The following is a 281,523-nucleotide window of genomic DNA, read 5'->3' as shown; positions in this document are numbered from 1 at the left end:
GAGTGCAGTATAAGAACTTCTATACACTAGACTAAAAGTGGCTCTTAGAAACCGTTCAGTAATGTTGGATGCAGGGAAAAGGATTAGTGGCAGAGTGCCAGTCCAATACAACGTTTGTGGCTCTGCAACTCAACATGGAGATCACAGTTGCTCACCTACTGGGGAGATCACAGCTATGTACAAGGTATTCACCAGCCTGACTGGATCTTTCCTCTGTAAAGCATTTTGAGCAGTATCTAATCACCCTAGCCCCAGACAGAACAGGAAGAAGTGATTAGACAGACAGACACACAGACTAGTGTTCTACAGTTGAGCAGGTGAACATAGTTTGTTACCAAATTGTTTACTTAGTTCAGGGGCGGCTCTAGCTTTTTTGCCACCCCAAGCATGGCAGGCAGGCTGCCTTCGGCAACTTGCCTGCGGGAGGTCTGCTGGTAATGCGGATTTGGCGTCCCCACCATCGAATTGCTGCCGAATCCGTGGGACCAGCAGACCTCCCGCAGGCAAGCCGCCGCAGGCAAGCCGCCGAAGGCTGCCTGACTGCCGCCCTCTCAGGGACCAGCAGAGTGCCTCCCGTGGCTTGCCACCCCAGGCATGTGCTTGGAGCGCTGTGGTGCCTGGAGCCATTGCTGACTTAGGGTATGTCTACACTACGGGATTATTCTGATTTTACATAAACCGGTTTTGTAAAACAGATTGTATGAAGTCAAGTGCATGCGGCCACACTAAGCACATTAATTCGGCGGTGTGCGTCCACCTACCGAGGCTAGCGTCGATTTCCAGAGCGTTGCACTGTGGGTAGCTATCCCGTAGCTATCCCATAGTTCCCGCAGTCTCCCCCACCCATTGGAATGCTGGGTTGAGATCCCAATGCAAAAACAGTATTGCGGGTGATTCTGGGTAAATGTTGTCACTCAATCCTTCCTCCGTGAAAGGAACGGCAGACAATCATTTTGCGCCCTTTTTCCCTGGATTGGGAGCTCAGCCAAGAATGCAAATGCTTTTTGGAGACTGCGGGGACTGTGGGATAGCTGGAGTCCTCAGTCCCCCCTCCCTCCATGAGCGTCCATTTGATTCTTTGGCTTTCCGTTACGCAGCACTGTGCTGTGGCCTCTGTCTATCATAGCCTGGAGATTTTTTCAAATGCTTTGTTATTTCGTCTTCTGTAACGGAGCTCTGATAGAACAGCTTTGTCTCCCCATACAGCGATCAGATCCAGTATCTCCCGTACGGTCCATGCTGGAGCTCTTTTTGGATTTGGGACTGCATCGCCACCCGTGCTGATCAGAGCTCCACGCTGGGCAAACAGGAAATGAAATTCAAAGGTTCGCAGGGCTTTTCCTGTCTACCTGGCCAGTGCATCAGAGTTCAGATTGCTTTCCAGAGCGGTCACAATGGTGCACTGTGGGATACCACCCGGAGGTCAATACTGTTGATTTGCGGCTACACTAACCCTAATCCAACATGGCAATACCGATTTCAGCGCTACTCCTCTCATCAGGGAGGAGTACAGAAACCGGTTTAAAGAGCCCTTTATATCGATATAAAGGGCCTCGTTGTGTGGACGGGTGCAGGGTTAAATCGGTTTAACGCTGCTAAATTTGGTTTAAACGTGTAGTGTAGACCAGGCCTTAGTTCCACTGACGACAACAGGAATAATCACACAAGTAAGGTCTGCAGACTCCGGCACTATGTGCCTCTGGTTAATAGAACTGGCTTGATAGCTGCCATCCTGCCTTTTCTGGCAGCTCCCTGAGCCTGCTGGAAATGTTCCCGGTGCCTGAGTGCCCCCGTGCGCCTGTGGGGAGAACTTGGAGGCCGCTGAAATTGGCCTGCTTGTATGCAGTGCAAGAGGGCTCTGTTTGCTCTGCAGACGCGTGGCCCAGGGCTCTGTGTTTGCTCAGGTTTTCAGTAACCCTTTAAAGACGCAAGGTGTAAAAACCTGCCTGTAGCACAAACCAGATACCAGTGTTATGGCAGTTTATGATTGCTTCTCCGTGACAATAGCTGCCTCAAAGATCAGACAGGGCGCTGGGCCAGGGTCACTGCTCCAGGAATTAAGAGGCATTGGGGGAAACCCACGGGGAAGTTGACCACTGTAGCAACCAGTAAGAGTGGCCTCTTGCTTCGAGGACTCCCTGTCTGATAGGCTGATCCCCAAGTGATAGCGGCTCCTTAGAAATGTCCCAAGCTGGGTGTTCTTATCCTTCTCCTGTAGCAGGGCTGCCGGGGGGGGGGGGGGGGGAAGTGGGGCAATGTGCCCCAGGCCCCGCAGGGGCCCCCACGAGAGAGTTTTTCAGGGCCCCTGGAGCAGGGTCCTTCACTCGCTCCAGGAGCCCCAAAAAACTCTTGCGGGGCCCCCAGAGCTTCTTCCGCTCCAGGTCTTCAGCAGCGAGGGGTCCTTCCACCCCGAATTACCGCCAAAGACCTGGCACGGGTTTTCAGGGCACTTCGGCGGCGGGTCCTGGAGTGGAAGGACCCCCCGCCGCCGAATTACTGCCAAAGCAGGGGCCCCCCTGCCGCTGAAGACCCCAGGCCCCCTGAATCCTCTGGGCGGCCCTGTCCTGTAGAAGTGGAAATGGAGACCCAGAGCAGTGAACTGATGTGCCCAAGTTCACAGTGAGTAGCAGCAGTGTTGGCAAAAGAACCCTGGTCGCCTGGCACTTAGTTCCCTGCTTCTAGCCCTTGCATATGGTCCCTCCTGGTTCAACGTTAAAGATTTCAGGGCTTGAAAACCCCGCTTGCCCAGGGTGTGCAGGGCTCTGTCCTGGATGCATGCCATCCACCGCTGCAGAATCGCCATCTTAATTTCAAAAGAGCACATGGCGGAGGAGGAAAAGGGTTCCTAGCTCTTACGGTTGCAAAGGATCCTTTCCCAGTGATGTCTGCACAAGCCTGCAGAGATGACTCCAGCACCCCCATCACTCGTAGGGGAGAGGCTGCTGCTGCTGTCACTGACTGAAGTAGGGTGTCCTGGGGGGACTAGCCACCCCACCTCAGGGATAGACTCTCTAGGATAGTAATTCCATGCTCTAATAAGAAGAGTGTAGCAGTAGGGATATATTACCGACCACCTGACCAGGATGGGGATAGTGACTGTGAAATGCTCAGGGAGATTAGAGAGGCTATTAAAAAAACCTCAGTAATAATGGGGGATTTCAACTATCCCCAGATTGACTGGGTACATGTCACCTCAAGGTGGGGTGCAGAGATAAAGTTTCTTGACACTTTAAATGGCTGCTTCTTGGAGCAACTGGTCTTAGAACCCACAAGAGGAGGGGCAATTCTTGATTTAGTCCTAAGTAGAGCACAGGATCTGGTCCAAGAGGTGAATATAGCTGGACTGCTTGGTAATAGTGACCGTAATATAATTACATTTAACATCCCTGTAGCGGGGAAACCACCACAGCAACCCAACACGGTAACATTTAATTTCAGAAAGGGGAACTACACAAAAATGAGGTAGTTAAACAGAAATTAAAAGGTTCAACACCAAAAATGAAACCCCTGCAGGCTGCATGGAAACTTTTTAAAGACACCATAATAGAGGCTCAACTTAACTGTATACCCCAAATTTAAAAACGTAGTAAGAGAACCAAAAAATGCCACCATGGCTAAAGAACAAAGTAAAAGAATCAGTGAGAGGCAAAAAGGCATCCTTTAAAAAGTGGAAGTTAAATCCTATTGAGGAAAATAGAAAGGACCAGAACCCTGGCAAATGAGGTGTAGAAATATAATTAGGAAGGCCAAAATAGAATCTGAAGAACAGCTAGCCAAAGACTCAAAAAGTAACAGCAATTAAAAAAAAAAAAAAACATCAGAAGCAGGAAGCCTGCTAAACAACCAGTGGGGCCACTGGACAATCGAAATGCTAAAGGAGCACTCAAGGATGATAAGGCCATTGTGGAGAAACTAAATGAATTCTTTGCATCGGTCTTCACAGCTAAGAATGTGAAGGAGATTCCCAACCTGAGCCATTCTTTTAAGGTGACAAATCTGAGGAAGCAGCAGTCCTGTGGCACCTTATAGACTAACAGAAGTTTTGGAGCATGAGCTTTCATGGGTGAATACCCACTTCGTCGGATGCATGTGACGAGGAACTGTCCCAGATTGAGGTGTCAGTAGAGGTGGTTTTGGAACAAATTGATAAATTAAGCAGTAGTAAGTCACCAGGACTAGATGGTATCACCCAAGAGTTCTGAAGGAACTCAAATGTGAAATTGGAGAACTACTAACTGTTGTCTGTAACCTATCATTTAAATCAGCTTCTGTACCAAATGACTGGAGGACAGCTAATGTGATGCCATTTTTTAAAAAGGGATCCAGAGGTGATCCCAGCAATTACAGGTGGGTAAGCCTGACTTCTGTACCAGTCAAACTGGTTGAAACTATAGTAAAGAACAAAACTGTCAAACACATAGATGAACATAATTTGCTTGACTTTAGCAAAGCTTTTGATACAGTCTCCCACAGTATTCTTGCCAGCAAGTTAAAGTAGTATGGGCTGGATGAATGGACGGTAAGGTGGATAGAAAACTGGCTAGATGGTCGGGCTCAACGGGTAGTGATCAATGGTTCCATGTCTAGTTGGCAGCCGGTATCAAGTGGAGTGCCCCAAGGGTTGGTGCTGGGGCCAGTTTTGTTCAATATCTTCATTAACGATCTGGAGGATGGTATGGACTGCACCCTTAGCAAGTTTGCAGATGACACTAAACTGGGAGGAGTGGTTGATACGCTGGAGGGTAGGGATAGGATACAGAGGGACCTAGACAAATTAGAGGATTGGGCCAAAAGAAATATGAGGAGGTTCAACAAGGACAAGTGCAGAGTCCTGCACTTAGGACGGAAGAATCCCATGCACTGCTACAGACTAGGGACCAAATGGCTGGGCAGCAGTTCCGCAGAAAAGGACCTAGGGGTTACGGTGGATGAAAAGCTGAATATGAGTCAACAGTGTGCCCTTGTTGCCAAGAAGGCTAATGGCATTTTGGGTTGTATAAGTAGGGGCATTTCCAGCTGATCGAAGGACGTGATCATTCCCCTCTATTCAGCACTGGTGAGGCCTCATTTGGAGTACTGTGTCCAGTTTTGGGCCCCACGCTACAAGAAGGATGTGGATAAATTGGAGAGAGTCCAGCGGAGGACAACAAAAATGATTAGGGAGCTGGAGCACATGACTTATGAGGAGAGGCTGAGGGAACTGGGATTGTTTAGCCTGCGGAAGAGAAGAATGAGGGGGGATTTGATAGTTGCTTTCAACTACCTGAAGGGGGGGTTCCAAAGAGGATGGATCTAGGCTGTTCTCAGTGGTAGAAGATGACAGAACAAGGAGTAATGGTCTCAAGTTGCAGAGGGGGAAGTTTAGGTTGGATATTAGGAAAAACTTTTTCACTAGTAGGGTGGTGAAGCACTGGAATGGGTTCCCTAGGGAGGTGGTGGAATCTCCTTCCTTAGAGGTTTTTAAGGTCAGGCTTGACAAAGCCCTGCCTGGGATGATTTAGTTGGGTTTGGTCCTGCTTTGAGCAGGGGGTTGGACTAGATGACCTCCTAAGGTCCCTTCCAACCCTGAGATTCTATGATTCTATGCTTTTGTAAAGGGAAATCGTGCCTCAGTCTACTAGAATTCTTTGAAGGGGTCAACAATCACATAGACAAGGGGGATCCAGTGGATATAGTGTACTTAGATTTTCAGAAAGCCTTTGACAAGGTGACTCACCAAAGGCTCTTAAGCAAAGTAAGCTGTCATGGGATAAGAGGGAAGGTCTTCTCATGGATCAGTAACTGGTTAAAAAATAGGAAACAAAGGGTAGGAATAAATAGTTTTCAGAATGGAGAGAGTTAAATAGCAGTGTTTCCCAGGGGTCTGTATTGAGCCCTGTCCTATTCAACATATTCATAAATGATCTGGAAAAAGGGGTAAAGAGTGTGGTGGCAAAATTTGCAGATCATACAAAACTACTCAAGATAGTTAAGTTCCAGGCAGACTGCAAAGAGCTACAAAAGGATCTCACAAAACTGAGTGACTGGGCAACAAAATGGCAGATGAATTTCAATGTTGGTAAATGCAAAGTAATGCACATTGGAAAACATAATCTGAACTATACATAGAAAATGATAGGGTCTAAATTAGCTGTTACTACTCAAGAAAAAGATCTTGCTTAGGGGGGGAGGGATAGCTCAGTGGTTTGAGCATTGGCCTGCTAAACCCAGGGTTGTGAGTTCAATTCTTGAGGAGGCCACTTTGGAGATCTGGGGCAAAAATTGGTCCTGCTAGTGAAGGCAGGGGGCTGGACTCAATGACCTCTTGAGGTCCCTTCCAGTTCAAGGAGATTGGTATATCTCCAATTAAAAGAAAAATCTTGGAGTCATTGTGGATAGTTCTCTGACAACATCCACTCAATTGGCAGCAGTAGTCAAATAAGCAACCAGAATGTTGGGAATCATTAAGAAAGGGATAGCTAAGACTGAAAATATCATATTGTTGCTTTATAAATCCATGGTACACCCACATCTTGAATACTACATGCAGATGTAATTGCCCCATATCAAAAAAAGATATATTGGAATTGGAAAAGGTTCAGAAAAGGTCAACAAAAATGATTAGAGATATGGAATGGCTGCCATATGAGGAGAGATTAATAAGACTGGGACTTTTCAGCTTGGAAAAGAGATGACTAAGGGGGGATATGACAGAGGTCTATAAAATCATGACCTGGGGGGCACCAAATGAAATTAGTAGGCAGCAAATTTAAAAAAAACAAAAGGAAGTATTTTTGTCACACAACACACAGTCAACCTGTGGAACTCCTTGCCAGAGGATGTTGTGAATGTCAAGACTATAACATGGTTCAAAAAAGAACTAGATAAATTAATGGAGGATAGGTCCCTCAATGGCTATTAGCCAGGATGGGGAGGGATGGTGTCCTTGCCTCTGTTTGCCAGAAGCTGGGAATGGGCAACAGGGGATAGATCACTCAATTCCCTGTTCTGTTCATTCCCTCTGGGGAACCTGGCATTGGCCACTGTCGGTAGACAGGATACTGGGCTAGATGGACCTTTGGTCTGACCCAGTATGGCTGTTCTTATGACTATTAAAACTCTGATGTTAAACGTTAGAAGATAAGCCCAAAGGGGTCAATTAAGAATATGCCAGCACATAAGTGTATAAAACCAGAATGTATTTTGAGTATTTTAAAATGTACACAAGGCAAACTATGCAGGAAGAGATCAATAGTTTCAGTAGAAGTGTTGCCAGTTTGGTAACGCAGCCTCTGCTTTCAGAGTAGTTTGTAAAAGGTCATTTTCTGGTGTCTCTCAAACTGCAGTGAGTTTGTTGTCAGATGATGTTGACAGACACAGGACCTTGGAAGAAAGAGGAAACGACCATCAAACTTCGGACAAAGACAGGCAAAGTTCCTTTTAGCTGCTATGCTATTTATCTGACTGAAGACTGAAAAACCAGCACCATCCCTAAGGATATGCAGAGCTGGACTGGCTTGACTTCAGCGCATTATCTGAGGGGAAAAAAGGGGTGTGGTTTGAGCAGAGACTAAGGCCTGGTCTACCCTGGGGGGTGGGTGGCCATCGATCTAAGGTACGCAACTTAGATCAACTCACCGCGATGTCTTCACCACGGTGAGTCGACTGCTGCCACTCCCCTGTCGACTCCACCTGCACCTCTCACTCTGGTGGAGAACAGGAGTTGACAGGAGAGCGCTCAGGGGTCGATTTATCGGGTCTATAAATCGACCCCTGCTGGATCGATCGCTGCCTGCCATCCGGCCGGTAGCACAGACATACCCGTAGCTAAAACAGCTTTAGTTCCAGCATGAGCTCTGACACCGATTCCCACCCAGGGGACTAGGCACGCCCTAACTCCTTCACCTCTGTGAAAATGAGCGTAAGATTTGCCTGTCTCCCAGCAGCATTGTATGGGGTCAGTGTTTGTAAAATGTTAGGGAGATGAGTAGCAGTAAATGTCACTGAAAGTCCTATAGGAGATTGCAGGGCAACAGTTGCTATTATGTTTCTAATGCTCCCGTCACTGGCACAATTTTGATATGCAGGGAAAGTCATAAGGCTCTAAACACTGGATTTGTACACTGCATATTTATATTTGACATTAGTGAGGCCTCATCTGGAGTACTGGGTTCCCTAGGGAGGTGGTGGAATCCCCTTCCTTAGAGGTTTTTAACGTCAGGCTTGACAAAGCCCTGGCTGGGATGATTTAGTTGGGGGTTGGTCCTGCTTTGAGCCTGAGATTGGACTAGATACCTCCTGAGGTCCCTTCCAACCCTGAGATTCTATGATTCTAAGGTGCCCAAACACCTTGACTGGTGGGCACCTAGTTCATACAGTGACACAAACATTCCCCCTCTTACTGTACTTTGAGTACAAATTGAATTCTCTACAAATTGACACATCAGCCCATTCATTTGAGTTACAATTAATTAAAAGTGTGTCCTTTAAGAAACATAGCACTCTGTTTCAGGCCTTTTTTGTTCCAAATGATGTTAATAATGGCAAAACAGACTTCAGATTCCCGCACAAATTCCATGCGAGAACAAAAACCTTTCCCTTGTATTTTAATTAGTGTCAGAGGCAGATGGCATTCTGTACGTTTGCTCTCCGGGATGTGACCCCTTTCAAATATCATGCATGCATCACATTCCATTCCCCAAAGCCAGATTAAGATAGCAAATGTGAGGCCTACAGAGTGGGGTCAGGGAAGGCGGGATGAAGGGGGGAAGCCCCTTCTGACTGGCTGTCTGTCTGTCTCACCTCCTCCAGGGGCAGGGCAACCAATCAGAACTCAATCTCCCTCTCCTCCCCTCTGCCCTCCTGTGAGCAGTGGGTTGGCTTCTCTGCCACCCCTAGCTCCTGCAGCTGCTGGCACACCCCTGGAGGGGAGCAGGGACCCTGCTACAGCCCCCCAGGGTTGGGACGGAGACTGAGTGTGAGGTGGAGGAGCTGGGGGGGGACAGAACGGGTGGGAGCTGGGGGTTGGTGGGGCTGGACTGGTGCAGGGTAAGGATAGAACTGATGGGGGCTGGGGGGAGAACTGATTTGGAGGTTGGGGGGCAGAATTCATTGCTGGGCAGGGGATGGGCAGATGTGGGGGTGAGAACTCCTGCAGCAGGGGCCAAACCCTCCTAGCCAATACATTTGGGAGCCTGGGCAGCACTAACACACTCTCTCTCTGGGGATGTCGCAGACAGACTGAAAAACAAGAGAATCTCTTTGTGAATAACCACAGGTTTGGGGGACAATCTCCTGATGCGTTGGGGTCTGACTCATTTAGTTTTGGTCTCTTGAGGTCGGCGATACTCTGAGTGGGGAGACTATTTTGGGAATGAGAAGAAATGATTAATTATTAATTGCTTATCATCCCAAACTATTATCCTCAAGTGCGTCACTTTCTCCACTGAGTATGCTTTTGTCCGGAGTTCTTATATTTAGCGTTGTTAGTTTCCACTAATGTTAATTCTGCCACAAAAGACAGATCACGATCTAACATTAGCCACTGTGGTTGATTTAAGGGTATGGGTAGCAGGGGCGGCTCTAGCGATTTCGCCACCCCAAGCATGATGGCACGCCGCAGGGGGTGCTCTGCCGGTCGCCGGTCCCGCGGCTCCAGTGGACCTCCCGCAGACGTGCATGCGGATGCTCCACCGAAGCCGCGGGACCAGCGGACCGTCCGCAGGCACGTCTGCGGGAGGTCCACCGGAGCCGCCTGCTGCCCTCCCGGGGACCGACAGAGTGCCCCCCGCGGCATGCCGCCCCAAGCACGCACTTGGTGTGCTGGGGTCTGGAGCCACCCCTGGTGGGTAGCCTCTTAAGATATATAAGAGAAGAGAAGGAACCAAATGGCACAGCTAAGCTTTTTTCCATCTCACACTAGGCCAGAATGTATACAGAACTACTGGGTGTGAATCACCTTGTAGTAGGGTACATTTGGAATGCTAAGTAACAGATACAAATCTGACACCCCCATGCCTCCAGTTACCCAGGATTTTTAAGGGTCTTGTATGACAAGTGAAGCTGTTTTTATCCTATATAAATTGCATAATAAGTCTATTGATTTCAGCAAAGAGCAGGGGAGAGGCCTTGAAAGGCAATAGACAAATGATATGAGTAATTTTGGGGCAGATATTCATGTTGGCTATTTCTATTCTCCCCAGTAAATAGAAGGAGGAGATGCCACCTCTCCACATCCTTGAAAATTTCTTTTTATAGATAGTCCATATTTATAGAAACAATTTTGGGAAGATTAGGACAAATGTTAACACCTACATAAGTTATTTCTTTGCATATTTGAAATGGAAAAATGCTGAAACTTAGAAGGCTCTGGTCCTTTGGATATATCCATTGCTTGTGATTTGTTCCGGTTACTGCGAAAACCAGAGACCTTTCCAAAAATACCAGTTACATTCAATAATGGTGGGAGTGATGAGGACAGAGTCTTCCACAGGCCCCGCTCCCCCCAAGTTTTTCCAAATAGAACTACAGTGTTTTACACCAGAAAGTATCAGAGGGGTAGCCGTGTTAGTCTGGATCTGTAAAAGCAGCAAAGAATCCTGTGGCACCTTATAGACTAACAGACGTTTTGCAGCATGAGCTTTCGTGGGTGAATACCCACTTCTTCACTTGCATCTGAAGAAGTGGGTATTCACCCACGAAAGCTCATGCTGCAAAACGTCTGTTAGTCTATAAGGTGCCACAGGATTCTTTGCTGCTTTTACACCAGAAAGTGGCCTTCAATCTACTTCAATCTTCAATCAACTGCTGGCACCAAGAGATAACTGGCTCTGGCTAATTGTTCAGTGACTTCTCTACCTTACTGGGTAACAGGGTCTCTTTGAGCTGGATGGACCCCACCCTAGAAGCACAGGCACCCCAGGCACAGGAGATTGCAGTCTTTGAACAGCAGGGTTTGTTGGGCTGTGCCTGCATTGGGCATGTTCTTGTGCCCCCCGCCCCCCCAGGAACAAAATGATCCCTCAGTTCCCTCATTCATTCAGAAGCCTAGATAAAGGGGACTCCACAAAGGCAGGGCTATAGGGTGGGTTGTGGGATCCACTCTGAGAACCAGTTACTCTAAGGTAAGTAACATTTCTTCAAGTCCAGCGGTGCCCACAGCTGTACGCATGCGATTGGCAGGGGCAGAGCTGTGCCCATGGCAGCTACCAGGAGGAGCAGCACTGGATGTCCACTACCCACTCAGGTCTGGCCCCATCGCCCCTCCCCCATTCTGACAGCGGGGTCATGGGCCCAAACCTGAGCAGCACTGCGACCCCTGCTCACTCAGTCCTGGCCCTGCTGCCCCCACATCATGTCGGAAGGACCCGGGGCCAAACCTGAGCGGGCAGTGAGGTAGCCAGGGCTGCTTCTCCTTGCCCCTGCCATGGGGCTGTATCACGCACCAGGGCTCACCTAGGGGCCTGGATGGCCTTGCCCCACTTCCAGGAGCCTGTGTCCCCTCCTCTCTGCCAAAAGGATTTGCTAAGTGTCAGCCCCAAGACCTGCTGCAAGGACGAGGAGCTGCAGTGAGGGCCTGCGTGAGGGACCTGGCTAGGAGAGGGGCAGTGGGGAGCCCTGGGGGGCGAGCAGAGGCAGACATGATGGGCTCTGCCTAGGCCCCAGTGATGGGTCTCGGTGGGTGATGCTGTTTTGTTTCCTTGCTCTGAGTAGGATTTTGTTGGAGAAGAAACTTTGGGCTGGAACCCGGAGGCGCCATGCGTTGTGCATACCAGGTGAAAAATGTCTGGGGGTGCCCCTGTTCAATTCTGCAGCGGTGTGGTTCCAGCTCTAGGAGACTGACAAGCAGAGCCCCGTCTGGAACGTGGGATTGAGAGTCCTGACTGTCACTAACTAAATGATTGTAATGCTGACCTGCCAAGTTTGGCATCCGCTCATGTGGCCAGATCAAGGGCACATTGCTTAGAGGAAATAAGGGAATTACTTCACATAGCTGCCTTGCAAATTCCAAATATTGGGATGCTGCTTCAGCTTTAGTATGTGGAGGGAGAGGTATAGCCACTATTTGATAGCAGACTGTATACCCTGCATAGCCCTTTTTGATATTCTCTGGGAAGAGATGGCTTGACCCTTAGAAGCACCCGAGATGGCAATAAAAGACAGGACAAAACTGTTCCAAATCTCTCTTTCAGTAATATAACAAGGCCTTTGAAATGGGTGAGGTGTGGATTATATCGGCAGGAAAGGAATGGGGTTGGGAAAGGAAAAAGGTCATTTAAGAGGTTGGCTGAAGGAAAGGCTGGTTTGGATAGGGCTAAGCAGGCCATTGCCATGCTGGAGATGAATGCAATGGAGCTCTAAAATGAAAGCTCTGGTCTGCAGCGCACGAGAGAGGCATTCGCCTGACCTGTACGAGCTGCGAGAGAAAGGGTCCATGCTGGATGGAGGAGAAAAGGTGTGTCCTGGTGATGGAGATGAGGAGTAGACACAGAGAGGGGCTGCCGACTTTTGAAGCTACCTTAGTACTGAAAATGCGAGAACACACACCAGTGCCAAACATAGAGACATCAGTGCCTATGGCAGTGCTGCAGGTGCGGTTACGGAACCAGCAGGTACCAGGATGGGTTGATGCTGATGCCAGTACTGATGTTGGCATCTGCCATTTGTGAGCATTTAGGCACCTCTGGCTTGCGCTTGTTCAGGGCCAAGTCAGAGGCTGAGCCAGCCTCACTTGCCCATTAGGTGAGCAGGCTTAGTGATTTGTTTCCCGGATGGTGAAAGTTTGGGCCTCTCCTTATGGAAAAAGGAGGACCTGTACCCATAATCATGCCTGTCCCAGGTCTGGGATGTCCATTGATTCAGGGAGGAGGTGGCACTGGTCTTTGGTGCTGCAGTAGTAGTCAGTACTGAGGCAGTCTTCTGTGCCAGATCTTTGCCTGACACTACCAAGGATTTTTTTGGTGATACTGACCCTGGGAACTGGCTGGCAGAGACGTAGCAGGGGGAAGATAACACAGAGGCGCATTGGTGCTAGCTAGCAAAGGGTTCACTATTCTGTTAGCAACACGTATCAGGCCTGACAAACTCACTCACCCAATACATTGCTTTCATAGTGCTTATCCACAAAGTGTCTTGTAAGGTATCAAATGAAAGCCAATGACACAGCGCTCATTAATATCATTGTACAATGCATGTATGACACTATATAAGAAATTGTGCAAAACAATTGCAACATGTATCAAGTCTGTAACAAGGCAGCCTGGACAAGCTACGTTTTCTGCCATACAAAGCATATGTATGCCTCTCTTGCTGTCTCTGACGTAAATTAATCATTGTAAAGCCAACACAAGGGACACTCTATTTACATGTGAAGTCAACAGGAAAACAGGTTGACAGAGGATGTGAATACACTGGAGAACCAGTACCAGGGGAGAAAAGTCTTAGGTTGGGGGTTCATTTCAAAAGTTTACTGGACTGCAATAGGAAGGCAAATGGACTCCCCTTTATCCATCACTGGGGGGAACAAAAAGGACAGCAGTTTTTGTATCCATGAGCAGTGGATCCCAGCCAGGGGTGTTCGTGACAGTGTGAGGAAGTGTCAGAAAGATGAAAAGGTGGATGGACCTTTGGTGTGACCCAGTATGGCCGTTCTTATGTTCTTAAGCTGCTTTAGACAAGATTTAGACATGCAGACTCACCCCTGCTGCGCCTCCTGCTGGTCATCCTCAGGAATTAGCTCACTTCCAGCCAGGAGCATCCTCTGCAGGCTGGTGATCTGCCTGGCCTCTGGCCCCTCTGTCCCTCCCTGGACCCCCATGCCCTTTTAACTGGGGTGCTGCCCCCTGGCAGTCCCCCACCAATCTGGGTCTCCCCCCCAGGAACCCCCAACATGCTATCCCCACTTTGCCTCAGTTTTGGCTACTACCCAGTCTCCATCTAGCCCCTGTTCAATGGGGCAGACTGCAGTATCAGCCACTCATCATCAGCAAAAGGGTTTGGACCTGCTGCCTCTGCCTACCCATGGGCTGCCCCTTTGAAACCCCAGTACCCTAGGCCTGCAGCCTGGGGGGGATTCCAGGCCAGAGCTCCCCAGCTCCTCTGGCCATCCTCCAGCCCTGCTCCACCTTGGGCATCCAGGTACACTCCCCAGCAACCAGGCCCTTCTCCCTCTAAAAGCAGAGAGAAACTGTTTGCTCCTGGCTTCCCTGGCCTTTTATAGGGGCCAGCTGTGGCCTGAGTAGGGTGTGGCCCAGCTGTGGCCGCTTCCCCAATCAGCCCAGCTTTTAGAGCTGCAGCTTGTAAGCCCTTCTGGCCCCAGCCACAGCCCTCTCCTGGGCTGTTTTAAGCCTCAAAGGGCAGGTGCTGGTAACTGCCCCACTACATGAGGATTTTAGCCTATTAGGTTTTGACTCTCAGAAGTGTGCTATACCCTTTGTTTTAAACATAGCCAGGTCTGTTTCCACGTCTCGTCCTTATTTACCAGGTCTTAAAGTGTCTCCTTAGATAGTAAACTTATGACGGTTTCACTCTTAATGTATTCCAGAGCTAGATTGTTACAAAGGACCCAATGCTGAGATGTGCCAGCCAAGCTGTGTACACTGCTCTCTTTGGAGACAGCTTAGCTGGTTATTTCCATGAGTGTCCAGCAACAAGGGCTGGATGCTACAGAGGGGACACTGGCAGAGGGACTTGGCAGTTGTTGTGTCTGTTTAGGAGGGACAGAGGGCAAGGTATGTAGAGAGCCAAAAGTCAGGGCTTGTCTGTGGCCAAAGGCTTTGGGTTTTAGGGAGCTGAGCTAAAGCAGACCATGCAATACTGCTTCATATGAAGGGCAGGTGGTGGACAGGTGTTTCAACTCAGAGGAGCAGCAGAGGGTAGATCTGTCTTGGAAGCTGATGCTTGCTCTTGGGGGCTGAAGTTCACCTCACACTATTTGAGGTGATATAGCTTCAAATCAGTGTCCCTGGAGTTGTTCTTATTCAGAAGCACCAACACATGGCTCTTACCAAGACAATGCAGACAGCAGCTGTGGCAATGAGGGAGTGGAATTAAACTGGCACAGGACAGAGTTTTAAGCCAGAGGGCTTCAACTCTGTCATTTTGCCATGGGTTTGAAGAGTAGACTCACTGTTGGCACCCCACCCCCATGGCTGGCATAGCCACTCTTTCCTTAGTAGCACCTCTGCTGCTGGTCACTCTCATCCTGTGATGATCCACCTTGGCTCAGAACTTGGCCCTCTGGCCAGGTCACATTTTAGTCCCAGCCCATCCATGGTAATAAATGTACAAAAGAGTTTCCCCAGACCTGAAGAGCTCTGTGTAAGCTCAAAAGCTTGCCTCTCCCGCCAACTGCAGCTGGCCCAATAAGAGATATTACGTCCCCTGTGGTCTCTCCAAAAGTACAAGAGTCAAAAAAATGCCCTGATGTAAAAGATTCTCTGACCCCTCTTAGACTATTCCTTAGCCTCCCCATTAGACTTAGTCATCTGCCCCACCCTGGGCTCCATAATTCTCACACGGGGCTTCTATACTCCTTTCTCAGTGCTGGAAGGAGAATCCAGACCTACCTCTGCTCTGGGTTCTGGCCCAGGGACCCTGTATCAAATAGCTACATCTGCTCCTTCATACGCATTACCTCCAAGCCCCTTGTGCTGCTTCCCTACAGCCTGAGCATAACACAGCCTCTGCTCTGGGTCCCAAGCCTTGGGCTTCTCCCTAGGTCCTCCCAGCTCCATCATTCTCTGCTGGAATGCTGGCCTTTCACAATGGCTTCTTCCCAGGGCCCATCACAGAGATTGATTCTGTCCATGGCCTCCTTCTGTCTGCCTTCCCCAGGCCCTTCCCAGAGAGAGGGAACTCCTTACCTCCTCTCGCCTCGGTGCCTCTCCTGCATCTTCACTATAGCTTCCACATCCTTATTTTATGAAAGTGACCCAGCTCCTCTCCAGATGAGTCTAATAAATCAAGCCTGACGCACTAGGTGCAGTAAGTTGAGCTAACTCAGCTCTCAGACACTTGTTAACTCTTATTCACCTATATGGAGCAGAGACTCCAGCACAGAAAGATAGAGGTGCCCAGGGACAAATTTAGTTTAATGTGTTTGGTTTTCTTGGTATTACTAGAACAACATAATAAAAGAGGTTAATATTTTGAGGGGAATCACCCCTAACTAAAATACATTTAATCCTTCTCAGGGAACATTCTGAAACAGCTAATTTACTAGTTTATGCCTAGATTCTGCACTGGGATTGGCTAGCCCAGGAAGACTCATTAAAGTGAATGGACTCCGCAATGATGCAGTGATCTATGCATCAGGGCTTAGACTGTAATATGATCTCCTCTGGGGCTAAGGTACATAAAAATATTTGAATATATATATATATATATATATATATATAAAAATTAGTATCATGTAAGACATCAGCGTAATGCATTTCCACCTTAGTGAAGTTCTGATTTGATAATAGTGAGAACTGAATGTGGGGATGTTAAGTTGGCACTTTGCTTTTGCTACTGACTAATGCAGCAACCACAAGAAATTTTATTCAAAGTAAAATGGATTCATACATCAAAGTGAAAAGTGTACATAAGTAGGTTGCAGTGTGTAGACTGATAAAAGCTAAAATAGTTGTAGCATAAAACTTACTGTACTGACAATTAAAACAATTAAAGGCACAGGGCTTTCAACAACAGAATCAAATGGTTACAAAAAAAGTTTAAGCATTGTGGGCAGCAGGTTAGCTGTATTCCCATGAGGGCCCACACACCACCACTAAGAATCTGTATTCCAAATTCAGTGTGGAAAAAGACAGTCCCCTGCCTATAGCATCTCAGGGGAGGTAAAAAAGTTTTTTTTGTAACTAGAACAAGTTATCCTGGCTTTTTAATTAAAAAAATAAAATAAAAAACCTCTGTACCAGGGACATTGCAGTTGTAGGGGATGATGTGGAACATACAGCAAGTTTAGAAATTTGGTTCTCCAAGTAAAAATTATGCCACACCTACGGAGGTTAGACACATGGATGGTGCAGCAATGGTATAGTACAGGGGTTGGCAACCTTTCAGAAGTGGTGTGCCGTCTTCATTTATTCACTCTAATTTAAGGTTTCGCATGCCAGTAATACATTTTCATGTTTTTAGAAGGTCTCTTTCTATAAGTCTATAATATATAACCAAACTATTGTTGTATGTAAATAAAGTTTCTAAAATGTTTAAGAAGCTTCATTTAAAATTAAAATTAAAATGCAGAGCCTCCCCGGACCGGTGGCCAGGACCCGGGCAGTGTGAGTGCCACTGAAAATCAGCCTGCGTGCCACCTTCGGCACACATGCCATAGGTTGCCTACCCCTGGTATAGTATAACCTACCAGATCCCCACATACCAAGCTGCCTCAACCCCTCCATGAAGTAACCATGCCATCTCCCACAAATTCTATATAGATAATAAAATCAAATTAGATTCAGAAATCTTCAAGTGTAGTATATCTTCCAAAGAAAAAAATATAGACTGAGCATATAAATGAATCTTACAGGTACATTCATAAACATGACTACTATTTTAATAAAATAATGGTATTAGGTGTATTCAAAAGTGGTATAAGAGCAAAATAGGCATTTTATTTAATTAGACTAAACTACCTAGAAGGCAAATTTAAGACACTGTTTCCTCTTCAGATTGGCTTTCATCTGTTCCATATTCTTCAAAGAATACTACCACCATATTAGCAGTATCCCTTCCAGCTAATTTTGACATTCCTCCTATTTTCCCTGTAACCAGAACAAAAAAAGAAAAAAACATTAGACGATGGATTTTAATGGAGTGGCAAACAAACAAACAAGAAACACATTTTCCACAGTGGAGTTGTATTCAGCTTCTTTCTATATCTTAGAAGTAGAATCACATTCAGTGATGTTTTCAGCAAATCTTACTGCAAAACTACAATATAAAGTTTTATACATCATGCTTAAGTGACTTACTAGAGAAAGCCTTACTTTTGAATCCATCATCCATGCAAGCCTTGATAACAGTTTATAAACCTGAGGAGTATTAACTTGTGATAGAGAAAGCTTAAAATGAATGCCAAAATGTCAATTATCCAAGAATACTATCTTGTAGGACAGGCTCACAGTCCCCGCAAAAGGAGCCAAATTTAAACCTTGCAAAACTGCCTGGCCTTATCCAGAAAACCACTGGAGAATGGTGGTGGCGGGGGGGGGGGGGGGGGGTAGTACAGCTTCTGAACTGTGCATTCCCATTTTAGTAGGTTCCCCGCACCCTTTTACACTTGTATCCCGCTTCAGGGCTTTTAACAGCGATCTTAACTCTGCATTCCCTGGTTTGCAAAAGAGTTTTGTTTTGGAGTACATTAAATTTGCTTAATTTACAAATCAAGTTTTTCTGACCACACTGAAAATGAGAAGAGTTATGGTCAGTTAAACAGCCTGGGAAATGAAAGAGTCACTACTTTATGTGCAATGTTTGTCATACTTCAGACAAAAAAAAGACAGGATGGTTCAGTTACACAATTACCTGTTTGAACGGCAAAGTTCACACTCATTTGGATACGTGTGCCCATCAGTCCCACAAACCGGCTTTAAGTTCTTTGGACAGCCAGGCAAACCATACAAGTAGCATTTCGGCTAGGGAGGAAACAAATTTATGAAACAGTCTAGGATAAGCAATTCCAAATAGCATTTTGGAAACCTCCCAGATTAAGCAATTTAACAAATCCTGCCATCTTCCAATGGCATGCCAATGTACTTATATACAAAATAATCAACATTTCATAAAAATCTGTGGAGGGGTTGTGAGATCTTGCATCTCTTTCCTAGTTATGTGGAAATTTATCACTTCGGGTTTCACATACTTATTGCTGCCTACCATCACTTAGCTAAATACTTAAATTGCTCAATAGTCAAGGGAGCCTTAGTCATCATTGCTAAAAAAGGAGTTTTTTTTTTTAACCTTAGGATAATGAACATACAGTGGAGACAAGGGGCTTTAGTTTTTGCATGAAATAAACTCAGAGGTCAACCCAAGGTGGGTGTGTAAAGCTGGCCTCCACATATTTACCACTTGGTAAAAGTGAAGTGTCTTGTCTTCACTGTGTTTACCTCAGGATCACTCAGGCACTTTAGTTACCCTGAAATTAAAAAAAAGCCATCACAGCATTTTTAGCAGTGAAGACATGGTCATTCATTAACAAATCAACAGCATACTGTAAGATGGATTCCATTCAAAATCATGTTAGTGTAACATTTTAGGGCCAAAATAGGAGTTTTTATAGTGAGACTATCTGGAGCTAGCTATCTTGCTATAAAATCCTACACTTAAATTGTTGGTCAACACTGCTAGGTTGGTCAGGGATGTGAGAAAGCCACATGCTAAAAATCCTATGCTGAGCTAACCCTGGGCTTGCTTTCATCAACCTAGCTACCATCGCTCAAATAGATGGTGTTCCTACACTGATGGAGAAACCCCTTCTGTAGGTGTAGGCTGTGTCTGCATTTCAGCTTATGCGGGCATAGCTACAATGCAATAAGTAGTGTAGACTATCCCTAGTATGACAGGCATATCCCTAGTTGAGGCATCAACTATCCTGCTGTAAAATCTTTACCTTGATGTAGCTAGTCGAGGTCAAGCTCAGGTGGGAAGAGGCAGGCAGTGGAGCACTGACTACACCAAGGAAAACAGCTACCTGTCTGGTCCCCACTAAAACACAACAGCCAACTGGGCTTTGCTTTCCTAGAGCCAGATAACCATCACCAGCCCAGGCAGCCACAGCAGAGAGCAGCATCTACTGAAATGCCCCATGGCAGACCCTGGAAAGCAACAATAGCCCCAGAAAACGGGGTCACCTTGGTACGTGCACCCCTGTGTGTCGGGCTGCGGTGGGCCGGGGGAAGCCCCCAAGCTCCGGGCAGTCACACCTGGGGCTGGGGCGGGGGGGCTGCTCTCACAGCCCTGCGGGCTCAATGCTGGTTCCCCAGCCCACCCCCCAGGGGCTCCCCGGGACAGGAAAGGCAGCCGGGGGGGGGAGCAGCAGGGGCTCACCCCGTGCTGGGAGACGGGCACGGGCCCCACCGGGGGCAGGCTGGGGGGGGCGCTGGCAGGGGAGTGCCCGGGGCAGGGTGCTGGGGGGCCCGGCGAGGGGGGGCAGCGGGAGGGGGAGGCGCTGGGCGGTGTCGCGGGCTGCCCGCACCCCCGGCCCCACTCACCGAGATGACGGCGGCGGCCCGCGCGGGCGGCGGCAGGAGGATCCCTGAGGGGAGAGAGAGGCACAGCGTTACCATGGCAACACGCCCAGGCCCAGCCCCAGCCCCAGCCCCAGCCCCAGCCCCAGCCCCGTCCCCATCCCCGTCCGCGCCAGGCCGGTACCTGCCAGCGCCCCGCACAGCAGCAGCAGCGCAGTCGCGCGCACGACGCAGCCCAACGCTCCCATCGCGGCACCCAGCAGGCGGCGCCGCGGGCAGCCCGCTTATAGGGCACGTGCCCCCGGCGCGTCACACCCCGCCCCGCCCCCCCTACACCACTGACCCGCCCCCGGAGCCTCCCCACCCCCCGGGGGCGGGGCGTGAGGAGAGAAGATGGGCGAGCGGGGGGGGGCTGGGATACCTGGGGGGCGATGGTACATTGGGAATGGGGGGGGGGGTGATACCAGGCAGCTCCGTGTCCCTGGGGAACCAGGGCGCAGTATCTAGCCTGCCTGACTCAGGAAAGAAACCCCCCCCAGCCTCTGCTTGAACCAAAACCCATCAGAGAACAGACTGGCAGAGAGCAGTGAAGGGCATTAGGAGACACACCTAGACCCCTCCTGACAAGGGTGACAAGATTAAGAAATCTCCCTTAGCCTCAGGGCCGGCTCCAGACCCCAGCGCGCCAAGCAGGCGCGTGGGGCGGCGTTGTCCCGGCAGGGCAGCATTTGGCTCCGGCGGACCTTCCGCAGTCATGCCCTGCGGAGGGTCCCCTCTTCCCGCGGCTCCGCTTGAGCTCCCGCAGGCATGACTGCGGCGGGTGCGCTGGTCCCGCGGCTCGGACGGCGCTCCCGCAGGCATGACTGCGGCGGGTGCGCTGGTCCCGCGGCTCGGACGGCGCTCCCGCAGGCATGACTGCGGCGGGTGCGCTGGTCCCGCGGCTCGGACGGAGCTCCCGCAGGCATGACTGCGGCGGGTGCGCTGGTCCCGCGGCTCGGACGGCGCTCCCGCAGGCATGACTGCGGCGGGTGCGCTGGTCCCGCGGCTCGGACGGAGCTCCCGCAGGCATGACTGCGGATGCTCCACCGGAGCCGGGACCAGCGCACCCGCTGCAGACACTTCTGCCCCGGCCGCGGGACCACTGCGCTGCCCTGCTTGGGGCGGCGTAATTTATAGAGCCGCCCCTGCTTAGCCTACAGAATGGAGAACAGCGACAACTCCCCTAGCCTCGTCTGCATGAGAGCTGCGCCAGGGAGACATCTCCCTTAGCATACAGCGTGGAGAACAGAGAACCACACTGAAAAGCAGGGAAGCACTGCATCATGGGAATCTCTGCTCCAGATGCTAATGAACCTACGCCTGCCCACACCCAGCTCAGCAATGATCAGACCAGTTCTAGTGAGGAATCCTTCTGATTGACATGGGCGGCAAGTTGTATGGGCCCCTGGTGCCTGGGCCCCAGCAATATTCAGGCCCAGGGGGCCCAGCTCTACCAGTGTTTGGGGCCGGGTCTCTCCCCCCGGCCCCGCCTGCTGCCCCCCCCCCCACTCCTCTCCCAAGTGTCCCCCGGCCCTACTTGCTGCCCCCACGCACCTCCCCAGGCCCCGGAGCGTCCCTGCCTCTCCCCTGCAACTCCACACTGACTCCGCTCTGCCGGCTTCCAGCATCAACTGCCGCCACAGGGCCCTAGTTCCCCCACCCACTAGTAGCAGGGCAGGCTACTCTTCTGCCTGGGACCCTTCCCTTTTCCGACGGGACCTATCACCAGCACAGGGCAAGGGGCAGCCCCATCTCCCACCCTCAGTGAGGCTACAGTGAGGGGCAGCAGCAGGGGAGGAGGTGCACCTGTGATGGCAGCCTCCCCCCAGCACCCACCACAGGGGAGGCAAGGGGGCTTCCTGGACCTGAGGGGGGCCCTAGACGCACGTGCAGTGACAGTGGTGCGAGGTGAGTGCGCTGCTGGGGGGGGGGCTCCCCCAGAGCTCACTGCTGCCAGCGGGAAGAGGGCTGGGGGAGTCTTCCTCTCTGGCCCCAGCCCCGGGGCAGCCTTCCTACACCCCAAACACATCCCCAGCCCTGCCCCACCCCAGAGCCCTCACCCCCGCACATCCAAACCCTCTGCCCTAGCCCTGAGCCTCGCCAACAGCCCAAATCCCCAAACTCCCTCCCAGAGCCTGCATCCTGCACCCCTCCTGCACCCTAATCCCCAGCCCAGGGCCTGCACTCCAGACCTCCTCCTGCCACCCAAACTCCCTCCCAGAGCCTGCATCCTGCACCCCTCCTGCACCCTAATCCCCAGCCCAGGGCCTGCACTCCAGACCTCCTCCTGCCACCCAAACTCCCTCCCAGAGCCCAACTTCTCACCCCTTCTGCACCCAAATTCCCTCCCAGAGCCTGCACCCCAATCCCTTGCCCCAGCCTGGGCCTGCACCCCAGACCTCCTCCCACCACCCAAACTTCCTCTCAGATCCTTAGGCAGATGTGCGGGTGGAGTATGGGGGTGGGGCAGGTTCTTGGCACCACCAAAATTTCTACAAACCTGCCACCCTTGATGATTGATATCCAAAATACTGAAGCAGTCTAGTTGCAATGTGAGCTCCCTGGAAGAAAACACCACCCATAGCCAAGAGTGATCAGCTCCTATAGTCTAGCCTAAAGAAAACTTTTGAGCAGTGGCGGATTAACAAATTTGCTGCCCCTAGGCCCACAAAAAATTGCCCCCCTCCCCCCGCGGCAGCTCACCTCCGCTCCCTCGCAGCAAGTCTGGGAGGGATGGGGGAGAAGGGGAGTTGCAGTGCACTCGGGGCATGGCAGCGGTGGAGCAGAGGTGAGCTGGGGTGGGGAGCGGTTCCCGGCCCCCCCGGGATTACTCCCCGCGGGCCCCAGCTCACCTCTGCTCTGCCTCCTCCGATTGTGGCTACTCGCTTCTCCCTCCCTCCCAGCACTTTCGCGCAGCTAGCCTAGGAGGGAGGAGGGAAGCGCGGCGCGCCTGGGGGAAGAGGCGGGCCGGGGACTTGGGGAAGGGGCAGAGTTAGGGGGACGTGAGCAAATTTGCCGCCCTAGGCCTAGGCCTTGTTGGCCTAGGCGATAATACGCCGCTGCCTTTGAGTCATCAGTTTACATATAAACAAATCTAGTGTTCTCCCTTGAACCATTGTATTTTCTCTGCAAAAATCCCTACTCACCCTCCAGTCAGTGTTCTGATGCTTAGATCCAAACTATGTATCAGTTCCACTGGGACTCCATCTTCTCCTGGCTGATCGTGCTGGGGGCTCGGCCTGTCTGTCTCCAGCACTCAGGACCCTGAGGTACCACCATCACCTGGGAACCCCGACCAGTTCAAGCTTCAGGGAGCAGTGAGATCCCCGTCTTTCTCTCTCTCTGTTTTCCTTTCTACCTTAGGTATTAGCCTTTAATAATGTATGTTATGATGGTTTAGCCTCCTTGTGTAGTTATCACTATTATTCAATACATAACTTGTATGGTTAAGCTGGTTGCTTCTCTCTCTCTTGCTGAACTTTACTCTTTTGTGTTTTTAGCTTCACCCATTCACTCTGCAGCAACGTTTCTTTTACCTAAGCTAAAGATCCCTGCAGCACCCAAAATACAGTGGGGTTTGCTCATCAAGTAGGTTCCTGCCAGTACAATTGTGATGTGAGAGTGGGGACAGGGACGTGCTGAATCTGGGACACATAAGGGTAACAGCTTGAAAGTGCTGCTTGACCCAGTCCATGGAGCCCAGGGGCATATAATGGGGGGCAGCTTGAAAGTGGTGCTTCATCCAGCCCAGTGAGTTCAGAGACATATAAGGGGTCAGCTTGACAGCGCTGATTGACCTGGTCCACGCGGGAGGGGTGGGGTGGATGTGCATGTGTGGGTGTGTGTGGGTGTGTGTGCGCGCGCGCAGAAGGGAGAAGTAAAGCTCCATATGAAAACACATGTGACACAAGCAGTACATTGATAGAATTACAGAAACACCTCCGAAGAGTAACCCGAATAAATGAGCATACCCCAAAGTAACGGGTAAATCTGGTAATGGGGGGGTGGGGTGGGTCAGTGGCACCTTTGGGAGCAGTCCACATGGCAAGGAGCCAACAGGGGCCTTGCTGCCGAGCTCAGCTTTCTGGCTGGCTTGGGTAGAGGCATCCTGGTGCCCACCCCACAAAATTCAGTCACTCCCTTGTGAGAGATGCCAGGTGTCCAAGTCCTTATACAGTCCCTAGCACCTCCCAGCCATCAGTGCAGCTGGCTTCATCGCACCCCATGAGGCAAGGAGGCACTGTGCCCATTTTACAGAGGGCAAGCTGAGGCACAGAGTAGATGATGTTACATGTCTAAGCTCACAACAGGGAAACTGTGGGCAAGCCAGGAATTGAACATCCAAGTCCATAGAGCATTGTCTTGCACTGCCTCCCTTCTGGGCAGGAGATGGTGGTGGTTGCTCAATGCTGTGACAAGTGTGACATTTTAGTATAGGCAGGGCTGCTAGCACCACTATTAAGGTTGCTTCCCATTATAAGACCGTGTTTTCAGTTGTATATAACAGTGGCCAAATTTACTGACCCTCTGAGCCGCATATGACAATCTTCAGAAGTTTGAGAGTCAGGGCACATCTGCTGGGGTTTCAGCAGCATGGGAGGCCCCTGCTGGGGCTTAGGGCTTCAGTCCCACTCCTGCTGAAGCCCTGAGCCCTGGCAGGTGTGCCCCGTGGGGCTGAAGCCCTGAGAACCCCTCCCCTGCTGGGCAAAAGCTGCTAGCCCCACCACCCCACCACCGGGCAGAAGCCCCAAGCTCTCCCCTCCCCCCATTCTGGTAGGCAGAGAGTGTGGGGGCGGGTGGGAAGTGGGGAGCTCCATGAGCTGCACTTTAACTGTAAAAGAACCACATGCAGCTACAAGCCGCAGTTTGGCCATCCCTGGTATAAAATTGCCAAACTTTAACTATTTGGACTGAAATTTTCCATGCCTAGTGCCCGCCTCAGGCTGTATTTTTTCTGAAAAATTTCAGCCAAAACAGTTCATCCATATCTGAGAATGAGGCTAAAATTCTTTGAGAAGCTTTAGTATCCTCATGCTTTGGAGCAGAGGCTTGAAATTTGGCAGGGTATGGCCTTTGTGTCAGACATGTGCCTTTTGCCACCCTCAGGACAATCCACCCACATTTGGCCAAGTTATAAACTTCTGAAAAATTTCCATTTGCACATGCTCAGAAGAGACTTCTTAGAGTTTAACAGCGAAATTTCCTGAGGATTCCGTGGGCTGAGCAAGTCTTCTGATGTAATTGCTGCTCTGGGCTGCTGTGGTCCATTTTGTGTCTGGCTGTGGGTGCCTGTACAGAGAGCAGAGAATCTGTCTCTCCTGTGGCCTCAGTGATGCCTCTGCTGGCCCACACAGCATGGAGGAGGAAAATGTCTGATTCAAAGCACAGGACAAGAGCAGACCTGCAGAGGTTTCGGGAGCAGATTGGGATAAGGAGCTTGGGATTCAGATTTAGAGTGGGGTAGCTGGGACTGGCTGGGCAAGGAAATTAGGAGTTGGCATGGGAGACTGGGGCTGGCTGGGATGGTACCTGAATCTGGGAGCCAGAAGAACTACAGAACTGGCTGGGTACAGAGGCTGGGACAGGGAGTAGGGTTGCCAACTTTCTACTTGCACAAAACCAAACACCCTTTTCCCATCCATGCCCCACCCCTTCTCCACCACCGTTCACTCCATTCCCCCTCCCTCTGTCACTCGCTTTCCCCACCCTTGCTCATTACCTCATTGTCACTGGGCGAGCTGGGGTGTGGGAGGGGGCGAGGGCTCTGGCTGGGGGTGCAGGGTGGGGCCAGAAATGAGAAGTTCAGAGAGTAGGAGGGGGATCCAGGCTGGGGCAGGGGGTTGGAGCAAGGGCGGGGGGGAGTGAGGGTTCCAGCTGGGGGTGCAGGCTCTGGGGTGGGGCTGGGATGAGGGGTTTGGGGTGCAGGAGGGTGCTCTGGGCTCTAGGCTGGGATCAAGGGGCTTGGAGGGGGATCAGGGCTGGGGCACGGGGCTCAGGGGTGCAGGTTCCAGGCAGCGCTTACCCTCTCCGGCTCCTATATGGAGGCACAGCCAGGTGGCTCTGCATGCTGCCCCATCTGCAGGCACCATCCCCACAGCTCCCATTGGCCAGGAACTGCAGCCAATGGGAGCTGCGGGGGTGGTGCCTGCAGATGGAGCAGCATGCAGCACCCTCTGGCTGCCCCTACATGTCGGAGCCGAAGGGGGGGGCAGGCTGGCTGCTTCCTGGGAGCCATGCAGCACAGAGGCTAGCAGGGAGCCTACTAGCCCCGCTGTGCGGCGCTGCCAACTGGACAGTCAACGGCCCAGTCAGTGGTGCTAACCAGAGCCGCCAGGATCACTTTTTGACCAGTTGTTCCAGTTGAAAACCGGACACCTGTTCACCCTAACAGGGAGTGAGGAGAGAAGCAGTGGAAGGGGAGAGACTGAGATTGTACTAGGAGCCAGAGGAGAGACTGGGACTAGACAAGGAGCCTGGGACTGAGAACCAATGGAATTGGGGTGAGTGGGTGAGAGGGAAGGGGAAACAGATCCGACAGAGAACCGGAATGCAGGAGGAGAACTGGGACTGGCTATGCAAAGAAACTGGGAGTGGGGGCACTGAGGTTGAATGAGGAGCCTGGGGAGGGAGATCGAGGCTGAAGATGTGGAATCTGTATGTGGGTTACTGGAAGCAGGAGTGGAAGAGAGACAGATCAGCTGAGACGCCAGAAGGCAAGGGTAAGGAGACTGGCAGCGAGGAGCTTGGCAGTTGTGGGGGGAACTGTGAAGGGCTGGGCAGGAAGATTGGAAGCGGAGGAAGATTGGGACGGGGAGTTCAGAGAGCAGAGACTGGAACTTGCTGGGCAAGGACACAGTGACTGGATGAGAAGCCTGAGGCCTGGAGGCTGGGACAAGGAACCAGAGATGGGGAAGAGACAGGACTGGTACAAGAACAAGTTGGAGGAGATGGAGCAGAAGGAATCACAGTAGGTGGTAATAAACAGAGGAGTCTGTGCCCACTAGAGCACACCCCACTCCAGAGGGGACGGAACCAAAATTCCTGAGCCTCACCCTTCCTCTGCTGTCAGCCCATGGGGTCTGAGGTGCAGAAGTGCACTCACAGCTGCAACCAAAGTCAATGGGATGATACGTATCTAAGAGGAATGCTGTTTAAAGAGCAGCGTTGAGAGTTGTACATTTTGCTGTTTGGGTTTTGCACAATAGTTAAGCATTTAACATTTCCCTCATACTTTGCGATATTGTCTAAATTGTGTTAATATAGTTAATTTCATTCTGAAGTAGTGTCACCCCCATGTCTCAGAATTGCCTATATGTATCTAGCCTTTGGGCAAAGTCATTGCTCAGGTCTTGGTAGGTATTTCTTACCAAGGTGGCTGAAGGAGGAAGCTCTGGTATCAGAGAGACAAGGTAGGGGAGGTAACATCTTTTATTGGACCAACTTCTGTTCCTGAGAGAGAGAAGCTTTCAAGCCACACAGAAGTTGGACCAATAAAAGATATTACCTCACCCACCTTGTCTTTCCAATATTCTGCTTGGCTACAACTACACTGCTCTGGTATGTCATTCACTTGTGATCAGCATGCAGTGTGGTGGCTTGCAGAGCATGTGAGTTGAGGGGGACGACAGTCACACATGCATCAGTTCTACCCAGAACATTAGCTAATGACCTATTTTTACAAAAGGTGTCACTGAATCTTTAATAACCCCACAAGTAACTGGGAATTCAGTTCCAACCAGGTGTCCTAATGTTTTAGTTTTAAAACAGGAGAAGGTGGAGAAATGGGAGACGGTGGAATTTGGAACAAGGTCTGCATTGTATCCTGATTTGGATTCAGGGAACTAAGCGTTAACCCTTTAATGAAGCTCAGATGCTAGGATTGCTGGAAATGCATTTATATCTGCACAGGGCTTGGTGTTTTCCAAGATAAAATAAAGTTCAAGTCTCAGCAGCAGCATTTCTTATGGACATGTGCATTAATACTGACATGCTACTAGAATCCTAGAGCTATCCACTATATCCAGTCTTTCTAGGTTTAATACCATGCCCATCACTGTGGACCTAATCTAGGAGAAAAAGGTTTCATACTAATTGTGATAAACTCAGGAAAGACAGCTGCAAGGGGGGGGGGGAGGGTAGGAGTCAGTCCCAGAGGGTTAAAAGGCCCCTCCCCCTTATCAACCTGGAGGCAACTACAGGTCAATCAGGTTCAGCTGAGAAAGGGTTACCAAGGTAGCAAATTAGAATCAGCTGAGGGGAGCTACCTGAGGGTAATTAGGATCAGCTGATTCCAACTTGGAGCTGCCTGAGACCTTTTTTAAACTCCTTCCTGGGAGGAAGGGGAGGGAGAGCAGAGAGAGAGAAGGAGCCCTGCTGCCAGGAGTGCTGGAGCAGCAAGACAGCGAGCCTCACCAGGAGGAGAGGCAGTACTCTCTCCCACAAGGGAGTAAAAATACTTTAAAAAGGACTGGTGGAGAGATGGGGAGCAGACTTCCCCTGTGTCCAAAGGGGGACTGCGTTACCCAAGCCTGTCTCACCAGGGCTAAAAGCAGCAGAGGCTGGGGAGACTGAGAAGGTGCCTTGCCACATAATGATCTGGAAAGGTCCCTTTGATCAGTTGATCCATTATCACAAAATCCAGAGTTAAGGACAAACTTGCAAGAAACAGAAATATATGCAAGTTTAGAAATTCATAGGCACCTGACAATAGGAGCCACAAAAGCCAGCATGCTGAGTGGGGAGCCACCTATGCTAAGCAATAAGAAATGCTGAGGAGATGGATATGGCCTAAGCCTCACCCCTCAAAGGGATTTAGGTACTTACATCTGGATTGGAGGGAGATGCCCATCTCCACATCCCAGACAAGGTCACATGGTAGTAGGGTGACCAGACAGCAAGTGTGAAAAATCAGGACAGGGGGTGGGGGATAATAGGAGCCTATATAAGAAAAAGACCCAAAAATCAGGACTGTCCCTATAAAATCGGGACAGCTGGTCACCCTACATGGTAGTTTTCCCCTTACACACTTTAGCCCAGTGGTTAGGAAGACCCAGGTTCAGTTCCCTCGTTTGCCTGATTTAGAGCAAGGATTTGAACCCGTGCCCTGGGATAGTCTGGGAAGCAGCATGCCCCAACTCTCTTGTTGAGGACATTCCAGTTTGTCCAATTAAATTGTCATTGGCCAGAGTTCAAGGTCCTGTTCCAATTACTGTTTTATTATGTGTGCAAAGTGGAATGGCTTCAACAGAGCAGACTGAAAATCCACCCACCCCAGAATACCCTGTAGCCCAGTGGTTAGAGTCTAGGGTGACCAGATGTCTTGATTTCATAGGGACAGTCCCAACATTTGAGGCTTTGTCTTCTGTGGGTGCCTATTACCCTCCCTCCTTGTTCCGATTTTTCACACTTGCTCCCTGGTCACCCTGTTAGAGTCCTACCTGGGAGACCTGTGCTCTGATCCTTGCTCTGAAGCAGGCAGAGTGGGGGAAATAAAACCTGGGTCTCTCACATCCTGGGTGGTGAGTGCTTTAGCAACTTGCTGTAAAGGAGCTAGCACCCCCTCTGTCTATCTTTTATGCAGGGCCTGATTCAGCAGATATGCTTTAAGACAGACTCTGAGAACATCTGCTAGATCAGGCCTAGCCCGTGGAGACAGGCAAAGGAATGTTTAAGCTGAGGATCCTGCTGGGGCTTAGGTGTGAGTTAGGCAACTCTATCCATGCCCACTGGCAGACTTTTAGGCACCTGGGGACAGGAGACTTGTTGGCAGAAATGTAGGTGTAACACCAACAAACCCTGGTCGGTGGCAGGCGGGATTGAACCTGGGGCCTCTGGAGCTCAGTGCATGAGCCTCTACCGCATGGGCAAAAAGCCACCTGCCTGTTAGCTAAAGCTGTAGAGAAAGATAAAATGATCTGCTCTAAGTGGTCTCAGTGTCACTAGATGGGACACAACACCATACCCAGAAGGTGTGTGGTTTATATAGGCACCTAGGGACTACAGGGTTAGGCAGCAGCTGAATGGGGTTGTGAGGCTCTATATTTTGAATTTAGCTGCCTAAAGTGGAAGTTAGACACTTAAATCCTTTAGTGGATCTAGCCCAAAGTGTTTGTGAAGTGCTTTGGGCGTGATGAAAGGTGCTATAGAAGCACACATTTTTACTATAAACACACAAGAATTGGGTGGTTTTTGCCATGCCATGTCATACCCTGTTGTGGCACAGACACAGACATTTACACTGTTATTTTTCATTTAGAATGAAACCATTCCAAGTTTCAAGGGAGCTAAAAAGCCTCATTGACAAGTCAAAGTCCTTGTGAGCAGCATTTCTTCTTTAAACAAATCCTCTGTGCAGAAAAGGTTGCGAAACCTTTCGGGGTAGCCTGATACATGGTTGTTTTCCAAATACTGGCTTGAAGAGCAGTCAGTATTGAGTTCCTCCACTTATCTATGTACTAAAACAGTCAAGGATGTTAATTGGCTGTGTCCCAGTAAACCATTTATTCCAGCATTCAACAGAGACTCTTTGTAGACAAACCATCAGTGACTGTCTCTCACAGTTTCAGCAGACCTTTCCCTATGCAGGTATTAATACTTTCATCCCAGGAGTCAGAATTTCCAGTGCCACATATTGACAGTCTTATTTATGGTTAAATATAAGGTCATTAAACAATTTAAAGCAAAAGCCAAGTTGTCTATTAACTACTTTTCAGTCCATTTTCAGGCACATTTCTGAGTGGCTTTGTTCACATATTTATTAACGATTTGCATGGTGTGTGGGTTGGAGGAGTTGAGAAATATCTATCTGCTGGTTGCCCACGTAAAGTTAGATTGGCTTAATTCAAAGTACTGAAATATAAGCCTATATTTCTCTGGAGACCAAAGCTTTGATGTCTTCGGCTTTTACGGGTAACATAAAACAGCTTCCACTCTATTGTAAAATAAGATTAGAGTTGTGTCAGTTCTTTGGTTCCAGGATCAGGTCATAAATGACACATCCATTTCTTTCAGGTTCTTTAAAGTTTAAAACAAAACATTTTTCTTATGAACACAAAGACTTACAAGTTTGTTAAAAGGCATCATGACAACAGCCATAACGCTGTCCCATGCATTTTTAAAAAAAAACTGTATTTTTGTTATTCTGATTTTCAGAATTTAATTAATTAAATATTTTCCTTTAAGATATACTGCTAATTGGGAAACGTTATCAGTTAATAATATAATAAATAATATTTAATGTTGATAGCAAAGTATTTACATTTATAAAGTACTTGTAATTGCTTAAGAACGTGTTATATGTAATTTAATCAGGAAGGTGGGTGGTACTCCTGTTCATTGCATTGTTTATGAAGGAACTGTAAATGCTGTATTCAGATCAGCAGATAGTTACATGTGTGCACTTAGCAGAAAATATCGGAATTAGGAAGGATATTTAAGACCATATGCTACTTAAAACCCTATTAAGATGTACCTTTCACGCACCTACACAGGTGCTTAACTTTATTGACTTCAATGGCACTACGTGGCCACGTAAACTCATATGTCACTGTTCACAGGATTGGGATGTAAGAATGGTTCATAAACTGGAAACAAATCATTTTAGGCTTCTGCCTTTTTTCCGCCCAAGTAACATACATAAGAAAACAGTACAAAATACACTATATTAGCAACACATTTGAATTAAGACAAACATACATCTATTGCTTTCAATGACTGAGTAACAGATCAGATTTTTCACTAAGCAAAATATCCCACTCCCAGCAAAATAAGCAAATAATGGCACACTCATTAAATCTGAATGTCAAAATTGCTTGAAAGACCATCCATACGATCAATTTTTCATTGGCATTTTTTTTACCACTAGGTGTCTCCTTAGACAGCATAATGGGTGTGTGCAGGTATGCTCCCACAAAGACCTTTCAGGGAAATACAACTAAACTGGTTTTAATCAGGGATTTCCCTACACCTTCCCACCCCCCAGCGGTCACCCAGTTACGTGCATGCAGTGTTGCCAATTTAGTCATTGGTTGGAAATTTGATTTGAAATTGAAACATTAATACACACTTTAAAACATATACAGTGTACGATAAAATACTTGTACCTGAAAAAGTATACTACACAAACCTAGTGAGGCCTTACTGGAATTTCTGGGAGGTGGGTGGACATAAGCCCTCCTGCTTCCAAAGGCTCTTCCTCCAGCCACGAGGGAGGAGCCACTGGATCTGGGAACCAACTGAATTCGGGGGACAACTAATGATTAACAGGAACAGAAGTGTGGGTTATAGGTTCAGAACTAGGACACCCAGCAGAGAACCCCGGACAGCACCCACTGCTCCTCAAATCTGTCTAGGGAGCCAGTGGATGCCGCCCAGAGGAACTTATCGTGGCTCCTGCTTCTTCTGTGCCCTGGAGAAAAAGAGGGGAGCTATGAAGCACGTCACCTGTCTTTGGGCAGAGGACAGCACCCCCCTCAAGGATCCGAAGGAGATGCACAGAAGGGCCAGGGCCTTCTACGCCAGCCTCTTCTCCCTTGATCCAACCAGATCCTTGAGGGAGGGGTTCCATCCTCTGCTCAAAGGCAGGTGATGTGCTTTGTAACCCCCCTCTTTTTCCTCTAGGGCATAGAAGAAGAGGGAGCCACAAGGAGACGGATGCGGGATCAAATGAATGCGCCATGGACCCGATGGTCTTCCAGGGCCCGGAGCTCCTCCCGCTTCTCCCGGCATGCTCTGTGGAGAGATGGATGCCCAGGGCTGGCGGCCAGATGCCTCTCCAACTCCGAGACTGCTCTATTGCCATATCCCTCCTCCAGCTGGGGACCCAGGTGTAATTTCAGCACAAGAGCCAGGTGCACACTTTCTCCATATCCCACCACCACCATGCTGAGGGAAAGGTGCACCTCTGCCCTTGCCACGCCAGCCAGAACTTCCAGAAGGACACCACGAAGTCTCCAGCAAGCTATCATTAAAGTGCCAATAGCCCATCCCCAGCCTCTCCAAGGTGAGAGAGGCCATCATAGTCACCAAGTGGTGATCTGAGAATGGGGCTGGTTGAATGCTGGAGGAGTGGGCCTGTGCCAGATGGAAACGTGACAGATAAATGTGGTCCAAACGGGAGTGGTGTGACCTATTGACCTCCACCCAGACATAGCTAAAGGTGGTATTCTCATGTGGGTGGTAGTCACAACAGATGTCCACCAGGGACTGATGGGCGATGATCTCCCTACGGACGCCTGCGGTGGCCTGGCTGCTGTTGAGCCCTGAGCGATCCCAGTCCTCAAGAGTGGTATTAAAATCCCTGACCAGGACCAGGCACTCACGAGGATCCAAGGTGCTGAGGAAGGCAGATGTCTGCTGATAGGAATGCACCTGCTCTGGGCCTGCGTTTGGGCTAGATTCAATGTCAGCCCCTCCATACAAGCCTGGACGTGCAGCAGGCGACCTGGCACGACCTTGGCGACCCCCAGCACCTTGGACTGTAGGGGGAACAGGGTGGTCACCTCAGCCGAATGAATGCAAACGGGGCGGCACTAGGTATTTTGCCGCCCCAAGCACGGCAGGCAGGCTGCCGGGAGGTCCCCGGTCCCGCTGATTCAGTGGCATGCTTGCGGGAGGCAGCGACCGGCAGACCGGTGACTGGCAGACCGCCTCCCGTGGCTTGCCGCCCCAGGCACGCGTTTGGTGTGCTGGTGCCTGGAGCCACCCCTGAGTGCAAAGGTGGCTAAAGTACACCCCATTCCCCCCTCCAGCAGCCAGCTAGCCTTGACGGCTGGAGCCATGTGGGTCTCCTGCAGGAAAAGCACAGTATATTCCCCCCTGCCAGAGGAAGGAGAGTATCTGGCTCCTGCAGACACCCACCCTACAGCGCCTAGTGTTCAAGGTGGCAAAGATGGTCTGTCTCATAGTGAGGGTTAGGAAGGATCCTTGCGGGCAGGGGTGTTGGTGGCCCCCAGAAGGCCTCACAACAATCCGTGGTGGACCCCAAAAGCCAGCAGGGAGTCACGGAAGTTGTGGGTCCGCTGGGAGGCCATAGTGTCCTGCCTCTCGGTTCCCCTTCCCCCCTTCGAAATGGCCCTCATGGCCTGGAGGATGAGATGGAAGTCCCCCCAGCGCTGGAGCAGGAGCTGCACCTTGAAGCCACGAGTTTCCAACAGGAAACAACTCATCCTGCAGCGCAGCGGGGGAATGGGGTCATGGACCCGCTGGCATCCTCCAGCTGGGCCCATGACAGTCCCACACAGTGATTTCCCTACACCCCCCTCCTTGAATTTCCCCAACACCACCACCCCCAGTTTTGTGAACTAGTTACATGCCAAACCTAGTGGCTGAACTTTGCGACTTTGTCCTCACCACAACTATTCCACATTTGGGGACAATATATACCTTCAAGTCAGCATCACGGCTATGGGTACCCACATGGCCCCACAGTATCCCAGCATTTTTATGGCTGACTTAGACCAACGCTTCCTTAGCTCTCATCTCCTAACGCCCCTACTCTACTTGCGCTACATTGATGACATCTTCATCATCTGGATCCATGGAAAAGAAGCCCTTGAGGAATTCCACCATGATTTCGACAATTTCCATCCCACCATCAACCTCAGCCTGGACCAGTCCACACAAGCGGTCCATTTCCTTGACACTACTGTGCTAATAAGCGATGGTCACATAAACACCACCCTATACCGGAAACCTACTGACCGCTATACTTACCTACATGCCTCCAGCTTCCATCCAGGACACACCACACGATCCACTGTCTTCAGCCAAGCTCTAAGATACAACCAAATTTGCTCCAATCCCTCAGACAGCGACAAACACCTACAAGATCTCTATCAAGCATTCTTACAACTACAATACCCACCTGCTGAAGTGAAAAAAACAGATTGACAGAGCCAGAAGAGTACCCAGAAGTCACCTACTACAAGACAGGCCCAACATAGAAAATAACAGAACGCCACTAGCCGTTACCTTCAGCCCCCAGCTAAAACCTCTCCAGCACATCATCAAAGATCTACAACCTATCCTGAAAGATGATCCCTCACTCTCACAGATCTTGGGAGACAGCCCTGTCCTCGCTTACAGACAGCCCCCAACCTGAAGCAAATACTCACCAGCAACCACACACCACAGAACAAAAACACTAATCCAGGAACCTATCCTTGCAACAAAAGCCTGATGCCAACTCTGTCCACATAGCTATTCAAGTGACAACATCTTAGGACCTAATCACATCAGCCACACCATCAGGGGCTCATTCACCTGCACATCTACCAATGTGATCTATGCCATCATGTGCCAGCAATGCCCCTCTGCCGTGTACATTGGCCAAACCAAACAGTCTCTACGCAAAAGAATAAATGGACACAAATCTGAAATCAGGAATGATAACATTCAAACACCAGTAGGAGACCACTTCAATCTCTCTGGCCATTCAGTAACAGATTTAAAGGTGGCAATTTTGCAACAGAAAAGCTTCAAAAACAGACTCCAACGAGAAATGGCTGAACTTGAATTAATATACAAACTAGATATAATCAACTTAGGCTTAAATAGCAACTGGGAATGGCTAAGCCATTACACACATTGAATCTATTTCCCGATGTGAAGTATCCTCACACCGACTTGTCAAACTGTCTTAAATGGGCTATCTTGATTATCTCTACAAAAGTTTTTTTCTCCTGCTGACAACAGTTCATCTTAATTAATTAGCTTCTTAGAGTTGGTTGGGCAACTCCCACCTTTTCATGTTCTCTGTATGTATATATATCTCCTCACTATAAGTTCCATTCTGTGCAGCCAATGAAGTGAGCCCATGAAAGTTTATGCTCAAATACATTTATTGCTCTCTACAGTGCCACAAGTACTCCTGTTCTTTTTGCAGATATAGACTAACACTACTGCTACTCTGAAACATGCCAATTTAGTGACTGTTTGGAAATTTGAATTTAAATTGAAACATTAATACACACTTTAAAAACATATATAGTGTATAATAAAATACGTGTATCTGAAAGTATAATAGATTTGAAAAGTATGAACATAGACTAGCTTCCTTATACAGCCGTTGTTTTTTAATGACAATGTCAGTGCATTCATTTCGGTGATGTTGGCCAACCTAATAATTTCAAATGATGAGTTGTAAGCAAAGTCTAAATGAGCTCTCCCTGGCAGCTAGTGATGAGCTGGGGGCCGGGGGGAAAGGCTTCTGGACCAGAGTGTATTTACATTCACACCTAATCTACCTAGGTATCCAGCAAACAGAGCTGTGTTGCCCAAGTGATAGATTTTGGCTGGGGTTGGATTACAAGTCACTTGAATGCAGGGGGTGGGGTGAGGTGGGGTGGGGGAATGAAATGTTCTTATTCCTTCTTATCCCATGTTGGTTTACTTTTCAAAAGTCAATTTAAATTAAATATTTTTTGTAATTTATAATTTTTTAGAAATCTAGACCTGTTATGTGTTTTGGTGTATCTTGCATTATTCTTATGTTAAATTTGCATCATCCTAACAAAACATTTACTTTATTCATATCTCTTTTCTATATCTCATTGATCTTGACACACACACCCCGTAAATTTGAACACGTACCCAATTTCAAGTCTTGTGGAAACCTCTGGTTCAACAGCCCACCGAGACAGGCAAACGGGGTGGACCCTCTGTGCGATGCCTGCAGCAGTGGCACCACATAACCCGTCTCTGGCAGGGGAGAGGGTAGTGGAGGGAAGAGAGCAGCCCCTAAATGGGCAGGGATGGGAGACCCAAAAACTGCCCCCCTGAGGGTTGTCCGAGGACAGCGGAAACTAAACAACCCCAGGGGCAGCAGCAATATGGGGGGAGGCAAAGGAGGCGGGCGATGCATCGCTGGGGACAGGGCTGGGGGCAGGGCCAGGAACAGAAGCTGGAGCTGGGGAAGGGGCAAAGGTGGGAGCAGGATCCCTGGCAGTTATGTTACCGGGGTGCGGCATCTCTCGATCGGATTCAGGGGCCGAGGGGGTGGGGACAGGAAGGGGGCCCTCACTGCCACCAGGCCTGGGCACTTCAGCAAGCTCAGTGCCCTCAACAATGGCACTGGGCATGGTGGCATCAGCAGCAGGGCCCCCAACCAGGAGGGGATGCGGCCGCCCCACCTCAGAAAGGGGCACACCCAAGGGCTTGGGGCCCAGCCGCTCAGCACCGGCCGTTGCCACCCGGGGCTCAGCGGCCATGGGCAGGCTGCCATCTGCGGCCAGGCAGATGGATGAACCCAGGGTTCGAGAGTGGGAACAGCAACCTGGGGCAAGGGGGAAAGATGAGGGGAGGGGCAGCATGAGCAAGCTGCCGCCCAGATCAACGACCACTGGCAAAGAGTCGTCGTTCTCCTGGGTGATCGGGGTCAGACCCAGGGCCTTGATCTCCTCAAAGGTGGAGGTGAAGTCACCTCCCACCGCTCCAGAGTCCTCCCCGCCAGCAACTGAGGCAGCAATTGCCCAGGCGCCAACGGGGAACACAGGTGACAAAGGGGCCGGAGGGGCTCCATCCGAGGCCTCCCCTGGGAAAGACTCCGAAGGGAGGAGGTTTCACTCCCCTCTGCTGCAAAGGCATTCCTGGCCAGCTCCACCTCTTGTCCTCTATCCTGGGGCGCAGCAAAAGGCTGGGCAGCAGCGGCCCCCTTCCTTGTCTTGTGGGGGACCTCCCCCCGCCACACCTAGGGGGACGTTCTGAGCCCGAGCCTTCCTTTGCTGCACGTCCCCTGCACCAATACCCAGCCCTCCGAAGTGGCAGTAAAGGGCCGGCCAGCAGGGGCGGGGCCAGGGCCTCGGTTCCGGGGCAGCAAGCGGGGGACAGCGGGGGAAAGGAAACCTCCCCCTGGGGTGGGCCCGCTCCCTTGCCCGGCAATGTCCCTGCTGCCCTCTCCCTCGTGGGCCTTGCCAGACTACACGTGATGGCGATCGGGTGCACCCGGTCATCTGGGCACTACGGGGGGCTGCCCCCAGGGCCCAAGTGGGATCAATGGCAGAAGAAGGAGGGGCAGCTACAGAAGCTGGGCCACCAGGGTTGCCAACAATAGCAGGGCCGGTGACCTACTGGATCTCGAGGGCTCCAGGCACCTCTCTGTGCCAGGCCAGGGGACAGTACCTCCAGACGTGCCCCATGGCCTGGCAGAGGTAACACCGGGCCTCCCCTGAGGAGTAGTGCACCCATGGTAGTGGGCCCCATGGTAGGGCACTAAGAAGACTGCCCGAGCGCCACCCTGCCAGCGGAAGGACAGGACATGCTGGAGGGCCAGTTGGAGAGGGCTGATAATGGAAATTGGCTTCCCTAGGATGGAGAGGAAGGGTAAAAGGTCAGTGTTAGGCAGGAAGGGCAGGACGGAGGTAAAAAACACACATATGCCCAGGTCCTCAAGGAACTCAATGGGTACATATATATGCCCCACTGCCAGGCCCTTCTCCACCACCTCCTGGGCAGCGGCCTCCAATCCAGGAAGACGACGATCCTCCCATACATTGGGAGGCTGCCACCATGGCCGTGGGCTCCACCACCCGCACCAGCGCCTGCATGTAGGTCTCCACTTGGGGTGAGGCCGGCACCAGGAGGCAATGGATGACATGGTGGCATGTAGAGGGGCTGCAGCCACCTGGGCATATGCTCTGGGGGGACACAGGCGGAACACCCCCAGAGTTGGTGGAGGGAACAGCAGGCGGATGATGGGACCATGGCAGTGTGGCCAGACCCAACCATGGGGTGCGAGGGCTGTGCGTTCTGGGCAGGGCCCTGCGACATTATGTATCTTGGGGGAGCATATTATAATCCCCATATTCCTCATTTTCATATAACTGTGATCTTGCATATAAAGCATGCCTTGTAAAATATCAGGGGAAAGGGTATGATCTGCTAAAAGTCATTTCTCTGGCTGTATATGTATATCATTAATGCATATAAAGTTAGGAGAACTGTGTATTGTGGTGGTCACTAAACATGCTGTAAGTTGGGGGAAATCAGCCAGATATTAGCTCCCCAGGGGCAAAAAGCAAGGAAAGTAACCCACACCCGGGCGGAATGTCAATCAACCCATCAACAACCCTTGTCCAGCAAGGGAGTTACAATGCGATGACTCATCTGCATGAGGCCACAGCAGGGGAATTGCTCAACCTTGCTTGGAGAGACTCAGTAAAGCTCACCTGACTGGAAGGTGGGGAGGCAAAGCCAAGAGGGGAAAAAGGACATGCTAAAAGGGAGAGAAATTTGCCTGCTGGCTCTTTCGTTTCCACCTACATCTACAGACCCCACCACCAAGCGACTGAAGCGCAGAGCAAAGGTGAGCGCCTGGCTGAAGAGCAACCAGCCAGCCTGTGGTGAGAAGCAACTCAGTTTGTAAGGGCACTGAATGATGAGTTTAGAATGCTTTTTTCTTTTATTTAATTTGACCCAATCTGACTTGTTATGCTTTGATATAAAAATACTTAAAATCGATCTTTGTAGTTAATAAAGCTGTTTATTCTACCTGAAGCACTGCGTTTGGTTTGAAGCGTGTCAGAGACTGCTCTTGGGATAACAAGCCTGGTACATATCAATTTCTTTTTTAAACTGACAAACATATAAACTTGCAGCATCCAGCAGGCATAACTGGACATAAAAGACAGACGTTCCTAGGGTTTTGTCTGTGACCAGACATATTGGATAGTGTCATTCAGTTGCATGTAACTGGGAGCAGCTTCCATGCCAGAGACTGTAAGTGAACAGCCCAGGAGTGGCTGTAATCACAATTATTTCAAGATTTTTCTGTCAGGCTCTTAATCATGGATCACTCACTAGAACTAATTTTTAACCCGTCAGCTCTGCAATATCAAAAATAACTTTGAGAAGCGTGTGGGTTTCATCGAAAAACGCAATTAACTTCTGGTAATGTGTAGCAAGCACGACTATGCCACTGACACCGGGGTCACAGTGGGGGCCAGCTATGGTCACTCAATTAGGGTGAACTGTAACGAATAGGCCAAACAATTCCCAAAAAGGTGGTGGAAAATCCCCTCGTCGGAGGTGGCGTAAAGAAATTGATTTCAAGAGCACTTTAAGTGGACGGCCCCAGGCTTAAATCGAGGTAACGCTGCTAAATTCGAGCTAAAATCTAGTGTAGACCAGTCCTTAGCTTTACCAAGCGAGCATAAAAAAGTTTCTTCGTTACATTACTGAGCACTCAGAAGTCCAAATACTATTTCCCTTAAAGTGATACAGCCTCAGCCATCCCTCCAGGTACCCATGTCAAATATGATGAAAATTTCTGTAAATCTAAGTAGAGTCAGGAAAACCATATACCTTCTCAATTGTTGTGGTGAGACAGAAGATTGGGGCTGTCAGAATGTGTGTAGACTATTTCACTCTAAAGAACCTCACCGTAGCAGACTAATATACAATGTCGGGGTTTGAGGCTGTCCTTAACTGCTGCCATAGAAACAAGTGGTTTAGTTTATTAGCTCTTCGCAATGGCTATTATCAAAGTGCTATTAGTCTACCCCATTAGGCTTTGAGCTTCACGCCGCACAACGGAATGGTGCCTGTGTTGGAGAGGTTTGGCTGGCACTTGATCAAGGCACTCCTGATGCCGTGGATAAGCGCAGGCACACTGAGAGTCCTCTCCTAATGAAAGAATGAGATCGACTTTCCCTGGAGAATAGACTTTCTAAGTGAATCACCAGCCATCTTGGGCAATCCATAAAAAAAAACCCTCATTATTACTTCAACAGTTTAACACTGCTATAGAAGAATCTTTACATGCTGACAACGTGGAACTTGGGTTTGGTGAGAACTATGGGCTTGTTCAAGACCAATTCTACTGGCCACGAATGAAGACACATCTTTAGCAATAGTCTAGTTCGGGAGCCTGGTGTATTCCACGGAATTCCCAGGAACTCTTTAACATGAATATCATCAGGCGCATAGGTGAGTGTTTCTTCCTCTCGAGTAACACATTGAAGAAACTGTGTGTTTGTGTGTGTGTGAGTTTTGGTGGAACCACTCGGATATGTGAACAACAGTAAATTCTGCTACAACAGACCATTTAATCTCATCTTTAAGGTTATTGCAGTTCTCACTATTATACTGGGCCCTACTGGAATTTAAAGAACGCTGTTGGTTTTAGTAAGCATGTTATCTCCTGGATCATGGAGCCCCATAAGTTAATGTCCTGATGTAAAAGCTAGGCGTGCCACCCATCTGAGCACTTCAACCCTGTACAGTGCCTATAGACACTGCGGCTGGTCCGATCTCTCGGGCTCTGGGAACTGTAACAATGTTTGGGAAGACCATAATTTATGATGGCCGTGGGGACTCTAGAACTCAGACTTTGTCTCTATTGGTGAGAGTGGCTGCTGAGTTGACCGCACTGTGTGTACCCCAGCAAATCGATATTGAGCGTGCAATTGGCCCCCAGCCCATGTTTCTGCCTGGGAGTGCCCCAAAGGAGAAGCTTAAACAAGCTGGGACCCCTGATTTTTGTAGCTAAATTGAATGCTTTGCTGCATCAAGAGGGAAAGACAAGAGGACAGCTGTTACCCCAAAATCTACTCCCTGAGCTGCTACAAAGGAAAGGAGGCGCTGATAACTGCACAAGGACAATCCGTGGAAGAATCTAGTCCTCCACCCAATGAAGGAATTGGGGACGGTAAGCTAAGATAATTCTTTGGGCTAAAGCCTACTCCGTTGTAGAGGCTGACTTGTACACTTGGCTGGATGAAGCAACCCAGATAATGGCAATGTCCGGATACTAACAAAAGGCAACGCCTAGCTGAAAGTTGGAGGGCAGCAGCCTCTCATTGTATTACTGACAAGCAATCCCTCTGCTGGTGCTTTGGAGAATCTCCATGCTTTGGACGATCTAGCTGGGACTACTGAGAGTGGAGCCGAGATGTACCTTCGCTTCCTGTCACATATCGAGAAAAAGGTGACAAACTTTGACAGTACCTATGCCGTCTAGATAAGCTACTACATAAGGTAATGGCAAAGATGGGACTACTTGCTACCCGCTTAGATCAGGTGAGGATGGAGCAGGAACTGACAGTCGAATTCCCCCTCCCCAAGCTGCACTTTTCTGATTCACCTCCGAATCCCCACTCTGGCATGGGACAGTGATTGGCCAGTTGTTCCCAGTTGACGTAGTGCCTCAGATGCATGCTACAGCGTCAAGAGCAACCCTAACGACTTGACATACAATTGTTTTGATTTTGGAGTGTCCGCTATCCCTGAGGAATGGAAACCGTGCTTCTGTAGAAAAATGTTGAACGTGCTGATGATGATGTCTCCCAACATGAGTGGGCTGTGGGCTGTGTGTCTAGTACTCGGCAGGAGCTCAATCCAACTGACTCTCAAGCTTGTTGCAAATGAACCCGTCTCTTGGCTCCAGCTGAGGTGGCAGCTGTTCGAAGACACTTACATAACATAATGCCCGCTTGACTAAGTAGAGTCAGGAAGCTCATATGCCTTCCCAATTGTTGTAGTGAGACAGAAGATTGGGGCTGTCAGACTGTGTGTATACTATTGAACTCTAACCTCACCATAGCAGACTAATATACAATGTCAGGGTTTGAGGCTGTAAGTGATTTAGTTTATTAGCTCTTCGCAATGGCTATTATCAAAGTGCTATTAGTCTACCTCTTTGGGCTTCGAGCTTCAAGCCGTAGAACGGAATGGTGCCTGTGATGGAGAGGTTTGGCTGGCACTTGATCAAGGCACTCCTGATGCCGTGGATAAGCGCAGGCACACTGAGAGTCCTCTCCTAATGAAAGAATGTGATCGACTTTCCCTGGAGAATAGACTTTCTAAGTGACTCACCAGCCATCCCAGGCAACCCATTAAAAAAATTTCCAACTCATTATTCTCTCAACAGTTTAACACTGCTATAGAAGAATCTTTACATGCTGACAACGTGGAGCTTGGGTTTCATGAGAACTATGGGCTTGTACAAGACCAATTCTACTGGCCACGGATGAAGACTTATCTTTAGCAATAGTCTAGTTCGGGAGCCTGGTGTATTCCACGGAATTCCCAGGAACTCTTCAACATGAATATCATCAGGCGCATAGGTGGGTGTTACTTCCTCTCGAGTAACACATGGAAGAAACTCTGTGTCTTTGTGTGAGACGTTTTGGTGGAACTGCTGAGATCTGTTAACGACAGTAAAGTCTGCTACAACAGACCATTTCATCTCGTCTTTAAAGGTTATTGCATTCTCACTATTATATTGCGCCCTATTGGACTTTAAAGAACGCTCTTGGTTTTAGTAAACTCGTTATCTGCTCTGCATCATGGAGCCCCGTAAGTTAATGTCCTGGTGTAAAGAGCTAGGTGTGACACCAATGCGAGCACTTCTACATGGTAAAGTGCCCATAGACACTGTGGATGGTCCTATCTCTCGGGCACTGGGAACTGTAACAATCTTTGGGAAGACCACAATTTATGATGGCCGTGGGGACCCTAACACTCAGATGTTGACTCTATTGAGGAGAGTGGCTGCTGAGTTGGCTGCACCATGTGTACCCCAGCAAATCGATATTGAGCGTGCAATTGGCCCCCGGCCTGTGTTTCTACCTGGGAGTGCCCCAAAGGAGAAGCTTAAACAAGCTGGGACCCCTGATTTTTGTAGCTAAATTGAATGCTTTGCTGCATCAAGAGGGAAAGACAAGAGGACAGCTGTTACCCCAAAATCTACTCCCTGAGCTGCTACAAAGGAAAGGAGGCGCTGATAACTGCACAAGGACAATCGGTTGAAGAGTCTAGTCCTCCATCCATTGAAGGAATTCGAGTCGGTAAACTAAGATTATTCTCGGAGCTAAAGCCTACCCCGTTCGAGAGGCTGACTTGGACACTTGGCTGGACCAAGCTACCCAGATAATGGCAATGTCCGGATACTAACAAAAGGCAACGCCTAGCTGAAAGTCGGAGGGGCGCAGCCTCTTATGGTATTACTGACAAGCAATCCTTCTGCTGGTGCTTTGGAGATTCTCCATGCTTTGGGCGATCTAGCTGGGACTACCGAGAGTGGGGCTGAGATGTACCTTCGCTTCCTATCACATATCGAGAAGAAGATGACAAACTTTGACAGTACCTATGCCGTTGGGCTTTGAGCTTCACGCCGCACAACGGAATGGTGCCTGTGTTGGAGAGGAGGTAGACTAATAGCACTTTGATAATAGCCACTGCGAAGAGCTAATAAACTAAACCAATTGTTTCAATGGCAGCAGTTAAGGACAGACTCAAACCCTGACATTGTATATTAGTCTGCTACGGTGAGGTTCTTTAGAGTTCAATAGTATACACACAGTCTGACAGCCCCAATCTTCTGTCTCACTACAACAATTGGGAAGGCATATGAGCTTCCTGACTCTACTTAGTCAAGCGGGCATCATGTCATGTAAGTATCTTCAAACAGCTGCCACCTCAGCTGGAGCCAAGAGAAGGAGAATTTAAGCTCCCTGGGTCATCTTTTGAAAGTGTTGTGCAGGTTTCCTTTGAGGATGAGGACTGAGAGGTCAGATATAGAGTGATCGCTCTGTGAAAAGTGTTCACGCACAGGTGATAGGGTGTTTATCATTTTGAGTTCATTCAAGAGCCTAGTGTCTGGTTTCACCCACATAGTTGTTACTGTGGCATTTAGTGCACTGGTTGAGGTACACCACATGTTGTGACTGGCATGTTTGATTCATGGATCTTGAAAGGTTTGTGTCACGGGATCCTCGGGGTGCAGCCTGAGACTGTGGGACCACTGTACCCCCTGAACTCTCTCCAGCCTGAGCTGTCTCTCACAATGCCTTGCTAATGACCAGCAGCAAACCCTCCAGGTGCTGTTATCACTCAGCACTACAGCACATGGAGCCCCACCCCAGCTGGATCGCAGGAATGCTCCCAGAGCCACTCATGAATCACACAGGGAAAGGCACCAGCCAGATCCCCCCAGCTCCCAGCACTGTACCCCAGGAATGTACCATCTTGCACTGCTCAAGACGAGCAAGGCAAATTTACTAATTGGCTGACCATTTCATCAGTGGAAAGTGGATATACGCCAGCCTTTGCAAACCTGAGCAGATTACCAAACACTTCAGGCAAACTCACTGGTAAAGATAAACGGTAAAACAAATTTATGGACTATAAAAGAAAGATTTAAAATTATGTGGTAGGAAAAAAGTCAGTGTTAGTTACCAAAATAAAATAAGATAAAATAAAATATAAGCATGCAGTCTAAACTCTCAATCCTATTAGACTGGGCAACATCTAGATTAACCGGTTTTTCTCACCCCACTGGATATTGCAGTTCATAGAACACAGATTTCACCCTTGAAATCTGGGCCAGTCCCCTCAGTTGGAGTCTTCAGAGTGTCCTTGATGCTTGCAGCATAGGTGGGTGAAGGAGAAAGGAGAATCATGGGCCTGCTCTGTTCTGTTTTATACCCTCAATCTCACGTGCTTTGGGAACACACAAGTCCAGACATGTCTGGTGGGCATTGCTGAGTCTCCAGGCAAGGTTGAGCAATTCCCCCGGTGTGGCCTCATGCAGGTGAGTCACTGCATTGTAGCTCCCGTGCTGAACAATGGCTGTTGATGGGTTGTTTGACACCCGCCCGGGCATTGGTTATTTTCCATGCTGTTGCCTCTGGGGACCTAATATCTGGCTGATTCCTCAATTTACAGCATGTTTAGTGACCACCATACAACACAATTCTCATAACTTCATATGCATTAATGATATACATATATGGACAGAGAAATGACTTTCAGCAGATCATAACCGTTCCCCTGATGGCATGTTTTAAATGCAATATCACCATTATATACAGATGAGGAATATGGGGGTTACAGGATGCTCCCCCAAGGTATAGTATGTCACAGTGTGTTGTCGGGGGTGTTGATTATTGTAGCAGTGGAGATGTGTCTGCAGGTTTTGCATCTGTTGTTGTGACAGGGTCTGGTGCCACTTTGAGTTGGTGTGTCCTGGTCTGTTGGGAGCTTGCTCTGATGATGAGCTTGGAGAAGTTGAGGGGTTGCTTGAAGGCCGGAAGAGGGGTTTCAGGAAAGATTTCTGGTCTCCATTGTATGAGTTATAGTTTGATGGTATGCCATATGGGTTCCAGTATGGGGTGGCAAGTGACAACTAGGTGTGTTCAATCAGAGCTTTCACTCACAGGACACTTGATGAGGAACCCATCCAGAAAGAAATCTTTCCTGAACTCCCACCTTTTATTTAGCTGTCACGCTGGGAATACCTTTCCCAGACCTGAAGCAGAGCTCTGTGTGGCTTGTCTCTCTGGGCAGGTCTACACTACGGGGGAAAATTGATATAAGATACGCAACTTCAGCTATGTGAATAACGTAGCTGAAGTCGAAGTATCTTATATCGAATTACCTACCATCCTCACGGCGCGGGATCGATGTCCGCGGCTCCCCATGTCGACTCCGCTACCGCCGTTCGGGTTGGTGGAGTTACGGAGTCGACAGGAGTGCGTTCGGGGATCGATATATCGCGTCTAGATGAGACGCGATATATCGATCCCCGAGAAATCGATTGCTACCCGCCGATACGGCGGGTAGTGAAGACGTACCCTCTCATCAACAGAAGTTGGTCCAATAAAAGATCACTCACCTTCTCGCTCTAATATCCTGGGACCGACATGATTCCAACTACACTGCATACATGCAGCAGTAAGTCATATGCCTTACAGAAGTGTACTTATATTCTGTCAACACAGTTATCATTAGCATTATTTGTGATCTCATCAATACCCTTTGTGTACTGCTGTATTGCCACACAGCTTTTCATCATTATTTTTCAAGGTCCACATTTCTCCACCCTCAAAGCCCCTTGTCTTATTTGGCTCCTGGCATTGTCAGTTTCTCTACTCCTTCCTGCATCTTTATAGCACCCTTCCTTTAGCCTACTGGTGTTTCTCTCTGCCAATCTACTGCTCTGCTTTCCCCTTCATTTCCATCTATCTTAGGTATTGCGGTAGCCCCCTTTATGGTAGTGTTTGACAACCTGACAATCTTTAATATATTTACCCTCCTACATCCCTGTGAGCCAGAGTAGTGCTATTATCCCCATGAGGCAGCTAGGGGAACTGAGGCACAGACTTGTGCAAGGCCATGCAGGGATCTATGGGAGAGCAGAGAAACAAACGCAGGTCTCCAGAGTCATTGGCTAGCACCACAACCACTGGACCATCCTTCTGCTCTGAAAGTATTCCCCCACTTGTCCTCCCATTTCTAGTAACAGCCCCAATACTCCCTTCCTTCTCCACTAGTTTTGTCTTCTGCCTAATATTGCCTCCCAGTGTGCCCCTTCCTGTCTCTGTCTGCACCTCCCTCCCCTATTACTCCTTCTGCAGCATCTGTCACGTCACTCCTTCCTGGGCCTGATCGACAGTAGCAAACTAGAATCAGGTTCAGTCCTTCAGAAAGACACAGTGATGGAAGCTGTAGTGTAGAGAAGTCTTTAGATGATCTGATGGAAAAAATGTGTGAGTTCTGTCTACAGTGCGGTATGCAATAGTGGATCCCTTGGTGTGGTGGGGTGTGGACAAGGGGCTTAGCACTCCCTTGCCCAGGCCTAAGGGCAGAAGTGTGGGAGGAGGGATCTCTCTGGACCCAATCTGATGGAGGAAAGGGAACTGTGTACTACGCCCATGTTTGATCTTTTCCCACCTGTGGTGGGATTCCTGTCAGAAGAGGAAACAGGGTTTCTCCAGGGCACTACCTTTGAAAAGCAGGCCATGGGCTCAGCCAGCTTCATTTGGGAGCTGGCCTGGCTGGCTCAGCAGTGGGGAAAGGGCAGGAGATTTCCCCCAGAATATTTGGTTCTCAATGTGGCTCCTTGGCACACCTTGCAAGACAAAAGATGGAGTGCTAAAGTGGTTACCCAGGCCAGCTGTCACTGTGAGAAGACTATAGGGAGAGTCCATCTTCCTGCCCTGAAAGACCTACAAGATAAATCTTGGAGTGACCCCGCGACAGAGATGGGAGTAGTTTGGGGCAACACAAATGGGGCAGACAGGAAGCTGAGATGGTAAGTGCAGCAGCAGTTCGGTGGGTAGTTAGGAAAGCAGAGGTGGGCACTAGGAGAGAGTTGCCACCTGTCCTGATTTTTTTACACAATAGTCCCTGTATTTAAGATAGTGTCCCACTACCAAGGAGAGCTCAGCTCTAGAAAAAGAGAGACCCTCTGTTGACTGGATTGTATACCTTGGCTGGGGGAAGCAGTCTGAGGTTCGTCTCCCCACCCCATGTCTATCAATGGGTTTGTTCTCCCCAAAGAAAACTGACAAAGGATAAAGTACAAAACAGGGAACAGATTTATTAACAGGTCAACAGTTAAGCAAGTAGGTAAAACACAGATAAGGGAACACATGTAAGCATATCAAATAAATACTAAAGGACTCCCAAATGTAACAGGAAAGGGGCTAAACACAAGCCTAGGAAGGCTATAACAGAATAGAGGGCTTAAAGCCCTGACCCAAGATCGATCCCCAGATTAGGCTAGCATACGGACATATGTTGCTCCTTTACCATACTCTTGCAGCTTGATGGGTAGCTCACACCGACACAACTGGCTGGACTCCCGATCCAGGTGAGACTGGCAGGTATTAGAAACAGGACCTCAGGACAGTGAAATGACCTTCTTCTCGTAGATCTTCTTTTCGTGTGTCATCGAGGGTGGATGTCAGTTGAACAATTAGAACAGCAGATGACGGGCCATCCTATGCGTGCAAGGTAAGAAACCCTCCTGACAACCCTGATGTGGTACTAGGCCTACCTATCAAGTAGACAGCAGCACTAGCTATTTCTTAGAACAGCAGCACACTCTGCCCCCAGGATGGGCAGCCCCACCTGACTGGTGAACGGGCTTTATATACTGTCCCAGTTGCGGGGCGGACTCTCAGTCAGGTGACCTGCCAGTTTCCCGCCTTTGGGCGGAAAAAAGCATCAAAACCAAAAGGGGTGGGGAAGAAGGGTACCCAACATGGATTCCAGGTTGTTGCTGGAAATCCAAGGTGGCATGTGGGACAAATGTGAAAAATCCCCTTGCCCAAAGTGCCCTGGGAAAGATGGGCAGAGTGAGAAGCCAGGAGCTCTTGAGTTCTAGTGCTAGCTCATTCACCAGCAGCTATTATTTCAGTCTGTTGCACAACTCTTCTTTTTGAGGTCTTGTTCATAGTCATCTGTAGAAGGCCAGCAAGCGTCATTCCCTTCCTTCACAAACATTGCTTCTGGCAGAGCTAGAACACAGATCTCTGAAAGGGTGGATCAACTCTCAGCCATGCTGCCTTTCAGAAAGGCTGGTCTGCAACCACTAGACCAAATTCCCTTCGCAGGACCAGGCACAGAACCCAGAAATCCCAATACCCAGGGCCGTCCTTAGGCATACGCAGCACACGCAGCTGCCTAGGGCACCATGACATTTGGAGCACCAAATTGCCCCAAATTTCATGGTGCCCTAGGCAGCTGCATGCTGCATACGTGGCAGCACCAGCCCTGGCGACCAGCCCTATCCCTTGGCTGGCCCCCCTGCAAGGAGCAGGGCCGTCCTTAGGGGAGTGTCGGGCCCCGGACAACTCCCTCTTACCCTTCCCCCCTGCTCCACCCCCAGCAACCCCGCACTCACTGGCAGCAGTGGGAAGCGGAGTAACTCACACTCACCAGCAGCGGGAAGCAGAGAGACGCGGTCCCAGCCCGCTCCACTTCCCTTGCCCTGGCTCCAGCCATGTCCCTCGGGTTGGGGAAAGGATGCCCCCAGCTCTCACTGGCGAGGGGAAGCGGAGCGCTGCAGCTGGGAGCTGGTGGAGTAGAGTGGGCTAGGGCCGGGCTGCTCCACTTCCCGCTGCTGACGGTGGGGGGGGGGGATCCCTTCCCCCAAGCACCCTCTCCCAAGCGACACGGCTGGGGCCAGGGTGAGGGAAGCGGAGCAGACTGCTCCTGGACCCCCCGCTAATCCCCTGGGCCACTCTGGGCCTGTGAGGCCCCCATAAGTGGCCCCCCACAGCTCCTGCCTCCCAGACCTTGGGGGGGAGGCCTGGGGCCCCACAAAGCCCCCCACAAATGGCTAGGGATAGCCCTACATTGGCAAAATTCTACTGTTCTCCCCAATATTCTACTGTTGTCTAGCAAATGTGTGTCACTATTGGCAAAAGACACTCCCCCACCCCCAGCAGTTGGGGTGCAGAGAAAGTGACCGTCTGATTTCACAACCCCCATGTGGCAAAGTGGGGTTTTCCCCCTTGTTATGTTGTATGTGAGTCTTACTGTCCTGTACGGACACTGTACCTCGGTTTCCCTGTGTGTTGCACCAATGCCTAGGTGGTGGGAATTGGGGGTGTGACTATTGCTGAGGCCCCTGGGGCAGGTGAGACTGCCCCAGCTGCCTGCATGTAAGCGATGGCCGGTGGCCTTCATAACCTGAGAACCAGGAGCGGGATGCGACCAGGTGACACTGTGCCTGGGAAGGAGGACAAAGACCAGAGGAGGAGCAACAGGCGTGTCAGAGGCCAGGCAGCAGAGTTCAGGGCAGTCTGCTATGGGGGGCTCAAGGAGGGAGGAGTCCAGGGCATCTGGGGTTCTCCTAATATGGACTTGGCTGAAAAATCACTGATTTCTGTGCTAATGAGTTTTGCGCGATGTTGTGTTCCTGTGGACGAATAAACCTTCTATTTGACTCACTGGCTGAGAGTCATGGCTGACTGTGGAGTCGGGGTGCAGGGTCCTTTGGCTTCCTCAGAAGCCCTGCCCAGCCCAGCCCAGGCGGACTCGCTGCGGGAAGCGCACGGTGAAACAGGGATGCTGAAGGCTCTGAGGTCAGACCCAGGAAGGCTCCTGCCCCGACGACACTGTGCTCAGAGCCGTGCTGAACCGGAGTCCTGACTGGCTTCCTTGGGAGCAGTTCCGGAGCAGCGCCCCCCCTGACACCCTGTAACTCAAGGGGACCCTGCTGCGCTGCGAACCGAACCCCTGTAACTCAAGGGGACCCTGCTGCGCTGTGAACCGAACCCCTGTAACTCAAGGGGACCCTGCTGCGCTGTGAACCGAACCCCTGTAACTCAAGGGGACCCTGCTGCGCTGTGAACCGAACCCCTGTAACTCAAGGGGACCCTGCTGCGCTGTGAACCGAACCCCTGTAACTCAAGGGGCCCGCTTGGCTCTAGGTGGGGACACAGCAGTGGGTGGCGCTGTTTTACAGGCCGGCTCGTCACGCCGGGCGGGGGCGGGGGGTGCCAGATGTGGCGCCGCGGGGCTGTCGGGGGCGAAGGGCTGGTGGGGGCGCGGGGCGCGGAGCCCAGGCCGGGGTGAGGGAGGCGGGAAGGGCGCTGGGGGCGGAGATCGGGGCGGGGCCGGGTCCCACCCCTGGCGCTGGGGGCGGGGTGGCCGGCTACGCACGGGGGCGGGGCGGGCTGGGCCCTCCCCCGGCGGCGCTCCGCTCCTCGCTCCCGGAGCCGGCCCGGCGCGGAGCATGGGGCTGGCGGCTGCCGGGGCGCCGGCGGGCTGGGGCGGTCCCGGCGCCGAGCGCTCCGCGGCCCGGCCCGGCCGGTAGGGCAGCCCCGCTCCCGCCCCGCTCCCCGCGGGCTATGGCCGAGCCCGAGCCCCCCGCGGCGGCGGCCCGGCGCTGGCGAGACGCCGCCCTGCGCGCCCGCAAGCTGCGGAGCAACCTGCGGCAGCTGAGCCTGGGCCCCCGCGAGGAGCCGGAGCCGGAGCCCGCCGGGCCGCCCGCGCTTGGCCGCCCGCCGCTGCCCGCCGGGCCGGGCGAGCCGGCGGCGCTGAGCCTGAGCGGGCGCGGCCTGGAGGAGCTGCCCGAGGGGCTGGGCGCGGCGCTGGGCGGCCTGCGCGTCCTCAGCCTGCGCAGGAACCGCCTCTCCCGGCTGCCCGCCGCGCTGCGCCACCTGGGCCGCCTGGCCGAGCTCGACCTCAGCCACAACCGGCTGGGCGGCCTGGGCGACGGCGAGGCGCTGGCGCCGCTGCGGGAGCTGCGCAAGCTGAGCCTGAGCCACAACCGGCTGGGCGCGGAGGGCGCGGCGCTGCCCGGGCGGCTGGGCGCGCTGCGGCAGCTGGAGGAGCTGGACCTGAGCTTCAACCGCCTGCGCCGCCTGCCCGAGGCGCTGGGCCGCCTGCAGCGCCTGCGCTCGCTGGACGTGGACCACAACGAGCTGCCCGCCTTCCCGGCGCCGCTGCTGGAGCTGGGCGCGCTGGAGGAGCTGGACTGCTCCGGCAACCGGCAGCTGCGCGCCCTGCCCGAGGGCATCGCCGCCCTGCGCTGCCTGAAGATCCTCTGGCTGAGCGGCACGGGGCTGGGCAGCCTGCCCGAGGGGCTGTGCCAGCTGGGCGCCCTGGAAAGCCTCATGCTGGACGGCAACCAGCTGCGGGCCCTGCCCCCCGGCTTCGGCCGCCTCCAGCGCCTCAAGATGCTGAACCTCTCCTCCAACTTGCTGGGCGAGTTCCCCGAGGCCGTGCTTGCCCTGCCCAGCCTGGAGGAGCTCTACCTGAGCCGCAACCAGCTCACCCTGCTGCCCGCCCGCCTCTGCCAGCTGCACCAGCTCCGCACCCTCTGGCTGGACAACAACCGCATCCGCTACCTGCCCGACTCTGTTGTTCAGCTCCACAGCCTGGAGGAACTCGTGCTGCAGGGCAACCAGATCGCCATCCTGCCCGAGGGCTTTGGGCAGCTCTCCCGGGTCACCCTCTGGAAGATCAAGGACAACCCGCTCATCCAGCCCCCTTACGAGGTTTGCATGAAGGGCATCCCCTACATTGCCGCTTACCAGCAGGAGTTGGCGCACTCCCAGCCTGCTCTCAAGCCCCGGCTCAAGCTGGTCCTCATGGGCCTGAAGGATGCTGGCAAGACCCTGCTGAGAAGGTGCCTGATGGAGGAGGAGAGGCAGAGAGACTCCCCCCTGGCTGCAGCTGGCAAAGATGCTGGGAGAACCCAGCAGCAACAAGACAGCACCCTGGGCCCGACTCCCGTAGGTGTTGGGAAAATACAGCTAGGACATAGCCCCATTACTGAGCCCCGAGATGCTTTGTCTTCTAAAGGCTCCTCTCTAGGATATGCCTCCATTGAGCAGCAGGACCCGCTGCTGTCTCCGTCCCTTAAAGTTGCTGGAAAAATCAAGTTAGAATGCCAGGATGTCTGCCTGTTTCCGTCCCCAAAAGTTAATGGGGAAGCCCAGATAGGACACTTCCCCATGCTGCTGGAGCGAAATGCCCCCCTGACACCATTGGTAGCAGGACTTCCAGGCACCAGCCAGGGCATCGAGGTGACAGACTGGACGGCAGATGTAGAGAGGGGTCTGACCTTCATTGTGTATGAGCTGGCGGGTGACCCTAGCTATGATGTGATCCAATCCTTCTTCCTTTCGCCGGGAGCCCTGTATGTGCTGGTGGTGAACCTGAGTGCCTACACCCCACATTGCTTCTACTCCGCAGTGGGCTACTTCCTGCACTGGCTAGGTGCCAAAGTGCCCCATGCTGTAGTGTGCATGGTGGGCACCCATGCTGACCTGTGTGCTGAGCGGGAATTGGAGGAAAAGTGCCTGGACATCCACCACCAAATTGCCCTGCAGGAGAAGCGGGATGCCGAGGGACTCCAGAGTTTGGCCCAGCAGGTGGACGATGCCCTGGGACAGGACTTTGACCTGCGTTGCTCCAGCCCCCACACTGCCTTCTATGGGGTTTCAGATAAGAACCTGCGGCGCAAGAAGGCCCAGTTCCAGTATCTGCTCAACCACCGGCCGCAGATCCTCTCGCCGGTGCTCGCCATCAGCTGCCAGGACCCCTGCCAGGTGCGCCGCCTGCGGGACAAGCTTCTGTCAGTAGCTGAGCACCGGGACATCTTCCCAAACCTGCATCGGGTGCTACCCAAGTCCTGGCAGGTGCTGGAAGAGCTGCACTTCCAGCCGCAGGCTCAGCAACTGTGGCTCAGCTGGTGGGATTCGGCACGGCTGGGCTTGCAGGCGGGCCTGACCGAGGACCGACTCCAGAGCGCCCTGTCCTATCTGCATGAAAGTGGCAAGCTGCTGTACTTCGAGGAGCATTTGACTCTGCGGGAGTATGTATTCCACAATCTGCCCAGGCTCATTGACATCCTCAATGTCTTCTGCCAGCAGGACACCACGGTGCTGCTCCAGAAATTGCTCAGTGACACCCATGTAGATGAACTGAGAACCACCCAGCTCCACCACTACGTGGAAGGATTCCTGCTGCATGGGCTCCTGCCTGCCCACGTTATCCGCCTGCTTCTTAAGCCCCATATTCAGAGCCGGGAGGACCTGCAGCTTATCCTGGAGCTGCTGGAGAAAATGGGGCTCTGCTACTGCATCAATAAGCCCAAATGCAAACCCCTGAATGGGGCTACTGCCTGGTACAAGTTCCCCTGCTATGTGAAGAATGAGGTGCCCCATGCAGAGGCGTGGATTAATGGTACAAACCTGAGTGGACAGTCTCTTGTCATTGAACAGTTGCAGATTGAATACACCTTCCCCTTCATTTTCCCTCCTGGGTTATTTGCACGCTACAGTGTCCAGATTAACAGTCATGTGGTTCAGCGGTCTGATGGCAAATACCAGATTTATGCCTACAGGGGGAAGGTACCTGTGGTGGTGAGTTACAGGCCTGCTAGGAGCACTCTGCAGCCAGATACTCTGTCTATTGCTAGTCACGCATCTCTACCAAATATCTGGACAGCCTGGCAAGCTATTACCCCCTTAGTGGAAGAACTGAATGTACTGCTTCAAGAGTGGCCAGGTCTCTACTACACTGTGCACATCCTCTGTTCCAAGTGCCTTAAAAGAGGATCGCTGAACCCATACGCTTTTCCAGGTAAGGTGTGATTCAGCTTGGCTTTAGTAGCCTTTACATGCTTTAAATATCACTCATTCTTCCAGAGCACTGGTTTCCAAAGCTGTTTTGATTTGTGGGTAACTTTTTTGGGGATAATTCTCTTCCCAGCTTAATTCCATCCCTTCCCTACAACTCCAGTACATAGTTACATGGGAGAACATTAGTATGGCCTGAAGGAGACAGGATCAAAATAAACTTAATCTGCTGCATGGTCATATTTGCCTTTGTCCCCCCTTTTCTAGCTACGTGGTCTATTTTTGTCCCTCAGGGTAGGGTCTTCCCAAGTTGCCTACGCTCTCCACTCTGCGTTTTTCTGTTCACATTGTATTGCTTACTCAAAAACACAAAAAAGGAAGGCTACGAAGCAGCTACTCTGAATGCAAAAAAAGGTTTTTATTTATTTTTTGTTTTAAAAAAGCCTTCAGAAAACCTCAAATTCCTGTCTAGATCTAGGAGGAATAGTCACTTCCTGAATACTGAAGGGTGGTGGTTTGAGCACTGGCCTGCTAAACCCAGGGTTGTGAGTTCAATCCCTGAGGGGGGCACCTAGGGATCTGGGGCAAAATCAGTACTTGGTCCTGCTAGTGAAGGCAGGGGGCTGGTCTCAGTGACCTTTCAGGGTCCGTTCCAGTTCTAGGAGATAGGTATATCTCCATATATTTGTTAAATAGCTCTGCAGACCACCTAGAAGTGGGTCTCAGACCTCAGTTTGAGAGCCATTGTTTGGAGAATAACTCTGAAACATTTTTTAAAACAAATTTTCATAGATGCTTGAAGTATATGTGAAACTTCACTACCACCTCTTTCAAACACCGGTTTTAATCACAATAGTACGTATTTAAGTAATGCAAATTTTCCAGTGGCCTCTGGTTTGGATTCTGTTCCATTTAGTATGTATGCAGATGCTGCTATCTCACTTTGTAAAACTGTTGCCACTTTTGCTGCTACAGCCTCAAAGAGAACTAGAAAAGGATGCGTTAGCAATCGGTGCCTATGTTGGCATAAAATCAAAATAAACTCTTGACCTTAAGCAATGCTCTGAGCTTTCTAGCTCCCCCCCCGCCCCGAAAGTACTTTGAAATATATTTTATTTATTAAGATTTTTAATTGGAAAGGAGGTGGAATAGTACTTAAACTGAGGCTAGTAGGGCTCCTGGTTCAGCTTATGTGGTATAATGTGGATAATTTAAACATTTCTTAAGCTCTTTCAAGCAGAGAGCTGCTAGTTGTGCCCCAGCCTATGTCCTGGCTCAGTCAATTATGTCTCCCCCTCAGTGTATTAAGTTATATAAGTGATTGAAGGGAGAGCATGAGCTTCCATTTCTGAGAGCCATTGGTAGCTATTAAACTATGAGGTGCATATCTGGACTTCTCTTTTGTGGACACACAATACAGTATTCCTTGACTGCTGACCAATCTGGTGTTTACGCTAAATGGAATTAATTTTTTTACTTTTTGCTTTGCTTTTAATTAACTGCAAAGAAAATAAGTAAAATGCACAAATAACAGCAATAAGCACTGCATGTGCCTGCTTCTCTGTCTGGTGGGTGTTTGCTAACCCCTCCCTCCCCCATGATCCATCCTGGTCACTGATTGGGAGGAGGGAGAGCTCAGTAGTTTGAGCATTGGCCTGCTAAACCCAGGGTTGTGAGTTCAATCCTTGAGGGGACCATTTAGGGATTTGGTGCAAAAATCTATCTGGGGATTGGTCCTGCCTTGAGCAGAGGGTTGGACTAGATGACTTTCTGAGGTCTCTTCCAACCCTGATATTCTATGATTCTGTGGGCCAGCAGTGATAATTCCTGGGCTGTAACTGTGTAGTGTTGATAAATGGAGAACAGCACTTATCAGGTGAACTAAATGCATCTAAAAATCAAGTAGAAAGGAAAATCTCTCACTCAGAATTGGCAAAAGCTGTTCTACTAACCTGAGTGAGAGTCATAACAAAACTGCCACTCAGACCTAAAAAATCTCTTTTCCTCTTTGTGTTTAGTCTCCTGAAATTATTGCACTCTGATTTTTCCGGACTTCTTTTTTTTGGTAGCTGTGTGAAGAGTACATGAATTGAAATCTCAGTTGGAATCTGTATGTGTATGCAAGAAATTCCCATCAGTAGTACTGATAAATTGTGTGTGTTACTCTTTTGTGTGAATGCTTTGACTAGTTAAAAGGATGCTTGGAATGGCTCCTATATGTTCATAGAATCTGTTGCAACTCTAAGAAGATTAGACCAGTGCTTCTCAAAGTTGGGCTGCTGCTTGTTCAGGGAAAACCCCTGGCAGCCCAGGCTGGTTTGTTTACCTGCTGCGTCCGCTGGTTCGGCCGATCACAGCTCCCACTGGCCGCGGTTCGCTGCTCCACACCAATGGGGGTGGCGGGAAGTGGCGGCCAGCACATCCCTTGGCCCGCGTTGCTTCCCGCAGCCCCCATTGGCCTGGGACGGCGAACCGCGGACAGTGGGAGCCGCGATCAGCCGAACCTGCAGATGCGGCAGGTAAACAAACCGGCCTGGGCTGCCAGGGGCTTTCCCTGAACAAGTGGTGGACCGGTTTTGAGAAGCACTGGATTAGATATTGTAATTGGAATACTTTCTACTTCTTTGAAAACTTTAACAGAATCGGTCTTCATTTTGAAATAGATTAAAAATATTTGAAATTTGTATCCTATTAACCATACAGACTGTGAGGTATGTCATTTTGTTGTTCAGTTAAGAATTATTACAAGGCAAAAGAGTTTTATACACTCTGTAGGTTAAAGTGTAATTTTGGACACCCAAGAAAACACTATCTCCAGTTTTTCAAAATTGCCCAAAGTCAGTTTCCAGGGTTATCTGATTTTCAAAAAGGCTGTGCACCCAGCAGGTCCTGTTGACTCAAAGCTTCTACTTTTTAAAGTTGGTCTCTGCATTTTACTAAAGAGGTTGAAATGTTCCTCTTTTCTTATGATTGTGCTGTAGACAAAATTCAAGTATTGTTTTAATCAAAGTCAGCTGCATTGCTGTAATGCATCTGGTGAAGACACTGTGCAGTGGGAGAGAGCTCTCTCCTTGGCATAAACTCTGGCTCCATGGGATGCAGTAGCTGTGTTGGTCGGAGAAGCTCTCCTGCTGACACAGCACTTTCCACACCAGTGCTTAGATTGGTATAACTTGCATCTCTCGGGGGTGTGGGTTATACCAAAGTAAGCTGTAGTGGAGACCAAGCCTTAGTTTGTGTCATTTGGGGGGGTTACTTTGTTACCCTTTGTCAGACATCAGAGAATTAAAACAATCTGTTTGCTTTTGGAGAGTACTTGTTCCATTGTTCTCAGACAGTCTCACAAAACCAAATCAGAAATAAGATGTTAAATCGAAGTGGGGAAGTCTGTGCTGGTCTCGGTTGAATCTCAGCCAGCTAGCATTCATCCCAGCTGCAATTTATGTAGGATATGTCTATGTATTTTGGGGCCAGTTTCCAAACCCTTAATGAGGGTTTAAGTGGCTTTGAGAGCCTATAGGGAATCTCTAAGTTTCACTACTGGAAAGCAGTCTGTGTTTGTACATATTGAGCTGATGTTTCAAGTCCGCATTAATATGGCCCAAGACTGTCTCAGATTGGCGGTTATATCAGGTGCAGAGAACTGGTCAAACATGGTTGTGGTGGGACAGAAGTGGCCAAATTTTCATGGAGGGGAAAAAAACCTAGCTAGGATACAGAAAGCAAAGAATAGGATGAAATGGTCAACTTTCATCATGGCCAAAGGTAAGCAGAGGCTTCTTCTGGATACTGTGTGCAGTGTTGGTCACCTAATCTTGAAAAGGCTATTGTAGAACTGGAAGAGCTCAGAAAAGAGGGATGAGAATGAATAAGAAAAACTTTCCTAGGAAGAGAGATTGAAAGACTGGGATTGTTCTTAGAAAGTAAATGAATGAGAAGGGGATAGGATAAATGTACCTACAGTAATGAAGTGCCTTCTAGAAAAGGTAGATCAGGAACTTCTGCTCTTCCTGTCTTCTGTTACAAGGGGACGTGCCATGAGATTAAAAGGTGGGAAATTCATAATTGACAAAAAGGAAATAGTTTTTCATGCAGTCTGTGAGCTCACTGCCACCTGAAGTCATCTGGAATTGCCAGGCTGGATGAGACCCATGTTTTCTAAGGTACTAAGTGGCTAGGACAAGGGTAGGCAACCTATGGCACGTGTGAGCTGATTTTCAGTGGCACTCACACTGCCCGGGTCCTGGCCACCGGTCCAGGGGGGCTCTGCATTTTAATTTAATTTTAAATGAAGCTTCTTAAACAGTTTAAAAACCTTATTTACTTTACATACAACAATAGTTTAGTTGTATATTATAGACTTATCGAAAGAGACCTTCTAAAAATGTTATTACTGGCATGCGAAACCTTAAGTTCGAGTGAATAAATGAAGACTCGGCACGCCACTTCTAAAAGGTTGCCGACCCCTGGGTTAGGAGCTCCTGCTGTTCTTGGGTGAAGGGGAGAACGTTGTTCTCAGTGGGAGCTGCTGGACGCTGAGCTCTTCTGAAGATTTAGCACCAGCTGACTCATATTGAAGTTCACTTTGAAAATTGGAGTTGGTTCTGAATGAAACCACAATATCAGGTGTCAACGTGCTCTCCTTTATTTATAATTAAATTCTAAGCTGCTGTTTTTCATAGGCCCAATTGCTGTGTAGCACCATCTCATGTAATAGAGATTGAGTCTAGCATCTGGCAGCATTTACATAGCCTGCCATGGGAGCTGGGTTTCTTTTTTCTTGCCTTATTTTAACGATAGCTGCTGTAGCTGTTTTGTCCTAGACTTGCATTCTTCTAAAGGATGTTGTTTGTCTTATTGGAGCAAGAGGTCAATCTCATCTAAATCTGTGGGGCAAGGTTTAATTTTTATATAACCACTGGGTGTTTAAAGGTTAGACTGTGGAAAGTCACAGATCAAGCTGAATCAGTTCTGTTGAGTTGGGCTAAGAGGATAGAAGATTAGCTATAAAATGTAAGTAAACTGTAAAACTCTAGCGCTGTTCGTTCCATGTGTCCAGGTTTTCCCTACTATTGAATGTTGGGTTTGGATAATGTAGTTTGCTATAAATAATGGGATACAAACTACTCTGTTTTCCCCAAAGATTTCAATCAGATCTACAGGAAAAAGGCCAAAATGCCAACCTCAAACTGTACATACATACTATGAATTTCATGTTTTGTTGAGGATGCCCAGCACCTGGGATGGCTGATGTATTTTTGTTCTATATTTAATAAATCTAAATGAAATATTACGAGGAGAAAATTGGGCAAGCCCACCTCTCTCTATGGGAGAGATTGTCAGAAACACAGAGATCAGTTAGGTCCCCAGCTTTTTCAGGGTGGATTGATCTAAATCAGCAAGCAGAAAAGCTTGATTTAGATAATTGATTTTAATCATGTTTTGCATTTTGTACATTTTAGTTTTTTTCCCTAAAGAAAGGTTGATTCTCTTTGGTTACCATTAAAACATGTTATTTGCAACTAAATATAATCTGTACACTACATTTGGTGGTTCTTTTTGCTGATCAGGAGGATATGTTATATCTATCCACATTTATTTAAGCAATTAAATAGCTTAACTTACTATGATTCATCTTAATGTTTATATTTTTGTGTTAGAAAATGGTGAACAATGCATTTCTTATTTACTAGATTAATTTTTTTTATTTATAATGTGTCAAGCCCTTTTTGAATGGAAAATAAAATTCAATTAAAAATACACAACTAGCATTTTATTTTTTTGTTAAATAAAACTACTCCAAAGTGCTAGATACATAAGGGAAAAAACTTGATCAAAACATATTTTGCATTTAAAAGTAGCTGATTTATTAAGCAAGGGAAATATCTGTAGCTAATGAATTGAACTATTTTTTTCTGATCCACATGTCCTTCAAGATTTTAGAGCTAGTAGAATTTATCCTCCTATAGTTTTATTCAGATTTTCTGCTTTTTCAATTCCAAGTTGGTTTCTTAACTTTGAATGAGCTAGTAGTCATTGAACTGAACTAGCTGAATAAACTGAAATGAAGCAAATACTCTCTCTGCACCTGCAGAAGAGGCTACTGCGGTCAAAAGCTGGTTTAGCACTTCAGCAAGCTCTGGTTCCAGGTGCTTAGCCAGAGACTTCCACCAGTTCAGTGGTCTGACTTTCTTTAACACTGGACAGCAAATGTTAATATTATTTTTGTATTTAATTTATTTTAAGAGGTTACAATAAATTTAGGCATTAGTATAGATTGTCATAATTTCAAATCTGAAATAAATTTATTAAAAAAAATAAACCTGTTTAAATTAAAAAATTGGATTTTTGATTGAAATCAGATTTTTTTTTTTTTTTTTTTAGTTTTAAAAAAATCAGTATTTGTTCATCCTGACAGCTTGCACTGAAAGTCAGTGGGAAGAAAAACTACCGTTTGCCACCTCTTTTTGGGATTGAGGACCAAATTATCCATGTTAAAGGCGTCTCTGTTAAGCTGCCACCACAGGGAATGGAAAATGCCACAAACTTGCTGCACATGTTGGCAGAAATTTACAAGTTATTTGTAAAAAATACTGATACTTTTTAGAAAGTGACCCCTGGGCTAAAGTTACTGTGCCAAGCACATAATGGATTCCTTGATACAGTGGAACCTCAGAGTTACGAACACTTCGGGAATGGAGGTTGGTTGTAGCTCTGAAATGTTCGTAACTCTGAACAAAACGTTATGGGTGTTTTCAAATGTTTACAACCGATCATTGACTTAATACAGCTTTGGAACGTCCTCATGCAGAAGAAAAATGCTTTTTTTAACCATTGTTATTTAAATTAAATAAGCACAGAAACAGTTTCCATACCTTTTCCTTTTTTATTAAAACTTTCCCTTTATTTTTTTAGTAGTTTATATTTCACACATTACTTTTTTTTAATTTGACTCTGCTGCTGACTGCGTACTACCAGTTCCAAATGAAGTGTGTGGTCGACTTCTCAGTTTGTAGCTCTGGTGTTCGTAACTCTGAGATTCTATTGTTGTAGTGGGCAGCCTGCGGCCCATCAGGGTAATCTGCTGGCAGGCCGCGAGACAGTTTGTTTACATTGACTGTCCGCAGGCATGCCTGCCCGCAGCTCCCACTGTCCGCGGTTCGCAGTTCCTGGCCAATGGGAGCTGCGGGAAGTGGCGTGGGCTGCAGGGACATGCTGGCTGCCGGTTTCTGCAGCTCCCATTGGCAGGGAATGGTGAACCGTGGTACTGGGAGCTGCGGGTGGCCGTGCCTGCGGACGGTCAATGTAAACAAACTGTCTTGCGGCCTGCCAGCGGATTACCCTGACGGGCTGCAGGATGCCCACCATTGTTCTACTGTATTGTTTTTTTCTTCTTTGAGTGCTTGCTCATGTCCATCCCGTGCTAGGTGTGCGAATACTCATGTGTACGGTGGCTGGAGATTTTTCCCTTAGCAGTATCGGTAGGGCTGGCTCTGGCACCCTCTAGAGTCCTGTGCTCATGCGCTGGTATATGGGGTGCTGCCGGCCCCACGCCCTTTCAGTTCCTTCTTACCACCAGTGATGGTGGCTGGAACACTCTTTGCTCTTGCAAGTGCCATTAGCATTTGTTTCTCGACTCTCAGTTGTTTTCTTGTAAGTAGCTGAATAGTTAGTTATCTGTTGTTTGACCTGCCCTCCGTCCCTGCTGTTGGAGCAAGAAGAAACGGAGAGGGTGTGGGGCCAATGGCGACCCATATACTGGCACATGAGTGTGGGACTCCAGAGGGCGCCAGAGCCAGCCCTATGGATATTGCTAAGGGAGAAACCACCTGCTGCTGTGCATGTGGGCGCGCGAACACCTAGCATGGAATGGACATGAGCAACACATCTCGAAGAACAACCGTTACCAAAAGGTAAGTAACCGTCTTTGATAAAATGTTACTAAAGCAGTAGGAAACTTGCCAACATATTAGAAGTTCCCAGTGCAACAATTATTACATATTTAAGCTGTCTGGAGTTTCTGATAAGCTTAATACTATATACTAATGTTGATTATTGATTGGGTAAAAATTCTGTAACAACTGTGTAGAAAAGCAGTAGTTCAATAAAACTCTTCTTTAAAGGAAAGAAGATTGGTAGGCTGGCAATGTGGCCTATCCTTTTTCATGGTGGCGCAGAGTCTGCACCTTTTTAATGCAAATAACACTTGATTTTTTTATTTTTTAAAAATAAATGCTGTAAAATCCTTATTTCCCTCTCCTCCCTCCTGCCCCCTTTCTTAAAATGTTTGGGTCGCCCCAAACTCACAAATAACCCGTCAGTAAGGAGTCAGCATGTCTGCGTGCGGTGAAAGCAAATTGTCAAGGGACTATATTATAAATTACAGTTAGGAAAAACAGTTTTTAAACAATAAGGAAAGATTACAATTATTGTACTTTGTTAAGGCATCCTGGGCAAACAGTATAAAATGGGTTTATTAATTCAGCAAAGTTTCCCTTAATCTTAATCAGCTGGTGTCTTGGTGCCAGCGTGGCAGCACATTGCTTGAAGGCAGTCATCTCTTGCTGTAGGCCCTTATGATGATTCCCCAGCTCAGCGACAATAGTGTAATACTGTGTTCAGTTGAATGGATCTTTCAGTTTGGCTAGTGAAGCAAAACAGAATTCCGTGCCTTTATTGCATTACTTTTTAGACTTGCTGAAATTTGTTTGTGTAGGAAGTGACCTGTAAAAGGGATGCACTGCTTTGAATTGCTCTTTGTTTTGTATTATGTAAATGTTAATTAACAGCCACTTTTCTGAGTTTGTTTATTTTGTTGATGTAAAGCTCATGTAGATTTTTGCTTTATGGATTAGATTGACTGCATTCATATTAAGACTAGTTTCTGCTGTGTTTCATCACCTCTGCTAATGAGTCTTGTGAACTGGCTGGAGACACTGTTCTATAGTGATCTCCTTTATCTCTGACCAGGTGTATCAGAATCTTGTATTGTTTGCTTCGTTTAAAAACTTGATAACTCGTAGTTCTAGTGGCATTAACTTACATTGTTAGGGTACTATTCAGTAGGCTTAGTGTGATTAGAATCTCATGTCTTAAATATGCGTGCCTTTGACAGCAGTATGAGTGGAATTGCATTTAAGACTGGATGTTTTTTCTAAAAGGATCTGCTGTAGGAATTATTTTGTGTTTATACAGGAGGTCACAATGGTCCCTTCTGGCCATGGACTCTGTGAATAATCTGCTCATGTAAAGTAAGCTAGAGAGAAAAGGTTCAAATTTCTTTAAACATCACTGGTTTTGTGAAAAATTCTTTGAAGAGATGTTTGTTTTTAGCATTAAAGATGATAACCCTGTATGTCTCTCTTACAGCGGGAAAATACTGTTAATAGGCAATCCAGTGATCAGAATCATTGCGGAGCGTTACTTTAAATAGTGGGAGCAAAAGGAGAGGGAGAAGTGTGAGGCAGTGTGAGAGGAAAAAGAGGACTAGAGAGAGTGAAGGATGTGGTGAGGTGACCTGAGGAACAGTCAGTTGGTCAAATGACCTTGTATGGCAGTGACTCATTGGTATTGGAAATCCAATTCTCACTGCCTAACCAAGCAAGAGCTGTTTCCACCTAAGCCAAAACACATTGGGAACTGATCTGAGCTGTGGCACTGCAGACACAGCTGTTCTCTTCCACTTTCTGCTGTTTGTCAGATTGAGTTTAGAAAGATGTTGAAATGCCACTTAAGAAGCAGTGTGCCTTTGTGGATTTGAGCACCAGGTTGGGCATTGGATGCTCTCAAGTGCCAATCTGCCAGAGATATGTAGCCTTCATCTGTGTCTGATTCCCCATCTGTAAAGTGGGGATGATCATTCTTACCTACCTCCCTGGAGGATAATCTAATGCATGTTTGTATGGTGCGTTGCAAATGTAAACAGCTGTGCAACAGTATGGACCAGGGGTCTCAAACTCAAATGTCCACGAGGGCCACATGAGGACTAGTGCATTGACCAGAGGGCCGCATCACTGACACCCCCCCCCCTTTCTGCCTCTGGCCCTGCCCCCACTCCACCCCTTCCATTAGGGCCCGCCTCTTCCCACCCCTTCCCTGCCCCATTCCAGCACCTTCCCCAAAGTCCCCACCCCAATGCTGCCCCTGGGGGTGCAGAAAGGGTGCAGGGTGCAGCGGGGGCTCAGGGCAGGGAGTTGGGGTGTGGGGTGCAAGAGGGTGAGGGGTGTGTTACGGGTGCAGCAGGTGGCTCAGGGCAGAGAGTTGGTGTGTGGGGTGCAGTGGGGGTGTGTTACGGGTGCAGGATGCGGCAGGGGGCTCAGGGCAGAGAGTTGGTGTGTGGGGTGCAGTGGGGGTGTGTTACGGGTGCAGGATGCGGCAGGGGGCTCAGGGCAGGGAGTTGGTGTGTGGGGTGCAAGAGGGTGAGGGGTGTGTTACGGGTGCAGGATGAGGCAGGTGGCTCAGGGCAGAGAGTGCAGGAGGGGTGCAGGATGCGGCAGGGGGCTCAGGGCAGGGAGTTGGTGTGTGGGGTGCAAGAGGGTGAGGGGTGTGTTACGGGTGCAGGATGCAGCAGGGGGCTCAGGGCAGGGAGTTGGGGTGCAGGAGGGGTTCAGGGTGCGAGCTCCAGCCCGGTGCCGCCTGCCTGCCTGCCCTGGCCCCCGGCCCCCAGCCCCCAGCCCCGCGCTGCTCTGCTCCGTTCCAGGAAGCAGCTGGAACCATGTCCCTGGGGGAGGGGGAGGGGCTCAGGGTTCCGTGCGTCTGCTGCTCTTGCCGCTCCTCCAGGTACCTCCCACGAAGCTCCCATTGGCCGCAGTTCCTTGTTCCCAGCCAATGGGAGCTGCGGGGGGCGGTGCCTGGAAGGAGGCAATGCAGGAGCCCCCTGCCTCCCCCCCCCCCCCCGGACCGAAGGGGCGCGCTGCCAGCTGCGTCAGAGAGCGGCGCGGGGCTCGCAGCGCCACGGGGGGCAATCCCGCAGAGGGGCCTGCAGGGGTGGGTGGGGGGTGCGGGGAGCTTGGCAGGCCACATGCAAGAGCCCCACGGGCCGCGTGCTTGAGAGCTCTGGTATGGACAATACAGGTCTAACCTTCAGGCAGTGTCGTATGCTCTGCAGTCTCCTTGATGCTGGAGTATTAAGCAGCTATCTGCTTACAGTAGCTTGGCCTGTACTCTAGTAAGGGACTCTGGTTAATGACAGCACAGACTAACTGGCTCTCACTTACTTCCTTCTGGCAGGCTCATTGCTGGGAAAAATTGAGGCCTGGTCTACACTACGCGTTTAAACCGATTTTAGGAGCGTTAAACCGATTTAACGCCGCACCCGTCCACACTAAGAGGCCCTTTATATCGATATAAAGGGCTCTTTAAACCGGTTTCTGTACTCCTCCCCGACGAGAGGAGTAGCGCTAATATCGGTATTACCATATCGGATTAGGGTTAATGTGGCCGCAAATCGACAGTATTGGCCTCCGGGCGGTATCCCACAGTGCACCACTGTGACCGCTCTGGACAGCAGTCTGAACTCGGATGCAGTGGCCAGGTAGACAGGAAAACCCCCGCGAACTTTTGAATATCATTTCCTGTTTGCCCAGCGTGGAGCTCCGATCAGCACGGGTGGCGATACAGTCCCAAATCTAAAAAGAGCTCCAGCATGGACCGTACGGATGTGATCGCTGTATGGGCAGACAAATCTGTTCTATCAGAGCTCTGTTACAGAAGACGAAATTCCAAAGCATTTTTAAAAAATCTCCAGACAGAGGGCACAGCAGGGACTCAGCACACTGCTGCGTGACAAGCGTAACGGAAAGCCAAAGAATCAAATGGACGCTCATGGAGGGAGGGAGGAGGGACTGAGGACTCCAGCTATCCCACAGTTCCTGCAGTCTCTGAAAAGCATTTGCATTCTTGGCTGAGCTCCCAATGCCTGTAGGGTCAAACACATTGTCCGGGGTGGTTCAGGGCATAGCTCATCAATTTACCACCCTCACCCACCCCCAGAAGTAAAAGGGAAAAAAATCATCTCTTGACTTTTTTAAATGTCACCTTATGTCTACTGAATGCTGCTGGTAGACGCGATGCTGCGGCAGTGAACTGCAGCATCCTCTTCCCCCCACCCTGGTGGCAGATGGTACAATATGACTGCTATCCATTGTCATCATCAGCCTGGTGGCAGACGGTATGGTGCAGAAGGACTGGTATCCGTCCTCATCATCAGCCCGTGAGTGCTCCTGGCTGGCCTCAGGTGAGGTCGGCCGGGGGCGCCTGGGTAGATGGTACAGAACAGCTGGTAACCGTCTTCATCATAGCAACTGGGGGCTGAGCTCCATCAGCCCCCACCCTTCATGTGTAAAGAAAAGATTCTGTTCTGCCTGGACTATCATAGCAGCGGGATGCTGGGCTCCTCTCCCCCAAACTGCTTAATGTCCTGTCTGGACTATCATAGCAGCTGGAGGCTGCCTTCCCCTCATTTTATCTCACTAACAAGTCACTGTTTCATATTCCTGCATTCTTTATTACTTCATCACACAAATGGGGGGGACACTGCAATGGTAGCCCAGGAAGGCTGGGGGAGGAGGGAAGCAACAGGTTGGGTTGTTGCAGGGGCACCCCCTGTGAATGGCATGCAGCTCATCATTTCTGCATGATCTGACACGGAGCGGCTGTGCTCTCTGGTTCTCTGATGTACTAGAGAACCAGTGTACTTGCCCCATATTCTAGGCAGGACTGATTCTATTTTTAGATACCATAAAGGAGGGATTGACTCGGGGAGTCATTCCCATTTTTGTCTTTTGCGCCCCCGGCCGACCTCAGCCAGGGGCACCCATGACAGCAGCAGACAGTACAGTACAGAAGGACTGGTAACAGTCATCTCATTGCCAATTTACAATGGCAGCAGACGGTACAGAACGACTGATAACCGTCTCTGCTATCATGCAAAAGCAAATGAATGCTGCTGTGTAGCGCTGCTGTATCGCCTCTGTCAGCGGCATCTAGTACACATACGATGACAGGCTTCATGATTGCCATGCTATGGCGTCTGCCAGGGCAATCCAGGGAAAAAGGGTGCGAAATGATTGTCTGCCGTTGCTTTCCCAGAGGAAGGAATGACTGACGACATTTACCCAGAACCACCCGTGACAATGATTTTTGCCCCATCAGGCACTGGGATCTCAACCCAGAATTCCAAGGGGCGGGGGAGACTGCGGGAACTATGGGATAGCTACGGAATAGCTACCCACAGTGCAACGCTCCAGAAATCGATGCTAGCCTCGGACCGTGGATGCACACCACCGAATTAATGTGCTTAGTGTGGCCGCGTGCACTCAACTTTATACAATCTGTTTTACTAAACCGGTTTATGTAAAATCAGAATAATCCCGTAGTGTAGACGTACCCTGAGAGAGAGTATTCAATGAAACAAGTTCTTGGTCATATTCGAAGGCTAGAAAATCACTAAAGTAGGATTTTTTTATTTGATTTTTCTGTTACGATTTGTCTAATGAAAATAGCTTTTTGGATTAAATATAAGAAAATTACTTATTCCCTCCCCTCCCCCCCGAGAGAATTAAGAGAACTAGCTGAAGTCAAATAGCCATTTGAATGGGGCTGTTGGCCCAGGTGATCTTATAGGACACTGATTAAGGGCTATGCTATTTTCAGTCTGTCTTTGTCATCTGATTACAGAAAGGAGAGAGAAGCCCTACAAAAAGCAGGGTGGATAAAAATCAGTGATTTAAAAAAAAATGGATTTTTTGATATTTTTTTTTCCCTCAAAAACATTTTATCTAAAGATAGTTTTAATTGATACATTATAGCTCAAAATTAACTCATCACGGAATAGAGATTATAAATTCTCATTCTATAGTTTGAGACAATATATTCATGTTTAAGAAAAGTTTTGTAAATGAGTTTCAATAGTTCATGGATTGGGGACCCAATTTTATGGGGTTTCAGGGGCTTCTGTATAGATTATGTAGGTTAATCTTGCTCAGTCTAGAAGGTACCATCAGAGATGCTTAGTTTTGCAGTTCTCAAATTGTGGATTTGTGTCTCCAGAGGTAACATGCTTGTTAACAACAAAAATGTTTTAAAGTAAATAATATATAGAGGTGAGAAATAACAGACCTCAACCCTATTGTCCCTCTGCAAATTTGTGTACACGGAGTCAATCCCTTACCCCTTTCTAAAAGTGAAAAGTTTCAAAAAGTTCAATGAATAGAATATTGTTGGGGGCAGAATAGATCTGGACAAGGAGAAGTCGTCTGGAGATAAATGTAAGAAGGGCGGGACAGGCAGTAGAAACAAAAGTGAAACTGTTTGAGCATCATATTCCAGAAGTCTTGAGGTCTTTCTGAGTGTAGCCTTCATTGATTTGAGATCTACCATACCGTTCTCGCACTAGAAGGGAAAACCTATAATGGCAGCAGGCCATACAAGAGACCCAGTTTGGGAATAAGAACCATTCAAGAAGTATGTTTGATGATGATGTTTTAAAGAAATTCACAGCAGTGAACTGGTGAAAGTCACTTAAGCACTTGGATTCAGGGACTGTTGAAGTGATAATCTCATTTTTAACAGCAGTAGGTTCTTCTGCTGGTGTAGAAAGAATATTTTCTTCCTTTGGACTAATTCATTCCAAATTGAGAAATGGTTTGTGACCTGAAAAAGCAGGAAAGCTTGTTTTTCTTTTCCAGATTATGAACAATTAGGAAAATGAAGGTTAAAGACGACTGAGTTAGCTGCAGAAGCCAGTATTTTAAGTTTCTCATGTTGACCTGGCTGACAGTCGATTTATTTATTTATTTAAATTTCATTTAACTATTAAAAACAATTTTAACAAAAACAAACCTGATTTTAAAAAACTTGAATGTTTAATTAAATTCAAAAATTCATATGCTTGTTTTGTTAAAATATTATGTTTGCCATTGAAGAAAAAAATCCAGAATACATAACATTATTGTTTTAGTTAAGTAAAACAATTTAAATGTCTGTCTAGTGATGTTCTCCTCCTAATACAGCATGGCAAGAAAATCGTCCAATTATTAATGACAGTTCACCTCCCAATGACTTCATAAATATCTGCTTCAGTTACCTTTGGTAAATGAAATAACCAAATACTCATTCATTTTCCGATATAGCTGTAAAACTAATTTGAAAAGTTTTCAAAATAAATCACTTAAAAATGTATGGTGTGTACTTTCTAAAAATGAAACATACATCTATCTCTGAGTTGTAAAGAATATGCATTAAGGTTATAACAACCAACAAGAATGCACTTTTATGTAGAAAACCATGATTAAATTGAGGCTTCCTGATTAGTCATTTAAATCAAATGGATTTAAATCAAATCCACCCTGACAAAAACCTTAGCGGATTCTTAAATATCATGTAAATGTACAAGCAAACTGTGGTACCGTGGGGTTTGCGGGTAGGTATGAATATTTCTCTTTTTAAGAAAATGGTCTAAGTGGTTTGAAGCACTCCAGACCATAGTGCACTTCACTATAAACAAAGGACCTGATTTTAATTTAAGGAGAGAGTCAGTCTTTGAAATTTGATGGGATTGTAATATGGCAGATTAATGTGAATTTGCCAGTGATCCTTCTTTGATTTAGAGGAGAATAAAGAGATTTAAATAAAACAGCTGATTCCTGGTTAATGCCTCCAATAAGAAATTAATGATCCAAAACATAGTCTTTAGCTTTACAGCAAAGAGAATTCTAACAGAATGGGTATTTGGAAATGGAATATGGGAGACAACTCATGTTCTGCCTTCAGAAGGACTCCTGAAGTTGTTAAAGGTAGGGCATGCAAATCGGGGTGCAACCACCATGATGCTTTAGGCTGATCAAGATGAAGGCAAGAACTGTGGGAATACAGGTGGGTCCTTGAGCATACAGTGCTACCACCTGTGTGAATTGGATTTTATTTTCTGTAGCTGAGCAGAAGTCTCTCCAGTGGGGTTATGTCCAATCAGACTCCGAGTGTGGCTGGCTGAGTTTCCAATGCCGACCTCACAGTGTTCATTGTGCCAGGAGTGCAAACCTTTTCTTGTATTTGTCTCTCAGATTCGTGATGAGACTGTAGTGGGGACATGCTCTTGGAATGAAAGGCTTGTTCAGACTTCCACACCTGTTTGTTTACTGCGAATTTCTAAAATGTCTGTCTGTGAACATGAGGAGACTTGGCATCCGTCGAAGGACTACCTTGAAGTGCCACTAAGACCTAGTAGTGGCACATATCTGGTGCTGTTTGCTTTTTGAGGACTGGACTAAAATGTTATGTAGCTTACATTTCAGGGGTGTTGGGTGATGGGGGCACCTCACCTGTGTGTCATATAAAGATATATACCCCAAAACCTTGGACTTCATAATTCCTTGACTCCACAGGCCAACTGTGAAAATGCAGTAAACTTAGGATCACAGCTCTGGAAATGCTACCTAAAGCCCATCAGATACACTGCATGTAAAATGCAGACTACGCAAGGCTGGCCAGAGAGTGGCAGAGCCCCGAGGTTGTTCAGATGGTATTCTGCACATTTCTAGACTTTATAATGCTATTTAGGGTATAAGTGTAACCTTAACTTCAGACAACCATTACAAAGCTGAAAGTCTGTTGAGAGCTCCAGACTTAAGACTTAAGTAAATGGTGATAATTAAGTTGGAGTTCAGGTTGTGAGTTTGGCGAGGTGTTTCTTTTGGTCTGGACGCAGACTTCATACAGTGTATTACTATGTCTGTTTGGAACTTTTTTTTGTTAAGTAAGAGCTCTCACTAAGCACACCAGTGAGCTAATAGTGCAAGTGTGAATATCTCATTGTGAAGTGATGAGGCGTCATAGATTTGATGCTAGGAGGGCATTATGATCATCTGGTCTGACCTTCTGCATAGCACAAGGCATGGAGTTTCACTTGGTGACTTCTGCATCAAGGCTAATAACTCCTGGGTGAGCTACAGAGTTTCTTTCTGAAAAAGCAACCAAACTTGATTTAGAGGTCCTCAGTGACAGAGAATCCGCCACATCTTTGGTAGATTGTTCCAGTGGTTAATTACTCTCACTGTGGAAAACAAACAAGTCAGTTTGAATTTGTCTAGCTTGCAGCCATTTGGATGTAATGCCGGCCTCACAATGTTCATTAATTCAGAAAACTTGGCACTGTTGATTTAGTTTGAAGTAAATTATTCAGTTCAGATGATGCAGTGCTTTGACAAAGCTCTACTTGATGGGATTTCACTATTAACTCACCCTATTATAGTACATCTGTCTAAACTTGCTTTGTAACTACCATCATGTCACTTCTTGGTACCATTCACAAGATGGCACTTTCTGAGTTGCTGCCCGTTATAACTAAATGACAGTGCAACGGATGAGGGACCCAAAGCTATCCTGACTTTTTGCCTTTCTTATTTTATTAAGAGGTTTCAGATTCCCACCAACTAAACTGTGTAATAGGAAGGAAATAATTATCAAGAACCACCATGGTGGAAAGGAGCCAAGGGGAAATTCCAGGAATATAAAAATTGCTTTGATTATAAAATTCATGCCAAATGTAACTAACACAAACTGGACATTGGGGCACCTAACGTGAGCATTAGTCTTATATAATTTCTCTTTAGGACTTTCACCGTGTAACTGGCAAGTGTCTGATTATTAAGGGAAACGTTTTTCCATCAGGTACGCATCCTGTGTCTCAGTGTGCTCTGTGCTGTGGTGACAGATGTCGGTTACTAGTACCACTTAGTGAGCATTAGACTGCAACGTGACACAGATCATGCTGCCATAAAGCTGCTCATGTTAATGTGTTTAATTAAAAATGTACCAGCCATGGTTTTCACAGCAGCATTTATCTTAAGGACTGGCTTGGACCAAAAAGGAGTGTTCTAACTTCCTTGGTTATTTCACTGGTAACTTTCTGTGCAGCGTGAAGATCCCTCATGGAAGCAAAGAATAGCTCTGACTCAGCTTCAGCAGTTTAAAAAATGTCAAAGTTCCCATTTTGGGCAGTTATCTAGTTCAGCGTGTTTCAGAGCAGTGAATAGTCTCTGAAGCTTGAAAGTATGAACGGAGTTAGAGAGACAAGATGGGTGAGGTAGTATCTTTTATTGGACCAACTTCTGTTAGTGAGAGAGACAAGATGGTTCAGTGAAAGCTGTTGCCTCCACCACCTTGTTTCTCTAATATCCTGGGGCGCACATGGCTACAACACCACTGCAAACAAAAGGAGTTAAGCATTGTGATTGGCAGTGTCATAGTGCCTAGAAAATCACTGCAATTCACAAAGGATGAGTTAGGTGCCTAAGCTCTTATACAATGAATGGGGGGAAGAGGTGTCTTAGATTGAGAGTGACAAAAGACAGCAGCTAGGTGGGGAGCTGCTTAAGGTAGCCAGTGAGAGATGGCAACGAGGGTGTGTGCGCTAAGCCCTGCCCCTCTGTTGCTGTTAGGTGCCTTAGGCACATCCCTCTGCTTGGGATTCTCAGCTGCAAACTCTCCCTTGGCGGTAGGCGCCTACCCTGTTGGCAAGAAGCTGAGCGGAGGAAGAGCTCCTGCAGAACTTCTGGGGCACTCAACTAGAATGTGGGAGAGCCCCGTTTCTAGTCCGTCACTGCCAGAACAGGGATCTGCCTCCTCTCAGGAGCGGGCTTGAACCATGGGATAGAGTTGTGGGGCTCCCTTGGTCTCTCCTATTGAAGCTGTTGCACTGTGGATAAATAATCAGAGTGATTGGAGCAGGGGCACTGGATCCTGGGACTCCCACCTGCCAGGTGAGTGCTGCAACCCCTAGGCTGCGGAGTCATTCTCATAGCTGTGTGTTCTGTCTTTTAAAGAGTAATTTGGGCCAGAGAATTTGTGAATTGTTCTGGGGTTTAGGTGGGAAATAGCCACCCAAGCGCCTAGATGGAGGCAGCAGTGTGCATGCCCGGAGGCAGAAACGTGGGTGCTAAGGAGACTGCAGAAACTTTTACTTTTTACTTTACTTTTACTGCAGAAACTTAAGTGCCAAATGAGTTTAAGTGCATACAGGATTCAGCAAGAGTTGTATGCATCACAATGGACCCTAGACTGGGGTTTAGGCACCCACCTCCTTTTGTGCATTGCCACTAGAGATAAGTGTACAGTAGCACAGATGCTGTGTGCTAAATGGGGTTATTACAGTTCAGATCAGAAAATGTTTAGAGCCCTAATGTAATGTATTCTTTGTAAATGAAGGTCTGACTAGCAAGGAAAACAGTACACTTATGAGTGAAGGGGCATTGGGATGGCTGCTGTAGGTCATTTCATGGTTACCTTGTGCTCCCCTGCCTCTTGGCATCCATGTGTTGTGCACCACCTGTTAGAGGACTTTCCTTTCACTCCCTCCCCTGGTTCATGTCACGGAGACAGAAAGCAGAAGACCGGAAGTGTGAAGTGCAATGTTTATTGGGGTTCGTTTCCAGCAAGCATGTGTCCCATAACTCTGATGTTAACATAAAACATAAGAATGGCCAAACTGGGTCAGACCAAAGGTCCATCTAGCCCAGTATCCTGTCTTCCAACAGTGGCCAATGCCAGGTGCCCCAGAGGTGATCCATCCCCTGTTGCCCATTCCCAGCTTCTGGCAAACAGAGGCTGGGGACACCATCCCTTCCCATCCTGGCTAATAGCCATTGATGGACCTATCCTCCATGAATTTATCTAGTTCTTTTTTTAACCCTGTTATGGTCTTGGCCTTCACAACACCCTCTGTCATAGAGTTCAACAGGTTGACTGCACGTTGTGTGAAGAAATACTTCCTTGTGTTTGTTTTAAACCTGCTGCCTATTAATTTCATTTGGTGACCCCTAGTTCTTGTGTTATGAGAAGGAGTAAACAACACTTATTTACTTTCTCCATACCAGTCATGGTTTTATAGACCTCCATCATATTCCCCCTCCCATCCCCTTAGTCTTATTAATCTCCTCATACAGAAGCTGTTTCCGTACCCCTAGTCATTTTTGTTGTTGCCCTTTCCTGAACCTTTTCCAATTCCAATATATATCTCTATATAAATTACTATGATGAGAAGTCTTTCAGTATACTTTTAAAACTGGATTTTTTTTTTTAAGGCACACTTCCACCTCCCATCCTAACTTACATATTTTATCAGTCTACAAACTGATCTAAACCCAAAAGTGGGCTGCAAGCACTACTGTAACATATACCTAGTTTTCAAGTATTATTTACAGAATTATGCAGAAGCCCATTTGGCCTTCCACAATGAGAACTAGAACTGTTTATACTGCATCTCTTCAGAATTAGTGACGAGACACTTTCCATACCCCTGGCCAATGCAAGGTTGTACTTTGCAGTAAGAACTTTTTTCCAGTTTTTTGGACCCCTATCACTTGAATAATCCTTTCCCCTTCCAGACTGGAGAGAGAGAGTGTCATAAATAAACAGATCAGGGTTAAGGTCTCTTTTCCCTGGAAAGGGTTAACATGTAGTACCTGGTGACCACCTGACCAGAGGACCAATCAGAGAAGATTTTTTTTTCAAATCTCTGTGGAGGGAAGCCTTTGTCTGTGTGAGAACTGTTCTTGAATCTAACAGAGGACAGTCATGTCTCCAAGTTCTCCTGGAGTAGTTTCTACTAATTAATAGTGAGTATTAATTAGAAAGGCAAATTAGTCTTATGATTTGATTTCTATATTTGCAATTGTGTGTTTGCTAAAGGAAATGCTTTATTCCTGTTTGCTGATATTGCTTTTACTGAGAAAAGGGGGAGAGGGGATTCTCTCCAGAGATTGATAAGGTTATACCCTATGAGTGTCCAGCTTGGGCTCATAGAGATTCTGTATTTTCTTTTTATTCTTTAATAAATTCTTTTCTTTTCTTTGGACTTGGTTAATTCCTTCCCTTGGGGAAATTCAGGGGAAGGGGAGGGGGAAGTGGGCTGCTTCCCTGTGTGTAGAGATTCAAGGCGTTTGAATCCAGGCATCTCTGTCTTCAGAGCAAGCTGGAGAGAGGGGGGAGGGGGAAGGTTCCTCCTCTGTGAATTGATCTGTGTTCCCAAGGGGGGAAACAGGGGTGTCCCGGCCCACGGAATTGACCGGGTGGTGGCAGCCGAAGGGGAGACCTACCCTAGGATTTTGGGGTGGGGGGAAGACATGCGGGTCCTCACTTTGAAACCGCCCAGTTTCAAGTGAGGGTAGACTCTGACATGGTGGCAGCGGAGTTTCGAACCCATTGTTACAAGCAGTTTTTTTCAGCTGGGCTACGCTGAAGGGAGCTATTCTCTTCTTCTAGAGCAGGAAAGCAACCTGACAGAAGAGGGAGTTTACAGTTTCAGCCAGGTTGGCTGGAGGGAATTAAGTTTCCAACAGGCTTTGTTGGAAGCAGTTTTCTTCTGTTTGCTTGAGGCAGCTTGAGGAAAAGGCAGTTAAAGCAGTTTTCAGGGTTAGGAGGTTTTTTTTCTCTGCTGGCTATGCTGAGGAAAAACTCTTCCCTAGAGGTGTGTCCTTCCTTTGTGATATCAGGTATCACTCAGGATTCCTAAGGTGGGGGGAAGTGCTCGACAAAGTACATTCCCATCCAACAGGGAAAACAGGTTTGGGGGGGGGGAAGACAGAAACCCTCCAGCCACATTTTTTTTCCCTGTGTCTTTTCAAATCCTCTGGAGCCAGGGAATACAAATCTCTGAGAGGATTTACTACACTTTTCTGCAGGTACTAAGTAGCACCAGCCGGTCAGCTGGGCTTATTAGGAAGATTGTTTTTTTGGAAACAGATTTTCAGCTGGGTTTAGCTGAGGCATAAGGTTTCTAACAGGCTGTGTTAGAAAAGGATTTTTTTCCTTCTTCTTTTCTTTTTTCTCCTTTTTTTCTTTCTGTCTGCTTAAAAACAGCTAGGAAAGAGGTGCAAGTTTTTCTAGGAGGCTTGTTAGAAAGGACCCCCACTGTGAGGTACTTAGCAAGTGCTAGAAACAGGACAAACCAGTTTTTTTGGGTCTTCTCAGTATATCAGCAAACAGCAACTACACATTTGCAAATGAAAAGGTTTTGTTTCTTTTCTATTCAGTCTCTCGGGAATAGAGAGGGTTAGGAATTGGGGAAACCAATTCCCTGACTGCAAAGGGGTGTGGCCAGCACCAAAAAGCAACACCAGCAAGCCACACATAAAATTCACTGACTGCAGAGGGGTGTGGCCAGCACCAGAAGGCACTGTTCCCCATCCCAAGAAATTTCCCACCTACATGGCAGGTGAGGACACTAAGGCCTTCTTCAAAAAGGTTAAAAGGACCTGCCATGGGTACAGCATCCCTGAAGACCAGTACAAGGACTGGTCAGGAAAAAGGACTTTTGCTGTCTATTACAATTATTCCATCCCCATGCTACTGGGGGAAGACTTGGCCAACCATGCGCAGCTGGCCAAGAGTGGGGGAGTGGTCACCTGCGGCCAGGCCAAACAAGCAGGCACTCCCATCCCTGTTCCTGAGCCATCCACCAGGACCCTGTCTGTGTTACCAGAGACCCAGACAGAGGTGGTGGAACCGGATCTCATGCCAACAACTACAGCAGCCATAGTACATCCAGTCCCAGGACCGGAACTGGAAAAGCAACCAGCGGCAGAACCAGCGCCAGCACTGACGCCAGCGCTTGCAACTCCACCGCCAGGGGGCGCCAATGGGCCTAAACTGGCAGAAGCAGCAGACAACTCTACCCAAGAGGCTCAGCCAGAGCCTGAAATATCACCTTGTGCACCAGCGGAGAGCGGTCCACAGTCAATGAAAACAACCTCATCACCTACATCGCTCCCAGAGGAACTGGTGTCTCCCGCCTCAAGGGAACAGTTCCAGACTGAGCAGGAAGCCGATGACAGCCTTAAGAAAGCTTGGGCGGCGGCACGAAGCAACCCACCGCCTCTCAGCTCTTCTACCCAATTCCAGTTTGTTGTAAAACAAGGACTTTTATATAAGGACATTCTTTCTGGTGGACACCAGGAAGGCCAGCATCCTCAAAGACAGTTGGTAGTTCCAACTAAGTACTGGGACAAGCTCTTAAGCTTGGGCCCTGACATCCCAGTGGGCATTCTGGGGTCAACAAAGCAAAAACAGGTTAAAAACATTCCTTCCACTGGGAGGGGATGGGCAAGGACAATGCCAAGTATGTCCGCTCAAATGCATACAAAGTGTTCTTCAATGTCAAATATCTTGTTGTTACATACTTAGTAGTATATGTAATAGTGCATGTGTTTTGTTAATCTGTTTATTTTAAAGTTCTAGAAGGAAATCACCGCCAGTGTGGTTCCCCCACTGTCTGCGATTTGGGGGGCGTGTCATAAATAAACAGATCAGGGTTAAGGTCTCTTTTCCCTGGAAAGGGTTAACATGTAGTACCTGGTGACCACCTGACCAGAGGACCAATCAGAGATAAGATTTTTTTTTCAAATCTCTGTGGAGGGAAGCCTTTGTCTGTGTGAGAACTGTTCTTGAATCTAACAGAGGACAGTCATGTCTCCAAGTTCTCCTGGAGTAGTTTCTACTAATTAATAGTGAGTATTAATTAGAAAGGCAAATTAGTCTTATGATTTGATTTCTATATTTGCAATTGTGTGTTTGCTAAAGGAAATGCTTTATTCCTGTTTGCTGATATTGCTTTTACTGAGAAAAGGGGGAGAGGGGATTCTCTCCAGAGATTGATAAGGTTATACCCTATGAGTGTCCAGCTTGGGCTCATAGAGATTCTGTATTTTCTTTTTATTCTTTAATAAATTCTTTTCTTTTCTTTGGACTTGGTTAATTCCTTCCCTTGGGGAAATTCAGGGGAAGGGGAGGGGGAAGTGGGCTGCTTCCCTGTGTGTAGAGATTCAAGGCGTTTGAATCCAGGCATCTCTGTCTTCAGAGCAAGCTGGAGAGAGGGGGGAGGGGGAAGGTTCCTCCTCTGTGAATTGATCTGTGTTCCCAAGGGGGGAAACGGGTGTCCCGGCCCACGGAATTGACCGGGTGGTGGCAGCCGAAGGGGAGACCTACCCTAGGATTTTGGGGTGGGGGGAAGACATGCGGGTCCTCACTTTGAAACCGCCCAGTTTCAAGTGAGGGTAGACTCTGACAGAGAGCTTGGATTACATTCAGCAGAAATGCTCTTTTTCCAAGCTTCATCCCGTTATTTCTTGCAGCACTCTGGGCAGTCTCTCTCACTCCCAGCATTTTCAGATTTCGGTAGGTCAACAGTGGTTCTCCGTGGCTGTGGGAGAAGGGGGAGATTGCCATAAAGTCAGTGTCTTTTAGGACCTGTTGCCAGTTTGTGGTGTGATATTTTTTTTTTCCCCAAGGGAGGTTTCTCCAGGGCAAAACATTGATAACAGCAAGGTGTTCATATCGACCAGGATGGAAGGCTGGTGCCATTTCCCAAATAGAAATTTTAGAATCTCATTTTAGTCTAAGCAAAAATAAAGTACTGGCCAATGGATTCGTTATGCTAGTATCTATAAAGCTTGTATTCACTCCTGTGTTATGAACCTTGTTAGAGCACCTTACAAGTCTGTTCCAGCAATGCCTTGCCCTGTGTCCCCATTCTCCCCTCCCCATTCCCTCCTCCTTAGCAGGCCCAAATATACCTGCAGTTCATGCCCTCAGTCCCACCCCTTACAGCTTATGGTCATGTTCCATTTTGGAGGGTCATGAGCCTAGGGTCTTCGTTCCACCTCTTTTGTATCCTGTGGGAAGGATGAGGAGTGCGGTCGTGTTATGGTCAGGGACAGACATTTCTCTGGCTTTTTAGTGTTTATATTTTCCCCCCCAATCCGCCATTGTCCCTCCCGACTGGTTGCTTGATCTTGCCTCGAGAGAAGAGCCAGGCAGCCTTCCAGTGTGCGCTCAGATATTAAACTCCTACCATACCCTGTAACACTTTAGTTCCATCTCTTATCTCTCTTTCCCCCATTTTCTTGTGGGCAGATGTAACACACAGTGTCTTTGTCTTTTCAGTAGTATAAGAGATGGGTATCAAAAAGTCAAACCCAAAAGTCTATCTCAGGCTGACAAACAAGCCTATATATGAACACTGCCCAGCACGAGGTGGCCCGGAGATACAGATAAGTGGGGAAATCTTCCTGCTGTCCCCTGTCACAGCTGACCTGAGTGAGCACACTAGGAGACTGATTTCAGAGTGGTAGCCATGTTAGTCTGTATCAGTAAAAAGAATGAGGAGTTCTTGTGGCACCTTAGACTAACAAATTTAGGAGAATGTAACTGGGCTTAGGTGAATGGCAATGGGGGAGGCAATTCGCCATGTGAGAACCAACTCTTCTATCCTGGTGTGTCCATGGTGCAGCAGCCTTTTGGAGCTGAGTGTGGCAGATAGATTCTGCACACAGATGCCTACCACCAACCTAGACCCTGAACACTGGTAATTCAGAGTGATTGTCGTACATGTTTACAACCCTGACAGATTGCATGGTGGTTAATTGGTGTCATACTGTGGAGAGCCTTAAGCTGTTAAAATATGAAAGAAGTCTGACAAATATGGCAGCTTCCTTCAGTGTTCTTGAAAGACCCGGTTGTGTTAAGTTTATGTATTATTGTGGCCCTGGATTGTATGTAACTTTTCGAAGGGGGAGATGTGACAAATGACCATATTGAAAATGTGCCAGACGAGTATGGACTTTGGGACAATAAGTGTTAAGAGGATTCTCCATAGGGATTCCCCAGGAAAGTTAATGCAAATTCCCTGGTTATGTAAAAACCAAGCCTTGTGAAGCTCTGCTCTGAGGAGAGAGCCATTTTCTTCTGATCACTTGTTACACAATGCCAAGATCAAATTGCCCAAGGAGCATAAAGAAACGGCTGTTCTGCCCAGCCTCGGTTCTGGTTCGCAGATGGATGTGAACTTTGTAACCACGGGGAAAACCCACTTATGGTTGTGAGAGACTATAACGTAGGGCACTGGTAGGTTTCAGTTTAGTGTGACCTCTGGTAAGCTTTTTAGCATGCATGTAGGTTCTTTTACAATTAAAATGTGTTTTCTATGTAATGTTTTCACCTTAAGAATATGTGTGCTTGCTCAGAAGGAGCTGTGCAGTAACTTTTAACTGCAGGCAATACACTGTTTATGGTCCTCCGAGGGAAACCCAGTTTGTTTAGGCCAGGGGTCTCAAACTCCCGGCCCACGGGCCATCTGCGGCCCGCGAGCCTCCCTAATGTGGCCTGCGGGGCTCCCAGGAGTTTTTTGGGCCGGGTCTCTCCCTTGGCCCCACCTGCTGCCCCCGGGCGCTCCCCCCTCAGGGGCACTGGCGGTGCAGCAGAGCTGAGCAGCGTCTGCCTGCTCGCTCTGGTGGCTGCCGGCCCCTCCCTGCGGCCCAGGGGTGGGGAGGGGCTGTGCCTCTGTGCGCTGCCCCCACCCCGATCGCCCCTGTGGCCAATGGGATGCTGTGGGGGCAGTGCCTGGGGGAAGAAGCACGTGGAGGCCCCCCGGCCCACCCCACCTTGGAGTCCCAGGTAAGTGCCGCACCCCCGACCCCCTCCCAGAACCTGCACCCTCTCCCCCCACACACCCCCAGCCCCAAACTCCATCCCAGAGCCTGCACCCCAGACCCCCTCCCAGAGCCCAACCTCTCACCCCTTCTGCACCCAAACTCCTTCCCAGAGTGTGCACCCCAATCCCCTACCCTAGACCTCCTCCCCCACCCAAACTCCGTCCAAGAGCCTTAGGCAGGTGGGGGGTGGAGTTTTTTTTGGGGGGGCGGGTTCTGGGCAGCATGAGTGACATTGGGCTGCTGGGAGGATTTGAGGACTAGCACTGGATCTAAGGTAAACTGAGTTTGAGACCCCTGGTTTAGGCAATCTGACTAGCTGGGGATATCAGTGTAGATCAGGGCTGTGCAGCCTTAAAACCCCCAGTGGGGAGGGGGAGAGATGTGGGTCTCCGCACAACAGAGGTGATGGCTGGGAACTGGGAGGCTAGAGTGGGTGCCCGTGGTGGACCATGGAGTGGGGATACAGGCGCAGTTGCCCTAACCTGTGACAGTCCTCTCGTTCTCCCTCCTTACTGTGTGCCTGAGGTCTGGTTCCTGTCGCACACAAGGCCTGAGTGGAAAAAGGGCCGATTAACTCTGTGACGGGTTGCCCCGGGAGGGGGAGACCTAGTGGATGATGAAACCCAGCAGGGCAGGGGCAGGCGGAGCACGTATAAAACCCGGAAGTGTAGAGTAAGCTGGGGCTGCAGGGAGGAGATCTGCACTCCTTCCATAGAGAGCAGGGAGTTGCCTAGAGACAAGGAGGTCTGGGGAGAGTAACCCCTGGGATCCTACTTTGTACTATAGACCCTGGCAAGAACCTGAGTGGGGTGAAGTAGCCACCGGGAGCGGAGGAAGCTCCAGTGGTGACCTGTAGGAAGGCCCAGAAGATAGGGAAGAAAGGTAGGAAAGAGTCCAGGGAAACAGCAACAAGGTTAGAGCTTGAGCAGACCGTGGTTTCTGGGTTTAGGGTTCCTGGGCTGGAACCTGGAGAAATGGGGGGGCCTGGGAAAGTGGCACAGTGGGTTGGAAGACTGTCTGAGTCTGCAGATAGTGCTTGGCCGGTGGGCCTTTGTTATCCCGGAACGGGGGGCGGTAGTGACCTGGCTAGAAGGCAGTGTCACAAAGAGAGAGTAACCTGCGTGCGTAGAGAGAGACAGACCACAGGGCAAGCAACCGAAGGAGGGGGGCATAAACCCCATAATCTGGGGAGAGCTAATCCCCAGATGAGTCACATGGAGGTGCCCCAGGGGCAAGTACTAAACCCTATGAGAATGCCATTGTCTCTTGTGAATGCTTCCATGTTGGTGTCTCTCTAGGTTATTCTCTAATGTATTGAGTGATCAGTCAAAGATAGGAGTCAGGTGATCACTACTGCACAAAGAGGTCATGGTCTGGAGAACCCAGATTGTTATAGGAAGTACAGAATGATGTGTGGGAAATTTCAGTGACTTCAGATGAAGTGGGATTGTACTTGCATACTCTGGTGAGCTTTTTTGCCTTTAGATTAAATATACTGCTCCAGGAAAGCTTCTAATTGGGTATGAAAGATAACTGGTTCAACCTGAACTAGCTTGAAGGATGATATAGTTGTCTGGAAAAGTTTGCGTGTTACAGCAGGAAGCAAGAGTGTAATGTTTCATTTGAATTCCCTCTCCAAGCTGCATTGTTGTTTTCTCCATTTTACAGTGATGGATTTTTAGAGCAGAGCAGCAGTCAAAGCTGAAGTACTGAACCATGGCATTTGGTGGCAAATATCCAAAGACAAGAGGCTGCAGAAAGCACCAGGCCTAGTTAAAAAATGTTTTATAAGTGGACAGGTTTTCATGTCTTTTTTTTTTATTGCAAATCTGTTTTCCTTTAGCACAAGCTGAAGTTGTCCAGCTGAGAGAGATTGAGACTCATTTCAAAAGCAGCATACCCCGATATAACACTGTCCTCGGGAGCCAAAAAATCGTACTGCGTTATAGGTGAAACTGCGTTATATCGAACTTGCTTTGATCTGCCGGAGTGCGCAGCCCCACCCCCTGAAAGCGCTGCTTTACCGCGTTATATCCGAATTCATGTTATATCGGGTTGCGTTATATCGGGGTAGAGGTGTATTCTAGCCACAGAAAACACCTAGATAAACCCATCCATTGGGATACAGGTGGCTACAGTAGGAAAATGATGTAAAAACAAAACCACATTGCTGCTTCTGAGATTGTGCATTCTGATGGGTGCAGGATTTTGACACTTGGCAGCTGAATGTGGTTTGGGAAAGCACTAAAAGATAGCAACATCCTCTAGTAGCAAGCAATAACTAATTTCTGTCAGTGTGTATGGGGGTAGGTAGGGGGTACAAGGGCTTCAGCTTATACCAGTGGTACTGAGTTGTGTGGCAGTGCTGCTGTACTTTTAGAATGCTGGCATTCAAAGAATCATTAAACTAGAGTCTACCCTGCCTCCCATCAGGGGAATTTAAGGATCTTTAAAGAGCACTTAAAAAAAATAAATACCCTGGTGCCTTTGCCAACAGTTCATTTTCCAGTACCACAGGTTCTCAGGTCCAAGGTTCTGGGAGCGTTCATACTGAGTGAAGGCAGAATAGCAACTATTTGCCTTCACGTTATCTCTCGCTGCCAGACTCAAACTCCTGGGAAACCTGAGGAGATACACAGGAGTACTAAAATACTGTATAAAATCAAACGGCCTTGTTTTAGTACAATAGGAAAACACTCAAGGACCAGTCCAGGCTCCAATTCAGTTTGTGTCTTTCATCCACTAATTACTTCATTTAATGTATGAACATTATGTGAATTATTCTAATATGCAAGATTGGCTATGAACCATCTGAGAGTTGGGAAAGCACTTGGCCCAGACATAGTGTTCATCTGGGATTGACTTGGATTCTCAGTGTTTTAATGCTTGTGATTAATGGAAGCACTTCTGAATACAAGCTTCTCGAATCTCGTAGCTTAAGAGTTACATTATGGATTCCTTAGTGTTGGTAGTTCTCTGTCTACTCCTGTGCTGGGTCTGTGTCTGAAGAACTTGTTCAGATTGGTGCTTTGGTCATCTGGGTACTGATGAGAATAGAGCAAACCTTTCAGGAGCTGGAGTAGTTTAGCTGTTCTCGCTCACAGCAGCTATTGCTGGAAGGAGTGGGGGGAGAGGTCACTAATGGCTCAGGGTGTGCCTCACTATGTATTTGTGGTTCCTTTGCTGTTGTGGGGAGCAGGCAAAGGGATTGAGAGAGACAGAGCTGAGGGCTTGGCTACACTTGAAAGTTGCAGCGCTGGTGGAGGCTTTCCAGTGCTGCAATTAGTAACCGTCCACACCTGCAAGGCACATCCAGCGCTGCAACTCCCTGACTGCAGCGCTGGCTGTACACCTGGTCTGGTTGGGGTGTAACGATTGCAGCGCTGGTGATCCAGCACTGCTCGTCAAGTGTGGACACACACCAGCGCTGTTATTGGCCTCCAGGGTATTAGCAGATATTCCAGAATGCTTTTAACTAAATTACTCTTTGTTTTGTTATGCTGCCTCTCTTTGTTTTGTTGTGAACTCGGAGCTCCGCGGAGCTCCGTTGCTACGGGAGCTGCTTATCTAAAAAACAAACACAGCTCCTGTTTGCTGTGATCAATCTGTACCTGGCTGTGAACAATCAAATGAGATAATGAGGCAGGCAGGGAAACAGCGGGGAGTCCGTTGGATGCAGGCTGTTTGCAATTAAGAGTTAAGACTAAGGGGTCGGGAACATTTTCTGATTTTTCAAGGCAGGAAGGTAACACACAGTGTTGGCTCCAAAAATCCACTCTCTCTCTTTCGCCCGCTCCCTGTCACACTACACCCCCTCCACCCCCCTCTTTTGAAAAGCACGTTGCTGCCACTTGAACGCTGGGATAGCTGCCCATAATGCATCACTCTCAACAGCGCTGCAAATGCTGTGAGTGTGGCCAGACACCAGCGCTGTCCCTACACAGCTGCACGACCAGCGCTGTAACTCCCAGCGCTGCAACTTTCAAGTGTAGCCAAGCCCTGAGAGAGGGAAGGAAATGGACAAAGTTGCAAAGGGAGAAAGACAGGGAGGTATGAAGGGCAGAAGTATGGACCAGAGTAACCAGGAGTTTCTTCTCCTACCCCTGAACTCCTGGGTGGCTGTTTTGACTTTGTGAGGACACAGTGTGCTGCCAGTCTTTGAGCTGCAGTGGTAGCAGAGTTTAAAGGGAATGATTTGTGGGCTTATTTTCTGGATGGGTGAGGAGGGATTGTTTGAATCTTGTGAATGAGGCAAATACAAACCTCTTTCAGTTCATCAGTTCTGGTCTGTCTCTCCCTATAGCAACCTCACATGTTTCCAAACGCCTCTTCCCTGCCTTGCATGGAAGGTCAGCAGTTGGAGTTCTGATCCAGTATGCCAAGCTGAACCACTTCTAGGCTGACGGATGATCTTACTTTGGTGAAACCTTGGAACACCATGCAGAAATAATCAGTATATGATAAAAATGTAGTTCAGGGGGCCCTTGATTTCCAGTTCTGAAATAGGATTGTGTATTGAGCTCCAAGGAGTTGACTTTTCAACCTTATGATTTAGTTTTTTAGCCTATTTTCTGACTATAGCAGTGCATGAGGAGCACTGCGTTTGTGTTGTAATGGTGGTTCATCGCTACTATATTCTTGCGGATAGGTCATGTGTGTATATTGCAGTGTGTCTGGTGACATGGGTATGTTAGATGCTGCAGATATTCTCACCAGAGAATTTCAGTCAAGTCCTAGATCAAGAATTTGCGAACTTGTTGAATGGTCTCATTGACTTAGCATATTCGGACTATGCTAGAACTTTGTGGCAAGAACTGTGTGTTTCCTAAGTGCTAAGACTGTTTGGAAAATCAGCATAGATGTGACTGGGGGCAGATTCTGAGCCTTAGTGTTCCAGAAAAGGGAGATTCTTGATGAGCATCTTTGCCTGACCTCCTCTTCCCCCCCACACCAAAACCTGGCTTTGTGCATGGCTGAAGTGGAAGAACTTGTAGCTAGAGTGGCTCAGTACTGCAGGCTGTGCCTTTGATACTGCCTTGCAGTGCAAGTTGTAGAGCGGTTGCTAGGGTGCCAAGCAATCTCTGATGAAAAAAGATGAAAGAAAAGGAGAAAACTCAGGAGTGAGGGAACGATTTCTTTAGATCAGTAATTGTTATAGAAAACACAGGTAGATCCAGAAACATAGTCATTTACAATGAAGAACTGTCTCAGCTCTTTCATGCTGCTTCTCTTCTAGCAGTTACTTTCACTTTTTCACAACAACCATATAAAAAGGGAAAATAGTAATGCAAGACGTGGCCATTCTGAAGCCTATTGGGTCAAATTAATTTGTGACTTAAATCTACTGATGGGCTGAAATTGGCTCTCATGTCTTTATAAAAACTGATGTTTTGCAAACATTATCCTTATTTGTACTTGTTCTCTTAACTAACTGCGTCAAGGAAGCTGTGCTTGTACGGGCAAAACATTCATTGCAATTCGTGGTCCATTGCTGCTGGGTATGGACTTCAAAGGGCGCTGTGCCCATACACGCACTGAAGGTTTTGGCTTTGGCCTTGAATTATTTTGTATATTTGATTAACTAAAATGTGGAAGTCTTCCTGTGGGAGAATTAAAAGTACATTTTTTTTTCTTCCAGAAATCTACCTAGAGCCCTTTCTTCTTTTGAAGGTGCCTGTTATTCTTAACTTTTTCCTTGGCCTTTATAAAGTAAACTACTTGTTCCTCCCCCAGCAGAAGGCTGCCTTCTGGAGAGCCTAATGCATTATGTTTAGTTTCTCTGCAGACACTTGGAATATATCTAACATTAAGAACATTTTGCCAAACAAGGCAAGTGTTAGAAATTGAAACACAGCACTGTGATAAAGTTCTTTAGGCTGAAGAAGTAATGTTGAATAAACAGCCTTTGGTCAGAGCAGACATTTGCTGCTTTTGTTGTTCATGTGATCTTTGATTTAGTGTTGTCTATTTGTCCTTTTAATGGAATAAATCAGTGTTGGGACAGAACGTTATCTCTTTGCATAACTCAGGTGTTCGGCATAGCACTGTTGAGGACTGGAGCATTGGCTTCGAAAAGCTTTACTTACTGTGGTAAAGGTGAAGTGGAGTTGTCTATACATTACAATTTCTCTCACTTTTAAAATACCCTCACTCACACCCCTGATGATGGATACCAGGCTGACAACACTGGGAACGTCAGGCCTCTCTCCTCAGCCTACATGCAGCTCTGGCAGCAGCAGTACTGCAAGCGTTCCCTTCCTCCTGCACCAAGGTGCTTACTTGTGATGTGGAAGAACTCTCTCGAGAGCCTGTTATTATGTGCTTTATATTAGTGCCATAGCTTCATAGATGTTCAGGTGAGAAGGGACCATTGTGATCATCATCTAGTCTGCATAGCACAGGCCAGAGAATCCTACCCAGGGATTCCTGCACCCAGCCCAATAGCTTCGTGCTGAACTAGAGTGGTCCCCACCAAGTGTGTGGTCCTCTTGTGCCAGGCCCCCTACACACATGATCCTTTGCCTGAGAGTTTACAGTCTAGAGCAGCGTTGTTCAAACGGCAGGAATGTCAGGCACTGGGTCGTGGCAGCTCTGGTCAGCGCCACTGACCGGGCCATTAAAAGTCCCGTTGGCGGTGCTGCAGAGCTAAGGCAGGTTCGTCCCTACCTGTTCCGAAGCGGCCAGGAGATCCAGCTCCTAGGCCGGGGGGCCACGGGGCTCCACGCGCTGCCCCCACCCTGAGCACCGGTTCCGCACTCCCATTGGCCGGAGCTGAGGGGGGCAGTGCCTGCGGGCGAGAGCCGCGCAGAGCCACTTGCGTGCCATCACCTAGGAGACGGACCGGCTGCTGGCCGCTTCCAGAGTGCGGCGCTGGATGGTGGCCACTACACCACTGGCGTTCCAGTAGTAATCCGTTACCAATGTGCTGGACCACCCACTGCTCCTGTGTGGCTCCTAGCTCACATTCTTCACTTCAGTCTTTAGACTCTTAAAAAAGAGGAGGGCTCTAGAATCTATCTAGGGGTATGGTCACCCAGCAAAAAAACCCCAAACCATCTGCGGCAGTGAGTCTCAGAGCCTGGGCTGACTTGGACTCGCAGATCTCACAGTATAGGGCTAAAAACAGCGGTGTAGAAGTTCTGGCTCGGGCTGAACCCTGGCCTCTGAGACTCTTCCCCTCCTCTGGGTTTCAGAGCCCGGGCTCCAGCCTGAGTGAAAACTTCCACACTGGTAGTTTTAGGCCGGTAGACTCGGTGCAATGGTTTGTTTGTAGTATAGACCTACGCATACGCTGTAACGGGTCTGACTGCACTGTAACAGAGTACTGGGGTGTACGTGGGTCTGCTCTTCGGAACACATCAGCACGCAGAATCCCCCTCTGAGCTTTCATGGAGACACTTGGATTGAGAATTGTCTGAAAAATTGTGGCTATTAGATATCTGAGAAAACATGAACTTGTGGGTTTTTGTTTTGTTTTAGTCTCTGTTCTGCTTTATCCGTAGTTGTGTAATGCCTGAGTCCATTAATCTACTCATCAGTGCCAAAAGCTTTAAAACTCCTGTAATCGGAAATTATTTTTTAAAAATAAAGTGTTGTCTTACTTGGAACACTGCCCTCTCAGTCACGTAGTTAAACAGAGCGTAGGCTGGCAGGCAGAGGCAGATGTGGCAGAGTGAGATCACTGGGGAAAAGGTTACTATGCCTAGTACCTGGGCAAGCAAGTTACAAAATGTGTTGTTAGCAAGGCATTGCCATCCCAGGTCAGATCTGAGGGCCATCTAGTCCTGTATCTAACGGGCCAAACCTGTCAAAGAAGGGTGCAAAGAACCTGTCGATGCATGTGGGAGTTAGGTGTCTTGGCTTTTCAAAATCTTCCCCTTAATAACCTGCCCATAGGAAGGGATGAGTTATTCCTAACCAGTCAGGTCGTGGCTGGCTCATGCTCTGAAGCACAAGGGGTTATATCTCTGTTTATTAAAATCCTGTCTAAGATAACATGGATAGTCTCATGAATTCCTTCCAGTGGGTGTTCCCATGAGTTTGGCAACACTGAATTTCATCTGACGTGCTGGCTGTTCACCTGCTGTGATTAGGTCCCTCTGAAATTCTTTGCAGTCTTACTAACCTAGGTAATTGTCATCTGCAAACTTTGTCGCATCCTTGCTTACACCTCTTTTTAAGCTCATTACTATATTAAATGATTCCAGTTGACCATTTGATCACTTATTCCTACTTCCGATTTTCTCCCTGAGGCTGTTTCTGTTCAGTGACGTTACTTTGCCTCTTAGCCCATGAGTACTTGGTTTCTAGTAGTGGTTCTGCTTTCCTCTGCAGTGGCTGGCTGGCTGGTTAGACCCTATCCTAGCCTGTCCATCAAGCTGTTTTATCATTTGAATTTGATTATTTCCACCGGTTTACTGGATCATGAAGTAAGATTAACTGGCCTATAATTCCTAGGGTCATCCACAGTGTCTCCTACACAGATAGCAAATGTTGTCCCTTCCTGCATCTCTTTGTTGGTAGCTTAGCCCCTTTGTTAAGATTGTTCAGAATTCTTTGAACAGACTCCCCAGGACCGGGTGGCAATTAATCAGCTTGTTCAGTCCCCTCTCTACATGTCAGTCTGGCAGTATTTTATCAATACTGCTTGCCAAGAGTTGGCCCAGGGCCGGTATGTCTGTAACCTTTCCTGTGGTGAAGACAGATTCAGAGATCTCATTCAGCCTCTTTGCAGTGGCCAGACCCCCTCAACTGCTCCTGTCACTCTGCAGTGCTCCAGCAGGCCCACCAGTTCTTTCACAGGCTCCTGCTTCTGATACTCTGATAGCATTGCTTGTTCATTTTTATGCCTTTGGCTCTTGGCTCTTCAAACTCTGAGTCTCCTAATTTCCATCTGACATTTTACCTGCCTTTGCTAAGGCTTTTTTTCCTTGACTTCATTTGGTCTGGATTTCTAGTTTCTGGAGGATTTTTGTTTGTGTCATAATCTTTTGATTCTAACCATTTAATGCTGTTAGAGTTTTTCCCTTGCCTTTCAGTTTCCTCTCTTTGCTTAGAGTGTGCATACCTTCTGGGACTTAATCCCAGCATGCTTAGGGAGCCTCAGTGCTGAATCTAATGTCTGACACTAGGGGTATGTCTACACTTCGGGATTATTCTGGTTTTACAGAAACCGGTTTTTTGAAAGTCGAGTGCACACGGCCACAGTAAGCACATTAATTCGGTGATGTGCGTCCATGTACCGAGGCTAGCGTCGATTTCCGGAGCGTTGCACTGTGGGTAGCTATCCCATAGCTCCCGCAGTCTCTCCTGCCCATTGGAATTCTGGGTTGAGATCCCAGTGCCTGCTGGGGCAAAAAACGTTGTCACTGGTGGTTCTGGGTACAGCCTCACCCCTCCCTCCGTGAAAACAGCGGCAGACAACCGTTTCACACCTTTTTTCCTGGGTGAACTGTGCAGACGCCATACCACGGCAAGCATGGAGCCTGCTCAGCTCAAGACAGCAATCATGGATGTTGTAAACACCTCGCGCATTCTCGTGCAGTCTACGCTGAACCAGGACCTGCAAAACCAGGCGAGGAGGAGGCGGCTACGGCAGAGCGGTGACGAGAGTGATGAGGACATGGACACAGAATTCTCTCAAACCGCGGGCCCCAGCGCGTTGGAGATCATGCTGGTAATGGGGCAGGTTCTAGCCATGGAACGCCGATCTTGGGCCCGGGAAACAAGCACAGACTGGTGGGACCGCATAGTGTTGCAGGTGTGGGATGATTCCCAGTGGCTGAGAAACTTTCGCATGCGTAAGGGCACTTTCATGGAACTTTGTGACTTGCTTTCCCCTGCCCTGAAGCGCCAGAATACCAAGATGAGAGCAGCCCTCACAGTAGAGAAGCAAGTGGCGATAGCCCTGTGGAAGCTTGCAACGCCAGACAGCTACCGGTCAGTCGGGAATCAGTTTGGAGTGGGCAAACCTACTGTGGGGGCTGCTGTGATGCAAGTAGCCAAAGCAATCACTAAGCTGCTGCTACCAAAGGTAGTAACTCTGGGAAATGTGCAGGTCATAGTGGATGGCTTTGCTGCAATGGGATTCCCTAACTGTGGTGGGGCGATAGATGGAACCCATATCCCTATCTTGGCACCGGAGCACCAGGGCACCCAGTACGTAAACCGCAAGGGGTACTTTTCAATGGTGCTGCAAGCACTGGTGGATCACAAGGGACGTTTCACAAACATCCACGTGGGATGGCCAGGGAGGGTTCATGACGCTCGCGTATTCAGAAGCACTACTCTATGTTTAAACGGCTGCAGCAAGGGAATTACTTCCCAGACCAGAAAATAACAGTTGGGGATGTTGAAATGCCTGTCATTATCCTGGGGGACCCAGCCTACCCCTTGATGCCATGGCTCATGAAGCCATACACTGGCAGCCTGGACAGTGGTCAGGATCTGTTCAATTACAGGCTGAGCAAATGCAGAATGGTGGTGGAATGTGCATTTGGCCGTTTAAAGGTGCGCTGGCGCACATTACTGACTCACTCAGACCTCAGCCAAACCAATGTCCCCTATGTTATTGCTGCTTGCTGTATTCTCCACAATCTCTGTGAGAGTAAGGGGGAGACCTTTATGGCAGGGTGGGAGGCTGAGGCAAATCACCTGGCCTCTGATTACGCGCAGCCAGACACCAGGGTGATTAGATGAGCACACCAGGAAGCGGTGCGCATCAGAGAAGCTTTGGAAACCAATTTCATGACTGGCCAGGGTACGGTGTGAAAGTTCTGTTTGTTTCTCCTTGATGAAAACCCGCCCCCTTGATTGACTCATTCCCTGTAAGCAACCCACCCTCCCCTTCAATTACAGCTTGCTTTCTAAGGAAATAAAGTCACTATCGTTTAAAAATCATGCATTCTTTGTTAATTGGTTATAAAAAGAGGGAGAGAACTGAAAGGTAGCCCGGGTGGGGTTTGGGAGGAGGATAGGAGGGAAGGAAGAGGCCACTTCAAAAGTTCAAAATAATGACAGCCTTTTGCTTGGACTGTCCACTGGGGTGGAGTGGGCAGGTGCACGGAGCCTCCCCCCATGCGTTCTTACACGTCTGGGTGAGGAGGCTATGGAACTTGGGGAGGGCAGTTATACAAGGGCTGCAGCGGCACTCTGTGATCCTGCTGCCGTTCCTGAAGCTCCACCAGACGCTGGAGCATGTCAGTTTGATCACGCAGCAGCCCCAGCGTTGCATCCTGCCTCCTCTGATCTTCCTGCCACCACCTCTCATCTCGAGTGTCCCTCCTGTCCTCATGTTCATCCCTCCTATTCTCACGTTCACTCTACTTTGATTCCACGTCCTTCCACTCATTCAGATGAGCTCTTTCATTGCGGGTCACTTCCATGATTTCCGAGAACATTTCGTCTTGCGTCTTTTTTTTTCCACCGCCTTCTCTGAGATAGCCTTTGGGATGGAGGAGGGAGGCTTGAAAAATTTGCAGCTGCAGGAGGGAGGGAAAAAAGGGAGAGAAGTATTTACAAAGATACATTTCTCAGAACAATGCTTATACTCTTTCATGGTGAACAACACTATTCACCTTACATAGCACATGTGATTTCAGTACAAGGTCGCATTTTGCAACTTAATATTGAGTGCCTGCAGCTTTGGTGTTAGAGATCACAGACGCAGGTCCGGGCAACAGAATTCAGCTTGCATGTGGCCATGGTAAGCCATTGTCTTTCGGCTTCTGCAGCCTTCATATATCCAGCGCCCTCCTTTCCCACAGATCAAGCAAAGCCCGTTGAGTGCTGCGGCTTTCCTGTTAACGTGCAGCAGCAGAAACCAAACTAACCCCCCCACCATCCAATTCTCCGGGATGATCACTTTACCCCTCCCCCCACCGCATGGCTGGTATCAGGGAAGATCCCTGCTGGCCAAACGCGAAAAAGCTCAGCGACAATCCCCCTCTCCCCCAGCTTGGCTAACTGCAGGGAAGGATTTCTTTTCAGCCACAGGCAAACAGCCCAATAGGAACGGCCACCTCTGTCCCCTTAAATTAAATTCCCATGTTTCAACCAGGTTACCATGAACGATATCGCTCTCCTGAGGATAACACAGCGAGATAAAGAACGGATGTTGCTTGAATGCCAGCAAACACCGGGACCATACGCTGACAGGCTTTGTCATGCAATGATACCAGATTACTTGCTACTAGCATGGCGTGGTCAAGTGTCCTACCATGGAGGATGGAATAAGGCTGTGCTGCCAAGAAACCTTCTGGAAAGGCTTTTGGAGTACCTCCAGGAGAGCTTCATGGAGATGTCCCTGGAGGATTTCCGCTCCATCCCCAGGCACGTTAACAGACTTTTCCAGTAACTGTACTGGCTGTAAATGCATCCCAAGTCCTCAGGGCAAATTAATCATTAAAAACCGCTTGCTTTTAAACCATGTTTTATATTTACAAAGGTACACTCACCAGAGGTCCCTTCCATGGCTTCATGGTCTGGAATAGTGTCTTGGGAGGGCTGGGAGGGTAATTCCATCAGGCTGAGAAAAAGGTCCTGGCTGTTGGGGAGAACGGAGTGCTGTGTGCTCTCCACAAGCTCGTCCTCCTCCTCCTCCTCCTCATCTTCCCCGTCCGCAGAATCCTCAGGCATGGCTGAGATTACCCCCGCCTCGGAATCCATGGTCGGGGTGGAGTAGTGGTGGCGGCCCCCCCTAGAATTGCATGCAGCTCAGCGTAGAAGCGGCATGTTTGCGGCCCTGCCCCGGACCTTCCGTTTGCTTCTTTGGTTTTCTGGTAGGCTTGTCTGAGCTCCTTAACTTTCACACGGCACTGTACTGAGTCCCTGGTGTGGCCTCTCTCCATCATGGCCTTGGAGATTTTTTCGAATGTTTTTTCATTTCGTCTTTTGGAACGGAGTTCTGCTAGCACGCAATCCTCTCCCCATATAGCGATCAGATCCAGTACCTCCCGTACGGTCCATGCTGGAGCTCTTTTTCGATTCTCAGACTGCATTGTTACCTGTGCTGATGAGCTCTGCATGGTCACCTGTGCTGATCAACTCTCCACACTGGGCAAACAGGAAATGAAATTCAAAAGTTCGCGGGGCTTTTCTTGTCTACCTGGCCAGTGCATCCGAGTTCAGATTGCTGTCCAGAGCGGTCACAATGGTGCACTGTGTGATGGGATAGCACCCAGAGGCCAATACCGTCGAATTGTGGCCACACTAACCCTAATCCGACATGGCAATACCGATTTCAGCGCTGCTCCCCTTGTCGGGGAGGATTACAGATACCGGTATTAAGAGCCCTTTATATCGATATAAAGGGCTTCGTTGTGTGGACGGGTGCAGGGTTAATTCGGTTTAACGCTGCTAAATTCGGTATAAATGTGTAGTGTAGACCAGGCCTAGGTGGTTTGACCTTTTTTCTATTTCTGTATTCACATCCTGCTTTCTAAAGTTTTATGTCTCTAGTTTCATGATTTAGCCCTGTGTGTGGATTTTCATGATGATGTGTGTGTGTGAAAGGAGAAAGGAAGAACCTAACTCTATAATTCTGACTGACTTCCACATGTCTGACTGGGAAGGTATTTCCGCCCTCTCCCCCCCCCCCCCCGGGTCATATTGGCAGTGATGGGAGGGGGGAGTGTTCGCCTTCCTCTGCAGCATGGATTGTCACTTGCCAGGATGATCTGGGTACATCTCATTTAATCTTCTCCCTGCCGTTGTGGGGGCTTCAGGCATTGATGACACCTTGGTCTCTTCTGTTCTCTGCTTGTGGCACAGTTATGGGCTCTAGTCAGGGGCAAAAGTAATTTCAAGGACTTAGCAGTACTCCGGAGTCCTCAGGAGGGGGCGTGGTCTCTACCAGAAGGGGCGTGGTCTCTACCAGAAGGGGCGTGGTCTCTACCAGAAGGGGCGTGGTCTCTACCAGAAGAGGTGGGCCTTTAAATCCCCGGGCATTTTAAATCATCATCGGAGGGGGCCTCCGCCTCTGGCGGAGCTTTAAAGGGCCCGGGGCTCCGCTGCAGTAGCGGCAGCTGGGAGCCCCCGGCCCTTTAAATCACCCCCAGAGCCCTGCCGCCGCCGCTACCCCAGGGCTCCAGCAGCGGGGCTTGGGTGGCAATTTAACGGGCCCCGGAGGATAGCGGCAGTGGGAACCCCGGGCCCTTTAAATTGCCACCTGAGCTGCCGGAGCCCTGGGGTAGCAGCGGCAGCCGGGGGCTCGGGTGGTGATTTAAAGGGCCCAGGCTCTGGCTGCCGCTACCACCCTGGGCCCCTTAAATCATCGCTGGAGCCCCGCCACCGCTACCCCAGGGCTCCGGCAGGCTCCAGGGATGATTTAAAGGGCCCAGGGCGGTAGTGGCAACTGGAGCCCTGGACCCTTTAAATCGTCCCCGGAGCCCTGGGGAGGCAGCGGCGGGGCTCTGGCGCCTGTTTTAAGGGCCGGGGCGGTAGTGGCTGCGGCAGCTATTTAAAGGGTCTGGGGCTGCGGGAGCGCCGCCGCCACTACCCCAGGGCTCCGGGGATGATTTAAAGGGCCTGGGGCGATAGCTGTGGCAGGCGCTCTGGGCCCTTTAAATAGCCTCCAGGGGAAGCCAGTCCAGCCCGGTACGGTGCACTGGCTCTTGCCAGCTAGGCAGCCCATTTTCTCCGGGTAACTTCACGTGAGCATTGGGTTCTCTTCCATTTCCACCTGCTGGCAGGACTGTTGTATTTGCTCTCTGGGCTGCCACAGAGAGACCTAACACAGGGGTTCTCAAACTGGGGGTCGGGACCCCTCAGGGGATTGCGAGCTGTCAGCCTCCACCCCAAACCCCGCTTTGCATCCAGCACACACATAATGGTGTTAAATATATAAAAAAGTGTTTTTAATTTATAAGGGGGGGTCGCACTCAGAGGCTTGCTATGCGGAAAGGGTCACCAGTAGAAAAGTTTGAGAACGACTGATTTACCGGGTAAGGAATTCTGCAGCGTAAGAGGAGAGACGCCTTGATTTAGTTCTGAATAGCCAACAGGAGTGAGTTCTGAAAGTCTATATGATTGATCCACTACACAACACTGTCCCTGAATAATTCAGCGGCTTATCACCTTCCCAGTGTAATAGTCCTCTGCCCTGGCACTTGGACGCTAAACCTCAAAGGAGGGGGAGACTTCTAAAATGAGGAAGATAGAAACAGCTTGAAGGGAAAAGTTGGCGAGCAAAAATCCATACAGTCATCAGGGAGGCGTCTTAAGCGTACTGTGTTGGTGCTCAAGGGGAATGGGTAAAAGAAGCAAATCCAAACATGCCTGAATGAAAGTGCACGACTTTATTTAGCTACAAAAATGTCTCTCTACAAATGGCTCTCCTGTCTAAATGATGCTAATAAAACAGACCGGCAAAATGTAAATAGGGGTTAAGAGACAGTGTGAAGAACAAATCATAGAGCTATAAAGACAAGCTAAGTTTTGAATAAATCCAAGAATCCCACAGAAGAGATAGGGACCCTTAAGCCAGGAGGGCGGAAGGGGCACAATCAGAAGATAAGGAGCTAAATGATTTTTTTGGCATCAGATTTCACCTGCCTTGGAGGCTGATGAATTATTTACTGCTCTCAAGGTTATTCTTCTGGTAATGAGGTAGGAGACAGAGATCTTAGAGCAAAAAAAAAAAAAAAATTGCATTAAGTGACCCAGAACAGATGGCCTTTATCTGAGAATTAATTCTGGAGGAACTAAAGAGCAAAGTAGCTTAGCTACTGTCTAAAATTATATAACTTATTGATTTAAAAACAGCTTCTGTCTCAGAGGACTGAAAAGTGGCCATAACTTTTAGGTTTTGTTTTTTTTTAATCAATCAAAAGTGAGTAAGATGTTACCTTGTAACGTCAAGGTAATAAAGAATAATGCAGGAAATATGAAAACGCCATTCTAAATGACTGCTACATCATTGGCCTGACTACAGAGCTTGGTTTTAGTCACCTCATCTTAAGAGACATCATAAATGGAAATGTCTAGAGAAGGACAATGAATTGATTGGAAACATTGGGGTTTAGGGATTCAGCACAAAAAGGATTTAAAAGATTGGGTCTGTTCCCTTTTAGAAAGGGGACAAATAGGAGGAGATATTTTATAAGCGTTTTTAAATAAATGCTAGTATTAGAGAACTAATGGAATGAAGCGATTTACCCTTTCTTTCAATGCAAGACCAGCGGCTTGTTTATGAAATTAAAAGGCAACAAGTAAAAGAAATAAATGCTTTTAAACAAAAGATATCAGGCCAGATTTTAAAAAGAGCTACTCTGTCTGGGAACTGCCTGGTACTGAGCTCTTGTGGAAATCTGCCATCTTAACCTGTCTGTGTGGGGAGCAGGGCCGCTCACCCCACTGTGTAGGAGTATTAGTGCACGGTTGATAGTGGAATCTCACTGGTGTGAACAGGAGAGTTGCCCCATCTGGACTAAATCCTGTCCTGCATCATGATGTGGTACATCTAGTGTAACCCCATGTATTTCAGTGGTTATACTCTGCATTGACAACCATGTCACTGAGAGGAGAATGTGGGTGGATGTCTCAATTTCACAGTCACAAAGTGGGATGGTGATAGTTGCTTGTTCTTGGGAGTGTTGTACAGTCCAACAGAATACATTCCACAAAGTGCTGTGTGGGTAAAGGGGTACTGCAGATGTGTACGCAGTGCCTAGCTTGTGCCAAGTTGAGAATTGCTAGCATCATGTGTATTTCAGAACCAGCTTCCATCTAGAAAAGAGAAAGTGACATAGGAAGAAAGTGCGGGAGAGACTCTAGGCTTGACATAAGCTTGGTACAGGAGTTCGGAAGGGACACGGGGAGCAAGATTCACCTCTCTGATTCTCTGCTGGCCCATCAGTGTAAGTAAGAGCAGCTTAGGGTATGTCTATACTGCGCACTCTTTTCAGAGGAATGTCGACATGGGCAGCAAGTGGAGCCCCCCTTTGGGGAGGCTAGCCCCCGGCTCCGCCCCTTCCGCCCATGCCCTGAGACCTTTACCCCCCCACCCCCGACTGCAGGAGCCCCAGGCTGGCGAAGCCCCGAGGCTTCCCTTCCCTCCCCCCCCCCGCACCTGCCCGGAAGAGCAACCCCACCTTTGGCTGGAGGAGCCCTGGATCAGACTGAGCCTGCTCCCCCTCCCCTGAGGAGCCCGCTGGCTGAAGCCGTGCTGCGCCTCCCCTCCCCGGACCCAACGCACCCAGGAGAAAAACGTCTGTTAGAAGATGCTTTTGATATGCCCCATGCAGGTTCCAGGGCAGCTGAGGAAACACACAGCGCCTCCTCAGCTGCCCCGGAACCTGCATGGGCTGTAATAAAGCAAAAACTTCACTGCCAAACCTCGCAACTGGGGGTCCAGCGGCTGCGGCAGCACTGGGGGAGGCGGGGCCTATTATACCCACCGCCCATGAATGTATAGTACATACATTACGTCATCCCCCGAGTATACATAGCAGTGTAGACGGTGAGGCACTGCCGAGGCAAGTAAAGACACTCCTGAGCCTGTGGGTATGTACCCAAGTAAGTACCCACAGAACTCTCCACTCGCCCAAGCCTTGCCTCCTCGTCCACACTGGTATTTTTAGCAGTGTAGTGTCCTGCTGCTGGATTCTTTCCTCACTGCAGGGAAAGGCTCCTGCAATGGGGAGCTGCCAGAGACTTTCCTCTTTGCCTCTCTCCTGCCAGAGCCTGTCACTGACATATGTAGCTATGCAACACAGGATGGATGTAGCCTGTTTCTCACTGCGGTGTGTAGCTATGCATACCCTACATGCTGCAGCAAGAGATTTTCAGCATAGATGTAGCCTTAGAGGCTGTGAAGTGGTGTGGTGTAGTGTGGGCATGTCCTACCCAATCCCTGTGCTGGGTTGGGAGAGGGGCAGCTGGCCTAGAAGCCAGCTGTGCCCCTACACTTGGATGAATTCTGTGCATTTTTAATTCAGCTTGTTGGGAACAGTTATATGCAGAGAATGAGGCATCTCTCCATGCTGATTACTGTACAGGAGTGCCTTGACTAGCAGGTTTAAAGAGAAATCTATGACAAGACAAGGGACCCATGCTGCTATGCCCCACCCTCTCCACTTTAGTGAGGGGACTTTAATTCAGTACTTCAGTAATTAAGCTGAGGCAGAACGTGTTCCTTTTGCACTGAAATTTGACGTTTGAGAAGGTTCTGAGCAAGTGAAGAAAGCAAGTTAGAATTCCATTCTGTTTCTGTTGGGGTTGAGGTCCTGATGCAGCATGTTCCTTCTCTCTCTAAGTTGTTGGAGAACCAGACACTTGACTTGTGAACTTTTCAGGATAAGCTCTTGTTGTCTCATGTCTGCCCATGCACAATTCTGCTGCAGCAGAAATAACTATAGAGTGTGCTACTCAGGTGTGGTGTTGCTGAGTAACTAGTTGAAATGTCAGAAGACTTGATAGAAAAACTGAAGGCGTGCATTCAGGCTGAGTCATTCAACAGTAGGTTCTTTTACTACAGGTGCAAATAGGAAACTGACTAGACAAAGTGATGATAAATGCACAAAATAAACTCAATTTTTTTTCTTTACTCTTTCAGTTATATGATCATTTTAGGTGTCACTTCTAAAACTTTAGACAGAAATCTGACTTCTACGTTGATTCTGTTGTGTCTTCTTAAGTTGGGCAAAAAGATCAGCTGATAATGAAAGAATTTTCTTACTGTTATCAAGCAGACTGGCTGCTTATCCTATTGCCTAGAAGGGGGGAGGGATAACTCAGTGGTTTGAGCATTGGCTAGCTAAACCCAGGGTTGTGAGTTCAATCCTTGAGGGGGCTACTTAGGGATCTGGGGCAAAAAATCAGTAGTTGGTCCTGATAGTGAAGGCAGGGGGCTGGACTTGATGACCCTTCAGGGTCCCTTCCGGTTCTATGAGATAGGTATATCTCCATATATTATAGTCTGTACAAATCTTAATATATTTAGTTAAGACTCCAAATATGGCTTTAAGATGGACCAAAATTGTTTTAAAGTGACATACATAACAGAGTTATATAAATTAGAGAAAAGTGAACACAATGCTATTCAGTTAAGCCAGGGCATAACATGAATTTTAGGAAAAACCTAGTCTGATGGATCAATTGCTTACACATTTAAGCTTTGGAATGACCCTGCAGCAAAGGCCATTGCTATAGAGCCAAGTTATCTTAACTCAGGGAGCAGTTTATTTAGTCACAGGAAAAACTGTTCAAGAGTGTGTGCTCACCCACTCTGTCGAAAGCCAGGTAATTAAAAATTAAGGCAACATCACTGGAGAGAGAAAAGATTCTGACAAGCAAATTAATGAGAAACTGTTAGGCTTAAATTTAAATATTCTGGTTTGTGTCATAACCTTAGTGTGCCTTAAATGTGTATAAGTAAAATAAATACATCGCTATCCAACATAGTCTTCTAATGGAGCCTTAGACACTCATAGACCCTTAGACTGGATTGTCTAGCATGCCACCCAGGCAAGCTGGACTATGTGATCAATGGTCACTTACACCAAAAATCACGAATATTCCAGGTTACTCCCAGTTCCAAGAGACCAGTCAGTCCCCAGGTCGGTTTGCATCCTAGATCTCACGCAAAAGCCAGTGCTGGTACTTAGTAAACTAACCAAAGGTTTGTTAGCTAAGAAAAAGGAATGAGAGTTATTGAGAGGTTAAATCAGGTAAAATATATGTACAGGTGAGTCAGTCTGTAATTCCAAATGGTAGCAGAGATACAGTAATCTGCCAGTTTCCCAAAAGTCTCTCAGGGCTACCCAGAATAACTCTGGGGATATCCCCCTCCCCCAGCAAGCAGGAAGCTCCTGGGAGCAGCTCCAAGGCAGAGGGCAGGGCAGGAGCAACATGGCAGTGGGGGGAGGGCCACCTAAACTGCTGCTGGGCAGCTGCCGAGCCACATACCTTACAGGGAATTTAGGAGGGCTGATGGGGGGGCGGGGCTGCTGCCGGCTCCCCCTGATTCTAATCCCCACAAGGAGGGGCTGCTCTTCCAGAGAATCCTGCAAGCAGTGGACAAAGCAGGCAGCTGCCAAACAACGTTATAAGGGAGCATTGTGCAACTTTACAGGAGCTTGTTCCCTAATAGATCAGCAACATGACAACATTAACTGGGACAACATTAAGTGAGGAGTTACTGTAATTGAAAATCAATATATTTGAAAATGTAGACAACATCCAAAAATAATTAAGTAAATGCTATTCTATTATTGTTTAACAGTGCGATTAATCAAGATTAATTTTTTTAATCACATGACAGCCCTAGTCCATACTTACAGCTGCTTGTCACAACCACCAAACTGACAGGGTCACTACCCACCTTGGCTCTTTCTTTGAAGGAGGGAGAGAGGAGCACATTTAGTCTTTGATCTCTGATCATCATGCACAATGACCACGGGCCTTCAAATGTGCCAAAAATAGCACATTCCAATTAAAGTTCATTTGCATTACACAAGGCTTCTTTCTCAGTTGATGGTTTATTTTATTTACAGGGCTATATAAAATGTAAATGTTTGCTATTACTTTATAACAGGGTACAGATAAGTGAAAACAATGCATGCAGAGTCTCATTAGTTTTCATGAAGTTTAAACATCAACTACATTCTTGTACATTTAAGAATCGCTTTGATCTATACTAGTACACAAGGGAATTGGCCTGCCTCCTAGCTGTGCATTTGTAACATTCATTGAGGCCTGAGTTGGCACCTCTTCTGCCAGCATCACAGTCATATCTTGGACATTGTAACTATTTCAGGTTAGACGTGAATGCTTCTTGTTAGTGATTGATCTTGTGTCTAGCATGTAACGCCGTCATTCATTAAAACTTTCTGTGAGTTTCATAGAAGAAATGTCTCAGGAGTTTGCATCACTGTTCTCAGTTTAGAAGAGGTGGGGATACAACCTTGGCTGTGCCCATTTATTGTGTAAGGGGAGAAGTCCGTTGGATTCTTAGTCACTGGGGACTCAAGGGATGCTTTGAAACAGTTTCTTGACCCAGCTCTTGTGGGTTCTCTCTGTGTCAGAATGCTTGGTGCGTTGTTGCCGCCATAGCAGCTTCTATATGGTACAAAATGTTGTGTCCAAACCCAGTTGCCAAGAGTCAAGTTAGATGGCCAGCTGCTGACCCTGACTAACCCTTCTGCCTAGACCATGGCAAATTGTGTTGGTAAATTCAACTCATAATAATACAATAACATTTTGTATCACAGACCATTTTCTACTAGTGGTAACTGTTGCAGCATTCCTACCATCCCAACGAAAGGCTAGGTACATGCTCTAAGACCTGGAGAGGGCATTGTCTGGGGATTATGCATTGTTTGGAAAATCTGGATTCATAGTTTAACGTGAGTTAAGTATTTGGATTGGCTGCATGCAGAATTGTCCAGCATGCAGGTGGAGGGTGTGTGTTTTGTCTTTGGTGGGTGACTAAGTAGCAATGTTGTGTGAGTCTGTCAGCTCATTCTTGTGGGTTGGCCTTGGTTCTGATTCTTTGTCTTGGCAGACTCAGAGCTAATCATGTCTAGGATAGGGAAATAACCAAAATGCAGTTTCTAGGCAAGGTTACTCTGTTATTGCCTGTTTCTATTTGGGGATGGTTGTTTTCACTGAGCCTGTTAGCTTAGACTGTTTCTAATGCCTCTACAGTGCCCATTTAACTTCAGTTAACATGGTTCTAAAATGTTAATGAATTACATTACTGCACAACCAAGTGATGAAAAATGGATTGTAATGCAGCACTCTCCACTATGCTAGCTGCAGGGATCTGTTCACGGCTGGACTGGTTGGTACAGGAAGCCTGCACAACAACATCTGAGCAGCTTGCAAGGTATCCAGTGACTTTGGGGGCGTAACGTAATAAGCCACATCTGGAGGGGTTCTGCTGTTGGGAAAGTTAGAGTATGTAACACACCTGGAGCACTCAAAGGCTTAACTCCCCATCCCCCCCAGAAAAGCACCATCCATTATTATTTGTATTGCTGTAGCACCTAGGAGCCCCAGGCATGGACCAGGATCCCATTGCACTAGGTCAGGGGTCAGCAGCCTTTCAGAAGTGGCGTGCCAAGTCTTCATTTATTCACTCTGATTTAAGGTTTCGCGTGCCAGTCATACATTTAAACGTTTTTAGAAGGTCTGTTTCTATAAGTCTATAATATATAAGTAAACTATTGTTGTATGTAAAGTAAATAAGGTTTTAAAAATGTTTAAGAAGCTTCTTTTAAAATTAAACTAAAATGCAGAGAGCCCCCCCTGACTGGTGGCCAGGATCCGGGCAGTGTGAGTGCCACTGAAAATCAGCTCGCGTGCTGCCTTTGGCACGCGTGCCATAGGTTGCCTACCCCTGCACTAGGTGCTGCACAGATATAATCTCTGCCCTGAAGAGCTTAAAATCTGTCTCTTCCAGTGGTCCCTTAACTGTAGGGGGGTGTGGTGGGTCCCAGGCCAGCCCCCGCAAGGGACAGGGAGGAAGTGCCACCTAGCCCCCCTCCGCCCTCAGATCAGCTCCGCCCCCAGGCCAGCTCTGCCTGTAGCCCCAGCTCCTTCCCCACCCCCAGCTCTGCCTTCAGCCCAAGTGCCTCTGTGCAGTAATGGAGCGGGGGATGGACAGATTCCATTAGTGGTGGTGGTGCGGGGGCTGAAAGGAAAAGTTTGGGCCCTACTGGTGGATTCAGTACAGCCAGGTCTCCCGTTCCCTTCAGTCTTTCACCTTCGAATCTGGTTACCTCAGTTAGGCATTTCCTTGAGCCTGTCGACTTGCTCTTCTTCAGAGTGGGAGGTTCCGCAGGAGCTGCCCCGCTTGGGACGGAGGTGAATCCAAGGGGGAGATAGGCAAAGGTTGAGAAGCCTAAGGACCCACTCTGCTGCGCTAGGAGACCCAAAGAGCCACGGCAGCCTCTGGGTGTGGGCTGCCTCGCTCAGAAGAACAGTTCCTGCAGGTGGCTTGGGGGCACTGTCCTAGCAAGGTAGTGCCCCAGCAGTCTGTGCTTGCCTACAGCGGTGGGAGGGAAGCCCCCAGGGCGCTGTCCCACGGGGTGTTGGGCTGCCTAGCCTGAGCCGGAACTGCATGGTGCTGCTAGCCTGCTAGAGGTATCTTAAAAAGACACAGCTTTAATATTCACCGTCTGTTACAGTTCATGAAACAAGTGGCTCATACAGAGAAGTATCAGGTTTGGCTGGTACTGGTCACGTTATGCACAGGTAACTTAGACCTTCATTACCACCACTGTATCTCTTCCTTCGTTATTATCCTGAGTGAAGTGGTCTGGGGACAGTGCAGAATGGCGAAGACTTGTTTTGCCCAGATTGAGTTGAAAGTCTGAGTGCCATGCGAGGAGGAGAGGCCTCAAGTGCAGAACTGGCAGCTCAGATGACTCATGACTAGGGTGTGGAGAGCACTGCAACCTTTTGGGGTTTCTTTACGCTGACCTAAATTAATAGCTCAATGCATGGCTTGGGAAATATTTTTAAATGTTGTCTTAAAAGTGAAAATTGTCTCTCTGAAAAAGCATTTTTGTCTGCATGGCTCATCGCTCAGAGCTGGGCAGCTAAAGCTATGCCCACACTGCACTGCATAACATGAGCACCCGATACCAGCTCCAGTTAGAGGAAGACTGCTTCTCTTTTCCATCATTTTCTTGTTTTGTTACTGGACGATAGAGAAGAATTTCTCTTTCATCATCCTAACCTCTCCTGAAGGAAGGTAAATTACTGTCCAGATAAAGACGTGGTTTGTTATAACTTAATTAAAATTGGGATTCAAATGAGAACATCTAAGCTAAGTATGCAGAATGCTTTCCCATGTAATAGCAAAGTAATAGCAGGGTTTGCTCCGAGTTCTGGGCGCAATCTGAGGGCTAGTCTACACTGGCAACACTAAAGTGCTGCTGTGGCTCTAAAAAGCCACCTCCACGAGAGAGCGGCTTCCAGCGCTGGGGCACTATTTACACTGGCACTTTACAGTGCAGAAACTTGCTGCGCACAGGGGGGTGTTTTTTCACACTCCTGAGTGAGAAAGTTGCAGTGCTGTAAATTGCCAATGTAGACAAGCCCTGAGAGATTGCTGTTGTGGTTGTTTGGAGGACTTGCCACCGTGCTTTGCAAGTGTGAATAATGGAGAGCTTTCTCTGTAATTAAACAATAAGAGAATACAGTTTATGGAGTGCATTTTAAAAAAATCACATTGAGAGTCAGGACTAATAGCATCTCTATATGCCATAGAAACAGATAAAGAATTAACCACCGCATCTTGCGTGAACATATGGTTCTCCTAGTTACCTTTAAATAGGTGGCTTCTTATCACATAGTTTTCATTGGATGTTTACTCATCAGATTTTGTTCATGAAAATTAGTAGATGAAACCTAAGATCAGAATTAGTATTTTAAACATTTTCTTTAATTCAGCTGATTATTTTGGCACCAGTTTCAGCAGCTGATTCTAACATAGTCATGCACGTTTTTCTGAATTTCCTTAGTGTAAGGAGGGAGCATGGACTGTCCCAAATAATCCAGCTCAGGGATGCCCAGCATTGTGCTTGAGATTTCTCCAGTTTAATGTTTGTGTTCCATTGCTCTTCAGGAGACTGGAAAAAACCTGCATTTACAGCTGTGAGGAATGCATAATCAACCAGAGCATAAGGGATTGCATGCAAACCGCTGGGATCCGGCGATAAGGGGGAGAGAGCGAGATCAGTGATTTCAGGATTGGAGCCATTATCTTTGCAGCCCACTGAAAGTAGGGAAGGCGGGGGATGTTTAATTCCTAGCAAGAATGGAAAGGCCTTTAATTTACTCAGCAGCAACCGGGGCTATGCACTCAGCCCACCCCAAGGAGGTGAGTGGGGGAAGGGTGCATACTTTCTGAATGAAGGACAGGGGGAGGGCTTTGTCAGCGTGGCAGAGAACACAGAGTGCTGAGGTGGAGAGTTAAACTTTGTTCTTGGCATCTAGGGACATGGCTACATTTGCAGATGTAGAGCACCGGGAGTTAAATCGGCCCTCGGAGACCGCAGCAGGGAAAGCGCTGCCGTGTGTTCACACTGTCAGCTGCAAGCGCAGTAGCGTGGTCACGTTTGCGGCACTTGCAGCAACATTGGGAGCGGTGCACTATGGGCAACTATCCCACAGAGCACCTTTTCCCGTTCTGGCGCTTTGGCTTGTGGGAAGGGGGAAGAGGGTGCGGGACATTCTGGGTGCTGTCCCAGTGCCCCGTGATGCGTCACTTCGCATCCCAGCAATCCCTGTGCTTCCATCCACATTTGGCACCATCTTTCAATGTATTTGTACTGCGCGCTCTGTCTTCCCTTTCGGTCTGCGGGAATGGATCCCGAACTGCTGAGGAATATGCTGATGGGTCTCACCAGCACGTCACGAATTGCAGTCGAGTTACTCCTTAAGCTAGAAAGTGACAGTGAGGTGTCCGATGATGATGTTGACTCGCATAACGCATATGACACGAGATTGCTTTTGGCATTGATGGACATGCTCACCACAGTGGTACACTTTGGGCTTCGGAAACAAGCACTGAGTGGTGGATCAAATCGTCATGCAAGTCTGGGATGACGAGCAGTGGCTGCAGAACTTTCGGATGAGGAAAGCCACTTTCATGGCACTGTGTGCTGAGCTCGCCCCTACCCTGCAGTGCAAGGACACGAGATTGAGAGCTGCCCTGCCAGTGGAGAAGTGAGTTGTGTGATAGACCCAGGCCAGTTGGGTATAGCAGAAGGCAGATATACTGGCCACTGGATTAACAGTTTTCTGTTCCCTGACTGACCAGAGCAGGGGCTGCTCCAGGCTAATGAGGTCACCTGACTCCAATTAACCTGCAAAGAGTCAGGTGAGGCCATTCAGTTAATGTGACCACCTGACTCTAATTAAGGCACTGCTGATACTATAAAAAGGGCTCACTCCAGTCAGGCAGGGGAGTCAGGGAGCCAGAGGAGAGGAAGTGCGGCTGAAGGGCTGGTTACTGAAGACACCCTCAAACCATCGTTAAGGGAGCCCTAAGGTAAGGGTGAAGAAGGGAGAAGCAGGAGAGCTGTGGGGAAGTGGCCCAGGGAAATGTAGCAACTCTGGCAGTGAAAGGTTGGCTGCCAACAGCTGCTACCATTAGGGTCCCTGGGCCGGAACCTGGAGTAAAGGGTGGGCCCAGGTTCCCCCCAACCCACCACTACAGGAACAGCTCCTGGAAGGGGAAGTCAGGCCCCTGTCAGGACAGGAGGCTAAACTGTCCTGAAATAAGCCCCTAGTGACAACAGAGACTGTGGGAGTTCTCTCCCCAACCTCCTTGCTGGCCTGTGATGAAAAGGGCTCAGTAGACTGTAACCCTGGCCCTAGAGAGAGAAGGGCTACGTGGAGGGTCACAATGAGCCACTGAGGCTGGCACAAACTGCCTAGAAGCGCAGGACCCACGGGGGCAAGGTCAGAGCTCTGCCACAGTTGCTATTGCAATCTGGAAGCTGGCAACTCCAGACAGCTACTGATAGGTCGCTATCCAGTTTGGAGTGGGAAAGTCGACGGTTGGAATCGTGTTGATGCACGTTTGCAGGGCCATTAATCGCATCCTGCTCAGAAGAATTGAGACTCTGGGCAATGTGCGTGACATTGTGGCGGGCTTTGCACAAATGGGTTTCCCTAAATGTGGAGGGGCAATAGATGGGGCGCATATTCCAATTCTGGCATCAGCCCACCTAGCCTCCCTGTACGTTAATCGGAAGGGGTATTTCTCGATGGTTCTCCAGGTGCTTGTGGATCACTGTGGGCATTTCATGGACATTAATGCAGGCTGGCCCGGAAAGGTGCATGACGCACGCATCTTTCGGAACACCGGCCTGTTCAGGAAGCTGCAAGCCGGGACTTTCTTCCCAGACCAGAAGATCACTGTAGAAGAAGTCGAAATGCCCATTGTGATCCTTGGAGACCCTGCTTACCCTTTAATGCCATGGCTCATGAAACCCTACACAGGGAGCCTTGACAGCAGCAAGGAGCGGTTCGACAACAGGCTGAGTCAATGCAGAGTGACTGCTGAGTGTGCTTTTGGCCGTTTAAAGGGTGCTGTCTGTATGGGAAGCTGGACCTGGCCGATGACAGCATCCCCACGGTTATATCCGCGTGCTGTACCCTCCATAACATTTGTGAAGGGAAGGGGGAAAGCTTCACTCAGGCATGGACCTCGGAGGTTCAACAGCTGGAGGCTGAATTTGCACAGCCAGAGAGCAGGGCTAGTAGAGGGGCCCAGTGTGGGGCTGTAAGGGTTAGGGATGCCTTGAGGGAGCAATTTGATGCTGAAAGCCACCAGTAATGCTTGGTGCCCTGCACAGGAGTGAAGTGCAGTGGTTCCAGTGTGTGTTTGCTACGTATGATGCACTGACTTGCAGTGCCTGTTGCTTTCCTGGGCTATGGTATCTTTTACTCAATGCAAAAATAAAGAATGTTTTCAAAGCCAAAAAATTCATTTATTAAAAAGAAACACAACTGCTGTGTGGGACGAGGGAAGGTGATGGGGTGCAGAACGGGACAATCAGAGATTTGAGTATGTCCTGTTGTTATACTCAGCCTTCCTGTCTGGAGTGCCATGCAATGAGTGCTGGACTTCAGGCTGGCTAAAATGCATGGTGATGGGGGTTGAGTGCAGTGGGTAAGGGTCGTAGTTTGCAGGGCTGAGTGGTGAAGCTACAGGTGTTGGAGGCAGCTGATGCCGATAAGAAACTGGATGTTGGGGGAAGTGTTTTGGGACAAGGGCTGCAGGGGGACAGGTGCAGATCTGCTCCATCTGCAGTGCTATGAGCGCCTGGATCGAGTCCGCTTGGTGCTCCATGATGCTTAGCAGCTGCTCCGTGTGTTGGTGCTGGCAATCCACATTCTACTGGTGGAGCCCCTTTCAGTCTCCCGCCACTCCTGTACTTTTTGATTTTCATTAAGGGACTGCTGCATGACTTCATGCAGCAGGTCCTCTTTGGTTCTTCGCGGACGCTTCCTGATTCTTTGGAGTCTTTCAACCATTGATAGCAAGGACGGCTGGGATCTCAAGATTGCATCTGTAAAGCCAAAATGCAACACTTAACAGAGGCAGACTTGTTCACACTAGTTGGAGCAATGATTTGGCTGTACTTAAAGAGAAGTACAGTGTACGCTATAGCAGAAATTGCCCGTCCCAAAGTGAGCGCACATAACCCACAGGAGTCCCCAAATGGTGAGTAAACACAGGGGCAAGAGGGACTGATTGTTTCAAGGCCGTACTGTCCTCTGGGGTTCTGTGCCTCGGGGAGAGCTGCAGGGGGCCCCATCCTGAACACTGTCTCCACATTTTCCACAGGATGAGTTCGTCCTGGAAGATATCTCGCTGCTGAGGGTGACCTGGGTTAGTTAAACAGAAGTTAAAAGGTACAGTGACTAGAGTGAAATCCCTGCAAACTGCATAGACACTTTTCAAAGTCATCAGAATAGAGGCCCAACTTAAATGTATACCCCAAATTAAAAAAATACAGTAAAAGAACTAAAAAAGAGCCGCTGTGGCTTAACAACCATGTTAAAGAAGCAGTGAGAGATAAAAAGGCATCTGTTAAAAAGTGGAAGTCAAATCCTAGTGAGGTAAATAGAAAGGAGCATAAACACTGACAAATTAAGTGTAAAAATGTAATAAGAAAAGCCAAAAAGGAATTTGAAGAACAGATAGCCAAAAACTCAAAACTACGTTTTTTAAGTACATCAGAAGCAGGAAGCCTGCTAAACAACCAGCGGGGCCCCTAGACGATTGAGATGCAAAAGGAGCACTTAAAGACGATAAAGTCATTGCGGAGAAACTAAATGATTTCTTTGCTTCAGTCTTCACGGCTGAGGATGTTAGGGAGATTCCCTAACATAAGCCGTCTTTTGTAGGTGACACATCTGAGGAATTGTCACAGATTGAAGTGTCACTAAAGGAGGTTTTGGAATTAATTGATAAACTCAACATTAACAAGTCACCGGGACCAGATGGCATTCACCCAAGAATTCTGAAAGAACTCAAATGTGAAGTTGCGGAACTATTAACTAAGGTTTGTAACCTGTCCTTTAAATCGGCTTCGGTACCCAATGACTGGAAGTTAGCTAATGTAATGCCAATATTTAAAAAGGGCTCTAGGGTGATCCCGGCAATTACAGACCAGTAAGTCTAACGTCGGTACCGGGCAAATTAGTTGAAACAATAGTAAAGAATAAAATTGTCAGACACATAGAAAAACATAAACTCTTGAGCAATAGTCAACATGGTTTCTGTAAAGGGAAATCGTGTCTTACTAATCTATTAGAGTTCTTTGAAGGGGTCAACAAACATGTGGACAAGGGGGATCCGGTGGACATAGTGTACTTAGATTTCCAGAAAGCCTTTGACAAGGTCCCTCACCAAAGGCTCTTATGTAAATTAAGTTGTCATGGGATAAGAGGGAAGATCCTTTCATGGATTGAGAACTGATTAAAAGACAGGGAACAAAGGGTAGGAATAAATGATAAATTTTTAGAATGGAGAGGGGTAACTAGTGGTGTTCCCCAGGGGTCAGTCCTAGGACCAATCCTATTCAACTTATTCATAAATGATCTGGAGAAAGGGGTAAAAAGTGAGGTGGCAAAGTTTGCAGATACTAAACTGCTCAAGATAGTTAAGACCAAAGTAGACTGTGAAGAACATCTCACAAAACTAAGCGATTGGGCAACAAAATGGCAAATGAAATATAATGTGGATAAATGTAAAGTAATGCACACTGGAAAAAATAACCCCAACTATACATACAATATGATGGAGGCTAATTTAGCTACAACTAATCAGGAAAGAGATCGGAGAACTATCCACGATGACTCCAAGAAGATGTCCATGCAGTGTGCAGTGGCAGTCAAAAAAAAAAAAAAAAAAGCAAAGAGGATGTTAAGAATCATTAAAAAAGGGGCTAGAGAATAAGACTGAGAGTATCTTATTGCCGTTGTATAAATCTGTGGGAAACCCACATCTTGAATACTGTGTACAGATGTGTTCTCATCTCAAAAAAGATATACTGGCATTAGAAAAGGTTCAGAGAAGGGCAACTAAAATGATTAGGGGTTTGGAGAGGGTCCCATATGAGGAAAGATTAAAGAGGCTAGGACTCTTCAGCTTGGAAAAGAGGAGACTAAGGGGGGGATATGATAGCGGTATATAAAATCATGAGTGGTGTGGAGAAAGTGAATAAGGAAAAATTATTTACTTGTTCCCATAATACAAGAACTAGGGATCACCAAATGAAATTAATAGGCAGCACGTTTAAAACAAATAAAAGGAAGTTCTTCTTCACGCAGCGCACAGTCAACTTGTGGAACTCCTTACCTGAGGAGGTTGTGAAGGCTAGGACTATAACAGCGTTTAAAAGAGAACTAGATACATTCTAATGGACTAGTTAAGTCTATTAATGGCTATTAGCCAGGATGGGTAAGGAATGGTGTCCCTAGCCTCTGTTTGTCAGAGGGTGGAGATGGATGGTGTTGAGTCTGAACTTTTGATGAGCTTAAACTTAATCCAGACTTGATGTCTCTGTCTGAAACTTTTAATCAAAGCTCTGACCTGCGAACTACTCATGACACCCCCCCTCCCCTTAAGTAGCCATCTCCCCTTTTGTCTTTTTAAATCTACATTTTAACCTGTTTTATCCTGTAGAATCTTGATTGATTATGCATGACCATTATGATCTGTTAATCACTTTGTTTACTTCTGTGTATAAATATTGATGCTCACCCCTAATAAACTTGCCACACTTACTCCGAAGGCTTTTAAGCTAAGGATAGTGTGAGCCCGTTGATCAACGAAGTGTTGTCTGATCTCTGACAGATTTGTGAGCCCCATACCAACTCCGCACGAACTCGGGTGCTGGAGAGGTGAGTAAGGACTTGCTTTTTTACCTAACAATGGCAGGAGAGAGATCACTTGACTATTACCTGTTAGGTTCACTCTCTCTGGGGCACCTGGCATTGGCCACTGTCGGTAGACAGGATACTGGGCTGGATGGACCTTTTGGCTATATTGGGTCAGACCATTCTTATGTTCTTATGGAAAGGAAGGAAGGGTCTTCTACTGTAATGTGGGTTCCGCCCTGGCCCTTATGCAGCTTGCCTGTGTGCAGCAGTGGTCCCCCCTGCCCATCATGGCACAGTGGTACGGACATGTTAGCCTTACTGGAACAAAGAGCTCAGTAGCTCTGCCAAGGAACCTGCACAAGTGGATTGTCCAGCTTCTGCCTTTGAAGAGATCACTGAGGATGATTACTGTGATGTGAGAGCACATCAATGCCCTATTCTGCATCTAGGTATGCACGCAGTCCTAACCCTTCTTTCTGCAACCCTCCTTGCCCCAAGAGTCCGCACTGAACAACAACTTTCCCAAAATAAAAGCCGCTTACCGGGCACCTCCTCTGCTGCTTGTTCTTCCCCAAGCACCGTCCACTGTGACTGGCTACCTTCCTCCTGGCTTGAAAACAGCTCCTGGCTGCATGCATCTAGGGATGCCAGGTCATCCTCTGGCTCTGGGCCCCCCTCAGCACCCTCGCTCCTGCTTTCCTCCTCCTGCCTTGTGGAACTCTGTGCCGCTACGGCCTCTGAAGTGTTCATGGTGCTCTTCGGAGTGGAGGTGGGGTCGCTCCCAAGCATCGCGTCCAGCTCTTTGTAGAAACAGCAGGTCGTAGGGGCAGCACCGGAGCGGTGGTTTGCCTCCCGCGCTTTGTGGTAGGCATTCCGCAGCTCCTTCACTTTAACCCTGCACTGCGTCCTGGTCATGGCCCTTTCCATCATGTCCCTTGATATCTGCCCGTAGGTATCGTAATTCCTACGGCTGGAGCGCAGCTGGGACTGGACAGCTTCCTCCCCTCAAACACTGATGAGGTCCAGCACCTCGCCACTGCTCCACGCTGGGAATCACCTGGCGCGTGGAGGCCTGGTCACCTGGAAAGATGCGCTGAGAGCACTCCACGCCTGGCTGAGCAAACGGGAAGGGGAATTTCAAAATTCCCAGAGAATTTAAAGGGTGGGTCTGACAGTTGGTCACCTGAGGGCAGGGCAGTAGAGTTCAAAGTGATGACCAGAGTGGCTAGAATAGGGATTGTGGGACACTTCTGGAGGCCGATCAAAGCACATGAATGGACCAGGGCATCCATACTGGCACCGCAGCACTCCTGCTGGGGCGCAGCAAGCTTTATGCTTCTCGTGGAGATGGATTACCAGGAGGACTCGAGCCACGGTGTCCGGGTGCTCTACGTGCCTTGCAGGTGTGGACACCTCAGGAGTTAGGGCACCTGGGACTGATTTAATACTCTCTAACTTTGCAAGTGTAGCCAAGGCCTAGGTTTCACTCTTAGTCTGGAGGTGGGGACTGACCTTTTGAATGCAGTTTAGATTCTGTTCTACCGCAATGTGGTAATAGCTGAGGGGTGACTCCAGCCCCGTATGAGGGTGGTGTGACTGGGGCTATACTTCTGGAGGTGTCCCAGGGAATGCAGGCCAAGCCAGCCCATGTTCCTCCTGGGACTCTCCGCTCAGGCACTGCCGAGGGAGCCCCACCAGTTTGTGAATGTGCACCCCTCTTGCCCTGCCACGTTCTGCTGCCTTTGCTGTTTGGTAGGGCATGTCCTCTCACTGTGCTCTCCTCCATGGGGCTAAAGCTGTCTTGTGCAGTGTGTGGGATTCCCCGCATGCATTCTGACACGGCCTTGTGCAGGGTGTGTTCTGGAGAAAACTTGGCTGGTGGTGCTGTTCTGTTTAATGCAGTGCAGGCATAGGTGAGAATCTCCCATTCCTGTGTCATTAGAAGATGCCTACGAAAATGTGGTCAGTAGTGCTGGGGCATGATGTTTTTTTTTTAATGAATTTTAGCACTTGACACAGACTCTTCTCTATCTCCCTATCCCAATTCGCAGAAAAATAACTTGCCAGTTGATCATTTAAAGACCTCATGGTTTTCTGTGTAAAAGGAATATGAGTGACTGCATTCTGCCTACCTAAATTACTCATGCAGTTTCAGTAGGACATGTTGTTCTACTCGTCCTGTCCTGGGTGCTCCACGCTGGAGGTGGCTGCATTTCCATGTTATATAGAATCACAGAATCTCAGGGTTGGAAGAGACCTCAGGAGGTATCTAGTCCAACCCCCAGCTCAAACAGGACCAAACCCAACTAAATCATCCCAGCCAGGGCTTTGTCAAGCCTGACCTTAAAAACCTCTAAGGAAGGAGATTCCACTACCTCCCTAGGGAACCCATTCCAGTTCTTCACCACCCTACTAGTGAAAAAGTTTTTCCTAATGTCCAACCTAAACCTCCCCCTCTGCAACTTGAGACCATTACTCCTTGTTCTGTCATCTTCAACCACTGAGAACAGTCTAGATCCATCCTCTTTGGAACCCCCTTTCAGGTAGTTGAAAGCAGCTATCAAATCCCCCCTCATTCTTCTCTTCTGCAGACTACACTATCCCAGTTTCCTCAGCCTCTCCTCGTAAGTCATGTGCTCCAGCCCCCTAATCATTTTTATTGCTCTCCGCTGGACTCTTTCCAATTTTTTCACATCCTTCTTGTAGTGTGGGGCCCAAAACCGGACACAATACTCCAGATGAGGCCTCAGCAATGCTGAATAGAGGGGAATGATCACGTCCCTCGATCTGCTCGCAATGCCCCTACTAATACAGCCCAAAATGCTGTTAGTCTTCTTGGCAACAAGGACACACTGTCGACTCATATCCAGCTTCTCGTCCACTGTAACCCCTAGGTCCTTTTCTGCAGAACTGCTGCTTAGCCATTTGGTCCCTAGTCTGTAACAGTGAATGGGATTCTTCTGTCCTAAGTGCAGGACTCTGCACTTGTCCTTGTTGAACCTCATCAGATTTCTTTTGGCCCAATCTTCTAATTTGTCTAGGTCCCTCTGTATCCTATCCCTACTCTCCAGCGTATCTACCACTCCTCCCATATTAAATGATACTTTTGTGTACTAATGAATCTGCAAGGCAGGGTGGATAAAAATCAATGTTAAAAAATATGATTTAATTTGTTTTTAATTTTTGTTTAAATTATAATATTTTTAAACAATTATTTTTAAAGAAAAAATGATATCTGAATTTAAAACAAAATTAAAGCTGAATTTATTATAATATCTTAAAACATTTAAATAAAAAATAAACTTTGCTGAATCCGTGAGCCTCTGTCAGAAACTTGAGTTAAAAGGCTGCTTTTCTATATAAAGAGAGAATTGGGGGAAAACCTCTAACTTTGGAGGTCAAGCTTTATAAATATGGCACAATAGGTGATGAGCTGTGTGAAGGGCTTGATCCTGTGGCGGGGACCCAGGGCCTGTGCTCTTCACAGCAGGAGACTGGAAAAGTCATTACAGGTATTGGGACCTAGCTTCTGACTCCAGGAAACAGAGTCATATATCTCATCAGAGTCACCTGCTGAGCCCACCTGAGTGGTCTTGTACTCCTGTTTTATAGCTTCTCCCCACCTGAGCTCTGATTTTCTCAGTTCTGAAATTGTGAATTTTTATGACTCCACCCATCATTCACCATTTTCTGACATACTAAAAATGTACAGTTAATAAGAATCTGAAAATGTTAAGGTATATAATTGCTTAAATAAATGTATATAGTTGTACTGGACTCTCCTAGGTAGCAAAAAGATGTGTCAAATCTAGTGTAAAGGCTCTATTTACTTGTAAATCAGCATGTTTTAATGATTAGATCAACTAATGACAATGCACCGTTCTTTAGAAAATAACTGAAATACAAGTGGAGAAGTTGATTTTAAATTGAGGCTTTTCACTTGGTGATTGAAATTAGTCCACCCAAAGTGCTTCGGAATCATTTTGAATGAAGGCACTATATAAAGGATAGACCACTGTACTACCTACAAACTAAAAATATTAGGGAAAATCCAAGAAGTGATTGTCAGTCAGGAATACCTGTAAAATAAATTATACAGCTTGCTAGAAAACGGACCCCAAACTTGTCAGCACTTAATAAATAACATCATCCAGCTCCTTTTAGCTATTATGGGCAGGTCACGTTCTTACATTTTGAGTGGTTTTTTGTTCCAGAGAGTTGGGGGTAGTTTGGCATCATGGGCTGCAGTTAAATCAGTCTGTTGTGTGTTAGGAAAAGTGAGAACCATTTTAGGTCCGAAAAGAATAGTGCTCTTTCAGGCATGTATAGTTTCCGGTCCATGAAAGAAACACACTTTCAGACTTGCATCTTGTGAAGAGGGCATCTATGGTAAGAATGGAAAAATCCTCAGTGTTCTTCTCTTAGCTTCTGGCAGTTCTCCAGACATTCTAGAAAAGTGCTGTTCATGCTGGCATTCCAGCCATGCAGTATTCAAACTGTATCACCTCTTTGCGCAATAATGCAGTGGTCTCATCTCATCCTAGAGCAAGGAGGTAATAGTCCTTCCCCAGGTTGCTAAGAAAAGATCACACTTACCATGTTATAGCAAGAGAGATGTAGGGTAAAATTTTCAAAAATCCCATCTCTGAGACGACTGGAGAGCCGAACTGTCAGTGCCTTTTAATGTGACCTTGGCCCTTAAAACACATGCTTTTGAAAACTTTACCCAGAGACAAATTGGAGGGAATTCTGAGAAGAGCAACAAGAGTAAGTCGGGCTGCAGGGAATGTGTGGTGAGTGAGGGATTGCAAGGACCAAGTATGAAGACACAGGGTGGAAATGTAGGATTACTACTTGTTCTGGCATTACATAGGCAAGTTAATTCTTTCAGGCTGGCATTTGGCATGTCTGCTCTCAACTGGAGAGTGTTCTGTGCCTCGTTTCACAGATCGTCATGTGTCTAGTTTTGAGTTGTTGTGACCCTGGATTAGCATCACCTGATTTAATAGCGGCACATGCGCTGTGGAAACCGCAAAGGGAAATGTAGGATGCACATCTTTCCAGAGTAGGCACCACGATGCTGGCGTTCAGCACTAACATGGTGCTGCGTGTGCTTGCTCTGGAGATGGCAGCTTCGAGCTTAGTGACGAATGCACATGAAGCATCTGTGCTGCTCTTCCTGTTCTTCTGGCACTGGAAAAGCAGGACTAGCCAGAGCTCTGTATTGTTGGCGCCGGGGTAGTGCTGCAGTGCATAGTGGTACGGAGAGTAGTGAGGGGGATAAATGATAAAATAGGGGCTCTTAACAGAGTTGGGAATTTTGTATTGAAAGCTTTTGTTCAAAAAAGGCCTGTGTGTGATAAATTATTGATGTTACTGCAATTTTCCATTTTCATGAAATTTCCCTCCATATTTCATAGAATCATAGAAGATTAGGGTTGGAAGAGAGCTCACAAGGTATCTAGTCCAACCTCCTGCTCAAAGCAGGACCAACACCAACTAAATCCACCCAGCCAGGGTGGTGATGCTGCGAGGGTCCTGGCTTCAGGATTCCGACCTTCCCCACTAGGTCCAGCAGACCATCCAGGTCCTTCCCTTTGAGTAGCCCACGTTATTTTATGAGAAATGGACAAGCGGCTCCATAGCCTAAAGGACTCAAGGGCTACTTTACGCTCGCTCGGCCTGCACACTGCAGCCACTCAGCTCAGACAATTTAGGCCGCAGCCAGCCCCACAGCCGTATCAGCCCCAGAACCTCCCACAGGCCCCATGCAGAAGGAGTAGGAGTGGCAGGGGCAGGCAATATCTGTCTGCTGGACAGTCTTTGGGCCAACCAAGGCCTCCGTCGGGGCCTAGACCCCAAATTTGATGGTGCGGTCGAGGATGACCTACCAGTCAGGACCTTGGATCCTACCAACCTTACCTTCTCGTCCCGTCTATCCCCCTTCTACCATGCTTGGTCCCGAATCACGTTGAACCTTTGGGTGCTCTGCACGGTAGAGAGGGGATATTCTATCCAATTCTCCTCCTTACCGCCCCACCAGCCCCCCCTTCCCATCCCTCTTCAGGGACCCCTCACGAGCAACTTCTATTTCAGGAAGTGCAGTCCCTCCTCGCTGTAGGGGCAGTGGAGGAAGTTTCTCAGGAACTCAGGGGCAGGGAAAGCAGCAGAGTCGGGTTCTACTCACGGAATTTCCTAATACCGAAGGCGAAAGGGGGCCTCAGACCCATTCTGGACTTGCGGCGTCTGAACAAGTTTGTGAAGAAACTCAAGTTCCGTATGGTCTCTCTGTCCTCCATCATTCCCTCAATGGATCAAGGAGACTGGTATGCTGCCCTCGACTTGAAGGATGCGTACTTCCATATTGCGATAATACCTCAACACAGACGTTACCTCAGATTCGTGGTGGGCAACACCCATCTTCAGTTTGCAGTCCTGCTGTTTGGTCTATCAACGGCCCTGAGGGTCTTCACAAAGTGCATGGCAGTTGTGGCAGCCTTCCTGCGCAAGCACCAAATTCAAGTGTTTCCCTACCTTGATGACTGGCTCATCAAGGGCTGCTCCAAGGTACAGGTGGAGGCTCAGGTGGGCTTTATCAGACAGACCTTCCTTGAGCTCGGCCTCCTGCTAAATGAGGCGAAGTCTACCCTGTCCAGCGGATAGAGTTTATAGGGCCAGTCCTGGACTCGACTCAAGCCAGAGCGTACCTCACAGAGTCCAGGTTCTGGTCCATGTGTCTGACATCATTCTCGGTCTCAGGCGTTTTCCAACCACTACAGCAAGGAACTGCCTGAAGTTGCTGGGGCACATGGCTATGAGCACCTGTGTGGTGAGTCACGCCAGGCTCAGACTGCGCCCTCTCCAGTCCTGGTTGGCAACCGTGTACTGACCAACCAGGGATGCTCTGGACTCTCTGGTGACGCTGCCCTGTGCGGTGCTAGACTCCCTCTGGTGGTGGCTCGACCCACGAGAGGTTTGTTTGAGAGTGCCCTTCACCAGCTCTCAGCCCTCCCTATCCTGTAACCGACGTGTCTGACCTGGGGCGGGGTGCACCTGGGGGATCTCAGGACCCAGGGCCTTTGGTCCTCGGAGGACCTCACCTTGCACATCAACGTCAGGGAGCTGCGGGCGGTGCGTCTTGCCTGCCAAACTTTCAAATCCCGCTTGGCAAGCAGATGTGTTGTCTGTGAGAACCGCAATACCTCGTCGATGTTCTATATCAACAAACGGGGGTGCACACTCCTCTCCCCTGTGCCAGAAAGCCCTTGCGCTATGGGACTTTTGCATAGAGCATGCAATTCACCTGTTGGTGTCTTATCTTCCCGGGGTGCAGAACGGCCTAGCGGACACCCTCAGTCGATCGTTTCACAAGTGGGCTCTCCGCTGGGATGTGGTACATTCAATCTTCCGTCTCTGGGGCTCTCCCCAGATAGACCTGTTTGCCACGCGGGACAGCAGGAAGTGTCAATGGGGCGCAGTCTGGGGTCACTCACAGATGCCTTCCTCCTCTCGTGGGAGGGTGGCCTGCTTTATGCTTTCCTACTGATCCCGATGATCCACCGGGTACTCCTCAAGATTCGCAGGGATCGTTAAATAGTGTAACTGTGAGCACGAAGTCACTGCTGTCTGAATCCCCCCCCCCTTTTTAAAAAGGAGCAAGTGTCTAGGTTCCCATTATGGAAAGTTTTTTAAATTGTCTACAATTCTGTAGTCCTGCTCTAAAGTGCAAATAACTGACCTGCTTTTCAGAAGTGCTAAGCATCCAGCAGCGCTCATTGAGGTCAATGGGATTACTCATGTGTCTGCAGGACTGGGGCCTCAGTGAACAAGACTAGCATTAGATAAGAGGAAGGCAGTCTGTATATCCCATTTTGCAAAGGGGATCACTGAGGCACAGACAGACATGGCAAAGTATTTTCTGTGGGGGAAAAGGGGGGAATTCTAGGTAACCTGGAAGGATCTGGAAGAGGTGTGGATGTGGGAAATAGGAAAAGAGAGTGATGGGGGAGGAGGGGGTTTGCATTGATTAGAGACCAGTAGGAAGAAGCAAAGGCAAAGCAATTAACCCCTTCTAAGGATTTCAGTGGTTACAAAAATTGATTTCTACAAATTTATGACCTTTTTGCCATCTTCAGTGTTCTAAATCAAAGAGAGGCAAAATATGCCAAGGATCATTTCTGTTAAATGCTAAATGCAATTGCATTTGAGCTGACAGCTTGTGCTGCACCATGTATGGAATAGTAACAAGAAAAGGTCCAGTTTTAGTAATGGAAATACCGCCAAAAGTAGTCACATTATAAACTGCCATATGTAAATGTAATAGTGTACTGTATCAAAGTGTGGTATTCCATGTATGGAATACTTAACAGCACTTAGGAGAGAGCGTTTGACAGCAGAATATGCTTAAGAAAGAAGTGTGTGAATTAGACTTATTCCTAAGGGAATGAAATGATTGTTTCTCTAAAGATGCTACTAATGCCTGATAAGTTGATGTCTGATTACAGAATCTTTCAACTAATGGCTTGCTAGCCTATTTGTGGATTTTGATTTCAGAACAAGTGGCAGAATTAGCAGTTATAGCCATATAGTTCTACATGCAGTTTCCATGCAGTATACTGTATGCAGGTGCATAACATTGTAGGGGGTGGGCTGAGTGTATGTGATTGATATATATATATATATAAAAATCTATGTGGCTGAAAAATGTGTTTAAAAACAGTCTTACTATAAACTCCTGAGTTGCATTGCTTTCAGATGCCATTTTGTTCTATATGGAAACTAAATGTCTGCAATTTTATTTGACTTCATATTTTTTCTTTCTGCCACAGAAATTCACCTGAAAGTAGAACAGTTGTTTGTGAACTCTCAGTCCATATATTATGCATGATATCACTATGTGGGTTGGAGCTGGAGCAGGCTGGCATGGCTCTGATGTGGAAGGCCTTAATGACTTACTGATTTGTTTTCAGCATGCTGCTCACATCTCTAACTCTGGGACTGGGAACACCCATCATTTCTGTTTAATTTTTAGCAGCCGACTGCCTTTTCCGGTGATAAACTGAAATAATTGGCTAGCGTGAGGTGGATTTTTCTACTAGTGGGAGGTTTGTCTCTGAATAAGACAGTTCTTATTTTATCTTTACCTCCTCCGGTGCTTATGTTTGCATGGTTATAATGCTCTGCAGTGAGGGGATGCTCTGTGTTCGGTGCGCGCTGTAATTTCTGTTAACACGCGGAAGTGGATCTTGCATATTTGGGGGCAGGGCTGTAAAAATCAACTCTTGTAGGCACGCTCCTACAACTGATGATAAGAAAACATAAATTTACATGAAACTACTACTTGTGTAGAATAGCTCTCTTTGACCGATGTGAGCATGTCCCACATCCTCTCCACATACATAGCTATAGAGACTTAAGCCGGGTTAAGTGGAGTTAAAATCCAGGGTATTTGCTGGGAGGAGGAGTTCAGAAGTACTCCTCAAGTTGCCAAGATGAGAAAGGCATTCCACAGATTTCTAGCTTAAAACAACTTTTATGTGCATTCCTACCACGTCCTGCCCCACTCTGTCTCCGGATCCTGCTCTGATTAATATCTTGGGATGCACTGTGCTGTGACGCACATCAGTCACCGAGTTCTGGCAGAGCCTTGGCTGCAGGGAGTAGATGGAGGGCACTATTGTGCAATTCTACAAATATTTTACATCCTATGAAATGATGCCAGCTCTAGAAAACTGTACAGTTTTGCTGGGAAGAGACCTCCGTGTTAGGAGGAGTTCATTGACTGCCTCCATGCATTGCCAGAATTTGGTTGATATGACCTCATCAGAGTTGTCACTCACAGCAGGAACCAGTGGTCTGGCTTTAATGTGCTGAGTGCTTTGCTAACCTGGCTATAAGGTGCCTGAAGTTAGATTGATTATTTATTGATTAATACAACCCCAGTTGCTGGTTGAGTCTAAAGGATTATAAATGGATTATTATTTAGAGAGGGAGGGATAGCTCAGTGGTTTGAGCATTGGCCTGCTAAACCCAGGGTTGTGAGTTCAATCCTTGAGGGGGCCACTTAGGGATCTGGGGCAAAAATTGGTCCTGCTAGTGAAGGCAGGGGGCTGGATTCAATGACCTTTCAAGGTCCCTTCCAGTTCTAGGAGATTGGTATATCTCCAATTATTACCTTTTTTTACCTTTAAGTGATGGCTTATCTCCTTTACTCCTAGAGTGCTGATGCCCTAAAAGCAAGATTCAGATCCATGCCACACAAATGCTTCGGTAACCGATGAAATTTTACAAAAACTGATTTCTACTCATTGAAGAACAAATCCTTCAGTTCAGTATTTTCCATGTTTACTCACAACCAAATATTACATAAATGATCTGGAGAAAGGGGTAAAAAATGAGGTGGCAAAGTTTGCAGATGATACTAAACTGCTCAAGATAGTTAAGACCAAAGCAGACTGTGAAAAACTTCAAAAAGATCTCACAAAACTAAGTGTTTGGGCAACAAAATGGCATCCATTTAATGTGGATAAATGTCAAGTAATGCACACTGGAAAACAATAACCCCAACTGTACATACAATATGATGGGGGCTAATTTAGCTACAGCTGATCAGGAAAAAGATCTTGGAGTCATCATGGATAGTTCTCTGAAGACGTCCACATAGGGTGACCAGACAGCAAGTGTGAAAAATCGGGATGGGGATGGGGGGTAATAGGCGCCTATGGAAGAAAAAGCCCCAAATATCAGGACTGTCCCTATAAAATAGGGACGTCTGGTCACCCTACGTCCAAGCAGTGTGAAGAGCCAGTCAAAAAAGCAAACAGGATGTTTGTTAGGAATCATTAAAAAGGGGCTAGACAATAAGACGGAGAATATCTTACTGCCCTTATATACATCTGTGGTACGCCCACATCTTGAATACTGCGTACAGATGTGGTCTCCTCATCTCAAAAAAGATATACTGGCATTAGAAAAGGTTCAGAGAAGGGCAACTAAAATGATTAGGGGTTTGGAATGGGTCCCATCTGAGGAGAGATTAAAGAGGCTAGGACTTTTCATCTTGGAAAAGAGGAGGCTAAGGGGGGATATGATAGAGGTATATAAAATCATGAGTGGTGTGGAGAAAGTGAATAGGGAAAAGTTATTTACTTGTTCCCATAATATAAGAACTAGGGGCCACCAAATGAAATTAATGGGCAGCAGGTTTAAAACAAATAAAAGGAAGTTCTTATTCACGCAGCACACAGTCAACTTGTGGAACTCCTTGCCTGAGGAGGTTGTGAAGGCTAGGACTAAACAGGGTTTAAAAGAGAACTAGATAAATTCTAATGGACTAGTTAAGTCTATTAATGGCTATTAGCCAGGATGGGTGAGGAGTGGTGTCCCTAGCCTCTGTTTGTCAGAGGGTGGAGATGGATGGCAGGAGAGAGATCACTTGATCATTGCCTGTTAGGTTCACTCCCTCTGGGGCACCTGGCATTGGCCACTGTCAGCAGACAGGATACTGGGCTGGATGGACCTTTGGTCTGACCCAGTACGGCCGTTCTTATGTTCCTTTGTACTCAAGGGAAGAGCAGGAAGCATTGGCTTTCTTGGGTAGAATCTATGTAAGTCTCAGTCTTGTGCACAGCATTGTGAGGAGTGTATTAAAAATGCATAATCATCCGCGCAAAGGGAGTTCTCCCATGGGATGTTTGGAGGAACAAGCTTGCCTGCATAGAGACAGTCATTGAGCGTATGTCTGCACTGCAATAAAAAACCTGAGGCACAGAGTCTCCGAGCTCGAGTCAATTGATTTGGGCTTGTGAGGCTTGGGCTGCGAGGCTAAAATTTGCAGGGTAAACACTGGGGCTGGAGCCCAGGCTCTGAGACCCCTCCCCCTTTGCTGGGTTTCAGAGCCCAGGCTCCAGCATGAGCCTCAATGTCTACACTGCAGTGTTTAGCTCCGCAAGCCCGAACCAGCTGACCCGGGTCAGCCATGGTCTTTTACTGCAGGGTAGACGTACGCTGAGGGCTGATGTCAGTATAATGTACTTTGCTGACGGGTGTGACGTACATTGCACCGACCTACCTGCTGGTGTGGACAGCGCTATGGCAGCGGGAGAGCTCTCCAACTGACCTAGCTGATGCTGCTGGCAGAGGTGGTTTTATTATGACGACGGTGGAGCTGCACTGCTGTAGTGCTTCTAGCATAGACTAGCTCTGAGGTGCAAGTCTTTTATAAGCAGCACCTGTCATGTCAGCCTTCCATGATCTCTGCTGTGATGAAAGCTAAGAGTTAAGTAGTCCAGACAGGAAAGAGTCTTGGGAGCATGAATCACTCGCACCTCCTGAAAAGCCTTTGACCTTTTCCCAGGGAGGTCTCAAAGTACTGAGTAAGCTTTACACAGAAGTCCTTTAATCCTATTGCAGAATGCATTCTGTTTACATCTGGCAGCTGCTTGCATTCATGCTGATGCTTCTTTCAAAGAGCAGCCCCCTTGTACAGTGACAGATCTCTGCAGCACAGAGGTAGGTCCAAAGCCACTGCACGCCGTGCTGTAACATGGGCTTACAGCGAAACAGCTTCTCCCCAACCCTTATTTGCAAGATGCAAAAGCATGGGGGAGGGAGGGAATGCTGGGTGCAGGAACAGTGATCTCAGTGAAGTGGTGTGCATGGTCATGGCTTTGTTTTCAGTCACTTATCGCTCTTTAAGGACTTCTTCAAAGCACTTGGACTCTTGCCCTCATTAGCGACTACACTAAATACACAGTCTAAGCCAGGGGTGGACAGACTATGGCCAAGGGCTGCATCCGGCCCTTCAGACCTTTTAATCTGTTCCTGAAGCTCCCACCGGGGTGCGGGGTTGGGGGCTTGCCCTGCTCCACGTGTGCCATGGCTCCCGGAAGCAGCGGCATGTCCCTCCTCTGGCTCCTATGCGTAGGGGCAGCCAGGGGGCACTGTATGCTGCCTCTGCCCCAAGCACCACCCCCGCAGCTCCCATTGGCCAGGAACCATGACCAATGGGAGCTGCAGGGGCGGTGCCTGCGGACAGGGCAGCATGCAGAGCCGCCTGGCCAGAGCCTGCACCTCTGACTCCCTCCCATTCCCCAACCCCCTGCCCCAGCTGTGATCCCTCGGTCCTGGCCCCCAACCCCTCATTCCCAGCCCCATCCCAGAGCCTGCATCCCCAGCCGGAGCCCTCACCCCTCCCCACACCCCCAACCCCCATTTTTGTGAGCATTCATGGCCCACCATACAATTTCCATACCCAGATGTGGCCCTCGGGCCAAAAAGTTTGCCTAAGCTTTAAAAGTGAACTGGTGTTTGAGTTATCAAGATGCAAATCCACAGACAGACAGACAATCCTTACCCACCCTCTCCTAGCTGTCTCTTTCCATTTGCATAGATTAAAAAAGAAACAAACATGAAATCACCAACTTTATTTTTTTGTGTGGCTTTAATAAGATTTTTTTTTCCTTTACACTGTGCAGTTAATCAGCCTCTTTTCACAGCCATTAACCTGCTCAGAAAAGCATAAAGCACAATATAAGCTGCTAGGGTGTATAAAATTACTCATCCTCGCTCTTTAGGTTATTCTCCAAATATAGGAATATTTCCTTGTTTATTGCTTTACTTGATCTGGTGCAAATCTCACAGGAAGTTTCCGCACGCTGGCATGATATCAGCACTTGTCTGGTCATTGGTGTGGTGACTCCAGTGCTTACCTCCTGTGTCATGTTCATTGTCTTTAGCTAGGAGCAGCCACTCTAAGGATTCTGGGACCTGGCCTCTCCAGTACATCCCATTCTCGGTGGCTGTTCTTGGGGTCCAAGCCTTAATGAGGTATGTAATTTATAAATGGAGAGCTCAGAATGGGAGGAAAAATGCTTCTCTAGTGCCATCTCCTTGCAGGGCTTGAGAGAGAGAGAAAATGAGATGTGATGCCAGAGCTGCAGATCTTGCAGTCCGTGTCAGACACAGGAAATCAAGAACAGGTAATGGTGGGGGAGGGCATGGAGGAAAGGGGGGGAACACAAGAGTTGGAACAAGCAAAGGTAGCTTGGGCTGCATTATACTGTAATTTATATTTGAAGAGCTGCAGTTTAAGGTGGGATGAGGGTGGCATGCTCTAACGAGGCAAGGTGGGAGAGGGGAGAGGAGTGTGGAGCCTAGGAGTAGATGCAAAGGGGAGTTGTTCCAGACCTAGGGATCAGCATGTACAAAGCACAGAGCTGAATGTGGGTGGAGGAGCCGGAGAGCAGTGGGCAGAGGGAGGGATGGGATATAGGCAGGCAGAGCTGTGCAGAACAGTAAGTGGGGATGAGGGGAACTTGATGCCGTTTTGGGGGACCCATTGGTGTGTGCGTGACACTCCTCTAGCTGCAGAACGCTGTATGGAGTGAAGAAAGGAGTCTGAGCTGTCCTGGCAAAAGAACCGGTGTCCCCCCCATAGGCTTAGGCAATGGGTCTCCCTCTGTGCTTTGTGGGCTGCCCTCTCTCCTCATTTTGAAGGCAGAAGAACTGGAGTTCCGAGTGCAGCATGCATTTGCCATGAAATCCTTTTGAAAGCTGTTGATTAGGGTAGTGTTGATGGTGCTGAAGAGTAAAGGCTTTAAAACTACCAACTTCTTTAAGCCATTTAATGGTGGTAGAAGAATATCATGTAAAGGGCAGCATCTTACCTTGGCTTATCTGCTATTGCAAAATTAGAACAGCCTTGTACTATAAGTGTTAGCTGTTGAAATTGTGTAGTGGTGGTTTGATCCTTATGTAGGATGCTGGACATTAGCTGTTTGCAAGCCAGCTGTCGAAGTGTAACCTGAATTCTGACTTCAGAAGAGTCAATATAATAGTTAGAAATAAGTGCTTCTGTTTTCCTGTGTGTTCTAAACAAAGCTACCGCTGCGTAGTACAGGTTTTAAGGCAAGCCATTTTCTGAGGTCAAATTTTTCCACCCTGGGTGCCTAAATGTAGGTTCCTGAATCCATATTTAGGCACCCCAATAGAGACTGCCAAATGGAGGCTTCTGGCTGGCTCACTTGCCAGGATGCAGTAATGTTGTCAATACACAATTTTCATTGTTGCAACATGTTTTCCTCCTAGTCTTGGCCAATCAGAGGTTTATGTGGCATTTTATGGGTATCTTATTTGGCTCTGTGATACGCACACTGCAGAAGGATGGGTTCCAATGGGTTACAGAATCTGTTACAATGGGTCTAACCTTTTTTGTTTTTCATTCTTTCCCTTAAGTTAGAAGATAGCTTTCTTTGAGAGGGTAGCAAGCCTTGTGGAAAGGGGGAAGCAGTAGACGTGGTATATCTTGCCTTTAAGGAGGTGGTGAGCAGCCCTCAGTGGTGAAAGAACAGGTTAAGGACTATTTAGAAAAGCTGGACATGTACAAGTCTGTGGGTCCAGATCTACTGCATCCGAGTGTGCTGAGGGAGTTGGCTGATGTGATTGCAGAGCCATTGGCCATTATCTTTGAAAACTTGTGGCAATCGGGGAAGGTCCCGGACGATTGGAAAAAGGCAAATACAGTGCCCATCTTTAAAAAAGGGAAGAAGGGAATCTGGGGAACTACAGACTGGCCAGCCTCACCTCTGTCCCTGAAAAAATCATGGAGCAGGTCTTCAAGGAATCCATTTTGAAGCACTTGGAGGAGAGGACGGTGATCAGGAACAGTCAGCATGGATTCACCAAGGGCAAGTCATACCTGACAAACCTGATTGCCTTCTATGAGGAGATAACTGGGTCTGTGGATATGGGGAAAGTGGTAGACGTTATATATCTTAACTTTAGCAAAGCTTTTGATACCATCTCCCACGGTATTCCACAGGGATAGCTCAGTGGTTTGAGCATTGGCCTGCTAAACCCAGGGTTGTGAGTTCAATCCTTGAGGGGGCCATTTAGGGAATCTGGGGCAAAAATCTGTCTGGGGATTGGTCCTGCTTTGAGCGGGAGGTTGGACTAGATGACCTCCTGAGGTCCTTTCCAACCCTGATATTCTATAATTCTTGCCAGCAAGTTAAAAAAGTATGGACTGGATCAATGGACTATAAGGTGGATAGAAAACTGGCTAGATTGTCGGGCTCAATGGGTAGTGATCAACAGTTCAATATCTAGTTGGCAGCCAATATCAAACGGAGTGCCCCAGTGGTGAGTCGGTCCTGGGGCTGGTTTTGTTCAACATCTTCATTAATGATCTAGATGATGGGATGGATTGCACCCTCAGCAAGTTCGCAGATGACACTAAGCTGGAATGGGTTACCTAGGGAGGTGATGGAATCTCTGTCCTTAGAGGTTTTTAAGACCCGGCTTGACGAAGCCTTGGCTGGGATGGTTTAGTTGGTGTTGGTCCTGCTTTGAGCAGGGGGTTGGACTAAATGACCTCCTGAGGTCTCTTCCAACCCTAATCTTCTATGATTCTATGATTTTGTAAATCTTTTGATACTGGCTGGCATGACCTTCTCATAAACAAACTAGGGAAATGCAACCTAGATGGAGCTACTATAAGGTGGATGCAAAACTGGTTGGAAAATGGTTCCTAGAGAGTATTTATCAGTAGTTCACAGTCATGCTGGAAGGGCATATCAAGTGGGGTCCCGCAGAGATCAGTTCTGGGTCTGGTTCAGTTCAATATCTTCATCAATGATTTAGATAATGGGATAGAGAGTACACTTATAAAGTTTGTGGACGTTACCAAGCTGGGAGAGGTTGCAAGTGCTTTGGAGGATAGGATTAAAATTCAAAATGATCTGAACAAACTGGAGAAATGGTCTGAAGTAAATAGGATGAAATTCAATAAGGACAAATGCAAAGTGCTCCACTTAGGCAGGAACAGTCAGTTGCACGCATACCAAATGGGAAATGACTGCCTAGGAAGGAGAACTGCGGAAAGGGAGCTGGGGGTCATAGTGGATCACAAGCTAAATATGAGTCAACAGTGTAACACTGTTGCAAAAAAAGCGAACATAATTCTGGGATGTTAGCCGGAGTGTTGTAAACAAGACATGAGAAGTCATTCTTCCGCTCTACTCTGCTCTGAATAGGCCTCAAATGGAGTATTGTGTCCAGAGAAAAGCAACAAAACTAGAAAACATGATCTGTGAGGGAAGATTGAAAAAAATGGGTTTGTTTAGTCTGGAAAAAGGAAGACTGAGAGGGGCTATAACAGTTTTCAAGTATGTAAAAGATTGTTACAAGGAGGAAGGAGAAAAATTGTTTTTCTTAACCTCTGAGGATAGGACAAGAAGCAAATGGTCTTAAATTGCAGCAAGGGAGGTTTAGGCTGGGAATTAGGAAAAACATCCTAACTGTCAGAGCGGTTAAGCACTGGAATGAATTGCCTGGGGAGGTTGTGGAATCTCTGTCATTGGAGATTTTTAAGAGCAGGTTAGACAAACATCTGCCAGGAATAGTCTAGATTGGGGTGGACAAACTTTTTGCCCTGAGGGCCACATCTGGGAATAGAAATTGTATGGCAGGCCATGAATGCTCACAAAATTGGGATTGGGGTGCGGGAGAGGGTGAGGGCTCTGACTGGGGCTGCGGGCTCAGGGGTGGGACCAGAAATGAGGAGTTGAGGGAGTTCTGGGCTGGGCTGGGGAGAGGAGTTTGGGGTGTAGGAGGGTGCTCCGGGCTGCGATCGAGGGGTTTAGAGGGCGGGAGGGGGGATCAGGACTGGGGTTCGGGTGTGGGGGAAGACTCAGGGGTGCAGGTGGCACTTACCTCAAGCGACTCATGGAAGCAGCAGCATGTCCCTTCTCTGACGCCTATGCAGAGGTGTGGCCAGGTGGTTCTGCATGCTGCCCCACATGCTGCCCCATCCGCAGGCACCACCCCTGCAGCTCCCATTGGCTGCAGTTCCCAGCCAATGAGAGCTGCGGGTGCAGTGCTTGGGGCGGGGGCAGCGTGCAGAGTGGAGCCCCCTGGCTGTCCCTATGCGTAGGAGCCGGAGGAGGGCCAGGCTGCTGCTTCCGGGAGCCACATGGAGCAGCCCCTGGCCCTGCTCCCCGGCTGGAGCACCGGAGGGGGGCCATGCCCAGACCCCGGTGCTCCCCAGCGGGAACTCGAGGGCTGGATGTGACCCATAGGCCGTAGTTTGCCCACCCCGATCTAGATAATACTTAGTCCTGCCAGGAGTGTAGGGGACTGGACTAGATGAGCTCTCAAGGTCCCTTCCAGGTCTAAGATTCTATGATTCTAAGTTGCAGGTATACAATCCGGAGTGGTGCTTGCCTGCAAGCTTTTTGTCAGGCCATTCACCAAGACCAAAAATTCTTAGTTCTGTAAGGCAGCACAGAAAACATGTTAAATTTATGACATGCCACTTTATTGCTTGTCAGATTGAATAGCATCAGCTTCAGCAATTTAAATTTTTTAACATCCTACACTGTAGTTCCAGTTCATCAGGTAATGGGCTAAATCTGTAACAAGCAACATCTTTTAACCCATAGAGCGCTTGTATTTTCCAGACTGCCACCTATATGCAGGCCCTAGAACCATTTAGTATATAGGACTGCAGTCTCCCGCCAGCTTTCACATGAACAGAGAAAACAGTTGCAGTGGGAGTTGTATTTCTGGGGCATACACACTCAACAGTAATCGTAGGGATTCAGCTGCATGAGGCATACTGACGACAATGGGAGTAATAGGCCTTATTATGCAGGGTATTAAAACTGTATACCTAAATTTGTAACCATCAGAATTACATCGGCATTTATAGCATTTAAAGTGTCTCCCTTTCTCCTGCTCCTTTGTTGTGTGTATTACTTACTGCGAGAATCTCCTCAGTGTGGTCTGTTCCCAGCAATTGTTTATGCTGTGCACAGGGGGGAAGGAGGTCAGTGCCCTGACCAGAAGGGGTGACAGTCTAAAAGCACAAGCAAAGACAGTACAGGCCATACACAAAGAGGGTGTGGCTGTGTTAGTGTGTGTGCAGGAGTGGTTGGGTTTTTAGAAGTTTCCTGAAAGGTGAGTTGAGGGCTGTTAGTGGCTGTTGTTCCAGAGGCTGTTCCAGGCACAGGGAGATGTAAGGAGAGCATCAGATGGGGGTGGGTCAAGGAGATGACTGGGGTTAGGATGCTAAAGTGCACAAGGTGTGGGTTCTGTCTCCAGGGCTGCCTTAGGATTGCAGTGTGCCTCAGTGTCCCATCTGTGAAATGCAAAACAATAAGAAGGCTCATTTCATTAATGCTGCCAAAACAACAGTACTGGGTGTGAAGCCCTGCACATCGTAGGCATGGCTTTGAAGTGCTACACTCGTTCAGTCACCTAAGTAGCAGTAGTGGAGATTAAAGCACTTCTAGGGCTGCGTTCAGTGCTAGGAATGTGTGACTTTCGACCTTCAGTGTGATGGCTCACTAGCTTTCTCGGTGGTCTCTGGTCCATCTGTGGGTCTTTATTTTAAAGGAGTTGGGACAGAAGATTCTTCTTTGAGATGTTTTGTTTGGATCTTGCTCATGGTGTGCATGCATCTTGTAAGTCCAAGGGACTTGCACACTGGAGGCACACATGCACATTGAGTGGGATCCCCATGGGCAAAACATCTCAAAGAACTACAGTTACTGTAAAGCAAGTAACCATTCTTTGTACCACATCAACTCAGCAGAACCCACTCAAACCTCTCCCAGATAGATATCTGATGCTTCTACAATATGCTGAGGGTGGTAAAGAAATGCCAAGCAGTATACTACTTATTCGGGCTGTCGATTAATAGCAGTTAACTCACGTGATTAACTGAAAAAAATTAATCATGATTAATCACAGTTTTAATTGCACTGTTAAATAGAATACAAATGGAAAAATATTAAATATTTTGGATCTTCCTACATTTTCATAGATATTGTATTCTGTGTTGTAACTGAAATCAAAGTGTGTATTTTTTATTACAAATATTTACACTGTAAAAATGATAAACAAAAGAAATATAAATATCTTGCAATGCCAGCTACAACAGTGCCGTGCAAATGCCTGTTCTCACTTTCAGAAGATCTTGTAAACAAGAAGTGAGCAGCATTATCTTCTGCAAATGTAAACAGACTTGTCTGAGCGATTGGCTGAACAAGAAGTAGGACTGGGTGGACTTGCAGGCTCTATATTTTTACATTGTTTTATTTTTGAATTCAGGGGTTTTTTTGTACATAATTCTACATTTGTAAGTTCAACTTTCATGAAGAGATTGCACTACAGTACTTAAGTGAATTGAAAAATACTATTTCTTTTGTTTTTTTAGTGCAAATACTTGTATTAAAACATAAATATAAAGTGAGCACTGTACACTTTGTATTCTGTGTTGTAATTGAAATAAATATATTTGAAAATAGAAAACATCCAAAAATATTTAAATGGTATTCTATTATTGTTTAACAGTGCAATTGATCGCAATTAATTTTTTTAATCGTTTGACAGCCCTACTAATTATAAATGAAAGAAACTTTTTCTTGAAAATATAAAATTGAAATCTTTTCTATTTGCAGAAATGCATGGGTCTAGTGGAATAGTAAGCTAAAGCAGTGAATGCATGGATTCATATATGTCTTATGTCAAAGCTGAAAACGAGTTCAGTGGTTTCATAGCCAGTTTTCATTTATATCACAGACACTGCTGTGCAATTGTTTGTGATTCACTTTCTGCTTGAGAGGCTTGGGGCCAGGACAGCAGTGATAATGCATGGCAAAGTTCAGGTGTGTTAGCAGAGTTCTATGATGGTAGCCTTGTGTATTATGTGCTTGTGTATTACCCATTTTCTGTTTGCGAAGAGGAACATTTTCAAAAGCACCTAAATTCCATTTGCAAAAGCGATTTTGGCTTTCAGTGAGACTGAAGCTCCTAAATGCCTAAGTTGCATTTTAAAATGGGATGTAAGCTTCTAAGTCACTTGTGTGCTTTTGAAAATGTTACCTAAATCTCCTGTTACTTCTGCTCCTGTTAAAAAATTAAATTAATTCCTAGAAATTGATCATTTTAATTTTGATAAAGAATCTAATTAATCCTCACTGTTAAAGACAGCATTTTACTCAACAATTGTTAGGGTCAAAGCTCTCTCTATATATTGATTTTAAGAGGAAAGCTGTTCTGAGAATAGAAAAATATTTTGGTGAGTGTTTTCTGTATGTGCTGGTTGCAGTATGACTCTTGGAGGGGTAGAAGGGGAAGTTTCCAATAAAAAGAGTGTGTGACATGCTGCTGAAAGAATGCACCATCCAAAAATGCAGAGTGATTGGCTAAACATTTCAGCCAGCAAAAGCCTGGGGGTTTCTTGTTTCTTGTGCTTTGAGAGAGCAGGGGCATGTTCACTCCAAGTGACCCTCTCCTGACTCTGCTGCCTCACAAAGCATGTCTAATCTGTCACCAAGTGACAGGAAATTTATGCCACAGAACAGGAAGATGGAGTATTTTCCTTAAGTGGATTTATATTTCTATAACTCTTGGCACCAAACAACTAGCCAAGTGGCGGACTCGGAACTGGAATGAGAGAGAGGGGGAAAACCCTCATGGAAACAAATGACAACAGAATAATCCCTCCAGGAAGAGGGGGTTGCTCAGACTGTGTAGGATTTTATGATTAAAAACCCCCAAATAAACGTGCATGCCAGTGGTCTGGTTTTACTGAATAGTAGCATGGTAAGTTACTTCATTCCATCCCACCAGTCCTGCTTCCTACAGAAAGATGTCAGTATTTTCTCCAACTTAACACCACAAAGTAACTCTAAACAGAAATGGTAAGGAATTGAAATACTAAAGAGTTACACTTGAGTGGTGCCCTAAAATTATTTTAACATTAAATAGACTTTAAAAGTTCTTTGTCAGGAAAAAAAATTGTGTCAAGCCTCCCATTTTGGTATGACACAAACTTCCATTTTGGTTCAACACAAGCAGTCTTTCTCTCAGCAGAGACGGGCTGTCATCAGAAAGACATAAAAACAAAAGGGAAAGTAGTGCTTTGGTGGAAAAGCAGCAAAGTATGCTGTCGGATTTGAGTGTGTCCAGTCGGTATGGAGGGATATGGGGAAAGAATAAACTACAAGTTAGTTAATAGTATAGGTGTGTGTCTTTAAAAAACGAGTGTGTGCATGTGTGAAGGTAGAATCGCTGCTGATGGGAGCACTGTAAGGGTGATATTTTGCGTACACAATAATGAACATAACTGCTATGCTGCTGCTGATGTTGAAATCACACAATAGCCATTGGTCACAAGTGCTGGAGACGGTAACTACTTCTTTGATTGCTTGCTCATGTCGATTCCATTTTAGGTGAGTGTGCCCACATGCACAGTTGGAGAGTTCTGCCTTAGTGGTATCCGTAGGGCCGGCTGTGGCGCCCTCTGGAGCGATGCACTCATGTGGTGGTATATCAAGCGCCGCCAGCCCTATGCCCTCTCAGTTCCTTTTTATTGCTTGTGACAGTTGGTTGGAGTGCCTGGTCTTGCATTGCAAGAGTATTAGTGGTTCTTCACGGCTCAGATTGTTGTCCTTCGGTATTTAGTCAGCGGTTACTTAGCTGTTAAGTGTTTTAGTAGTAGTTTAGTACTTTGTTCCAGAGCGTTCCCCAGGCTTCATACCATCTTCTGAGTGCAGCTGGCCGGTGCCCATCAGTGACCCTTACGAGGGCTGTTTAAAGTGTCTGGGGGAATCCCATAGAAAAGACAAGTGCCAGATCTGCAAAAACTTTCGTCCCCGGATTCAAAAAGTGCAGGACATTTGATTGAAAGCCCTCCTCATGGAGGCTGCTCTGCGACCGGCAGTGGAGCCCTTGCACTCGGACTCCGCGCCTGGTGCTTCGGCTTTCAGTGGACCACCGGCACTAGAATCTGCCCAGCACCATTTCCCCTCACCGGTACTGAAGAAGCGGTCTAAGTTGACTGGTCTGTAGTACCACACAAGAAGGGAACTTTGGGCAAAGGACCTATGTTAGACCTTGTGTCCGCCACGGAGGCTCTCCGGGGTACTGCCGTGGTCAGACCCCCTAGCCAAGCCAGGGACCCAACTCCAACTCGGGGGGGCGGCAGGGCATCATTCCCCTTCACCGCAGCCCAGGACTCCGGCACCGCAGTCTCGGTCTCCGGTCAGGAGGCCCAGGTCTCTGACTCCACGACCCCCACCGACAAGACATGGGGCTGCAGTCACGACACCAATCCCCATACACATGGTACCGTCAATCCTCCCACCAGAGATCGCCAAGATGCCAATCACCATCACCTCACAAGTCTCCCAGGTGTCGATCCCCTTCACCGCAGCCCAGGACCACTCCTGGTCACGGCACCGGTCACCAGGGCCCTGGTACTGTTGTGCAGGCAGGTGCTGGTCCTCGCCTTCTCTGCACCAGTTGCCGAGGAGGGTCAGTCAACAGACTCAGGTTTCGACCTGCCTTGGTCACCAGAAGGGCAGTGGTCAGGGTCAGAGAGCCAGTTCAGCCCTTCCCCAGTAAAGGGCAAATTGCCTCCCAGCTGGGAACTTGTCAAAGTGCCTGTGGCACCGGCATGGGGTCAAGGGCAATGGCCCACCCAGTGGCAATACTGGAACCTGTGGGACAGGGGTGGGCAAACTTTTTGGCCCAAGAGCCACATCTGGGTGGAGAAATTGTATGCAGGGCCATGAACGTAGGGCTGGGGCAGAGGGTTGGGGTGCGGGAGGGAGTGCAGAGTGTGGGGGGGGTGCGGTGTGCAGGAAGGGGCTCAGGGCAAGGAGTTGGGGCAGAGGAGAGGTGCAAGGTATACGAGGGGGGCTCAGAGAAGGGGGTAGGGGTGCAGAAAGAGTGCAAGGTGTATGAGGGGGCTCAGGGAAGGGGGTCGAGGTGCACAGTGTGGGAGGAGGCTCGGCACTGGTGCAGGGAGGGGTGCGAGGTGCAGCGGGGGCTCGGCAGGGGGTTGGGGTGCAGCAGGGGTGCAGGGTGGAATGCAGGGTGCAGAGGAGGCTCAGGGCGGGGACTTGGGGTGCAGGGAAGGGAGTTGGGGGCGGGGTGTAGGAGGGGTTCAGGCTCCGACCCTGCACCGCTTACCTGGAGCGGCTCCGGGGTGGCAGCGGCATGCACCGGGGCCAGGGCAGGCTCCCAGCCCCGCACCGCTCCAGGAACTGGCTGGCACCATGTCCACGCATCACTTTTAGTTCAGAGACTCAAGCCGAGGCCCATTGATAACACACCAGCGCGTTGGGGGTAGCAGTATTGGAACTGCTCCCCTGATGATAAGCACGCAGCAGCCTTTTAAAGCTTAAAACCACAAACAAATTACACACAGTTAAGTAATAATTGTCCATATTAGGAATTAAGTTATACACACAGAGATGATGATAACCTTATTAGGAATTAGAGAGTTAGGGTCTCTTGGTACTTTCCATCGTTCTTTTGCCACCTCCCCCCAGTATGGGTGCAATTTGAGTTACGGTCCTTTCGGTTTTATGGGGTGCTTATTGCACAATTGCCCTTTTATGGGGTCCAGTTACACAATGGGGTAGTTACAAAATGGGGTAGGGGGTGACCTGGTTACACAAATGGGGTAGGGGGAGGTATGGTCTATGATTGAGTCACACTTATAGGTTACCTTATTGCTTCACACAGGCGGCTGTTATATTTTAACAGTAATAGGCACATACTGTGAATTGGTCCTGTTTTTGGGGCTTTCCATCGCCTGTCCTCTGGCCCCCCCTCCCCACGTCCCAACCCCTGACCACCTTTGTCAGGGAGCACAATACGTAGCTTAGCTCAGGTTTTGGGCCTGTCAGCCGCCGGGCGGGCCCAGGCCAAGCAGAAAAGCCTAGACCCATAATTTTCCCCCACACCTATTCCCAGTTAATGGGAGCTTCAGGGTAGGTACCCACGGGCAAGAGCAGTGCGGAGCCTTCTGTTCCCTCTCCCCCAGGGGCCACAGGGACGTGGTGCTGGCCGCTTCTGGGAGCGGCGCGGGGCCCGCTGCTCCATAGGGATGGCAGTCCCATGGGCCGGATCCTGCCATGGGGTATACCTGTTATGCCGGCATTGTACTCCCACCGCGCCTCCCAGGCTGCATCGGACAACCTACTGCCAGTGCAGCTGGAACTAGAGTCGGAGCCTGGTGCCAAGTCTGATGCGGGAGCTTTGCAGCAGTCTCTGGCGGCCGCAGAGCGGTCTCCAATTGAGCAAGGGGATGCTCCCCACCCCTCCAGTGGTGCAGATATCCTCATCGTCCCTGGATGAGGCGGTGGCAGGGCCCTCACAAACCAATGGCCCCCCGACGACTTCAGTGAACACCAAGCCCTGCTCAAGAGGGTGGCTGCCAACCTGAATTTGGAGGTCGAGGAGCTAGCTGAGGAGTCCGATGACAGCTTCAATGTCATCCCCTCCCCAGCCCAGGTCGCATTGTCCGTCCACCCAGGGGTCCTAAAGATCGCCAAGTCTGTATGTCAGACGCCATCTTCCATTCCGCCCACATCTAAGAAGTTGGAAAAGAAGTACTACATCCCTGCACCTGTACATGCACCCTCCTGAGGGGTCCCTGGTCATGTCCGCCATCAATGAGAGGTACAGGTGAGTGGTAGTCCCAAAAATAAAGACGCCAAGAAGCTGGACTTACGTGGCAGAAAGATATAGTCAACAGCCAGCCTCCAATTTAGAGTCTCTAACCATCAGGCCCTACTTGGCAGATACAATTTAAACCTCTGGGACTCCATCAGCAAGTTCAAGGAGAACATCCCACAGGATCGGGTGCAGGAGGTGGAAGAGGGCAAGGCTGTGGCCAGAGGTGCCCTCCAGATGGCCTGGGATGCAATGGACTCTGCGTCCAGGATGGTCACCTCTGCGATAACCATGAGGTGCAGCTCCTGGTTACAGACCTCTGGGCTGTCCCTGGAGATGCAGTCCACTCTCCAGGACAGGGGCAGGCAAACTTTTTGGCCTGAGGGCCGCATCGGGTTTCGTAAATTGTATGGAGGGCTGGTTAGGGGAAGGGGTTGTGGCCTGCCCCCCTCCATCTGCCCCCCCGGGACTCCTGCCCCATCCACACCCCCGCTCCCTGTTCCCTGACCACCCTTGGACCTCTGCCAGCCCATCCAACCCTCCTCTCTCATTCCTGATGGCCCCCCCGGGACCCCTTCCCCATCAAACCACCCCTTCTCCCTGGCCCCTGACTGCCCCCCCGCTGGCCCATCCAACCCCTCCTCCTTCCTGACTTCCCCCCAGCACCCCTGCCCTCATTCAACCCCCTGAACCCCCCCACCCCTATCCACACCCCCGCCCCCTGACCACCACCCCAAACTCCCCTGCCCTCTGTTCACCCCGCCCCCTTGCCACGCTGCCTGGAGCACCGGTGACTGGCAGCTGGCTGGAGCCGGGCCACGCCGCCGCCACCACGCAACACAGAGAGCAGGTCAGGCCCGGCTCTGCAGCTGCGCTGCCCCAGGAGCTCGCAACCCGGCCACCCAGAGCATTGCGCAGCGGCGGAGCAAGTGAGCTGAGGCTGCAGGGGAGGGGCCGGGGGCGAGCCTCCCAGGCCCGGAGCTCGGGGGCTGGGCAGGACGGTCTCACGGGCCGGATGCGGCCCACAGGCCGTAGTTGCCCACCTCTGCTCCAGGACCTCCCTTTCGTGGGAGCGGGGCTGTTCTCAGAGCTCCCTGATGAAGGCTCCATGGCCTTAAGGAGTCCCAGGCCACCCTCCATACTCAGCAGGCCAGAAAGCCGTTCCGCCCACCGCTCCTCCGTCTTCACTGCCGTGCCCCCGGGTCCGACTCCTACAAAAAGGATAGAGACAAGGATTTTAAGCGGCGCCACCATTCGTCATCTCATCCCCCCAGCCCAGCCTGCTCCTTCCAAGGACCAAGGCCGCTAGAAGCAGGTATTTTGAGGGTGTGCCCGAGGACGACACCCCAGTCAATTCACCAAATCTGCTCCCCGTCTTCCTCAGCCGCCTCCTCCCTTCCTGGTCGGCCTGGTCCCATATCACCTCTGACTGCTGGGTGCTTGACACAGTTTTGGGCTATATCCTGCGATTTATAGCCGACCAGCCCTTCCACCCTCCTTCCCCATTCCTCTTCAGGGACCCTTCTCACGAGCAGCACCTTGTCCAGGAGTTCAAAAACCTCCTGCGGCTGGGGGCAGTGGAAGATGTTCCTCAGAACATGGAAGGAAGAGGATTCTACTCCTGCTACTTCCTAATTCTGAACGCAAAAGGGGCCTCAGACCTATGCTAGACCTGCATCGCCTCAACAAGTCTCTCAAGAGGTTGAATTTTCACATGGCCTCCATCATTCCATCCCTTGATCTGGCAAACTGGTATGCGTCCCTCAATCTAACTGACGTGTATTTCCATATTCCCGGGGCACTGGCGTTGACTCTGTTTTATGTTGGACAAGCACCACTTCCAGTTCATGGCAATGCCCTGCCCTTTGGTCTCTCGTCGGCCCCGAGAGTATTCACAAAGTGTGTAGCGCCAGTGGCCACTTACCTACGACATCAGGGAGTCCAAATCTACCCGTACCTCGACGACTGGTTGATAAGGAACTGATCCCCAGATCAGTTGCAGAGGCATCTTGAACTGGTCTGTTCCACCTTCCGCCACCTGGGGCTTATAATAAACGAGAAAAAGTCAATCCTAACTCCAGTGTAATGCATAGTTTATTGAGGCAGTACTTGACTCCACTCGGGCCAGGGCCTTCCTCCCCAAGACTCCGTTCCAAGCCATGGTGGGCTTCATTTCATGTCTGCGAGCCCACTCACTCACCAGCACCCACATGTGCCCGAGGCTGTTGGGCCACATGGCGGCATGCACTTGCATGGTCCGGCACACATGGCTGGTGTCTGTTTATGTCCCCAACCGGCACAGCATGGCCCAAGTGGTCAGGATTCCAGACAGCGTACTGTCATCTCTCACCTGGGGGCAAGATCCCACCTTGGTGCTGGAGGGAGTCCCATTTGCGGCCCCAGTCTCTTCGGTGACTCTCATCTCTGACGCTTCAGACCTGGGTTAGGGAGCCCACTTAGGCGATCGCAGTACTCACGGTCGTTGATCCTGTCAAGATCGGTCCCTGCACATCAACATCAGGGAGCTGATGGCGGTTTGCCTAGCCTGCCAAGCCTTTCTGCCTCACATACAAGGCATGGTGGTTCAGGTCCTGATGGGCAACACAGCCATAGTCTTCTATATCAACAGGCAGGGCGGAGCCAGGTCGTCTGCCTTCTGCCAGGAAGTCCTCCGGCTCTGGAACTTCCGTCTGCAGCACGACATCCATCTCATGATCGCTCACCCACCAGGGGCCAGGAATGCTTGGGCGGACTGCCTCAGCAGGACATTCTCGTCTCGCCACGAATGGTCCCTTCGCTTGGAGGTGGTCAGTTCCATCTTCCACAAGTGAGGAACTCCCCGGGTCGGCCTATTTGCATCCAGGCAGAACAGGAAATGCCACACTTTCTACTCGATCCGGGGCATGGACAGAGAATCCCTGTTGGATGTCTTCCTACTCCCATGGTTGGGGGCTCTGATGTATGCTTCCCAGGGTCCTCATGAAGATCAAACAGGACAGAGAGAAGGTCATCCTCATAGCGCCGTCTTGGCCACACCAACACTGTTTCAGCACCCTGCTGGGCCTCTTGGTGGCGACCCCATTCCAGCTGTCGCTCAGGGCAGACCTGTTGTCCCAGAACCATGGAAGTCTTCTGCATCTGAACTTGGCAGCACTTCATCTGACGGCTTGGCTGCTGCATGGCTAAACGTGCAGGAGCAGCAGTGCTTGGACGAGGTCCAGCAAGGCCTGTTGGGAAGTAGAAAGCCCTGCACCAGAGCGACCTACCTGGTCAAATGGATGCAGTTCACCTACTGGACCATGGATAAAGGTGTCCATCCCGAGTGAGCTTTGCTGCAGTTCAGTCTAGACTACCTCCTGCATCTCAAGCTCCAGGGCTTGTCCCTCTCATCAGTCAATGTCCATTCAGTGGCCATCTCAGTCTTCCACACGCCGTTCGAGGAAAGGTTGGTTTTCACTCAGGATATCACGGCCAGATTTCTCAAGGGCCTGGAGCACCTCTACCCGCATGTCAAGGATCTGGTTCCTCTGTGGGACTTGAATCTGGTGCTGTCACAACTCATGGGTCCCAACCTTCAAGCCTCTGGCGTCTTGCTCTCTTCTTCTCCTCTCCTGGAAGGTCACATTCCTGGTCACTGTAACATCAGCCCACTGAGTATCTGAGATTCAGGTGCTCACTTCAGAACCGCCTTTCACAGTCTTTTACAAGGACGTGGTCCCGCTCAGACCGCACCCGGCGTTCCTTCCCAAGGTAGTCTCTGTTTCATTCGAGCCAGGACATTTACTTACCAGTCTTCTTTCCAGAGCTGCACAAGTCGGAAGAGGAGCACAGGCTGCATGCCATGGATGTCAGGAGGGGCTCTGGCCTTCTACATCAACAGGACCAAGCCATTCCGCGAGTTGACACAATTGTTTGTCGCTGTGGTCGACAGGATGAAGGGTTGCTCTGTATCTGCTCAAAGGATTTCCTCCTGGATCACTGCCTGCATTCGCTTCTGCTATGATCAAGCGAAGGTGCGATCATCACCGCCCACTTTACAAGGGCGCAAGCCTCTTAGGCAGCCTTTATGGCCCAAGTGCCTATCCAGGACATCTGTAGAGCAGCCACCTGGTTGTCCGTCCATACCTCTACATCCCACTATGCACTTATCCAGCAGGCCGGGGGCGATGTTGACTTCGGTAGGGCAGTACTGCAAGCCACTAAGCTGTGAACTCTGAGCCCAGCTCTGTGGATGCTGCTTGTGAGTCACCTAGAATGGAATCGACATGAGCAAGTACTCGAAGAAGAAGAAATGGTTACCTACCTTTTCGTAACTGTTGTTCTTTGCGATGTGTTGCTCACATCCATTCCATGACCCGCCCTCCTGCCCCTCAGTTGGAGTTGCGGGCAAGAAGGAACTGAGAGGGTGTAGGGCTGGTGGCACCTGATATACCGGTGCATGAGCACGCCACTTCAGAGGGTGCCACAGCCGGCCCTACGTGTACTGCTAAGGCAGAAATCTCTGACTGCACGTGGGCGTGCTCACACCTAAAATAGAATGGACATGAGCAACACATCTCGAAGACCAATGGTTATGAAAAGGTATGTAACCGTTTTTTGTCTGTTTTTCCCTGTGACTGGTAGAGCCCTAGCCTGCTGTATGAGATGTAACTGCGATTCACACTTCAGTCTAAGGTCTGGTCTACACTGCCAAGTTTTTTTTGCCAAAAGGCAGCTTTTGGCGCTGAAACAGCAGAGGTGTACCCATTGCAAAGCCACTTTTTGTGATGAACCCTCTCAATTGCAGCGCTGTAGTAAAACCACCTCGACGATAAGGTCAGGCTTTTTGCGCGAGGCTTTAGTGCTGTAGTGCCAGTGTAAACACCTTGATAGCTTTTATTGCTGCAGTTTGCCTCCGGAGGTGTCCCACAATACCTGCAATGACCACCCTGCTCATTGTTTTGAACTCAGCAGGCATGCGCCCCTCCTCTTTCAAAGCTCTGTTCTGATAGCCAGTGTGCTGTGCTGCTCTGCAAGGGGTAACAAAACATTAACATGGGTGGATGTGTGTGAGAGAGCGAGAGCGCCTCTCTGCTGTGCAGAGCCAGAGAGAGAGGCGGGGTGGTGGTGGTGGTGTCTGATGTCGGGGTTTCCCCTGCCTCAGGACTGGTTGCTTCTGGCAGGGCAGCTGTCTGAACTTACAAGGCAGCACGCTGAAACACTCTACCCACCCGCTCCCCACGCATGCTCCCTGTCTCTCACACTTCAGTTGAAAAGTGGCTGGTAAGCTAGTAGGATGCCCATGGAACAATGGGATTGAGAAACCTGCATCATGTGACGCTGTACCTGCCCCATGAGGCATTGCAAACCCTTCCCAAAGCACCCCAGGGCCAGTTGCACACTGTCGATACAAGAGCTGTTAGTGAGGATGCACTCCAGCAACAGGAGCACAGGGTGGACATGCAACAGAAGGTGAATTAAAGCACTTTCATAAAAGTGGTATAACTTTTGGTGAAAAAATTTGCCAGTGTAGACATAGCCTAAGTATAATCAAAGAGAGGCTTAATGTGTCTTGCTGTTAAATTACAGAGTCCATCTCCCTCTGGGATTGCAGCAGAGGTTTTGTGGGCTCTCTTGTATGGAGCTGGGTGTGGGGCAGGAAGGGGCTGATGATGCAAGGCTTTTATTCTTAAGGACAGACTTCCTCTGGCAAGAATTAAAAAGGCACTTACACCTTTTATCAACACTAAGATTAACTCATTCAGGTCAGTGAGGTTTGTGACTGTGGAGTACAGGCACTTTATTACTTAGAATGGTGTCTTTTTTTTTCTGCTGTAATAGATATTTGTATTTTTAATGCAAATATTCCTGCTTGACACAGTTTTCTAGTGCTCTGGCTGTGAACTCAATCTGTTGCAGTTTGTGCTGGTACAAAACACAGTTTTGGCGTCGTGTATCAGTTCCAATGAGAAAAGACATTGAAGACAATTGTTTAAAGAGAATTATGTTTCCCGGAGGTGCTAAGGGAGTCAATGTAGGTACCAATTTTTTACTTAACAGTGCTCTCCATTCAGAAAGTCCATCCTTAAGGGTTGTTAATATGGGAGAGTTACTTTTCAAACCAACAGGTTGAAAATTGGTCCTGAAGCTCAAGCACAGGGAGCAGTCATTCTGTGCTCAGCTGTGCTTCTTTGTGTGACGGCCCCGATTGTATTCCACAGAAGGTTATGCACATGCGCCCAAAGCCGGAGCTTTTCAAAGTAGAAGTGTCCGTTGGGCCGCTCATGCGCCCTTGTACTGCCTTATAGTTTTGACGGAGGGGACAAAGGGTGGGGTGAATGAACCACGCCATCAGTTCCTTCTCCCTGCCGCATGGACTGAGTCGCAGCTTCTTCTGTTCTCTCGTCCCTTGTGACACACTTCCCAAACTTAGCAAAAAAGGCTGCTTTGTTCCTGGATGTAGTTAGCATTTTATTGGTTTTGTAGTAGTTTTTCATGTTAGTAGTAGTTTTCTTAGGATTTAAAGACTTCTGGATGTCACTTTGGTGGTTTTCCCCCCCAACTGCCCCCCAGTACCCACATCTGGGTACTGGATTATACCGAAGATACTGGGGTTCACGATCTAGGCCTCCTGCCCTCACTTGTTTTTGATCAGCAGTGAGCACCAGCACTGTCTGTACTTCTTGGGGGAAGCCCACATTGTGTCCCAGTGCAGTATCTGCCTCTTGTACCAGGAAGTAGGACTCTCCGCCTTGAGAAGCACCTCATGGATCCTGGCCAGGAACCCCCATGTACATCAGCTTAAGCAATCCGGGAGTGCGCCTCCTATCACGGAGCTCCAGTCCAGTTCTGCTGGTACCAGCACTATGGACCCTGGGCTAGGTCTAGACATGAGGCAAGGAAGCATGTGCATAAGCATGGCAGTAAGTCTTCCTCAAGGCCCAAGAAAGATGACGCATAATCCATGAGGAAGTGGTGCGATCCAAGGCCCACGAACATGACAAAAAGTCGTACCACATACCGGTTCTGCTGGCCCTGGCTCCTGAGCAGCATACCCGTTTTGCACTAGTTCACCCGGAGTCCTGTGAATCGTCAGTTCTGAGGCAGCTTACCATTCTGGTTCCCTCAATGGACTGTGTGCCATTGACATGCATCTGCCCCTGAGCCTCATGAATTGTTTCATGGACTCAAACTGTTTGCCCTGGATGAGGTGAGGTCTCCGTGGGCATCTTTGCTAACGCGGGAATGCTTGTCTGCAGTGTTAGATGTTTTCTCGATTAGCAGGAAGGAATCCATGAGGCAATTCTATCAAGGCAACTGGAAATGTTTCACCTCCTGGGACCAAGCGAAGGGCCTTCCCCATAGGCCATAAGTCCATATTTTCTTGGACTATCTTTTGTCTCTGAAAGAGTTGGGGCTTGCTCTGAACTCAAGGTGCATGTAGTGGCCACGAGCGCTTTCCACTCTCCTTTGGAGGGGCACTCAGTTTTCACTCACCCATTGACTGTTCCATTCTGGAAGGGCCTTATGCGGACATATCCTCCCATTCAACCCCTCGTTCTCACAGCATTAATGAGGTCGCCCTTCAAGCCCCTGGCCTCCTGCTCCCTTTCTCTTCTCTCCATGAAGGTCGCTTTCCCGGGAGCTATTACCTCTGCAAGAAGGGTTGGCAAACTAGGGGCCTTTCACCACGTTCCATAAAGACAAAGTTTCCATGCGTTTACAACCAAGATTTCTGTCAAACATGGTTTCCAACCTTACATTTACTTGCCTTCTTTCCGAAGCCGCACACCTTAGAGGAGGAACGACATCTTCACTCCCTCGATATCCATAGGATATCTTTAACCTGCAGAGGACGAGGCCATTCTGGAAGTCTGAGACTATTTGTTGCCATAGCGGAAAGAATTGAGGACCAGGCCATCGCCTCTCAGTGGATTTCCGAGTGGGTTTGGGGTGCTTATGCTTTACTATCAATTATCAGGGCTGTCTCTGCCCTGTCAGATATGGGCCAACTCCATAAGAGCGCGAGCATCAACTACTGCCTCACTTACTGACATAAGAATGGCCAGACTGGGTCAGAGCAAAGGTCCATCTAGCCCAGTGTCCTGTCTGCCGACAGTGGCCAATGCCAGGTGCCCCAGAGGGAATGAACAGAACAGGGAATGATCAAGTGACCCATTCCCTATTGCTCATTCCCAGCTTCTGGCAAACAGAGGCTAGGGACACCATCCCTGCCCATCCTGGCTAATAGCCTTTGATGAACCTGTCCTCCATGAATTTATCTAGTTCTTTTTTGAATCCTGTTATAGTCTTGGCCTTCACTCTATCCTCTAGCAAAGAGTTCCACGGGATGACTGTGCGTTGTGTGAAGAAATACTTCCTTGTGTTTTAAACCTGCTGCCTATTGGTGACCCCTAGTTCTTGTGTTATTTTTCTCCATACCAGTCATGTTTTTATAGACCTCTATCCTATCCTCCCTTAGTTGGCACTTTTCCAAGCTGAAAAGTCCTAGTCTTATTAATTGTTCCTCATATGGAACACGTTCCATACCCCTAATAATTTGTATTGCCCTTTTCTGAACCTTTTCCAATTCAATATCTTTTTTGAGATGGGGCAGCCACATCTGCACACAGTATTCAAGATGTGGGCGTACCATAGATTTATATAGAGGCAATATATTGTCTGTCTTATTATCTATTCCTTTCTTAATGATTCCCAACATTCTGTTTGCTTTTTTGACTGCCGCTGCACGTTGATTGGATGTTTTCAAAGAGCTATCCACAATGACTCCAAGATCTTTCTTGAATGGTAACAGCTAATTAAGACCCCATCATTTTATATCTATAGTTGGGATTATGTTTTCCAATGTGCATTATTTTGCATTTATCAGCACTGAATTTCATCTACTGTTTTTTTGCCCAGTCACCCAGTTTTGAGAGATCCTTCTGTAGCTCTTCGCAGTTTGCCTGGGACTTAACTTTTGTATAATCTGCAAATTTTGCCACCTCACTGTTTACCGCTTTTTCCAGACCATTTATGAACATGTTGAACAGGACTGAGCCCAGTACAGACCCCTGGGAGACGCACCTATTTACCTCTCTCCATTCTGAAAACAGACCATTTATTCCTACCCTTTGTTTCCTATCTTTAAACCAGTTACCAGTCCAGGAGAGGACCTTCCCCCTTATGCCATGACATCTTACTTTGCTTATGAGCCTTGGTGAGGGACCTTGTCAAAGGCTTTTTGAAAATCTAAGTATACTATATCCACTGGATCCCCCTGAGGGAAGCTCAGTGGTTTGAGCATTGGCCTGTTAAACCCAGGGTCGTGAGTTCAATCCTTGAGGGGGCCGTTTAGGGATCTGGGATAAAAATCTCTGGGGATTGGTCCTGCTTTGAGCAGGGGGTTGGACTAGATGACCTCCTGAGGTCCCTTCCAACCCTGAGATTCTATGAATGTGAGAAATCTTGATGGTGTCGTTTCCCCGCCCCCCAATTCCAGGAAGTTTGAGCAGCCTGCCAATACAGCTTGCTGAGCAGTCATTTTTGGCTATGCATACCCAGCAATATTGAGGAGGTGTCATTTGAAGAACTTCTCTTGCTTGAGCTTTCACTCCTGTTTCAGGAAACGGGCAGAGCTTCCATGAGATGCTGGTGGACATTCCAGCAGCATTTTCTGACCCACCAAAGGCACCTGGCAGAGCAGCAGGAAGAGAACACAGACATGGCAGACTCAAACTGGCTGAAGCTGCTCATAGCACTCAGTACAGCCTCTGAGGCCCCCAAAGTAGGCTGCATCTGCCCTATGGGGCTACACCTAGCTATACAGGTATAGCCTCCATACTATAGACATACCCTTCCTTGCAACTTCACTGCTGGAGAAACACAGGCACAACACACATTCTTAGCAGGCACTTCGAGACCTGACAGACTTGTACCCGCATTGTGTAAGGTACTGCATTTAGCTGCCTCACTTATCATGGGCTCACAGCAGTGTTGCAAAAGATGTTGCATATGAGGGGATGAGAGCAGGAACTCAAATCCCATATTCCAGGTGCAGTTCAGGAGCTACCTGAAGCTGGTGGAGATGTCAATGTCATCAGTTCCCTCTCTCTGGCCCAGGCTGACCTGGACACCTTTCAGGATCAGGATGACACAGGCCTAATGGTGTCATGGTGGCTTGCAGGCTCCCAAGCAATAGTGCAAGTAGGGCAGTACCCTCCAGTACGCAGTACCGACAAGAGATTTTTAGCGGGTACAGGGTACCGGAAAGACTTGGGGCTAGCACCCCTCTCCAGAGGGGAGGGGTGGGGCCGCAGCTAGGGAGGGCATTCATTCTTTATATGGCCTTTGTTTAAGTTTGTTAGCATATGTATTGTGTTGTTAAGTTGGTCAGGAGCCCTCAAGAGGGGAGGGGTGTGGGGGGACAGAAGGTGTTTAAACAGTGTTTTTTATTCTGTTTCTCCCCATGACATTCATACTGCATCACATCAAGTCCAAATCATTAGAGGAATGCCTCTGCTTGCACTGACCAGAGGATATTTGGATTCTGATGTCAGGCCAGTTCTACAGTCTTACAGGAACCAGGTGTTGTCCACAGTGTACACAGAATTCTTCTTTGCAGCCAAACTAGTCTAACAAGCATTTTGTTAACTGGAACTGGAGCAGCAAAACAAAGAAAACAAATGCCTCATTTTCCAGCTTTAATTATGAGAGAACTATAAGTGAAGATTATAATGCCGGACACTGACGGCCTTAAACCAGCTGCCTCAGGAATCTGCCAAGAACTTTGCTGAAAATACGTTCCTCATCTTAGCAACAGAGCTAAGACTTATCACACATCTGCCCGCCTTTATTTGAATGACGTTCCCTCTCATCTGACAGCACAGGCATTGTCAGTTTCATCCAGAACAATTTACAAACTTGGAACCTAATCCTGTAAAACCTTAATCATTTGATCAGTCCCATTGATCACAATGGGACTATTTGCATGACTGTGGACAACTTTTGTGGTAAGAGTTTCAGGAGTCTGTTTTGTTCCTATAAAGGAAGTTGACTCTCCCATTGAAATGGGGGAGGGATAGCTCGGTCGTTTAAGCATTGGCCTGCTTAAACCCAGGGTTGTGACTTCAATCCTTGAGGGTGCTGCTTAGGGATCTGGGGCAAAATCAGTACTTGGTCCTGCTAGTGAAGGCAGGGGGACTCAATGACCTTTCAAGGTCCCTTCCAGCTCTATGAAATAGGTATATCTCCATATATATTAATGTTTGGTTACAATACCATAATGCAGTTTAGGATACAGTTCTACTTAAAATTTGTCTTTTAATAAGTCATACATGTGCTGAATGGCTCCTCACCCAACTCCCATATTCCATATAAACAGACTGAAATACTACATATTTGGGGGGAAACTGAGTAGTTAAGCATGTTGATGTTTGAAGGAAGTTTAACAGCCCCAATTGTTTTCAGTGTTAATCAGTGTGTACTTGAAAAAATTTCATGCCTTCTAAGAGAAAAGAATCAGTTCACACTTACTGAAACAAGCAAAAAAAATCCTTCCAACTGGTGTTCAAAAGAGAGCTACAAGACACATACATACCATGAGCAGAGGGCAGAGAGGAGACCCTCCCACATTATCACCAGCAAAAAATAAATAAATAAATAAATAAAATTGTAACAACAAAACCTCAAAGAGGCTGAGGTTCACAGATTTGCAAACCTAAAAACCTGTGTTATGCTTTAAATCACCTCAGCACATAGCCGGTTTATGAACATTAACAAGTTAACTGCAAAGGAACACTGAAGCCCATTAACCTGAATGTGTGCCAGCCAGGATCCCCTCACTGACTAAAGGTGCAGTCACACCTGAACAGCTAAACATTAACCTGCCCTTTTAGGCTAAACAGAGTCACGTCACTGGCTCCGTCTCTGTTGTTACCTAACAGGTACATGGTCTCAGGTACATGGTGTGATTTTTCATAATCTCTTTTGGGAATAGTCAATGTATGTGAAATAGCTAGTACTTATGATTATGCTATTTCTATGCATGCATATTCATCTTAGTATCTGAAGTTATAAGATTAGCTCTGTTTACTACTTTTGCTTGCTCCTGTGGTAATGCCCACCAGGTATTCAGCCAGCACGTGAAGGGACAAGTCAAGTTGAATGGACCATTAATGAACACTTAGCTCATAATGGACCCTGGAAAATGCCTGTCTACACTTGACTTTTTGTGAACGTTCTAACTCGAATATGGGTGGGGGTGATGGACGTGTAACTTGCCCCTGTGACTCCAAACACCATCTTTCACAGTGAGAACAGATTTCCCTTTACTTGGCACTTTTGGCAGAAGCTAAAAGGCCCTGGCCTCAAAACATCTCCATTTTGCCTCTTTCCTGCTCCAGCCTCTGGACTATGAACATATACTAATGGGAGCGTTCTAACCAAGGGACTGAGGACTGTAAGGTAATCTGGAGCCTTCATATTTCCTTGATCCTTTGCAGATGGATTTATGAGTTGGATATGGTACAGAGACTGTTCTAGCCTCACTGACTGCTGATTTCTCCCTTGCCTTGCAATGGACAAAGATCAGATGTCTGCCGACTTTCTCACATGAGTCAGCAGCCTTTGATACCCTTGCTTGGGTGTTTTTTTCTTTCCTCTCCAAATGTCAAAGCCTGTTCTCATTGAGCTCAATAGCAAAACTCCTTTTGATTTCAATGGAAACAGGACTTGGCCCCAGGAGATCAGAGAATGTGATTTTGATCAATTGCTTATCTGTCCAGAGACAGTTCTCATGCACATTCCGCCAGGCCCTTCCAACCCTGATATTCTATGATTCTATGCTTGTTGACTCCCTCAAAGAACTCTAGTAGATTGGTGAGGCACGATTTCCCTTTACAAAAACTATGTTGACTCTTCCCCAACAAATTATTTTTCATCTCTGTGTCTGATAATTTTGTTCTTTACTATAGCTTCAACAAGTTTGCCTGGTACTGAAGTCAGGCTTGCAATTGCTAGCGTCACCTCTAGAGCCCTTTTTAAAAATTGGCATCACATTAGCTATCCTCCAGTCATTTGGTACAGAAGCTGATTTAAATGATAGGTTACAGACGACAGTTAATAGTCCTGCAATTTCACATTTGAGTTCCTTCAGAACCCTTGGGTGATACGATCTGGTCCTGGTGGCTTATTACTGTTTAGTTTATCAATTTGTTCCAAAACGTCCTCTAATGACACCTCAATCTGGGACAGTTCCTCAGATTTGTCACCTAAAAAGAATGGCTCAGGTTTGGGAATCTCCTTCACATCCTCAACCGTGAAGACCGATGCAAAGAATTCATTTAGTTTCTCCGCAATGGCCTTATCATCCTTGAGTGCTCCTTTAGCATCTCGATTGTCCAGTGGCCCCAATGGTTGTTTAGCCAGCTTCCTGCTTCTGATGTACTTAAAAAAATGTTTGCTATTACTCTTTGAGTCTTTGTCTAGCTGTTCTTCAAATTCTTTTTTTGGCCTTCCTAATTATATTTTTATACTTCATTTGCTAGAGTGTATGCTCCTTTCAGTTTTCCTCAGTAGGATTTAACTTCCACTTTTTAAAGGATGCCTTTTTGCTTCTCACTGCTTCTTACTTTGTTGTTTAGCCACGGTGGCACTTTTTTGGTTCCCTTACTATGTTTTTTAATTTGGGGTATACATTTAAGTTGAGCCTCGATTATGGTGTCTTTAAAAAGTTTCCATGCAGCTTGCAGGGATTTCACTTTTGGTGCTGTACCTTTTAATTTCTATTTAACTAAACTCTTTTTGGTGTAGTTCCCCTTTCTGAAATGAAAGGCTACTGTGTTGGGCTGCTGTGGTGTTTTACCCACCACAGGGATGTTAAATGTAATTATATTACGGTCACTATTACCAAGCGATCCAGCCACATTCACCTCTTGGACCTGATTCTGTGCTCCACTTAGGACTAAACCAAGAATTCCCTCTCCTCTTGTGGATTCCAGGGCTAGCTGATCCAAGAAGCAGCCATTTAAGGCATCAAGAAATGTTATCTCTGCCTGCCATCCTGAGGTGATATGTACCCAGTCAATATGGGGATAGTTGAAATCCCCCATTATTATTGAGTTTTTACCCCCTGCCTGCACACAGCCCCTAGCGACCCCCTCCCTGCACCCTGACCTGCCCCCTGCCTGCACACAGCCCCTAGTTACCCCCCCCTGCACCCTGAGCTACCCCCTGCCTGCACACAGCCCCTAGCTACCCCCTGCCTGCACCCTGACCTGCCCCCTGCCTGCACACAGCCCCTAGTTACCCCCCCCTGCACCCTGAGCTACCCCCTCCGTGCACTCAGCCTCTAGTTACCCCCTCCCTGCACCCTGAGCTACCCCCTGCCTGCACACAGCCCCTATCTACCCCCTCCCTGCACCCTGAGCTACCCCCCTGCCCCCACACAGCCCCTAGTTACCCCCTCCCTGCACCCTGACCTGCCCCCGGCCTGCACACAGCCCCTAGTTACCCCCCCCTGCACCCTGAGCTACCCCCTACGTGCACTCAGCCTCTAGTTACCCCCTGCCTGCACCCTGAGCTACCCCCCTGCCTGCACACAGCCTCTAGTTACCCCCTCCCTGCACCCTGAGCTACCCCCTACGTGCACACAGCCCCTAGCTACCCCCTCCCTGCACCCTGAGCTACCCCCTACGTGCACTCAGCCTCTAGTTACCCCCTGCCTGCACCCTGAGCTACCCCCCTGCCCCCACACAGCCCCTAGTTACCCCCTCCCTGCACCCTGACCTGCCCCCTGCCTGCACACAGCCCCTAGTTCCCCCCCCCTTCACCCTGAGCTACCCCCTACGTGCACTCAGCCTCTAGTTACCCCCTGCCTGCACCCTGAGCTACCCCCCTGCCTGCACACAGCCTCTAGTTACCCCCTCCCTGCACCCTGAGCTACCCCCTACGTGCACACAGCCCCTAGCTACCCCCTCCCTGCACCCTGAGCTACCCCCTACGTGCACTCAGCCTCTAGTTACCCCCTGCCTGCACCCTGAGCTACCCCCCTGCCTGCACACAGCCTCTAGCTACCCCTCTCCCTGCACCCTGAGCTACCCCCTACGTGCACACAGCCCCTAGCTACCCCCTCCCTGCACCCTGAGCTACCCCCTACGTGCACTCAGCCTCTAGTTACCCCCTGCCTGCACCCTGAGCTACCCCCCTGCCTGCACACAGCCTCTAGTTACCCCCTCCCTGCACCCTGAGCTACCCCCTACGTGCACACAGCCCCTAGCTACCCCCTCCCTGCACCCTGAGCTACCCCCTGCCTGCACACAGCCCCTAGTTACCCCCTGCCTGCACCCTGAGCTACCCCCTGCCTGCACACAGCCCCTAGTTACCCCCCCCTGCACCCTGAGCTACCCCCTACGTGCACACAGCCTCTAGTTACCCCCCCTGCACCCTGAGCTACCCCCTACGTGCACTCAGCCTCTAGCTACCCCCTCCCTGCACCCTGAGCTACCCCCTGCCTGCACACAGCCTCTAGTTACCCCCTCCCTGCACCCTGAGCTACCCCCTGCCTGCACACAGCCTCTAGTTACCCCCTCCCTGCACCCTGAGCTACCCCCTGCGTGCACACAGCCCCTAGCTACCCCCTCCCTGCACCCTGAGCTACCCCCTGCCTGCACACAGCCCCTAGTTACCCCCTCCCTGCACCCTGAGCTACCCCCTACGTGCACACAGCCTCCAGTTACCCCCTCCCTGCACCCTGAGCTACCCCCTGCCTGCACACAGCCCCTAGTTACCCCCTCCCTGCACCCTGAGCTACCCCCTACGTGCACACAGCCCCTAGCGACCCCCTCCCTGCACCCTGAGCTACCCCCTACGTGCACACAGCCTCTAGTTACCCCCTCCCTGCACCCTGAGCTACCCCCTATGTGCACACAGCCCCTAGCGACCCCTCTCCCTGCACCCTGAGCTACCCCCTGCCTGCACACAGCCCCTAGCTACCTGGCTGTTATCAAACTTTTTGAGCTAAGCCCCCCTTTTCAGTTATAATTTTTGGTTGCGCCCCCCCCCCCCTCGCCCCCCAACCCACACAGGCTGGGTGGCCTGCTGAGGCAAGTCGGGGGTGGATTTGGTGCTCCCTCCCTGGATGACTCGAGCCCGCTGGCCCATGCCCCTCCCAAATGGAAGTCAAACTATGCTATGCCCACTCCCCCCCCCCTCCCCCACGCTGGGCCCTGGAGTTTTTGTAGCATGTCAAGGGGGTCCGCTGAGAGAAAAAGGTGGAGAACCGCTGCTCTATACCTGACCTGATTTCCTGATGGCTTTGAGAACATCTGCATTCTGTGTTAGAGCTTGTACCACTGCTAACAGCATTGCAGCTGCCCTGGGGCTGGAAAATGGGTCTGGAATTGTGTAGTGTAGATGCCCTTTAGTGTGTTGTTCTAGTTTATATCCTGGTTAACCTGGGACTTTTCATGTAATTGACGGCACATTTTTAGAATTAACTTCTAATTTCAAATACAAATAATATTCTTCTATTCCAGGAAAGTGGGTGGGCCTTAAAAGCAACTAATATTTTTGAAGATAAAATATGGGTGAGAGACTTACGTAAATACTGTATTAACTCGAATTTAACTGGTCACTATACAGACTCTTAGGGAAACATTTGAACTAGCAGCTATTTATTAGGATGATAGAAGAGAAGGGAAGAGTCCCCATAGATCATATCAAACTCAGGGTGCACATGTGCACTTTCTGCTGCACTCTGCTGGCCATGCTGCTTTTTTCAAGCAGTGAACTGAAATTTACAAGAATCCTGCTTTGGTTGTTTTTAAAGACCAAGTATTTTGTACATCTCCTTGCTCACAAAAACGGAGAAGATAACCACAACGGAAAAAAAAATGCGGTATTTGGATACTCCTGAAATTACAGCGCTAAATTTCACAGTGCTTATTGTGGGGTCACTATCAGTGCAGTTGTTCTGTTTGGCTTGGGGGGGGGGGGGGAGTAATCTTTTGTAATAGGATTTTTTTTTAAACTTAACAGCAAGATTTATCAGCAGAATGCTTTGAATAAATTTATTCTTGGGACCAGACAGCTTGGGGTTGGTAATGGGAACATGTCAGCACATGGTTACTGCTTAGCAAATGAGAATAGTTCATAACATCATGTGGACAATGTCAGTGCCACAGTTCAGAGCAACTGCACCTGTATTCCCCCTCTGTGGTCCAACCAGGCACCCACTCTAGGCTCCTGGCTCCTCAACAGGGTGGATAAAAAAATCAATGCTTGTTTTTTTAATTTAAATTATTTGTTTTTAATCTGTTTTGAAATAAAAGCTGAATTTAATACAAAATTTGTTAAGGCCTAAACTACTTATAATCTCTTAAAACATTTAAATAAAAAAATAACTGCTGAATCCATGAGTTTCTATCAAAATCTTTGACTTAAAGGCCACTTGTCTATATAAAGAATCAGAAAAAAATCTGACTTTTGAAGTTAAGCTTTATAAATATGGCACAATAGATCATGTTGTGTGATACTGTGTCAATGGCTTTTTTTAGTAAAAATAAATTTGGTACTCTGTTGTGTGTATAATTAAAATTTCAGTTACCATGCTACTGCAGCTTGACCCAAATCATGAGCAAAAAGTTAATTATCTGGTAAATAAACAATATATAATTCGCTGTTTTCTAACATACTAAAATGTATGATTAGTAAGAATCTGAAAATATGAAGCTATATAATTGTTTAAATAAATGTATATAGTTGTAGTGGACCCTCCTAGGTAGCAAAAAGATGTATCAAATCTAGTGTAAAGGCTTTATTGTAAATCAGCATGTTTTAGTGGCCAGATCAAGTAATGAGAACGCACTGGTTTTTAAGAAACTGAAGTACAAATGGAAAAGCTGATTAACATCAATTATTTAAATTGAGGCTTTCCACTTGGGTACATAAATCACCTTGATTTAAATCAATCCACCCTGCTCTCCTGCTATCACCTCTCTTGCACAGAGACCTGCCTCTTTCTGCCTCTGGACCAGGGTTTTTCCAGGCTCCACTGTGAGTTCTCCAGCAAGTCAGACTACCTAAGCAAGCCTGCTTTGCTTTCTCCTCACAGCTATCAAAGGCGTAATTGCCCACAGTTAAGTTACAACACAGCTCTTTCTAAGGAAGCACATTTATGCTTAAAATGAAAATGGACTTATCCCTGGCATATTAGAAAATACCTGTTTGTGGCTTTGCAGCACAGCCGTTATTTCTGCCTTCTCAGGGTATGGCTACACTTGAGATTTGCAGCGCTGGTGGAGGCTTTCCAGCGCTGCAATTAGTAAGTGTCCACACCTGCAGGGCACATCCAGCGCTGCAACTCCCTGGCTGCAGCGCTGGCCGTGGTCTGCATGGGGAATAAGCATTGCAGCGCTGGTGATCCAGCACTGCTCATCAAGTGTGGACACACACCAGCGCTGTTATTGGCCTCCAGGGTATTAGCAGATATCCCAGAATGCTTTTAACTAAATCACTCTCTTTGTTTTGTTATGCAGCCTCTCTTTGTTTTGTTGTGAACTTGGAGCTCCGGCTGAGCTCCTTATCTAAAAAACCAACACAGCTCCTGTTTGCTGTGATCAATCAAATGAGATAACCCCTGTGAATGAGGCAGGCAGGGAGTGAGTGTTTGCTTGACAGAGAAGATGCAGGCTGTTTGCAATTAAGAGTTAAGACTAAGGGGTCGGAAACATTTTCTGATTTTTTCAAGGCAGGAAGCTAACACACAGTGTTGGCTCCAAAAATCCACTCTCTCTCTCTCTCTCTCCCCACGCTCCCTGTCACACTACACCCCACCCCACCCCCCTCTTTTGAAAAGCACGTTGCTGCCTCTTGAACGCTGGGATAGCTGCCCATAATGCACCACTCCCAACACCGCTGTAAATGCTACAAATGTGGCCACACACCAGCGCTGTTCCTACACAGCTGGATGACCAGCGCTGCAAACTACCAGCGCTGCAACTTGTAAGTGTAGCCATACCCTTAGTCTGTATAGGCTCTTTGCATATCTCAGTGCTTTCAAATGATGAGTCATCCTGCCAACTCCGCCACTGTGAGGTTCTGTCTGGACACAACAGCCTGTCTGCCTTGTCAGTAAACTCCCTGGGACTTTGCCAGTCTACACCTTGTCTTGCAGGTAGCCATCAGCAAATCCCAGTTCTCAAGTCCCTCAGATGTCTCCTTGCAGTGTCCCTTTCACTGGACAGTCACAGGAAACAGAGCACACAGCCTGTTAGGTTAGCTGACGACTCAGGCTTTCATTCAGAATAGCAGTACTGAGATGGTTTGGTAATAAAACAAACAAATTTATTAACAAGGAACAGAGTTTTAAGTGATATTAAGCGAGAGAAAAAGAGACAGGTCTGGTTACAAACACCAAACCAGCTTTCTAGTGACTGAAACTTAATCTTAGCAAGTTACAATCTTTATCTGAGCACTTTTCTTATTTACCTAATGTTACCAGTATCTCCAGCCCTCCAGGTCAGAGGATTCAATGCTCATAGAATCAGAGGGTGCTGTTCCCTTTGTTCCCTAATGAGTAACTTTTTCTCTGCCTCAAGAGCCAGAAACACTCTGACCCTCAGCCTGATAGCGTGTTGGCTTTATTTACCTATATGTAAATATACTTTCATTGTTCTCTGCCAATAACTAAGCCAAGATGGGTGAGGTAATATTATTTTTATTGGACCAGTTTCTGTTGGTGAAAGAAGCAAGCGTTTAAGCTACACAGAGCTCTTCAAGTGATTGCTCATGTGTATTCCACAATAGGTGTGCGTGCTTGCCACATGCACCAGTGCTGGAAGTTTTCCCCCTAGCAGTACCCGTAGGGGAGCGCCCCTAGCAGTACCCCTAGAGTGGCGCCTCCATGGCATGGTATAAGGGGTGCTGCGCGCTCCCCCCACCCTCAGTTCCTGCTTGCTGCCAGTGAAGGTGCTTCGGAACTGCCCTGCTCCAGCTTTGCTGTAGCTCGTCCCCAAAACTGCTTGTTTGTTCTGTGTATGGTACCTGTAGTTAGTTTAGTTTAGTTTAGTTTAGCTAGAGCGCCTGGGCCAGGGCATGCCTCGTGCCCTGGGTTTTAAGTTGTGCGACTCTTGTGAGTGATCCGCATGCGGACTGTTTATGCTGTTTGGGGGAAACCCATCTCAGCGATTGCTGCAAGATTTGCAAGTCATTTAAGCCTCGGACCAAGAGAGAAAGAGACATTAGGCTCCGGGCTATTCTGATGTTGGCGCTGACCCCGGCTCCGGCGCGCCGCTCCAAGTCAGCACCGGGCACCGCGGTGTTGGTGTGCGGCGACCGTTCGGCGCCATTCACTAGTCAGCACCACTCCCCATCCACGGGGCATGCCAAGAATGCTAGGAAGAGGCCTTCTTCGCCACGGCTCCGGAGTAAACCTGGGACAGAGGCTAGACCCATGTTGGGCAGTTCTCAATCCCCACTGGCCTCTAGGCCTCTGACTCAAGTCGAGCGGAGTAGCCCAGCCCATTTGGAGCAGGCCTCCCTGGATGTCAGGATGCCCTCCACACTTCAGGCTGCCTGGGATGTTATGTCCAGGCCGGTACCAGGAGCACCACCGATGTCGGCCCTGTGCTCCAGAAGGAAGCCGCCACGGGGATCTCTGCAGTCACCCCCAGCTCAGTACCGGTCTCGGTTGAGGGAATGTTCCCGACGTCGTTCGCCGCCCAGCGTCTGTTCAGGGCAACGTCCACGTGGATCGCCCTCGACACCTACCAGGCTGGGTTCCATCTGACCGAGACTCTCAGCACCGCTCCGCCTTGAGGAGCGAACACCAACGGGACCAACGCAGATGATGCTAAAGGTCCTTGTCTTGGAGGGGCTATTGCAGCTGGTCACAGCACAAAAGTCAAAGTTCCAGTTTGTCGTCCCACTCCAGGACCCCACCATAGCACCATCTCTGCAGCCCCGAGCTTCGATCACCGGCGTCTCGCCGTCACGGGTCCGTCCGCCCGCCCGCTCCTGGTCAAGGGGTTCAGCGCGTCCTCCTAGAAAGCAGGCAGCCCTCCACGCGCTGAGCCTACTTGGCAAAGTGGTCTTGGTTTTCCAGATGGGCGGACGAGTGGGTCATTTTCCAGATGGGTGGCCACCCCAATCCATCTTATTCTGGACTATCTCCTCCACCTTAGAGTCCAGGGTCTCGCACCCTTGCCAGTCAAGGGGCACGTGGCGGCCATATTGGCCTTCCATCGCTGGTACAGGGCCACACGGTATTCTCCCATGCTATGATTGGCCGATTCCTTAAGGAGTTGGATTGTCTCTTCCTGTATGTTAGGCCCCCAGTCCCACAGTGGGACCTAAACCTGGTGTTGGCCCGTCTCACAGGGTCCCTGTTTGAACCGCTAGCCACGTGCTCCTGGTCACACTTCTCCTGGAAGGTGGCCTTCCTGGTTGCGATCACGTCAGCTAGGCGGGTTTCGGAACTCAGGACCCTGACCTCTGAGCCCCTGTACACAGTGTTTCATAAAGATAAGGTCCAGCTCTGCCCACACCCTTTGTTCCTCCCGAAGGTGGTCTCTGCCTATCAAATGGGTCAAGACATTTTTCTGCCAGTCCTCTGCCCCAAGTATCCAGTGAGGAGCGCCGCCTCCACACGCTGGATGCAAGATGGGCTCTGGCTTTTTACCTGGAGCGACTAGGCCGTTCAGAAAGTCCTCGCAACTGTTCATCACCTTGACCGAGCGCATGAAAGATTGGCCGATCTCCACTCATGGGCTCTCCAACTGGATCACCTTGTGCATCTGTACCTGTTATGACCTAGCGGGAATCCCTCCACCACCAATTGTGAAGGCACATTCGACTAGGGTGCAGGCCTCATCCGTCAGCTGCCTTTTTGGTCCATGTCCCCATTCAGGACATTTGTAAGGCTGCCACATGGTCTTCAGTTCACACGTTCACCTTGCATTATGTGATTATCTTCCAGACCAGGGAGGATGCCGGGGTTGGCAGGGCTGTGCTCCATCCTGAGAGTTTGTGAACTCCTTCCCACCTCCAACAGATCTAGCTTGGAATCCCCTATTGTGGAATGCACATGAGCAATCTTCCGTAGCTGGTGTTTTTCGAGATCTGTTGCTCATGTCTATTTCACATCCCACCCTCCTTCCCCTCTGTCGGAGTTGTCTGGCAAGAAGGAACTGAGGGTTGGGGGGAGCGCGCAGCTCCCCTTATACCATGTCATGGAGGTGCCACTCCAGGGGTGGCTGGGTCGCTCCCCTACGGGTACTGCTCGGCGAAAAACTTCTGGCACCAGTGCAAGTGGTGAGCACACACACCTATTGTGGAATAGACGTGAGCAACGCATCTTGAAGAACACCAGTTACGGAAAAGGTAACGCCAGTCAGAGAGGTGAATCCAGACTCCTTTGTCAGGCTTGGTGTACGCACTGCCTCCCAAACATATTCTAAGGATATATTTCCAGCCCACCCACAAGCTCTTGGATACCACCTGTACATACCTCACACAGTGACTTCTGGGACCAGTGTGTCACCGGTTTACATGGGATACCTGACATGACAACAGATAGTTGGGGATAGTGAGTGCGTCGGGCCTGACATGAGTTACAGTATGGTGGGCCCTCTGCCAGCTGGCACGGAGCGGCTCTGAGGGTCACAAGTGTTGCACACAAAACATACTCAAGCCAAAATATTCAACAAGCTGAGAGAGATCTCCCTGAACTCCAGCCAGGGTTCTGGCTGGGGATTAGTCCCTCAGACCCCACTGTGGTTACAAACACATAACCACTTGGCTCAGAACAAGCACCTCAGGAATCTGAGGGTCACTTCTTTATACCATTTGGACCTTTGATCTTGTCCTCGTGTAACAGCTGATCAGCAGCCAATGGACCCTTCCTAAGAGCGAAGATTCAGAAGGCTGAGTTCTTGCATAGCTGGAAAGGGTCTGTGTGCATACACCTCTCCCTGGAGATTTCACTTCACTTTGAAAGTGCCTTCTAGCTTGGCCTTTTGTTTCAAGTAGCCCTTTGATGCTCTTAATGTTTCCCAGGGTTTATGTCATGTCTCCCTAGAGATGTTATATCCCAGGGTGGCCAGGCTTGTGAGCCGCATCTGGCTCTTTTACAGTTAAAGTGCGGCTCGCCGAGGGCGCTCCCTCCCATTCTCTGCCTACCAGACTGGGAAGGAAGAGCTCACGGCTTCCTCCCTGCAGTGAGGTGGTGGGGCTAGGGATGACTTCTGCCCAGCAGGGAGAGGTGTCTCAGGACTTCAGTCCCAAGACCGTCCTTCCCACAAAGCTAAAGCTGAAGCCCCGAGCCCTAGCAGGGGTGTCCTGGCTCTTGAATTTCTGAAGATTGTCATATGTGGCTCAGAGGGTCAGTAAGTTTGGCCACCCCTGTTATGTACAGACCCATAATAATACATAAAAACACTGATATTTTTAATACAACGAACTCCGAAGATACTTGAACTTAATTCAGTTGGGTTTGTCCAGGATGTGGTAGGAAATTGCCATCTTGGTCCGTCAGTACTTCAGATCTGATCTAGGTCAGTAGTAACTTGCTTGTTACTGTCTGACAGGTTGCCTTGTAAAATGAGCTGGTAATCCCAGTCCTGTTGCTGGTGTACAGTTGTCTGATTTACGCGCGCACACACACATCTCTACCTCTCTCAGCATTGGGACAGTTGGCATCTTTGTTGGCAGTCTAAGCAAACAGGCAAAGTGTTCCTCCACATCACAGTGGAGACATTGTCAAGTGGGATGGGTACTTGCACTGCAGATGTCTGCACGATATCTCTCTAGCGCTCTCAGTCTAACATCTCTCATTACTGTGCAGCTGTTAATGGTGTATTGCATCTGTGGCCTGCAAGGTGTGATAATCATTACTGGGTGAGAGAAACCTGAATTAGTCATGACTATTCTGAAATAGTTTAATGCCAATTTTACCCTGGGCTGTGAATGAGACTTTTGTTGGTCAGGAGCAATGCCCAGGAAGAGAACGCTACAGTAGGATGGCATGATGTGAACTTTTAGACTTGGAATGACTCAGCTATCACTCCTAGTTTAGAGAAGCTAGAGAGATTACAATGAGAGCCGTGCTGTGGGAAGGCTACTTGCACAAGCTAAAGACTAAGGTGAGGCTTAGAAAATAAGTAAGAGTTCTCCCTAATGGAGCTGGGGAAACCTCCAGAGATTTGACTTTTTATTTGATTTCTGATTTAGCCTTCCTGTCTCTCCCCCTCCCCTCCCCCATTTACTTAAGCTTGGAAATACATGTCATCGCGAGTGTGTTTGGGGTTTTTTTGCCTTCTAATGTGCAATAACCTCAGGGACGGAGATGATAGGGGGAGTGTAGAAACGTTCTACGCTGTACGATTCTGGGGGGACGGCATGGTCACCTGTGCTGCTGAGTTTGCCATGCTGACCAGACAGGAAACGAAATTCAGAATTTTTCCTGTGTACCTGGCTAGTGCATCGGAGTTCAAAGTGCTGTCCAGAGCGGTCACAATGGAGCACTCTGGGATAGCTCCTGGAGGCCAATACCGTCGATTTGCATCCGCACTACCCCAAATTCGACCCAGCAAAGTCGATTTTAGCGCTACTCCCCATGCCAGGGAGGAGTACAGAAGTTGATTTTAAGAGCCCTTTAGGTCGATGGAATGGGGTTGGTTGTGTGGACACATTCATTTTTAAATCGACCTAACATGGCTAAATTCGACCTAACCCTGTAGTGTAGACCTGAGGGTAAAGGGATGTTACTACCACAGCTCTTCATTCCAGGATCAAACACTTAGGGCTTGGTCCATTTGTCTCTTCACTTATGTCCTCTTCACATGACTGTAGCTGACGCAGAGCCCTACCTTGCCTCCTCTGTGATGTTGGGTGTCAGTAACTGGCTAACCAGGAGTAGCTTTTTATCAAACAAATGAACTTGCCTGACTCATGGCATAGTTGCTGTAGTGAGCCCTGGCATATGGGTCAGCTGTAGAAATTCACCACCACTGCCACTCAGCAGGCAGCTGCAGAATGCTCTTTTATTTGCTATGCTTAATTCCATAAGGGCCAGTGCAGAAGATGGACATGCTGTGCAAAAGGTCAAAATAAGAGGCCAACATTCTGCCATGGAATGCACCTCTAGCACTCCCATTGACTGCATGGAGGGTTGTGCAGGAGCTTCCGAGAGCAGGATTTGACACACAGCATTTTGCTCTAAATAGGAGCATAGGACACGTACTCCAGCCAGCAAACAAAGAGCCAGCAGCCTGGTGCGGCGTGATCTCTGAGCTAGAGAGCAGCAACCCCTGGGAAAGTTGCATCCCAGAATCTAAATTTTTAATGATAGGTTTCAGAGTAGCAGCCGTGTTAGTCTGTATCCACAAAAAGAACAGGAGTACTTGTGGTACCTTAGAGACTAACACATTTATTTGAGCATAAGCTTTCGTGGGCTACAGCCCACTTCATCGGATGCATGCAGTGGAAAATACAGTAGGAGAGAACATGAAACAGTGGTAACACCAATGGTAACACCCATTGTTTCATGTTCTCTGTGTGTATATCTATCTTCCTACTGTATTTTCCACTGCATGCATCCGATGAAGTGGGCTGTAGCCCACGAAAGCTTATGCTCAAATAAATTTGTTAGTCCCTAAGGTGCCACAAGTACTCCTGTTAAATTTTTAATGATGCTCAAATTTGGCCACTTCTGATTAATGCAAAGGAATAGAGTCTCCACTGGGTAGTCATAGAATCCCTCTAGCTAGATTTGTACTGACTTATTCCATGGTAGGATAATCTCTCCGGGTGGAGGGGGGTGGTAGGGTGCCAATCACTGTACTGCATAGACGCAAATAATAGGGGGATGTCTATAGCTGTCTCCACTGGCCTGCCAGCTGCCTTACTGACACCTATAATTCATATTGTGTATGAAGAGCTTTGTTGGAAGGTGAATTTCAGATCCCATCTGCCCTTGAATCCTAATTAGGAACACCTACTCTGCAGTCCTTGCCTCATTAGCCTCTCGAGACCGACTTCAATTTGCAGTGTCTAGCTAAAGATCTTTTGAGTCAGTCTGTGGTGATGCAGGTTACGGGAGCTGGGAGTAATGGCAGATGTTGCCTTTGTCTGGAGCTACGTTCTTCCAGCTGTAATCACCACCATGGTTATGCAGATGAGAATTCTGTTGGGTTGAAAAATAAAATTCCTTATAGAACATTTTATGACATTGGTCTTAGCTGTCTCCCTTAGGGGTCTTTGTGAAATGAGCTGTGTTGTGAATATGGCTGTGATGCTCAATGTCTGTGTCTCTCTCTCTCTCTCTCTCTCTCTCTCTCAGGAGAATTGCTGAGTCAGCCTAGACCAGAGGGAGTGATGGAAATAATCTGCCCCAGAAATGGCAGCGAGAGAGTCAATGTCGCATTGGTTTATCCCCCAACCCCGACGGTCATCAGCCCTTGTTCCAAGTGAGCTCTGAGAGACGCACGGACCCCCAATTTCAGTACATGCCAAGAACCCTACATAAGACAAGCCCTCGCTAAGCATTTTTGAAAACTAGCCGCCACAGAGCCCAGGGACTGTTCTAATTATTAGTGAGATGTGGACATCCCCTTCTCAGAATAAAGGTACAGTAAAGCAAAATCCTCCTCAGTTTGTTTTGCTGAATGAAGGAAATGTTTGACTAACTGGTGATTCTTCTTTGAGTGCTGGTCCGTGTGCATATTCCATGTGTGGGTACACATGCACAACATGCTCCCGTGCCCAGAGAATTTAACAAGTAGTGTCTGTTGGCGCAGTAGATCTCCTCGTGTTCCCAAGTTGAGGGTATCAGAGGCAGTGTGGGTAGACACCACCTCAGTTCCTTCTAACCACCACATGGCCAGAGTCAGAATCCAGTGTCCTGTCCTTCAGCTTTTCAGAAAACCTGTAAATAAAATGGCTGGTGAATAATTATTCTTTTTAGCTTAGTACAATTATAGTTCTAGTGTAGTTTATTTCCCCAGAACAAGGACTTCTTCCCCATGGTCTGGGATCTATGCCCAGAGTCCCATGTTCAAAAACTGCATCTCCCACCCTAGATCCTTTTCCATCAGTGATGAATAGCAATGCTGCCTCTACTGTTTGGGTGACATGCATATTTTGTGTCTTGTTTCCACTGAGAAATCACAAAGCCCGTCAGCTTTGCCTTAGGAATGCTTGATGAAGAAGGCCATGAGGCCCCTCTCCAATGCAGCCAGGGAGAGACACATGTTCTTCAGCCTCAACAAATGAGCAGCGCCCTTATGAGCACGTACTTAGGAGTGGAGCCCTCCAGGGCTTCCCACGAAAATAAGGGGCACTCATGGGCATGAGGACAGACCCCCATCAGTGACTGTCCATAAGAGATGCACTCCTTCCCCGAGTCCATTGAGGTCAAGCAAACCCTTACATGTCCTAAAGAACCAGTTCTGACAGACCAAAACAAAAACCCACAACAATTTAAAAAACAAACAAACAAAAAAAAACCCCTAAACCACACACAACCCTGGCTTAAGGGTAAAGCACGTAGGAAGAAGAATGCACTGGTGATTCTGGCACTGAAGCATAAAGACAGCCGTGTGCTGGTCCTGTCCACAACGGTCCAGACTCTCTGGTACTGACTTACCTGCCCAAAGAACTCATCACGCCAGGAATGCACCCATACCGTCGGTGCCGACCATGCGAACCTCCCGCGCATTAGGACATATTCAGACCTACAAGGCACCAGAGGATACTTTTCTCCCCGATCCACATTCTCCCCTCTTCTCTGGCCCAGCCCTCCTGAGGGACATTACTACACCAGAAGACGATAGTATGTTGTTGTCCCAGGAACCATCTCACTTACAACCATCAGGCATCATTGACAGCTGCTGCCAGATCCGCCATTCCAACAGGAGTAATTTTCAGATTCAGATGAATCTGATGAGCTGGCTCCTCCTTCATCCCCCCCAGAGAGAGCCAAGCCCAAACAGGCAATCCAGGACTTACAGTTGCTACCTCTATAGACATGACTTTCTTAGGGACTGACGGCTTCCATGCCACGGGGTCCCCCTCAAACAGTTGGCCCCTTTCAGGCCTTATTGGGGATTGTAGGATCCTGATAGCAGATGCCTGGGACTCACCCAGGAGACTTCCAACTCTTCTCCTTCTCACCCACAACCAGATTCATTGATGTATGAGGAGGAGGAGGAGGATGTCAAACCAGAACCACAGGTACAGACAGTCCCGATGGGAATCTCCTCTTCCCCATCCCCACTGGACAATCATCAGCAATACCATGACTTGTGCAAAGAGTGGCTAATTGTCTCTAGATACCTCTGGAGGAAACCCAAGGCCCACACCAACTGGTTGGACATTTTGCAGCCTCAGGGCCCAAGTAAGTTGGTTCTCCCAGTTAATGAGGCCATATTGGAACTAGTAAGATTGGCAACCCCATCATCCTGTACCCCCACACCTCTGAGGGCCAACAGGTGCATTTTGGTCCCACCAAAGGGAGCCAAATTTTTATTCTTCCACCCTGCTCCAGACTCTCTGGTGGTACAGGTTGCTACAGAGAGGACCAGGTCACTATACATAAGGACCATCCTGTCAGACAAAGGCTTCAGGAGACTGGACCTCCTGGGGAGAAAGGTCTTCTTTGTGGGCTTGCAATTCCGCATCACCAAAGTACAACTTCAACAACTATTCTAGGCTGGTGGCCTTTCAGGACAAGCTTTCCCCTGATGACAGAGCCCAATTCCTCTCCTTACTAGAGGAGGGCAAGTTGGTGGCAAAAATGGCTGTTCAAGCTGCAGTTGATGCAGTGGATAGAGCATCAACAAGCTTGGCCACTGGTATTGTTGTGAGGAGGGATTCTTGGTTGCAGTCCTCAGAATTTCCCAGGGAAGTGCAGAATACTATCCAAGATCTTCCCTTTGACAAGTTGAACCTCTTCAGTGAGAAAATTAATGACTCTTTATTTGTTAAAGGACTTGATGTCCGACCTTTGCTCCTTGGGGATCTGCCCACTAGCCCCGAGAAGGAAGCACTAGAGGCAAACCTATAAAACAAGACCACTTCCTCCTCCTTATGCTTTCTACTACCAACATCCTGCTGAGCCTCCATGCAAGCAACAGAAGACTGAGAGGCCCTGCTTTAAGCCCCCTCTACCACCTCAACCACAACCCATTCCCAGCCCGCTGCTAGGAGCCACTTTTGGCATCTTAGTCGAGACCCATGTGCCATTGGGGGAGGGATAGCTCAGTGGTTTGAGCATTGGCCTGCTAAACCCAGGGTTGTGAGCTCAATCCTTGAGGGGGCCATTTAGGGATCTGGGGCAAAAATCTGTCTGGGGATTGGCCCTGCTTTGAGTAGGGGGTTGGACTAGATGACCTCCTGAGATCCCTTCCAACCCTGATATTCTGTGATCTCTGATTCCACCTATCCTTTTTTCCATCACCTTTGGGGGCCATCTTACTCTTTTTGCCTGGAACTGGGAGCTAATCATGACAGTTGGTTGGGTCTTGGAGATTATCCATCAGGGATACTCCATAGTGTTCCTCCCCTTCCCTCTGCACAAGCCCCCTTCCCGGTCCCTCTTTGGGGACCAGTCTCACTAGATGACCCTTCAACGGGAAGTAGAATCCCTATTATACCGATGGGCAATAGAACACGTCCTGCCTCAGTATCAAGGAAGAGGGTTCTAGTGTCCATTTTTCCTAGTCCCCAAAAACACGGAGGATGGAGACCCAGTCTGGATCTTTAGCACCTCAACATCTTCATTTGAAAGTCAAAATTCAGGATGGTTACATTGGCATCAATAGTCTCCTCCTGAAGAGGTAATATGGGTCGCAGCTCTCAACATGGATGCATATTTTCATATAGACATTCACCCTTCCCACAGGGGGCTCATACAGTTCATGGTGGGTCAGGAGCACTTCTAATTCCGAGTCCTCCCTTTTGGACTAGTGGTAGCACCCAAAGCATTTACAAAAGTTTTTTCTGTGGTGGCAGCACTGATGAGATGTCAGGACCATACAGTTTTCTGTATCTGGATGACTAGCTCCTGTTAGGACCCTCTCGATGGGAGATCACATCAGCTATTCAATTCCTCATTCAGCTTCTCACAGCACTGGGGGTTTGCATGAACAGAGAAAAATCCCCTTTATCCCTCATGAAGCTGACAAAATTTATTGGGGCAACAATGGACTCTTTCTGCAAGAGCCTTCCTCCCTGCAGAAAGGTTTCAAATGATGTCCAACCTGATTTATTTGATTTCCCGCAGAACAAAGGCTACAGTGAGAATGTGCATATCACTGCTAGGCCATGTGGCAGCATGTACTAATGTGACAACTTTGCCAGACTTCATCTGTGTTGCCTACAGGCCTGGCTCAGCTCAGTCAACTCACCCAACAAGGACCACATCGACTCCAAGGTTCCCACCAGGATCATGGCCTCCTTTGTTTGATGGTCAAAACCTAAAAAGGACCCTTCTCTACTCCCCTTTTCTACTCCCCTCCCTGTGCCACCCTCCATGAAAGTGGTGTTTTGGCCATCGCTTCAGCCAGGAGGGTCAACAAACTGGGAGCCCTCTTGGCGGATCCTCCCTTTATGGTATTTCAGAAGCACAAGGTATCCCTTTGCTTTCACCCTGAATTTCTTCCCAGGCTAGTCTCTGAATTTTACCTTAACCAGCGTATTCACTTACCTGTCTCTTTTCCCAAACCGCACACTTCTCCCAAAGAGAAGAGACTTCGTTCTCTTGACGTCCAGCATTCGCTGGCTTTTTACCTGCAAAGAACCAAACCCATCAGAAAATCACCAAGACACTCCATCATGATACCTGAGAAATCCCAAGGTCAATCTGTTGTGACGGGATCCCCAGGGTGCAGCCTGGGACTTGTGGGACCACTTTGCCCCCTGAACTCTCTCCAGCCTGAGCTGTCTCTCATAATGCCTTGCTAGTGACCAGCAGCAACCCCTCCAGGAGCTGTTATCACTCAGCACAACGGCATGTGGAGCCCCACACCCAGCTGGACTGTGTGAATGCTCCCAGAGCCACTCCTGAATCAACCAGGGAAAGGCACCAGCCAGATCCCCCCAGCACTGTACCCCAGGAATGTACCGTCTTGCACTGCGCAAGATGAGCAATGCAAATGTATTAATTGGTTCACCACTTCATCAATGGAAAGTGGATGTACCTCTGTCAAACCTGAGCAGATTTGCCACACACTTCATACAACCTCACTGGTAAAGAGAAACACTCAAAACAAATTTATTGACTACAAAAGAGAGATTTTTAAGTGATTATAAGTGATAGGGAAAAAAGTCAGTTAGTTACCAAAAGAAATGTAATATAAGCACGCAATCTAAACTCTCAACTCTATTAGACTGGAAAACATCTAGATTAAGCAGTTTTCTCACCCCGCTGGATATTGCAGTCCTTAATATACAGGTTTGTTCTTTAAACGTGGGCCAATATCCTCTGTTGGAGTCTTGTCTTATCAGTGTCTTAGTTGCTTGCAGCATAGGTGGGGGCAGGAGAAGAGGCCAAACATATGGCCCTTCTGTCTGTTTTATACCCTCAGTCCTTGTGCTTGGAAAACACAAGTCCAGGCATGTCTGGAGGCATTGCTGAGTCTCCAAGCAAGGTTGAGCAATTCCCCTGGTGTGGCCTTATGCAGGTGAGTCATTGAATTGTAGCTCCCTTGCTGGACAATGGCTGTTGATGGTTGTTTGACACCTTCCCAGGCATTGGTTATTTTCCATGCTGTTGTCTCTGGGGAGCTAATATCGGGCTGATTCCCCAACTTACAGCATGTTTTAGTGATCACCATACAACACAATTCTCATAACTTCTCATACAGTGATTATACACATATATGGATAGAGAAATGACTTTCAGCAGATCATAACCTTTCCCCTGATACCTCACATGGCCTGCTTTATATGTAAGATCGCGATCATATAAAAATGAGGAATATGGGGATTAAAGCACACTCCCCCAAGGTGTAGAATGTCACAGCTATGTTGCCTCAAAGGGTTTCTAAGTGGGTTTCTGGCTGCATTATCAAGTGCTACATGCTCGCTCACATTCCGCCTCCCGGAGGCATAATAGCACTCTACCCGAGGGCACAGGCCACCAGGATCGCATCCCTGCAGGAAGTCTCAACGCAGGACATATGCAGAGCAGCGACTTGGAGCTCCAGACACACATTTGCTGTAGATTGCGCCCTAGTCCAGGCCTCTGCTGCAAAGGCAGCAGTGGGATCTGCAGTAGTGCACACATCTTTCTTGCTGGCTTCCTTGCCTCCACCTCCAGTCTGAGCACTTCTTGCCAATCACCCACGCGTGGAACACATGTAGGGACCAGCTCTGGAAGGAGAAATGGAGGTTGCTGACTGTAATGGGAAGTTCTTTGAGATGTATTCCACGACCCGCCCTCCATCCCCTCTGCTTTCACATCTGGTTAAATTCTCAGGAAGAGGAACTGAGGGGGCATCAACCCACACTGCCTCTTGTACCCTTGCTCAGGAGCATAAGGAGATCTACTGTGTGGGGGGGGCCAGCTGACACTACTTGTTAAAATCTGTGGACTTGGGCGCATGGTGCACGTGCCTGTCCATGCGTGGAATACAGATAGGGACCACACATCTCAAAGAACTCCCAGTTACAGGAAGTATCCTTTATTTTTGTTGTTCTGGCTACACATCACTTGATCATAGAATCTCAGGGTTGGACGGGACCTCCGGAGGTATCTAGTCCCGCCCCCTGCTCAGAGCAGATAGAAAGCTCCAGGTTTTAAAATGGTGTCTTCGCTTCTCTGGATGCAAGCGCCCGCTATGGCAGAGGTTCCCAAACCCGTTGCTGAGTCTCTCTTCCTGTCCCATGTGTTCCCCCTTGTGGGGAGGGGTGCACTCTATAATGGTAGCAGACAAAGGTGTGCAAAGCACGTCAGCTGGACAGGTGGCTGGCTGGTCTCCTCTTGGGCACCAGCCTTGGTGTTCTTTCCTGCTTTGAGATCCTCACTGGTCTCGTTCACGATCTGACACTAGTTCTGAGCACAGTTTGCCCTTGTCTCCCTGCAATGGGCCAACTGGGTTTAAATCCGCTTGGGAGAGGGGGGAAGCTGTGTTGAGTTGTGTGTGGATGCAGTTTTCAAACACAGCTCTGTCTGTAGACCTTGCATCTCCTGAAGCCCCTGAACCCCAGCTGCACATCTCGCCTTTTGTTTGTTTGACACTGTGTTAGATCTCAGAAGCAAAGAAATTTCTACCCTCAAACTAAACAGTGTGAGATGGACTGTAAGGCTTGTCCCCCCAATGTTCAGTCTGCCCTAGGTAGCACCTAACACTAGTGCCCCCATCCCGGAGTAGTTGCCAGCAAACCCATGACAAAAGAAACCCTGTCTGTTCTGGAAAAGGGCTATTTTATTTAGACTGAGTACTCCCCTTATTTGGCATCTGGAAGAAAACAGAATGTGTATTAATCTGTTCATCATGAACACTATAAGCCATGTATCAGAGGGGTAGCCGTGTTAGTCTGGATCTGTAAAAGCAGCAAAGAGTCCTGTGGCACTTTATAGACTAACAGATGCATCTGACGAAGTGGGTATTCACCCACGAGAGCTCATGCTCCAATTCATCTGTTAGTCTATAAGGTGCCACAGGACTCTTTGCTGCTACTATAAGCCATGAAAGACTGCTGCTACAAGACGGTTTCTTTGTCCTTCTCTCCTTCAGATGAATGGTAATGCTAGTGCTAAAGGTTTTACATCGGGCAGCGTGTGAAACTGCGGTGTGGCTGAAGGATCTGTAGTGCTACTGTCTCTCTTGGGTTTGGAGTCCTGCCTTTACGACGAGACCAGACTTTGGAACTCTGAACTATTTGAAGTGGGAACACAGCTAAGTGTGTCTCTCCTGAGATACCCTTGAGAACTTAAGTGTACAGTGCAATCTGAAGGTCACTGATGAGCAGATGTGACATGGAACAATAGTCTTGCAGCAATCAGATGGCAGCATTATTGGCTGGAGATGAAACACTGGGATTGAAATTCTATGGACCCTGCTGTGCACCCTTTTGGACCTGTTGATGAATGTAAAAATTTGCTCAGTACTTTTTCATTCAGATGTAACTGAAGAAAAGTCAGTTGAGACTTGCTGTTGTGGAGCTTCCTGGAGTTGGTTCCTTACAGGTGAGTGTTTGGGATTGCATCAGTCATATTTTTTAGTGGGGTTTGACAGCGTGCATGTAGCTATCGTATCTCTTTAAAAGCAGACCGGTAGAGCAGGCCAGTGCGGTCTGGCTCTTCTTCGCCGTAGCAATCTATGGCACAAATGTTCCTCCCATAATTTGGTGGAGGAGTGGACTGGGGCAGCTTGTTAATAGAGAGAGTTTCACATGGTATGAATTCCAGTATCAAAATTACTGTCCCAGACAGTTAACTGCAGATGCATTTTTTAACTATGAGATTGTAAATGTACATGAACCTAATTCGCTCGCTGGTGGGTTTCACATATCGAAGGTTGAGATGGAATAAGAGGACAGTCCAGCTCTGGGCTGGCATGTGCTAGGTTATAGTTGACACATGATGCGTGGTCTGTAGCAGGTTGAGTTTTGGAGCAGCTGAACTGCAGCTAACCAATCAGTTATGTGCTTTAAGTCCCCGATGTGCTGGTGCTGTGTCTCATTTGCACAAACCCACACGCTGCCTGTACGTATCCTGCTTTCTGTGGCGTTTGTAAACCTTCTTTAAATCTCAGCCAGATCGGTTACTTTGAATCCTCTCCTAAATTCACCATGGTGTAGAGCTAGGACATTATCCTAACCCTTCCCATTCGGCTTGCTTCGAAGAAGTGGGTATTCACCCACGAAAGCTCATGCTGCAAAACGTCTGTTAGTCCATAAGGTGCCATAGGACTCTTTGCTGCTTTTACAGATCCAGACTAACACGGCTACCCCTCTGATACTTCCCATTCAAATGACACTCACTGGTGGTACAGGGCTGGAAAGATACCCCTGCCCCTCGCCGTTCCACCCGCTTTCTTGCAAGATGGATCCTCCATTCACTACTGCTCCCCACCAAACACCTAGTGCTGGCTGGACATTCCATCCAAGGATTGGTTTGGTGGGATCGGAATGTGCCGTGTAAACAGGCTGATTCCACCAGCACTTGTGCTGGGAACCAGGCAGGCAAACTGGCCACCAGGGCTCCCTTGTTCTCCGCAGCTCACCTGGTGGGCTTCCCAGACTGTCAGCTCCTTGTGCTACCGCAGAGCAGGTGATTCCAGGGAGCACATTTTGTTTTGGAAACACTGAAGTGGTCCCACTGTGGGAATGTGTCAGTATTTCCAAAGCAAAAAATGTAGGAATTTCATCCCCACAAAAACTTCAAGTTTTGTGGCTTTTTGTCCTGATTCAGGATGATATTTCCCCTCAAACTCAATTTTTTTTTTTGCAGAACAGAAATCCCATCTCCTGGCTGGCATTACAAAACTGCTTTTACGAGCACCAGTGTTCAGTGGCTCTAAGCCCAAGCTCATTACATGACTGGCTGCAGCTGAGTTAATATCTACAGTGTCCTTCTAAGAGACCAGCCCTCCTCCCCATCACCTCGCAGTCATGTCTGTGCCACATGCAGGCTCAGTTAATATTGATGCCACACCCCGTTACAATGAATGCATAGAATCATAGCATCTCAGGGCTGGAAGGGACCTCAGGAGGTATCTAGTCCAACCCCCTGCTCAAAGCAGGACCAAACCCAACTAAATCATCCCAGTGTGTCACTCCCCACCCTGCAGTGAATACTGGCCATCCGATCCTCCACACTGCTAACATTGGCCACCCTCTCCCAGGGATTGCTGACTTCCCCTGTCTTCTCGGTCCCTGCAAGGACTGGAGCTGCCAGGACACTGGCTAGGGGTGGCAGGAGTACGGGCCGCACATTGTTCATGGATGGCAGGGGGCAGTATCTCTCTGAAAAGGGCAAGTCTCTTTCTTCCTTTCCAGTTCTCTCCCTGCTTCTGGGAGGGGAGGGCAGAGCTGAAGCAGGAGCCACCTTGTCCCATCCAGGGGAAGCCAAGTCAGTGAGGATGGGGCACAGCTCCGGGGCAGAAGAAGGCTTTAGTTGGTTAGGTCATTCTCTGTATGTGCTGGACCCTTCCAGACCCTTAAAGGGCCATCCCAGGGGGTGGGGTAGGCTGACCACTAGGTGCTACTACCCCATCACAGAAGGGTACGGGAGCCATCTTACATGGGCTAACACGGAGGAGAACGCCACCACAGGAGGCTTGATATGACTGACTCCTCTCCCTCCAAGGGACCCTGCCAGTCACCTTTTAAGGCAGACAACTCTTGCGCTTCTTACTGCTCCTCTCCTCCTCAGAGTGCAGGTGTGTTGAGAAAAGCAACTGAAAAAGCGCCACGTATTGGTCAGACACATGTCCCCAGGCTTCAGTTGCAAATTAGTGCTTTACCTCTGGGAGAGTGTAGCGGGGTGGAGACTCACCCAGCAGCGCCTCCTGTGGATATATCCGGGAATTAGCTCTTTTTACCAGCTCCAGAGCGTCCTCTGCCAGTGTCTCGCTGTTGCTGGCCCCTGGTGCCCTTTTACCTGGGGTGCTGCCCCTCCAGTCTCCCCCCCCTGGGGATCCCCCACCCTCTATCCCCACCTTGCCTCAGCCTATGGGCCACTGCCAGTCACCATCTCGCCCCCTTTCACTGGGGCCGACTGCAGTCTGTATAAGCCAGTCATCAATGGCAAGGGAAGTTTTGACCTGCTGCCTTTCCCTGCACCCAGTACCTCCAGGGGCTTTGTACAAGGCCCTGCAGCCTGGGGGGTTGCTGGCCCAGAGCTCCCCAGCTCCTCTGGCCTTTCCCCAGCCCGGCTTCACTCCAGTGCCCTTTAGCACTCAGGCAGCCAGGTCCATCTCCCTCCTCAGCTAGAGGGAGCCTGCCTGCTCCTGGCCCACTGCCCTCTTATAAGGGCCAGCGGGGCCCTGATTGGGGCGTGGCCACCGCTGAGGCTGCTAGCCCAATCAGCCCAGCTGATTGCTCACCTGGCCACCGCCCTGTTTACCCGGGAGCGAGGCAGCGGCCCCACTACAGAGAGCGAGCCGGGTTCTCTTCCTGCTTGTGCATCACACCCACTGGTCTAACTCTGCCGATTGCGGGTCTCTGGTGCTGACGATGGCTTACCAGGCAGAGCTTTGCTCTGGCTGTGCTGACAGATATGACGCTTTGCTACCCGGAGCAAAGTGCTGGCTCCTTTCCTGGTGGGCCACGAGGGGGCAGTCTGGCCTGCAGGGGCTGCAACTGCCATCTTACAGCTGAAAAGTCCTGCACTGTGTGTGCTGGGCTCTGGCCATCTATTGCCAATGGCAAGGTGGAAAAAGGAAGTAGCAGTTTCGCACTAGGCTGGGATGCACAGCTCCCCTAGCGTACCGGAGTCCTAGGAGCTATCTTGGGAGGAGAGGGGCTGATTCACCCTGCCCTTACTGCAATGCAGAGGAGGTGTGAAATGCCCCCAGCTTAGGAAAGTGGGGACAATCCGGCCTGCATGCTCCCTTTCTCACTGCTAAGAGAGGGCTGGCTGCTGCGCGAGCCCTTCGGCATTTTAACCCCAAACAAATGCATGGTGTCCTCCTGACGCTTCACTCAGTGAGAGCCTGCTCCTGTAAACAAGGAACCTGACTTGGTCATTGAAATTGTGACAGAATTACTGCCTGTCTGGGAACCAGAGCTCCCTGGGGGTCTGCAGGGAAAGGCTCTGCCAGTCGTGTGTCCCTACTCAGCAAACCGCACAGTGGTCTGAAAGCTGCCAGGCTGGGCTTGTCCTTAGGGAGCTGGGCTGGAAAAGTGCACACTCCCCGTTCTCGGGTACTCTCTTGGTGTGGGCACACGTGGCAGGAGTGTCAGACTGACCAGCTGCTGTGGAGCACTCACGCGTGCGGTGGCTGCTCCTCCACAGAGGGAGCCACGTAGTGCAGTCATGTTGTGTAGCGAGCTGGTAACAGCCTGAAGAAGAGCCTTCTACCCGGAGAGCATTCAGCCACGGACTTGAGCTCAGGGCTTGGAGGAGCCCTTGGCTCCCTTGGCCAAGTGCCTTCAGCTTCTGCAGACTCTCAGGGCCTGCTTCCTACTCGTGAGCGCTGTACCCCTGCAGTTCCTAAGGGAAACTCGCAGCAGTGTCCTGTGTGGGGCAAGGTGCAGAACTGCCTTCCTGAGGCTGCCAGCAGACGGCTCCAGCACTGCTGCTCATGCGTGGCACTGCCTGAAGCTGCGAGCAGCAGTAACATCACTGAGAATAGGGGCAGCCTCACTCTGCTGCTTGGCAAAGCTGTGAGTAGCATCAAAGACCGGCCTGCGAGCTGTGTTGGGGGAGCAGAGTGACAGTGGACTCCTCGCCTGCACTGTGAGCTGCCAGGTCCCTGGGTGGGACAGGAGGCGAGAGAGAGCTCCCTCTCCCTTCCAGCAAGCAGAGGGGTTATCTAGAACCCACCGAAGGCTAACCCCAAAGACCTCTGCACTGCCTCCAGGAACAGGGCCATAGTGGGGTTGAGGGGACCCTTTCCCACAGCTGTGGGGAGGGATTGGCTTCCCACATGAACATTTCCTGTGGCGAAGGATGGGTGGGTAAGAAAAAGGGGTGGGGGAACTTAATAGGAGCTGGGGAATGAGGCCAGGAGCTGGGAATGGACAGGAGCTGGGAATGGGTGATGGGATGGATCACTTGATGATTTCCTGTTCTGTTCATTCCCTCTGGGGCACCTGGCATTGGCTGCTGTTGGAAGACAGGATACTGGGCTAGATGGACCTTTGGTCTGACCCAGTAGGGCCGTTCTTTCGTCAGGACAGGAAACCACTCTGCATAGTGCAGAGTCTGAGGGATTGGGAGCGACGTCCTGAAACAGAGTGCTCTGTCTCCCTCGTGCTAACTGTGGTGCTTTCCAGGGTTTTGTTCTGGAGCATTTTACGTTCATCCTGGCCTATCAAACAGAGATCACTTGGGGTCGGTGACCCCTGAAATAACCGGATACCAGAAAGAGCAGTTCAGCACTATTGAGATGCACACTTGCTGTGAGAGCCGAGAGGGGGTTGTTGCTAGGAAGCTATTTGGAGAAGAAAAATGTAGGCTGACCTCAACTCTTTGTTTCTGATCAAATCGTCAGTGAGCCGATGGGCACTGGAGACCACCTCACTTCTCAGCACTAATGTAAAATGCACGCGTGACCAGGGGAGTGCTGGTCTTCTAGGCAGCTCCAGGCAGCTTGATTGAAGAGGTTTTTTTATAGTAATAATGATTTCTCTGTAGCATCTAATGTACTGATCCAGAAGGTTAAGCTGCTACGCTACACCCCTCAAGCTGCTGTTTAAACACTTCGGTGCTGTGGAAGGTAACCGATATGTTGTGATTTTCCACTGAAGTCAAGAAACCTCAGTTGCAAGGGCTTCCTGAGGTGCTCCCGCAGACATGACAGCCGAATCAGCACGCTATGGAATGCGTGAAGGGCAGGGACCTCGGCACACCACACTGAGTTACTCTTGAATTCTGTGCCCAAAAAATAAAAATTCTGCACACAATATTTTAAAATTCTGCAAAAATCTGAATATTTGTCAAAGTAACACAATATAATCACACTATTTTCAATTCTTTGCTGAAAAGTATTTTGAAATAAATTACCAAAATAATTGAAAATTGTGATTATATTGGCAAATAAAATATGCAACATTTTAAAACTTTTAATTTATTGGTGCAGAATTTTTAAATTTTGATTTAGAATTCCCTCGAGTACCAGATTCTGTGTGGAGCAATCAGGTTGCGGGAAGCCCGGTGTGGGGGAGGAGATCTGGATGCACAGGAGCTCGGTTGGGGGTTCTGGGTGCAGGGGGAATAGGACTCTGCAGGGGAGTCCAGGTGAAGGTAGTTAGGGCTCAGCAGGGGGATCTGGGTGCTGGAGGTGTGGATCTTGGTGGGGTGGGGGTCAGGATGCAGCTGTGCAGCTGGTTGGGACTCAGTGATGTGGGGGTCTGGGTGTGTGGGGCTCCCGACGCATGGGGTGAGTCTCTGTAGGGTGGGGATTTGGATGTGGGGGGCTCAGTGGGGGTGTTCTGGGTGTGGGGAAGTCTAGGTACTGGGGGCTCCTGCTGCAGGGGTGAGGCTCAGCATGGTGGGAATTCTGTGGGAGGTTGCAAGGGGCTCCCAATGCAGGGGGGTCTCAGAGGGTTCTGGGTGCAGGGGGGAGGGATCCAGATGCACGGGGGTTGGGTGGACGGGGGAGCAGCTCCCTGTACAGGGACCCCTCCCCCTGCGGCTGAGCAGCGATAGGGCCAGGAAATGGCAGGAGAATCACTGTATGGGGAGTTGCTCCCCTGTCTGCCCAATGCCCCCCGTGTATCTGGACTCCTCCCCTCCCCCCACCTCCTGCAGTGACTTTCCTCTCCCCTAGCTGCTCCAGGTTCCCAAACAGACGTGCCTGCACTGCCAGGGAGGAGTGAGTGTGTGTCACGGAGTCCCCGGGCGCTGCTCTGGAACTGCTCCGTACGAAGCCAGTCAGGACTCTGGGGGAGCCTCCTCTCTCTGAGCAGACCATCTCCAGGGCAAGAAGCTCCCACCTTCCTGGGTCTGACCTCAGAGCATTCAGCCCTTCCACACCATGCGCTTTCCGCAGCGAGTCCGCCCAGGCGGGGTCCTGGGGCAACCAGGGGGTCCTGCCCCCCAACTCCGCAGTCAGACGTGACTCTCAGCCAGCCGGTAAAACAGGATTAACACAGCGTAGAACAGAACTTGTTAGCAGAGAAATCAGTGACTTTGGGGGAGGGGAGCCCAGAGCCAGGGCTCTGGCCCTCCCCCAAGCTACCCGAGACTGACTCGCTTCCAGCTGCCTGGCCCCTACCCTGCCTGTTGCTCCTCCTCCTCCTCTGGCCTTTGTCTCGTTTCCCTGGTCAAGAGTCATCTGGTCGCATCCCCCTCCTGGGTCTCCATGGCATCCATGCAGGCAGCTGGAGCAGCCCCCGCAAAATTCACACACCCTTATTCCCATCACCTAGACATTGGTGCAATACACAGGGAAACTGAGGCACACACAGCATTCATGCAAAATAGTAAGACTCACATACAACATAACAATTTGTCACAGTGAGCACTGGTAAAGCTTCTCTTTGCTTCCCCACAGAAATCATTTTTCTGCGAGGAAGCAAAGAGAATCAGTGTTTCTGTGCTTGCGCAGTGGCGCAGAATCCCTCCCCAGGAGTACTGAGGGCCCCTGTGGCTGAGAGCTTGAGAAATGCTACAGAACCACAAGGCACACATTAAAATGGGAAGGCTTTGCCTCCTTTTCAGGAATAGTTTGGTGTTTGTTCCCATGAACTGTGCCACAGCTGGTGCTGGTCAGGTTCGGATGAATACTGAATCATCAGCTTCTCTGGAAGTCCCCTAATTAAACCTGAGCTTGAGCGGTGAAGACCTGTACACCCCCAAATCAGGAACTCAGACACTCTCAGATGGAGCTCTGGATTGGACCAATCTCTAGTCATGACCAATTGAAGCCATACAAGCCAGAGTCAGTGAGGAGTGGGTAGCTGGCTTCTTTTCTTTCTTAACTTGTTTACAGTTAAAATAATGTATAGTTAGCTAAAGATGCAGCTCCTCTGTCTTTACAATAGCAAAACTATTTGAGTGATGTGCTATTGTGTATTAGGTGTTGGCAAAACCTTTCCAGCATGAGAGGGTTGGGAATGCTAGTCTGGGCTAAGAACTCCCTAGCTCTGGTTTTGGCGAAAACCTCCAAATCCTCTGGCTCAATAAAAAGGAGGTTCCTCTAGGAGCAGAATGTCTTGGAGACAAGGCTCTGTTGGCACCACATTCATGGTCTACTTAGCACTATCGTAAAACCCACCAGTGAACTAAATTCACCTACAATGTTGGGGGAGTGGGAGGACACAGATGTTCAAAGGGGCATAGATACAAGGTCAGCCTTACAGGCAGGGGCAGCTCTAGGAATTGTGCCGCCCCAAGCAGGGCAGCACGCCGCAGCGGGCACTCTGGCGGTCGCCGGTCCCGCGGCTCCGCTGGACTTCCTGCAGACGTGCCTGCGGAGGGTCCGCTGGTCCCGCGGCTCTGGTGGACCTCCCGCAGGCACGTCTGCGGATGCACCACCGAAGCCGCGGGACCAGCGGCCCCTCCGCAGGCATGCCTGTGGAGGTCCACCGGAGCCGCCTGCCGCCCTCCCGCGGCACGCTGCCCCAAGCACGCGCTTGGCGCGCTGGGGTCTGGAGCCGGCCCTGCTTACAGGTTGCATGTTCTCCAGCTGTTGGAGCTCAGTGTCACTGCTTGGAGGGAGCAGGAGAAGCACAGAATTCCCACATGGATACAGGCTTTGTGCCCAGAGCTGGGGCTGGGATCTCCCATCATTTCCCACATTTGGAAACATTCTCCTGTTCTCTTCATTGCCACTGATGTGTCTCTGTCTTTATTTTCCCCAGAGGAAGAAACTAGTGATTTGTTGCTGTGATGTTAAGTGAGGAAAAGAAAAGTCCAGACTGGAATCTCTTTCCCAGATGGAGGACCGTTTCCTGATAACTCAGCGTGATCTATGGACACACTTAACAAGAAGAGTTCAGCGTTTTCAAGGAATAAATGCTGTGGCTTGGTAAAGCACAACTGAGTAAACGTTTTACACCTGAACCTCAGAATCATGATCATCCTCCAAGGAAGAGCTGCTTGACAAACGAACAGTGTGAACAGCTTCTCAGGGATTCTGTTTGCTGTACACAAATAGCCATAATGTCAGGATTGATGGCAATATTTAGAGCACTCCAGTTTGGTTCTATTTCATGTGGACGTGGGATCACTCATCTGAAGTTCACTGCTGTTCAGTAACTAGTGTAGAACAATGTGGTTTATCTTTATTTTTGTAATGTGCAAAACCATTTAATTTTCTACAGTTTAAAGCTTCTAGCATTAGTGACCACTGAGTGCAATATTCTGCTTGGGAGCCCTGCCAAATAACCCTTGGGTTCTTGGTTTGTTGTCGATATGTTCAAGTATCTATCACTGTTCTTTTGTCCTTCACACCACAGTGTTAGCTCACCAAGTACGCTCCAGGCTATCACTGTTGAGCAGCTCACAGGAGTGGCTGCTTCTGGGGATGTTCTCCCCTCTCCACAGTAAGGATATGCTGCCTGATGTTCATTGTCCCTGTCTCTCTCCGCTTCCACGAAACCCAAAAGAACCCCCCAGCCTGAGGCAGAACAAGGTGGTGGCAGCCAGAAGATGCTAGTTTGGGAATACCCTCACTTCCAAGTGCCATGCTTCAGCACAGCACAATGGCAAGGAGCAGGGGGACTAGGCATTCAATGAAAATAATCTGTGGTTAATCACAGGCCAAGCACCAGTGAGATTGGTGTCGCTGAGCTCGTAGTGGAGGAGACCAGGGAAAGGTGGGCAGGGAAACATTTTCAGCCTGCATGCCCACCCCTCACTGTCATACTGTGCTTGGGAGTTAATGAACTGTCGCAGTCAAGCAGGGTTTTTAAACCACTTGGGTGTCATGTACCATGGGCCCTTGGCAGGAGGGCAGGGCACTCTGCTATTTGAGAATATGTTATGAGAGTGTAGAGCGCACTGACTGTATCGGAGAAGAATTTATTTCAATTAGTGGGGAATTCAACCCCTTTTAAGTAGGAGGATAAATTCCCAGCAGCCAACATTCTCAACCAGAGAGCACAATTTTGTGCTCACTAACCTGTTTCCAGTCTCCAGGTTGCTGGCTGATTTGTGTTCTGCAGAAATAGCACAGTTCAGAAGGGCAAACCAATAAATCATTTACCCTTGGAGCAACAATGGGAGGCAGACAGCACCATTATTCCTTGGGGTGTGACCAGTAGCATCTTATATTGCATTTAAAAGCAGAATCCCAGCCCTAAAGAGGTGGTTCCAGTTAAATGAAGCTAGCAGTCACTCTGCTTGCTTCCTTTGTGTGTTGACAGAAAATGTGCATAACTATATGTACGTAATCAGTGAGAGCATGGAAAGGTGGGAACTCTGTCAGTGGATATTACTTTATATGTCTTGTGTAGTGAGAAATCTGGAGTATTCTTGCAGAACTGGATTGTTGTTGAACCACGTACATACCTGTTGTAACTGCATTGACATCTTTGGAGTTCTTACCGGAGAGGAGTTTGGCTCTGTAGCTCCAGTTTCTGCTGACTGCTTAGCCTAAGGCCAGAGTTGGGCTGCCTAGTCCCTTTTCAATGTGCATTGTTCTCTCCAGGTTCGGCCTTTGCTAAACGCTTTAGAACTCAGTTTTAAATCTGAATACAGCTGAAGTCTTAAGAATTAATTGGAGTTAACCAGGCGTGTCTGTACTGCAGTCTCTGAAGGCAGCTCGGGGTTTGTGCAACAGGAGTCAGAACTGAAGGAGATGGTTTCCCTTGGGCAGTCTCCCGGTAAGGTTTTTTGGTAACTGTAAACCTTGGAAGTAAAGGCAGGTGTGTGTGTTCAGCTTCTCTGGGGACAGTGAGCATGCTTGGTCCCTGCTATAGTGCTTCTGGTCAATGGGGGTCATACCAGGGTGAATTATGTTTTTTTGCTGTTACCTAAAGCTGCCAAAGTGGCAAAGCCTGTGCCCAGGTGTGACAGGCGCTGTGCTGGCAGGGTGCAGGAAATGTGTGAGAATGGCTGAAGAAACAAACAGTTGGAAATGCTCCTTCGCTGGGCAGGAACATTAACCATCTGTGCAGGAAGCTCCTTTCTGTCTCATCACCTGGGAGTTTTGCAGCCAGACTCCCAGGGAGCTCAGCTATTGAGACCCCCGGCTGGATCCTGTTGGGACAGCAGCATTGGAAGAACTGTGTCAGGCTCTTCAGGAAAAGGCCAAAGTTCTACTCCAGTAAGCACAAGAGCAACTATTCTGCCCAGGCAAACCCCCCTCCCCCCCCCCAACCAGAAACTGCCCCTTGAGGCTGTTCTGACTTCTACTTATGCCTCTTGTGGTAGAAAAGCCAGTTCCCAGGTTTGTGTCAAGGCACAGCCCAAGTGTTTTTCCTTCCTAAAAGGTTCACTTGCTTATGTTAGACCTGTCCTTGTGAGTTGCACTCTTGCAAGAACAGCAAGTGGTGTTGGTGTAAAGCTGATGGTGCAGCTACAGTTATCCATTAATTTCCATAACTGGGTAGAAATTTACAAATTATTCTTGCCAAAAAGATTGAAAATAAATCTGATATTAACTTGAAACAAGGCATCTCTTCCCATTCATTTAACGCAGCTCAAAATGTCCACCCCTTTTTTCCCCCAAAATTGATTTCTGGCTTTGAAGACCCAGGGCCTAGTTATATTTTTGAACTGTGAACATAGAAGACTGATGCCCACCCTGCAGAATTGGGATTTGGTGGTGGAGCTGAGTACTGAGTACTAATTACTGTGGTAAAATACAAATTCAGACAGCTCATATAACTGTAAACACTTGTTCTGTAACACCACGTGTGCCCCTCTAGAGCTCCCATAGTCCCTGTTCCCATATCTAAATACTAGAGAACATAAACTCCACCTCTTTTTGTTGCTGTTTCTCCAAATGGCACTCACTCACTCACAGTAAGTGTAGAGAGAGTGACTACACGTACAGTGTCTAAAACTTGAGCTCTACTGAAGTAGACATCAGAGCCACAAAAGATGGGAGGGATAGATTAATCAGCGATGAGGTGCTCAGGCAGAGGCGACTGGTAACTGCTGATAGTGGGAGGGCACAATTTAAAGGTTCTGGTGTCATGCAGCGGAGCTCAGGGCAGGTACTCGAGATAAAGGAGTTTCGATTTCTAGAGTTACTTTTGGTGTCATGATTTGCAATACTACGTAAGAGCAGATGGAGACATTTCTAAAAGAGAGCTACACATGAAGCAGTTCTGGATTATACTGGCATATTATCAGTTTGAAGCAGTTCTCAACCCAGGGGTGCATGTACCCTTGGGGGTATGCAGATGTCTTCCAGGGGGTACATCAGCTCATCTAGATATTACTGTCAGAACAAGGAGCAATGGTCTCAAGTTGCAGTGGGGGAGGTCTCGGTTGGATATTAGGAAAATCTTTTTCACTAGGAGGGTGGTGAAGCACTGGAATGGGTTCCCTAGGGCGGTGGTGGAATCTCCTTCCTTAGGCTGTGGCTACACTTAGCACTTCAAAGCGCTGCCACGGTAGCGCTTTGAAGCGCTAAGTGTAGTCAAAGCGCCAGCGCTGGGAGAGAGCTCTCCGAGCGCTGTCCGTACTCCACCTCCCTGTGGGGAATAACGGACAGCGCTGGGAGCGCGGCTCCCAGCGCTGGGGCTTTGACTACACTGGCGCTTTGCAGCGCTGCAATTTGCAGCGCTGGAGAGGGTGTGTTTTCACACCCTGCTGCAGCGCTGCAAATTTGTAAGTGTAGCCAAGCCCTTAGAGGTTTTTAAGGTCAGGTTTGACAAAGCCCTGGCTGGGATGATTTAATTGGGGATTGGTCCTCCTTTGAGCAGGGGGTTGGACTAGATGACCTCCTGAGGTCCCTTCCAATCCTGATATTCTATGGTTCCATTTATTTGCCTAGTTTTACGGCAGGCTATGTAAAAATCACTAGCAAAGTAATAGATTCATAGATTCTAGGACTGGAAGGGACCTCGAGAGGTCATCGAGTCCAGTCCCTTGCCCTCATGGCAGGACCAAATACTGTCTAGAGTAGACCATCTCTGATAGACAACTGAAATTTCATACAGGCAATTACTTGTTTATATAATGCTCTATGTACTATATTGGTGTTTGTCAACCCAGGGGTGGTGGGCTGGGTTTGGGGGGTTGCAAGTGCCGGGCTGGCATTAGGGGGTGGCAAGCAGGAGCCCTGTGAAGCTGAGAGACATGCTGAAGCCTGAGTCCTGCTGCCCTTGGCTGAAAGGGGTTCAGTAGTCTAGAAGGATTGAGAGCCACTGATTCAAAGAACAGAGATATTTGCAGACAATCCTTTGATATGATCTTTTAGAGCTCTTGTAATAATATCAGCCCCCAATAATTATCTCAGGAATCTGTTCTAATTTAACCGTATCAAATTATTTTCCCTCTCCATTTGAATCCATTCTCTCTTGTGGGTTTACAAGGAGACCTTAGCTCTCTTGGGCATCACAAGTACCAGAAATCTCTTGCTAACCCTCCCGGTGGCTGTGATGTCTCCTCTGGCAGCTGACTCTTCAGGTACCTGTAGTATCACAGAATGCTGTATATAGGGCATCATTAGCAAACCTGGATTTCATGGCAGGAGAATAGTGGTTTGAAAGAATTTTTGAAAAGTAAAGGGAGCACAGAAATCTGTTTTAATCTCCTTTGCCTAGGCCAATTAGCAGTGATGTTCAAGTCACATTTCTGAGCTTCCCTACCATTCAATTTTCTCTCTACAGTTAATTTCTAACTAGAGATGGACCTAAAAGTCAGACACAGAATCTAAACCACTCAGAACCATGAGGCAGTTCAGCTCTAGGTCCAGATTTCAACTTCACAGCTCAGGTTTTATTTTTATGATGGACCAATTCAGAACCCCAAATCCCAACCATTTTGTGAGGTGGGTTGGGTTTGGATCTGAAGTTGAAGAACCGGAAATTGGATTGAAGCTTCATAACTGACCCACTTTTCCTATTAACATTACAAAGTTTAAGAGTGTGACTTTCCAGTTCTTACTATTTAATATATTCCACCATGAAGGCCCCAATCCAGCAAATTTGAAAGCATATGTTCAATTATGTTCAGCGTGGTCCATTAAAATCAATGGAACTGCTCAAATGCTTGGACTTCACATGTAAGTACTCTGCTGGGTTACTGCCCTTAGAAAAAATGAAATAAAACATCAGTCATAGTTTCAGGGGAACTGCACTTGTATTCCCCTGCCTTCCGATCACTCCTGGAACCTGCTGCCACCCCTGCTGCCTCTGCACCTGCCTCCCCATTGCCCGTGGGCCTGCTGCTTCTCCCACCCCACACCCCACTCATCTCTCCTCTGGTCCCCTGCTGCCTTCCCCCACATTGCCCTAACCTCCTTTCTGCAGCACACATGCACACCATGCAGGCTCCGCTGCTGAGCTGTTGTATCTGCAGCTGCTACTAGCCCGGTCTTGCTTCCCTGCTCCCAGCACCGCTTAGCCTGGCTCAAGTGCCGGTGCCTTTCCCAGGCACATCCCACCCTGGCAGAAATTAGGGGTGGGGGCAGGTGACCCCACACATGGCCTCTGTGGTAGGACAGCAATGGCTACAGAATGAAGGCCCTGGGATACGCTCAATGAGGAAGCTTGGCCTTTCCTTGCTGCCCTGGCTAGTTAATGCAGGGATGCCTGTGTTCCCAGCCTGGGCAGCTGTTGCTGTCTGAGACACTAGCCGGCCTTCTAAATCAGCCTCTGAAGCAGTGCTAACTCCACATGGCAGGAAGTTGCCAGAGAAGCCCTGGAAAATCGCTAGATGTCGCTAGTTAAGCATTCAAAAGATGTCAAAAATGTCATTAAAATGTCCACAGAATTCAGTGGAGCGTTCTAGCTCTATGTCTACCTGTGACTGGGTGAGAGGACATTCCCAGCTGCTGAGCAGAAAGCAGCAGCAATGCTGGGTGCTCCCTCCGCAGCTGGATCGTCCAGGAAGCTGAGTTTATTTTATCATCGCTGACTGGCTCTGTTGGTGTCCCTCGGCTGGTAGGGGGCTGGCAAGGGGTTTCTGGCTGTCCTGGTTACATGGGGCAGGGCTGGAGTCCCTGCCTAGTCCTCCCTTTGGAGTTCTGCTCCCTGGGGGCACAGCTCACATTCTCTTAGACTCCTTTAGATTCCCTCTTGGGCAGCGTGGAATGAATTCCACAGGCGCCTTTTCTCAAGGCAATGGCTGCTCTAGGGGAGGCAGGTTTGCTCTGCCCGGGACAGCTCATCCCCGCAGGGGCTAAGAGAATCTTGGCCATGCCCCCAGGGAGCAGAGCCCCAAAGGATGGGCTGGAGAGGCAGCCAAATGCCAGGATAAGAAGGAGGGGGGATCCCAGCCTGGCAGGGGGGATCGGAGGGGCACCCAATGCAGGGACGGAGACAAGGCTCTGGCACCCACAGCACCTGCTGTCTGCAGGGGGATCGGAAGGGGACCCAGTGCAGGGATGGGAATGGGGCACTGGCACCCGCTGTCTGCAGGGGGAATTGGAGGGGCACCTGGTGCAGGGATGGGGATGGGGCGCTGGCACCCGCTGTCTGCAGGGCGGATTGGAGGGGCACCCAGTGCGGGGATGGGAATGGGGATCTGGCACCCACATCACCCGCTGTCTGCAGGGGGGATCAGAGGGGCACCTGGTGCAGGGATGGGGATGGGGCGCTGGCACCCGCTGTCTGCAGGGCGGATTGGAGGGGCACCCAGTGCGGGGATGGGAATGGGGATCTGGCACCCACATCACCCGCTGTCTGCAGGGGGGATCAGAGGGGCACCTGGTGCAGGGATGGGGATGGGGCGCTGGCACCCGCTGTCTGCAGGGCGGATTGGAGGGGCACCCAGTGCGGGGATGGGAATGGGGATCTGGCACCCACATCACCCGCTGTCTGCAGGGCGGATTGGAGGGGCACCTGGTGCAGGGATGGGGATGGGGTGCTGGCACCCGCTGTCTGCAGGGCGGATTGGAGGGGCACCCAGTGCGGGGATGGGAATGGGGATCTGGCACCCACATCACCCGCTGTCTGCAAGGCGGATTGGAGGGGCACCCAGTGCGGGGATGGGGATGGGGCTCTGCCACCCCCAGCACCCGCTGTCTGCAGGGAGCAGGAAGCTAAAGGGGGGCACAAGCATGGCTAGGAGACATGTTTTCAGAGGCATTTACCAGACTGGGTCAGCCTCCCTCTGCAGTTTGTCCTAGGCATCGAGCCGGGGTAGAGACTCCAAACTCTGTGTCTCATGATGGGTGGTGGGAGCCAGGCTGGGTAAACTGCACCCATGTGGGCTGTCATCTAAATTCAAGCTGGCTGTGGCCTGCCGCCTCATGGCCTGGGCATGTCCCTTCCCATTTGGGGCTGCAGTGACTTCCTGCCCTCCTCCTGGGGGAGAAATGACATCCCATGGGGATGGTGGGGCAGCAGAAGCAGACAGACAGAGGCATACCGTGTGACCAGCCAGCTCGCCATTGACAACCTGCAAGTGCCCCTTTTCTCCCCCCAGCAGGAGATCAGGTGGGCTGTCAAATACAGGCCAGTTGCTCCTAGTTCGCTATCAGACTTTTCAAAGGATTAACGTATAAACAGCAAGATTATGTAGGAGAAATGGTTAGCTAAATGATACTGACCAGCCTAGGGAGACATTTGTGCTGAGATCACAGGCTTGGAAAGCAATGCTCAGGCAAGAATACAGAGGTGTTTCTGGTTCTAGAAACCTGTTCTTGCCACCTGTGGGCCCCTTGGGATAGCCCCGTGTGCCTCTGATTCCCCAAACCGGCCCTGGGGTGATGACCTCTCTGGTAGGCTTTTAACCGTTGTTTCCCTCTTTGGAACGGAAGGAACAGTAGCATTATTTCCTCTTCCTGCTTCTCACTCCCAAGCACTAAATGGCTAGAAGAGCAATGGCATCAGCTATAAAAATCTGGGCAGGAAAAAGGTAACGTTTTGACAAACCACGAGCTCCAGGCCCCTAGAAAGGTACCTCCACTCTCCACTGGGCTTAGGGCATTTGATAACCAGTCCGGGTCCAGCTACCAGGCTTGAAATTAGCCAACTAGATTAGATTAGTGAATTCTGTCCTGGTGCAGCTGGCGCTGAGGCAGAGCTGTGGTTAAAGCAGGAACACACCCCTATGGAATAACATGCTGCATGTTATGGACTCCTGGATAATATCGAAAAACTCCCTATCACACAGACCAGAATCCTCACATTTTGTGGGGCCCTGCCCAATGGCAGCAAAGAGGGAGGTTCAGGTATCTGGCTGAATTTGTAATGGAAATAGATTAATCCATTAAGATCATTCACATCAATTGATAATGCCCTGCCATGGCTTTTTGGAACTGCCACTTTCAAGCCCTCGGGTTCCAGGCCTAAAGATGTTTCGCTCATGGTGGGAGAGATCTGGTTAAGGCACAGCAAGGGGTACACACGTGATGCCAGTTCCTATGCAGCTGTTCTCTGTAAGTGAGAAGCAGAATGTAGATGGAGAACAGTGCACATCTCTTCTTGCTGTTAGTAATGATCTGGGGCTGTTAGCAGGTCAGAGTGGGATTCCTTAGAGACCCTACCCCTATGGGCCCCTCCCTGTCTGAACTTGCATTTAGAGAGAGGTTTCTGTCTTGGCAAGGTTGGGTCCTTGCTTTGCATAGTAGGAATTCCCCTCTCTAGGGATTTGATTTAGGAGCAGTGCTAAGGAATGACGAGTGACATATAATGGGGGCGGACACCTGGCTAACAGGATGGAGGAAGACCAGCCCCAAAGAGGAAAAGGATGGACAGATGAATGTTCTTGCAGCCCAGAATCAGTGGTTGGTTTTGCCCCCTTTGCTCTCCACACGTTTGGAGTAAGAGGCTAAGTGTTCGTCTGGGGCACAGCAAAGGATGTGGGCAGGCATCCCACACTGTCCTGCTGTGAGGGACCTGCAGCCAGAGGGTGCTTCCCTCACCCTGCCCCTAGACTCCTGGTAAACATGATTCCCAGACCAAGCTTTCTGCTGCCTCCACTTGGATTTATGAATAAAACATTTCCATGGTAACCGTGACACATGGTGCAGTAATTTTCAACATCTCTGCAAAAATATTATCTTCCAGCTCTTCCAAGCAGCTGTTTGAGTCACCTGGGACATTTCATGTGTGTTTGTGTGTTTTGCTTCCAGGTGCTGGATTGAGAGCCTATCCATTCACTGAACAAGCACAGTCCAGGCAGTGGGCATTTGCCAGTCAACGTATATGCTGATTTGCTTCAACCTACTGTGGAGCTACCTGCCAAGGGCAGGTCAGTGCTCAGTCTAACTGGCTACCTCACCTCTGTGGAAGCCCATCCAGCAGGAACTGGATGGAGACACCAACTCATTTCATAGGCCAGAAAGCAGATGTCAAATGTAAGAATGTCTGGTCACTACCAATCTATGTTGAAAGGCTTCAGCTAACATTGCAAGACTGCAGCTTGGCTTTCAGTGACACCGGGATGCGATGTTGCTGTGAAGACGTCTATCACTCCCTTGAAAGTTCATGGCAGCTCCAAAGATGTGGTGCATCAAAAGAAGAACCTTTCTGCTGCGATTATACCAGACTTCAGCTAAGTAGTCTGCTGGCCCCAGCCAGGTGTCATGCACTGATATGGCTTCAGAAGCTAGCTCAGGACTCTGGGACCCACACATGGTCCTGCCTTTTTTGCAAGGACAAATTGAAAATGTATGGGGCAACTCTTGCAGCAATGGTTCCTACTAGGATTATCTTACCCTTCACCACCCTCCATTGAGCACTGTTGTGAATGGACGCTGTGGCCCACAGAGCTTTGTGGCTTAGCCTTGAATTCAGTTTTTCCAACTAAACTCTCTTACTCCAGTAAAAAAAAAAAAAAAAAAAGTCTGCTCCTGCTAGCTGCATATGGAGCCATCTTTTCACTCTGTGAGTTATGCACTTAGCTGAACAGTGCACTACTCCACCCTGAGTAAGGTGACAAAACTGAGGGGACTAACGTTGCTTAGCTAAAGCCCCCAAAGCCCAGAAATGGTGGTGGAGAGAAGGCTGCTCACCGTAAAGGCCCTTATCTGATCACATCTTACTGTCCGCTCACATTTCCTATGTTGGAAGGTCTTTGTCTGGTATCTCCTCCCTCTCGTGGCCTCATGTTCATCTCTCATGTCCTTTCCTTTCTATGCCACAATCTCTACCTCATTTTTTGCAAAGACACTGCTGAAGGAAAGCTATTTCCCTGCCAGATTTCAATTCCCTGATCTCAGCCATTGGAGTGCTAGAGCTGTTCAAAGAGAGGTTGGAGAACTGTTTTATTGTTAGCGTTAATCTCACACCCCCAGATGGACAATCCAGTTTTCTCAAACTTGCGGGGAAGCTAATAGTTTTGGAAAATTATGAGTAGCTGAAAGCGATGGGTTGGGATCGACATGGGGACATTACCGGTTCTGTAGTTGTCATTGCTGCTGCTTCTGCTAGAACAGACACACTGTCACGTCTCCATTTATACTGGAGGCTTTCCCTACCACTCCACCACAGTGATCATTACTGCTAATAACCTGGCCTTTACATAGTGTCACACATCTGGACATTTCACCAGGCCAGTCTCCTTGAGTCTGTCACTACTCGTACACATGCCTCCCAGCCACCGCGTCCATGTCTATTGCGCCTCATTGTCTCCACACACTTCTGGGCTAGCCAGGCCGGTAGCTGTGCTGCTGGTTCCTCCCACTGCCCATGGGCTAGGAAGCTTGGCAGAGTGGAACCTCACACCAGTGCCTGGCTGTTGTCTTGAAGGATTAATTGACCAGCCTCCCAGAGCTCCCATTCACTCTGAAATGTGATGTGCTCCCCAGAGACACCATGTGTTCCCCAGAACAGTAAGTGAACTGGCTGGCCGAGCTATGCAAACACCTGTCCATCTCCTGTGCTGCCAGCCAGTGTCACTCGCTGAAATGTTCCACAGCACTTGGAGCTGGAGGCGGCTTGGTGGCTTCCTCTGCTAGCAGCAGTTCCAGAGAATGGAGCTGTGGTGAGACCAGACCCTGGAATGGACAATTCCCAAGCTCACCGGGTGTCATGAGCTTGGTCTGCCAGTTTACGTGCCAGCTCCCCACAGTGCAGTAAAGGACCTGCAGCGTGTTCTTATTTACCTGATTTCCACACCCTTTCGCCTGCAGGCCGTTTGTTCCATGTGTCGCCAGTGACACCTACTGAGTTAACAGGCACTAACAAACATTGGGTTTTACTCACTAGCAGATCTGCTTTTAATTGTCTTTTGTGCTCCGAATCCTCCCCAAGAGCCAGGCAGTTCCTTTCCAAATCTGTGTCAGCTTGATAACAAATATGCAGGCCCTGCTGTAGTGGGTCACTGTTATCCTCTGGCGGCTCTATGTATATAACTTTGGTTATGTTTGCAAAGGTTTGGGGGGGCGGATCCCGGCTGACTTCCGACTCCAGCCCATTTACTCCTGAGGGCATTCTGTACCAAAAAAATTAAAATTCTGTGCACATTTTAAAATTCTGCAAATTGTATTTGTCAAATAAATGTGGTGGCTCCAGCATGGCATTGGGGGGTACAGGCCACTGGCTGCACATAGGTGGGAGATCATTGTACAGCTCTTCCTCCGGGGACCCAGACTCGCACAGCACAAGGACTGGGCCTGCCCTAGAAATACCCCAGGGCCCTGCCTCTCCGTGCCAGGTGCACCAGGTGTGGGCAGGCAGGCTCAGCAAGGCAGGATCCAAGTGTGGAGGGGCTTAGTGTGAGGGGATCCATGTGTGGGCTGAGAGTGTTCGGTGTGAGGCAATCTGCTAGGAGTCCTGGTCCAGCTCCCTGCCCCACCCAGGGAAGGCACATGCCTCACCCCATGCTTTGGAGGGGTTTCACTCTGCTGGCATCACTCCTTCCGGTGCTGCCATAAACTTCCCCGGCCTGGCAGGACGCGGCAGAGCACAGACACTGCTGCGTCTGATGCAGACCCGAGTGCTACCCACACATTGGTGACAGTGCAGCCCCACAGTGAAGAGGGAGGGTGACAGGCATGGGGAAGACAAGCCCACCTCCTCACCCCTTGCTCTGGGATAGTCTGGAAAAGAAGCAGTGAACCCACCTCTGCTGGCCAGCCAGTCCCAGGAGCGGCGCTTGCAGGTCGGTGTGCACGCCCACCTTGTGCCCAGAACCCAGCCAGAGCCGCCAGTGGTTCCCCCACACTCTGCCTGTGGCTGGCACTGGCATGCGCCTGATGGGGGTTCTCAGCCCATTCCCTAGCACTAGTGTGGGAAGGAGCATTAAGTAGCAGCTGCGAGTGACTTCCTGAGAAGTGTCTCTGTTTGCTGCAGGGCACTTCCCACACTCACCCCACAATGCCTGCCAACAGCCCAGCTAGCCTGGGTCTCAGCAGTGTGACAGAAGCAGTCACACCCTTCCCCCAGTGACAGCCCATCGGCACACGCTGGCTTAGGCTGTAGTGATGCCATCTGCTGACACTGTACTAGACTCCCATGCCCCTTAGTGTTCCCCGCTCATCTCTGCTAAGGGTCTGGCTACACTTGCAGCCGTACAGCGCTGCTGCGGGAGCGCTTTGAAGTGCGAGTGTGGTCGCGGCGCCAGCTCTGGGAGAGCTCTCCCAGCGCTGCAGGTCCTCCACCTCCCCGTGGGGATTAGCTGTGTACACTGGCGCTTTGCAGCGCTGTAAAGCACCAGTGTGCCAAGGCCTCAGGTTCCCAAATCTCAGCCAGTTCATCTGCCCATGGACAGCCGTCACTCTTCCCTCAGAACCAGCATGCGGCCCAGCCACACAGGGAAACACCGCGACCCGAGAAAAGGGACAGTAAAACTGTCCCTAGAGAAACTGGGGGGGTTTCTCTCCCCCTCCAGCCAGCCAGGATGTTCCCCCTTTCATCCCTCCCCACTTCGCAAAGGGCAGCCCCTCCACTCCCCAGGATTCGCTCCACCAACCTGCCCCCAAAGAGTGGGGGAGGATTTTGTCTCAGGCTGTTGCCAGCTGCTCGGGGGCGGCTCCCTGGACCTGTCTGCCCCATGGGGCTGCTGCTCTTGCTGGCCTATGGGTGGAGGAGCTTCCCTTGGCAGAGCCGTTCTCACAGCTGCAGTGCTGAGGCTCACCCTGACAGAGGGGCTGGGCACCCACATGAAGTGAGCCCGGCTCGTCGTTACCATGGAGACCCGTGAGATCATAAGCTATTGCATTGTTCCCAGCAGGCTTCAGGGGCCTGTCCCTACTGCACCCCTCAGCCCCTGGCAGTGACGCAGGAGAGATGGGACGCTAGAGGAGAAGAGAGGAATGCCCCAGTTGCTGTTCCCTGTGGAGGGAGTCCCTCGGGAGAGGGCAGCAGGAAGGGGGCAAAACTCCCATCTCCCCCCTACCAATCCCAGGAGTAACAGGACAAGGGGCTTTGTCAGTCCAGGTGTGCTGAGGTGAGAGCTGAGCCCAGCCTGGGAGCGAGGAATGCCTGTGTTCTCCTGCTCCGGCTCTAGGCAAGCGCCGCCAGCCGGCTCGCCACCCCCTTGGGCTCCCTTTGTGTGTGTGCGTGGAACGCTGGGACGTGCTGCGAATGGCTCGGTGCCCGGCCAACGCCATCCTGTGCCACCCTCACATTCTTTGCCTTTGTTGCTGCACAGCTGGGCTGAGGAGCCTCAGGCAGCACCAGGGGAGCAGCTGCCTCTCCCTGCTCTTCACAGAACTCTTTGGAGTTGGTGGCTGGCCTTGGAGATTTCCAAGACTCCTGACCAGGTCAGCTGCTGCCTCCCAGAGCAGTGGGATGTGCTTGCTCACATGACAACATGCCCCAGTTTGTTGTGGGCCATTACACAAGGGAGATCTGGTAACATTTATTCTAGTCACAATGTTCTCCTTGTATGTTATAGGGTCCCTATGTAGTGCAGTGCAGAGGGACAGGATACAGCACTTCCAGGATCTCTGACAAACATGATTTCTAAGTGCAGGCTTGCCAACTTGTGAAACTACATCTACTCCATGTCTCCTTGGGATATTGGAAGAAAATGGGAATGAAGCCATCAGCCCTTCGGACACTCCAACTAGTAAAGGAGACTGCAGCACATCTCCTTTTCAGCACAGATTTCAGCAATCATCTGACCTATCCTGTGCTTCTACACTGGTTCCCCAAAGAATAGTGAGGCAAATTGAAGATCTCGGTCACTGTCTTCAAGCTGTTCCATGGCGTATCTAAAAGAGTCTAAAGGTGCGGGATGCAGGCTGCAGTTGACAGCTCTGCTCCTCAGGCACCAGGCTACTCTTCAGTAGGATAAAACTGTGCAAGAGACAGCGCTTTCTCAGGTGCCAGTCTGAGATGGTGGAATGAACTCCTCCAGGTGATAAGAACCATCACAAACCTCCTCACTTTCTGCTCTGAGTACCGGGTGCACTGTGCCTCCCTGCCTTCTCTAATGCAAACACAGAGCAGTGTGGACTGGTAAACAAAACAAAACTTTCCAAAATCATGCCCTACATTGTACACACAATTCTATCCCTGGGAAGGTGATGAGAGAAAACCCCACACAGTAGAGATGTTAATCATTGGCATAATGCACAACTGGAAGTCATTCAGATATTACAGTGATGAGAGCAGGATAAGAACCAATATGGGATAGAATAGAACTGCAGACAAACTGTCCTGAATGTGACCCTGTTTGCAGGCACTGTCTGCTAGTACTGCCTGGGATATGACTTCCTTTTCAAATATCACTTTGCTTTGAAGCTTGAAAGAGCGGTACAGTATCATGAATGGTCCCTCCTGGGCAGAGCGTGCCAACCTTCCTCAAGCAGTCCTACTGATTTCAGTGAAAATACTCATGAGTAGGATATAACTCAATGGGTGATGTCCTGGCTTCATTGAAGTCAACGGCAATACTCCCCCCAAAAATAAAGGTGTTAGATCCTTTGACCATGTCTAGCACCTTAAGCTGGTTGTGCCAGTCTTGTTCCGAATCTCACTTTTGGAGTGAGGGAATACTCAGCGTGAGCAGCGTGGCAGTCAGGTTAGATATCTGTATGTAAACAGAGCACTGTTAAAAAACAGTCTGTAAAACCATGCTAAGCGGTGCCCAGGGAAGTGCACATGCCATGTCTAGCTTGCCAATATTCTAAACCCGTGCTGGGAATGGGGCACTGAACAGCACTCCATATGGGGAAGGCTGGTGCTTTCAAACAAAGGTAGGCAACTAAATCCATATGTAGCCACCTAACTAGTAGGGGTCTAATTGGGTGGTGAGTACATGTGACTTGCATTGAAGGCCAGAGGAGTGGGCTATTCTCAGCAACTCTCATCACTTTGGTTTAGGTACCTAACTTAAACATTCAGTTTTGAGGGTGTCAGCCTTAAAGATGAGCCCTGTGTTAACTCAGGAACATAAGAGCGGCCACACTGGGTCAGACCAATGGTTCATCTAGCCCAGTGTCCTGTCTTCCAACAGTGGCCAGTGCCAGACACTTTAAAGGGAATGAACAGAGCAGGGCAATTTATTGAGTGATCCATCCCGTCGTCCAGTCCCAGCTTCTAGCAGCCAGAAGCTTAGGGACACCCAGAGCATGGGGGTCGCATCCCTGACCATCTTCTCTAATAGCCATGGACCTACCCTCCACGAGCGTATCTAATTCTTTTTTGAACTCATGTATAGTTTTGGCTGTCACAACTTAACTGTGCGTTGTGTGAAGAAATACTTCCTTGTGTTTGTTTTAAACCTACGGCCTATTAATTTCATTGGGTGACCCCTGGTTCTTGTGTTATGTGAAAAGAGGTAAATGACACTTCCTTATTCACTTTCTCCACACCAGTCAAAATTTTATAGACCTTTATCCCCCTTTAGTCATCTCTTGTCTGAGCTGAACAGTCACAGTCTTCTTAATCTCTCTTCATACAGAAGCTGTTCCATAGCTCTCATCCAATTCTAATATGTCTTATTTGAGATGAGGTGACCAGAACTGCACACTGTATTCAAGATATGGGGGTACCATGGATTTATACAGAGGCTTTATGATATTTTCTGTCTCATTATCTATCCCTTTCCTAATGGCTGCTAACATTTTGTTAGCTTTTTTGACTGCCACTGCACATTAAGCAGATGTTTTCAGAGAACTATCCACAGTGACACAAAGATCTCTTTCTTGAGTGGTAACAGCTAATTTAGATCCCATCATTTTATACGTATAATTGGAATTGTATTTTCCAATGTGCACTACTTTGCATTTCTCAACAATGAATTTCATCTGCCATTTGCTTGCCTGTCACCCAGTTTTGTGAGATCCCTTTGTAACTCTTTGCAGTCTGCTTTGGACTTAACTGTCTTGGGTAATTTTGTATTATCTGCAAACTTTTGCACCTCACAGTTCCCCCCTTTTCCCAGATCTTTTATGTATCTCTTGAACAGCACTGGCCCCAGTACAGCCCCTGGTGTTCTGGGGGACACCACTATTTACCTGTCTCCATTGTGAAAACTGGCCATCTGTTCCTACACTTTGTTTCCTATCTTTTAATCATGGGAAGACCTTCCCTCTTATCCTACAACTGCTTACTTTGCTTAAGGGCCTTTGGTGTAGGACCTTGTCAAAGGCTTTCTGAAAGTCCAAGTACACCATATCCACTAGATCACCCTTCTCCACATGTTCTTTTGGCCCCCTCAAAAAATTCTAACAGATTGGTGAGGCATGATTTCCCTTTACAAAAGCCACGTTGACTCTTCTCCAATGTAACGTGTTCATCTGTGTGTCTGATAATTCTGTTCTTTTACTATAGTTTCAACCAATTTGCTAGGTACTGAAGTTAAGTTTCCCAGCCTGTAACTGCCAGCATCACCTTTAAAGACTTTTTTTAAAAGTCAGCATGACATTAACTATCTGCCAGTCATTTGGTACAGCTATAGATTTAACCAATAGGTTACAAGAGTCCTGCACTTAGGACGGAAGAATCCCATTCACTGCTACAGACTAGGGACCGAATGGCTGGGCAACAGTTCTGCAGAAAAGGACCTAGGGGTTACGGTGGACGAAAAGCTGAATATGAGTCAACAGTGTGCCCTTGTTGCCAAGAAGGCTAATGGCATTTTGGGTTGTATAAGTAGGGGCATTTCCAGCAGATCGAGGGATGTGATCATTCCCCTCTATTCAGCACTGGTGAGGCCTCATTTGGAGTACTGTGTCCAGTTTTGGGCCCCACACTACAAGAAGGATGTGGATAAATTGGAGAGAGTCCAGCGGAGGGCAACAAAAATGATTAGGGGGCTGGAGCACATGACTTATGAGGAGAGGCTGAGGGAACTGAGATTGTTTAGTCTGCAGAAGAGAAGAATGAGGGGGGATTTGATAGCTGCTTTCAACTACCTGAAAGGGGGTTCCAAAGAGGATGGATCTAGACTGTTCTCAGTGGTGGCAGATGACAGAACAAGGAGTAATGGTCTCAAGTTGCAGAGGGGGAGGTTTAGGTTGGACATTAGGAAAAACTTTTTCACTAGGAGGGTGGTGAAGCACTGGAATGGGTTACCTAGGGAGGTGGGGGAATCTCCTTCCTTAGAGGTTTTTAAGGTCAGGCTTGACAAAGCCCTGGCTGGGATGATTTAGTTGGGTTTGGTCCTGCTTTGAGCAGGGGGTCCCTGAGGTCCCTTCCAACCCTGAGATTCTATGATTCTAAGCCACAGTTAGTAGTTCTGCAATTTCACATTTGAGTTCCGTCAGAACTCATGGGTGATACCATCTGGTCCTGGTGATTTATTACTGTTGAATTTATCATTTTGTTCCAAAACCTCCTCTATCGACACCTTAATCTGGGACAGCTCCTCAGATTTGTCACCTAAAAATAATGGCTCACATGTGGGAATCTCCCTCACATCCTCTGCAGTGAAAACTGATGCAAAAAATTAATTTAGCTTCTCCACCACGGCTTTGTCTTCCTCGAGTGCTCCTTGAGTGTGCCTCCCACAACCCCGCCACTGATTATTTGGCAGGCTTCCTGCTGCTAATGCACTTTAAAAAATGTTGCCGTTAGCTGTTGTCTTTTGCTAGTTGCTTGCCAAATTCTTTTTTGGCCTGCCTAATTATGCTTTTAGATGTCACTTGCCAGAGTTTGTCCTTTTCTATTTCCCTCAGTAGGATTTGACTTTCATTTTCAAAGGATGCCTTTTTGTCTCTAATGGTATCTTTTACTCTCTTGTTTAGCCATGGTGGCCTTCTTATTTTATTTTTTTTGTCCACTTACTTTTTTTTATTTGAGATATACATACAATTTGAGCCTCTATTATGATGTTTTTAAAAAGTTTCCAGGCAGCTTGCAGGCATTTCACTTTTGTGACTGTTCTTTTAAATTTCCACTTAACAAACCACCTCATTTTTTGTGTAATTCCCCCTTCAGAAGGTAAATGCTATTGTGGTGGGTTTCTTTTGTATTTCCCCCCCTTATAGGATATTAAATTGAATTACATTATGGTCGCTATTAGCAAGCAGTTCAACTATATTTACCGATTGGACCAAATCCTGTGCATCTTTTAGGACTAAATCAAGAATTGCCTCTCGCCTCGTGGGTTCCAGGACTGGCTGCTCCAAGAAGCAGTCACTAATGGTGTCTAGAAATGTTATCTTTGCATCCCATCCTGGGGTGTCATTCCAGGCAATATGGAGATAGTTGAAATCCCCCATTATTATTGCGTTTTCTGTTTTTGTAGCTTTTCTTTTCTCCCTGAGCATTTCACAATCACCATCACCCTCCTGGGAGGTGGTCAATAGTATATTCCGACTGCTGTACTCTTATTGCTCAAGCATAAGCCATAGAGATTCTATGGCGCTGTTTGAGTCATTTAAGATTTTTACTGGATTTTACACAGTTCTGTCTTTCAGATATAGTGCTACTCCCCTACCAGCGTGACCTACTTTGTAATTTCTGTGTATTTTGTAACCTGGTATTACTGTGTCCCATTGATTAGCATCATCCCACCAAGTTTCTGTGCTGCATATTGTCAAGCTGTCTAGAGTGACTAGACATGAGTACCAACCTCAGGACAGACTGCTACAAACCAGGGCACAACCCCCAAACTGTGTGTTCTCTACTTAGATTGCACCAACCAAGTATTTACCTGTCTCCATTGTGAAAACTGGCCATCTGTTCCTACACTTTGTTTCCTATCTTTTAATCATGGGAAGACCTTCCCTCTTATCCTACAACTGCTTACTTTGCTTAAGGGCCTTTGGTGTAGGACCCTCAAGCACTGTAACAGGCTTAACATGGAGTCACAGACAGTCCTTTTTTGATAATTAATGCTTCTTTCCTGTTTGGGGAGTTACATACTTAGAGAGGTTTTCAATGCAAATACTCAATATAACTTTATACCATGGGCTACAGACGTCCTACAAGCATTTCATCAAGTCTAAACACTAAACACATTCTTACAAACTCAAAATCTGTTTTGACAATGCTAACACACAGGTGGGCCAGACTGATTTCCAGTCCTGCATTGTCAGTGTTCAGTGAGGTCTAGCAGTCTTGGCATGAGCTGGCACCTGGTGTGCCAGCGTCACACCTATTATATCAGTATCCTCATTTAATACCAGGCATGCAAATTCACCCATCTTGGGCTTTAGACTTGTTGCATTTGTATACAATCACTTATAAAATTTGTGAGTATTTAGTTGTCTTCCGTCATGTGATGTAATTGAATGGGACTCTTCTGTTTCACTGTTTCTCTTCAGTTCCTACCTGTGCTTTATCAAGTTCTAGTCTCTCCTCTTTACTAGGATATAGAGTATCCCCTTTAATAAATCTTCCCCTAAGGCATGTGTCTGTCCAAACCATGTGGTCCTCTGCATGTGTTGGCTTTTAGTTTAAAAAATCCTCTACAACCTTTGTAATTGTACATGCCAGCGATAGAATTCTGTTTTGGTAGAGCCGATTCTTTCTGTATAGGCTCCTCCTGTCCCAAAAGGTCCTCCAGTTCCTAATCAACCTAAACCCCTCCTCCCTCCAACATTATTTCATCCACGCAGTGAGACCCTGCAGTTCTGCCTGTCTAACTCTGTGCGTGAAGGCTGCTCTCTCCAGATGCCAAAATTACACACTTATGAAAATAGGCATTTAAAAAGTAGTGTATTTATATAGCACTAACCTGGTGACAGAGATGAGCAATAATCACTCAGATTAACAATCCCCTAATGGAACCTGAACGGGACACTATAAAAACAATCTGGAGTGAGCCAGGAAATCTCAGCAAATGCCTCAGATTGGCTGTGCTAAAATAACTGCAGCTTTCGCACAAAGTCCCTCACAACCATCCACAGACTTATCACAGAATCATAGAATCATAGCAACCATCCACAGACTTCTTGCTGCCAGAGCCATGGCGGTGACACCAAGTGCTGGCTGTGACACTTCAGAAATACAGAAGGCTAAAAATCAATAATAACTATGAAACAGGGTGAAGCTTTTATAAAATGCTCCACTTAGCAACTGACCCCAGACAGCTGCCATTTTGGTTTCTGGGAAGCATAAAAGGGAGTTACTGTGGCAACTGGACTTCAGTTTGTTTGTTGTCCAGCTTTGTTGTCCAGCTGCATGGTTTCAAGGCCAAGGGACAGCTCTTCCTTCTTGTCATGGCATTGAAGTTTGTCTCTCTCCTGGTGGGCTAGTGCGAAAGGCCCCTGTGGCTGGATTAGGATGTTGGGCGAGGGGCTGTCAGAGTATTATAGTCCACATCTGGCTGGTGCCTCTCCTGTCAGAAACTCTTCTCATGCTGCAACATACCTCACTATGGAATCAACAAAGTCATGATGTGCACCAGTGCAGCATGTCTCCCCTACAGGTACCATTGGTATAGCTAGGCCTTGTGATGTCATAACTGCTCTGGTTCTCCAGTCCTCCAAGTTAATCCTCCAAGAGAAAACAGGAGAAGAGAAACCTGACTGTTATAAAGATACTTTTTTTTTTTTTTTTTTAAAGATCTGCTCTAGTTCAAAAGGAATTATTTGCAGGCAGGTCTCTGGCCTGTGCTACGTGAGGGTCAGAGTAGATGATCACAGTGGTCCCTTCTCGCCTTGGAATCTGTACATCAGAAGGAAGTGTGTGGTGTGTGATTGAGAGAGAGAGAACAAATGGTTCTCTCTGTGTTCAGTTCTTAGCAGGGCTGTGTGACCCTGACGGGAATTCCATTTCATAAACTATCTGTACGTTGAGTCACATGGGCTGGCGTTTGCTTCAGCAGTCAGACTTCAGAAAGGCCTCTCCAAATGACCCTGTCCTCCAACAAACGCTGGGGTCCTCGCTCACATTCCTGCGATGAATATCCTCAGGAGCCACAGGGCAGCTGTCGGAAAGAGGTTTGTCGGCTCCCCAGCTCTGTGAATGACCTGATTTCATAGTCACCAGCTGGCCCAAGTGTTGGCTGAGCTCACCAACGTTCTGGTCCTCATTGGTGTGTCGGACACACATTTGGCCCAGCTTTAGTTTGGGAATCCTCAAACCATTGCTCTGGCTTGTAGCTTCCCCACCGCGTTTCACAGGCTGTTCTAAATTATGCAGCGAGGGGAGTGGGGAAGCCTAGTGTGTCCAGAGAAGTTGTTGTCTTGGATAATGGGAGGCAATATGGAAGCCAAATTGAATACTCTTCCAAAAAGGCAGGGTACTTTATACCCAGCAATTGCTGTTTGTTTGAGTCTATACATGGGAGTGAGCCCTCCGTTCTCACGGGCTGTAACCCAGAGAGTATCTGCATGGGGCTATTTGATACTTCTCTTATCTGACAGGCTCAGATTTACTCTTTACCCCTTTCCAGAGACACCTTGAAAAGTACATGACATCTTCAGTAAAGGAGGCCCCTAGAATCTAAACTGCAAGGCAGTAGCCCAGAAATGCAAATCTGGGGCGACTGGGCATGGGGCCTCACCCAGGTTGAGATCCAAGGACTTTTTAATGGGTGCAGTCATTTCATAACATTTGGTCAGGGCTGGGTTTCATAGGAATCTCCAGTAGCTGAAAGTTAGCTCAGTCCATTGGGACAAGTAGTCGGTTCCCGAAAGTTAAGAAAAATGCATATCATTAATTTTGCCAGCTGCCCGTGGACAGTGGGATCTGAGCACATAACAGGAGCCAGCACCATAAATGCCTTGCCAGAGGCATAAAATACGATAATTTCATTGGCCATGTTCTTATCTTTATATAAGACATTCTTATTTGGGTGCACCACCTCCATGGCCCTGCTCCTAGAGCTGCCGATGGGCCTATGGCAAATCCTGGGGCAGAGGCAGGTGTTCACTTTCCAGCTGATACAATTAGTTGTAATGGGTAGGATGGGCAACGGGCGTGTTTACCCGCAATCGAGACTGCGAGCTCGGCTTGGCCCCATTACGTAATAAAGCATGTGAATGGGTTCAAAGAGGTGAACCAAGGGAGGTCACCAATTGTGGAGGGTGCATGGCATCCCAGGCGAAGGTGATGTCATGTAGTGACATTGCATCGTGGTGCGTGATGGGACAGCTCAGCACAGGGAGCCGGGGCCAGGGAATAAATGTGTCCCCCAGCAGCCCTGCATGTGCGTTTGCCGTGTGGAGCTGTGTGGGGGCTCGGCCCTCCTGCTCCCACCCGCCCTCTCTATGGACAGCAGGGGACGGTGCTGCTCGACTGCCCCGGATCCTGCAGGGGGCAGGAGGGTCATGGGTCCCTTTTCCCCTGGAGGGAGGGAGGGCTGGAAGCAGCAGGCTCCCCCCTTCCCTGCTCTGTCCCCAGTTCTCCCTGCAGGAAGGAGGAGGCTGTTATGTCCTAGGGGCAGCCGGTGTAGGAAGCAATCACTTGAGGCCAGAGAGCAGACAGCTAACCAAAACCTCCATTTTATTTACAGACACAGAGAGCTCACTCAGCCGGTTGAAACCGGCTGAGCTATCCCTTAATAGTCTAACTCAGTTGCCATAGTAACAAAACCCATGACAACCAAATACACAACAGAGGCTGGTAGGAGACTGCCCATGGGACAATTCCTCTCTGCCATCTGGTGCTTCCCCATTCTGGTGGGACAGGCCTGGAGCCCCACAGACTCCCAGCCTGTCACCAGCCCCCCCGGTGGCCCCACTGAGTGCTCGTTAGAGCAGCCCGTGAGGAGGCAGGAAGGGCCAAGCTCCCCCAAACCCAGGGGAGTTAGTGGAGTGGAGGGAGCCCTTGGGGAACTGCACTCCCCAGTTATGAAATTACAGGGGGATGAGTGCTCTGAGCATGGAGGCCTGTTTCGCTCCGTGAGAGCCCTTTTGTCACCACACAATGGATGAGCTGGGCTTTGCTGTGGAGCGTCTGCTTCATGCTGTATCTCAGCCAGCCCTTCCCCATCACCGGCACTGTCTGAGCTGTGGCTGGCCCTGCCACTCCTCGCCGGTGCCAGTCCTGAGCCGTCCCAATCACAAGTCAGGCCCACAAATCCCAGGGGTTTTAGCAATACCAACTGTGGGCTGTGTCTCCTGGCTGCCTGGTGCTGCAGCCCGCAGGAGTCTTGGTGTCAAGCTTTTCTTCACAATCACAGGGGCTAGAACCTTTTTTTGGAAGCTGAAATCTGGAATTCTTGTGTGTAATCCCATGGCTCCAGTAGCTGGGCCTTTAAGAAAAACACCAACTATTGCAAGACTTACAATAAGATCAGGAGAGTTGGCAACAGTGGAGTGCATAGTTTACAGTCTGCCTCTTACAGCTAGGGGTCTGTCTTAGTGGCAGTGGGAGCATGATTACCATTTTCGGGTAGTGGCTGCCCGTAAGACCAGCTGTCTGTTCATCCAGCCTAGGGGAGTCAATATATCTGTGTCAAGTATCAGAGGGGTAGCCGTGTTAGTCTGGATCTGTAAAAGCAGCAAAGAATCCTGTGGCACCTTATAGACTTACAGACGTTTTGCAGCATGAGCTTTCGTGGGTGAATACCCACTTCTTCGGATGCAAGTGGTGGAAATTTCCAGGGGCAGGTATATATATATGCAAGCAAGAAGCAAGCTAGAGATAATGAGGTTAGTTCAATCAGGGAGGATGAGGCCCTGTTCTAGCAGTTGAGTGAAAACCAAGAGAGGAGAAACTGGTTCTGTAATTGGCAAGCCATTCACAGTCTTTGTTTAATCCTGAGCTGATGGTGTCAAATTTGCAGATGAACTGGAGCTCAGCAGTTTCTCTTTGAAGTCTGGTCCTGAAGTTTTTTTGCTGCAGGATGGCCACCTTAAGGTCTGCTATTGTGTGGCCAGGGAGGTTGAAGTGTTCTCCTACAGGTTTTTGTATATTGCCATTCCTTATATCTGATTTGTGTCCATTTATCCTTTTCCTTAGAGACTGTCCAGTTTGGCCGATGTACATAGCAGAGGGGCATTGCTGGCATATGATGGCATATATTACATTGGTGGACGTGCAGGTGAATGAACCGGTGATGGTGTGGCTGATCTGGTTAGGTCCTGTGATGGTGTCGCTGGTGTAGATATGTGGGCAGAGTTGGCATCGAGGTTTGTTGCATGGATTGGTTCCTGAGCTAGAGTTACTATGGTGCGGTGTGCAGTTACTGGTGAGAATATGCTTCAGGTTGGCAGGTTGTCTGTGGGCGAGGACTGGCCTGCCACCCAAGGCCTGTGAAAGTGTGGGATCATTGTCCAGGATGGGTTGTAGATCCCTGATGATGCGCTGGAGGGGTTTTAGCTGGGGACTGTATGTGATGGCCAGTGGAGTCCTGTTGGTTTCTTTCTTGGGTTTGTCTTGCAGTAGGAGGCTTCTGGGTACATGTCTGGCTCTGTTGATCTGTCTCCTTATTTCCTCGTGCGGGTACTGTAGTTTTGAGAATGCTTGGTGGAGATTTTGTAGGTGTTGGTCTCTGTCTGCGGGGTTAGAGCAGATGCGGTTGTACCTCAGTGCTTGGCTGTAGACAATGGATCTTGTGGTGTGCCCGGGATGGAAGCTGGAGGCATGAAGGTAGGCATAGCGGTCGGTAGGTTTTCGGTATAGGGTGGTGTTAATGTGACCATCAATTATTTGCACCGTAGTGTCTAGGAATATATCTGTGAATTCTTTTTTTCTCCTGAAGCAGTTCCAGGTAGGGTGTATTGCAGTTGTCCCACATTGAAGCTATCTCAGTTATTCTTGTGCTGCTAATACAACAGTATTTGCTCTTGTTCCTGCAGTGAAGGCATATTATCATGGGTACCTGATCCCTTTGTCAGTAGCTTGGCTTTGCTATCAGTGTTCTACTTTGGCTAGGCCGGTGCAGTAACAAAATGAATCCCTCATTTGCCAGTTTTGACACTACCTTAATGATCGTGTAGGCTGAAAATGCCCTAGAGTGGATTAAACATAGGGCAGGCTGAGTACAGTTATTTCTGGGATATACCCTCTTCAGTCTGGTCCTCACATGCGGGCAGCGCAGAGCCCTTTGATTGCCCGCCGCGGCTGGGATTTAAAGGGCTCTGGGCTGCCCGCAGAGCGCTGTGTGTGGGGGATTCAGAATCCCTCCGCGGGCCGTATGTTGTGCAGGCCTGGATTAAACATAGGGCAGGCTGAGTAGAGTTATTTCTGGGATATACCCTCTTCAGTCTGGTCCTCACATGCGGGCAGCGCAGAGCCCTTTGATTGCCCGCCGCGGCTGGGATTTAAAGGGCTCTGGGCTGCCCGCAGAGCGCTGTGTGGGGGGGATTCAGAATCCCTCCGCGGGCCGTATGTTGTGCAGGCCTGGATTAAACATAGGGCAGGCTGAGTAGAGTTATTTCTGGGATATGCCCTCTTCAGTCTGGTCCTCACATGCAGGCAGACACCAAACTCAGCGTTGCTAGAAGTCTTCTTGTGTATAGTGAAGCAGCGTGGCCTCCCTGCAGCACAGAGGGGTTCCGCTCACCCTACTCCCTTGCAGGAAGTGCAGTGCAGGGAAGGCAGCAAACCTCCATTCCAGGAAGCGTTGCCCTCAGCTGAGCCTGCAAGCAGCAGCAGGGAGGAAAGGTGACCTGCTGCCCCAGGAGCCGGACAACCCCAGAGAGAAGCAAGCGGAAGGGTGCCTGACTGTGAGGCTGAGAGCCAGGTCCCAGCGGGGATGAAGCAGCACCTGCCAGAGCTGGCAGGAAGTAGCCCAGGAAAACAAGACTTGGGTGCGGTGGTGCTGCCAGGATGCAAGGCAGCAATCACATTAGGGTGAACACCCGTCCCTAATTAGGCAGCTCCGTCCCAGAATGTACATTTCAAGTCCCAGTCCCAGGCTGAATCACTCTGGGACACAATTTGTCCCGGATTCCCTGTGGCACTGACCCATGCCTGCCTGAGGCTCAAGGGCAGCACCAGCCTCTTCCGGGGGGCGGGAGGGGGGGCGGCAGGCTGAGGTGGCCTTAGCCCCCCCCCTTGCCACAAGGCCCTGCCCAGGGCAGATGGAGGGTCCAGGGCTTCCCACAATGTTCCGGCTCCCTGGGCAGCTCTTACCACTGCCCAGCTCCGGCTTCTGGTCTGGCCCGGGGGCAGGGCCTGATGGGGAGAGGAGGAGCAAGAATGGGGCCAAGAGGGGGTGGGGGTCTTGCATGTGTCTTATTTTTGCATTTTGAAAAGATGGTTCTCCTAGACTGCATGTTTTACCCTTCACCCTGTGGCAGGCCCACACCAGTTCTAGGGCCCCGGGGTGGGACCTGGTGGAGCAGGGTGGATCCGGGTCCACCTACCCCCAGGCCCATACGCAGATCTGGGTGTGCTCTAACCTTCAGGCCAGTGGCTGGAAATGCTACCTGTTTGATTGTCCAGCTCTCATCTTAGGAAACCTGAGCCATCAACTCTTATTGGCTGCTCCAGTTAGGAGGCCGGAGCCCATGAAGGTTTAAGTTCTCAGCCCTCACCCTAGGAGGCCAACAATATAGACTGCCCGTTAACATGCTGAACCTGCACGCGGTAGCTTGAACTATCGTTTGTGGGCTGCCAACCCCTTCATCTGGCGGGTGTCCTGAACCGCCATGCCGCCACAGGGTACGCCCTGGCCTGGAGACACAGCAAGCTTACATTGTATTAGTCTTCTCTCTTGTTAGACTGAGCATCTTCCACATGGATTCTAGGCAGCTTTAATGCCTGCTGGGGGTTTGCTCACCCTAAGCCATGGTCACTCTTTTTCCACCCCCAGGAGGTGCCGTCACTGATTTCTATCCCAGGTGTCACCAGTTTCCAAGAGGTTTGCTATGAGGCATTGTTTTGGTCCAGAAAAGGTAAGGTGGTTTGCTATTGATGTCAGTGGGAAGAGGGGCTGGCGTCAGGCATTTATCTGTAGCATTAGCACCCAATACTGCAAAGTATGGCTGTGACATGGTCACTGGAGGGGCCACACTGAGAATGCTCAATCAGGGCAAACTGAAAAGAACAGGGTAGACGCTTTCCAAAACTGGTGGTTTAGTCCAATAATTAGAGCCACCAAGTCAGTAAGAAAACAGCTTCTGCAATACCTTACTGGTTACCATGAAGCTAAAATACAGTTCCCTTTAAGCAATGCATCCTTTGGCTCCCAACCAGACATCCAAGTCTAATATGGTGAGGATTACATAAAATCTTATTCACTAATATAAAGTTCTACCAATCCCAAGAGACTGGGTGCATTACCCACCACCAGGTCAATGTATATTTCAGATCTTACCCAAATACACACTTAAGGCCAAGTCTTATGAACTAAACTAAGATTTATTAAAAAAGAAAAGAGTTACTATGGTTAAAATATCATTATACATACAGATATGAATAAAATTCTTAAGTCAGTTTCATAGCAGAAATGGTGAGCTGCTGATTTGCAAAAGCAGCAAAGAGTCCTGTAAAACTTGTGCAAGTTTCTTCATGAGGTTAATGGATTTCCACTCCATACGGCTAAATGCTGCTTTTACAGATCCAGACTAACACAGCTACTCTGATACTTGATTTGCGGAAGTCCTTCCAGAATCAATTCATTCAGTTATAGTTCAATAGGCCAGTGGTTGTCAACCTTTCCAGACTACTGTACCCGTTTCAGAAATCTGATTTCTCTTGCGTACCCCAAGGTTCACCTCACTTAAATACTACTTGCCTACAAAATCAGACATAAAAGTACAAAAGTGTCACAGCACACTGTGACTGAAAAATTGCTTACTTTTACCATATAATTATAAAATAAGTCAATTGGAATATACTGTACTTACATTTCAGTGTATGGTATATAGAGCAGTATAAATAACTCATTATCTGTATGAAATCTTAATTTGTTCTGACTTCACTATTGCTTTTTAATGTAGCCTGTTGTAAAACTAGGCAAATATCTAGATGAATTGATGTACTCCCTGGAAGACCTGTATATGCCCAGGGTACATGTAACCCTGGTTGAGAATCACTGCACGTGCTCAAACTCTTCCATGAGAATTAGCGGGATAATCCACGTGGACCTGGAGATCTCAGTCTTGCGACTTAAACTGCCACAACAAAGTTCAAGCAGATCTGAGATGGTAAGGACCAAGCTCTAGAGTTTGTTTAGAGTTCTCTAGCAGGCTATGATAGCCTCTTGGCAGCAGACAGCACAGCAGGCATCTCTTGGATGAAGAATAAGTAATACACATTGTTGCTTTGAAGTAAATCTCTGTTTCCTAGGCACACATTGGTAACTAGCTGCATTCATTAGCATAAGGTAATTAACCATTCAAGCAGTTCATAAACAGTTTACCACAAACTTCAAAGAGATATATAGACAATGATATTATTACACCCAAGTTTCATCTAAAGTTAACATTCCTTTTGGATCTCTGAATCAATAGAATATAGTAACAGACATTACAGATAGGAACTGAAGTTTAGCATCTACAAGCTAATTGGATCACATTGTTAATCTTCTAACAAGATATAGGTAAACACAGACAAATACATTTGGTACCTATTCTTAATGCTCTAACAATACAGGTTTATTTAACATGGCTTTGATAACTATCCACAAGGAATGGCCCTAATTACTATTTCAATAGTTTTCCATGTTCTTAAAGGTTGATTTTTGGGTCATTTAGCCTGCTGGTTGCTTAACTGTTGCTGGTTCAGTGTCACAGTGGCTCACCTGCCATGAATGTGCCTTAGCCATGAGAATGATTCCTGGCTCAGTAGGAGCTGCTGGACATCAATTCACTCTTACTTAGGAGTCTAAGGCCATGTCTACGTGTACAACGTTGCAGTGGCACAGCTGTACCGATGCAGCTGCACTGCCCCAGCGCGTCTGGTGAAGATGGTCTATGCTGACAGGATAAAGGAACACCTCCATGAGCAGTTGACGCTGTGTCAGCGGGAGAAGATCTCCTGCCGACATAGTGCTGTGCACACCAGCACTTATGTCGGTTTAACTTTTGTTGCTCGGGGGGTGGAATATTCACACCCGTGAGTGATATAAGTTTTGCTGACATAGGCTGTAGCATAGACGTAGACAAATCCAGATTTAGGCTAACTTTAGACACCCAAGTGTGGAAGTGGCAATGGGAAGCGTTTGTAGGTATGTGTGGCTGGTGAGAGGTTCATGGGTGGAGATGGAGCAATGCTTCTTGCATTCTCTGGCTTTCTGGGCAGGGCTAGCAGACTCTTACTAAAGCACATCCATGTTTTTCTAAGAAAAGGGATTAGAATAGTCACACTTCCTTCTGTCCAGCCCTTTCTCCCTGCCCTTTCTCCCTCCCTGTCTTCATACTCCTCAGCCAAATTGCTTTGATTTTCTCTGAGCACCTTGCATCAGAAAGGAATGATAAATGTGTTGATTGGAGAAAACTCACTTGCCATTATGGACCTGATCCAAAGCCCATGGAAACGAATGAAAAGTCTCCTTTAGACTTCCATAGGCTTGGATCAGGCCCTACAAGAGGGAATATATGGGACAAACTGATAGCAGTTGTCTCTGGGGTGGGATAACGCCAATGGAAACCTGCCATTTTACTTACTCATTACATTAAATCAAAGCAGTAGAAATAGGCATGTGTCCTTAGCATTGACCATTAATACAGGGAAATCCAATGGCCTGTGTTATGCAGGAGGTCAGACCAGATGATCATAGTGGTCTCTTCTGGCCTTAAAAATCTTGGCCATTACAAGCTCTCTGCTCCTCATGGAAGGTCAGAAGGGACTGCAATAAGCAACCTAGCTCTGGACCCGGTGGGTACCCTACTAGGAGCAGACCTCGGCCCAGGGATGCCCACCAGCCCTCACATAGCTCCATCAGCTGCTGTGTGACCTGCCTGATGGCACTGGGGGAATATCTGGTACCCCATCCCCCTAGCTCTGCTCCCATTTCCAGGACACTGAAGAGAGTCACTGACTCCCACAGCTACTGCTTGCAAGCCCTGCAGTGCAGACAGGCAGCAGCCATTGTCCCTTTGTAGAAAAGGGTGTTAATTTACACTTTTCTTCCTTCTGGGATGAGGTGTGGACACCCCCCTCCCGTCAAAACTGGTTTGGTTGGAGCTTTGGGTGGCTGCTTATTTTATCTTAACCAGTTTGCCCCCCACTGTTTCTTATTCCTCTAGGTGAATAGTTGGCCTGATTCTGCTCTCCCATGCACTGTGAGACCAATAGACTTGTGTAACGCTGACAGACCCCAGTCGTCATCAGGCAGGATCAAACCGGGGACCCTCTGGAGCTTAGTGCATGAGTGTCTACAGCATGAGCTAAAATCCAACTGGCTGGTAGCTAAGGCTGTAGAGCAGATTCATTTTCTCTCCCTCTCTAAGTGGTCTCGGTGCCACTAGATGGGACAGAGCACCACACCCAGAAGGTGTGTGGGTTACACTTGCACCCAGAGGGTTGGGCCCAGAACCCTTCATTCCAAACCGCTCACTGGGACCAAATCCAGCCTGTGGGGGAGTCACTGCAAATCCAGTGTCCTCAGGCAGAGCTGCACCCACTTACATCAGGGCTCACTTTGGCCAGCATCCATTGCTAGGGGAAGGTTCCTCCTTCTAGTACCAGAGGCTGCTGTTTGTTTTACAGATGATGAGCAATTGGTTCACCTCCTGGTTCTGAGCTCCAGCTATTGTTTCCCTTGTTGCACAATAGTGTCTAGTATGATTTCCTGTTCACCTTCCACGAGCCACTGCAGATACTTTTGGCAGGACAGTTGTTTGAGAAAGTTATAGATGGAAACAGCCCCCCACATCCTACACACCACCAGCTGTTTGGCCTGAGCCTTGTAGTCTAAAAATAACCCCTGACTCTCGGGGAGCTAGAGCGTAATTAAGAGCTGGAGTCTGTGGCGATTGTTTCCATTCCCAAAGCTTTTCTGGCTGAAATGTGCTTGGCAGGGTTTTCATGTATTTGTTTTGCAAAGGAGTAGGGCAGCCACTACTTCCATGACAACCACAGCAACCAAGGCTGGGCTGCAGCCATTCAAGGCTGCAGTGGTGAGTGCCAGGGGAGCAGGTGGCTGGGCTCCTTGGCACTCTCCTGGGCTGTCTCATCTGAACAGGGGATGCCAATATCTTCAGGAGCTGAAGGACATGTTGGGTTTGGGGTTGACACATCCATCAAGTGGCTACCAGAAGGAGGACAGGGCACACACTCGCCGCTACCTTGCAAGGTCAGTTCCTACCTGCAGAGGTGAGGCAGCTAGGGCTTGTTTCAGCTGGTCTGAGTTGACACTAGAATGGTAAATTTCTGGGGAAGCGTCCTGCAGTGAGAGTTGGGGCTGCGGAATAGTCTCCCAAAGGCAGGAAGGGAAGCCCCATTGGTTGGGACATTTTGAAATGAGACTGAAGAAAGCCAGGGAAAATGCATTGTGGGTGCTGATCCTATTGGCCTTTGGAGGATATGAGGTCTCTTCAGCTGTGCTTTCTGCTTCAGGCTGAGGGTAAAATGTGCAGGAATTTTACATTTTAAGGCTCATAGTGCTTACCTGAGCTTAGAGACCTCAGTGCATCGGATATACGTGGAAACAACTGGCTAGCGCAAAAGTAAGGCAGAGACATTCAGCCACGTCCAGCCCAAGAGCAATCAGGCTGTGTCATGGCACCTCTGTAAAATCCAAACTTGGCTGGGGATCATATGAAATGGGGAGAAATAAAAACTCCTATCTTCCCCATGAACGCAGTGAGGCCTTCACAGTCCCCATGCAGCACTGGACTTTCATGTGCTTCTTTGCAATACGTTTCCAGCCTACCAAAATATTGAGTTGCGAAATCATGAGAAATGAATGAGTGCAAAAAGGCAGCACAGTGTTTAGTGAAAGTTTTTTCACTCCTCTCCAGGTAGTCTGTATCATAATAAGGAACATGCATGCCTATCGTATATTCAGATACTTAGCCTGCAAACACTTACAAAGACAATGGGATTGTTCATGGGTTTATTTGTCTGCAGGATCAGGGCTTTCAGGAAATAAATAAGTACATGTCCAAATACGTTGAGGGCAAAAGTTAAGCAAGATTTAAAGAGTGATTGGACACTTATCTGGCTGACAAGAATACACAGCATCCTAATAGTAAAAACAGTCTTAGCCAATCTCTAGCTACTAGAGCCCTTGATGAGACCCTAACGGAAGTTCTTGCATCTTCCTCTGAACCGTCTGGTCAGAGACAGGACACTGAGCTGGATGTACCTTGGGTCTGATCCAGTATGGCAGTTCCTATGTCCAAAGTGTGACAGTAGAACCTCAGAGTTATGAACACCAGAGTTACAAACTGACCAGTCAGCCGCACACCTCATTTGGAACTGGAAGTACGCAATCAGGCAGCAGCAGAAACAAAAAAAGCAAATAGAATAAAGTACTGCGGTCAACATAAACTACTAAAAAAAGGGAAGGCAGCATTTTTCTTCTGCATAGTAAAATTTGTAAAACAGAGCTGTGTTAAGTCAATGTTCTGTTGTAAACTTTTGAAAGAACAACCATAATGTTTTGTTCAGAGTTACAAACATTTCAGAGTTATGAACAACCTGCAGTCCCGAGGTGTTCACAACTCTGAGATTCTGCTGTAGTATGCTTTTATTGGTCCTCTGCTTAGAGAAATCCTAACTGACACTTGATACATTCAAACATTACCAGACATTTGCTGCACAGAATGTAAATCCAGGTTACGTCTCTCCCTTTTACAGATATTTGTATTGGCACCCTGAGGCCACACAGAGGACAGCTGGTGGGTGATCACAAGTAAGTGGAACTCCTACCAGAAGCAGAAGACAGATTCTTGCTGTAAACCCAAGTCTTTGAATCATCCCCAGCCCTCAGTCAATTCCTATTAGTATTATTCCTTTTTCTTAACGTTTGTGACACAACAGTATTGCCACAAAATGAAGCTGAATCTATGAAGAGCTGCAACTTCAGCGCAGTTACCAGATCTGATACCTGCCATTCCTCCTGCTGTAACCCCCTGGCTCTGTGTGGATGGGGCTGAGACAGGACAACTAGTCCATGTAGACCAGTGGTTTTCAAACTTTTTTTCTGGCAACCCAGTTGAAGAAAATTGTTGATGCCTGTGACCCAGCAGAGCTGGGGGATGAGGGGTTTGGGGTGTGGGAGAGGGCTCTGGGTTGGTGGGGGCTCAGGGCTGGGGCAGGGGGTTGGGGTGTTGGTGGAGGATCAGGGTTCTGGGCTGGCTCTGGTGCAGGCTCTGGGGTGGGGCTGGGGATGCGGGGTTTGGGGTGCAGGAGGGGGCTCCAGGTTTGCGGGGGCTCAGGGCTGGGGCAGGGGATTGGGGCACAGGGTTGGGGCACAGGCTTACCTTGGGTGGCTCCCGGTCAGCGGTGCAGCGGGGGTGCTAAGGCAGCTTTCCTGCCTGTCCTGACACCGTGGACCATGCTGCACCCCGGAAGCAGCCAGCAGCAGGTCCGGCTCCTAGGTGGAAGTGTGCAAGAGGCCCCGTGCGGCTCTCACCCACAGGCACCCTCCCCGCAGCTCCCATTGGGCAGGAACCCGGGGACCTGCAGTTTGAAAATCACTGACACAGAGGATACCAGCATGTTTTCTCCCAAGCCATCACTCCTATAGTGTAAGAGGTCTGTGCTATGGATCTAATGGCTGGGGTTTGAACCCTGCTAATGAGCCGTGTGGGGGTGAATATGTACATATATACACATATGCAGTTAGTTAGGGGTAGGACCCTGCAGGCATTTTGGAATGGTTTTATAGTCCAAACCATTGTCTTTAGAAGATCCTTTGGCACTTATGCTAATATTTGCGTTTGGCATTTTGAATGTTTTTATGGTTAATGGGATCTGTCCCTGAAAAACAGGTTTGGCCGGCAGAGCGTGCCTGAGCCTTAGTGCAGTGTCTGGGAGATTTTGTCTGTGAGACGGGAGACAGTGTCTGAGCTCTGGACCTTCCCCCAGAGAGCAGCCTCATTCTCCAAGGTGGGGCTGGCTCTGGGCCTTGCTAATAATGAGCTACAGAAACGTCGGGCTGTGAGTCAGCATTTTGAGCCCTGCCCCGCACAAGGGTTAAATGTTGGATGGCTGGTGACCCCCACATGAGATGACTTTGGTGGGTCTCAGTTCCAGCTCCCACATCCCAACTCACCACCATGCTCTGCACTGGACGGCCAGCTCTTTATTGTAATAATCCTGTGGGCAGCCCCTCTCTCCCTGGGGGTTTGTACAAGTGCCAAGAGCAACGGGGCCCCAGACTCAGTTAGGGCATCTAGCAAGAGCTCCTGCCGCCTGGTCCAACCCTGCCTCGCTCGCTGTACGTTTGTGAGTGTGGGCCAGGGTTGTCACTGTCACACTCCCACATACAGTGCGGCCTGGGAGCTTCACCTAACACAGGGACGGCCAAAACCAGGGGCTAAGCTTCTTTTCATTTCCTGGGTTTTTACAGAGGAGTCTGCCCCGTGCATGTGGAGCAACTGGGGCTGGTGATGCTGCAGAGACAAACGGTTGCCAGTTCTCCTGAGTTTTGCACCGTGACAGGATTTGGGCAGGGTCTGGAGCTGGAGCCAATCTGGGGATGACGTGAGAAATGCCAGCCGGTTTGAGCCCTCTGATTGGTTATTCTGTCCCAGGAGGTGGGCAGCCAATCAGAGCAGCCTGACAGTATTCTCACAAGGGGGAGGGAGAGCCCAGCGGGTGGCTCAAGGCCCCCACCCCTCTCCTCCTGTGAGCCACAGGGACAGGGTGGTGGTTCTGCTCCTCCCACGTCCCCTTTGCAGCACTCACCTGCACAGGGACACGAGGGGAATGAAGACCCCCTAGAGCAGCCCCCACCCCAGCCTGGAAGGGGGAGAGGGGACCCCACTGTAATCCCCCAGGCCTAGGAGAGAGGAGGTGAAGAACCCCAGAAGGAGGCAAGGTGAGGCTGGCTGGGGACAAGCGGATGTGGGGTGAGAACCCCTGCAGCACAGCCAGAAACCCCTCGGCCAGCTAACTGGGAGAGTGGGTAACAGTCCCCATGCGCTGAGGAGGGGTAGGGAGAGTGCAGCAAATCAAAGGACAGCCCGAAAAACCACAAGAGATGGTGTTTTAAAAGTAACTTTAGGGGCAGTCTCGTGATTTCTTCAGGTTGGCAGTTCTGCTGGAGGACACTGTGAACAGCAGGAATCATAGAATCATAGACTATCAGGGTTGGAAGGGACCTCAGGAGGTATCTAGTCCCACCCCCTGCTCAAAGCAGGACCAAACCCAACTAAATCATCCCAGCCAGGGCTTTGTCAAGCCTGACCTTAAAAACCTCTAAGGAAGGAGATTCCACCACCTCCCTAGGGAACACATTCCAGTGCTTCACCACCCTACTAGTGAAAAAGTTTTTCCTAATATCCAACCTAACCCTCCCCCACTGCTGGAGTACTGGACCAGCAGTATTTTCCCTCTAACTAAAACTGAAGCAGGCTGTTTAGAGCAGTGTTCCCCAAGCAGTGGGTCTTGACCTACCAGTGGGTTGCAAGAAGGGACCAGGTGGGCTGTGCACGCCCAGAGGCAATTCCCCGCTCCTCTCTTCCCCAGAGAGTGATGTGGGGAGTGGAATTTGGGCAGCAACAGCATGGAGGAAGCGGTCAGAGCCAGGCAATAGAGTCAGTAGGTACAGCCTGGTAGGGATCGTGGCCCGACCATGGCGTGAGTGGGGTTGGCTGGGGCTACAGAAAGGGCAGGGCTTCCCAAGTGAGACCAAGGGAGTTTTGGGGAGCTGAGCAGAGGGGTTGTGGGCCAGGCTGCGGAGGGGATTTTGTATTTTCCTTTTTTTCTTTTGTGTTTGAATGAAACTTTAAAAAATAGTAAACAGCAGCTATACCTACATACAGGTGGGTCCCCAAAAAGACCAAATGCAGCTGGTGGGTCACCTAAGTACCAGGTTCAGGAAGCACTGGCGTAGAGGAATCTGTGAACAGTGAGCAGGTACTGTGATTCTGTCAGTCTCTGCGTCTCTCCAGCTGCATGAGCCGCTCCAGGCTGCGGATCCAGAATTCAACAGCCCTTCAGTCCTTGCCCCTAGTGGCGTTGTTACCCGAGGTTCCCCTCGAACCCAAAGCTCTGGTAACCCTTGTTACCTGGAATTCCACTGACACCAAAGCATGTGGTAACTTTACTCTTTGTGAGTCGGTATCAGGACAGACCAGGGAGATGCAGGACCTCTGTCTGCTATATAGCTGGCACAAACAAATCAAAACCTAATGCTTTTACTTAAAGCCAGTATTTTATTAATCTCCAGTATTCCCATTAGAACACCTTTACTCAAAGTCACTGCTTTGTTTAGTCTCAAGCACACACAAACACAACAGGTTATAGAGCACCCCATGGATCATTACCCCTCAGGAATTTGGAGCAGTCTTTGGGCGATTCAACAACAGATTTCCAGTGGCCAACTTTCCGTCTGTGGCTGGAGATCTTCTCAATGTGTCCACAAAGCGATCCGCCTGACCCAGACTCCCAATTCCTCTTTTATACCCCCAAAATTACAAAAACATGCCAATGAAAAGTATTACATAGATGATCAAATGGAGCAAAAGCAAAGGTTACAAGGTATGCCAAAACAGGATTCAAAGTTTTGTGATTTCAGGTCGTTTGTCTGGCAGGTGTACATATTTCCAGACTGCCTGTTTTTCACAGACTTTCACCCCCACACTCCAAAAAAAAGGGCACAGAATGTCAGGTTCAGGGCACAGAGTGTTAGGTTCACAAATCCTCCCTTCTGGCTTTGCCTTCATTAAGCTAAGTTACTACAAGATCTACTAAATAATTACAGTATTCCTAGCAATAAGCAAAATAATTGATAGTCCATCCTGATAGTTGGCAGTGGCTTAGGCATCTGGTTGTTTGTTACTACAGAGAATTCTTTCCTGGGTGCTGGCTGGTGAGTCTTGCCCACATGCTCAGGGTTTAACTGATCACCATGTTTGGGGTCAGGAAGGAATTTTCCTCCAGGGCAGATTGGCAGAGGCCCTGGGGGGGTTTCGCCTTCCTCTGCAGCATGGGGCACGGGTCACTTGCTGGAGGATTCTCTGAACCTTGAAGTCTTTAAATCACAAGTTGAGGACTTCAATGGCTCAGACATAGGTCAAGGGTTTGTTACAGGAGTGGGTGGGTGAGATTCTGTGGCCTGCGTTGTGCAGGTCAAACTAGACGATCATAATTGTCCCTTCTGACCTTAAAGTCTATGAGTCTATGAGGATGTCATAACAAAGCTGGCTCAGTGGGTGTTAGCAAGCAGAAGTAGACCTCAGAAATCATAGAACCACAGGTTTAGAAGGGACCAAAGGGTCGTGTAGTCTAACCCCCTGCCAAGATGCAGGATTTGTTGTGTCTAAACCATCCGAGACAGGTAGCTCTGTCCAGCCTCCTTTTGAAAACCTCCAGTGAAGGAGTTTCTACAACCCTCCTAGGCGTCTGTTCCATTGTCCTACTGTTCTGACAGTTGGGAAGTTTTTCCTGAGCTTTAATCTAAATCTGCTGTGCTGTAGTTCAATCCCATTGCCTCTTGTCCTGCCCTCTGTGGCAAGAGAGAACAACTTCTCTCCATCTTTTTATGGCAGCCTTTCAAGTATCTGAAGACGGCTTTCATATCTCCCCCTTAATCTCCTCTTGTCCAAACTAAACATACCCAGTTCCTTCAGCCTTTGCTCGTATGGCTTTCACTCCATTTTGCAACAGTATCCCATTTTTGGCTCAAGTTGAGGTTGTGATCTACCACAACCCCCAAATCCTGCTCAGTGGTGCTGCTGCCAAGCCAGTTATCCCCCATTCTGTATTTGTGCATTTGGTTTTCCTTCCCTAAGTTTAGAATCTTATATTTGTCTTTATTGAATTTCATTTTGTTGTCTGTAGCCCAATTCTCCAATTTATCAAGATTCCTTTGAATTTTTTTAGCTCTCTCCTCCAAAGCGTTGGCAACCCACCCTAGCTTTGTATCATCTGCAAATTTGATCAGTATGCTCTCTATTCCTGCATCCAGGCCATTAAAAAAGACATTAAACAACACTGGACCCAGAAGAGATCCCTATGGAGCCCCACTTGAGGCCTCCCTCCAATCTAACATCATTCTGATAATAGTGACTCTTTGTCCTTGTTTAACCAATTATGTATCCACTTAATGGTAGTTCTACCGAGCCTGCATTTCTCCAAACGAACTGCTCTGCAGCCATATTGCTCCCAGGACTGGGCCGGTCTGGTGCCCAAGGTACAAGTACCACAGCATAAGACAGATAAGAACCTAGTTGTAAGGAACCAGAAGCGGCACACCGTTACAAACTAAACCAAAGTGGAATCAGCTGCCGACGTGTGATGAAATCAACAGTCTCTCAGGCATGTCTCCCATGGATTTAGGGAAAGGCTCTCACACTTACAGGGAGGATTTTATAATGGCAACAGGAGCTGCATTCGCTGACTGACAGGGCAGAGAGGGGTTCTGGTGTGTTTGCTAGTGTGTTCCAGCTGCTATTAACCCCTGTGTTCTAGCCTTCAGAGCAGCAATCTCTGGCTGCAGGAAGGGAAGTCAGCCAAGAGCCAGAGCCAGACACCAGCATGGGAGAACAGGGCAGGTAGGCCCACTTCCCAAGCATCGACCCCTGCCCCTGCAGGGTCATGTGAGGGGAGGGAGAGCCAAGCAAAAAAATAAGGATTCTGTGTCAGCCCACAGCAAGGCTCCCTCATGAGCTGCCCATCTGGGGAGGCTAGCCATCAGCCCTGCCCTTTCCGCCCCACCCCCACCCCCCTGACCAGAGCCAGGGCCGGCTCTAGGGTTTTTGCCGCCCCAAGCAAAAAAAAATTTGGCTGCCCCCCGTCCCAGCCCTGAGCTCCTCGCTGCACCCCCCTGCTGCCCCAGTCCTGGGCTCTCCCCCCCACCCATACCCCCTGCCACCCCAGCGCTGGGCTTCCCCATTTCCCCCCCAACAGTGCCCTCCCCCAACCCCCCTGCCGCCCCAGCCCTGGGCTCTCCCCCCGCCACCTGCACCTTCCTTCTGCCGCAGCCCTGGGTCACTGGTAACTCGCTCCCAGGGCGGGTCATTCAGCAGGAATTTTGGATGTCACAAAACACAGACAGGATTGGTTCCCATATGGTTACAGAGCTGCAGTAAAGTGGAACAATTTTCAGCTGGTGTGATTGGAGGAGATCTGGATGCATATTATAAGACTGTCCTCCATAAATGAGGAAAAGTTGAGCTGCCTTTATTATTCTTTTGTTCCACTCTTTCTTTCTATGGGGAATTTGCCAATGCAATCTCACTGTCTTCCTTTTAAACAAACACACAAACAAACAAACAAACAAAAAGGCAATGGCTGTTGAAAATAGCAATTCCAGTCCTAATAAGCATTTCTTGCTCAATTTTATCCTACTTTTTCTACAGCAAATGACAGTGGATCAGTATATTTGATTTGGGAGAAATGAAGTAACAGCTGCCCAAACTAAGCTTGAGCACTCCTGAATTTTGAGGTGTTCAAATCTGGAAGGCAGGTGCTGGGGGTGGGCTGTGGGCTCCGCGGGGGAGCACGGCAGCATGTGTGCAGCAGCGTGTCTGGAGCTGCATGGAGCCAGACACGCTGGTCTGAGTGGCACGGTAAGGGGGCTGGGGGGTTGGAGAAAGGGGTAGGGGGTGCCGGGGAGCAGTCAAGGGACAGGGAGCAGGGGGGGTTGGATGGGGCAGAGGTTCGGAGGGGCAGTCAGGGGACAGGCAGCAATTGGCTAGGCATGGGAGTCCCAGAGGTTTATCAGGGGACAGGTAGGGGGTGGGGTCCTAGGGGGGAAGTTGGGGGGGGGTCTCAGGAGGGGGCAGTTGGGGACAAGGAGAAGGGAGGCTTAGATAGGGGCAGGGGTCCCAAGGGGCAGTTAGGGGCAGGGGTCCTGGGAGGGGGCAGGCAGGGGACAGGGAGCGGGGGGGGTGGGTTGGATGGGTTGGGGTTTCTGTGGGGGGCAATCGGAGGGAGTGGATGGTGGCAGGGTGGGGCTTCCCTCCCCCTGGAGTGTCCTGGTTTTTGAATGTTAAAATATGGGGTACGTCTACACTACAAGACTATTTCGAATCTACTTAATTCGAATTTGTGGAATCGACCTTATGAAGTCGAATTTGTGTATCCACACTAAATACACTAATTCGACTGTCTGAGTCCACATTCACGGGGCCAGCGTCGACTTTGGAAGCGGTGCACTGTGGGAAGCTATCCCACAGTTGCCGCAGTCCCCGCTGCCCATTGGAATGCTGGGTAGAGCCCCCAATGCCTGCTGGGGGGAAAAATGTGTCGAGGGTGGTTTTGGGTAACTGTCATCATTGAACCGTCAATCACGCCCTCCCTCCCTCCCTCCCTGAAAGCGCCTGCGGGCAATCTGTTCGTGCACTTTTCTGCTCAGTGACAGCGCGGGCGCCACAGCACTTTGAGCACGGATCCCGCTGCAGTTATGGCCGTTGTCAACTCCTCGCACCTTATCGTCCACCTCTTCCACAGTCAGCTGCTGAGAAATCGGGATACTTTTCAATGGTGCTGCGAGCACTGGTGGACCATGGGGGACGTTTTACCAACATCAACGTCGGGTGGCCAGGCAAAGTTCATGACGTGCTTGTTTTCAGGAACTCTGGTCTGTTTAGACGCCTGCAGGAAGGTAGTTTCTTCCTGGACCACAAAATAAGTCTCAGGGATGTGCAGATGCCTACAGTGATCGTCGGGGACCCAGCCTACCCGCTAAAGCCCTGGCTCTTGAAGCTCTGTGCAGGCGCCTTGCACAGCGACAAGGAACTCTTAAGTCCCAGCGAGCAGTGAGCAGCGTGACCTGTGACTGTTCAGTTTCTTTACAGAGAAGCTGAACCTGCCCCTGTTTCTTTACCAACTTACTGTTGACTAGCATCTGCAGTTACATACCCCGCCCACCCCGCTTCCCCAACTTCCAACACACGTATAAAAATAAAATACATGTTCCACTGTAACTTTACAAAGGTTTCTTTATTGATGACTTTGCGTTACAGGGTTGAAACTGGGACACGGACTGTGCTGGGTAGGGTGTGCGGTGATGTAAAGACCGCCTGTAAACTCGAGGAATGACAGGCTCCTGCTCCTAGAGCGGTCTGCAGTGCTGGACTGGATGTTTCAACGGAGCCTGCCATCCCTCCTTTTTGGGACTCTGTGTGCGTGGGCTATGTGGCCTTTTGGCGGGGGAGGACGGATACAGATTCCTCTGCTGCGTGGCTCTGTGGTCCAGGACAGGGACCATTGCATGAGATCTGTAACCCCCCTCCCCCGCTACAAAGTCACGTACCCCCCCACCCACACAGAACCTGCAAACCACCTCCCATACCGACCAGGGTGCCTACTGACTGCAGTGTGTGTGTGACCTGCTGCTGATCCTGCCCCCATGTCTGTACCCTGGTAAAGGTGATTGTCCTGTCAAATTACCAACCCCCTTCCCCCCCTTCAAACACAGTCTCCTCTAAAAGAACATGATGGAAAAAGTAATTAACAGAAAAGTATTTTTTATTATCAACTAGACAGTTAGGGGATGAAACTGGGATGGGGGCTTGGGTGAGGCGGGAAGGAAAGGACTTCTCAAAATTTAGGCTATGAGAGCTTTTCGGTACTTGAGCACTCTGCTGGGGTGCAGTGACAGTTTACACGGGCTCTGGCGCCCCTCCTTCTGGTTATTTTGGGTGAGGGGGGTATGGGACTTTGTGGCGGGGGAGGGCGGTTGCAGATACACTGCAGGGGGGCTCTGTCCTCCTGCCTGAGGTCCTGCAGAACATGCACAAGGCGCAGGAGCATGTCCGTGTGCTCCCTCATTAGTCCAAGCAGCGTTTGAGTCGCCTGCTTGTCTTCCTCACGCCACCTCTCCTCCCGTTCGCTGTGTGAGCGCTGGTACAGAGAGAGGGTCTCCCTCCACTGGCTCTGCTGGTCCGCCTCGTCTCGGGAGCACCCCATAACTTCAGCGAACATCTCGTCCCCTGTCTTTTTCTTTCGCCGCCTAATCTTTGCCAGCCTCTGTGAGGGGGATGCTGTGGCAGGTCTGGAGACAGTCGAAGCTGTGTGATGGGAAAAAGGGAGTGAATTCCTTGAAAAGATAAATTTTGGCGAACAATGAACACAGTGTAGTCTGTCTCTGTGAATTCTGGGTTGAGATCCCAGTGCCTGATGGGGCAAACACCATTTTCGCGGGTGGTTCTGGGTAAATGTCGTCAGTCATCCCTTCCTCCGGGAAAGCTACAGCAGACAATCATTTCAAGCCCGTTTTCCCTGGATTGCCCTGGCAGACGCCACAGCGTGGAAACCATGGAGCCTATTTTGCCTTTTGTGCCTGTCACCGTATGTGTACTAGATGCCGCTGACAGAGGCGGTCCAGCAGCGCTACACAGCAGCATGCTTTTGCTTTTGCATGATAGCAGAGATGGTTACCAGCCATACTGTACCATCTACCATACCATAAATTGGTAATAAGATGGGCATGGTTACCAGTCCTTTTGCACTGCACCATTTGCTGCTGTCATAAGTGCCCCTGGCTGCTCTTAGCCAGGGGCGCAAAAGCCAAAATTGGGAATGACTCCCTGAGTCAATTCCTCCTTTTTGGTATGTAAAAATAGAATCAGTCCTGCCTAGAATATGGGCAAGTGTACTAGAGAACCACTGTATCAGAGAACCAGAGAGCACATCTGCTCTGTGTCAGATCCTGCATAGATTATGAGCTGAATGCTATTCACAGGGGGTGCTCCTGCAACAACCCCACCTGTTCATTCCGTTCTTCCCCAGCCTTCCTGGGCTACCATAGCATTGTCCCCCCACTTGTGTGATGAAGTAATAAAGAATGCAGGAATAAGACACAGTGCCTTGTTAGTGAGAAATGAGTGGAAGGCAGCCTCCAGTTGCTATGATAGTCCAGATAGGACATTAAGGAGTGTGGAGGAGAGGAGCCCAGCATCCTGCTGCTAGTCCAGGGGCAATTGAATCTTTTCTTTACACATGAAGGGTGGGGGCTGATGGAGCTCAGCCCCCTGTTGCTATGATGAGGACGGTTACCAGCCATACTGTACCATCTACCAGGAAAAATTAGGGCCAGGCGCCCTTGATCGACCTCACTGATGCTAGTACGCATGGTTACCAGTCCTTTTGCACTGCCCCATGTGCCAATAGGCTGATGATGACGATGGATATCAGTCTTATTGTACCATCAGCCACCCATAGCATGGGGGGAGTGAGGATGTCGGTGTTCAGTGCTGCACCATCGCGTCTATCTGCAGCATTCAGTAAAGATACGGTGACATGTAAAAGAGTCAACAGAGGATTGTTTTCCCTTTCACTTCTGGGGGTGGAGGGGGGTGCGTAAATTGCTGAGCTATGCCCTGACCCACCGCGGACACTGTGTTTGACCCTAGAAGCATTTGGAGCTCAGCCAAGAATGCAAATGCTTTTCGGAGACAGCAGGAACTGTGGGATACCTTGCGTCCTCAGTCCCCCCTCCCTCTATGAGCGTCCATTTGATTCTTTGGCTTTCCGTTACGCTCATCACGCAGCAGCGTGCTGAGTCTGTGCTATGCCGTCTGTCCGGAGTTTTTTGAAAAATACTCTGGACCAGGCGTAATATTACAGTAATTCCCCTAATTAGATGCAGGAGTCTCCGAGCGAGATCACCCTGAGGACGGTCACTGAAGGAGATAGAGAGCGCATGCTGCGTGAAAGCCAGCACAAACCAGGGCCCTATGCAGCCGTGCTCGGGGAGGCAATGCTCCCTGAGTACCTCATGAAAGCCTCGCGCGGAAAAGTGTGCTGCCACGGAGCACCCAATAAGGCAGCTCTCCCCAGGAACCTCCTGCGGAGGCTTTTCGATTACCTCCAGGAGAGCTTCGTGGAGATCTCCCAGGAGGATTTCTGTTCTATCCCCATATATAGAGAGACCTCATTTTCACATACTTCACATTCCTGTTATATTAAGAATAAAAGTTTACATGGTTAAAGCACTTACCGAGTGATCCTTCCCCTGATTCAGGGTCCGGGTTAATGGCCGGGGAGGGTTGGTAGGGGATCTCCATGACGGTGATGAAGAGATCCTGGCTGTCGGGGAAACCAGCGTTGTAAGCGCTGTCACCTGCCTCGTCCTCTACAAACCCTTCCTCATCTTCCCCGTCCGCGAACATTGCCGAGGAACTGGCCGTTGACACTGTCCCATCATCAGAGTCCATGGTCGCTGGTGGGGCAGTGGTGGCAGGCTCCGTAGCGTCCGTTTGCCGCTTTGATTTTTTGGTAGCCTTGTCTGGGGTCCTTGATTTTCACGCGGCGCTGGGTGGCATCCCCGCTGTATCCTCTGTCTCTCATGGCTTTGGAGACCTTCTCGTAGGTCTTTGCATTCCGTTTTTTGGAGCGCAGCTCCGAAAGCACAGACTCCTCGCCCCACACATCGATCAGATCCAAGAGTTCCCGGTCAGTCTATGCTGGGTCCCTCTTTCTATTCAGAGATTACATGAACTCCTCTGCTGGAGAGCTCTGCATCGCTGCCGGTGCTGCTGAGCTCGCCCCAATGTCCAACCACGAAATGAGATTCTAACTGTCCAGACAGGAAAAGGAATTCAAATTTTCCTGGGACTTTTCCTGTGTGGCTGGTCAGAACATCCAAGATCGGACTGCTGTCCAGAGCGTCAACAGAGTGGTGCAGTGTGGGATAGCTCCCGGAGCTAGTAAGTTCGATTTGCATCCACACCTAGCCTAATTCGAGATAGCCATGTCGAATTTAGCGCTACTCCCCTCGTCGGGGTGGCGTACCGAATTCGAACTAAAGAGCCCTCTAGGTCGAATTAAACGGCTTCCTAGTGTGGACGGTTGAGCGGTTAATTCGAATTAATGCTGCTAAATTCGATTTAAAGTCCTAGTGTAGACCAGGCCATGGTCTCCCTGCCATTCACAGCACGCTGCCGCATGAGGCCCCCCTCCTTCCTTTCCAGTTGGTAATGGCCAAGGGAATGCTGGGAAATGTAGTTCTTTCTCCGCTCCAGGGCTGGCTCTATAGGCAGGGAGCTAACCAAGGAACTACAGCTCCCAGAGGCCCCTGTCAGTTCTCAGCTCCCATGCTGGATCCCTGCTGCCCCTGCAAATGGGCTTCCCCAAGCAGGTGCTTGCTTTGCTGGTGCCTAGAGCCGCCCCTGGCCAGAGCCCCAAGTCTCCCACTGTGCCCACCCCCCTGCCCTGGTCTGCTCCGGCCGGACCCAGCACCCTCAGTCCTGGAGAGCTGGGAGGCCACAGCTGCCCTGAGTCCCAGGCTGCAGGCTGGCTTGCACTAGCCCCATCCCCCCTGGGGAAGAGAAGCAGCCTGCCTGGGCTGGGGTTGGGGGAGGCAGTGGGAAGCAGAATGACAGCAGAATGTGCTTTTGGTAGACTGAAGGGAAACAGGCGCTGTTTGTTTACAAGATTGTATCTCAGTGGGGAAAAAAAATCCCAAGCTGCCTGTTATGTCCCGCATAATATCTGTGAGGTAAAGGGAGAACAGTTTCCACCAGGGTAGAGGTGGAGGGGCTGTCACTGAGTTTGAACAGCCAGACCCAAGGGCCATTAGAAGAGCTCAATGCGAAGCTATGCAACGGAGGGAGGCCTTGAAGGAGCACTTTGACAGTGTGCCACGGTAATGCGATGGAGTGGACAGTGCTTTCCCTGGCCCTGAAATTTTGAGGGCTGTTAGGAATTGTGTAGTGCTTTGTCACACGGTTTTTTAATGCACCTATGAATTATGCGAAGCTTGCTTTACATTTATAATTATCACACTGTTTTTCACTGTAAAAACTTTGCTCCTGTACAATTGCAAATAGTGGGTGCTTTGAGTAGTGCTAGGCATTCTGCAGGATGTGTTGTGAAGTAATACAGACAAATATATTTCCAAAAAATATAAATTTATTGCATACTAAAACTAGAGCAAACAATAATGTGCAATTAAAATAAAATAATGGAACAGCACTTTAACATTACAAAGATAGAAAACATCCCTGTCCATTTTGGCTGCACACAGCAACTGCTCCTCACAGTGTATGTGAAGATGTGGTTGTCCCTACTGCCTCCAACAGGGATTGGGATGTGGCCCCTGATGCCACGTGGAATGTTCGGGGGGGTGGGGAGCAGCGACCGGAGTTCTCCATAGACTGCAAAGGGAGGAGTGTTCATGCGTGTTGAACCTGTAGTCTGCAGCATCTGTATTTGCTACCAGAGAAGCCTGACTATATCCAGGGGTGGCTCTAGCTTTGTTGCTGCCCCAAGCATGGCAGGCAGGCTGCCTTCGGCGGTGCGCCTGCAGGAGGTCCCCGGTCCCGTGGATTTGGCGGTGTGCCTGCGGGAGGTCCGCCAGTCCCGCGGATTCGGTGGCGTGCCTTCGGGAGGTCCACCGGTCCTGCAGATTTGGCGTACCCACCGCCGAATTGCCGCCGAATCCGTGGGACCAGTGGACCTCCCGCAGGCAAGCTGCTGAAGGCAGCCTGACTGCTGCCCTCACAGCGACTGGCAGGGTGCCCCCCGCGGCTTGCCGCCCCAGGCACGAGCTTGGAGTGCTGGAGCCTGGAGCCGCTGCTGCCTATATCATGGTATATCTCCCTCTCCTTGTCCTGCTGGGACTCCTGGGCCTTTCTCCTGTTTGCTCTTTCCTTCTTCAGGCTGTCTGCCTTATTCACCCTCTCAGCTCTCTGTCCGTGGGCCGATGCAACACTGGCTTGCAGGATCTTGCTGAACATGTCCTCCTGTCCACTTCTTTTTCCTCCTCCTCAGGGTGCAGTGTTCCAGGTAATCAAGGGGGCACCCCTCAAGGTCACTACGGCAGCAGCTGCAGACAAAGCAGACAGATGTACATGTAAGCAGAGTCAGGATGAGTGCTACCCTGACATCTGGTGGTGAATTGTGGCGAGTGTGGAAAAGAACTTCAGGGGCTGATCTGGTTTGCATAGGCACACCCACCCTGCCTAGCATGAGCCCACAGCAGCCCAAAATTGTCACTTTGACAGCTGTGGGATCCCCAGTTTCTCTGTTATTGGGGCAGGAGGAATAAAGTGTTGTTACTCTGATTATGTGAATCAAGACCAGTGGAACTGCTTTATGACCGAAGGACTCACCATCAATTAAGTAGCACTCGCTAGACAAGGGAGATGGGTTCCAAAACCCAGTGAATTGAGAGAGGTTGGGAATAGGTATGTGTACCTGGTGGTGTGGGCCCACTTTGAGGGCCTGGAACACTAATTGCACCATCTCTCCCTCCCCTCTGTTGAATGGTAGAGCTAATTTTGAATGTATTAGGAGTCTAGTTACAGGCTGCTGAGCTGAATTCACTTTGGGCTAATGGTGCACCAGCACTGGGGCTCCCCTACTACAAGCAGAAATCACTAAGAGCTAAAATTACTGAGCTGAGATCACTGAGTGCTGTGTTGACTAGTAGGGGAGCCTGAAAATATATTGCTAAGTGGCTGGCAGAGCGGAGCAGTTTGCATGATGGTTGGAGTGGCCCATGGAATGCGGAGCAGAGCTGAGCAGTTTGTGGGGACAGCTGGAGCGGTTCATGGGATGGCTGGTGGAGTGGAGCGGCTGGCAGAGCGGAGCAGTTTGCGGGATGGTTGGAGTGGCCCATGGAACAGCGAGCGGAGCAGAGTGGAGCTGAGCAGTTTGTGGGAATGGCTGGAGCAGTTCATGGGTCGGCTGGAGGAGCGGAGCAGCTGGTAGAGCAGAGCCATTCGAGGTGAAGCCTGCAGCAGAACTCCATGGAGAGGCGGGGCAATCGGCCTCGGACCACGTAAGATGCCCCTTAACACCCTGTGTGCTCCCCCCATTTCCACCCAGGCTGGGCGGGTAAAACTCCGTAGATTAAAAAAAAAAAAAAGTAATAATTGGAGATATACCAATCTCCTAGAACTGGAAGGCACCTTGAAAGGTCATCGAGTCCAGCCCCCTGCCTTCACTAGCAGGACCAATTTTTGCCCCAGATCCCTTTTGAACTCTGGGGCGGCACTGACTAGGGACAGAGACCTTTGGGTTGTTGGACTTTTGGGTGATTGGACTTAAGACCCTGAGGGGAAAAGGGTTCTGTCAAACTTACTTGGGGGTGGGTCTTTTGCTCATGGTTTGTGTTATAAATCCTGTTGGTGGTGTCTCTCCAACGTGATGCCGCATTGTTTCCCTCCTTTATTAAAAGGATTTTGCTACACTTGGACTCTGTGCTTGCGAGAGGAGAAGTATTGCCTCCTAAAGGCGCCCGGGGGGGGGGTATGTAATTGTCCCAGGTCACTGGGTGGGGGCTCGAGCTGGTTTTGCATTGTGTTATTGAAACGGAACCCCTGGATACTGAACCCGGCCCTTGTTGCTGTCAACTCAGAGGGGCAGAAGGGTTACATACAATTGTGCTTACAGTCACAACAAAAAGTGAAAGATACAGGAAATGAACTCTGAAACTTATTGCCACACAAGTTTTAAATCAGACATTGGCACTTCAGCTTTGGAGCTCCTCTGCACAGCATGGAGAGTATGATTCAGCAGGGGGAGGGGATGAGGGCGGGGGGGAAGAACGGAAAGGTTCAGCTGCACGAAACAATAAAATTCCAGCCCCAGTTTCCATGGGTGCGAGTACACGGCAATGCACTGAGTGCTTGCCCTAATTCCCATAGGTGGGGATCTCTCCCTCCTGAGGGTAGCAGAGGCAGAGAGAGCACAGCTGCTGCTGGCATCCTGAAGCCTCCTGAGCCTGTGTACTGCAATCGTCCTAGCAGAAGTTATCGCTGAGTGGCATGGGAAAGCATCCTACTGCAGAGGAAGAAATAAGGCAGCTGCCCCTAGAAACCTTCAGCAGAGGCCTGCAGAGGACTGTCAAGAAAGGTTCATTGAGATCTCTCAGGAGGATTCAATGGACATCTCTGTGTCCATAAAAAAACTGTTTCTACTGCTCTCTCTCCCAGCCTAGATACACCTGCTGCAATTCCTTCACCTTCATGTGGCACTGCTGCTGATCCCTGTCATACCCTTTCATCTGCATCTCCTGTACAATCTACTCATAGATGCCTGCTTTCTATGACTGGTCCATAGCTGGGTCTGCACAGCTTCTTCTCTTCACTGGCTCAGGAGATCCAACATCTAGTGCATGGAGCTGGCATGGTCGATTGGGCAGTTGCACACAGCAAGGGCAAGTGGCTAGTTCTGCTTGCCGAGGCAGGCAACCAGGAAAAGGCATTTCAAAAATATGTGGAGGGTGTGTGGCTTCTGGTCTCTGTGATCCCTGGGCAGTAAAGCTCATAATTATGACCAGAGTGGTCACTGCCGGGCATTTTGGGACATCTGCTGGATGACTGTAAGGGTTGGCATAGGTCATGCAGTGTCTATGTTTGCACTGTGTCAGCCTCAGTATTCCGACCATGGCTTTACACAATTAGGGGAGGTGGTTTGATTACATCACTGTAACAGGACACGTATGTTTGCAGGAGACAAATTCGAGCCTAGGCACGTGCACTACTAGGTCGATGCAAGGCGACTTATGTCAACCTAACGTCGTAGTGTAGACCAGGGTCAGACGCAGCTGAAGCCCCAGTGTGGGCATTTGTGCTTCAGAGCCAAGGGCACCAATGCTCCAAGAGACCATGCAAGCACCAGTAGCCCTATTCACCAAATAAGGTGCCAGTGCCTTGGTGGACTAGATGTGGCAGCATGCTGGTGCTTCTGAGTCATGGCAAACACAGGCCAGGCAGGAGCTGCAAGGGCCTGAGGGAAGATGCGCTGCCGATTTTTTCTTAAACTGGCTAGAAACTGGGGAAAATTGGTGTGTGTGTGTCCTTTGTGGCCCATGCTGCAGACACAAGACTGAGGAGTGAGAATCCTGCACAGATGGGATTTTCTGAGAACAAAGTTATAATAACCTCAGGGGGGATTTCAAAGTGGACTCATTGCAGATGTTTCCTCTGCCTAAGTTAGCAAAGTTTTGGTGCAAAAACATGGGAAATTCAGCTGGCCCATGAGGAGTTAGTGTGTTAAGTTCGGAGACTAAATTCAAACATGGTGCCATAAAAGAGAGGGACAGTACACCTGCCTTGTGCAACCTGAATTATGGTGCCGCCCCCATGTAACAGGGAACACTTAAAAAAAACCCAAAACAAGGCCAGAATCCTGGAGTGATCCTTCGAGTTAGCCACCAGGATGTTCGTCATTCAGGAGAAACATGACTGTGCTTTCAACAACACTGGTCTGCATTTGGAAGATGATCACATACAACCATTAGGGAACTTGTTCTGTGACTGGCAGCCTGACAGAGTCAACAAAACATGCTTAACTTTTGGCTAAAATCTCACCCTGGGCAATCTGAAGCCCAGTGAAGTCAATGGAAGGCTTTACATTGACTGCAAGAGACTTTGAATCAGTGCAGATCCCATGGCCCTCTCCACAGCAGGAATGTATATTTTCGAGAAGGAGGAGCTTTTAGGAAATGTACTTTCTTTCTGGTACAGATCTCCCTAACATCAGGAGTGATGTGCAAAAATCTTCCTGGCCATAATGACACCTTCTAACTTTATTTTGGGTTTCAGCTATGTTTTTCATGATGCTCTGTTTTTTCCACTAACAACTCATCCATTCAGACAAACTAAATGTATCTTGTTTTAATGCCTCACAAGAGAGGCATTAAAAGATGAGTGAATACTGCAACAAAAGTTTTCATCATCACCTGTCCTGGGATAAGATGTCATGGGATAAGAGGGAAGGTCCTCTCATGGATTGGTAACTGGTTCAAAGATAGGAAACAAAGGGTAGGAATTAATGGTCAGTTTTCAGAATGGAGAGAAGAAAATAGTCGTGTCCCCCCAGGGGTCTGTTCTGGGCTCAGTCCTATTCAACATAGTTGTAAATGATCTGGGAAAAGGGGTAAACAGTGAGGTGGCAAAATTTGCAGATGATACAAAACTACTCAAGATAGTTAAATCCCAGGCAGACTGCGAAAAGCTACAAAAGGATCTCTCAAAACTGGGTGACTGGGCAACAAAATGGCAGATGAAATTCAATGTTGATAAATGCAAAGTAATGCACATCAGAAAACATAATCCCAACTATATATATTAAATGATGGGGTCTAAATTAGCTGTTACCACTCAACAAAGAGATCTTGGGTGGATAGTTCTCTGAAAACATCTTCTCAATGTGGAGCGGCAGTCAAAAAAGCAAACCGAATGTTGGGAATCATTAAGAAAGGGACAAATAATAAGATAGAAAATATCATATTGCCGCTATATAAATCCATGGTCATCCATGTCTTGAATACTGTGTGCAGATGTGGTCACCCCATCTCAAAAAAGATATATTAGAATTGGAAAAGGTTCAGAAAAGGGCAACAAAAATGATTAGGGGTATGGAATGGCTTCCGTATGAGGAGCAATTAATAAGACTTGGACTTTTCAGCTTGGAAAAGAGACGACTAAGGGGGGATATTTTAGAGGTCTATAAAATCATGACTGGTGTGAAGAAAGTAAATAAGCAAATGTTATTTACTCCTCCTCATAACACACGAACTAGGGGTCACCAACTGAAATTAATAGGCAGCAGGTTTAAAACACAAGGCAGTATTTCTTCACACAACGCACAGTCAACCTGTGGAACTCTTTGCTAGAGGATAGAGTGAAGGCCAAGACTATAACAGGGTTCAAAAAAGAACTAGATAAGTTCATGGAGGACAGGTCCATCAATGGCTATTAGCCAGGATGGGTAGGGATGGTGTCCCTAGCCGCTGTTTGCCAGAGGCTGGGAATGGGCGATAGGGGCTGGATCACTTGATGATTACTTGGTCTGTTCATTCCCTCTGGGGCACCTGGCATTGGCCACTGTCGGAAGACAGGATAGTGGGCTAGATGGACACTTGGTCTGACCCAGTATGGCCATTCTTATGTTCTTATGTTGACCTTTTGTATTTGCTTTTTCTATTAATATTCTAGCAAACCCTAGCAGACATGTTAATTGCAACTGTTCACACTAGAAACCTGATCATATGAGTTATGCTCATCCAATCAGGGAACAGAAATATACCATGTGTCCAATAACACTTGGAACTTCAAGTTTTGAGTATCAAACTTGCAATAAACCACTTTTAAACAAAAAGCAAACCAAGAATTAGTCACAGTTACTTGATGTAGGAGAAATATGCCTCTGGGCATGAACCAACATCTTTCTTTCTTTATGGACTGATTATTCCACAATTGTCCATTATGGTTTGTGGGATTTTTGCACCTTCCTCTGAGTAGCTGATATCAGCAACTGTTAGCTGGACTAAATGGACTATTGTTTTGATCCAGTCTGGCAATTCCTCTCTTCCTCAAATCACTCAGTATGTGAATTTTTCCCTTCTAATTCTTCTCTCTTCCTGCACAATTCAAAAAGCAGAAAGTTATGAGCTTCTTTTGTCAAATTATATGTTACAAATTATTTGCTCTGCTCTGCTTCTGCCAAATGCATTTCTCTTGTTCTGAAGGGTGCTGCCAGCGTAGCCAGAGCGCCACAGCCAGCACAGGGCAAGCTAGATCCTACAAAGGAAAAACATGCTACAGGTGAGTAAGACATTGCGTCTTGGTAGAGGAAGCTATTTATGTCTCTCTTTGGAAAATATTGTAGTCAATGCTATGCAGTGTGGCATAGGTGCTATGGGCGGTGAGCACTCAGGCTGGAAAACCAGCTAAGGCAAAGCCATAGAGTAGTTAGTGGTATCATCAGGTGCTCAGTAAGCCACAGCTAAACGCATTGGGCTCGATTCTGCCACTCTTCCCTTACTTGAATGCCTTTTCTTGAATAGTACCTATGGCAGCCATTTGTATGACACTATCGTCTGTATTTGTCTAGAGGAAGACAAGCAGGCTGTCTTCCTCGCTGCAGAATGTGAGCATGATCATGCTAGCGCTCATGCTAGGCAAGCTGTCTGCCATCTGAGCACCTCCCTCTCTGCCATTGGCCTGCTGACCACGGCTGCCAGGGCATCAGGGGAGCCAATGGGCTGGGACTCAGCCAGTGCTTAGGTGGGACTGGCAGTTGAGTAGAACCAAAGCCAGTGTAAGGCTGAGGTCTGCAGGAGTGAGCTAGTCTCGCCCACGGATCCCTGAACTAGGCTCATTTAGCAGTCAGGGCCCCCTGTGTCACACACGCACCCCCCAGCGCAGCACTGCAGAGGGAGGGATGCACTGCCACTTACCCGTCGTTGTACAGCATTAGGGGAGCTGTGCATGAAGGGTGCTAAGTAGTCTTGTTTGATCGGTCAGTGCCCAGAAGCTACCACCTTTCCTGTGTAGTTGATGTGGAAGGAGAGCACAGGAGCTTTACTGTGGATGTGCATCCCTTCTTATTCTAGTAAGAGCAAGGTCTCCCTAGCCCATCGTAAGGGAGTCCTCATTGTCAAAAGCATTTAACTATGTATTTCCCAAATACATCATCATTGCCTCTTGGATTGGTTAACAGAAGGAGAGACCACACAGAAACATCAGCAAGAACATGCAGCTCCCGAAAGTGGTGTAGGCTCGACCGCTCCAGCCTGCAACGCTAACAGTAATACATCTGCCAGTGCCAGGAATGCTACTGCTGCCAGCAAAGACAGTGGCTCCAAAATCTCAGCTCCCAGGTCGTCTATCTGCACCCTGTTGTAAGAGTCTGCTCACTGCTTGTGGAGAGAGAACTCACTCAGCATCTTCGACTGTGCCCCTTAGAGAGAATGGGGATGGAGAGACGATGATCGTAGTGGTATGTTATGATTTTTAAAGTAAGGTGAAAGGGAGGCCTAAGAAGCAAAATATCATCTGCCTAGAAGCGAAGGCTCTCAGTTATGGGCCTTCCGTAATCATGGACTCAGTTCTGAATGCCAGTCTCAGCTTCATGGCAGCCTGCTCTGGAGCAACTTAGTGCTGCCATGTGTCCTTCTAGAATGTAGTGAGTGGCTAAGCTGAAACCTCAGGAAATACAAAGTACATGCCACACTCGTAGCACAACCTTAACTCTGCCTCCTGGCGCTGGCAATATCCACTGAGAATGATTAAGTAAAGGAGGTGCCATAATAAGGAGGCATGAGGAAGGACTGAGACAGGGGCGGCTCCAGGCACCAGCACGCCAAGCACGTGCCTGGGGTGGCAAGCCATGGGGGGTGCTCTGCCGGTCGCCGCAAAGGCAGCAGGCAGGCTGCCTTCGGCGGCTTGCCTCCGGAGGGTCCGCTGGTCCCGTGGCTTCGGCGGACCTCCCGCAGGCATGCCGCTGAATCCGCGGGACCGGGGACCTTCCGCAGGCAAGCCGCCGAAGGTAGCCAGCCTGCCGTGCTTGGGGTGGCGAAATACCTAGAGCCGCCCCTGGACTGAGAGAACAGGCTATTGTGTTGTGTTCCACAGCTTTGAGTTGCAGCATTTATTTGCATGCTCTCCAGCTGTGTTTGCTAGAATAGTGGAGGGGTTAATTGGTGCAGCTGGACAGAGGTGTGACTGATATGATGAAAGGGCCATGTGTACCTTGAGGGATCAAGCGTGCCCCATTTCAGTTCTGAGTTCTGTAGGTTGTGTCAGTAGAAGTGCACAAGTTTGTCTTGCCATGGGGATTGTCTGCAGCCTGGTGCCATGTGTGATGAGTTCTCCGGGGCCTATTGAGGGGTGAATGAAGGCAATATCTCAGAAGGCATCCTGAATGCAAGGGTGAAGGGGTGGTAACATTTTGCAAGTCTGTGGAGTGGGCTGAGTGTGTGAGTGTAGGCCAGGTGTGGGGAGCTCCTCTTCACTATGCATGACCTAAACCCATGTTGTGCCTCTGCAAATAGAAGGCCTCCAACTGTCCTACAGTGCCCATATGCTCTGTCCCTGAAGTGTTCTGTGGCAGGGACAGTCTTTTTGCTCTGTGTGCAGAACCCGGCACAATGGGATCCTGGCTCTGACCGGGGCTCCCATGCGCTATACAACTAGTTACTAACCTGTAAGAACAGTGTGTACTACTGGGGTGTTCAGGCATTGTGCAAAGAGCACACAGTTCGGGTTGCATTATGGGGGTGGCGTGTTCCTTAACTCTTCAGTTCCTAGTTGTCAGAGGCCTGTGTGTAGCTGAACTCCACATTCTGGAAGGCCCGAGGCACAGTGGGCAACCTTAACTCGGCGTTAATGACATTTGGGGAAGTTTCCTTGCTTTTTTTAAAAGTTTCTTAGCACCCCGTGTACACAGCCTAGCTCTCCCGCTCCGTGGCCTCTGGCTCCTTGGCAATGATTGCCCCAGCCCTAGAATGCACAGGCTGCATGTTAGCTCCTTCACTGCTCCCGAGTCCTCTCCTTGTCTCTCAGTTCTTTGCCTGTCCAGCACAGCCTGCTGCTCGCTCCCCAGCCGTCTGCTCACATAGGGGTGGGCACTGGTGGTGGCCCTGCAGGCTGAGAAGCTGGGGAGAGGATGTAGGAATAGTCCAGGGACTGGCATGGACTCAACGGGGGGACATTTTTGAAGAGGACAGAAATGGAGGGTCATGGATGTAGGAGTTTTTGGGGGGCCAGCGCTGAAGCCCCCCTTATATTCCCCATTGCACAGCTCTGACCCACTTCCACGTCCCCCCCCCCACTCTCCTGCACTGCGCTGCCCTCCCCTTTCCCCTAGAAGCAGTAGCATTCTGGGAAGCCTGGAGCCCCTTCCCCACGGCTGGCGGAGGTCACATGGGGAAGGACAGGAGTTCTGGGTTCCTTCTCCCAGCAGGAAACAGTGGAGGGAAGGGGAACCCTGGAGCCCTCCCCTTCGGCTTGGTGCAGCAGCCGTGGAAACTAATTGTGGGGGCTAGGGGGATTTGTAGGTGAGGGGGAGTGGCACAAATGGTTCCACTACCCCCCACCCCCGAATGTCACTGGAGGGAAGGTGCCCAACTTTCCCTCTCTTTGTGGTTTTGCTCTGTTTTCTGAGCTCCCAGGGAGCAAATGTCTCTTGGAGGATGAGCAGTGAGAGATTGTGGAAGAATAGTTTTTGTCACAAGAACAGTGTTTAGGGTCCCTTCTGCTGATAGGGGTCGTCGTCTAGGGCTGCACTGGTCCCTCAGAGCTCAGTAGCTGTGTCAGAGCGCAGCCCTAAGGGGCAAAGGTTGGCCGAGGGGTAGAACTCCCACCATGACCCTTCCAACTTGCAAAGCCCCTCCCATTCCCCACCTCCCCCTACTGCTCCAACCTCCCACATACTCCCCCATCACTGCCATGACAGGCAAAACCTCCTCCTCCTCCTCCACCACATGCACAACCTGCCAGCTCCACCTCCTCCTTACCGCTCTGTGACCCTGGTGCACTTGGAGGGGCCATGGGGTGGGGGCATGTACCAGCTGGAGGCAGGAAAGAGCGGGAGCATGGTGATGTGAGTGCCTAGCCCAGATCTGAACTGCCAGGTGTCCCTTCCCCTAGTGCAGCAGTTCTCAGACTGTGGGTTGGAAGCCCAAAGTGGGTAATGGGGTTGCCAGGGCTGGCTCAGACTTGCTGGGGCCCGGGGCCAAAGCCCAGCCCAAGGGCTCCAGCCCTGGGCGGCAAGGCTCCGGTTATAGGCTGAAGCCCTTGGGCTTGGGCTCCCCCCACTTGGGGTGGTGGGGCTTGGGCGGGCTCAGGCGTTGGTCCCCCTTCCTGGGATCCTGTAGTGGTTTTTGTTGTCAGAAGGGAGTCGTGGTGCAATCAAGCTCGAGAACCCCTGCCCTAGCGTGTGGGAAAGGAACTCTTCTCAGCCATCAGTCAGACGAGGTTTAGCGAGGTGTGACCTTGCTGGTTCATCTCATTAAAACATTCTCAGCCGACGGAGAATGCCCATGGAGAGGAATGCAGCCTGGAACAGCTTCGTTCATCTCAGAGCGTGTTTTCATCCGTCCTTCTGTGGCGCCAGTACCTGTGGGCTTGTACTGTGCACTGAGTCTGCCCGTTCTCAGCTGCCAGGTATACCCGTGTACTGAGCCATGCTCCAGATCTGCCATTTCCAGCTCTCTGCCCATCTCTGCAGTGTGTGCCTCTGCCATGCACCAAGCGTGGCTGCTGTCAGCTCCCCAGCCCAGCTCAGCACTTGTGAGCATGAACGGCATGTGCTCATTCCCAGCCCAGTCTCTGCACTCTACACGTGGTGTCTGCACTGATCATGCCTGTTCTCAGCTTCCCACCTGGTCTCAGCAGTGTGTGTGTCTGTGCCATGTATTTTCCTGTGCCTGATGCAGACCTGGTCCATTGTGCCTTGTGCTGTCTGGCAGGAATTCAGTGAGCCTATCCTGGCTGGTGCCATTTTAAATGTGGCAACTAGGCTCTCCCATATCATCCTGACCCCACATCTTCACCCAGCAGGGCTTCATATCCCCAACTCAGCGCCAAACTGGGCCAGGGCGGGACTTGGGCTGATCTGTACATGGCATTGGGGGTGTATTTCCTCAGAATTCAACACACCGCTGACACCTCCAAAACAAACTCCACTGTGGTCCTGGACACCAAGCAGAAAGGCAGGGTGAGAGCACTAATGCACACCCTGGCAGGCACCGGAGTAGAGAATCTGAACTTGTCTTTGGGTTCTAAGGGCAGTGCTTGTCCCCATAAGCCACCTAGTGGATACATTATTTAGTGTGTGTAGTTCTGGAGGAAGCAATAGCTGACACAGAGGCAAACTGTTTGTAAGTAGAGGTCCTTCTGAATAGCTGATCTCAAGGTCACTCCAGTAGTATACATTTTATGAGAGCCAAAGCCCTAATTTTTCCCCTAGCACTGCACAATATAATAATAATAAACAAGTTATAAGAATCTGAAAATAATAAAAACAGCAAATTTTGGGGGGCTATATCTCACACCAGTAGAGCAAATGACCCCAAAATTGTACCAGAAGCTCTACTCCAGACTCTGGTGCAGCATGTCAATTTTAAAAGTAATTTACATCAGTGATTCTCAAAGCCGGTCTGCTGCTTGTTCAGGGAAAGCCCCTGGTGGGCTGGGCTGGTTTGTTCACCTGCCGGGTCTGCAGGTTCCCCGCTCCAGGCCAATGGGGGCTGCAGGAAGGGCGGCCAGCACATCCCTCGGCCCGCGCCGCTTCCACAAGCGTCATCTAGTCTAACCCCCTACCAAGATGCAGGGTTTGTTGTGGCTAAACCACCCAAGACAGATGGCTTTCCAGCTTCCTTTTGAAAACCTCCAGTTAAGGCACTTGTACGACTTCCAGAGCGTTGCACTGTGGGTAGCTATCCCATAGCTATCCCATAGCTCCCACAGTCAGGGAGCCCATTGGAATTCTGGGTTGAGATCCCAGTGCCTGATGGGGCAAAAAACATTGTCGCTGGTGGTTCTGGGTACATCTGTTTCGCGCCTTTTTTCCTGGGTGAACTGTGCAGACGCCATACCACGGCAAGCATGGAGTCCGCTCAGCTCAAGACTGCAGTTATGAACATTGTAAACACCTTGCGCATTCTCATGCAGTTTATGCTGAACCAGGACCTGCAAAACTAGGTGAGGAGGAGGCTGCTATGGCAGCGTGGCGACGAGAGTGATGAGGACATGGACATGGACACAGAATTCTCTCAAACCGCAGGCCCCGGCGCTTTGGAGATCATGCTGTTAATGGGGCAGGTTCTAGCCATGGAACGCCGATTTTGGGCCCGGGAAACAAGCACAGACTGGTGGGACCACATAGTGTTGCAGGTGTGGGACGATTCCCAGTGGCTGAGAAACTTTCGCATGCGTAAGGGCACTTTCATGGAACTTTGTGACTTGCTTTCCCCTGCCCTGAAACGCCAGAATACCAAGATGAGAGCAGCCCTCACAGTTGAGAAGCAAGTGGCGATAGCCCTGTGGAAGCTTGCAACGCCAGACAGCTACCGGTCAGTTGGGAATCAATTTGAAGTGGGCAAATCTACTGTGGGGGCTGCTGTGATGCAAGTAGCCAAAGCAATCACTGAACTGCTGCTACTAAAGGTAGTGACTCTGGGAAATGTGCAGATCATAGTGGATGGCTTTGCTGCAATTGGATTCCCTAACTGTGGTGGGGCGATAGATGGAACCCATATCCCTATCTTGGCACCGGAGCACCCAGTACATAAACTGCAAGGGGTACTTTTCCATGGTGCTGCAAGCACTGGTGGATCACAAGTGACGTTTCACCAACATCAACGTGGGATGGCCGGGAAGGGTTCATGACGCTCACGTCTTCAGGAACACTACTCTGTTTAAACGGCTGCAGCAAGGGAATTACTTCCCAGACCAGAAAATAACAGTTGGGGATGTTGAAATGCCTATAGTTATCTTTGGGGACCCAGCCTACCTCTTGATGCCATGGCTCATGAAACCATACACAGGCAGCCTGGACAGTAGTCAGGAGCTGTTCAACTACAGGCTGAGCAAGTGCAGAATGGTGGTAGAATGTGCATTTGGCCGTTTAAAGGGATGCTGGTGCACGTTACTGACTCGCTCAGACCTCAGCCAAACCAATGTCCCCATTGTTTTTGCTGCTTGCTGTGTGCTCCACAATCTCTGTGAGAGTAAGGGGGAGACGTTTATGGCGGGGTGGGAGGCTGAGGCAAATCACCTGGCCGCTGATTACGCGCAGCCAGACACCAGGGCGATTAGATGAGCACACCAGGAAGCGGTGCGCATCAGAGAAGCTTTGGAAACCAATTTCATGACTGGCCAGGGTACGGTGTGAAAGTTCTGTTTGTTTCTCCTTGATGAAAACCCGCCCCCTTGATTGACTCATTCCCTGTAAGCAACCCACCCTCCCCTTCAATTACAGCTTGCTTTCTAAGGAAATAAAGTCACTATCGTTTAAAAATCATGTATTCTTTATTAATTGATTATAAAAAGAGGGAGAGAACTGACAAGGTAGCCCGGGTGGGGTTTGGGAGGAGGATAGGAGGGAAGGAAAAGGCCACTTCAGAAGTTCAAAATAATGACAGCCTTTTGCTTGGGCTGTCCACTGGGGTGGAGTGGGTGGGTGCACGGAGCCTCTGACCCTCCTCCCGCCGCGTTCTTACATGTCTGGGTGAGGAGGCTATGGAACTTGGGGAGGTGGGAGGGCAGTTATACAGGGGCTGCAGTGGCACTCTGTGATCCTGCTGCCGTTCCTGAAGCTCCACTAGACTCCGGAGCATGTCAGTTTGATCATGCAGCAGCCCCAGCGTTGCATCCCTCCACCGCTGATCTTCCTGCCGCCACCTCTCATCTCGAGTGTCCCTCCTGTCCTCATGTTCATTGGCATCTTTCCTGTACTTTGATATCGTGTCCTTCCACTCAGTCAGATGAGCTGTTTCATTGCGGGTCGATTCCATGATTTCAGTGAACATTTTGTCTCGCATCCTTTTTTCGCCGCCTTATCTGAGAAAAATGTGCAGCTGCGGGAGGGAAGGAGGGAAAAAAAGGGAGACAAGTATTTAAAAAGCTACATTTCACAGAACAATGCTTATACTCTTTCACGGTGAACAACACTATTCACATTACATTGCACATGTGATTTCAGTACAAGGTCGCATTTTGCATCTTAATATTGAGTGCCTGCGGCTTTGGTGTTAGAGATCACAGACGCAGGTCCAGATAACAGAATTCGGCTTGCATGCGGCCATGGTAAGCCATTGTCTTTTGGCTTCTGCAGCCTTAATATATCCAGCGCCCTCCTTTCCCACATATCAAGCAAAGCCCGCTGAGCGCTGCAGCCAAACTAGTCTAACAAGCATTTTGTTAACTGGAACTGGAGCAGCAAAACAAAGAAAACAAATGCCTCATTTTCCAGCTTTATGGATGAGAGAACTATAAGTGAAGATTATAATGCCGGACATTGACGGCCTTAAACCGCTGCCTCAGGAATCTGCCAAGAACTTTGCTGAAAGACTTATCACACATCTGCCTGCCTTTATTTGAATGACGCTCCCTCTCATCTGACAGCACAGGCATTGTCAGTTTCATTCAGAACAATTTACAAACTTGGAACCTAATCCTGTAAAACCTTAATCATTTGATCAGTCCCATTGATCACAATGGGACTATTTGCATGACTGTGGACAACTTTTGTGGTAAGAGTTTCAGGAGTCTGTTTTGTTCCTATAAAGGAAGTTGACTCTCCCATTGAAATGGGGGAGGGATAGCTCGGTCGTTTAAGCATTGGCCTGCTTAAACCCAGGGTTGTGACTTCAATCCTTGAGGGGGCTGCTTAGGGATCTGGGGCAAAATCAGTACTTGGTCCTGCTAGTGAAGGCAGGGGGACTCAATGACCTTTCAAGGTCCCTTCCAGCTCTATGAAATAGGTATATCTCCATATATATTAATGTTTGGTTACAATACCATAATGCAGTTTAGGATACAGTTCTACTTAAAATTTGTCTTTTAGTAAGTCATACATGTGCTGAAATGGCTCCTCACCCAACTCCCATATTCCATATAAACAGACTGAAATACTACATATTTGGGGGGAAACTGAGTAGTTAAGCATGTTGATATTTGAAGGAAGTTTAACAGCCCCAATTGTTTTCAGTGTTAATCAGTGTGTACTTGAAAAAATTACATGCCTTCTAAGAGAAAAGAATCAGTTCACACTTACTGAAACAAGCAAAAAAAATCCTTCCAACTGGTGTTCAAAAGAGAGCTACAAGACACATACATACCATGAGCAGAGGGCAGAGAGGAGACCCTCCCACATTATCACCAGCAAAAAATAAATAAATAAATAAAATAAAAAAAAATGGTAACAACAAAACCTCAAAGAGGCTGAGGTTCACAGATTTGCAAACCTAAAAACCTGTGTTATGCTTTAAATCACCTCAGCACATAGCCGGTTTATGAACATTAACAAGTTAACTGCAAAGGAACACTGAAGCCCATTAACCTGAATGTGTGCCAGCCAGGATCCCCTCACTGACTAAAGGTGCAGTCACACCTGAACAGCTGCCCTTTTAGGCTAAACAGAGTCATGTCACTGGCTCCGTCTCTGTTGTTACATAACAGGTAACAAAACTCCAGTGGGGCACGGTGCTGGCACATAGGGTCTCAGGTACGTGGTGTGATTTTTTCATAATCTCTTTTGGGAATAGTCATGAATGTGAAATAGCTAGTACTTATGATTATGCTATTTCTATGCATGCATATTCATCTTAGTATCTGAAGTTATAATATTAGCTCTGTTTACTACTTTTGCTTGCTCCTGTGGTAATGCCCACCAGGTATTCAGCCAGCACATGAAGGGACAAGTCAAGTTGAATGGACCATTAATGAACACTTAGCTCATAATGGACCCTGGAAAATGCCTGTCTACACTTGACTTTTTGTGAACGTTCTAACTCGAATATGGGTGGGGGTGATGGACGTGTAACTTGTCCCTGTGACTCCAAACACCATCTTTCACAGTGAGAACAGATTTCCCTTTACTTGGCACTTTTGGCAGAAGCTAAAAGGCCCTGGCCTCAAAACATCTCCATTTTGCCTCTTTCCTGCTCCAGCCTCTGGACTATGAACATATACTAATGGGAGCGTTCTAACCAAGGGACTGAGGACTGTAAGGTAATCTGGAGCCTTCATATTTCCTTGATCCTTTGCAGATGGATTTATGAGTTGGATATGGTACAGAGAATGTTCTAGCCTCGCTGATTGCTGATTTCTCCCTTGCCTTGCAATGGACAAAGATCAGATGTCTGCTGACTTTCTCACATGAGTCAGCAGCCTTTGATACCCTTGCTTGGGTGTTTTTTTCTTTCCTCTCCAAATGTCAAAGCCTGTTCTCATTGAGCTCAATAGCAAAACTCCTTTTGATTTCAATGGAAACAGGACTTGGCCCCAGGAGATCAGAGAATGTGATTTTGATCAATTGCTTATCTGTCCAGAGACAGTTCTCATGCACATTCCGCCAGGCTGATTTTGATTGCCCCTCCTGTATGTCATGCTGAGGAAAATAATAAAACAATTTGGGCTGTAGTTCTATCAAGATGTACATAGCACACACAGTTCTGTGCCTCTTTTCCATGAAACCCAAATGGTGCAGCATCTTTGCTTTCCTAGTGCCTGGCAGAGAGCAATATTTAGATAAAGGCAAGCTGGCAGAAGCTTAGTTTGGACATAAGGGAGGCACTGATAGTGTGTTAAGGGAAAGTGGGGTGATTGTCCTTCCTATCCTTCTTTCATTTAAGAAGTTTTCAATTTGGGGTGCTGCTGGATCCTCAATGACACCACGGGCCCAAAGCATCATTTTACAACTATAATAGTAAAGGGCTCTTCTTCCAGTCTCCCTGTCCATCTGAGTGACTCCCAAATAATGTCCAAGAAGTGTGTGGGGCACCCTCATTCATTAACACAAACCAATCAAACACATTTCAGTTATAGACATTTCCTCCCATGTCTAGAATCATTCAGCTCATTCATTGTCATGCCAAACTTGGCACTGTTCTTGCAACCTAAACAATTCAGTTTGTACCCATGTTTGTCTCTACCTTTTCCTATCTTTCATAAACAATTATTTGTAATAGACCGAGTTGGACTTTTAATAGGCAGAACAACAGTTATTCCCCCTCTTTATGAACCAAATCTGCTTAGTATTAGATGAGATGTTGGTTCATAAATTCCAATTATAAAACAAAAGCCTTATTTTAGTCTCTGTATTTAACAACAAAAAGGTAGTTATATTTTAAGGTTTACAAATATTGTGTCTCAAAATTGGGATTTCCCTTGTTTGTGTAGACATACAGAACTTAGTTCCTTCAGATGTGAAAAAAGCTAAGAATTTATAACTCACAAACCCCAAACCCCTCTTATTTATACTTAAGCTGTTTAGGCTTGATCTTCTCTAGAAAATTAAAAAGTTGGCTTAACTACATCTATCAGGGGTGTGAAAGTTTCACATCTCTGAGCAGTGACCTAAGTGTGGACAGTGCTAGGTCAGTGGGAGAATTCTTCCACCAACCTAGCTATTGCCTTTTGAGGGGTGGATTACCTCCGCTGCCAGGAGAACCCTTCCCATCAGTATAGGTACACTGCCACTATGGCATTTTAAGTGTAGACGTGCCCTTAGAAACATACCAGCTCTTACCATTTCTTTGGGTCAATGTCAGAATGAGTAAAGATTGGAGGGAGGGGGGGAAACAACCCTTCCCCTCTTTTGGTGCTTTCAGGTGTACAGTTTCACTTTTACACAAGCTGTGAAAATTCTATGCACAGGTGGTTAAACTTGCTTAGTTCGGGGCCAGATCTACACTATAAACTTACATCAGTATAACTACGTTGCTCAGGGGTGTGAAAACCCCCTAAGGAATGCAGTTAACCGACCTAACCCCTGGTTTAGACAGCACGATGGCCACAGGAGGGCTTCTCCCATTAAGGGTATGTCTACACTACGTGCTGGATCGGCGGGCAGTGATCGATCTATCGGGGAGCGATCTGGCGCGTCTCGTCTCGAGGCAATACCTCAATCCCCAAACGCGCTCCCTGTCGACGCTGGAACTCCACCAGGGCGAGAGGCGGAAGCGGAGTCGACGGGGGAGCCGCGGCCGCTGATCCCGCGCCGTGCGGATGCGAAGTCAGTCAATGGAAGTCGCGCTAAGGGAGATCGAGTTGAGCTACACCGGTCCTGTAGCTGAAGTTGTGTCTCTTAGGGCTTGGCTACACTTACACATTTGCAGCGCTGCAGCAGGGTGTGAAAACACACCCTCTCCAGCACTGCAAATTGCGGCGCTGCAAAGCGCCAGTGTGGTCAAAGCCCCAGCGCTGGGAGCGCGGCTCCCAGCGCTGTCCGTTATTCCCCACAGGGAGGTGGAGTACGGACAGCGCTGGGAGAGCTCTCTCCCAGCGCTGGCGCTTTGACTACACTTAGGGTATGGCTACAATGGCGATTTGCAGCACTGGAAAGCCTCCACCAGCGCTGCAATTAGTAAGTGGCCACACCTGCAAGGCACTTCCAGCGCTGCAACTCCCTGGCTGCAGCGCTGGCCGTACACCTCACTCGGCATGGGGAATAAGGATTCCAGCGCTGGTGCTGCAGCGCTGGTCATCAAGTGTGGCCACACACCAGCGCTGTGATTGGCCTCCAGGGTATAAGGATGTATCCCAGAATGCCTGTTCAGCCACTCTGCTCATCAGGTCAGACTCTACTTCCCTGGCCTCAGGTGACCCGCCCTTTAAATGCCCCAGGAATTTTAAAAATCCCCTTCCTGTTTGCTCAGCCAGGTATGGAATGCAATCAGTGAATCTTTACAGGTGACCATGCCTCCACGTGGCAAACGAGCCCCAGCATGGAGCAATGGCGAGCTGATGGACCTCATCAGTGTTTGGGGGGAGGAATCTGTGCAGGCACAGCTGCGCTCTAGCCGTAAGAATTATGATACCTTTGCCCAGGTATCGAGAGCCATGATGGAAAGGGGCCATGAGCGTGACGCGGTGCAGTGCAGGGTAAAAGTAAAGGAGCTGCGGAGTGCCTATTGCAAAGCATGTGAGGGAAACCGCAGATCCGGCAGTGCCCCCACGACCTGCCGGTTTTACAAGGAGCTGGATGCGATTTATGGGGGTGACCCCTCTGTAAATCCAAGGACCACGATGGACAGTTCAGAGCTGGTAGAGGAGGGAGAGGGGGAGGCAGACAGTGAGGCTACTGTGGTGGGGGAAGACACCCGCTTTAGGCAAATCCAGATCATCATCGGAATCCTCACTGTCACTTTGGAGCTGAAGGAATAGCTCAACTGCCAAACGTGATGTGCTGGCGACAGTCAGCAGCAAATTCCTCAGCAGCTGAGGCTCCATTTCACAGCGTGCTGCACTCACAATGGCAAGAAACGTGGACGGCGAAAGTGTGACTGCTGGGAAGTGAAGCGATGCACCACGGGGCATTGGAACAGGAAGCGGAATGACCCACACACTTCCTTCCCCTTCCCACAATACTCAGCGCCAAAACGGGATGAGGTGCTCTGTGGGATAGCTGCCCACAATGCACCTCTCAGTACAGCGCTGGAAATGCTGCCAATGTGGCCACACTGCAGCGCTGGCCCTGCACAGCTGGACGACCAGCGCTGCAAACGACCAGCGCTGCAACTCGCCAGTGTAGCGCTTTGAAGTGCAAGTGTAGCCAAAGCCTCAGCCTGACACCACCCCCGCAGGGCAGCGCAGGCCGAACACAGCTGCGCTGCCTGGCGGCGGCGGGGGAACGATGCCCCTGGGACAAGCTCCCCCACTGACCCAGCAGCCGCCCGGCCGCCCTACTCCAGGCGAGCCCTGCCCCTGGGCGGCAGCCCCGCGCGCTGGGTGACTAGCGGGGCCGCTTTCCCCGCCACGCGCGGCCCGGCCAGACGCTGCGCCGCCCGCGAGCGGCCGAGGCGCGGTCCCAGCTCGCGGGGCCGCTGAGGCCTGGCTGCGGCAAGTCGCGGGGCAGAGCCTCCGGCGCCCACTGCTCCCCAAGGCCCGCCCCGCCCCGCCCCCTAGGGCCCCTCATCCCCCGCCCGCCCGGGGAGGCGGGGCTGCGTGGCGACGTCACCGCCGGGCTCCCCTGCGTTGCTCCGCCTCTTCCTGGCGCCGAGAGAGGCGGGGCGCGGCGCGGCGGGACGCGGGCGATGGCGGCGCAGAAGGAGAACCGGCCGCAGGGCGCCCCCAATGAGGCGGTGGCGCGCGCGGAGCGGCCCGCCCACACCCCGGTCAGTGCCTGCCCCTCCCCCTCCCCGGGAGAGCAGCCCGCGCGCGGGGAGCCCTAGTGACCGCCTGACCCAACGGTCCTAACCGCCGTCACGTGTGGCTGGCCGCAGCGCAGCTGCCATAGCCCCCGTTCGGTGGGGGCGGGGGCGGGGGTTCTGCGCTCACGCGGTGTGTGCTGTGGGGCTGCCCGCGCGCCTGCCTGCCTGGGACGTCAGGTCTCCTCCCATGATGCACTGCGTGTGTCTGCTCGGGGAAAGGCCGCTGTAGTGCAGTCACAGCGCGGGGGGGGGGAGGTTCTAACCCAGGGGGCTCAGACTCAAATAATCACGAGGGCTACGTGAGGGCTAGTGCATTGGCCCGAGGGCCGCATCACTGACCCCCCCACCCTTGGCCCCGCCTCCACTCTACCCCTTCTATGAGGCCCCGCCCCTTCCCTGCCCCCATTCCAACCCCTTCCCCAAAATCCCCACCCCAACTCCACCCCTCCCTTCTCCCAGGGGGTGCAGGTGGGGTGTGGGATGTGGCAGAGGCTCAGGGCAGGGGGTCGGGGTGCAGCAGGGGCTCGGGGGGCGGGCTCTGGCCTGGCACGCACTGGGGGCAGGGCAGGCTCCCTGCCCCCATGCCGCTCTGGGAAGCAAAACAAACGTGGGGGAAGAGAGGCGCAGGGGCGTGTTGCTGTTGCTTCAGGCACCTCTCCCAGCAGCTCCCATTGGCCGGGAACGGGGAACCGTGGCCAGTGGGAGCTGCTGGGGGTGGTGCCTGAAGTAACATCAACACACGCCCCTGCGCCTCTCTTCCCCCACATTCTTTCTGCTTCCCCGAGCAGCACGGGGGCAGGGCAGGCAGGCATGGTGCCTGCCCTGCCCCCGGTGCACACCGGGCCAGAGCTGCTCTAGGTAAATGCTGGGGGATGGCGGGGGGGGGGCTGTGAAGCACTCGCATGCGGCCCATGTGTTTGAGACCCCTGTTCTCAGGTCAGTGCGTGCGAGGAAAATCATGTATTGTGAAAATTACCATAAAGTACAGTACACACAGTATACACTACAACAGGGGTCCTCAACCTACGGCACATGTGCCAAAGGTGGCACGTGAGCCAATTTTTTTTTAATGACAGGCTGCGGGTCCCGGCCACCGCTGAGCCTGCCTGGGGTTCGGTTCACTAAGCTGGCGGACGGAACACTAGACGACGGTGTCCCGGCTGCCAGGACCACTCAGCCCACTCAGCCTGCTGCCAGCCAGGGTCCCAGCCGGCGGCTCCACTCAGCCTCCTGCTGGTCTGGGGTCCCGGCCGTCGGCCCCATTTAGCCCGCTGACTGGGGTTCCATTCACCAGTTCCTGGCAGTCGGGATCCCATCCGCCAGCCCTGCTCAGCCCGCTGCCAGCCTGGGGTGCCGTTCATCCGGGCCGGCAAGAGGCTGAGTGGAGCCAGTGGCTGAGACCCCAGCTGGCAAGGGGCCAGCAGCTGGAACCACAGTCAGCGGGCTGAACGGGTCGGCAGCTGGGACCCCAGACGGGCAGCGGGCTGAGCAGCTCAGCCCGCTGCCGATCTGGGGTTCCAGCCGCTGGCTCCTGATAGCCGGTGTCCCAGCCGCCTGCCCCACTCAGCCTCCTGCCAGCCTGGGTAAACGGTACCCCAGGCCGTTCACCCAGGCCGGCAGGAGGCTGAGTGGAGCCACTGACTGAGACCCTGGCTGACAGTGGGCTGAGCAGGGCTGGCATCTGGGACCCTGGCTGGGATTCCATCTGCCGGCTCCTGCCAGCTGGGGTCCCCGCGGCCGGCTGAGTGAACGGAACCCCAGGCCAGCAGCGGGCTCAGCGGCAGCCAGGACCCGCAGCCTGTCATTAAAAGAAATTGGCTCACATGCCACCTTTGGCACATGTGCCGTAGGTTGAGGACCCCTGTTCTAGTGTATACTGTGTGCACTGTACTTTGTGGTAATTTTCACCATACGTGATTTTCCTTGTAGATGCTGACCTTAAAACCTAACCCCCGCGTAAGGTGTGACTCCACAGTAGTGGGAAAAAAAAATTGGGGGCACTGCTTTTTGGTGCCCCCAAATCTTGGTGCCCTACATGGCTGCCTAGATCACCTAGTGGTTACACTGGCCCTGAACTAGAATAATTCTTTCTGAGCAAAGATCGTTGATGGGAACCCAGCAAACAGCAACCATGTGTTTGCCAAGGCTCTCCACGTGCCTTTTGGGGTGCTCAGCACTTCCACTCGGCCCTCACCAGTCTTTGCCAGCCCAGCTCTTGGCTTAGAGCAGCTTGTTCTCCTTTGTGGTCAGGACCGGGAGCAGCTGTTTGGAAGGATCCTGGACACTGGCCCCGCTCAGCCCGCTGCCAGCCTGGGGTTCCATTCACCAGGCCGGCAGGAGGCTGAGTGGAGCTGCTGGCTGGGACCCTGACTGGCAGCGGGCTGAGCGGGGCCGGTGGCTGAGACTCTGGCTGGCAGGAGCTGGCAGACGGACCCCCAGACTGGCAGCGGAGTCCCAGCTGCCGGCCCGCTCAGCCCGCTGCCAGCCCGACTCAGCCTGCTTCCGGCTGAGTGAATGGAACCCCAAGCTGGCCGCGGTCTCAGCGGTGGCTGGGACCCACAGCCTGCAATTAAAAAAAAAAAATCGGCTCGCGTGCCACCTTTGGCACACGTGCTGTAGGTTGAGGACCCCTGTTCTATTGTATACTGTGTATACTGTCAGTCAGTGAATGTCATTTTTATAATGTTGTATATTTTTTAAGTGCTATCCATACTGTCCCAGGGCTTTGGGTTGTGAACTGACCTAAGTGAATTCCCCAGCCTATTCCTGAAGTGTCTGTTATCCAAGGAAATGATGGAGTTGGAGTGAAGTGGATGCCTTTGAAAACATGTTCTGTTTTAGACAATGTCTCAATAGGAGAGCACAGCTGCAGGGTGTATGGAGATCCATGCAATTGAGATGAGGCTGATGAACTGTTCTTGGCCAAGTTTGCAGTGATCTTAGCCACTTTTTACTAGAGCAGTAATATTATATGCATGAATGCTAACAGTACAAAATCAGAGAGTTGTCCCAGAGAGTTTTACCTGAAACTCAAGGATAATTTTGAGCATGGTCTGGAATCTGCCCTTTGGGAGATAGCTTTAGAAGATTTGTAATCCAGGACTGCTCCATAAACTCCACTGCTTACACAGTGATGAAAGTGAACTTTTCAAGTTTGTCTTATGCCCAATGATGGGAAATACATGCTCTCCTGAAAGCATATTGCATCTTTTGGGATGAATAATCTCTGATTAATAAGTCAGTGAGATATGGATATACACAACACAAATACCCGGTCTTCTTGGGTGGGCTGACACTACTGCCAGATGCTTGGTGAACGCTTTTGGGGTATGGTGAGTTCAAATGGTAGAATCCATTGCTGTTGGTGTTAGTCTCTTGCACAACGTGATGTATTTCTGATAAACTGGGTGGATTATAATATGGAGGGACACATCCTTCACATCAAAACTCTGCAAAGCGTCAAAGAGAAACGTGATCTGAGATAATGCACCAAGGTGTATACTTCACCTGCAGTGGGAATCAAAACAGTTACATGAATTAAGTGCCAATGGAAGATACTGGCCTTTCTGACAGCTCTGATGACTGATATCCTCTCTAGAATGGCATAGAAAATAGGATGGCAAGCTGACATATTACTCTGTCCATGTGCTTGAGCTGGAAGAACCATCTGTAGAAATGAGAAGTGATGGCAGCTTGTAGATTCTTTCATACTTGGCAATCAGAGAAAACTTCAGAAAAAGTTACAATGCATCATGTGTACAAAAATGCAGAATAGTTTTTTGGGGTGAAATAGCCTTTAGTATAGATGACCACCTAGATAAGGTGAGATGTGGTAGAATGAAATGTGAATTTGCAGCTCCTTTCCTGAACAGAATAACTATAAAGCTTAGTTGTCATATTGACTTTATACACTATTACACATTTGCCAACAAATCTTGGTCAAAATTGGTATAGAAACTCTTATATTTTCCCTTATCCAGCTAAGCCTTTGACAGCTCACGTTTCTAGGAGGAGTGGCACTTTCATTACATGTAAGTGTGACAAATGTCTGCTCCCACTGTCTTTCCCCATTGGTATGTTGTACTAGGGATGGAAATATTGTTTAAAAAGTTAACTGTTTAAACGATTAAAATTATATTTAACTGGTTAATCGATTAAAGGGAGAGGGGCTGGGGCCAATCCTGCCGGCCTGGGGCTGGGGGTTAATGGTTAGGGTGGATTAACAGTAAGACTAATGCTTACTGTTTAACGTTTAATATTTTACATCCCTGTATCATACCAAAAACAATTTTAAATCCCAGGGCTTGGCTACACTGGAGAGTTGCAGCGCTGGTGGTGGCTTTACAGCGCTGCAACTCACTCACCGTCCACACTTGCAAGGCACATACAGCGCTGTATCTCCCTGGCTACAGCGCTGGCTGTACTCCACTTCAGCCTGGGGAATAACGACTGCAGAGCTGGTGCTGCAATGCTGGGGTGCCAGTGTAAACAGTGATTAATCTTACTACGCTGTAACTGACCTCCAGAATTTTCCCATAATGCTTTTAACTAAAGAACTCTCTTTGTTTTGTTATGATGCCTCTCTTTGTTTTGTTGTGAACTCGGGGCTCCTGGAGCTGCTTATCTAAAAAACAAACACAGCTCCTGTTTGCTGTGAATGAGGCAGGCAGGGGGATGAATGTCCACAGCTAGTGTTTGCTTGAGGAGAGAAACAGCGGGGGCGGGGAGTCCGTCAGAGCAGCTGCTTATTTGGTCTGAAGGCTGTTTGCTTTTAAGAGTGTGGAGGAAGTGGTAGGAATTTGCAAGGCAGGCAGCTGACACAGTGTCGGCTCCAAAAATCCACTCTCTCTCTCTCTCCCCCACACTCCCTGTCACACTCCACCCCACCCCCCTCTTTTGAAAAGCACGTTGCAGCCACTTGAACGCTGGGATAGCTGCCCATAATGCACCACTCCCAACACCGCTGCAAATGCTGCAAATGTGGCCACACTGCAGCGCTGGTAGCTGTCAGTGTGGCCGCACTCCAGCGCTTTCCCTACACAGCTGTACGAAGACAGCTTTAACTCCCAGCGCTGCACACCTGCAAGTGTAGCCAAACCCCCAGTCTCTTCTTTTTTCTATAATCTATATATTGTAAAGATATATGATGGGAAGGAGACAGAATGGCCTTTCAAAACTGATAGTTGGCATATTGATGTTTTTTTAGCTATATAAACCAATACATACTATGCGTGAGGAAAATTGCATGATGCTACATTGAGTTTTGGTGATGGAGGTATGTGTCAGTTGTGATTACTTAACTTCCATTTTAGCTTTTTTAAACTAATTGCAGACTTTTTCTTCTAGGGCAAGCAGCGTTGTAGACTTGATGGCGAAGAAAATAATGGACAACATTGCACTTCCAGTTCAAGTGATTACAGTGACCCAGTTTACAAAGAAATTGCTGTGACCAATGGTTACATTAATAGAATGAGTAGAGATGAGCTCAGAGCTAAGCTTGCAGAATTCAAACTCGAAACCAGGTAAGATTTAGTTATAAGCCTGTTAATTATTTCTGAGGACCACCAAGGCTGTTATTTGATTGCCTTTAAAGTTGCTGTAGTAAAGTAGAGGAAGTCTTCAGTAATCTGAATATTAATTTAAAAAATATTTATCTTAAGGTATTCCATAATCCCATCTCCATAGTATCTAAGTGATAAATTTAGCCTCTATTATCAGACAGCATTTTAAAAAAAATAAGACTCTTGGTGAGACCTACACATAGTTGTGTATAGCACAATTTGCCTAGTAACCCTTGTTTCCATAACACTGCTGTCCTAATCAGTGATGTTTATTCATAAACTATGTAGAAAGATCATGTAAATTATAAGGTTCTTAAGAAATGTTTTCTGTTATCTTTTCAAAGAAAAAGAACTGTAGAAATTTTAAGGGTTCTGAAATAGTCTTTCAAAACATTCAGTGTTTAGAAAACTAAGTTAAAATGTACTTATTATTTATATTGTAATATTACCTAGGGATCCCATCCATAAGAAGGCCCCATTGTACTAGGCATTGAACAAACACAGAGTAAGAAACAGCCCCTGCCATGAAGAGATTATAATCTAAATAGAGAAGATAAAGTGTTGCAGGGAGGCTATATAACATACAATCAAGTGAACAATGTGATGTTTTGCTGGCATCCTGTTGGTTCTGTGCTGTGTGTAGGGGGCGTGGGATGTTTGGTTTTTTGTTTTGTTTTGATTTTTTTAAGTGAGGCTTTGATGGAAGGGAATTAGCTAAACAGAGAGTGAAAAGGACAGGTGATAGGGGAACACAGAAGACAGGTGGAGTGAGGCTGAAGAGAAAGAAAGTTTAGACTAAAAAGTGAAAAAAGCAACCAGACTGAAAAAATCATTACTGTCCAAAAGCCCCAGCTGCTTCTGCTTTTCTCTGCTGTTGTTGGCTGTTTCTCAGTGGCCCTCCCTCAACAGTTTTTGTTCCCCAGTCTTATATGGTTAGGGCCCATGGGCCTTGGAATGAGGAGGTCTCCCTACACAGTTCAGGGTCCAGGAATACTGGCAGGGAGAACACCAACTGGGGCTTGGTTCCCCTACCTCTTTCTCCCTAATGGTGCGCCCACTTGCTTCTGCTGCTGCCAACAGATATTGTCTGGATACTATCTTTTAAATTGCACTCCATCAAGAGGATCTTTTAAGCTCTTAAAAAGTACAAAACATAAAGTATACTTAATTTGGAAGGCAGAGAAACTGAAAAATGTTAATGATGGTGTTACCTAGGTTCCCCTAAAAACCAACCCAGGGTCACACTTGTATTAGTTTTAGTACAATGCCGCTGTTAGGTCAGATAGAAAAGAGATGGCGCTTATTCATACACGCATACATTCACTGCATTCATACCCTCATGCACCCACACACTTACACAGGCAGAGAGTTACCGGAGACAGCATGGAGGCCGAGAAGCTGAAGCATGGTAGATCTGGTGGGTCTGTCTGCGGTCACGAATCCAGGCTGCTGAGGGGGTCAAGAAGCAGGGGCTTGTGTGCATGCCTTCTTCCTCTTATTTTTGGAACTGGGCGGCTCCTGTCACGTACACTGAGTTTCCTTTCTGTGTCCGTCACCAAGAAGCATTCCCAGACCAGTTCCTTTCATGCATACCAGGTTCTTCTTTTCTTTTCAGCACTTCATGACTGCCTTCTCAGGGCAGATTATATCAGACACACCTGGCTCCTGTCTCCGGGCTCCTCTCTCCTTGCAGGTTTCAGAGTAGCAGCCGTGTTAGTCTGTATCCGCAAAAAGAACAGGAGTACTTGTGGCACCTTAAAGACTAACAAATTATTTTAGCATGAGCTTTCGTGAGCTGCAGCTCACTTCTTCGGATGCATAGAATGGAACACACAGACAGGGGATATTTATACATACAGAGAACATGAAAAGGTGGAAGTATGCATACCATCAGGCAGAGTCTAATCAATTGAGATGAGCTATCGTTAGCAGGAGGAAAAAAAACTTTTTGAAGTGATAATTAAGATGGCCCATAGAAGGTGTGAGGAGAACTTAACATAGGGAAATAGATTCAATTGGTGTAATGACCCAACCATTCCCAGTCTTTGTTTAGGCCACAGTTAATAGTATCTAGTCTGCATATTAATTCAAGTTCAGCAGTTTCTCTTTGGAGTCTGTTTTTGAAGTTTTTTTGTTGCAAAATTGCCACCTTCAAGTCTGTCACTGAGTGGTTAGAGAGGTTGCAGTTCCTCTCCGCCCAGTCCCACATACACTCCCTTGTTCACACTCCCTTGCTCACACTCCCTCTGAGGGATGGGATATTACAAAGCTTGGAAGTTCATACAAGTGGCAACCTGAAAAGGCCACAGAGCTTGCAAAGATTACAAAACTTAAAAGGCTATGCTAACAATAACTGAAGTTACAAAGTCTGCAAAAAGGTTGCAGAACTTAATAATACAAGTTACAGATCTTACAATTGCATTTGAGCGGAGGCTTTACCTAACAGGTCGTGCAGGGGAAGGAGTGGCACTATATGTGAAAGAAAGTGTAGATTCAAATGAAGTAAAAATCGTAAGCAATCCACATGTTCCATAGAGTCTCTATGGACAGAAATTTCATGCTCTAGTAAAAATATAACATTAGGGATCTATTATCGACCACCTGACCAGGACAGTAATAGTGATGATGAAATGCTAAGGGAAATTAGAGAGGCTATCAAAATTAAGAACCCAATAATAGTGGGGGATTTCAATTATCCCCATATTGACTGGGAACATTTCACTTCAGGAAGAAATGCAGAGATAAAATTTCTCGATACTTTAAATGACTGCTTCGTAGAGCAGCTGGTACGGGAACCCACAAGGGGAGAGGCAACTCTAGATTTAATCCTGAGTGGAGCGCAGGAGCTGGTCCAAGAGGTAACTATAGCAGGACCGCTTGGAAATAGTGACCATAATACAATAGCATTCAACATCCCTGTGGTGGGAAGAACACCTCAACTGCCCAACACTGTGGCATTTAATTTCAAAAGGGGGAACTATACAAAAATGAGGGGGTTAGTTAGACAAAAGTTAAAAGGTACAGTGACTAAAGTGAAATCCCTGCAAGTTGCATGGGCCCTTTTTAAAGACACCATAATAGAGGCCCAACTTCAATGTATACCCCAAATTAAGAAAAACAGTAAAAGAACTAAAAAAGAGCCACCGTGGCTTAACAACCATGTAAAAGAAGCAGTGAGAGATAAAAAGACTTCCTTCAAAAAGTGGAAGTCAAATCCTAGTGAGGCAAATAGAAAGGAGCACAAACACTGCCAACTTAAGTGCAAGAGTGTAATAAGAAAAGCCAAAGAGGAGTTTGAAGAATGGCTAGCCAAAAACTCCAAAGGTAATAACAAAATGTTTTTTAAGTACATCAGAAGCAGGAAGCCTGCTAAACAACCAGTGGGGCCCCTTGATGATCAAAATACAAAAGGAGCGCTTAAAGACGATAAAGTCATTGCGGAGAAACTAAATGGATTCTTCGCTTCAGTCTTCACGGCTGAGGATGTTAGGGAGATTCCCAAACCTGAGCTGGCTTTTGTAGGTGACAAATCTGAGGAACTGTCACAGATTGAAGTGTCACTAGAGGAGGTTTTGGAATTAATTGATAAACTCAACATTAACAAGTCACCGGGACCAGATGGCATTCACCCAAGAGTTCTGAAGGAACTCAAATGTGAAGTTGCGGAACTATTAACTAAGGTTTGTAACCTGTCCTTTAAATCGGCTTCGGTACCCAATGACTGGAAGTTAGCTAATGTAACGCCAATATTTAAAAAGGGCTCTAGGGGTGATCCCGGCAATTACAGACCGGTAAGTCTAACGTCGGTACCGGGCAAATTAGTTGAAACAATAGTAAAGAATAAAATTGTCAGACACATAGATAAACATAAACTCTTGAGTAATAGTCAACATGGTTTCTGTAAAGGGAAATCGTGTCTTACTAATCTATTAGAATTCTTTGAAGGGGTCAACAAACATGTGGACAAGGGGGATCCGGTGGACATAGTGTACTTGGATTTCCAGAAAGCCTTTGACAAGGTCCCTCACCAAAGGCTCTTACGTAAATTAAGCTGTCATGGGATAAAAGGGAAGGTCCTTTCATGGATTGAGAACTGGTTAAAGGACAGGGAACAAAGGGTAGGAATTAATGGTAAGTTCTCAGAATGGAGAGGGGTAACTAGTGGTGTTCCCCAAGGGTCAGTCCTCGGACCAATCCTATTCAATTTATTCATAAATGATCTGGAGAAAGGGGTAAACAGTGAGGTGGCCAAGTTTGCAGATGATACTAAACTTCTCAAGATAGTTAAGACCAAAGCAGATTGTGAAGAACTTCAGAAAGATCTCACAAAACTAAGTGATTGGGCAACAAAATGGCAAATGAAATTTAATGTGGATAAATGTAAAGTAATGCACATTGGAAAAAATAACCCCAACTATACATACAACATGATGGGGGCTAACTTAGCTACAACGAATCAGGAAAAAGATCTTGGCGTCGTCGTGGATAGTTCTCTGAAGATGTCCACGCAGTGTGCAGAGGCGATCAAAAAAGCAAATAGGATGTTAGGAATCATTAAAAAGGGGCTAGAGAATAAGACTGAGAATATATTATTGCCCTTATATAAATCCATGGTACGCCCACATCTCGAATACTGTGTACAGATGTGGTCTCCTCACCTCAAAAAAGATATTCTAGCACTAGAAAAGGTTCAGAAAAGGGCAACTAAAATGATTAGGGGTTTAGAGAGGGTCCCATACGAGGAAAGATTAAAGAGGCTAGGACTCTTCATCTTGGAAAAGAGAAGACTAAGGGGGGACATGATAGAGGTATATAAAATCATGAGTGATGTTGAGAAAGTGGATAAGGAAAAGTTATTTACTTATTCCCATAATACAAGAACTAGGGGTCACCAAATGAAATTAATAGGCAGCAGGTTTAAAACAAATAAAAGGAAGTTTTTCTTCACGCAGCACACAGTCAACTTGTGGAACGCCTTACCTGAGGAGGTTGTGAAGGCTAGGACTATAACAATGTTTAAAAGGGGACTGGATAAATTCATGGTGGCTAAGTCCATAAATGGCTATTAGCCAGGATGGGTAAGAATGGTGTCCCTAGCCTCTGTTCGTCAGAGGATGGAGATGGATGGCAGGAGAGAGATCACTTGATCATTGCCTGTTAGATTCACTCCCTCTGGGGCACCTGGCATTGGCCACTGTCGGTAGACAGATACTGGGCTAGATGGACCTTTGGTCTGACCCGGTACGGCCTCTCTTATGTTCTTATGTTCTAACAGATGGTATTATTACATTTATTGCATTTCTGTTTTAAAGATCACTTGTAAAGGAACATTTTTTAATTGATTTTTTTTCTTACTTTATGATAAAGGGTTGAAAGGGGAGGGAGGTGTTGTCTTATATACTTAGACTGAGGTTGAGATGGAAATAGGAAACAGACTTGTTGAAAGTCTCTGGGTAAGGATAAAAGGGGTAAAAAGACAAGGGAGTTGTCGTGATAGGGATCTACTACAGACCACCTAACCACCTACGACACTTGTTTTGCCCTTACCAGGGAAGCCAGCAGGGAGAACAGCACATATCACATGCTGAGCCTCAGCCAATCACTGATTTTACTGTTCAAACTTTCTGCACTACATGCATCCGACGTAGTGGGTATTCACCCACGAAAGCTCATGCTCCAATACGTTTATTAGTCTATAAGGTGCCACAGAACTCTTTGCTGCTTTTACAGATCCAGACTAACACGGCGACCCCTCTGATACTTGAAGCTTTCTGATTGGCTCCTGGCCCCAGGCTCAGCCAATCAAAAACAAGTGGCAATCCTACCTGGCAATAAACTACCATGGCCGTGGAAGCCAATCACATAAGAGACTGCAAGAGACCCCCTTCCAGCTCCATTAATTATAACAGGACCACAAAGTTATTTACAAGCAACTCGGTAAAAAGCAAGCCCAATTCTGCGTAGTATGCTGCTGGCATTCTGAGCATGCCTGTCTGGCTGTCTGCCCAGCCTGTCTCCCAACATTGAACGCATTGCATCTGTGAATAGGGGCATATCCAACACAGAAAGCTGCTGCAGAGAAATGTACAAGAAGAACTGGAGAACATCTGTTGGAGTTCGGGAGGAGGTGCGGGCTCTTGGCTGGGGCCGAGGGGTTCACAGTGTGGGAGGGGGCTCTGGGCTGAGCCTGGGGCAGGGGGTTGGGGTGCAGGAGGGGGTGAGGGGTGCAAGCTCTAGGAGGGAGTTTGGGTGCAGGAAGGTGCTCCGGGCTGGGGCACAGTATTGGGGTCTAGGAGGGGGTTTGGGGTGCTGGCTCTGGGAGGGGGCTCAGGGCTGGGGCTTGGGGTCCAGGAGGGGGTTCGGGGTGCTGGCTCTGGGAGGGGGCTCAGGGCTGGGGCTTGGGGTTTAAGAGGGGGTTTAGGATGCACGAGGGGGTTTGGGATGCTGGCTCTGGGAGGGGCTTGGGGGTGCAGGAGGGGGTTTGGCGTGAAGAAAGGGGTATGAGCTGCTGGCTCCGGGAGAAGGCTGAGGGATGGAGACTGGGGTGTGGCCTCCTACCGGGCAGCACTTGCCTCTGGCAGCTCCTGGTCGGCGGCGGGCACATTGAGGCCAAGGCAGACTCCCTGCCTACCCTGGCCCCACACCACTCCCGGAAGGAGTCAAAAAGCCCCGATGGGGGGGGCGGGGGAGGGGCATGTGGCTCCATGCGCTGCCCCTCTCTGCAAGCACTGCCCCCGCAGCTCTCGCAGCCAGTGGGAGCTGCGGGGGCGGTGCTTGCAGGCAGTAGCAGGCTACTTTTGGGAGCAGCATGGGGCCGGGGTAGGCAGGGAGTCTGCCTTAGCAGCAGCCACACTACACCGCCGGAGATCGCAGTCAGCTGGGAGATCCTCTAGGACGGGTCGGCAACGTTTCAGAAGTGGCGTGCCAAGTCTTCATTTATTCACTCTGATTTAAGGTTTTGTGTGCCAGTCATACATTTTAATGTTTTTAGAAGGTCTCTTTCTATAAGTCTATAATATATAACTAAACTATTGTTGTGTTTAAAGTAAATAAGGTTTTTTAAATGTTTAAGAAGCTTCATTTAAAATTAAATTAAAATGCAGAGCCCCCTGGACCAGTGGCTAGGTCCTGGGCATTGTGAGTTCCACTGAAAGTTAGCTCACGTGCTGCCTTCAGCATGCATGCCATAGGTTACCTACCCCTGCTCTAGGATTTACCAGTCAATCGCGATCGACAGGTTGGCGATCATGGGTTTAGATCGACCCCCCAAGACAAGCAACACAAAAGGCTCGACCTTTTCGGATGAAAAATTTACTCCTTGGTGATGCTACAATTCAGAGTTGCCAGCTATTCTGCTTTATTAGCTAAATATGGTTATGATAATTATGGTGAGCTCTTTCACTGAGGAGCTTCCAGACGAGATACAAACACATTTCAAGGCTATTCTAAATGAGGGCCAGCTCGTTGCTTGAACAGCCCTCCAAGTGTCCTTGGACGTAGCGGACATGACAGCTATGACCATGGCCACAGCCGTGGTTATGCAGCGAGCATCCTGGTTACAATCCTACCTGAAGAACTCCAAACCAAAGCCGAGGACCTACTTTTTGACCGAGAGAAACTATTTTCAACCAAGACAGATGAGGTGCTCCACTCAGTGAAAGATTCTAGAGCCACTCTTCGCACTTTGAGGATCTACACTCCACCTGCTAAGAGAAGATGATACCAGCCGTATCAGAGGAACAGAGATTCCTCATCCAACCGACAGCAACAGAGGCAATACGAGAACCAAAGATAACATTTGCAGCAACGGAGAGCACCTCAATCTCAACCGCTGCACTCAAAGAACAATTTTGAAGTTTAGTTGAGGATCTGAACAATCCCCTTCACCCAACCTGTCCCCATGCTTTGGTTATGGATGTTAGAGATTGTACGATCGGACTATACCAACCCTTTTACCTCCTGCCCACCTACCCTACCCCCATCCCTGTCCCTCTTCAGGGACCCTTCTTACAAGCACCTGTTATGATAAGAAGTCGATCATCTTCTACTACTAGGTGCCATAGTACGGGTGCCTACGCAAACAGGGGGAAGGAGTTTTACTCCCACTACTTCTTGACCCAGAAGAAGAATGGGGGATGGAGACCTATCTTGGACCTCAGGAAGCTCAACAAGTTTGTACAAACTCAAAAGTTCAAGATAGTCATACTGGGTATGATACATCCAGCACTGCAAAAGGAGGATTGGTTTTCAGCCCTCGACCTCCAAGATGCTTATTTTCAAATTCTATACACCTCTCTCACAGAGAATACCTGCGGTTCACAGTACGACAAGAACACTTCCAGTACAGAGTACTACCATTCAGCCTATCCATTGCACCAAGAGTTTTTTGCAAAACCTTAGTGGTAGTAGTAGCACATCTATGCAAACAAAGGATATTGATCTTCCCATACCTGGACGATTGCCTTGTCAAAGGCCCAACTCAGCAAAGAACTGGACACAGTCCAGACAATGATCTAGGGCTACAGATAAATAAAAGAAAATCTATCCTAATCCTGTTCAACAACTGGACTTCATTGGGGCACATCTCAATGCCATAGAGGCCAAAGCATCCCTATCACAGAACAGATTCACAACACTGACAAACCTTATCTCAGAGGTCAGAGTCAGCCCCCAAATACTGGCCCGTATAGGTCTGCAACTGCTAGGACACATGACAGCCACAGCGTTTGTGGTACAACACGCAAGACTACTACATATGCATTGCCTACAGGGCTGGTTGAGCTCGGTATATATACCCAGCAAGCACAGCCTACACAAATGATTTACAGTACCACCCTCGGTCTTGGACTGTCTACACTGGTGGACAAGACCAGAAAATGTATGCATGGGCATCCCATTCCAACAAGAACCCCCTAAAACAGTCATCACGACAGACGCCTCGCTGATAGGCTGGGGCGCCCACATGCATCAGCACACGGTTCAAGGCAAATGGTCTCCTGCGGAGGCCCACTTACACATCAACCTACTAGAGTTACGCATGGTACTCAATGCCTCTGAGATTTCCTACCACACATAAGTAACGAATCAATTTGCATAATAACCGACAACATTGTCTGCATGGTTTACATCAATCTCCATGGGGAGGGGAGGCTCAATGCACCAAAGCCATGAAACTGTGGAACTGGTGCATACGCCACAACATAAACATTTGGGCCCCCTACCTTTCTGGCTGTCAGAACTCAACGGTGGACACGCTAGGCAGATACTTCTCTTGAGACCACGAATGGGAAGTGAACGAGGGAGTCCTGCAGTCTATTTTCCACTGTTGGGGCTCTCCCCTCATCGACTTATTTGCATTCCCAACAAACTACAAATGCCCAATGTTCTGCTTGAGAGTGGGGATGGGACCACGATCACTGGGGGGGCACCTCCCTCATCACATGGGGGACATCTCATGTACGTGTTCCCACGGATCCCCTTGATATCTGGAGTAATACACAAGATATGAATAGACACGGTCATCCTGAGAGTCCTGATGTGACCCAGACAAGCCTGGTACCCTTTCTGATGCGCATGGCGATATGCGCTCCTTGAGCTCTCCTTCACTATCTGGACCTGTTGTCCGAGAACAACGATCGCACTCTTCACCTAAATCCGGATAAATTCCACCTACAAGTGTGGCTCCTGCATGGTTCCATCATGGCAATCTAATCTGTTCAAAACAAGACTAAACTGCGGGAAATTGACATGCATAATACTTAATTTAAGAAGTGGAAAAGATTCTCCTCATGGTGTCAAGAGAAATCATTGATGGCCTCCACAGCACCACTACCGATAGTGCTGGAATACCTATTGGAGTTAAAATGCTCGGGTTTAGCAACAAGCTCGATCAAAGTACATCTTGCAGACGTTGCAGCATTCCATCATGATATCAAAGTGACCTTGATCTTCGCACACTCTATTACTAAACAATCCCACACAGGCTTCCGGAACATTTACTCAGAGGTTCGCCAACCTACTCCGGCCTGGGATCTCAATCTGGTATTGAAATGCCTCACTAGACCACCATTTGAACCCTTAGCCATCTGTTCCCTACTGCATTTGTCCATGAAAGTGGCATTTCTGGTCGTCATTACTTCCGCCAGATGGGTGAATGAGATAGGGGCCCTCATGGCCGATCCTCCCTACACAGTATTCTTCAAAGACAAGGTCACACTATGACCACACCCAGCATTTCTGCCGAAGATAGCATCATCATTTCATATAAACCAACCAATTCATCTTCCCACATTCCATCCAAAACCACATGGGACTCCCAACAGAAACCGTCTTGCATACATTTAGACGTTAGATGTGCATTAGCTTTCTATTTGAAAAGGACTGAGCCTTTCCGAAAGTCCCCAAGACTTTTCATGTCTACTACTGAGCGTTAGAAAGGATGCACAGTATCCATTCAGTGATTATCTAAATGGATCTTCACATGCATTCAACAATGCTATCGAATTCAGAACACGGACCCTCCTACACACATCAGAGCTTATTCCACATGCTCATTATCGACCTCAATAGCATTCCTAAACAATGCACCTATAATTGAAATTTGTAGAGCATCCACTTGGGCCTCCGTCCACACATTCACTGATCAGTATGCAGTCACTCAAGGCTCTGGATCCGATGCCATGGTTGGTCTAACCGTACTTACCTCTACAACACAAATGAACCTGAAGTCCCTTCCGCCCTCTGAGGGGCACTGCTCTTCAGTCACCTGAAGTGGAGCACCCATATGGACAGAACTCAAAGAAGAAAAGGTTACTCACCTTATACAGTAACTGAGGTTCTTCAAGATGTGTCCCCCTTGGGTGCTCCACTACCCATCTCCTTCCGTCTACTTCGGAGTTTGCAGTAAGGACTCCACGATAGAGAAGGAACTGGAGGGATCGAGTCATGCGTGTGCTAGATGCGGCATCAATGGCACCGTGAGATACTGGTGGCACACGTGACCCGCGCGGACACTGCTACCGTAAATCTCTGATTGGTTCTGGGACGCACCAACATCTGAAGTGGAGCACCCACAGGGGGACACATCTTGAACTTCAACCATTCCATCATGTTGACTGTGATAACACAATCTGATATGGCTGACTTTTTACCCTAAGTTGATTGTAATCACGGCCAAATGCCTTAATTGTACAGTTCATTTCTGCTCAAAGCAGTTTTTCCTTATATCTAGGAATCATTCATCTACCTCTTGATTTGTAACATGGCAGTTCTCAGCTAGCAACTCCCTGTACAATGGTTTTAAAAATAATTTTATTAAAAAATAAAATCTCTCTCCAGTTTTTAACCTTCTGCCATTGTAATCATTATCCAAATTGCCACTGACTTCAAGGGTGCAGGATCACAGCATTAAGGTTTTTCAGAATACTGAAAAGTAAATTGTTCTACTTTAGGATCATTTAGCTGTTTTGAAGATAAAACTAGATTGCATAGTGACTTTGTGCATCATTTATGACTCTGTTTTGAATAAGCTGAAGCAGTAGATTTGGCTTCATTTCTGGATTGATGAAGCAGTTAATATGAACAGAATTTAATTGGAATATGAGTTCTAATATTGTGTCTCACTCCTATACAGGGGAGTGAAAGATGTACTGAAAAAGAGGTTGAAGAACTACTATAAGAAGCAGAAGCTGATGCAGAAGGAGCCCACCAATGGAGACAGTTACTATGATTACATCTGTGTTATTGACTTTGAAGCAACCTGTGAAGAGGACAATCAGTCTGAATTTACACATGAAATAATTGAATTTCCTATTGTTTTATTAAATACTCATACCCTAGAAATAGTAAGTGACCTACTTGCTTTGCCTCTTGTGCTCTTTGCTTCAAAAAGTAGGGACTGATCAGTTTTTAAATAGCTACAGAACTTGGAGTTTAAAGGGACACAGCTAACATACAGCCAGGAATGATACTTGCTTCTGCATTTATTTATTTATTTATTTTTAAAGACCAGATTTGAAGTTGACCATGTCCCTTAAACAATTATACTTTGCATTTTTATATCTGGGTAATATACTCACTCCTGGGTTCTTCTGCCTTTGTTTGGTTTCCCATTTTTTAAATGTCTGTTTTTCTCCAAGATCCACAGAAACAGGAGAAATAGTGCTCTCAAATGCATAAAATATTGTTTTCCCTTAATCTTTTTTTTCCCCAATTATGGTAATCTTAGAGCTAATCTATATTAGAAAACTTGCACTATTGTAATTGTCAATTTAATATCAATCTAGTTGCACCAGTGCACATTTTCTAAAATGGACAAGGTCTTAATTGTATGTTGTAAATAATCAGGTAGAAATGTGACTTAAGTAGATGTTGCTGTATACCTCTGTCCAGTTCAACCAACAGTCATTTAGAGTAGTGTCCTCAAAATCTTCCCTATGTTGATAACATCCCTTAAGATCCTCTCCATCTTCAGAGAGACAAAACTAGAATAATACCTGGTGGTATATATGGTGGTCTAGATCCTCAGAGTGATGTTCACTTGGCTACCTGATAGGGTTGTTTGTGGTTTAGTTAATAGTTCCTCATCTATAAAATGGTGATACTTAAAACAGATTAAGGGACTTGGTGAAGGCCTCACTGCCAGTCAGAACTAGGTTTAGGAGCCAGGAGTTCTTGGCTTCCAGCCCTGAGCTCAGTTCATTACACCAACTCCAGGATAAGGCAGCATGTTCCTAAACATGGAGTTTTCTCCACTTTGGCTTTCTTATTGTGCTGGTCAGAGATTAATCAGTAGTGTTATGTCTTCACTGCAGAGTTAACTCAGATAATCAGCACCCAGATTAGCTTAGCCTGAGTACGAGCAGCAACACTGCAAAGCCACACCTTCATTCAAAGTTGTACCTTCATTAGTGCTGCACTAACTGGGGTCCCATTTTTCTTTATGCTGTAGTAAGTTGAGATGCTCTGATTCTTTCCCAGTGAATTGTGGGAGAACTTTTTTCCTTCTGGGCACACAAGTGGAATTTGGGGAAGGCATTGGAGTATTAACTGCATTTTAGTGATTTAGCCTGCATTCTCACTGCAAAGTGGGTGGGTTACGAGCCCAAGTGAAAGCCTCACTCCATCTTTAGCATGTCGAGCCAACCAGTTCAGGTTGAAAACACTATTAATCTTGGGTCAGAGGTCTTTGTGTGTGGATGGAAGCTGGATGAGGAGCAACACCTGAATAAGAGCCTCAGGTTCACTCTGCAGTGAAGGCAAATGTTTGTTACCCTGTTGGGACCTCAGTGCATAATCTCTAAAGCCTGGTCTACACTTAAAACCATTGCTGCTATAGCTACGTTGGTTACAGGTATGATTTTATTTATTTAACAACATAGCTACCAATAAAACTCTAATACATATTCAATTATACTAGTATGAGCTCTCTTATGCTGAGAGAATTGTATCCACACTAGAGAGTATTTTGGTATAGCTAACTGGTATAACTACACCAGCAAAACTGTCTAGGCTTGGTAAGGTCTACTTCATATGGCCCTACAGAACTTAATCGTAGCTAAAGATTAACTCTTGGGCTTCCCATTTGATGGAGTGCAAAAGAGAGAGGATCATTCAGTTAGCAACATGATGAAACCCAGCATATATGTGCACCTCAGATGATAGATATCTCAGGAAGCTTTAGGAACAGAGGTCATCCAACAATCAAATCATATTACATCAGAGTGCAACCCGTGGCTTCCCTGTAACTTCAGTTGATGAGGGAAAAAAGCAATTCCAGTCATCTATCAAAGATGACACATGGAAGCAAATATATTTATGTGGATTTTATTTTTGGTAAATGCTTTTTACCTTGGAATTGTATATCACAAAATTTTGTAGTCATTTATTAATTACATTATTGCAGTCCCATTTATTTGGTAAACTTCAAATGATGGACACTGGCTAATAAAGAGGGCTCAAATATGAACATTATCTGGCTGTTTGATAGTTAACCATTCTTTTCAAACACAAGGCTAAAATCCTATGAAACCTGACTTGTGATTGTATGTGTCGCCATGGCACTGTAAAATATTTGACTTTTTTATCCCCTCTTGTAGGAGGATACCTTTCAACAGTATGTGAAACCAGAGATTAATCCCCAGCTTTCAAACTTCTGCATCAATCTGACAGGAATCACTCAGGTAACATCTTCCATATCTGTGAGTCCAGACACAAGTTTGAATGAAAAGGTTACGTTTTGTCAAGGTTTTTAGATTTAAGTTTCAATGTATGGTTTTAGGGCTTACTTTCCTGATTTTTTTCCTCCCTTCTCCTTCTCACCACTTAATTTGTTTCTGAATCAATCCTTCAAGCAGCAAAGTTGAGAGCTCAGAGGAGAAGCACAGATTTATTCCAAGTCCAAATATATGCAAACCTGTGCAGATAGCCCAAGGATTACATGACTGTTAAGAATTAAATCTTTGCTCTTTTTGCTTGAAGATGGGTTTTTAAAGGAGTTATATTTAGGGGAATTGGAAATGGAGATTTACAAGAATAATACATCTTTTAAAGTAAGTACAGTTTAAGGCCTAAAATCCTTGAAGTCCTTATTAGTTTTCTTAGGCCTTGTCTACACTGCCACTGTACAGCGCTGAAACTTTCTTGCTCAGTGGTGTGAAAAAACACCCCCCCGAGCGATGCAAGTTTCAGCACTGTAAAGTGGCAGTGTAGATAGTGCACCAGATATTCCCCTTGTGGGGGTGAGTTTTTTTTACAGTGCTGGGAGAGCTCTGTCACAGCGCTGCTGCCATGACTAAACAGCCACGTTAAAGCGCTGCACATACCCTAAGTCTCCACCCATTCCAGGGCCTCTTCAGCACTTTTGTAATGCCCTTGCTGAAGAGCTTAGCCAAGAACTCATCATATTTTGACTAGTTTGGATTAGTTCATGAATGATATAATCAGCCAAGTTTCTCCACTTTACAAACCAGCTTAAAACTACTATGGACTGTTCTTAGTGTAGATCGGGATGGACAAACTTTTGGGCCAAGGGCCACATCTGGGTGGGGAAATTGCATGCAGGGCAGGGGGTTGGGGTACAGGAGGTAGTGTGGGGTGTGGGAGAGGATGCGCTTTGTAGGAAGGGGCTCAGGGCAAGGGATTGGGGCAGAGGAGGGGTGTGGGATGTACGAGGGGGCTCAGGGCAGGGGGTTGGGGGGCAGGGTGCAGGAGGGCTTCGGGCTCCAGGCTGGCAGTGGCATGCACCAGGGCCAGGACAGGCTCCCTGCCTGCCTGCCCTGTCCCCAGCCCCGCGGAAGTGCTGTGGCCCTTGGGGGAGGGGTGGGGGTGGAGGGCTTTGTGTGCGCTGCCCTTGCTGTGCCTCCAGGTACCGCCCCTGAAGCTCCCATTGGCCGCGGTTCCCTGTTCCCGGCCAATGGGAGCTGAGGGAGGCGGTGCCTGGAGGCAAGAGCAACGTGCCCTCTGCCCCTGTGCCCGGGGCCGTGGTACCAGCCACTTCTGGAGAGGGCATGGGGCCCGCGGCACCACAGGGGACAGTCCTACGGGCCAGATCCAAAGCCCTGAGGGGCCGGATGCGGCCCGCGGGCCGTAGTTTGCCCACCCCTGGTGTAGATGCTCAATCTGTCTTTGGTGCATAGATTGAGGTATTGTTTCTGATTTCTGTGTTCAGATCTCATGTGTGTGTACAGTAGATGTCTGATGAACATCAAAACTTGCTGTTTTCTTGGTGTTTTGGTTTTTGAGAGAATGGAGTTTTCTGGTATCTGTTTTTACTTCCACCAACAATAAAGATTGTGCATTAGTGATAATTCCTCTCTAATGGCTAGACGTGGATCCTCTATAGCTGCCAGTTTCCTGCCAGCCCAAAGAATCTTAAATGGTTGCAAGATGACGTAGTGGTTTTTAGTTTAGTTCTGGATTTTAATCTAAGTTCTATCACTGGCTGACTGCTTGACTTACTGCAGGTCACTTAGATCCTGATTTTTAGAAGTATTGAGATGTTGTTTTCAGTGTTGCGATGCCTAACTGATTTAGGAGCCTAAATTGATTGTCAATGGGATTTAGGCTCCTAAGTGTCTAAATCACTTTAAAAAAAGATTTAGGCTGCTAAATCAACTAGGCATTGTAACAGTGAGTGCAGCAATGCCTCAGTATCTTTAAAAAACTGGGCTCTTAAGGTCTGATTTTCATTCCCACCCTCCCATAGGTGGTGTTAATTGGATCTTTGAGTACTTACCACCTATGAAAATCAAGCTCTTAAGCTCTCTTTGTCTCTGAAACTGGGATAATGTGTAGCCACCTCAGGAGTTTTGTGAGCCCCTCTTGTTTAAATGTTTTTAGTTCATTGGAAGTATGTAGTGTTAGTCCCTGTTTAGCTGTAATGTCTTACACTACACATTTTCTTTTAGAAAACGTACCTGACTTTTGTTTTTATGTATTCTCAGGACCACGTAGACAAAGCTGATGCATTTCCTCAGGTTCTACAAAATGTTGTAGAGTGGATGAGACAGAGAGACCTGGGAACCAAATATAGCTATACCATATTGACTGATGGGTATGTCTTGGAAAGCAGGGTGCAAATTTTATATAGTAATCTTTTAAATGCATTTTAAAACTGAAAAGCAATTCTTAGATTAATCTACTTTTTGTAACTGGTATTGCCAAAATTAGAATGTAACATTGGCCCTAAGAGCACATGTGAGTACTTTCTTTTTCATTTGGGCTATAGATCTGAAAATGAAATTGAGTAGGGCTTGAATCCACTAGGTGGCACCAATTATTTTCCAGCATTCTCCTTTTACACACTTTACACACTTTTCATATCATTAATAAAATTAACAATATGAGTGCAAAATATGAGTGCAAAATATAACATGCAGTATTGAGGTTGCATAGTTAGATTAAAAGTCATGAAAATATGAAAGTTGACGTTCTAGAAGCAGTGTTAATGTTAGCTACATATTTCAGAGTGGTAGCCGTGTTAGTCTGTATCAGCAAAAAGAACGAGGAGTACTTGTGGCACCGTAGAGACTAACACATTTATTTATTGGGTTTTAGCCCACGAAAGCTTATGCTCAAATATATGTTAGTCTTTAAGGTGCCACAAGTACTCCTCATTCTTTCTGTTGGCTACATAATACATCTTATGCTTTACATTACCATTACCTGTAATATGTGCTAATATTTAACCAGAAAACAGGAAAAGAAAATGCTGTATACTACATGTTAGGAACAGTGGCCTAGTGACTAGAACACTGGAGTTGGGCTCAGGAGGCCAGCATTCAGTTCCTGGCTCTGCACGGAATGTTCTCATGCGAGTCAGTCTACCCTGTGCCTGAGCTTCCTAACGGTGATAGTTCCTTATTTCACAACGATTTTGTGAGAATAAAATACATGAATAATTGTGAGGTACTCAGATACAATGGTGATGAGGACTATGTAAATATCTAGATAGATGTGCAATGCAGACAACATAACATTGGTCTTAGATTCTTCACTCTTGCATCTCGTGGATTTACATATTTTAAGACCAGAAGGAACAATCTTGTCTGACCCGAATAGTGCAGGCCAGAGCATTACATCCAGTCAAGTGTGTCTCTTTTTAACTGTGAAATTTTAACATTCTGTTTGCCTTACCACCCCTCCCCCCCTTTTTAAAAATGAGATATAAGCAGGACAGGCAATTTTAAATGTTAAACTTTACATGATCTCAATGAGGCTTCATAGTGCACACCTTTGTGAGGTGAATGGTGTCTGTCATGGGGTTCACGCACTGCTGGAAGGGCCTCCTCCTGGCCATCCTTGGGATTAGGTCCTGTCAGGCATTGCACCTTCCTTCGGCAGTGGGGGTCTCATGTCCTCCTCTTATCCTGCGGCTCTTTCTCACTCCAGGAATCGCAGCCGCCTCTTTGTGACTCAGCCTTCCGGCCATGTCACTATGTGGTTTCCCCTTCCAGGGGGAAAGTCTTTCCTGGACCAAATTGTCCCAGGCAGTCCACTGTCCTCTTCCTGGTACTTGCCACATCCCCAGTGGCTGGTAGGGGAACCTGGGCTATCTGGTCAGCAGTCAAGTCTGCAGTCCTATTCCTTGCTGCTATTCCCCTGAGCCTTCACCTACCTTCCTGGCTTTCCTCCTTTCTGGGTTTGCCAGCCTCCCGACTCCCTCCACTCAGGGAGTGACTGTAGTCTACTTCCCGGCCCCTTCGTTTCTGCCGCCAGCTGTCTGGCTTTGTACAGGCCCTGTCTGTTCCTGTTCAGCTGAGTTTGCTTCCAATTAGTGCCCTGCTCCTTGGCTCCTCCTTCAGGTCAGCCTGTCTGGCCATCTTTACCCCTTTCAGTCATGTGTGGGATGGACATGCCGTCACAGTGTCCAAGACAAGCATGTTCTTATATTTGATGCTGCTGTTGCTTGCCTGGTAAACATTTTCTGCTAGGCGGGGTTAACAAGGCAATGGTATATCTTATGCTGAGCTCGCTGTATCATTGTGCCAGAAGAAGATAAAAAAATGTATTGTATGAAAGCATGTAATTCAGAGAAAAGTGGAAAGAACCCTTTCTCATGGGGTCAGCAAAGCAATTTTCTCTGCCAGTGTCTTTTTCCTGTTCTGGCTATAAAGGGAGCCTTCAAATATAGCTAAGAATGCTCAGTTTCAGTGGGACACAGTCTTTCTTTCCAGGTAAATTGTCCCAGTAGCGGCCCCTTCCCCTTCTAGGCCCCCCTGTGTTACCTTGGAAGAATGTGCAGTTATGTCACAGAGAGGGCTGAGCTTATTTTGGCTCTAAGATTTTAGTAGGTGCCAGTGTCTTGCTCAGCAGTTGACTTCTTTTCAGTCACTTAACATTATTTTTATCTCCAAACCAAGAACAGAAATGGGAACATAATGGAAGTTTTTTCACTAACTTGAAATGTAGTGTGTTCTGAGGAGGTTCTCACAACAGAGTGTTTACTTTTCATCCACACATCTGACAGATTTAGAACTTATTTGGGCACTGGGCCCTATTCTTGATTTAAAAAAATACTATGGGATCTTGAATTGTCATCCGATCAGTTTCATTACTTGATTCAGGAAAGTAACCTTTACAGAGTAAGCGTCACATGTGTTCCTGAAGTGACTTGCACTCAAGGGGAGAAGATACAATAGGATTCCTTACCAGTCAGCTGTATAAAAACTCACCTTTTGGGTTGGATGTGCATGACATAGGGAAGGGTAGGAGAGATGTCCTGGAAGCCAAATTTAGGCTGCTAGGGAAGAGACTGAAATCCAGGACCTCTATGGTGGCATTTTCAGAAATGCTCCCAGTTCCACGCGCAGGGCCAGGTAGGCAGGCAGAGCTTCAGAGTCTCAATGCGTGGATGAGATGATGGTGTAGAGAGGAGGGGTTCACGTTCATTAGGAACTGGGGAAACTTCTGGGATGGGAGGAGCCTATACAGGAGAGATGGGCTCCACCTAAACCAAAGTGGAACCCGACTGCTGGCGCTAAACATTAAAAAGGTTGTAGAGCAGTTTTTAAACTAGGAGATGGGGGAAAGCCGACTGCTGCAGAGGAGCGTGTGGATCGGACACAGACTTCTCTTAGGGGAGAGTCTGATGATAGAGAATCTCCAGGTTATAGTCAGGAGCAGAGGAATGAGAAGTATAATGTAAGGGCCGGATCAGATGATAAACAGTCACATAAAAAAGAATCTGGCACATCAGAAAAAGGCAGGCTAATAAACAGGGACAAGTTTTTAAAGTGCTTGTACACAAATGCCAGAAGTCTAAATAATAAGATGGGTGAACTAGAATGCCTTGTGATAAAGGAGGATATAGATATAATAGGCATCACAGAAACCTGGAGGACTGAGAGCAATCAATGGGACACAATCATTCCGGGGTACAAAATATATCGGAAGGACAGAACAGGCCGTGCAGGGGGAGGAGTGGCACTATATGTTAAAGAAAGTGTAGATTCAAATGAAGTTAAAATCTTAAGCGAATCCACAGGTTCCATAGAGTCTCTATGGATAGAAATTTCATGCTTTAGTAAAAATATAACAGTAGGGATCTATTATCGACCACCTGACCAGGACAGTAATAGTGATGATGAAATGCTAAGGGAAATTAGAGAGGCTATCAAAATTAAGAACCCAATAATAGTGGGGGATTTCAATTATCCCGATACTGACTGGGAACATTTCACTTCAGGAAGAAATGCAGAGATAAAATTTCTCGATACTTTAAATGACTGCTTCATGGAGCAGCTGGTACGGGAACCCACAAGGGGAGAGGCGACTCTAGATTTAATCCTGAGTGGAGCGCAGGAGCTGATCCAAGAGGTAACTATAGCAGGACCGCTTGGAAATAGTGACCATAATACAATAGCATTCAACATCCCTGTGGTGGGAAGAACACCTCAACAGCCCAACACAGTGGCCTTTAATTTCAAAAGGGGGAACTATACAAAAATGAGGGGGTTAGTTATACAAAAGTTAAAAGGTACAGTGACTAAAGTGAAATCCCTGCAAGTCGCGTGGGCCCTTTTTAAAGACACCATAATAGAGGCCCAACTTCAATGTATACCCCAAATTAAGAAAAACAGTAAAAGAACTAAAAAAGAGCCACCGTGGCTTAACAACCATGTAAAAGAAGCAGTGAGAGATAAAAAGACTTCCTTTAAAAAGTGGAAGTCAAATCCTAGTGAGGCAAATAGAAAGGAGCACAAACACTGCCAACTTAAGTGCAAGAGTGTAATAAGAAAAGCCAAAGAGGAGTTTGAAGAACGGCTAGCCAAAAACTCCAAAGGTAATAACAAAATGTTTTTTAAGTACATCAGAAGCAGGAAGCCTGCTAAACAACCAGTGGGGCCCCTTGACAATGAAAATACAAAAGGAGCGCTTAAAGATGATAAAGTCATTGCGGAGAAACTAAATGGATTCTTTGCTTCAGTCTTCACGGCTGAGGATGTTAGGGAGATTCCCAAACCTGAGCTGGCTTTTGTAGGTGACAAATCTGAGGAACTGTCACAGATTGAAGTATCACTAGAGGAGGTTTTGGAATTAATTGATAAACTCAACATTAACAAGTCACCGGGACCAGATGGCATTCACCCAAGAATTCTGAAAGAACTCAAATGTGAAGTTGCGGAACTATTAACTAAGGTTTGTAACCTGTCCTTTAAATCGGCTTCGGTACCCAATGACTGGAAGTTAGCTAATGTAACGCCAATATTTAAAAAGGGCTCTAGGGGTGATCCCGGCAATTACAGACCGGTAAGTCTAACGTCGGTACCGGGCAAATTAGTTGAAACAATAGTAAAGAATAAAATTGTCAGACACATAGAAAAACATAAACTCTTGAGCAATAGTCAACATGGTTTCTGTAAAGGGAAATCGTGTCTTACTAATCTATTAGAGTTCTTTGAAGGGGTCAACAAACATGTGGACAAGGGGGATCCGGTGGACATAGTGTACTTAGATTTCCAGAAAGCCTTTGACAAGGTCCCTCACCAAAGGCTCTTACGTAAATTAAGCTGTCATGGGATAAAAGGGAAGGTCCTTTCATGGACTGAGAACTGGTTAAAGGACAGGGAACAAAGGGTAGGAATTAATGGTAAATTCTCAGAATGGAGAGGGGTAATTAGTGGTGTTCCCCAAGGGTCAGTCCTCGGACCAATCCTATTCAATTTATTCATAAATGATCTGGAGAAAGGGGTAAACAGTGAGGTGGCAAAGTTTGCAGATGATACTAAACTACTCAAGATAGTTAAGACCAAAGCAGATTGTGAAGAACTTCAAAAAGATCTCACAAAACTAAGTGATTGGGCAACAAAATGGCAAATGAAATTTAATGTGGATAAATGTAAAGTAATGCACATTGGAAAAAATAACCCCAACTATACATACAACATGATGGGGGCTAATTTAGCTACAACGAGTCAGGAAAAAGATCTTGGAGTTATCGTGGATAGTTCTCTGAAGATGTCCACGCAGTGTGCAGAGGCGGTCAAAAAAGCAAACAGGATGTTAGGAATCATTAAAAAGGGGATAGAGAATAAGACTGAGAATATATTATTGCCCTTATATAAATCCATGGTACGCCCACATCTCGAATACTGTGTACAGATGTGGTCTCCTCACCTCAAAAAAGATATTCTAGCACTAGAAAAGGTTCAGAAAAGAGCAACTAAAATGATTAGGGGTTTAGAGAGGGTCCCATATGAGGAAAGATTAAAGAGGCTAGGACTCTTCAGTTTGGAAAAGAGAAGACTAAGGGGGGACATGATAGAGGTATATAAAATCATGAGTGATGTTGAGAAAGTGGATAAGGAAAAGTTATTTACTTATTCCCATAATACAAGAACTAGGGGTCACCAAATGAAATTAATAGGCAGCAGGTTTAAAACAAATAAAAGGAAGTTCTTCACGCAGCGCACAGTCAACTTGTGGAACTCCTTACCTGAGGAGGTTGTGAAGGCTAGGACTATAACAATGTTTAAAAGGGGACTGGATAAATTCATGGTGGCTAAGTCCATAAATGGCTATTAGCCAGGATGGGTAAGGAATGGTGTCCCTAGTCTCTGTTCATCAGAGGATGGAGATGGATGGCAGGAGAGAGATCACTTGATCATTGCCTGTTAGGTTCACTCCCTCTGGGGCACCTGGCATTGGCCACTGTCGGTAGACAGATACTGGGCTAGATGGACCTTTGGTCTGACCCGGTATGGCCTTTCTTATGTTCTTATGAGGTTGGAAGGGTGACTGGCTTCAGAATGCAGCGTTGGAAATGCCTGGGGCCATTTCTACATCCTCCATGAGTGAGGATAAGGTCCTAAACATAAGAGTGTTTGCTTTAATGGCTGGAGTTGACTGGAGACAGTAGCCAATAAGTCCCTCTCTTTTGCTGGTGTTTTTTATTATGAGTGATAAAATTTTTCTTGTGCAATATGTTTTCCCTTCTGTCCATCATCCCAAAGGAAAGACAAAGAAAACTTGTGCTACAAGTTTGCTATGTTGAAATTGTTTCAAATGTCTCTTTTGCTCCTATTTAAGATTTCCTGTTAATGTTTTGTCTTTACCTTTTCTCTCTCTCCTGCTTTTTTCCCCCAAGGTCTTGGGATATGAGTAAATTTCTGAATATCCAGTGCCGTATCAGCCATATCAAATATCCCTCTTTTGCCAAAAAGTGGATCAACATTCGCAAATCCTATGGAAACTTCTACAAGGTTTGAATTGGGGAAAATTCAGTCGAAAGTTGGAATAAGTAAAGTCTTGCACACATTTTTATGTACATTATTTTTTGAACTCCGCAGGGTCAAGCTGTAAGACCTTCCAGTTTGTATCATTTCAGTAGCATTTATTTAGGTCGCAGGGCCTTAACAAAGTGCTAATTTTGAGCACCCACAGCCTCTGTTGAATTCTTGAAAATCAGACCACTGCTTAGGTGCTTAAATAAAGATTTAAGACTTGAACTTTAGTGTCCTATCTTTGAAAATCTTAGCTCATGTTTTCACTGTTGTAACTTGAAGCAATCTTTTGTACAGTGCTGGTGCTCCTGTAGCTGTGTAGCTCCACCACCCTGGAACTAGTTCACCCAGATCGGATCATATTTAGCATTACGGTAGCAATTACTGCTTTACGTCTTCAAAAACTGTACACTACAAAGAGCTACGCTCATAATTCCTATGTGAATTATAGTAGGTAAGCAGCATTATCCCCATTTTCTGAGACACAGTATCACAGGGGGCATGGGGAGGAAAGAGAGATTGCAAGACTTGCCTAAAGTCACAACAGATCGTGCGGAGCTAGGATTAAAATCAGGAATACTTAGCTCATTTACTACTAGACCATGCTCCTGCTTTTTATCCTGATGGGGCTGAAGCTGCTGTACTTGATCCTTTGAGGCTGTGATGAGCTCTGAGTTTAGCAGCCTGGTTAGGCTGTTCAAATCAGAATAGGGCCTGGCCTACCATCTGATTCCATCATGGCAGTGAAACTACTGGATTACGTAAAAGCCACTGTAAATCAATTTTGGAATTAATTCATCATTTCAAACTTTTTGATAACCTCTTCCAAACTCCTCTTGCATGTATCTAAAATAGTAGATGGTATTAGAGATGTTATAATTAATGTTATGTTAAAAGCATAATGCGTAGCTTACTCTAATTTTCTGGGAGACAATTGGATCTCGAATCTTACCTTTTTAATTGAACTGTGCATAGTAATACATCATTGTGAAAGGGAAATATCCCACAACTTGCATGTATGATTTTTTTTCCCTTCGAGGCACTTATCTATGTAACTGTCACTATCAGAATTGTTTGTTGCCAGGTTTTGGCAAATACACAGAACACTGATAATGCTGCTAAGTGGAAGGGCATCTATCTTTCAGCACCCTGTACTTTGCAAGATTTTTTTTAAAGACCAAATTTCACATTTTAAAGAAAATTAAGAATATTATGTATTTGCACTGCAGCAGTGTCATCTAGTAATTAGACAAGTAAAGGTCTCGGAATCAGGATTCATGGTCATCTGGGTTCTGGTGCTGTGTGCCCTGTGCCTTGGACAAGTCACTTAAACTTTGACTACACTAGGGAAATCTTTGCAAAAATTTCTCACCATTGCTAACACTGGTCACTAACATTACTGATCACCCAAGTGTAGATGAGCCACCAGTGTTTTGAAAATCTTCCCTCATGGTGCTTCTAACTCCCTTGGGCATTTTTGAGAATGCTCCATGTCAGTAAGCTGCTGCTCTGAGCAGTGTCAGATAATACAGTGCTTGGAATACTGGTGGTAGTCTGTCTACCATGGCGCCTACTGTTGCCAGCACTGGTAAAACTGAACTAGAGTTGGCAGTGGTGGGAAACTTTTCTGCAAAACTTTCCCTAATCTAGACAAGACTCTTATCTCTGTGTCTGTGTCCTCATCTGTAAAAGTTGGATACTCCTTTGCTATCTCACAGAGATGTTCTGAGGTTTGATTGTGTGCAGAGTGCTTTGAGATATGAACCAAAAGTGGCACAGCAGTGCTAGGTAGGCATAGACCCACTGCAGTATGAGAATTTATGCAGGATAATGTAGAGTTTTTCATGCTGAGATTTTTTTGTCTGATGTCTTTAACGTGGTTCATTTTCTTTGTCAGGTTCCCAGAAACCAGACCAAGCTAACAATCATGCTTGAAAAGCTGGGAATGAACTATGATGGGCGTCCTCATAGTGGACTTGATGACTCTAAGAACATTGCACGGATAGCTATACGTATGCTTCAGGATGGATGTGAGCTGCGTGTGAATGAGAGAATTCATGGTGGGCAGCTAATGAGTGTATCATCTTCTGCCCCAGTAGAGGGAGCCCCTGCTCCGCAGATGCCCCGTTTTAGAAACTAGGTGTCGAAACATGCTGCATTATGGACCAATATTGAAGATTTAAATTAGGAATTGTTAATACATCTTATCACGTGGCCATTTCAATGAACCAGTTCTGCAATGCAAAATCTAAAAGCACCTTAAACAACTATCTCTGTTAAAATAAATGGGGGAGCATATAAACTCTGTTAATTAAAACTTGTGCTACAGCACTTTTCATGCTGATAATATTTTTGTAAGTCATCTTGGCACCTTTTCATACAAGGTCAATGTATAGTATCCTCGCAGGATGTTGAGATTTCTTTTTGTGTGTGTAGAATAATTAATTGAAAAATACAAAGTGTGGTTAGCCAGTGTGCCCTCTCCCTCCCCCAGCTCATAGGAAAGAGGATGGTTGTAGTAATGTTTAAAAAACAAATGTGCAATAGCTTTTAGCATCTTGATTACCCTTTGCATACATACAATGCACTTCCAGAAGAACTGTACAGTACCCTGACCAGACTGGCTTTATCTACTGTGCACATTTGATAGCAGCAAACAGCCTCCTCTTTTTATGTAAGATAGGAAAGGTGGGGGCATTCTTTACTGTTTTAATTGCTTTAAAAGCATTGGAGTGGGGAGTGTCTTTTAAGGAATACAGTTGTCAGTTTCTGTCTCTTAAATAATTGAGTAGCATTGGGTGGCAAAAAACTGTATTGAATAAAAAGCTTTCATCCAGCTATTGGGATTAATTGATTTTTTTAATGTACATATAATCTGTCTGTAAAAGGTTTTAGTCTTCAGAATTTCATGCACTTCCAGGTAGTGGGTCGGTATCAAATTAAGTGTAACCGTTGAATCCATACCAGTCACCAGGACTCTAAAGAAAGGGTGAAGTAAAAATACTTACAATATTGAACATAATGTAAAGTATGGCTTGGTATACTTGTAGTGCAGGGGTCGGCAACCAAAGACGGCACGTGAGCAAATTTTTAATGGCACGCTACTGCCTGCAGGAGCAGCGTACCATTAAAAATCCTGCCCTGCCTGGCCCGCTCTTCTCTGCCGCCTGCCCCCCCGCGCGGAGGCAGAAGCACAGGCGTGTGCACGGGGTGTGCCCAGGCACACCCTGCCAAATGGCCCCACTCTTCCAGCATGGCAAGCTGCAGGATCCTCGCTTCCGGGCCGGAGCGCCTGGCCAAGTGCAGCAAGCCGCCGGCCCCTCCCCTGCCTTCCCCCCTCCCTTGGAGCCGTGCAGCTGTGTGCGCAGCGCTCTGGGGGCCGGGGCTGCGCGCTCCCGCGGGGCAGTGTTTGGCTCCGCGGGGAGGCAGACACGCTCCCCCCCCTTCCCCTGGAGCCATGCCACCGTGCATGCAGCGCTCTGAGGGGCAGGGCTGCCCGCTCCCGCGGGGCAGCATGCCTGGCTCTGTGCAGAGCAGAACATGCTGCTAGGAGCCTCATGGTAAGAGGGCCGGGGCCGGGGAGGGGGTTGGATAAGGGGTGGGTGCAGTCAGGGAGCAGGTGGGGTTGGATAGGGGGTGGGATCCTGGGTGGGGTGGGGGGTATCTGGAGGGGGCAGTCAGGGAGCAGGGGGGGTTGGATGAGGCATGAGAGTCCTGGGGTCTGCAGAGAAGAAGTGGGGGAAGGGCCTTGGGGAAGGGGGGGGGTGGAATAGAGGCACACGCCCCTGCCCTGACCCCCCCCCACAGCCCTCTGCCCTGAGCCCCGCACACCCCCAGGCCCCTGCCCTGAGCCCTGTACGCCCCTCATACACACCCAGCCCTCTGACCCCTTCACCACCCCCCCACGACCCCAGCCCTGACTCTGGCACCCCCACACATACCCAGCCTCCCCCATGCCCTGATACCTGCACCCCCCTCACATGCCCCCAGCCCTCTGCCCTGACTCCTGCACCCCCCTACATACCCAGCCCCCCCCACATCCTGACTCTTGCACCCCCCACATCCCCATCCCCACCCTGAGCACCAAACGGGAGGTCCTGCACACACACACACATTCCCACCTGCACCCCTCACACCAATGGGAGCTGCCCAGGTAAGTGCCCCACACCCAAACCTCCTGCCCCAACCCTGAGCCCCCTCCCTCATTTTAGTTCCTGACCAGACCCTTCACCCCCAGCCCCGTGCTTGGTCACTCCCACCCTCAGCTCAGTGCAGAGAGAGGAAGAGAATGGGCCAGAACCAGGGAGAAGGTAGGTACCCACTGTATGTGGGCAGGGCCGGGACCCCAGACTGGCAGCAGGCTGAGTGGGTCCGGCACCCAGGATCCCAGCTGGCAGGAGCCAGCGGATGGAACCCCTGAGCAGCAGTGGGCTGAGCCACTCAGCCCACTGCCGGTCTGGGGTCCCGGCTGCCGGCCCCGCACAGCCCGCTGCCGGTCTGGGGTTCTGGCTGCCAGACCCTTCCCAGCTGGGGTCCCGGCTGCAGGCCCCGCTCAGCCCACTGCCGGTCTGGGGTCCCGGCTGCCGGCCCCGCACAGCCCGCTGCCGGTCTGGGGTTCTGGCTGACGGACCCTTGCCAGCCGGGGTCCCGGCCGCAGGCCCTGCTCAGCCTGCTGCCAGCCTAGGTGAACAGAACCCCGGACCAGCAGCGGGCTGAGCGGGCCGGCGGTGTAAGATCAACATTTTAATTTAATTTTAAATGAAGCTTCTTAAACATTTTGAAACCCCTGTTTATTTTACAATACAACACTAGTTTAGTTATATAATATATAGACTTGTAGCGAGAGACCTTCTAAAAAACATTAAAATGTATTACCGGCACGTGAAACCTTAAAGTGAATGAATGAAGACTCAGCACACCACTTCTGAAAGGTTGCCGGCCCCTGTTGTAGTGACACTGGATATTCTGTAAAAACTGTTTTGTATTGCCAAAGAAATACCAACTGCATTTATGTAATGATCCATACCAAACAGTTGTGAAAATGTCAACCTTGATGTATTTTAAAGAAGCTTTATTGAAAATGCAGGAACAAACCACCCCGATGTGCAGAAAGAATAGCAAATATGGCAGGAGACCAGCTTGGCTTAAGAATGAAATCTTTGGTGAGCTTAAAATAAAAAAGGAAGCTTACAAGAAGTGGAAATTGGGACAGATGACTAGGGAGGAGTATAAAAATATTGCTAGAGCATGCAGGGGTGTAATCAGGAAGGCCAAGGCACGATTGGAGTTGTAGCTAGCAAGGGATGTGAAGGGTGACAAGAAGGGTTTCTACAAGTATGTTAGCAACAAGAAGAAGGTCAAGGAAAGTGTGGAA

The 281,523-nt window shown here is 48.6% G+C and overlaps 3 protein-coding genes across 4 annotated transcripts; 2 read left to right on the top strand and 1 right to left on the bottom strand.

Moving 5' to 3' along the window:
* Positions 1–17,514: 17,514 nt before the first annotated feature.
* On the bottom strand, positions 17,515–20,471 carry SPINK2 (serine peptidase inhibitor Kazal type 2). The gene is made up of 4 exons (XM_045017281.1): positions 20,356–20,471; positions 20,196–20,239; positions 18,508–18,617; positions 17,515–17,744 (listed from the first exon to the last, which is right to left on the bottom strand). Exons 1-4 carry the CDS (start codon positions 20,417–20,419, stop codon positions 17,699–17,701), a joined length of 264 nt encoding a protein of 87 aa, XP_044873216.1. The 5' UTR covers positions 20,420–20,471; the 3' UTR covers positions 17,515–17,698.
* A 31,319-nt stretch (positions 20,472–51,790) lies between these two features.
* On the top strand, positions 51,791–183,898 carry MFHAS1 (multifunctional ROCO family signaling regulator 1). Its single transcript, XM_045018491.1, has 4 exons — positions 51,791–55,034; positions 164,156–164,282; positions 171,555–172,006; positions 180,295–183,898. Exons 1-3 carry the CDS (start codon positions 51,791–51,793, stop codon positions 171,556–171,558), a joined length of 3,375 nt encoding a protein of 1,124 aa, XP_044874426.1. The 3' UTR covers positions 171,559–172,006; positions 180,295–183,898.
* A 63,297-nt stretch (positions 183,899–247,195) lies between these two features.
* ERI1 (exoribonuclease 1) lies at positions 247,196–278,987 on the top strand. 2 transcript variants are annotated; one of them, XM_045019083.1, is made up of 7 exons: positions 247,196–247,330; positions 252,713–252,888; positions 264,560–264,770; positions 267,024–267,107; positions 269,370–269,479; positions 276,014–276,128; positions 278,047–278,987. In XM_045019083.1, the coding sequence occupies exons 1-7, from the start codon at positions 247,250–247,252 to the stop codon at positions 278,287–278,289; spliced, it is 1,020 nt and encodes a 339-aa protein (XP_044875018.1). In that variant the 5' UTR covers positions 247,196–247,249; the 3' UTR covers positions 278,290–278,987. The 2 variants fall into 2 exon arrangements, with proteins under 2 accessions (XP_044875018.1, XP_044875019.1); XM_045019084.1 differs by lacking the exon at positions 247,196–247,330 and adding an exon at positions 251,347–251,397.
* The last annotated feature ends 2,536 nt before the right edge of the window (positions 278,988–281,523 follow it).

The sequence above is a fragment of the Mauremys mutica genome, chromosome 5, assembly GCF_020497125.1.
Source record: "Mauremys mutica isolate MM-2020 ecotype Southern chromosome 5, ASM2049712v1, whole genome shotgun sequence".
NCBI lineage: Eukaryota > Metazoa > Chordata > Testudines > Geoemydidae > Mauremys > Mauremys mutica.
Note: the sequence above shows the minus strand (reverse complement) of the source record. Positions and strands in the feature narration are given on the sequence as shown.

Bases quoted from the DNA above. Each gene is read 5' to 3' on its own strand.
- SPINK2 (XM_045017281.1), bottom strand. From the start codon at position 20,419: ATGGGAGCGTTGGGCTGCGTCGTGCGCGCGACTGCGCTGCTGCTGCTG. The intron at 20,240-20,355 runs GTACCGGCCTGG...CTCTCCCCTCAG, and splicing joins GCTGTGCGGGGCGCTGGCAG to GGATCCTCCTGCCGCCGCCC. The intron at 17,745-18,507 runs GTAATTGTGTAA...TTCTGGTTACAG, and splicing joins GAACTTTGCCGTTCAAACAG to GGAAAATAGGAGGAATGTCA.
- MFHAS1 (XM_045018491.1), top strand. From the start codon at position 51,791: ATGGCCGAGCCCGAGCCCCCCGCGGCGGCGGCCCGGCGCTGGCGAGAC. The intron at 55,035-164,155 runs GTAAGGTGTGAT...TCTCTCTCTCAG, and splicing joins GAACCCATACGCTTTTCCAG to GAGAATTGCTGAGTCAGCCT.
- ERI1 (XM_045019083.1), top strand. From the start codon at position 247,250: ATGGCGGCGCAGAAGGAGAACCGGCCGCAGGGCGCCCCCAATGAGGCG. The intron at 252,889-264,559 runs GTAAGATTTAGT...ACTCCTATACAG, and splicing joins GAATTCAAACTCGAAACCAG to GGGAGTGAAAGATGTACTGA. The intron at 264,771-267,023 runs GTAAGTGACCTA...CCCCTCTTGTAG, and splicing joins ATACTCATACCCTAGAAATA to GAGGATACCTTTCAACAGTA.